The sequence below is a fragment of the Psittacula echo genome, assembly GCF_963264785.1.
Source record: "Psittacula echo genome assembly, chromosome: 5".
In the NCBI taxonomy this organism is placed as follows: domain Eukaryota; kingdom Metazoa; phylum Chordata; class Aves; order Psittaciformes; family Psittacidae; genus Psittacula; species Psittacula echo.
Genome location: NC_137739.1, coordinates 55,609,871 through 55,898,228, shown reverse-complemented (window position 1 = coordinate 55,898,228; position 288,358 = coordinate 55,609,871). Strand labels below are relative to the sequence as shown.

The 288,358-nt window shown below is 38.2% G+C and overlaps 3 protein-coding genes across 6 annotated transcripts; 2 read left to right on the top strand and 1 right to left on the bottom strand.

The window, feature by feature from the left end:
• Positions 1-14,353: 14,353 nt before the first annotated feature.
• On the top strand, positions 14,354-40,343 carry GTF2A1 (general transcription factor IIA subunit 1). Of its 2 annotated transcripts, none has more exons than XM_080617349.1 (9): positions 14,354-14,675; positions 21,984-22,085; positions 24,316-24,520; positions 27,538-27,599; positions 29,712-29,787; positions 31,214-31,347; positions 32,210-32,530; positions 34,506-34,595; positions 38,072-40,343. In XM_080617349.1, the coding sequence occupies exons 1-9, from the start codon at positions 14,646-14,648 to the stop codon at positions 38,177-38,179; spliced, it is 1,128 nt and encodes a 375-aa protein (XP_080473475.1). In that variant the 5' UTR covers positions 14,354-14,645; the 3' UTR covers positions 38,180-40,343. The 2 variants fall into 2 exon arrangements, with proteins under 2 accessions (XP_080473475.1, XP_080473474.1); XM_080617348.1 differs by having other exon boundaries at positions 27,535-27,599.
• Positions 40,344-50,151: 9,808 nt separating this feature from the next.
• TSHR (thyroid stimulating hormone receptor) lies at positions 50,152-108,507 on the bottom strand (the record flags this gene model as incomplete). 3 transcript variants are annotated; one of them, XM_080619497.1, is made up of 10 exons in its annotated part: positions 50,152-52,057; positions 53,655-53,843; positions 61,871-61,948; positions 67,205-67,273; positions 68,281-68,358; positions 69,721-69,795; positions 70,994-71,068; positions 81,441-81,515; positions 85,682-85,753; positions 108,338-108,507. In XM_080619497.1, the coding sequence occupies 10 exons, from the start codon at positions 108,505-108,507 to the stop codon at positions 50,653-50,655; spliced, it is 2,286 nt and encodes a 761-aa protein (XP_080475623.1). In that variant the 3' UTR covers positions 50,152-50,652. The 3 variants fall into 3 exon arrangements, with proteins under 3 accessions (XP_080475623.1, XP_080475624.1, XP_080475625.1); XM_080619498.1 differs by lacking the exon at positions 81,441-81,515; XM_080619499.1 differs by lacking the exons at positions 81,441-81,515; positions 85,682-85,753.
• Positions 108,508-124,262: 15,755 nt separating this feature from the next.
• Positions 124,263-237,220, top strand: CEP128 (centrosomal protein 128). Its single transcript, XM_080619344.1, has 24 exons — positions 124,263-124,401; positions 126,638-126,798; positions 128,884-128,970; positions 132,344-132,470; positions 133,457-133,578; positions 137,818-137,909; positions 138,627-138,699; positions 146,953-147,069; positions 154,468-154,554; positions 156,092-156,166; positions 157,452-157,572; positions 159,569-159,729; positions 163,161-163,511; positions 166,418-167,068; positions 171,181-171,345; positions 172,792-172,968; positions 173,884-173,943; positions 174,686-174,878; positions 209,123-209,172; positions 211,827-211,850; positions 226,169-226,246; positions 228,045-228,158; positions 231,858-231,966; positions 236,683-237,220. Exons 2-24 carry the CDS (start codon positions 126,652-126,654, stop codon positions 236,787-236,789), a joined length of 3,288 nt encoding a protein of 1,095 aa, XP_080475470.1. The 5' UTR covers positions 124,263-124,401; positions 126,638-126,651; the 3' UTR covers positions 236,790-237,220.
• Positions 237,221-288,358: the final 51,138 nt, after the last annotated feature.

The window sequence follows — 288,358 nt, the reverse complement described above, 5'->3', positions numbered from 1 at the left end:
ACATTGATTGGTTTGATAATTATTTTGTAACATGTTCCTACGTTTTTGTTTTGTAAAATAAGAAAGTCTATACACTGGCTAACTTTGAAGAAGTGTTTTGTTTTGTTTTACCTTTTTATTTTATCAGGTGAAATGGGATGTCATATTTTGTTTGAACTATGGGAAAACTTAAATAAATGTTAAAATGAAATCTTGTCCACATTTTCACTGTGAAATTGAAGTTGTATGTACTGTATAATCTGATAAGTCAGAAGTCTTAAATTCAGAAGAGGAAAAGGGAATGTTTTGAATCATAGAATCATAGGGTTGAAAGGACCTTAAGATCATCTAGTTCCAACCCCCCTGCCATGGGCAGGGACACCACACACTAAACCATGCCACCCAAGGCTCTGTCCAACCTGGCCTTGACCACTGCCAGGGATGGAGCATTCACAACTTCCCTGGGCAACGATTCCAGTGCCTCACCACCCTCACAGTAAAGAATTTCTTCCTTACATCCAATCTAAACTTCCCCTGTTTAAGTTTGAACCCGTTACCTCTTGTCCTGTCACTACAGTCCCTAGTGAAGAGTCCCTTTCCAGCATCCTTGTAGGCCCCCTTCAGATACTGGAAGGCTGCTATGAGGTCTCCACGCAGCCTTCTCTTCTCCAGGATGAACAGCCCCAACTTTCTCAGCCTGTCTTCATAGGGGAGGTGCTCCAGTGCCCTGATCATCCTCGTGGCCGTCCTCTGGACTTGTTCCAACAGTTCCATGTCCTTTTTATGTTGAGGACACCACAACTGCACACAATACTCCAAGTGAGGTCTCACGAGAGCAGAGTAGAGGGGCAGGATCACCTCCTTCAATCTGCTGGTCACACTCCTCTTGATGCAGCCTAGGATACGGTTGGCTTTCTGGGCTGCGAGCGCACACTGCAGCCGGCTCATGTTCTTTTTCTCATCGATCAACACCCCCAAGTCCTTCTCTGCAGGGCTGCTCTGAATCTCTTCTCTGCCCAACCTGTAGCTGTGCCTGGGATTGCTCCGACCCAAGTGGAGGACCTTGCACTTGGCATGGTTAAACTTCATAAGGTTTCTTCATCTCACAAGCCTGTTGAGGTCCCTCTGGATGGCATCCCTTCCCTCCGGCGTATCAACCGAACCACACAGCTTGGTGTCATCGGCAAACTTGCTGAGGGCGCACTCAATCCCACTGTCCATGTCACTGACAAAGATGCTGAACAAGACCGGTCCCAACACTGATCCCTGAGGGACACCACTCGTTACCGGTCTCCAGGTGGACATTGAGCCATTGACCAGAACTCTTTGCATGTGGCCATCCAGCCAGTTCTTTATCCACTGACTGGTCCACCCATCAAATTGATGTCTCTCCAATTTAGAGACAAGGATGTCGTGTGGGACAGTGTCAAACGCTTTTTACAAGTCCAGTTAGATGACATCAACTGCTCTGCCCCTGTTCATCAGTTCCATAGCCCCATCCTAGAAGGCCACCAAATTGATCAGGCAGGATTTCCCCTTAGTGAAGCCATGCTGGCTGTCAGCCAGCACCTTGTTGTTTTTCATGTGCCTCAGCATGCCTTCCAGGAGAATCTGCTCCAAGAGTTTGCCAGGCACAGAGGTGAGACTGACTGGTCTGTAATTCCCTGGGTAATGGCATAAAGGACGTAATTGGAAGTTATGGTACTAAATAGAGAAAAGAGATTATATCATTTAATCATCCACATTGAATGATAGACTTGCAAAGGAAATGGAGCTTGAGCCGCATAAGAGATGTGGAGCAGTGCTGACATAATATAGATGATCCAGCATTTGAATGAAGCCATCCTGAAACAAAGTGATTGAGAACTGAAGCTTCTCCTCAGTCTCTTCTATTTCTGTTCTCTGACTGCTAAAGCCAGGAATCAGCCAGCAAGAGCAGCATCTTCCTGTGATGAGAACATCTGTATGCAAAGCAAGTGTAAGGATAGGGTCTAAACTATTTACAGAGTCCTCTGCTATGATTCTCTGTGTTATTTCAAACTTGAGTAAGCCACGTATTTCATACAACCTTCCACTTCTCTCACTGCAACCATTTGCAATCTGCTGTTTTTCTCAAAAGCACTCCCTGAATCATACTGAAGAGCTGAGCAGTCTCATTGACCAAAGAAAATCAGATACCCATCATAAGGGCTGCTCAGACTATTGCTCTGAGCTCAGCACATTCTCTGTAGTATGCCTCAGTACAATTGATAGTAAGTCAATCATTTTACAGTATAAGAAAATGGAGGTACGCAGGGAACAATGCTTCATGTTCATTATTCAAGGGTAAGTCAGGTCAGGCAGAAGAAAGAAGGAAGGTTAAATAGATTCAGGGACTGTTACTAATAGCAGTTTATTCCCTATAATTTAGATATTCACTGACATTTGGAAATTATACTATAAATCTGGAAAGGTAGGTTCATATTAACCTTGATAATTAGATAATATGCAAAATTGTGTTAAAAAAAGAGAGTTATAGAAAAAGCTGAAAGTTTGAAATAAGGGTGCTCAAAGTTCCCTGGCAACAGTGTAGTCTTTTGAGACAAGCCAAAATAACACCCTGAAAGAGATGGAAAAGTCAGAGTGCCAGCACAACGTGTACCCAAACAAAAGACATCACTATAGTAAGATAGCATGATTTGGAGAGAAAAAAAAAAAAAAAACAAACCTACAGATTTCTTTCTCTTTTATGTTGCTCTTAGTTGCCACAATTGCCTTTACCATCTAATCTGGACATGTAGTACTTATGAGTAGGACAAAAGCTGCTGAAGGTCAGCTGAGGTAAAGCAAAAGACAGATCAGCAGCTCATTATTTCAGCTTAGGCACAGGTCTGTGTCACAGCAAATGTGTCTGAAACATGAAGCACATCAGTCCCAGAAATACTCCTGTCCTTTTGGTCACAGTAGCAGAAGCCTAACAGCAACTGCCATATGTAAAAAAGCAGATGGAGTGGTACTTAAAATGCCAGGTATGAAAGGTGTCTTTCTCAACCCTGAATAATGGGAAAGCAAAGCCTGATGGGTGACTATACCACTGCCTGCAGCTGCACTGGGGTGCTACAGCAAGTGATAGGACCCCTAGGATTCAGGGGATCCTTTCCTGGTTGAGTTTTCTGTAGTCTTCCAGTTGCTACTGCCCCAGAGTCTGTAGATAAACTGGGCGCAATCAGCTCGGCCTAAAGGGCTTCAGAAGGAAAAGGGTGAATCAAGGGTGAATACAGCTGAAAGTAATTTCCTAAGGTGATAGCCTCTTTCATAAAGGTTTCCCTTATGCAGAATAGAAGAGGAAAGCTCTACTCATCTGCATAGAAGCAAAGAAGATTGCTAGGGTGTGGTCAGTTCAGCAATTGCATTAATACAGACAGTATGCAAATTAAAAAGGAGTGGAATGGGAAAGCCTCATGTCAGTGCACAGATGCAGGCAGAACTGCAGGGGAGTTCTGGCTCCTGGTCGAGAGGAAAAAAAGAAACAAAATTGCAAACAGTTTTCAACTAAGAGATTAGTACAACACAACTGCCACAGCATTTTCTGTCCCACCTTGCTTGGATCAAAACCTTGCCTAAACTGCACTGCGTCACTCAGAAGGCTTTATTTTTTGCTTTCCAAGCAAATAGGTATAGGTACCCTTTTCCCAGGACGAAATAATGTCCCTGGCAGTCAGGAAGTGACAGCTGGTGCAAGAGGAACAACCAGGGGAGCACAGGTGGCAAAATAGGATATGCTGAAGTTACAAATCTCAACAGTGAAAAATATGTGTTAATACCTCATGAAATCCCATGACAAGTCAAGAACTATGCACAAAATGTGATTTCAGGAGTACTGATCCTGATAATAAAGGAAAAGATAGTAAAAAACATTAGTACAAATATTATGAAAGATTGGAAGGTTTGTGAACAACTGGAATTGGATTTGGAACTGAACCACATTGCCAAAATCAGCTCACAAATTGTACAGGGCAGAGGACCTTAGAGACACAGGATTATGAAAGTGTCAGTTGACTGTGACATGGGTAAGTTGTAATTTGTAGTATGGGTCCTACCTGGAGAAGTGAACTAGAAGATTGGTACAAAAAGGCATTTAGCTGTGTGTTTATGCCCTCTCTATTCACACGAGCTAAGGGACTGTTGCTCTCTAGTGGTCACTGCAAGCTGCCAGGTTTTTGCCTGGACTACTGACCTCCTGCATTGAGCAGACTCAATGAAACCCAAGTCTCACTGGGTTTCAGGACTGAGTGCAGTTCTGCATGCAGAATTTGGCCCATTGCTGACGCCCAGAAAACCATTAGATGTCAAAACTACGTGTAAGAGTTGACTATCTCAATTGAGTCCATCTTTAGCTGAGGAAAGGCCAACAAGTCAATTTTTCAGTGGTGTTGACTGCTCTTTTAACTTAAGTAGTGCTTACCTGTCTGCACAGTCATACACAGAATCAGTTTAAATTTATGCCCATAAAGCACTTCGAATACCTCCAACAGAAAGTTCTTTTTTTTTTTTTTTTAATATACAGTAGTTAAAAGTTATCCTTTTACAGCCTTTGAAGTAAATGCCTTGTTTACATCATGGAGACAGTTTTCCTTCCCAGCATCCACAAACAGCACATGAAAATCAGTTTCAATCTGTCCTCAAATCATTTCTTACTTAAATTTTAGATTTAAGAAAAAGATGTATTAGTTACTAATTTTAAGCTTAAATTAATCATTTAACATTTCTTATGCATTATGAACCCACTTTTACAGAACTTACAGCCAACAGTCATAGAAGTGCCTCAATTTTGAGTGGACAATTTTAGCACAAAACCGACAAATTTTGAAAACACATGGCTCCGATTTAGGGTTACTATACTGGCATAGGAGTTCTGCCTCCCTCTTGTGGCTACATCTTTTACTATCGAGTTGGAAAAGAAACATTTACAGTGCATCCACAGAGTTCAAGATAGTTACCTTCCTGATATAAGCCTCCTCCTGAAATTTGGTAAAACAACTCCATTACGTTGAGCATCCCTTATACAAAAATATTCTATATAAAGGAGAGATTCTTTTTCACTTTCATGTGGCAACAACTGAACATGTTTGGTAAGATCTGTGATAATTCATGCTGGTTACATTTTGTAATTGATCCAGAATGTTCAAAATCAAGACAGCCAAACATCTGCACTCTACCTAAGAGTTATTAAGGTATATTCCAGGTGATGTGATATTTTCAAGTAGTGCAAAAACTCATGGCTCATACATTTTAGGATATCACTTTGTCCTTTCTTATCACTTTCCATTCATATATCACATATCCTATCACCTTCCATATAAATATCACATAGTCCTTTTCAAATATTAAGAAATTCAACTATCTGAAGAGTTAACTGAAATAAAAGACTTTACCTCTCAGACAATAAGAAAGCTAAGGCAGCATTAAATCAGTGCCTTTGAATAATAAAGCCCTAGCTGAATGTAAGTCTAATGTCCCTCCATTTTTCCCCAATCCAGAAGAACAGCTTCTTCTTTCAAGGTCCTTAGCAGACTTTCGGCATTTGTAGTGTGATTTACATGGAGTGTCTCTGCTCTGTGCCCTTGTATGCTTTACCTTAGTAATGTACACTGATACTAATACAGCACATTGCTTGCCCCAGCATAAAGAAAGACGTGTGAATTGTGTCTTGAAAGGCATTGCTGGAAAGCAGTCAGGAGGGACCTGAAAATTTGTAGCAGTGGTCTACAGTATAGGAAAGAGAATAGGCTGCACGACTTAAACACTACTGCTGGTCTTCTTGCTTTGATAGGTCTAGAAAAAGTACCTCTGTAGATCTGCACCATTGTTACTTGGTTGCATCCTCCAAGTTCATCTCTAATTTCAGCTGGCTTTGGCAGCAGGGCAAGGGACTGGCTTTGATGACTCATACATTTATGTAACTGTCCGGGTGATGTGACTATATTATCACTTTGGCTTTGAAGGTACTCTCATCTGCTTCAAGTTAGATGATACCCATCAGCACCTCTTTGGCAGCTGGCCAGTGAGAACATTCATGGGAGCTGAGCCCAGCCCCATACAGACTCTGCCAGGGGCTGGTTGCAGCAACAGCTACAACTTCCAAAAAACCATCAGTGGTGCTTACAGACCCCAGAATAAAAGCAGCGTTGGGACCTTGCCCTGTAATTGTTAATACTGCGACGGCATCTAGCCAGAGCATGGATCAGTCCTTCCAGCACAAATGCAGCTGTCTTGAAACTCTATAAACTAGAAGTGCTGTTTTCTGCTCATCACGTGCTCTGTCCATAACATAAAACAGAGTGCAAGCAAAATTGCAGGTATAGCAGGTGTGATGGCATGCCTCACCAGAAATGTTTTCATTCAACAGAGACACAGACGTGCTGACTACTAATCTTCCTAGGGTCAGTCTGTGGGAGAAATGAGATGGCTGACAACAGTAGGTCATATTGCAAATCTAGGAGGATTTATAGTGGAAGAAGATGCTTAAGATGGAAAAACAATCTTTCATCCAAAGTAGCAAAAGAAGGAGTAGGAACAAGCAGCTGAGGGAAATGTGAACTGTGGTCTGTAAGTGCAGCTTCCCATTTTTTTACATGTTTGCAGCTGTCAGAATCTTGGTATGCCCACGACTCGCAGATTACACATCATTTAGCATGCAAACTCAAGCAGAAAGGAGCTCTGGAAATGGGTCACAGGTTAAAAATGGCAATTAATGCCTAAGGTCCTATAGCTCCATTACAGGATGAGCTGGGATGGCTCCTTCCTGCTGTTTTCCTTTCTCTCAAAGCCAGGGATTGCCCAGCAACCCTCACACTAGCACAGGTCTGCCAGTCAGATAATTAGCCTCAGCATGGGAACTGCACATTAACTGCTCGTAAGCCATAGGCTGGCCACAATGGAGTTCATCTCTGTGAAGGCTGAACATAGCCAAAACTAAACTGGAGTTGTCTCCTGCAAATTCCACCCAGTCCTGTGAAAAACAACCCTATGACTCATTAAAGGGAGAAAAAATACATATGTAAAAAAAAAAAAAAAAAAGAAGAAAAAAAGATTCATCTTGTCTGCCTGATGCCTCTCATTCCAGGTCCCAGAGGGGACATATGTTTTTTCCATGAAAGCTGTTGCCTCTTTGCCCTTAAAGCAGCTCTACTGGATCCTCAGTAAGTCAGAAGCTTGCATGATTTGCAAGGACACTTCCTTGGGCACAGAGGAACAGACTACCAAGCAGGAGGCAGTGAGCATCCAAATCCTTCCTTGCACAGAAGCCTTTTTAGTTTATGAACATGTGAACGCATGGCTGCAGGACAAACTGCTGAGTAAAATACACCACAGCACATCCCTGCTTGGCAGTAGCTGCCTGTGGGCGGTCAACCACCCTGCCAGCTGTGTGAGAGAAGCCGAGGCTACACAAACCCACACACACTCCCTAAGGAATCACAGGGTTATCACTCACATAAACCAGCACCATGCCATAGTTATATGCTGCATATTTGTATTCTGGCATACTCAAGGGTGATTACTTTATCCTAAGTGACCATGTGGTGCCCGAGGTATGTAAGGCTTGTGAAGCCACACTATGGATCATTCTGTGCAAATTTTTCTCTACGAATATTTCACTTTTTGATGCCTGTATATATGAGTAATAACTTTGCTGAAGCGAATTCAGTTTTGCTGTGAACCTTTGCACATCATACCTGCTGGCTGGAATATATGGCAGTAATCAGTAAAAACATTTATCAGCATGCTAGGTAAAGCTTTGTTTTAGATCAGTAATGTAGGACATTATGTAGGACATGCAGTGTCAGTCTAGGTGGCTCCAGCAATACATTTATCACTATAACTTAAAGTTCCACTCAGTATGGAGACCCAACAGCAATGTGCAGCAACTCATGATGGCCCACTGCAGCTGAGCTGGTGGGTTTATTCAGTCTCAAAATAATTGGTGTTTACTTTGCAGCTCTTGTGCAAAGGTGATCTCCTGGCTTCTTGCCTTTCACTGGAGCTTGTCAGTATTCCAGTATCCACGGTCAAGCCAGGCAGCATGTGCACTTCAAGAAATGCTAGTCTCCCACAAGGTATTTTCTTTCAGCACAGTTTTCAAATGGTAAACACCTGTAGTTAAAAACCACCACAAAACAAAACCTCCTAACCAAAATTCAACATCACCCACATTTTGAGTCTAAAATGGCAAATCAATGCAAATGTCTCCAAGTATAAAGTGCAGAGAACCGACTAGAAGGTTTAGCAAATTAGCAGGAATCAGCAACCTGGTATAGTGGAAGGTGTCCCTGCCCATGGCAGGAGGGTTGGAACTAGATGATCCTTAACATCCCTTCCAACCCAAACCATTCTATGAAACTATGATTCTATGACATTGTGTGTAGGAAGATTAATTGGTATTTTAAGTGCAGATTTTTTTGTTACCTAACTTCCTTGTTGCTTGGCATCATGGATCAGAGCCAGTAGTATTTTAGCTGTTGTCAGAACTTCATCACAGTTGAGTAGTTGTGATTCATACCAGTCGCAGTCCAAGTGGTTAATGCTGCTACTTAAAAAGCATTTAAGCAAGGTAGTACTGACAGAATGTGTAACTTGAAGCTACTCCTTGAGCTTATGCCCTTGCAGAGAAGATCTAACCTTTCAGAATTTTAGGGGCTTTTTTTAGCTATTTAAGAATCAGTACTCTGTATTCAAATTATGATTAATTCAGTCTGTAGAGACCTAAGCATTAGGTCAAACATGTATACACATGTGAAAAAGAGGGGTGGTCTATGCCCTAAAACCAATAATCTTCCTACTACAAACATTAGAGCTTGCTTACAGCAAGCGGGGTGTGCATTTTAGTAATGGCCAATTCGTCTTCAATAAAAGGAAGCCTGGAGACTCTTCTACATGACAAAGCATTTGGCAACAATGTTGTTTTGAAGCATTTCCTTTTCTGGTCACTTATTTCTACTCCTGTCAGCTCTTTCAGTCTCACTAAGCGTCTTTTGTGGGGCTGCCCCATGAACCAGATAAGGAAACTGATCCGGGTTAAAAATTAGCCAGTGCAGGATAATTAAAAAAAAGTCACAGCAAGAAACTGGCACAACTGCAAGAGCAGAACGTGGTGGCATAGGGACAGAACGAGCACTCAGTGGTATGAGAAGGAAGTACGAATGCCTGAAATCCTTATTATCACTGAATGCATGGGGGTCATGAGAACCACGGGGTCAGTGTCTCAATTAAGCTTTGCCAACCAGACACATGAAACACAGAAACTCTGATCAACAAATCTATGTCAGCATAAACCTCTGCTAAGGTGTAAATACACGCAGCACATGGCAACAGCCTAGAAAAGAGCTTGTAGCCTCCTCCAGCTGTCACTGATCATTTATTGGAAACAGCTGTTATAAAGACCATGGGGCAGCTGTGTGAAGTGATTTTTTTTGAGGGATGGGCTGAGTAAAGTTAAGGAAAGACAATCCTCTGGGGGAGTGGGAGGGGGGAGTATAAGTGGTGTATAGAAAATGAACTGTTGCAATATCTGACATGGAGTTTGTGTATAAAAGAGAGAAGGGTGATTTTGTTAGAGGAGAAGTTGTAGTATTGAGAGAATAGGGTCTAGCAATTACTGGCAGCTTTAGAAGTAAGACTTTTGATTGGTTTTCAAGCCTCTGGGTTTTGTGGTGGTGTTCCTTGGCCTTTGAAAGCATGAGAGATATGTTGGAGATACATGGGGACAGAAGGAGTTACAGTAACAAAGCAACTATAGTAGCTGGTCACCTGCTAATGTAGTTTGTGAAGATGCAAATTCTGTACCTTGTTTGGAGGAGGGGAGATAGCTTTCTAATGTTGGTAGCTATGCGGCTTTGACTGTACAATTAAGTACGTAGTTTTACTGTCCTGTTTAGATATGCCCTAATGAGAAAGGTGTACATTCAAGTTGTTTTCAAACAACTATATGCATCCTAAACAGTAAACAGTCTTAGTCTGCATTAAAGAAAAACACTTTGTGCTTCCTACTTTGCTTGAGTAAGCACCTGGTAAGAGCAGAGCAAGCCTGAGACTCTAGGAGTCTAATCATGAAACAAAGTTTAATGTGTAGCAAGCTATTCTGAAGGCCTTGCCTGCTTTAGCACTTCAAGCTGAGAATTTGCTGAAGCATGAATGTTTACCCTCAGAAGGTTACTAGAGACAAATCACATCACTTGAGGATGACACGGTTTGGTCCTTTGTAGGCTGTGAGAAAGGCAGTTGAGTTGTGCATATGTTAGACCCTTAAAACTGGTGATAGTGTGCTTTAGTAAAGCATATTGCTGTGCTTCAAATTCTAAATGTGAAAGTAAATCCATCTAGACAAATAGAGATCTGTTGGAATAAGGGCGATGGGAGATATTTCATTCCATTTCTGCCTTGCTTAAAAATTTTCCTGGGGAAACTCAGTGCTGAAAATGAGGGATATTAGAAAGAAAATGTCACCCTGTAAATTATACCTTATTATTAAAGAATGTTTATACAGTAAGTGAACAGCCTCTGAAACTAATATCAGATAAGCTCCATTACGTGTCAGCATCTCTTTGACTCTTCAGGGTTGCTTGCATCCAGAAAATCTTTGGTATGATACATAAGTTGTTAACTTCTGTCTTTGCCTGAAGTTTTGGATTGCAGCTTGGGTCAGTTACTGTTTCTTTTTTTGAGCTCAAATTTTATTTAAGGTTACAGTCGCTCTTTGGTAGAATGAGTGGAAGCAGCAAGAGCAAGTTAAACAAAGAGGTGAATTTCTAAACTCACAAAGTGTGAACATAACTTCAAGCAGCTTTTTTCCCTGTTAACATTTTCTAGACTGGCTTGGTTCTGTGTTTGTTCCTGTTTTATCCTTTTAACACATGCTGTTGTAGTTTAAAGTTATATATGTATCTCTTCATTCTTCTGGAAAATTGCCATTTCAGAGATTGGGTCAGAAAGCTCATTTCCTTGACTAATAATAATACTACATTGCCAAAGCCTTCTGAAAAGTGTTCAATGGCTTAGTTTGCTTTTAAGGAGAAAGTGTAATATGTTGTTTTCAGGCCCACAGAGGGAGACTATGCCAGCACAACTACAATAGCAATGTAATAGCAATGTGGTCATAACAGGTAATGTGGACAAGAGCTATGATGACAAATCTAGAAGGCATGCTGACAGCAAACCTTGTTCTGCCATCTGTGTTAAGATTTGTACTCCTGTAATAGAGTTAAAACCAATTTTTATTTTCCTTGATTAACAGCCCCCCTAAGGTCACAGTGGAAATAGTCGATATGATCATATTTAACATGCTTTTCTGTTTTAAGAAGTAAGAAATTATAAACAACTGTCAGCAACATTTCATACTAGGTACTGTATGCTTTGCTGTATGATCAGAAATGCTTTCAAAGAAAAATGAGGGCATGCTGATACTGATTGGTACTGATCTCTCCAGGTGTAGGAGATCAGATTTACTCTAGGTCTGCTTTTGGGAAGCAGAAAAGTAGCTTCAGGTTTTTTTACCATTTTCAAATTAACCAGAAAGCCTCCATTTAAAACAAAACACAAATAAACAAAAAATTATGATCACAACTGAAATTTATTGTGTTTTGACTTAGCAACAAGATTGTGTTGTTCTTATTTTCATCTGAATTGCTACCTGGTGGCTTTCAGTGGCAATCACAGGTACTTAGCATCTTTGAGTTTCTAGACTCAAGTGTGTCACCTCCCATTAGCAAGTACTTATACATCAGTTATTTCTTTGCAGAATATCTACTTGAAAGATACACTGTGAAGAACAATTATTAGTACTTCCCTAGAATTTTAGAATGGGAGTGTAATCAACCTAAAAATCATACTCAAGAGAATTTATTTCCCCCTCACCCCTTGCCAGCTTCCTTCTCACAAGTTCTAACAAATCTCTCTTCTAAATGATGTAGTTCTGTGATAGACCAAAAAGGTGATGAACTAAAACCATCTCAATGTCCAAGACCCTTTATATTAACATACCTAGCTACTCTTGCAGTAGTAGCTTGCTCTACTGAGGAGAATCAAGGGATGCTTCTGGTACTAACATGACAGAATCATCGAGGACATTCAATCTTGTGCCTCTGAGCACAAAGTGTGGGCTATAAAAGATGATTTGTTTGTCTCAAACATTTGAGACCTGGACAGGCTTGAGAGGTGTGTCCATGCAAACCTCAGGAAGTTTCATGAAATTCAACAAGGCCAAGGGCAAGGTCGTACACCTGGGTTGGGGCAATCCCAAGCACAACTATATGCTTGGTGGAAAACGGATTGAGAGCACCCCTGGGGAGAAAGACTTGGGGGCACTGGTTTACAAGAAGCTCAGCATGACCTGACAATGTCCATTTGAGGCCTTGAAAGCCAACCATATCCTGGGCTGTATCAAATGAAGTATGACTCCCAGGCTGAGGGAGGTGATTCTCCCCCTCTATTCTGCTCACATGAGACCCCACCTGTAGTACTGTGATCAACTCTGAGGCCCCTAACACAAGAAGGATGTGGATCTGCTTGAGCGAGTCCCAGAGGAGGGTCATGAAGATGATCAGAGAGCGGGAGCACCTCTCATGAAGACAGGCTGAGAGAGTTTGGCTTGTTCAACCTGGAGAAGAAAAGGCTCCAGAATTCTTTATAGCAGCCTTCCAGTACTAAAGGGGCCTACAAGTTTGGGCTTGGACTTAGGTAAGTTTCCCTTTGGAAAGGGACTTTTTACAAAGGCATGTAGTGACAGGACAAAGGGGAATGGCTTAAACTGAAACAAGGTCAATTTAGATTAGATATTGGGAAAGTATTCTTTACTGTAAGGGTGGTGAGATACTGGCACAGGTTGCTCACGGAAGTTGTGGATGCCCCATTCCTAGAAATTTTCAAGGTTGGATGGAGCTTTGAGCAACGGGATGTCACTACACCCCTTCATATGGTGTCCCATATGGTAGTGGGTTAGAACTAGATGAACTTTAAGGTTTAATCTAAATGATTCTATGATTCTATACCCAACGTGTACATTATTCCAGTTAAAAAAAAAGCTGAATGAAGTAGAATCCCCTAAAATTGATACAGCAGGCAGTTGTGATGCTGGGGAAAACCAAAATTAACAGATTCCACCAAGCAACTAACTTGCTTGTTCTCCCTAAGCAGCAGCTGAATTGCCATGAATTAGATGGACCATTAGTCTGACTCAATGGGGCATTTCTCGTGAGGGCTTGATTTTGTTCACAACAATATTCTTTAGAGGCACTTAGGGTTTGCAGTGCTGCATTGTAACGTGATATTAATATCCAAGAAACTGTGAAAGGGCTATGCACACAGGTCTTACCTTCTGGGTAAGACTTCTGTAGTCTGCTGAACTTTTTAGATTTGTCATGTGGGGCTCCAGCAGCATGCACAGAGAACAGTGGCTTCGTTAGCTGGCCCATGGCAAACCAGTCACAACCCTCTACAAAGTCTGAACTCCAGAAGGAGAGTGCTCGTTCCTGATGAAATTAAGGATTTGGAGAAATGGGAGAGACAGGTCTCCTGTACCCACTAACAAATCCTTCCTGCCAAAAGGTATCAGGCAGGAATTCCTGCACTTGTTACTTGGGCTAATTAACAGGTAGGACTGCAGGCTGAAGGTAACACAACAACTGTAGTCTGCACCACATTATGTGTGTTTGTACCCTGCTATCCCTTGTGTATGCCCAGCCAGAATTCAATGCTACTTGTCACTTATGCTTGCTAGGAACTTACCCAAGTGACTTAATGGTGGAGATCTAAGGGATGAGTGGAATTCAAAAGTAGTGCTAAGGACCAAGTGAAAGTGGCAGTGGTTAAATTAACTTTAATGGAATAGTGGTTGAAAAGATACTTCTGTATTACATGCCCTTCACAGGCTGCCATAGACAAACGCGATGAAGACAGAGAGCGTGAGAAAAGGCACTAGCGCTCACCGGGCCAGGCAGTGCTTAAGACCCCCTTCTTGTAGGCCAGGAAGAGACATTTCTATCCTGAAGCAGACGGCTGCAGGTTTTGACTGCCGTGGAGCAAGGACATCCCAGGGACCGAACCGGGGTGAGTTACTATCTCCCCCAGAGATCTCCTCGCCCGGCTCTCCCAAGGCCGCTCCCGACCGCTCGCAACCTCAGCTTGCCGGCGGCGGGGGACTAAAGAGCCCCTCAGCTAGCGCCGTGACGCCAGGCGCAGAAAAGGCGGGGGGAGGAGGTGCCAAACGCTTCCGCCTCGGTAGAGCCGGCCGAGATGGATCTAGCAGCACGACGCCGTGCAGCTATTTCCGCCTCGGTAGGTGTCATGGCGGCGGGGCGGGCACGTCACGTGATGAGTCGTTGCGAAGAGCAGTCTCGCACGCAGCTCTCGCGGTGCCTCGCCCCCCCTCCCTTCCCCCCGCCCGCGTCCCCCTCTCGCCCTGGCCGCTCGCGCAGCTGCTCAGCTCTCGCTATATAAAGGGGCGAAGTGGGCAGAGCGGGCGGCTGGCGGCGGCGGCTGCAGCCCCAGGGCCGGCGGGAGAGGTCGGGCCAGGCCGCGGGGCAGCCCGTGAGCCGGGGACGCGCGGGCTCTGGGGGGGACGCAGCCAGGCAGGTTTATTGTTTTAGGGGCGACTCCCCCCCCCGCGGTTGGGGGCGTCCCGGGGGGCTCGGGACATGGCGAGCTCGACTAACACAAACCCCGTGGTAAGGACCGGGCCGGGGGGCGAGGGGGGCCCCGGGGGCAGCGCGGGCGGAGGTGGCCGGTGTGGCCCGCCGCCCCCCTCCCCCGCACTCCCTTCCCTCCCGCCGCCCGCCCGCCTAGAGCGGTCCCGGCCCCTGGCGGGAAGGGGCTCCGGGGGGGGCGCGGGGCAGCCTCGCCCCCGCGGCGGCAAGACAACTTGTGGCGCCCGGCGCCTGCCGCCTCGGCGGAAGGGAGAGAGCGGAGCCGGGGGTGGCGGGCTAGGGGCGGCGGGGGCGCGGGGCGGCGGCTCGGGGGCGGCAGGGCGGCCCCGTGGGGGAGGCCGGGGCCGGGCCGCCGCCCGCGGGCCGGGGGTCCGGTGGGGAGGGGAACGGCAGGGCGGGGGGCGCTGGCGCTGCCGCCGGAGGGAGCCGCCCGGGGAAGGGGCGAGAGCCGGAGCGGGCGGCGGGAGAGCGCGGGCGCTGCCTCCCGGTCCGCTGCTGTCCCGAGGCGAGGGGAAGGGGCGCCCAAGCCAGGTTTCGGTTTTGTGGTGTCGGTGAAGCCCGCCCGGGCTCCGTTGGAGCCATTTTATGTTGCTTTGTAAGAAGGAGACGATGGTTGTAAAGCACTTATCCCAACCCAGCCGGATCGAAGGCCCTCAAGTTCCCTCTGTCGAGGAGCGAGGCAGTATTTATTTTAAAAAAGAAAAAAAATCCCCTTTCTCCGTTCCCTTCTCGTGCTTTCTGCACCGTGGCGGGTGGCTCGCTGCTGCACTTGTGCTCACAGAGGTTTGCAACAAGCAGTCACACAGCCTTGCGCGGGCTCCGGCCACGGCCGCCGCGCTCCGCTCCCCCTGGCGCGCCCCCGGCCGCGACCCCCGCCCCGAAGCGCTGGAGGAGACAAACCCGGCGTCCTGGCGGCGGGCTCGGCCCCCTTGTCTGTGGCTCTCAGATCCATCATGGCTTCCCCCTGCCTTCCTGCCTCCCTGCTCCTTGTGTTCCTCCTCCCTGTGGCTGCCCTGTTTATATAGAGCTTTGCCGCTCTCTAATATAGACTCTGCTCGGATGGGAAGGTGCTTTCCAGCCCCACGTCACCGCCTCTCCATTTAAACACCACATCAGCCTTTAAATAGGGAGCGAACCGCGGAGCGCGGGTGGGGAGGTGCATGCGTCCGCGGCGGAGGCAGGGAGACGGGCGGCCGGTCTCTCGCATCCCGGCCGGGCTCTCGCCGGGTTTCCCTTCCATCAGCGCCGCCCGTCCCTCTCGCCACCGGCTTGCGGAGCGGTGATGCTTTCTGCCGGCCCCGGCCGGTGTAAATGAGCTTTTCTTTGCTTTTATGCATTGCACAAATACAGTTTTCACCCTCTGGTGCATTTGAACCGGTTTGCATTTTTTTTACGCCTTTTTCCTTTTTTTTTGTGTGTGTGTGTTTCTGGTTTTTTGTTCTTTGTCCCCAGCATATTGCTCGCACACATGGCAGTGCCCCCATAAGCTGTTCGAATTTTTTTTTTTTTTTTTTTTTTTTTTTTTTTTTTTGCTGGGTGGGGAAAAGATTTTAAACGGTCCTTACTCAGCACATCAAGGAGAGATGTGGTCCTTACTTCATGGCGCTTTGCCAAGGTCTGACTACAGTTGTTGCCCTACAAGTAATATTTAATATTAAAGTTCAGTCTGTGGGTCAGGGGCCGCAGATACTACTCAATGATTTCTGTGCATTTCTGGTGACTAAAGTGTACAAATATTTTTATTACAGTCCAGGCAGGGAAAAGGTTTTAGGATTTTCACGAGTATTTAGCTTACCTGCAATATTTGGTATTCTGCAAAACAGTATACCAAAATAATGGAAAGCAGCGTAGTTTTCCTTTCCAAATTTGAAATTTTAGAGACCTGCCTGTGAGTTAGGGTCATGCAATTGCAAAGTAGCAGCGCTGCTTTGCTACTTCATCATGTTTTTTATCAGGACATGTTAGGAAAGTAGTCAGCCATTATGCAAGGCAGTTACTCAGTAGGATGCATATTGAATGTGTGTGGTCTGAATCTGTTCGATGTCTTTTTGTTTATAAATCTCTGGCTTTATTTTTTTGTTACAAGAAAAGGATCTGTTTCCATACACTAAATTGAAGGGCTTGCTTTTCTTTTTCGGCCAAGTTAGTACTAAGCAAAATATATATGTTGAATAATCTACAAAGTATTGTAAATATCTTCTGTTCAGCAGTTCACTAGGACTTGCTTTCTCTTGGCTGTATTTCTGTGCTGTCATAACTTCTGTAAAGTTCTCTTGGAAGGTGTCTGAGCATTGATTTTGGAATAGCAAAATCCAAGCTTAAACCAAACGTTCTTCCAATAGTAGGTATGCGTTAGTTTGATTTTGAATTAAGTAGTAAAGCCGTGCAATTGTGTGTGGTCAGGTTTGTCACATTCAAGTTTCATTCCATACCAAGGATCACAGTGTTTACCTTAGGGTTACCAAAGATGAATTGGAACATTTTGAAATACTGCAACCAGGTGATAACTTTAGGAAGCTAGACTTTGAGCCTAATGTGGCAACAGTACCACGTCAGCATCTGATCAAGTCTGAATTGCTAGAAATCTATTTTTCCTAATAAAGGAAAAATACAAGATATTAAGTTATATGCAGTATAACATTCTGTAGGTGACAAAGGTAATTTACTTGTGAAAGTTCGTGTCAAGATATAAAGATTTTAATGCTTACAGTCTAGATTATGTGTCACTTCTTATTATGCACATCTTTGATGTAATTGTGACTAAAACTTTACAGTGTGCTCCTCTAACAGTCATGTACCTAGTTTCCATCTGTAACTGCACAGATAGGAGAATGATTAGCGATATTTCAGGGATAACTGCAGAAGCAACTAGAAACAAACTGTCAAGTGCACAAAGCATGTCATGGTATATCTCTTCGTAATGTGTTGGATATTGGAAGCCCAAACTGCTGAAATCCCAAGTGTTGTGATAATAATTACAAAGAGATGCAGTTTTTGTAGTCTTGAACTGGAGGAATGTAGGAAGTGTAAGCCCCCAAAGGCATGTGGCATTTCTTAAAATAGCTTGCTGGTTGCTCCTTGGATTTGGAGCATGTGTGCGTGTGTAGCAGTCTCACCATACTCGGCATTTTCTTTACAAAATGCACAGAGAAAGTGAAATATAATCATTTCCTTATGTTCTCAGAGGGGGAAGTACTAGATTTCAGATCTTTTCTATGTGTTTGTGGTTGTATCTAATAAATCAGGAATTTTAATTGTTGTCTTTAATCTATAGTGAGTGTTTGGAATAGTGTTTATTGAAGAGTGATTTGAGTATTTTGCTCTTAAAAGAGCTTAAAAAGTACATGGCTGTAAATTTCATGAGGGAGGCACTTTAATATAAACCAGATGAAAGCATGATTATTTTAATAGCAATCTTTAAAGTTTCCATTATGTTCTCATTCCTTTTACTGACTGAATGCAGAAATTTATTGGAAAGCTTAACTCACCTGCTGTCCCATCTTCAGACCTGTTCAGTAATTATGTTACCATGTTTATTTTTTGAGTAAGCAATATGTGAAAATAATTTTGTCATTCAACTCCAGTATTAAGTGGTTTGTATAAACAGCTTGAACATCATATAAATAATGCTTAAAGCCAACATTTAGTGCATATCTAAAACCATACAGTGTGCTTCCTTTTCAAGACCAGGGCTCAAGGCTGTTTTGTAATGTTACTGGATTCACCTCTGTTGGAGTAGGAAAAGAGCATCCTGTGATATTTTTCAAAATTCCACTATGGATGGCTCTTGAAGGCATTGCTGCTCCCTTTGTGGAAGGTGTTGCATCCACTTGGGCTGGATGTTCAGTAGGAGTGCACGCAAGGGAATATTTTCAACCGGACAAGATTTTTCTGAGTATTGTGTAAACATGTATAGGTAAAATCAGACAGACACTGTTTCATTTTAAGTGTGCAGATGTTTTCTTCTCTGTTCCCTCCTTTCTAAGTATACAGCCATGACTGTATCATATATTGGGATACTGCGTGATAAGAACAGCATCGAAAAATTCTCACTCGTCTATATGCAGTGCACTGTGTGGCTCATGTGGAGAGACACATGCATGTGCAAACTGCTGGTGGCTTTGTTAAGCACTGCGCTAGGGTCACTGCACCCCTGTGGTACTGTTGTCTTTTGGGGGGCTTAGCTGCTTGCTTGGGCTGTTGGAAGTTGTGCAAAAGGATGCTGTGTCAATTGCAGAATGAACATCTATGCTCTTAACCTGTCTTTCTGCTCTCTTGCTACACTTAATGCTGGACACCGGAAACCAGCATCCAGCAGCTTAAATTTGTTTGTTTGTTTTTTTTTTTCCTGACTAAGCAGGAAAAGAAGGAAACATTCCCAAGCAGACTGTTGGACTGTAGGGTCAGTTTGTTGTACGAATATCAACATGAATGTTGATATTTTTTCCTATGGCTTTATAGACTGAGGAGGCTTTGTAATGAATAAACATTACAAGAATGCCTATGGAGACAGGAGAAGGTAACTGCTGGGGGAAATTCTTAGGGTCTGCTTGTGTAAAATCTGCTTTGTTAGAAAAGTGGACCTAATAGAGGATTTAAAGAAAGGAAGATTGAAGGAGAAAATGCAATCTCCATCCTGCAGGAATTTTGGTTGTGATTTCAGACACGCAGGTAGTTCTCTTGACTGAAGTTAAGGTAAATCACATGCCAGAGGTTAAGCATGTTTATTTGCAGTGTGGTATTGGCATTAAGCGGCAGATGCTTTTGATACAATAAGCAACAATATATGGAATAGGTTAAGTAGCATATCTGTGCTAGTTGAATCGTTTAAGCTTTATGCGATTTGTTTCATTATATAAATAATAGGACTTAATAGCATTAAGTAGAATGTCTTTTTGCATCTGCTATGAATTAAATCCAAGCGGAAAAATAATCTTGTTAATGATGCTTGGTATTTTTAAGTGACTATGCAGATTTAAAATGATAGCACTCAAATAGGCTTTGAAAGTCTGTTTTAAATGTCTCTATAAACATAATTAATTCTGTATTTGAAGCCCGGATAAGATGAGCTTGCTGTATTGTTTTGAAACAAAAAAGTATGCAAGTAGTCTGGCATGTTTTGTTTCTTTTGAAGAAGTTAAGTTTTGAACATAGGTGCTGTTAATGTAGTTTTCAAAGATGGCAAACTTACTGTTGCTTAAGGCTAGAATTTTTTGTGAGACAAGTAACAAAAGGATGAGTTCTAACACTTCAGCTACTTGACTTGCAGCAGCATGTTTTAAAGCTGAAAAGTGGCAAACTGCTGAAATATAAAATGAAGAAAAAAATAGGTTGCTGATAGCTTGTCACTTGCCAAAATATTGATGTGGGATCAGTAATGCAGAGTGGCTTGTTACTGGTTGTTTATTATTACTGATTTTTTTGCCCATTGGGCTTTTGTTGTTGTTTGTTGTTAATGCTTGCTTGGGTTTTTTTTTTAAGAAAAATCACTTGACTATGCCCCAGTGCTAGTTTGTTTTAAATACTAAGGACATAATGCACTATGCAGCCATCAGACTGCTTAGTTCTTACTTCCAGGCTTCCAAATAGGTTAATTTCTACCTATCTAATATCAATGCATTCCTTTATGTTGTTTTGTTATTGTTGTGGTGGGCTTTTTTTTGGTTGATTTGTTTTATTTACCATTTTAACACAAAGATACTCAACTTTTTTTTGTGCTTATTGACCACTCAGCTCTTTTCCAGACTAGTACATTGTGTGATGTTATTCCCCCTCCATTATTCCATAGCATAGGCAGAACAATTTCCGTAACATGTACAATATAATCTTTAGAATATACGTAGCAAATTTAACACTTCTGGGAGGCCTCAGGCAACTGTGTATGCATAAAATACATGTTTCAAGTGTGTGCAGTAAATCTGCGTAGTTCCAGCATTGCTGGACTAACTGCATATGCTTGGTGGAGGGTTTCTATGGGTGTATTGGAGGCACAGCCGTCCTGGGGTGCCAAACCTACTGCACAAGCACAGAGTGATTGTTTTGCGTATAAACAACATATCTGGTATGTGGCATCATTTGGGATTTATTCCTTAAGGAAGTTATGGAACTTTAGAGAGGAAGAGATCAGCTTACAGAAAGTTGTAGCTACTTTCAGATGAGTTTAAAAATGGCCTACCCCCATCCCAAGCAACAGTGTTGGCCAGTGACATATATATGGTTCACAGGCTGCAGATTCATCAACCCTAATTTAGAGCTTATAGTGCTGCCTTGCAGTTAGATAGCATGGATATTTAAACCCAACCAAAATACTGCTGAGGTTCACATGCACGAGAGAGGTCCAGGCCGTACTGTTTAAAAGGCACAGAACGTGTATAGTACTGTTATCTTCTGGTGCTGTGAGTTAAATTTTGTGCTTTAATTGATCAGGTTAAGTATGTTTATTCTCTTCTTAAAACTGTACCTGCATTTTAAAATTCACAGAATGGTTGAGGTTGGAAGGGACCTCTGGAGGTCATCTTGCAACGTCTGTGCGTAAGCAAGGCCACCTAGAGTTGGTTGCCCACAACCATGTCCAGATGGCTTTTGAGTATCTTTAGGAGTGGAAACTCCACAGTTTTTCTTGGCAACCTTAAGTGAATTGACAATTCAATTCACCATTGACAGTGTAGGCCTAAAATCAGCATAATAGAATAGTCGCTTTGAAAAATTTCTAATGTAAAAATGTAAGTACTGATGGAAAACAGAAGTCTGTCTAGCCCTATATAGTTTCTTCAGTAGTTTTGTAAACAGATGCCTAAGGAAGAATAGGATATTCACATAATACTTCCAGGTTTTTGAGCCTTCAGTGTTTTTCAGCTTGAGATCATTCTGAGCCATATATAGTTCCTGTTGAGCTAGCAAGCACTAACAATTTTCTTTTGTCTGTATTTGTCTAATATCCTTTTGAATTTTTAACATTTTTTGAGATTAATATTTTGCACACACGCAAATATTTTTGAATGTTCAGTATGTACATTGGTGAGCAGGTAACAAATTGACTGAATGGAAAACAATCTCCTTTTCTCTGTTTTGAGTTACACTCCTCTGGGCTTGAAAACTCATGCTGTAGTTACGTCACAAAAGGTAGCAAACATTCCCTTACCTTTTCACCTCATTTGAGCTATTCTTGCTGATTTATGCCTCCTTGGATATTTTTTAGTTGCTCAGAAACATGCAGTGTATTTTGTAATAGAGTTATCAGAGGGTTTTTTTTGTGGAGGGAAATTATTTTAATGTTACAGTGATAAGTTTCTTTCAAAACAATTCTGATCAGTTACTTTTTTTTTTAAGCCTAAATTGTACAGGTCTGTAATTGAAGACGTCATCAATGATGTCAGAGAAGTTTTCCTGGATGAAGGAGTGGACGAACAAGTTCTTATGGAACTCAAAACAGTAAGTTGCAACTTAAAAGGTTTTTTTTAGTAGACCGATGCAGCAGTTGGTTTTTTGGATCTGCTACTGTTGTACACAGTAGAAATACTAATTTTTAGTTAGTGAAGCATTGCATTAATCTGCATATCTGTAGCCCCGTATAATTTGAACTATACTGCTGTATAGAGAGATCTGCTCACCTTGTTTATTTTCCCTGTCATGTTGAACTTTAGTTATAAACTAACAGCAGGCATCCAAATTCAGTGGTTTTTGTGTCCCCAAAATGTTGTATCTTAAAAAAAAAAAAAAGAGGGGAGGGGCAGAGAATATGTCTTTTTTTCGAGGCAGACAATTCTTAAGGTTTCTCTGCAGGAAAAATAAAACACCTGCTTTGCTTGAGGTTTTTGTCTTTCTGAAGAAGGGAAGTTGCATTGTCAGATTTTTGCATGTATGGTTTGTGGCTTGCAGAAGTATTGTTTCTGGAGGGTGGTACATAATAAATTGCACTGTGTGCGTCATGCTTTTCCAAAAATCCCAGATTCAGAATTGTTTTGCATACAGTGGGTTTGAGCTGTTACTAAGGATTTAAAAGAAAGGGAGGATGTTGAACTGAGCTCTAATGGATCTCCTATGGCTTTCTTCATGTTCTTCCTGAGTAAAAGAAGCCCTTCAAAAGGCAAGAGAAAAGGAAGAAAAAAAGAAAAGGGGAAAGGGGAAGAAATAAAGTGAAAGGAAACTGGGAAACTGGGTGCCCAGTTATTTCAGCTGTTGAATAAGGACTTTGTCAGAAAGCAGGATGTCCTGTGCTCTCAGTATTTTTGAAGTATTAAAAAATGGATGGAGTGGGAAAGGAATGTTGAGTTTGGCTAGACAGAAACAGGTAAAGAATTTTTCCATGAAACCATGATCTTGCTTGGGTGATAATGAAGTGAGCACTGTAAGAAAATCATTGTGGTGTCTGTGTCACAGGCATGTTCTGCAAATGGTGTCAGAACAGGTTGAATGAGGGAAGAGCTGAGAAGGAAATAATGTATTGAAGTGGAAGGCTTAGGGAGCTGTCCTGGGTTCAGCAGTAGCAGTCATTTTTCTCCCTCTTAGTAGCTGGTGCAGTGCTGTGTGTTTGCCTTTCAGCCTGGGAACAACGCTGATAACACCGATGTTTTTAGTTGTTGCTAAGTAATGTTTACTCTGACCAAGGACTTTCTGAGTCTCATGCTGTGCCAGGGAGGAGAAGTTGGGAGGAAGCAGAGGCAGGACACCTGACCCAACTAGCCAAAGGGGTATTCCATACCACAGCATGTCATGCCCAGTATATAAATGGGGGCAGTTACCCAGAAGGGCTAGATCACTGCTCAGGTTGGGCTTGGTATCAGTCGGCGGGTGGTGAGCAGTTGTATTCTCTCCCCTATTGATGGTAACAGTAGTAGTTTTGTGTTATACCTTAGTTACTGATCAGCCCTTTGGAGTTACATTCTTTTGATTCTCCTCCCCATCCTTCCGGGAGCAGGGTGAGGAAGAAGTTGGGGGAAGTGAGCGAGAGGCTGCATGGTTCTGAGTTACCAGCTGGGCTTAAATCACGACAGGAGCCCTATTTTCTTGTAGTCTTTTTGTCTGTTGTATTACGGAATACTTGTGTTGCTGTCTGTTTACAAGAGCTGCTTTTCTTTGGAGACATGTCAGCTGATATCAAGAACTGAAGGGCTGGGAGAAACTGAATTTGGTATTGTGATAGAAACTATGTAAATGCTTATACAGAGGTATTAGGTATACTGTTAGTTTCTGTTGAATTGTGTTGTAAGGCAGTAGTCTTTGAGCAGCTTTTATTGAGGAGTTCCAAGAAGAAATGGCTTGAGGAAAGAATAAAAACATAAAGAATTGTTTCTGTGATTTAAGAGGTAAGAAAGGGAGAAGGTAGAGAAATGAACACTTAAAGGCTACTTTAAAATTACCAGTTTATCTCTATTTATGCTTCTGTTAGGGCTATTAGAAATCTTCCGCAGTTGAATAAATAAAGAATGTTAAAACTTAAGCTTGGACTGACAGTTCTTATGGGATATTAAGTTCCTATTCTTAAAACATTACCTGTGTGGAGTTTTTTTTCAGTCTGTATTTTCCTGAGGGCTTTTTGGGCTAAGTAGGCAGCACAAGATAAACTGTAAAAATTCAGTTTTGGAATACTGTCTTTATATTGTTAAAAATCCTGCTGAGTAAAAATGGTACATGGAGATTTCTCTTTCCTTTTCCAAACTAGCTGTGGGAGAACAAATTGATGCAGTCCAAGGCTGTAGATGGCTTCCATTCAGAAGAACAGCAACTTTTGTTGCAGGTGCAACAGCAGCAACAGCAGCAGCAACAGCAGCATCATCACCACCATCATCACACACAACCTCAGCCACAGCAGACTGTGCAGCAGCAGTCTCAGCCACAACAGGTCCTTATTCCAGCATCTCAGCAAGGTCAGACTTTTCTCTAACCTCTCTGGCGAAAGGCTGTAAAGTTAGACCAACTCCTTAGTATGTTCTAAATCTAGGGCAGGATGTTTATCTGATGGATAACTTTTGTGTTTTGATGTTAACTTTGTCTCTACTTGCGTCCATGTAGTGGGTCAAGAGAGCTGGCTTGGTGATAACAACTTGGTATTTGTGTTAGCTGCATTCTTCAGAAGATTTTGGAAAAGAGAAATTTTTCTTTTGGTCTTCTACTATGTCAGTTATGTTCTCAGAGTTCATGACTTCCAGATTTTGTCAAAGATTCATTAGCAACTCTGTAATTTCAAGCTGATACACGTATGCAGTTGACAATTTAGTCCTGAGGTATTAGTGTGATTAGGAGCAAATCAGTTTAAAACCCCCATATTATATTGTTCAGTGGAAGTGGATGCTGGGACGTGAAAAATACTTGTATAAGAGTCTGTCTGGAAGATGGTTTTTCATGCCTGAATGAGTTTCGAGTAAAAATCATAATGGCTGGGTGGTTTTGTGGTCTTGGAAGATTGTGTACTGTGTAAGTATATTTTAGCTAGCCATAACAGTATTGTTTCTTATAATCATTGCCTTGTGTATTCTCCGTTAGTTTAAGGGAGACATTAATTTAAGGGAAACATTTTTACCAATTACAATTTCATTTGAAAACTAAGATAAATACTGCTGGATTTTACTGCATATATGCTGTGTAAACCAATCTGCCGCCTACAAAATGCTTGAGTTGAGTTTTCAGTGTGCTACTAAAATTGTGGCGTAAAATATTTATCTGTGGCAGTCACAGACTTCAGTATTTTTATCAGATTTCATGGATCAGAACCTCTGTTGTTATGGGTGCAAAAGATAGCTGTGAGCTGGTTCCTCAGCTGTCTCTCTCTACCCCCAAACCTAACCACTGTGTATTCAAAAGGGAGGAGAACTAATGTGACAAGAACCTGTTGTTGGGGTGGGGTTTTTTTGTTTGGTTGTTCTTTTATTTGGTGCTTGGGTTGTTTGGGTGTTTTTCCCTTTCTGCCTTTCTTATAGTACTTTGTATTTTGGCTGGACATATCTCAGTTTCGACTAATTTTGAGATTAAGAGCCCTAAATACACGTGGCTTCAAATAATCCAAGTGTTTTGGTTTAAATTACAGTCAGCAGAACTGGGAAAGTCTGCTCACCGTGACCTCTAGTGGCGCCTTGGTGGAACAGCTGTGATTCTGCTAATAGGGAGATCCATGTCTTCCCATTTGTGTCTTAGGGTAGAAAAGATCCTGCCTGTAGTAATACGCTTAAAACTGATTTATTGTTGCCCCATGTTGTGGCTTGTGACCAAATGACAGTGTGGAGGCTAAAGGCTAAATGAAATTAGAATATCAAAACCCTTTAATCACAGACATGCAGTTTTCTGAATTACTTGACTTCTCTGTTGCATGGGGGAGATGGTGTAGTAGTTCTTTGCATGACTTGTTGCAGTCCCAGAGAGAGATCAGGACAATTGGCAAGGTGATTCCTGTTGTCCTGTGTGTGGTCCTGGCACAGGATCACAAGATGTCCTGGGGCTCTTTTGCCCTCCCTGGATTTTCTGAAAGTTGGAGGGATTGGACTCAGGTCTTGGTGCAGGGTTGTGGGCCTTCCCTCCCCCAAATCTATTCCAGAAACTCAGTATTCTTAAGTGTCCTTGCTTTATAGGATTGGATGGAGAATACCTTGTTGATGATTAGTTTGTTCAAATTTTTTTGTCATTTTACAATTTGCTGCCGCTGTATCAGCACTGGTAACCTGCTTGTTCCGCATACCAGGATGCTTTTGCACTTCTAGATCATCAGCAGGTTATTTGTATAGTTAAGCTATCTATTTCATTTAGCACATCAAAACTATTTTGTATTTTTTCTGGGTGGGATAGGTGGTTGATTATACTTCATCTGCTTCTGCTACATTAGGAAGACTATTAAGATCATAAGATTATGTTGATTAGATGTAACTCAGGCTAACTGCTGCATTCTGTTAACATACACTTCATCTTGCTTAAGTCAGTTTTAAGAATCAGCCATTGTGAATTGATGCTTTTGGAGAACTCTGATACTGGATGTCAGCAAGTTTATCAGCATTTCACTAATACCTTTACTTTCAGAAATACATTTTAAATACTGCTTTACTTGGGGTTTGAATAGGTAATTGAAGCCCTTGAAATAAGATCTGTGAAGCTAGAATAGCCAGCTTCTCAGAGCTGCTGCTGTATACTGTCTTCAAAGTAAAACTTAGTAATGTCCTGCTATGCTTCCTTGTGCACAATGCTGCTGCCTTAATTGTATGAAGGGACAGTGGATTCTGCATGCAGCAACCCCTTCTTCCACAGACGGTACTGTTCATTCCTCCAGAGCAAGGACTTCTGAGCCATAATGTGTGTTTAAATATGTAGCCAGTCTGTTAATGTCTCAAGTGCCTTATTCTCAGATACTTCTTGAACTGTTGTTCATTTAGAATATATTTTTCTAGAGTAGTTCATGGTGATGCTTATGACAACTTGATGTGGATGCTCGCTTCAGACTAGACCAGTAACTGGAGTAGGGCAGTTATCCTTATCTGCTTTCAGTGTCTTCCCTAGTTGAAGTTACCAAAAGTTTGCTAAAGTTTAGGTTAGATATAAAGAAGAAGTTCGTTACTGTGGGGGTGGTGAGGCACTGGAATGGGCTGCCCAAGGAAGTTGTTCATGCTCCATCTCTGGTGGCATTCAAGGCCAGGTTGGATGGAATTTTGCATGACATGGTTTAGCGCAGGGTGTCCCTGCCCATGGCAGAGGGATTGGAACTAGATGGTCTTAAGGTCCTTTCCAACCCTAACTATTCTATGATTCTATGAAGAGCAGAGACTGCTCAGTAGCTGTTTTTGTTACAAAGCTTGGCTGATGTATGGGTGATATTCTTTCTAAGTTATTCTGGCTTTGATGTTATTTTGGACAGACTGCATAGTTTTCATGAAATGTTATTTTTTTTTTTGTTTGTTTCTAGCAGCTCAGCAGCAAGTTATCGTGCCAGATTCCAAGCTTATACCACACATGAATGCATCAGGCATGGTAAGAGAAGCAGAAGTTTATATGCCCATACACTGTCATTATGTAAGTTGTTTTGATTAAATAGTAAACAACAAGTATGGTATTAGTCATCAGTGCTTAAAAGTAATTTAGGCCACACTTGCATAGCTGCCTGCCATCTTTCTGAGTTTTACTGCTGCTCTGACAATCCAGGAACAGTAACCTAGGTCTTCAGCTTTGATAACAAATCTAAGAGTTACCTTGACCCTCTGCTTTAAATGTGCTTAACCAAATTTTTTTTTTTAAAACATAATTTGGAGTACTGTGGGTGTGAATCTGCATGTTGATGTGCTCATCATCTGCCAACACAACACTACTAACTAGTACAAGCATATTGTATTGGCTAGATGTAGGAAGAATCATTAACTACTCTTAAATCAGAGATTATTTAGCAATTCACATCAATCTTGTCATGTTAATTTGATTCATTAATTTTTATAGTAGCATATGAAATGGTATCATCATTCATCCGTTTCTTGCAGTTTCTATCTCTAGAGGTTTATTTTGGTTATCTTATCCTGCTTTAAATGCCCTAGCTTAATTAAAAAAAATTGTTTGCAAAGCGATGAAGACAACAGCTAATACAAGCTAAATAGGCGTGTATTAAGACTGGAATTCTTATGGTATATTCTTACTACTTTTATGGTAAAAGCACATGAAACTTTGTTTCATGATTAGTCAAAGCTGCAACAGGTTGCTTAGCTTCACTTCTCCCTTACCTGCTGACCTTACTATAGAAAAGAACCTGAAATTTGTTATTTGCGTAGCATGATTTAACCCAGAGCCTGTGAGCACATTAATATCTACCTTTTACTTACATGTTTTGCAGTCATTTCAATGTGATTTGTAACTTCCCAAGTCCAACAGTTCAACTTTGTCTTATTCAGTTAGATCTTACTGATGAGCATTGGAAAAATGAGTATGCCATATTTTAAAACTCTGCTGCTGTCAAAATGTAGATGAATTGTATACCACAGATGGCTACTGTTCGGTAAACAGTTACAGGATCAAATTGAAATTACTATGTGTGATTTTTTAGAAACATTTAAGATGGTATTAAAGAATGGATCTGACAGAGCTTGAATATTATGGAAGGCAGAGAGTATTGAGAGTTTATTCATCTGCCTTTGTCTGGGACATGAGGATGCAGACAAGCACTTTTCAGTTTGTTTGGTGATCTCTGATTTTGGCAGTTGTAACTACTATGTTAACCAGCCAGTACAGGAAGTTCATATGTCTTATAAACAGGAAGTGTGTAGTCTGTAATAAAATATTTACGTCCTTTCCATAGCAAAGAGGGAGAAGCCATGGTTCCTTTATAGTAGGGAAAGGGAGGCTTTTTGATAGGCAGCTGAAGTTAGACCCTTGAAATGGAGAAGTCTGTCTTGCTCTGTGAGTTAAGGACTTAATGCAGATTTTTGTGTTTGGAGTTCCCATAATTGTGTTGGTATTCAGTTTCCTTTTAAGTTCAGATCACTACCCACTGAGAGTCTTCAGCTTTCTCTTCTAACTAGCTGTCTTCAGAGCAAAAAAATAGTCATCTGTGAACAGTCAGTACGCTGTGTGCATATATTCAGTCAAAAGAGCTGTGTTACGCAGTACTTGAAATGCAGATCATTTACAGAATGAAGAAAAGTGCAAACCTGGTTACTGCTCTATGTGAAAACAAGACAGGGAAGCATGATCACTGCTTCAGTACTGTATGTTTTTTCAGATTTGTAGGCATACCTTTAGCTGCTTTACAAAAGTATAAGTAAAATTGCCACATGAGCAGTGCAGTGTTGTACTCTGTTAGAGTACTTGGCAGAGGAGGAAAAAAAATCTGAGCTTGCAGATAAAGCAAGAAACCACATGGACCTATGTTAAGGTGTGATGCTTAGTGATTGCTTCAGTCTTCCTATTAAGGATGAAGGCAAATAATTTTTATATGTAGTACATTGTAGAGTTGATTAATGCCTGCATTTCAGTAGCTGCAGAAACTTGGGTGCAAACACTGTAAACAGCACTAAAAAGGTATGTCTTTTCAGGCAGCGTGTAGCGAGATGAAGCACCGGCAATAATGTCTCTGGTTAAAAAGCTGTTCTTGTATTACAGAGTGCTGCAGCCACTGCGGCTACATTGGCTCTCCCTGCTGGTGTTACTCCTGTTCAGCAGATACTTACAAATTCAGGTAACTATTGTAACATTCAGATCAATGGTTTTGAGGGTGCTTGGGAGGGAAAAATTATGGTTTTACTCCCTGTTATATATAGTTAAAAAGCAGAACCTGGGAATCTACTCTTAGAAGGTAGTGCAGTCTCTCCACTAGTCTTGGACTCTTTAGCTCATTGACTTGGTAGACTTACGAACCTTGTGGTTCTGACCTAACTGTGGTCTGGGTTAGATTTTGTGCAAATTTTCTCCACTTTTTAGAGAAGTACATGAAGCAAGAAGGCAGGCAAGGGTGATTCATGTAGTCTGCTCAGAATCACCTGGGACTTAACCTCCCTGCTTGAAACATTTGAATGTTTAATGTATATACAGTTGAAATAAAATCTATATGTGTAGCTGTTCTAGAAATTAACATCTTTTCAATTTTTAAGGAAGCACATCTGTGTCATAGCATAGAATAATCTGTGACTGTCATTTGTTACTTTTGTTGTGGTCATAATTTTTTTTCATCAGTTACAAATATTTATTGTTTGTTTTCTTAAATAAGGGACTAGAGTAGACTCTTCTTTCAGATATACTTAGTTATTTCAGTAAATAGGGTTTAGCATTTTGCTGTGGAGGGAGAACAAGAACTAAAATCAGTCTTTGAAGGAAATGCGTCAAATTCAGGATTATTTAATTTTAATTCGTTCTCCTCCCACATCTTTCTGATCAGAAATGTGAAAAACTAATGTTGGAATATATCTTAGCACTTCCTTTTCAGACGTGGGTCATTTCCAAGGGCATCTGAATCTTAGGTGCGTTTTGTGAAGTGAGGAAAGATATAATGATAAAGCTATAGGATAATAAAATGGAGTACAGATGTTATGGGAACAGAAAGGTGAGTTGGATAGTAGCTGTAGGGATAGATTTTTCAAAAAGGCAACTGCATGATAATATTGCAAAGAAAGTTATGCATGGAGGAATTTCTTTTAATTTGGTAATTAGAGTAAAAAATGTGAGGAAGGGAAATCGTCTGACAGGACTCTGGAAATATGACAGTGTCAGCAGTGGATAGAGGGTTTGTGGTGTGAATACCTGTATCCTTATTTTGGTATGTGTTAATTTCTATTTGTATCTGTAAAATCATGTTTTGAAACATGATTAATGTTCAGAAGTGGGAGCTAATATTTAAAGTATTGTGCTGTGTTAAAGGATTAGATTTTGGCTTGCATATGTGAATTTATTTTTGGATTGCATACCTCGTCATCCTATTCAGATGATAAACAACTGTATTTGTTTCAGACACAGCTACTACAACATAGTATCTTTTCACTTATGAAAGTGAAATGTAAATACTCTCCTTTACTTATCATTGGTGTTCTTCCAGGAAACAAGCTTCTAAATTATGAGCATTCTAAAAGTGATTTCTACAGTTGATTAGTTTGACATTTATTTTATTACAGGCCAGATCCTCCAAGTAGTTAGAACTGCAAATGGAGCTCAGTATATCATTCAGCCACAGCAGCCAGTTGTTCTACAGCAGCAGGTCATACCACAAATGCAGCCTGGTGGAGTACAAGCACCTGTTATACAGCAGGTAAAAAAAAAAAAATTTCAGTAGGTACACTTGAAAGAAAAAACATTGCAGTAATTACTAGAGGGTTGCATTTTTGTGAGCAAATTGTAATAGAACACAAAGTCAGAAAGGGTGTATTTAAAAAGAAAAAATTGAGAATTGTGCTAAGAAGTGCTTTTTAAAAATGCACAGTTTTGAAGTGGTGTTTTCAGTGTCACTTTCATTCTTGCCAAATTCTGACTGGCTGCAGTTTAAAATTTCTTTTGTGCATCCCCTGATGACAGCTATATCATAATCCTAGTCTACATCTTTCTAAAAATGTGTTTATCAGTTAAAATTGTTGTGTCACCTAGAAGAAAATACCTGAGCAAACATACACAACTCCCTTGATTATTTTAGTAGTGAATACAGGATGGTTTACGATGATTTTTGTTCAGCTACAAGCTCAGCTGTGTGTCCTGATTGTGTAAGCATTGAGTTTAGCACTGTGTCACACACAGTTCTGCGATTTAAGCATGAAGAACAATTTGTAGAGAGTTTAAAGTTAAATGTTTTATAAAGAAGGTTTAAAAATAATCTTTTACTTGAATTTAAACATTCCTCTGCTGTGCTTGGAACTCAGGTGTGGCAGTAGTGCTAATGTTTTAGAATGGAATGAGAGCAGGTTTTCTTAGATTCAGCAATGCAAAATGCAGAAAATGAACACCAAGTAGTGAAAGCAGGTATATTATTGAAGATAATACTTATCTGAAACAGGTGGAATCTTTGTAACTCATTTCTTTAATAAGTGCATGTCAGATTAATATGCTTTAATTGTTTTCTGTGAGTGATGTGGTAGTCTGTTACGGTAGCAGCCACAGCACTTGCAATGATATTCCATCAGGTTTTGGCTCCTATCCCTGGAGGGATTTCCCAGCAGACGGGAGTGATTATTCAGCCTCAGCAGATCCTGTTTACAGGAAATAAAACACAAGTCATACCTACAACAGTGGCTGCCCCTACACCAGCGCAAGCACAGATTCCTGCAGCTGGTCAGCAGCAGCCACAACAACAACAGGCACAACCACAAGCACCACTCGTTCTCCAAGTTGATGGAGCAGGGGACACATCATCTGAAGAAGAAGAAGATGAGGAAGAAGACTACGACGATGAGGAGGAGGAAGACAAAGAAAAAGATGGGGGTGAAGATGGCCAAGTTGAAGAGGTAAACTTAACATTATTTCAGAAGACTGGAGCATGCTTGTGTTTCATTTTGTCTTTTTTTGCAATATTTGAAAGAAAACTATATGCTTCAAATAATATTATTTATATTCCAGTAGTTTTGAGAATATGACCTTTATCCTTGTACTTCAGTTTCTTTATTTCATATATCAAAGTTGTAGAAACTGTGTGTGTGTGTGTTAGCAAGGCACCTTGAAGTGCAGCTGGGAAAGGCAGGGGGATGCAGCAAAAACTGCTAATTGTCTTTAATGCCCTTTTAAAAAAATTAAGCAATAATATTTCTGATGTTATGGAGAGGTCAGCCATGGAATTATGGAAACAGAAATAATCAACTCACTTGGGAATGAGTGCATACAAAAGAAATGTGTTATGAAGACTGACAGAAAGGAGAGCATATATTTAGTTCAGAACCAATAGACGGTTTAGTTCAGCGTATATTTAGTGACAGAACCAATAGATGTTGTCTGACCTTTATCTCAGTGGGTATTCCATTGATTTCTGTTATGCTGGAACAAGCCTGAGAACTCCAATTTTATTATAAAGCAACTTCTGGAAATACACCTGACCTTGATTTAGTGAAATCAGGAGATAGGAGCAGGAGTGAATATTCTTCATGACTTGTTGCATTTTTAACAATATGTGCTTAATTTAGACTTTGAATTTTCTTGGTTTTGGACTTGAGCCAGTGGCTCTTACTAAGCTTTGGTGTGCCAAAATTTTGGGGCACCAAAATGCCCCATAAGAATTAGATACTTTTTTTTTTTTTTTTTTAAGTTGGGGAGGGAATGCTAATAAGCTGAAAGTACTGTTATTTTAGTCTTTGACAGGAAACTTGGTACTCTTTAAATCTATCCCTAAAATGCATTTTGAACCGTCAGATCAGTTCTCTGCAGCCTTGGTAATTATTTTAAGGTTCCATTTAAAATGCCAGCATGAGAAGCACATGTAGCATTTCACAGTCTCTGTTACCCATGTAGTAGATCCATGTAAAAATGCTAATTTTTGTCAAGGAGTTAAACCAGGCTTTCTGTAGTACCTCTACAGTGGAGTCTAATAGAATTTTTCTGTTACAACTTAGGTTGGGTTCACATCACTTTTCCACTATATTGATCAGCATTGATGTCAGTTTGAATGTTGTAATAATTGCCTCATTAAGTGTAGGTCATCATGCTTAAATATTAAGTACTTTCTAATAGTGTCTTAATGGTAGCATTCTTGTGGAATTGTTTTTTAATATGCCAAGACTTTATTATCAGCATGCCAGAGATCTCCTGGTGCTTCTGCTACCTGTGTTCATCAGCAGTTACTTAAAGACTGGACCAGTTCCTTAAAGCTTTTGAAGTCACTTAAAGTCTTAATTTGGAAGGAATTGGAACTTCTTCTTCTTTCACTAGCATTCTCTTCCATTTATCTTGCATATTTGGGAAAACATGGGAAGACTTCGGAAAAGTTACTCTGTGTTTATTAGAGGTTGTTTTAGCTTTGAAATGTGTGTATTTACATGAGATGAAAAAGAAAACACCCAAGTTTTTCTGGAAGAGTGTTAGGAGAAAGAGGAAAAGAAGGAAAGTAATTTTTAAGGGACATGAAAATAAATTCTAGGTCTGGAGAAGTTATTTTGTATGTAAAAATCTGTGTAATGGTAAATTTTTTGTAAAGACAAATTGCAATCACTGGAACAGATACAGAAAAAGAGCAGGAATAGTTGTGGTGATAAAAAGCTGCTGTGCCCAGAGTCTGGCCTGGACGCTGAAGTACCAAATTAGAATTGGTAAGGGCGTCTTAGGAGGGACCGCGGGAATGAAGCGTATATACATCAGCCTTCTGCTGGAAAGCCTGATACCACCTCAAATGAATTTTAGGTCCTGTAGTTCATACACAAGACTGTATAGTCTTATGTGAGTAATCAAAAGTACTTTGATTTTATTAATCAGCGTAACATTTTGCATGTGTTTCAGGAGCCTCTTAACAGTGAAGATGATGTGAGTGATGAGGAAGGACAAGAACTGTTCGATACAGAAAATGTTGTTGTGTGCCAGTATGATAAGGTAAACTCTACTGAAGAGAATCCAAGGATTCTACTTTCTTTGTTCTTCTTACTATCGAGTCATATTTTTTAAGAAATATCTTTGTGGCTGCTAAGTACAGGTAGATCTGTAAAGATTATAATGTGAATGGTCATGTAAGAATTGCCTATTGTTTGTTTTTTAAAACAAGGTTTCTGTGACACATTTGTATAAACCTGATAATGAGTAAAGCTTAAAAGGATTTGGATGCATTTTCTTTTTTTTCGTCATGTGTTTTTGTGACCTTTAGCAAAGGTCAGCCCTCTGGGCTGAGGAGAAGCGAACTATTGTAAGAAGTTTGAACATTTGCTGTGATGGGGAATGGAAAAAGCAGTTACGATTTACACTTGTGGGAAACTTCCTTGATGACTAAAAGTATCTCTTCTTGATGATAAATAGTTATCTGAGGAGAAGGTTCTTTCTGTGCTTTGCATTCTTTACTGAAATGGCCATGTGGAATGCTTTTGCTTATCTTGCTTTAAATTCTGCAGAGCTGTCTTGCTTCCTCTGTAATGACTAATTTCTTCATGCATATTTGTCCTGGAGTATGCAGGAATTCATCCATGTCTGGAATTATTTTAAATGTGTCTAGAGGATATCAGGCAACTTTTTAGTGAGATAGTATGTGGAAAGATTATTCAATGTGGATTTTCTTTCTTTTGCTATGCTAGAATAATTGGACTATAATGAATAAGGATTCTTTTTAAAGCAGAAAGAAAATCTCTAAGTTTGTTGAATAAAACCTCCTATGTCGTGAAGAATGCCTCGCTTAGAAGGTCTTTAGTTGTTCTCAGACTCTGCTTAGACTTGTCATCAGATTCAACAGAGAATTTAAGCTAGAGAAAAGTGGTATCAGTATTTGCATCTCAGCCATCTGTCTTCTCCAGACTGTAATCCAAAACTGTTAGTTTCAGGGCAGTTTGTGAGGATAGTGAGGGGCCTAAAAATAGCAGTCAGAAAAGCTTATTGGGAGCTGTTAAAGCTGAGCATCAGGAACTACTTTGAAATCCTCATCCTCTTAAAAGTTAAGAATGTGAACTCTGTAGAGAACAGTGTCCACCATTAACCTCTAGCACCACATATTTTGAAAGGACCCTCATCACTTATCAAACAAGCATTATTCAATTTGTCTCTATAAAATACACAGGATTAGCTCAGTTATTCTGAGCAGAGTTCCCTCTTGTATTAGTGTCCAGCACCAGCTGTTAGTGGGTGCCTCTAGAACAGTGAGACAGGAAGATTGTGATGCTCATGTAGAACATTTTACCATCCTTCTGTGAACTTGAGGGTGATTATAGTGGCTTTGTATCAGATGGTCAGCAGGGGAATTTTTCCTTAATTTGTCAGAAATTAGATTGGTTTTGAATCTTTGTCTTATAACAAGAAGTTTCATAAATGATGTGTGGAGAATTACCTACTTTTCATCCCATTAGTTTCATATGATGCCTCCTACTTGTTTATTTAGGAGATTGTTCCCTCTTTGCTTTCTTGGTGCCTTTTACGATATTGCAGACCATCATAACCCTCCTCAGTCATCTCCTTGAAATCAGAGCTACGCTTTGCTTGGTTGCTATTTTTACAGTTGTGCAAATATTTGATTGTTCTTACTTTCATTCTCCAGATCTGTTTTATTCTTCTGTATCTTACTTGATACAAGTAGGTAAGGTTGAGGGAGGATCAGAGATATTCACAATGCAGGTGAACCTTTCATTTATTAAGTGGTGTAGCAGTGTTCAGCAATAGTTCATGTGTGCTTTTGACCCCACTGAACTCAGAGCTGATGTTCCCATGGAGGAGTCTTAGAACTTGGGGATCTCATTCCGAACTTGTAATTGTCGACTTTAAACCCATCATTTTTTCTATCCATGTAAGTTGGAATTGTATTTTTCCATTGTTAACTATCTTCATATACTTTGAATGCCACCAGTGTTTTATGACACAATAAGTTAGGGCAGTAACATCGTTCTGCAGCTGTTCAGTAACTGTCCTTATGTACAGTCAGTGATGTTTTGTAGTTTTCCAGATGATTAGTGAATTCTTAAACTATGCAGACTCCATTCAGCACAAATCTTTTCTGGAATGATCTCGTGATCTGGAATGATCACTGTAGGAACAGTGTTTTTACCTTTGTTTTCCCATCTTTATTCATCTGAGGACCTTGCTCCTTACCTCATGGCAGCTCAGATGCTTCTGCTGCGGGAATTTTGTTCAATGCCATTCGGAAGGGCATGTAGAGTATGTAAGCCAGACTCTTCCTTCTTCATTTTCAGTTGCCACTGACTTTTTAGCTTAAAGTGAGCACAGACCAAATGATGCTGCTAATAACTGATTGAGGGCTATGGTCTTATCTGTTCTGGTGCCCATGGGAAAATGTTTGTCGTACATAGTTGCTGTTAGTTTTGGTGATATTTTCTAAGGTAAACTCTGCATGCTGTCTTTGAGCCAACGGGATTTTGTATTTTGTGGGTTCCTGACTTGGCTTCTTCATGAAGTAGCACTCGACTGTATAATATCTAAAATGGCCACAATTCTGCACATTGATATTTGCTCAGTAGGCATCATATAATTGAAGTCTGCAAGACTACATATATTTCTTGTTCTTTTATCTTCTCTGGTGTCCCTTCAGCACATGGATTAACTTGCTTCCTGTAGTTGGGTAGTATTTGTTTGGGAATAGGCATAAAGAAAGAAGAGTTGCTTCAAGATGGATTATTTTTGTAAAGAGAATATGAATAAAACTGTTGTTTTATACTTATTCTGTGTCAACATTAATACCCATTATAACCTGAAGATCCATTATGTTATGAGCTTCACAAATATGGACTCCCTGGGGGGGAAGAACGGAATTAATGTTCTGGGTTTTGGTTGGATTTTTTACCACTGTGAGGATGGCATGTGGGAGAGAAGTTGTGGATGTCCCATCCCTGGCAGTGTTCAAGATCAGGTTGGATGGGGTTTTGAGCAACCTGGTTTAGTGGAAGGTGTCCCTACCCGTGGCAGGGGGGCTTGAACTGGATGAGCTTTAGGGTCCTTTCCAGCCCAAACCGTTCGACGTTTTCTTGATTTTATTTAGTCTGCCCCTTGATGAATAGGCCAGCTAGCTATCTATACGTAACATAATCAGACTAGCTTTCATGAAGAAAAGAGTTTGCACAAGAGGTCCGAGTAATAAAACTTAGTGTTTTACCCTTTCAGGGCTGGTTTAAAACATTAGTCTTTCTGTTACGGTGGTTGAAAAAGCATTTCTGGCTTTCAAGTGGAGCTTTGTGGCTGTTGTACTGAAAAAAAATTTTTGTTTTTTTCATAGTTAAATGCAGAATTGATTTTTGAAATTTATAGGAATTTAGTAATATATATCTAATAGTTATTCTCATTTTTTCTTGCCCTTACAATTTACTCACCTGGTATTACTTATATCTGATACAGACTAATAGTTCAATTTTTTTCCTTGTTTTTAGATTCACAGAAGTAAAAACAAATGGAAATTTCATCTCAAAGATGGCATCATGAATCTTAATGGAAGAGATTATGTATTTTCCAAAGCCATTGGGGATGCAGAATGGTGAAGTTTTAAAAGACAAAACAAAAAAACTCCCTGTAAAAGGAAAAAAAAAAAAAGAAGGAAAGGTTGAGACTTGGATGTGTACTCTAATCAAATGTGTATCTGCACATCAGAAATAAACAATAAACAAAAATATTGGAACAAAGGTAAAATGTGGCAACAAAGACACTACTTCAGCTGAGCAAGCCATGGACTGTAGCAGCTATAGCATTGTCTGGGAGCTGGTTTTGTGTGTTAGGAATACGTTAATTATCAATTCTACATACAGGTACCTACAGCTGGTATTTAGCATGTAAGGCTTTGTTCCCCTTCCCCCCTCCCTCCCTTCTGCCCTTGATTTACAATTTTAAAATACTTCTTCCATTGATTGAAGGAACTGTTCCCTTTGATAGATTATTAATCTGAAAATGCTTATTGTGTGTACAAATCTTTGCTTTGAACACTTCCTTTTGGTAGTGAGGATGGTCAGAATGTTACTTAAACTGCGTGCAAGCTTTGTACAGAAGGGTAAGAATTAAGGTGTTAAATTTTAAATAACTTGTATAAGGAAAATATTTTTAATTCTGATATGCTCATTAATTATTATATCTATTTGTTGCTTTCAGTTCCCCATAAACAGGTGGTTGTTCCTTGCAGTTACAAAGCAGTAGAATGATCATTTATATTACAAAATTATTTTAATTTCATGTGATCCCTTTTATTTAGGGCTGTGTTTTTTAAATACAAAGCAACTCTGCCGCACACAAGTCAGAGTGCTTAACTTGGTAATTATATTCTTGCTGTTTGGTTGTGGTTCAGCATCACTGAACTGGAACAACTAATAAACTGTCCATTGATTTTTTTTTTTTAAATCTATCTTTTTTTTAAAGGCTTTGCAGACCTTTTGATTCAAATGCGTAGGTAATGGCATAATATAATTCATTCCTTCACCTGTGGATTACATCCATAGTCCAGACATCCACAAATAATTCAACAGACCACAAGAATGACTAAATTTGTAATACAGAAAATTGCATAAAAATTCTAACATCCTGGCTGCAACTCTGTTAATCAAAGATCTGCTTTACTTAAAATTGTAGCCATAAGTTACCTGCAGTGGTTAATCTCTCTGAAGTTTCCAGGTGGCATGTAATTTCATGGAGAGCTTTACAGCTTTGAGAACACAAATTTTGTTAGTGTCATTAGATGGTCTTGGTAACAAAATCAAGCAGTTGGATGCACTAAACTTTGTGTAGTCACTTTTTCACTTGCCTTCTCCAGAGGTGGGGTTTTGTTTTCCTCTGTGAAAAGCAATAAGGTTGCTCCCCCCTCATTCCCTTTCTCTCCTTTTTGTGAACACCTTTTTGTCATGCATAGGTTATTCTTGCAAACTCTGCTTTTGGAAATGCAGTTACTTTTCAACGAGGAGAGGGAATGGGCGTTATACTTCAGAAAGTGTGGAGGAAGGATGCTCATGTGGCTCACCATTTCAAAAAAACTTTGTTTCATTGGGTGGTCAGGAAAAGCAGGAAAAAACAGGGTGAAGTTACAATTGACTAAATTGGGAAGACTTTCAGAAGCAGACATTTGAACCATGATCTCAGACGTTTTTTTTTTGCTTGAGAATGAAATTTTGAATATTATTTAACAAAGTCAGTGTATTTTAGTGGTGTATAATGACTGCTCTGATTTTCATTCTCTCTGATTTACTTGCCCCCAAGTGCATTCATAGTTTCAGTAGTATGTAGAAAACTCTAGACATTGTAAAAAAGAGGGTTTTTTTTTCTGTGATTTTGTACACCTTGGCTCTCTGATACAGACTGAAAGTGCTTGTAGGCTGTATCTAGAGCCACATGATTGTCAGTAAGCCATCTACACGCGTAAGCTTTATGAAAAGTTAAATGTTTCTTCTAATTCATTCTTAAGTAATGGAATCATCGTTTAGAGTGCATTTTTGGCTTGGGGCTTCAAGCTATCTCAAACTGATTGGTGTTTGCTTTCTTCCAAACAAAGCGGATATTTTATTTTTTTACCACTGTTGACACTTCTGTACAGCTGCAATGAAAACAATACTGTACCAGTTAATTCTTTCCCTCACCTTTTCTGTATCGTTACCAGTAGGTCTTTAGTAGACTTCAGAAAAATTCCTGTCGTGCTGCACAACCAAACCAATAAAAGGAAGAAAATGCCTTTAGCTATAGATCCCTTTTTATACTACTGGAACCCAGATTACTTGTACAACACTTTGTTTTCATACATCTTAGTGATTTTTTTTCACTCAAATACATATACTAGAAGCTGCATATCCTTTTTATTTATTTTTAAGGAATAGCAGAACTTTAAAGATAACTTAAGCTTAGCCTGTTCTGAAGGATGTTAGAAGCTTTCTGAACTTGCACAGTCTCCTACAAGCTAATTGTGTGGTATGCTTTTCAGAGAAGAAGTTCTGTCTTCTAAAACAGATAACCTGTGAAATTTTCAGAAAGCCAGTCAAATATGAACATACCAAACTGTGCTCTTATTGCTGCATCAAGTGTTCCTTTTTTTAAATCAAAAAGCATGTTTTAATTTCATTTTATTGTAGCAGCTTGCTCTAAGAATGTAGTTTGCTTAATTTTATTATTGTACTTGAATTTTTAATTGTGGTTTTAACAATGTAACTGAGCAGACCATTTCATTAGGTTCCAAAGAAACCATTCCTTTCAGAGGGCAAGGGATTCCCATACCATAGTTCATAAATGATTATTTCCACCCCAACCCCCCAGAAATAGTGTTTCTGGTTGTGTTTCTTTTTTTTTTTTTGTTTTTGTGTCGTGTCCCCCCCCTAAATAGTTCAGTATTATGGAAACAGTTAATGATTTCAAGAGGGCTTATGTTAAAATTTGCACAGATAATGGAGCACCTTCTTATGATGAAAAAAATGGGAAAGATAACTTCATAATTGTAACCATGATGGCTGATGGAAACTTGCAGAACAACTGGGCAAACTTGGGAGTGTTGTGCCTTTTCAGTTTGCAGAATACCTGTTTTGCCAGTATGACAATACTTTGTTTTGATTCCTGAAAGAGTAAAATTTCCTGCAGTGGTTCAATCAGAAAAGCAACTTTTTTTGCTCTAATTCTGTTGGGGTTTAGTGTGTGCAATCATTTTAAAACATCTAAGTTGAAAACAAATTGAAATACGTTTTCTGTTAAGGAGGTAATAGAGAATTTAGTCACATAAGGAACTTTATGTTGGACTATTTAAATAAAATATGTTTTTATTCCCCCTCAATTGCTGGTTAGCGACAAGATTTCTTTGAGTTTCCATACTCTTGTTCCTGCGTTGTACTCACAAATTGCATTTGAACATCATTCCGTTTCCTAAACGCGATTTGTAATTGCGGTCCGAGTTTATTTCCAAGGACATGATACATGATTCTGAAGCACAGTTTCTAGAAAAGAACATGTTATGCCATGTAACAGATTTTTTCTTTATAAATGTTTATTTCTCCTGCACAATTTGGAGTGTTAAACTTAATTGAGTCTGTGAAAATAATTCCACTGCTTAGCAGTAATTATGTCACCACATAACACTACGAGAGTAAAGGTTCTTAATTCCAGTGACAGTTAAAAACCTTGTTAACTAAAGTTCATTTTGATTCAGTCTCTTCAATTTACGAAAGATTTTTTAAAAAAATAAAGCCTCTCCTCAATTTCCCCCAAAGCAGAAGCTTCCTAATAGAACGCAGTAACATGTCCAAGTTAGGCAGTGGTTTTAGGGTAATGCACACTGGATTGATACTGGACTGCCTTACACAGCGTTGTGGGGTTTGCTCTGTGCCACCCCACCCTGCCCATACACCCCAGTGGAAGTTGAGTTCTTTTCAGACTGAGATTAGTGACTATACAAAATGAAGAAATTTGCATATTGTTATGTATTGGTGTCTGGCATTTACAATCTCATTTTCCCATTGCTGGGATTGGTTGGGAAATGTATAAAAAAACAGTCCATTGGTTTCCCTGTTGTCTACCTTTTTTTCAGGCAGTTCGTGCAGTGTGTCTTTTAATTACTGGTTGGTGGATTAGACATTGTGGAACAAAAGGAACTTTTTTTTAACAGGAAGAACTACCTTGGGTTAGCTATATGTGCAGTCGTCCAATGAGACATGTTCCAGAGTGTATAGGGTACCAGTAGATTACGGAATGGGGGCGTATCCTTTTTTGCTGTTCTGAGCTACTATTGTCAACTGCTGTTGTACATATACTGTTATGTGTAAGGGGGTAAATATATTTATTATGTTTGTAAAATTCATTCTGTACAATTGCAGATCAAGGTTGCTCCTCTGTGATATACAGGATATTATGTTTCAAAGGCCATGCTTGGAATACAATTAGAGAACTTAGTATTTTGATGTACTAAGACCTATTTTAAGTTTAATATTTTGCCTTTGCAAAAACTTTAATTAAAGATGTTATTTAAAAATGTTTGTCACTTCATTACTATTTTGCACATGCATTTGTTTAATATATGAGGCTTGATGATTACTATATAATAACCCTGAAAATTCTGAATTTGTTTTAATCACAGTAACTTCACTGTCACCTACGTGTTGAGTTTGCCTTGCAGACCTTCCATTTAATATTATCACAGTGTTATAAAAAAAAGTCACATATTAATCTTGAGTTGTCCATTCACTTCCATAGGCCAACCCCCCCCCCCCCGAAGATGGATAGTGGTGAGCTGGTATTTTGAAATGTTTTTTATTGATAACTATTTAAAAAATATGTAACTGGGTGTATTTGGTTTATATTCTCTAGTTTATATCTTCATTTTTAGTTCAGTTTTGTAAACAAAAAGTTATCAACATTGCAAACAGCAAGTGTTTAATTCGGAGAAGTATATTTCAATAACAACTCCAAAACAAAGACTTAACATTAAATTGTAAAAATAAAAAAGAAGTACCTTGTAACACAAAAAATGTGTCATGTGTGGACACGTGATTCTGTCAAGGTAGAAATGCTTTTCCTTTGCTAGAGGTACCAAATGAAGCAGAACTGCACTGCGGACAAGCCCACTAGATGTCTGGAACAGAAGACACATTTGAATCCCAAGAGAACTGGGATGCTGCTTTACAAGTGCTGGAGCTGGGAGGATTTAATGCCAAGGTAAAGTAAAACCCTTACCAGCTGGTGATGGAGAAAATAGTTTGGACTAGCAAAATAAGGAAGGCAGTCTTTTTTGATGAACTGCCTGACTTCCTGATTTTTCAAAGGCTTATTCCTATTTTTCATAGGATCCTGATGCAAGACCACGCAGACAGGGTTCCTTGTGTTTCCTGCTATACCTGTGTCTGAGGTTCTCGTACAGGCCTTTCCCTTAGAGGAACAGCTGGCTGACTTCAGGTAGGCCATCTGGATCCAGCAGGTAATGTATTCTGGGAAACAGTGTTCTGAGGAGTACAGCATTTCTAAAAAGGATGTATCACAGAATTTGTCCTGCAGAAGTATTGCTTCTAGGTTTTGTTCTGTCTTCAGTTGCCTGCCCCTCCATTCCCCCTGAAGACCCAAATTTTGGCAGGAAGGAAGCTCTTTCCTTGTGAGCTTACTTTGTTCGAGATGTTTCTCTTAACAAAGAGAAAGTATTAGTGCTGGGAACAGTATTTCTGACATACTGGTTTTTATGAATTGAATTTCTTTCTAATTTAATAAGTAGTTTTAATCTTAAAACGTTAAAGCAGCATCAAGTAAATTCCTGTGTATGTGTAGACAGTTGATGAACAGCTTAAGTGTGATGTTGATACTGATGTTAAAAATTGGTTAGCTAAAGAAAAAATGTATTCCCATCACTGATGCTTCTGCGTGTGTCAAGTTGGTTTTGAGAGGGGGCAGAGGGGAAGTGGAGCAGTTCTTAATTTTAGCAGAAGTTGCTGTTAATGTTTATTCAGAATATCTTTTGGCTTTCATTTTCTGTCCTAAATCACTGTCATATTAAACAGTTTTGTAATTTCTCTCTGAGGTTGCCGTGCATGTGTTGCCATGTAGCCTAAATAACTAGATTGTAGGTGGAAAATCTAAAGTCCTTCATCAAATAGAGCATTGGGTTTCTTCCATAGTAGAGAAAGGAGACATAAGGAGAATCTGGAAAGAAGAAACGGAGTGCACAGAGGACAAAGAGAAAAGTAGGTAGCCAGCCTTTAAAAAAAAAAAACAACAAAAAAGTGCAAACAAACTCAAATGTCAGCAGTATACATAAGGAATAAGAATTAAAAAAATACCTTTTTCCTGGACTTTTCATGGGAAGGTGCATCTGGTAGTGTGCCAGCCACTCCTCCTAATTGCCGTTTATCAAAATACACTTCCTTATGCTTTATACTGGCACATCATTGCATGGTTTAATTAGAAATCTAGAGCTGGTTAAAAAGTAACTGATCTGTTTTTTCCATGGCTCCCTCTAGGCAGCAGCAGTAATCCATGTATGCTTTAGGTAATTCTTTAACTATAGTAAAACTGAAACCAGCATTTTGCATGCAGCACAAACACAACTCCCTGTTCATGCTGCTTGATAACTTCAGTGCTGTCATGCATATGCCAGTCAACAGTGAGCAGTGGAGAAGACAGGCATTCAGACAGTGCCTCAGAATTTGCAGTGAGAAGTTTTTTGTTAGAATGCATGTAACTGCTTTTATTTGATATGTTGCAGCTTTGTCTTCACAAAAGATAAGGAGTGCTGTCACTTATGAAAGAAAATCATCTGTCATTTCAGCTGAAACTGTTCAGCTGTAAGGCAGCCAGCGTGGGTTTGGCAGTCTAGCCAGTTACCAGTGTTTGCAGCAGGGAGGCTCTTGGCAGCAAAGTAGGTATGATAAAAAGTACCACAGTATATGCACAAGTAACAATGCAGCAATTCCAATCACTTTGTAATGACTGTCTAGTGAGCTGTTAGATAATGTGCGGTGAATGAAGTTGACACTCACAACAGATTTAGTTCCTTAAAAGAGAGAAGAAAAACAGAGAACCTGGAGGAGACTCCGTGTCACAGCTGCGTAGTGAATAGATGAGAACCAAAATAAGTGTGCTCCTGTTCTCCTAAATTAACAAAGCTTCATGAGCTTCAGCTGAATGGCACAGATGTGCAACATTAAGGATATGACTTCAGATGACCACACGTAAAAGACTTGGCATTGCATATAGTCAGGAGAGCACAGAAAGCTCCTGCTCAGAAAGAAGGGTGAGATTCAAGTTGATTCATATTAATCCTGCAGAATTTAAGCTCTTGGAAGGAGTAAGTTCAGGATAGCCCCAATGAGGTCCAAGTCCTGTGTTGCAGTTGATGAGTTTCCCATGGTTTTGAATAGTTACCCAATATTTTCAGGGTGGAAAATAAGGACAGGCAGTTAAAATAATTACAGATTTCCACAGGATTGGTATCCTGTCTAGTCTGAGAATTTGCTGATTTGAGGTGCTGTGGCAATTTGGGTTGGGGGGGTAGGCAGGCATGGGATAAGAATAGAAAGCTAGAACTGATGGGTTCTGCTGATGAAACACTGCATATTGTGACCTCAGAGTACCTCCATTTGTTCACTTTCAAATCGTGATTTCTAGTCACACAAAAATAAGTTGGGTCAGGTGGAAGTGACTAAACAGAATTATTGAATTATTTTAATTCAGCATTATGCAGGTGCATTATTGAACCAGTGTGAGTTCTAGGTTGATGATGCTGTCAATCTCTCAGTGTGCATCACTAAGACCTCTTGACCACCTTCTGTTCCAGGGCATAATGATGGCCCTTCAAAACCTTGTTGCCTTAGCCCACAAAGCCTCATCAAAGTGCAGTATAATATCATACGTTTTCAGAATCTCTGACAAGGAGGAAGGGGGGGAGTGCCCAACAGAAAGACATGATATCCAACTAATTTTGTGCCTCACCCTGTCCAACTTTAACTGCAAACCAGAAACCATTTGATTACTGCGTGGTTTTAGAATGAGTTGCCTGGCATCTGAAGAAGTTTTCCTACAGTTCTTCATAGCCATCTTTTTTTCTTATTGCTCTGAGTATCATAATATTATGGCAAACTTTGTTCTTTTGCTGTCCAGTCCTTTTTAGAGGTTCCTTATGCACATACTGAACAGCATAGCTCTCCCAGAAAGACCTGTTTATTCCTTGTGTCCTGGTTTAGCAGTAGCAGTCAGTTTTTCTACTGGTGCAGTGCTGTGTTTTGACTTTCGACCTGGGAATAATACTGATAAAGCCGATGTTTTCAGTTGTGGGTCAGAATGTTTACCCTGACCAAGGACTTTGTGAGTCTCATGCTCTGCCAGGGAGGAGGAGAAGCCGGGAGGAAGCAGGGACAGGACACCTGACCCAAACTGACCAAAGAGGTATTCCATACCACAGCACGTCATGCCCAGGATGTAGAACTGAGAGTTCCCGGAAGGGCTAGATCACTGCGGGGTGGGGGTGAGGTACCGGTTGGCGAGCGGTTGTATTCTCTTGCTTGTGATTTCCTTTATCATTATTACTATTAGTGGCAGCAGTAGTGATTTGTGTTATACCTTAGTTATTAAACTGTTCTTATCTCAACCCGTGGGGGCTGCATTCTTGTGATTCTCCTCCCCGTCCCTCCAGAAGCAGAGGGAAGAAAGGGGGGGGGGGAAGTGGACTTCGTGGTTCTAATTTACAGCCGGGGCTTAAACCGCGACACCTTGCCACTTCTCAGCCCACTGGATTTTCTTGTTGCCTGTAAGCGTAATTGTCCTAGCTGATGCCATTTAGTATCTAGAGCTGAGAAAAACCTTTCCTTGTAATCTAAAGCTTCCTGTAGGAGGGAAGCACAATTACAGGCAGTGGCAAGGTACACAGATACTGAAGTCAGCTGAGTTTTTTGGTGCTGGGGGGGTATGTCAAGAGGTAACTCATTTGAGCACTTCCACAGTTTCCCGCAGTGGGAGTTCTCTCTCAAGTGTTCTTTTTTTCCCAGGTATTGCTAGGATCTCAATAACAGATAATCACAAACACGTGGGTGAGAATTACTGAATGTAAAATTTGCCAGCATAAATTTTGGCAAATGTGTGTCAAGGGACATTTGCTGTGAGGAAGGACCTAGTGGGAGAGAGGGATGTTCTGTAATGTCACATATGGGCAGATTAGTTTTTCTGAGAATTCCTGCAGTAGGGTCTCTACCACACAAACTTCATACTACATGTTTTCTCATAAAGTACCTAATCCTTAGTTGCAGTGCCTGTCACATACAGATTTAGGAAGAATGGAAAAGATAATCAGATTTCAGATTCAGTCTTTTGAAGAGGACCTCATGGTTGTCAGGTGATTCTTCTGATTATCTTGAATGTAATTAATGATGATTTTGGAGCCCCAGAGCTCAGCAATACTACAGCAGTTCCCTTCCATCTCTGCTGCACTGGCTGATATGGCTGTTTGAAACATCCCTTTCCCAACTAGTGGTGTGGAAAAAACCCCTCAAACTTCTGTCAAACAGTGCGTCATGTGGTCAGTCTTTTTGGCTGTAGGTCTGCCAAGGGGAACAATGAAGATGAGTGCAAGAAAAATAGAAAAACTGTTTTAAAACCTTCAGAAAAAAAATTTCAGGACCTCTTAAAATTTCAAACAAAACATTTTATTCCAATATTCTGCATTATTTTGAAAGTATTCTAGAGAAAATATGTACTGAATGCCAGCTATAGTACATCTTGCTGAGACAAATTTAAAATAGCAAGTGTTACATAAGGGTGTACACAAAACCAAAAATGGCTGAAGGGATTGATCTGAGCAGAAATAGAACAGAGTATCTATAGAATACAAACATTTACAAGAAAAAGTCTGGTGAATAAATTATTTTAAGTTTATTGCCTGGATCTTTCTAGTAGCTTTTTAAATATTTTTACCAAGCAAAACACAAGAAAGAATATGCAAGACATAAACCAGAAATACCAAACCTTGTTCATAAAAGCAGTATCAGAGAATTCTTTTAATAGACAAAATACATGCAATGATAGAAGATAAAAGTTCATTCATGTGTAAATGTATCCTTCGTCTATTGGAACAGCAAACAGCTGTATTAATTCAAAAGCATACTGCAGTCAATCCAGCATACCACATCTTTCCAGTATCCTACTAGTTTCTAAATGGAACAAATATTCTGGTTTGTTTAAAGGTAAAAAGAGGTTTGAATAAGTGAGCCATGTTATTTTTAAAAGCACTTTTAAAATAAATGTAGTCTTTCCTCTCTTTCTGAAAAAGATTATGATTTCGGCTTAGATTTTTCTTTTCCACTGGTACAGTGGTACGTATGAAGTCTGTAGCATAAATGTCCATTGGAACTTGATTGTCTTAGCTGCTGCTGGGATACTAAATAAAGGTACTTAGGAAGCTTTTTTTCTCCCTTTAATGGTTATTCCAGTATCTGGAGGGTGAAAGATTCTGGGGGCAGGGGTTACATCTAAACTTAACACATTTTTTATGGGACTCTTGGGCAAAACCAAAGTGTTCCAAATGCAGCTGTTTCAAGAGTAGGAAATTTTGCTGATGCACACGCTTAAGTTACCTTTATGTTTCTGGTTAACACTGGGTGAGTACAGATTACAGAAGAGGAGGTCATAAATTATTATTTGCATGGCTTCCAGCAATTCTGGTTTCAAAGTGTGCTGAGAATCAATAAAAAATGGAAGCATGCCTTTCACCAAAATAAGCAGCTTGATTTAATGTAATGTAATACTGTAGGTTTTTAATGGTGTTAAAGACAGAATCTTTTTTTTTTTTTATAAGACCATCTCACAGAGTTGGTGTATATAGGCCCTTCAGTGATCTGAGTTTCAGCTCACTGAGCAGCTTTTGTTTGTAATCAGGAATATGAAATAAAATTGAGTTTTAATTGGGGAGTATGTATATGGCACTTGCAGTCGTGCAGTTTCCAGCTGTAGTAGCTAGCAGTTTAAAGGGCTCTACCAGTATGTTTTTCTGGATACTAACCCATTATAAAAGATCTGACTATTATATGCTCAATTTAATTACAGTTACTCAAAGACTATAATTCCATTAAAACCAGTATAGATATTACGAAATGAGCTTAAAATACCTACCTGAAGGTAAAGATTCACCCAGTATTCTCCATTCTCACAGTAAGCCTTGAAAATAGATGAGTGAAATGACGAATGACAATCTTGAGAGCAGTCCTACAGAGCTGGTCCCTACAGTTGACTAAGAACAGGTTTGATCCTGATGTCAAAACCAGGCACTTGGGCCACACAGGTGTTAATGAGCACACTGGTGCAGAGCAGCTCCTACCCTGAGTAGTATGTATCTAAGCTACAGACAGACTGTGGCCGATCAGAAGTTAACAGTGTGGTTTATGTAGTGGTACTGCAGACATTTCGGAAGTCAGATAACAGCTATCACTACAAGATGAAGAGGTGCTCTTAAAACATGTTAGAGGAGCTAGCCTTCAATTCAGTAACTGAGGGGCATGAAGTAATCTGAAGGCACAATACACTCCTTTCCTGTAAGTGTAGATTTGAGGCATCTCAACATAGCAAGTGCTAGAAAGAAAGTCTAGCCCTGTAAGAGAGGAGTAAGTAGGGATAGCCTTAGTAGTGAGAAAAGCAGTAATTACAGTGTTCAAAGTAATAAAAACATGCTCAGATTAAACAGTACTGCACTCAGGTAAAGAATGGATAAGTGGGAGAAGATTTAGTATAGTCTTAAGTATAAGCCATCAAACTTGACTGGGTAGACTTGTCTTGAAAACAGATTCAAACTAAACCATCTCCTGAGTAGATGTATCAGAAAGTGAGATAGTGATATTAAGCACACAGAGACAAATTCCCTAATGGTTCTTAGCTGTTACCTTATGAGCAAATTAAAAATCAATTATATTTGCCTTTTGCCACTATAAAGGCAGTATGAAGCTTCTTGCCTCACCCCCTATGCCAAGAACTGCAAGCTTTGTTTAGGTCAGGATGGCAGAAGCAGAAGGCATCTGTTCCATCTGTGCTTAAAGCCCTGGTGCACGTTTTAGAAATTTGCTGTTAGAAAACCAGTTGATCATTTTGACTCGCAGGCAGTTGGCATTTGAGAACTTCAACCTTCATTTTTAATTCTATTTTTTTTTTAATCTCAATTATTAAACTTTATGTCCTTTTTTTTAGTCATACAGGTACCTCGAAGTTTTATGCTTGGTCTCCTGCTTCCCTATTTTTTTTAGACGAGAGTATGTTTTGTATTTGCTGAGTTTCTATATATTAATTTTCCTATTTAGATAGAACATTCCCATCTACTTCCAATATTATCATCAGAACAGTACCTTTTGACCTGTACTGGTAAGATTCTGAGACAGGAGGTTCGATTGAATGACTTGCCTAAAAGAAGACCACTCTGAAGGTACTTTCAGATATCACAAAGGATAGGCTAGGGAAAAAGGATATGGAGAATCCATTATCTTCTCAGTCAGTCCACTGTATGCACAACCACCTCTGGACCAGATTGTGGCTCTCATACTGTGAGATGTCATAGCTCAGTTTGCTTACATTCTTCTACAAGAATTTGGTTCTGCATTGTCATGGCAGGAAGGTAATCACTGACTGGGTCTTGAATGCTTGTAAGAATATGACCTATCCCTCGGCTGATTCTTTGCCCATAAGAGCCACTACTGTTTTTGGCTGAGATTGTCTGACCTCGGTAGACTTGAGCCCGATGCTCGCAGATACCAAACTTGCTTAGCAGGATAAACACATCTCTTCGGAAAGCTTTGGTGAAAATAGCATAAAGAAAGGGGTTGGCACAAGAATTGAGTGGGTAGAAGAGTACCAGCAAAATCTTGGAATTGGTGACAGTTATCAATGGTTTGTTCATAATGGCAGATAAAGCATGGAAGGAGATGGGAGCCATGCACAAGAAGTCGGTGAAAATCAACACAGCCATACGCTTGGCAATTTTGGTGTCTTTGTCTCCTGACTTGTACTGTGGGTTTCGCACAGTTACATAGATTTTTACGTAGCAGGCACAAATGATGACAAAAGCAATAATATTACATATTAAAACGAAGACGACATAGGCTTCAGCCACTGTCGTTTCAGTGTCCATAGGCAAGCAGATGCTGACTTTGCTATAACTGCTGACGCCAACCAGTGGCAAAAGGGCAAGAAGAAAGCATGAGAGCCACCCTCCCAGCATGATAACCAAGGCATGCCGAAGGCGAATCTTTCGATCTAGGCGCATGGCAAAAGTGATGGCATACCAGCGCTCCAGAGTGATCACAGTCAGAGTGTATACAGACAGTTCACTAGCAAATACTGTGAAAAAGCCAGCTGTGTTGCAACCAGGCCCAGTCTGCCACTCTATAGCATGATTGTAGTATTCTGACCTGGTGTAGAGATCCACTGAAGCAATCAGGAGGAGGTATAAACCCATGCAAAAATCAGCGAAGGCCAGATTACACATCAGAAAGCGTGGTACAGTCAGTTTATAATGGCTGGTGAGAAGGATGAAAAGGACAAAAATGTTACCTATTATGGCCAGCAGATTCACAAACCACACCACGATCCTCAGAAATTGATATCCCATTATATCCTCACAGGGATTAAACTCATCAGGTTCTGGAGTGCATATTACATCTTCATTGCCTCCGCAGACAGGATAGTCATAATGACTGTCAAAGGTCTGGACATCTTCTGTTTGAGGGTTCTTGAGCTCTTGGCCAAACCCAAGATTTCCTTCTCCATGCTCTTCCAAAAAAATGTAATAATGGGAATTTTCAGGCAAATTTGTGAACTTGGCGTTTTTGTCATAAACGGTATCAGTGTGGTCTGTGTATTCTTCTGCGTAATCTTTGTAAAACGAACCTCCGAGAGCTTTGGCTGATCGTCTCTTACGAAAGCTGCTGCTCTGATTACATGTCAGGTACTCCAAAATTCTGAAAGAGTAGAGGAGGAAATCACTGCTGGCATTTACAGTTTCACTGGAGTGCAGCAAGTAAACAAAGGGGGGCACTTCAAAAGCAAATCACCATGAATGAAAATGTAGCTATAAAACTGTGATCAGGTGTGTTTCTGTTAATAGAATGTGTAGTGAATGATAAGCATGAGCATTTCTGGGCTTTTTTTTAAACTGTATTTTTCCTTTCTTTGTTGCTGTCAGCTATACCCAGTAGTAATTTGGCTTGTTCAGCATCCATAATCCCTCTTCCTTTTTGGGATCTACATTCTCAGTACATAACAAGACTTTTATCTACTCTTTATAACTTCTTAACTAATACAGTATTACTTTCCTTTTCATTTTTGCTCACAAGTCAATTTCTCCCAGAACTTCCATCATTTTAGTTTCTGGTTTGTGTATTTTCTGTGGGTGCATTACAGCTAATTAGCAGTGTAGTGGTTGGAAATCCCATACCTCATGGTGTGATGTACCTGTATTTGTAGTCAAAAATTATCCGTACTTTTTACTAGGAAAAAAATTGCAGTTTGGCATCAGATACTTGGATCACTGTGACCCACTGTCACATAACCTTTAGTAAGTCTCATTTCTAGGTGTGTAGAATAGAAGATTGCTTACAATTTGAGATTGCATACAATTCAGTCTGAGAAATTTTTATTTCTACTAATAGATATGCAAATACTTTTTTTCTTTCAGTGATTAGATTGTGCTGGGTTCTTTCTTTACTTTCTTCCTGTCCAGGTTTTAAATCTCTTCACTCCTCTGTTTTATTTCTGTCATCACTTTCCCGGTTTGTTGTAATTGTGAATATTACTGCCTTGTGAGTTTATTATTGAATAATTCATGTACTTATCGTAGCATATTTTTAATATACTATGCATTCCATCCACAGATACCACAGTACTGAAGACTGAGGTTGTATTCCTAAATCAGAGGCTGGATAAGAATTTTCTAAACCTTATTAAACTTTGGAGAAATTTACAATGCATTTGCATTCTGCAGTAGAAGTCTGCTGCTTATCAAATTAAGTCGTCCTCCCTTTCTCCCTCCTCCCGCTATGGCAGCACAAGTCGCTGTATTGCATCAGGACATCTATAACTGTACTTTTTGCCTCACAAAAGCTATCCCCACCAGTTCTGATAAGAGGCTGGAAATCCTGCTGAAATGGAATTTGAAATATTTGTATACAGGGTTAATCCAGAATCATCTGTTCAGAGCTTTTCAATTAGAATGAGACATGAGGCTATAATCCCTCTAAAACTTCATTTTCCAGGCCTTGCTATAGCCCATTCTGTGTTATAGAATATATATTCTCTTTTTCCTTTTTTTTTTTTTTTTTTTTTTTTAATTTCAGGTTCAACAGAAGGAGAAGCTTTTGAAAAAGGTCCTACAAGTTGTTATATCAGAAAGTCTTTCTTCTGTCAGTTTGAAATTGTAGTTTCTGTTTCGAAGAATGTCCTCTATACCTAAAAAAAAAAAGTGGTCACGAAAGTGCCAATAGATATAATTTTATGTTAATACTAAACACTGTCTTTATTTGCATACTTTAAAATGGAATATAAGGTAGTAAAACCCACCCACTGTTTTTTTTCCAGCTCTTGAAAGCACAGCAGTGACTTGGATATGATAGGTCAGCTCGCATTAGTTGAAGAAATAGCTTTACAGGTGGTAATTTCTTTAAAGCCCACGTATTTTTGGCTATTAGTTCTTTGAGGCTTTCCAGTCCTTTGGATGGAAGGTTAGCAACAGCTGTTCTGGAGACATCCCTAGGTAAAGGAAGAAGACAAGTGTGTCAGAATATCCAGCAACTGGATCAGTTGGGTTTTTTTTTTTTTCTTATTCAGATTCTCACAGTAATTTAAGAGTTTCACAGAATTTTATAGGAAAAATCAAATCCAGAGGAGGTAGGGATTTCATATCACTTTGTTAAGTTCTGATACCAATCAAATTCAGGTAGGATATGAATTCTTCCTGTGATTTTTTTTGGTGTTTTAAAGCTCTTGTATGTAATGCCTCATAGTGGAGAATATGGATGATATAGAAATAGCAGAACTTTTAAAATTGCACCTTTAAAGTGAACAAGATACAAATGACTGTGCAAAAACAAATGAAAAAAATTCTTTAAAAAAAAATCACACCTTCCATTGGAACAGCGATTTTCCTTTAGATCTCTTTAGACTCATTTTAACCTATTGGCATACTTCAGTGGAAAGTATTGTAATTACTAAAGCAATAGTTCTCCGTTAGCCAAAATTAAACTCTTTTATCTCAATCCATCCTGAAACACTCAGAAAATTTAGTATTGCGTTGATGCTTTCTGTTCTTCTGGTACTGAGTCTACCTCAGCAGATACGTTGCACAGTTCGTGGGGGAGGTGGCTTCCTTTAGAACTGCCAGGTGGATGTCATCTGGTCCTGCTACTGTTTTTCACTCACTTCTTTGCCTTAACCTAAAACCTCTTCTACTGACACTAGAAGTAAAGTTGGGTTTTTTTTCAGAGTTGTACTCTCTAAAGAAATATGCCTGTATAAGAGGTTCTAGTGCAGGAGCACTGTTTGAAGCCAGTGTCATCATGAACACCCTAGTAATAAACAATTAAGCTTTTTTTCTACGTATTGTTTCCCACGAGTGCTGTTCTTATCCCTCTAGAAGTCTCACCCACTGGCTGGTTTCTTGCAGCTAAAAGAAAATTATTAATAATTTTATGCTTTAAACAAATTGCTTCTACTTACTCTGCTTTTTTCTTTTAATTTGCTTGTGTTTGTTTTTAAATTGAGTTAGAAATTGCTCCACCTTTCTGTAAGTGGGCTTTTTTTTTTTTTTTTCCCTAATAGCTTCTTTGTATCATACATATTTGAATATGTCACAACTATTTGATTTCAACCATGTAAACTTCTTTTTTGTTCTTCTGGAGTAATTTTTGATAGGTAATACGTGTTTCTACCAAGCCCCTGAATTGGCTTTTAGAAGAGTCTGAACGCTGTCTGCTGTCATCTTATCTTTTAAAAATCACAGAACAGTTGAGCTTCCAGATCATCAGTTTTGATCTCCCTGCTGAAAGCAGGGTCAGCTGGAGCAGGTTGGTCAGAGAGCTGTGTCCTTTTGACATCTCAGTATCTCCAGGACTGGAGACTCCACAGCTTCTCCCAACAATGTGTTCCAGCATTCTACCACCTTCACAGTAAAGAAGTTTTTTCTTATATATTCCTGTATTTCAGCTTGTGCCTGTTGCCTCTTGCACTGTCACTGGACACCGCTGAGGAGACCCTGGCTCCCTCTTCCCAGTTCTTCTCTGCCCTGCCAAGTATTTATACACATTGATAAGATTTCCTTGACTCTTCTCCAAATAAACATTTCCAACTCTCAGCCTATCCTATGGCAGATGCTCCAATCCCTTAATCCACTTAATGGCCTTAATCAACTGCTCCTTTTTGGTTTTCACTATTTTTCTTATTTTATAGAGCTCCATTTCTGAAGCAAAACATCTTGGTAAACTAGATCTTGGACTAGATCTTACCAAGACAAGGCTGGCCTTTCAGCAACCCCCATGGGTCTCCATGAAGTCCTCATGGTGGTGGCAGCTACCTGCAGGAAGGGAACATGATTAAATACTGTGTCATGAGAGGTGCAAAGATTTTTTTGGAAGGGAAATAATACTTCACAGACTAAGAGTTCTGTGAAGATGTTCTGGCACAAGTGTATGGAGAAAGATGATCCTGTTTTGTAAAATGGGTTAGGATTTCTGAGAAGTCTTGACAAAATCGGACATCGACGGCTGGTGAGGTAACTAATCTGTTACCTGACAAGGGAATAGCTCTCTTGTATCAATTAAGACAAGAACAGAGTCGGGAAAAAGACTAGGGACCGATGATAACCTTTCATGCTAGAGGAAGTATGGAAAATTAATTGGTATTGGAATATACACATCATTGCAGCAGAGGCCTGCAGAGGCTAGCCTAGTGCTGGTACTACTGAAATATTCATAAACAGTCTGGAAAAAGAATGAGAGTAGCTGCAACGAAGCTTGTTTCTGTCACAAAGTAATAGAAGGTAGTGAAAGCTAAAGCTGACTGTCTAAAGAAGCAGGAGGGTCCTGCAATACTAAGTGAAAAAGCATTGAAATAATTGACATGATTCAATACTGATGAATGTAAAGTGCATTTAGGAAAAAGCAATCTTAACTGTACATAGATTACAATGGAGTTTACTTAGAGCTCTGGAAAGATCTTGGAGTCCACTCTGCAAATGTCAGTTCAGTGCTATTTAATAATGTTGAAGGGAAATAGAATGCTAAGAATTTTTAGGAAAGACATAGAACAGAAGAACTTCACTTTGTAAATCTGACTGCATCTTAAATACTGTGCAGTTCTATAAATACTCTATGCAGTTTACAATAAGAGCATAGAAAGCTACAGCAAGGATGATTGAAAGTATCCAGTTGTTTATATATGAAGTTATAAGTAGGACCTTTCTCTTGGGAAAAGCTAGGACTAAAGCAGTAGTAGACTATATATGCCATGCATATTGTAAAGAAAGTGATTGGAATTATTTATTCTTGTGAAATGAGTTTTGAGGAGCCTGAGAATGTGAGTCAAGAGGCTTAAAAATGAGAAAAGGTATAATCTTTTCACAAAATTGCATCATTAAATTGTGAAAGTCAGTGCCATGGTTCATTGTGCAGGCCAAATGACAAGGTAACAAGAAGGATAATATCTTCTTTTTGTTTTATTCACAGTTGAGTCACATTCCCATCAGAAATGACTGGGTCAGGAGGAACATCCTGGGACACAAGGGCTTGTGCCTTGGAAACACCTGCGGAGAAGAGCCTCTCCAGGCCCTGGAAGTGATGGTACTTTAACGCGCAGAAGAGGGCAGCCAGCCTGGGGCTCAGGTGGCGGAAACAACTCCCTGGGAGCAGAGGGGAAAGTGTGAAGTCTGTGGCAACTCAAAGAGTGTTACCAAGTGATGTTGAAAAGTCTGAAAGAAATGTTCAGTGAGAAGAAAGGGTTTGGAAGAATTATTTATAAGTCTACATCATTTTTATCTTATGGAATCCTTTGAAGTCTTTTATTTATGTGTATATGGGGGTGTATTTTAACAGTTGGGTACTGCTTAGGTTTTTAAAAAAACTAATTATTTTAAACTAGAGGGGTTTCGGAGAAGATTTAGGCACATCTGCCTTGAAGTTCTAGTTGATTTAGGATTAATCATGTTGCAGGGCTAACACTAGGTGGGTAGTCCCATCCATGGGCCGTATTAAGCACAATGGTTCGCAAGTTTGGAAATTTCCAAAATTCCCAGTTTGGGAAGTCCCTAAACTGCCAGTATGGTGTTTGCCACCAAAAGGTCTTGTGATGCTGTCTGTACCACTGCTATTGCAGTTGGAAAAGCCTCCTTGGAGTCTGGTGGTAATTTGTCTCCCTGTGGAAGATAACTTCTTAGTTACCCTATGTAGGCCCGCATTTTGTTAGCGAAAAACTACGTGTCAACTGGTCACAGGGAAGTGCGGGATTGACAAGTATTTTTCTACCTCACAATTCCAATCTTGATGATTATCTATTCAGAATCTACTTCAAGCAGCATAGCACCTGTCTTCAAGCTAGAAAGCATAGGATTGAAAAGGTTTTAAATAATAATTACTAATCTTCAGAGCAGCATTAATCCAATTAGTTGGAGTTTGCCAGACTATAGCATCTGTGTCTTCATTCATACAGAAGATTCATGGTCCTAAGTGATGTCTTTGTTCCGTGTCGTTGTACCATCAGTCTTGATTTTGGGCTGCTCATTAAAAATGGGAACTAACTGCAGTTATGTCAGCCTCATTAATATTGTTAACATATTTAAATACAGCAGTGTTTACATTGCACAGAAGAGTGTCTTGCTACTACTGCTAAGCTATAGCTGGCATACTTAAACACAAGAGAATGAGCAAGAGGTCTGATAGACTTGTCGAGGCTCTGTCTCGAAAAGACTATAAAAGAGGTTAGGCAGGAAACTGATAAAATGAATAGTAATGAGTCATGAGTACTGGATGGTTTTCACCAAGAAGTTCTGAAGCACCTCAAGGAAGCGGTAGTTGATTTGGTGAAAGAGGTGTGTAACCTTCAGATTAGCTCTGTGCAGGAAGGCAGCACATGAGCCACTAATATGATAGACCTGGGGGAAGTCAACATGTGAAGGGCTTATGTAAAAATAAGTCCTGCCTTACAAACCTTTCTGAGTGTTGTCAGTAAGATCTGCTCAGAGTCTCTTTGGACTTTCACGAGGCCTTTGACAAACCTCTACAAAGGCTGATGTGGAAGCCAGTCAGTCACACTACTTCTGGGAGACGTCAAATGTTCAGGATTATGGTAAAGCGCTAACAAAATTCATTTCCAGCCTAGACCCAGACCAGACTTTAGCATTTAAGATGCCATGATCTAGAGCTCACTCAGATGCTGGAAGTGGTGCGCCTGCAGTAGTGTAGAGCTCTACACTGTGGAGCATAACAGCAACCGAAGTGCACTCAACCAGTTTTAACACTGTGGCTTGTTAGCTATATTGTTTTTTCCTCATATGCTTTCTCATAAATCTTGTGTAATGTTTCTAGGCTGTTGCTTGCCTTATATAAAATTTACGTGCTAGATTTAATGTTGCAGAGACATTGGAGAGCTCCAGATGAACGTGGGAATAAAACGTATCTTACTATTTAAGAGATGTTGTTTTCTGAACCAACTGTATATATGATACAAGTGTTAAACATATTTGCCTGCTTAGATTCGATTTTTATTCTTGTGAGTTGTTATTTTTTGGTCAAATTCTTCATTGCTTTTATGGAGGCAGAAGTTCAGAACTAGATATAAGGGATAATAGCCTTGTCAGTAACCTTTTTTTAACAGCTGGAAACATGGAATTGTAGTGTGAAATCAAGTAATAATGATAATTTAAAAGATAATTGAGAAAATGAGAGTAAATGCATCACAGTACCACTGGCAATTTTTACCTAATCATACATGCATTTGAGTACTGCAATACTACGGTAGTTAAAAAAAGCATAAAGTACGTAATGGTTGGGTTTAGACTATCCACTAAAGGATTCTTTAAATCTACAAATTTGCATTGTTTGATTAGCAGAATGCAGAGTGCTTCTGTGGCTTGAAGACTCTGTGGACGGAACCTCCAAAGGTAGGACCCATTCCTAGACTGGGAGATGATGCTTTAAAGAGCACTTCTGCTTTTTAAAGATAATTAGTTACTCACATGTATCTTGTGTGACAATTACTAACGTTTCGAATTTGGACTGTATGTCTTGCAAAAGCTAATTGAATAATGAGCATGATTGTATTTTTCTTGTACTCTGTTGAACTTGTGCTCTAGGCAGCAGCTCTTGTTGGATCATTTAGTAAATCATGTCCACTGAGTTGCTTAATCCTAGCCAAGATTGCATTTTCAGATGAAGAGCAATGTACTGCCATTATATTGTTAAAATGTTTTTCTAAAGCGAGCATTCTGTGTATACATCCACATACATCTTAATGTACAGCAGTTGCAAAGCAATCAGAATTACTGGCATATGTTCTCTATTCAGTGATCACACTTCCCTCTTCCTCTGCTATTGTAAACTACAAATTTAGAAAAAAAAAAAAAATCAGCTGACTTTTAAATACCTACTTAACTATACCATCTAACTAGGTGGCCTAAGAGCGTGGCCAAACTCACACAACATATTTTTTAATCACTGTTGATTTACTGTTAATTACACTATTTTATTACACTATTAGGCTGTTTTATGCCTTCTCCCTTTGAGAAGCAATACTTCTCTCTGTAATGTCACTATAGTACCATCCCTCTCTCTAACTATAAATATTGTTAGCCATGGAGGTATATCACTCTAATGGGAGATGGATAACTGGCTGTTCAGGCTGCAAATGTAGAACATGTCCTGAGATTGACGATCAGTGGCAGCTGGGCTAGCACAATAGTTAGGAAAGATTAGAAAAACTGCTAGTCATTTGAGAAACCTAATTTGAGAGCACAGAGTGAGAAGGAAGTTCTTTACAGTTACATGTGCGTGTCCTAGGAAGTCATCTCTAGCCCCTAAAACAAGCTGTTTCATGTAGCTCACACACCTTAAAGCTAAGCCCTTGCAGAATGAGCTTACATGGCAACATTATTATAGCATATGATTACCCCACAACCCTTTGTAAGATGCCCTAAATTGTTCACTTGTTCAGCATAACAATGCAACTGGTGCTTTAAATACCCACCGTACCTCCAAGAGTCAAAATCTGTGCTGCTGCAAGCTTTTACCTCCCTTAGACTTAAGATCCTGAGTGTTTTGTTTTCTGCCATCCCTAGAAAGGAGCTTTTCAACCCCTTGTACCATCAGTAGCCTTAGAGGGAACATGTGCAGTGAGCTGCATGAGACTGTTACAGCTGAAGCCAGGACAGAGATCCCAGATGAAACAGGAGAGTGCATCTTGCTTCAAGACTGTGTATTTACTGTGACACAGCAGTATCGTGATGGAAATATGGTGTCCAGGTAAAGTTATGTTGACTGAAAAATGTCTTTCTGACCAGGAACAAAATGAGAGAACGTTTCTCTGGTGCCATGTGCAGAGTTAAGAAAAAGGTCTTATTAGCCAAATACTAATGAAAAAGGCTTACTCAGCACCAACACAGCCTCTGTTGCAATTCTCCAGCAATGACTCTCTTACTTCAGTGGTAGGTGGCCTGAGCGATCCTGAAAGCAGAAGTAGTGGAAATGAAAATGATCCAGCTAGCAGGGAGGAAGAGGAGCAACACCCACCTCAAAGGCTCCCTGAGCAGGAGGCTTAACAGCCGTTTTGTGAGCTTTTTCAGGTTTCCTTCCTGATCTCTTGACTTCTGCTTCCAGAGCACCCTCTTCTGCTCTGCCTATATGGCCAGTTCTGATGGTGGACCATGTGCTTGAATGTACTTTTCTTATCCAGATTGTATAACTTTTAAGTCATGCTCAGAAAACACTACCTTCTCAGTGCTGTCTCGGATCTGGCCATTCAAGGCACAACTCAGGTTTAACCCTCAGGTGATTCAGTGATAAGAAGAAAAACAGGCATATGAACCCTATGCGGACCCTATGATTCCTTCTGTGACCAATATGCTATTATTCTGATATAAATATGTTGTTTTGCTCAAGAGCAGAAAGTAAAACTGATTCTTACATGGAGTGAGCACTGCCAGCACCACCTGATTTTGGCAGTGGAGCAGGAACTCAGTTTCCCCACTTCAGTTCTCTGTCAGTCCTATGCACTGTGTTACATGCTAGATGATGAGTCAGGGAATATGATTCTTCCTAAAGTTCTTAAAGTTTTTCATTTAAGCCTGTATTGCGATTCCTAATTTTAGTGAAGAGTTCTTTGGAGGACTACAAAATCAGACTGAAAGCCAAATTGCATGAGAAAGAAGACAGCACTAGAAGTAACTTTATTCTGTCTGAAATTACTTTTTATTTCTGTTTCAATTTCCTGTATATGTGTGCTACTAGAGTCCTTAGTTCGTGTTACAATTGTACTGCAATTGTACAGTCATAAGACAGATTGTAGTACGGAATTTTTCCAAAGAAAAATTGGTAGGAACAGTATTTCCAATGTAAGATGCAAGCATTTCTTAAATCAGTTCCCTAAAGCACACACAGCATTTGTTGCTGATACTCTTTTTGTAAACGTGTCATTCCCATCTCTGGTGCTCTGCTGCTAGTAGTGGTTGGAAAGAAAGTGCAACCTAAAATAGTAGTATTTTTAGAACTATCTCTACTTAATTTTCTGCTACTCACAGTAGAGTTGGTCCACTGTGCACTCCCAGAAATGCATTGTCATTGATAACTTCCAGGTATTTGTTCTTGTGTAGATAGCTGCAGAAACAAACAAAACACAGTGATTTGGAAATAGTTATCCATAGGTTGAAGATCATCTTCAGTTAGTTGCCTAAGCAGATTTACAAAAGCAGTATGTATAAGGACCATCGTATCCCAACAACATATTGAAACATAATCAGTCAATTCATTTTCTGCGTACTCAAGGAACAAAATACAGGTTTGCTTTTTTGAAAATAAATTAAATCCCTCATCAAATAATAAAAAATTAAATAGGCAAAAAAAATAGGCAAAATTAAATAGACAAAAAAGGCAAATATATGTCATACACATAAAGACATGTGAATGTATACTGTATCTTCAGATAAATATTTGTGTGGATGAGGTTAAATAGATGGTTTTGCTTTTATCAGAATGAGGTGTGGGGAATTACATGATACAAGAATGCTTAGTCAACAAACATAAAAATAATGCCCTCCTTGTTTACGGGTTGATAATAAGTTTTAAGTACTTTAAAATCTCCATAGCCACATGGAGGCTCCCAGATACAAATCAAAGATAAGAATGAAGTTTTTTTTATAAAAGCAGCAAGATAGGGAGTGAGAAGGAGGGCAAATCTGAAGGAAAAAATTATACATGTTCTGTTTAAAAAAAAAATAAAAAATAACCTGAAGTCTTGGGAAAACTGTGAACAATTTCCTGAGTGTCCAACACTTTCCTGAAAGATGGAATGCTGCAAATTTCTCCTATGATTACATGATTGGTGTAATCAAGGGCCAACATTAATTACCATCACTCTGGCAAGTGACATAGAAGGAAGTGTGGATTCAGGAAGTCAGGAATTTACAGTTGAGTTAAAGGTGGATGATTTAAGACAGGCTTTTTAAGACAGGCAAGGCTGCTGAACACTCAAAAAATTAATGTAATCCAAGTGGAACAGTCAATGTTAAATTCAGTTCTGTGGTTTTAGATTTAAAAGTGACTGATCCAGAATGAATATTTATTTATTGATTACTCTTTACCATGGTCTGAAACTGCTGTTTGAGACTTATAAATACATGGATTAGTACTGCAGGTAATTCAGTCCAGTTCCAAATTGCTTTAGAGAGGCTATGAATTTCTGTTTGAGACTTTTGTTCTCAATGGCCTAATAGAATTTATGGGCTTTCTGGAAAGACTTGGGAGAAATAATTTGAGTTCAAGAGTTCCACAATTGCAGGTCTACAAAGAAAGAGCATAAATTAAACAACCTGCAGAAGCAGCAGAAGCCCAGGTGTCATGCTTTTCTGCCAGAGTGGACATATGGCACTGAGCAGATTTTATGACATTCTGTGAAGAGCAGACATGCACAGAATGTGATGGAATGGAAAATTAAGCATTATTTTTATGCGTATGATGCAAGCTTGTGTGTATTAGTTGGGTATATTTGGCATAGAGATTAAAAATGTGGGTTTGGAACAATTGTTCTGCTAAAAAGTACTTTTCAAAACGTAGCAGGCATACTAATTTCCGTGAGAAGGTTGGTTCCTTCTGGTTAGCCAGGGAGGAGGAGGACCGCAGTTATAAGCAACTAGATCTTCTAAGCACACAGACAGGAATTTGTTGAATTAGCTGAGCTATGAAAAGAGGGTGAAGATTAGGTTGCAATATATACATACGTACATATACATATATGTGCGTTTGTATATATACGTGTGGATACTCTAATTCCCTAAGACAGCAATTTAACCTTAGATAGTGTTTTTACTTACTTCAGTCAACTTCTGTCAGAATGTTTACAAGAGAAATGACTTGCAGGCATCAAGCCTAGTCATGTTTTTTAACCTAATTGAGATGCAAATTGAAATGTTGTGTTGAGATTAAGAATAATCTATTAATTATAGTAGCTCCCGGAGGAGGATGGAGAAAAACATAGCTCTCTCGGCTGAGGGGCAATACATAAGCAAGGAGACAAAACAGTTCAAGAATTTTTTTTCTGTACTGTAATGAGAAAGGATCTCTGAGAGAAGTTTAAAGCAAGGCGGCAAAGGGGAAGGTACAGCTGCAGAAATGCAATGCAACCCATTAAGGCAGAGAACACAGGCCATTGCCAGGGAAAGTTGTCAAGGGGAATGTATGTTCCGCTTGATGAAATGATGGCAAAATGATCAATGCTGTAAAGCCTTGCCTAGGACCATAGTGCCTAGTAGAAGAGACTCATAGCACCTGATATTAAATGGGCTCTGGAAATGTAACTTGGTAATGTATCTATGCAGCCTGTCGGATTATGAAACATTGGTTAAAAAAAGGGAGCACAGGCAAAAGAGATAGGTTGGTAAATGAGCAGTGTTAAGGATTCATTGTATGTTTTTTCTGCACCATTGTTTATTTTGACTTTGAGCTAAGTCAGACATTATAAGCGACCCCTGAGAGTGTATACTAAAGAAAATATATTTTTTTACAGTTTATTTTTGTAATTAGATTTTGAGACTGCACTTTTCCCATTTCAGTAATTTAGACAGCTCTGTAAAACCTCATCATATGAATTTTGCCATTCACTGGATATATGTTTTTAAAAATGTTCTTTCCTCACCAATTTTCTTACAGAAATAAACATCGGTGCAGAAGCACCATTTTGCAGAAGTCTGCAGGAGTGATGCAGTTCACTGCCCTTAATGATGTGTCAGAATGAGGGATTTGGGTTTCAGATGAACACTGTTTGGTAGAAGTGTCATCTGACACTTCATCCTGGTTTTTTTTACTTCACTACCTTTACAAAACATATACAGTAATACTACGGTTTGCAGATTTATTAGGTAGTAGTGTCATTATTCAATATGATGATGGAAACCACTTATGCATGGTTCCACTGCTATATCTGCATTGACTGTTTTGATATCCTTAATTTACACAGGTCTTTTAAGACTGCAAGAGTGGTAGAAAGGCACACTGCATGGTAGAAGGCAGCCTCTGAGATTCCCAAGATGTCTTCTGACGTATGGATGGAGCATAGGGTCTTTGAAAAATTTTTCAAAAGTGAATTATTGTTTTTTATTATTTTCCTTTTTTACTTTTTTTCCTCCTTGAGGTTATCATTCAAAACCCATTAAAATTTCTTTCCCTCAGTCTTTTTGGTTTCTTTTGCTCCTAGTTGCATCAGATCCAAAGGACCTGGGATCAGACACAGGGAAAAACAGGTACCTTCTTCACTGTACATGGTAGATAAACAGGAGTTCAAATTAGAAATGTCAAAATACAGAAAAAGAAATATTTGCCTTTTGCATTAACTTAATGATGCTGCTAGAAACAACAAATCTCCAAGCCTGCACTTAGCAAAATTGTACCTTATCGTGGCATATGGTAACCAAACTACTTCAGAAAATTAGTTTAGAAATTTCAATGTAGTTTATCAAACAGATAAAGGTTTTACCTCTGATGTTCATCTCCCTGGTTTACCTTGTAAAGCTGGAGTAGTGCTTTGCTCCAGGTAAATGAGATATGATTTAATTAGGAGAAAAACTCTTTGTTGTAATAAACCACATTTATGGCTGGTAGATAAAGCCCTGAAAGTAAGCCTTGTAGTTTCTTTTTTGGTTTGGGGTTTTTGTTTGGTTTGGTTTGTTTGGGTTTTTTTACTTATTTAACTAGGGCATCATAGCCAGTCTCTGGAAAGATTCACTTGGAATCGTAGAATAGTTACGGTTGAAAAGGACCTTAAGATCATCTAGTTCCACCACCTCTGCATTGGGTAGGGACACATAGAATATCTCAATTTGGAAATGACCCATATGGCTCATCAAGTCCAACTCCCTGCTTCTTAAGAGTGTCATCCAAATGCTCCTTGAACTCTGGCAGGGTTGGTGCCCTGACAATTTCCTGGGGAGCCTCTTCCAGTGACTGACCACCCTCTCAGTGACCACCCTCTCACCCTCTTTTCCTAATGTCCCATCTGAACTTCCCCTGTCACAGCTCCATTCGATCTCCTCGTGTCCTATCGCTGGACACCAGAGGGAGGAGATCAGCAGCTCCCTCTCTGCTGCCCCTCTTAAGGTGGTTGTAGACTGCCATGAGGTCACTTCTCAGCCTGCTCTTCTCCACAAATAAGTGGCCTCAGCTGCTCCTTGTAAATCTTGCCCTCGAGGCCTTTCACCATCTTGGTCGCCCTCCTCTGGACACACTCAAACAGTTTGATATCCTTACACTGAGGCACCCAAAGCTGCACACAGAGTTCGAGGTGCTGCCGCACCAGTGCGGTGTCTCTGGTGGGACAATCAGCTCCCTCGACCTCAGCTAGCAATGCTGTGTTTGATGCACCCCAGGACACAGTTGGCTGTTTTGGCTGCCAGGGCACACCACTGGGTCATATTCAACTTGCCATCAACCCAAACCTCCAGATCTCTTTCTGCAGGGCTGCTTTCCAGCCTCTTGTCCCCAGTTTACATGTGTAAGCCGGATTACCCCATCCCAGGTGCAGAATATGGCATTTGCCCTTATAAGAGCATCTCAGAATGCTCTTACAGAATTCAAGCCCAATTTAAAATGAAGTATTGAGAATAATTTTATCTATCCTCATGCATCTCTGGTTAATTTAAGAACTCACGATGAAGAAAACTCTTTACTCATGATTGCTAGTCAGGGTCTTCAGCGAAGCCTCTGTAAGGCCAGATTAAGCTCTGCCAAAGTGAATGGAGCCTCTGGAATTGAGATGTTTTCTGTGTTAATGGTTGAGGCAGATGATTTTGGGTATGATGTATAAAGGATACTGACTCACTAAGTATTAATTTCCAGAAACTATAATAAGAAGATGAATGGAAAGTTGAAATGGTTACTTTGTGTTTTTGAGATGTCCACCTCTCATTCCTCATGCAAGTGACCAGTTCCTCTGAATTGCTTCCAACACCTTACACCACTCTTTTTTGCAGATGAGAAAGTTCTGTGAAAGGGTTGCTACCATTACCAGTGTTATGCTTAGCAAAATAAATGTGTAAGTAAACCAGCATAATTATCTTCCAAATTGTCTTAGAAATGTTACTGATCAAAAGAAATTTTATTGTAGCTTCAAATCAGAACAAAATTACACTGTAATTACCTGCCATGATTTGATTTCTGAGCTATAAAAAAATATACATCCCAAGTGAAAGTACACTGCAAAAGATATTAGGCGCTAATGTTTTTGTTGCTGGCTGGAATTATTATCCTCTTTTTGTTCCTTAAAAATAATTAGAATAAGATATATATTTAAGAGCTTACAACAAGCATAGAGAGTTGGGTTTTGTTTTTGTTTTTCCTGAAAGCAAAGAATGGTCTATTACTTACATGGCATCCAGATTTGTCCCATTAAAAGCATGGCCTTGGATGCTGGTGAAACCATTATTGTAGAGCTTGCTACAAGCAAAGAAAAAAAAAAGAAGTGTATGTTTGATTGCTTCAGTACCGGAATACCTAACATTGTACGGATCATTTCTCTTGGCAATAGCACATTTATGGATGGGTTAATTTTAAATTTCTTGTAGAAGCAGCAATTATAGTGCAAGGTCAAACAAATGCCCAGCAGCATCCTTGAATGTAGCTGAATAAGAACACCATGTGGCAGGTGTGCCGTCTTCTACTTCTTTTCACAGCAAAGATAGAACTAGAATAAAACATACTGCTATAAATTTCTCACCCTCAAACTAAACCCAAGGAAACAAAATTCTGCTAGGACTGATTAAGGAAGGCTAAAGGAGCTAATACCCAGCAAAATAGCTAGGATTTTTCTATCAGGCCTGCCTGACTTTTTAAATCATTCTTTTGCTCCCTTAGAGCAAAAGGATTTTTTTTTTTTTATTTTTTTTTTTTTTTTTTTTAATGAATTTCTCCTAGTTCAGGTCATAGAATTATTTAGGTAGGAAAGGACTTTTCAGATACTCATTTTCACTCCCCTCCACCCTTTCCTGTAGTTAACATTGAGTATGGCTTGCATAACTGAACTTTATTGAACAATTTTTCAAATATGACTCTTCTGAAATTTGCCACCCGTTAGCCTTCATGATATGTGCCACTTAGGCTGCAAAAAAGTTACACACAGTTCTAGCCATGCTGTAGCTTTACAGAAGGAGAAATCTGCAACCTTTTCCCATTGGTTTTTCTCCAATATAACTATTTACTGACATCAGGGTCATACAAAAGCAAAACCACTTTGGTCAAGCCAGTTTAAAGAAAAGCAGTAGGGCTGATTCAGATCACTGTTAAAGTAAAGGGTTTAGGCAAATTAGATTACGGATGCTACTTGTCTATGGTGTTTCTCTGTTACAAACTACTAGGGTAGGACAATGATTATTGGGGGTTTTAAAACGTTTTACCATATGCTTGAGAGAGGTAGCTGTCTTGCAACTTAAACTGGAAGAACTTACAGAGTTAGAGATTCATTACAAAGCCCGTGGAAAGCATTTGCAGGCACTGAAGTCATGAAAGGATTATCTGCAATTTCACTGAAAAAGGAGACGAAACATCACAATCAAACATCTGCCCAACAGAGCTCCGCCAGAACAATTTTATTATAATTGTTCTCTGCCTTCATAATATATAAAAGCATAGAATGACTTGTACCTTCTGACCTGAGATAAACTAAACATGTGGGATGATTAAGAATTGAGCATGTTCCAGCATCCAGGAAGTGAGCTTGTGAAGGAGATGGGTGAGGTGTGCCAGCTTGTTAGATTATAATGATTAATAGCATAGTAAGGTCCCTTGTCTTATAAACCAGAGAATTAGCAAAGTAAATAATGCTGCAGTGTCAATTGAGCCAGCCTAAGTGACTTTAGAGGTGAAATCTGTTTCTCTAGCTAGGCTAAGACAACAGGTAATACATTATTCAGGACAGAGGCATTTCACTTTACAGAACTGAATTTAGCACAAGTGAAAGAATTTATCATGTGATCTAACCTAATGATTCATCTCGACTCTCATCCAAATGAGTGTTTCAGTATCTGTCATTTCTTACTTTTTTACTCCTGCTCTGTACTCTACTTTTTTACTCCCACTTTTAATAAATGCTAAGTATCTTCAGACCAAAACTCTGTTGTCTGAAAAGGGACAAAGAAAAACTAAACAGATTTACTATGACTAAACTGGAAAAAGGAGAGAGAAAAAAGTAATTTGCCTTTTAACCTCCTTTTCAGTTTTCTTTATTAAAACATTAATTGTACAAAGCAACATAATAACCCTTCCCCAATATCTTCCTTAAAATGTGAGTTTAGCCAACACTGAGCTTTTTAAAAGTGTAATAATAAGCAATTGCTGTCAAGATTGTCTGGTTTTCCTGCTCTTGGGTCTTCTGTGCTCAGGTTGGGGTCAGAAGGAAGGCAGATAGCCAATGGAGGTTATAATTCAATGATATAGGAGTTCAATGAAGAGTAGAAAATGTGCAATATGAGCTCACCAAGCCAGCACAAGTTTGTTAGAAGAATGTTGATAGGATGACTTGATGTTAGCAGGTTGTCAGATCAGGTCCTGTGTGCCATACTAATCTGACTTTAGACTAATTCAGATATTGCACAGCCATTACAAAACCAAAAACTAAAAGCAAAATGCTTGTAGAAGTTGTGTATTGTGTGCTTTAGCTGATTCAAGGGAAATGCATTTGTGTGTCTGTCTTTCATCCAGGTCCAATGTATAGTGCTATGTGACCTGTCATTTTCCAGATATAGTACTACTGATGATTGAAATATAGCTGGAAAAGTGTTTTGTCAGACATATTTAATGTTTTTCTCCAAAACAGGAACCTTCACTGTAGGCTTTCTTGGGATCTGAGGATGGTAGTGTTTTAACCATCTGTGAGGACAGATACTTACAGTAAAAAGTTCACATCAGATGAGTAGATTTTGGTGAGATCTGGAAATGCTTTGAGTCCAGTATTAAAAATACCACTGAAAAAGAGAAGAAACAGAATTAGACGGACTGGATTACTGAACAACAACAACAACAACAACTAATGTATTTAAAATGTTCAACAGTTCAGGACAGTTATTTCATCCTCCCTATTGTCAATCAATTAATCTATAATCAACTGTCCAAAATATAAGGATGCAAGTACAATTAAAAAAATCAAAATACCAGATTTATGATAAATTATAGCATCTAAAAAATGGAAATACAGAATAATAAGACAGCTGAGCATATTTGCGGAGTGAAGTAGCCTATGAGGTGACAAAAAAACCCTGATAACTCTGGATTCACTTGAGATTCAGACAATAGTCTGGACCCCCAAATCCACTATCTTTCATTGAGGCTAATAGCTTAAAAGGGGAAGATATTTTCAAATGTAAATACAGTTAATGCCCCTTATTTCTGAATTCCTCTAGAGTGGAAATAAGAAAATATAGTTCTTGATTTTTAAAACTGTTATCCTGAAATGAAATTATTTTAACTTCTTTCTTTACATTGCTTTCAGATCTGTAGGAAAAATCTTTCTTTCTCACCAGTACCCCCACAACAAAGTCTTACCATGACCCCCCTTTTTAAAGTCTTCTAAACATTATTCAGTCACAGAAGATACTCTTTCTCATCTCTCTTTCCTATGCTATAATTTTAGAATTTCATGGTTTGGTTACTCTGTGCTGCTCTTTAGAAACGTCATGGGAATACAGAAAATTCTTCATGATTTCTTTCTGCCAGAGATTACATTAAATCAAGTGTCTATAGATGGTCTTTCACATTTAGCTGACAAGTATGCTTTAAACCCCTGTGTCAATATATAGTAAATATAAAAGATGTGCATATCTCTGTTGCGTCCCTTCTTCCCAATATTCCCTACAAAAAAATACACTTACTATAAGAAGAAAGCTAGCTGTGGAATTTTACCACGGAGACCCTAGTGTATTTCAGTCATTCAATGCATGAGAAGAATGGCAAAACTACTAATGAACTGTGTACACGTTTTCCTTTCCTGCAAACATAGTCTAAGTTCCAGCCCCTACCCTAGCTGGCTTTCTGTCATTGAAATAAAGCATCAGGGAAAAACATTGCAATCAGTTCCAAAATGAAATGCAAAGAAACAAAACTGCTATAGTGTAGAGTCATCTGTGAGGTTTAAGTGCCAACTCGTTACAGGTGCTAAATACTTACAGATATTTCAGAAGTGGGAGGTTCTTAAAGGCATCTGGATCTATGTAATCCAAGTTTCTAAGATTTCGAATTTCACTGTAAAAAAGGGAGGAACATCACCACATCGGTTGTTAATATTTAATTATTTATTGTAACAGAAACCAGCAATGTTAAAATGAAATTTCGGGGACTCACTTCCTGCAACGAGCTTTTGTACTGGCTAGCACTAGCTCAAGACCACTATGCATGCTGACTAATCTTACAGTGATGAATTATGTGCACGTTAAACTGGTGTAATTAATAGTTATACTACTGCAATTACAGTGCTGTATTAAAATATTCCTTATGTCTGTTAGGTACTTTGAACAGTACTGTTTCTGTATGTAAAAGAAGTCTTCTCAATGTCTTCTGCTTCTCTCAAACTGATTTATTAGTTCTATAGCTATCACACTCCCAACAGTGGTATTTGCTCAGCTTTAACTGACATGCTTTTCCATCACTGACTACATATAAAATGTTGGACTCATGAGCCCCCTAGTTAGATAGTGGGCCAAATATTCCAGGGAAAGATAGTCTTCAGATCAGCCTTCAGCCTGGAAATGAATAATGCATCAGAGTACCATAAAGTCATAAGGTTTTGGCTTGTTGCTATTCATAGTATTCTGCATAAATGATTTGGATGAGGGTACTGAAAATAAGAATTCAAAATCTGCGGCACAATTGAAAGCACAAAATAGTGCAGTGAGATTCAATCAGATTCTGATTTATTAAGTAACTAGGCCATGAGAGGGCATGTGCTGTTTAACAAAGGCAAATGAAAAACTAATTAATCTGGGAATAAAAGGTTTAGAACTGCCAGATGAGACAGTTGGCACTGTAGTCAGAGACAAGCTTAAATAACGTGAATGAAGAAATCAATATGATTTGACTGAACATTGGAGAAAGGATTTATGTCCCTGCTGTTTGATTTCCTTGAATTGGTAATGTTGCGATTATGGAATAATTATGCTTTAATATATACTGTATTTATATTTGCATTGGTGAACTGGAAAGATCGAAACCCACAGATTTAGAAAGTTAGGGTTCCTTTCAAAAGCAACTCTAGGAAAGCTATTAGTAGTTTTAGCTGCCTAAAATGCAGATAAAGCCAAAGAGTGTACTTAAAAATTCCTAGTAGGCTAGTTCTGAGGTATCTAAGTGTCTGTGAGAGCTGATTTTAAGTGACTTTTGAAGTGGAACTTTGACACACCCTATAAATACAACTTAGTCATAGAATATAGTGCTTAAATTCTGCATCCAAAAGTAATGTAACGATTCTGAGTCATTCTGGAAATTAAGTGCTTTAAAGATATAAGAAAACCTAAGACAATAGGCATCTTTGTTGACCATTGATGCAGAAAGGCAAAAGGTGCCCTGAATAAATATTTCCCTTCTCAGTCCTAACTGAAATTACTTAGATATACTTGTAAGAAAAAAGGATGTTACTACCTAACTACAAGATAACAGAATTATTTGTGGCATATTTACAAAATTATTCAAAGTTACTTTACAAACTATTGAGCTTCTGCTTTATTTTTAAAAGTACATAAACCAATTAAGAATTGGCAGATATGCAGAGAAAGTCACTTTTTGATAAAAAGTCCCACATCAAGACTTACAAATAACTATGAACTTATGTTCAGTTAAAAAGATATAAATACTTAGCTCAAAATCCAAATTAATATAAAATGAAACTAATAATATTCAGATATTAGTCTAGTGAATTAATTACTGAGATGTAATTTCACTAGATAACTTCTAGAAAGGTTAATAAGCTACTTAGCATCCTATATGAATTTAGTAACATTTTGAAAGGCACGTTTGCTTAAGTGGTGTATGAATTTCATTTACCAGACATATCTTTCATTCCTGCTTTGCAATATCAACATACCCCTGTATTTGTTCAAGCCCAGAATCCAGAAATACCAAATCTGTCCATAGAGTCCCAGTATAATCACATTGTGCTGAGATACCTCTGAAGACTAAGGATATCCAGGTCAGCAGTTCTGAAATACTTCAGATCAGGCCTTTTTTGGAGGGGCCCATCTCTACCTTCTTAGACTTCCTAAGCTATAGCTTCATTGGCTTCTCTCACTTGTATGTATACTTCCATTTATTCTCCCCCTACAGCCAAACCACTAACTTTCTTTCATCTGCATGCACCTGTCAAGCCTTTGCATTGCTAGCACCAGAAAACTGACTCAGGCTCCTTACAGTCTTGTTTATTTCCCTGCCTCCAGACCGCAGCTTTTAGCAAGATTTTTGTGCATGACTCAGAATTTCATTGCCTTGAAATTCCCTGCAGGTATACAACCGTCCCCAGATCTCTTCAATCTCCCTCTCCAGTTGCATCTCAGATATTTCCATCGTATCACCTCTCCTTTCTGCAGCACCATATCCCACAACCTGGCTCTGCAAGCTGTCCAAGCGAGGGAAGTGCAGCCCTGGCCTGAAGGCTGGCAGAGCTGCCCTGGCCTTTAGCTCCACCTCTCTGCAGAGATGAGAGTGGTCCCCTATCAGCTCTCCAAATGATGTTGCATATATGAGGGCAAGTCACTTGAACCATAACCTTTGGCCCTGTTCCCAAATGCTGAGAGGGCTTTTCATGTAGTTGCACAAGAGGAGAGAGCTTTTGAAGTGAGGACAAAAAGGGAGTAGGGAAAGATCTCAAAGGAGCATGAGCAGAGACACAGAGAAGGGGAAAAGAGTGAATTTGTCTGGGGTTCCTTCCACAGGAATGTTATCCTGAGAAACAATGACCTAATTACAAAAGCTTTTTATTTAGTGTAATGCTACCAAGCTGCAGCTCCACTAGTAAGACAAGTACACAGAGACATTGACTGCTAATTGGATACTTTCACAAGTGTATCTGGAAAAAAATAAATATGTATGCCATCGTACAGAATGGACAGTTCTGAATTTGTGAGGATGTTAAGTATGTCTTGCAGACATACTTAAAAAAGTAAAAACAAAAGGAACAAGAAAACATTGTGACACCAATTTAACACAAATGGGGAAAAAAAAAAACCCACCACAAAACCTTGGCTCTGATTTTCATCTTCATAGATGTGAATTTGTCATTAATTACAACCAAAATGAGATCTGGGCCATTGAAATACAGCAGGTGATCAGTATCCTTAATTTGCAGAAGTTGCTCAGCACTTGACAGGCATTGTTTCATAAATATATGACCTATGCTTAAAGAGAGCTGAGGTTTGGAAGGAACAGAAAGTTGGCATAGAGGCACATAAACTGCATAAAGGATGAAGAAAGTGGAGCACTGAAGATCAAAGCTGAAGCACTCTAACAGGCTTGGCAAACATGGATGATGAAGAGCACAGGATACCTGTTCACATGACATTTGACTCAAGCCAAAGCAATTGGTTCCTCCCTTCCACAAACACTAAATTTTCTCCTAAGAAGTTCTTATGTTTAAAACTAAATGTTTTTAAATGAAACTGTGTGTATAAGGTCAATTTAGGGTAAAAAAGATATTTACATAAAGCTGCACTTTATGAAAAATCCATTAAAAACAACCTGTGAAAATGAAACTCTGTGAAATGACTTCTTTAAGAAACTGTTAGAGTAACTTCAACCTCCTTTAAAATACCCTAAGATAGTCCTTACCTGGCATTATTTTAGCAAAAATACTATGCAAGAAGAATTAAAGAAACATTAAACAAATGTTTGTTTAATTTGGGAGAACATTAAAGAAATGCATAGCACAACATATACATTTACCCCTGAATAATCTTTTTCTTTGGAAAATAAATCAAACCCAACAACATAAGAGTTAACAAATCACAGGAGTTATGGAAGCCATTCAGAAAAACAAATTTATAAATTGCTTTCTTTACAGCTCATATGCAACTGCCTAATCTGCCAGAAGCCTGAATATTCCCTGATTAAAAAATACGTGTGCCTTACTTGCAAACAGATTTTAAAAATCTGGGAAGTACTTTTGAGTGGTAGAGGCAGCCCTTCTTTGTGGGCTATCTGCAAAGGTTTGGGGTTTGCCTATAGCTTCTGTGAGTAAAGTTCTGGTGTCTCGTCCTGGGTAGTATTTTTGGGTCTTACAAAAAAAAAAATTAGTATATATATATCTTGTATTTATGTACAGTTTATTTTTTGGTAGTGCCTTGTGAGAAATATAAGGATGCCACATTACTATAACCCTTGCATAGCAGTTCAGGAAATTCCCTGAGCACCATGCCCTCCTGGCAGCCTGTGCCATAGGGGCTGTGCATGTAGATGCCCCTGAGCTCTGCTGACTCTTGGGCCTGAAGCTTCTTACAGCATTGGCAGCAAATCCAGGCCTGTGTTCTGGCATGGAGGAGATAAAGCAGTGCTTTTGCACCTTATTGGTGTGCTCCAGCCTGACTTCAGGGGAGCCATGACAAAGGCAGGCTATGGCAAGGGGCACTGGCTGTCCTCCCAGGCAGGAATATAAACATGCCTTGGGCATGGTTAGAGATTTCAAGAGGGCAATAGAAAAGGCTTCTATTTAAATTCCCTGCCAACCCTTTAGGTAGTAGAAAGGAACACAAATTAGGCAGTGCTACAGAACGCATCACAGTGCCTCGGGAGGCACTGGCAGCACCAGAACTCCACCCACCATTCCTTCAAACTACTCATAGAATCATACCGTATCACAGAATTATAGAATAGTTAAGTTTGGAAAGGACCTTCAAAATCATCTAGTGCAACCCTCCTGCCACGGGCAGGGACACCTTCCACTAAACCCATTTCTTAAAGCCATGAACAGTGCCAGGGATGGGGCAGCCACAGGTTCTCTGGGAAACCTGTGCCAGGGCATCTCTGCCCTCATAATAATTTCTTCCTAATAGAATCATAGAATAGTTAAGGTTGGAAAGGACCTTAAGATCATCTAGTTCCAACCCCCCTGCCATGGGCAGGGACACCTCACACTAAACCATGCTACCCAAGGCCATCCAACCTGGCCTTGAACACTGCCAAGGATGGAGCATTCACAGCTTCCCTGGGCAACCCATTCCAGTGCCTCACCACCCTCTCAGTAAAGAATTTCTTCCTTAGATCCAATCTAAACTTCCCCTGTTTAAGTTTGAACCCGTTACCCCTTGTCCTGTCACTACAGTCCCTGATGAAGAGTCCCTCCCCAGCATCCTTATAAGCCCCCTTCAGATACTGGAAGGCTGCTATGAGGTCTCCACGCAGCTTCTCTTCTCCAGGCTGAACAGCCCCAACTTTCTCAGCCTGTCTTCATACAGGAGGTGCTCCAGTCCCCTGATCATCCTCGTGGCCCTCCTCTGGACTTGTTCCAACAGTTCCATGTCCTTTGTATGTTGAGGACACCAGAACTGCACACAATACTCCAAGTGAGGTCTCATGATAGCAGAGTAGAGGGGCAGGATCACCTCTTTCGACCTGCTTGTCGCACTCCTCTTGATGCAGCCCAGGATACGGTTGGCTTTCTGGGCTGCGAGCACACACTGAAGCCGGCTCATGTTCATTTTCTCATCGACCAACACCCCCAAGTCCTTCTCTGCAGGGCTGCTCTGAATCTCTTCTCTGCCCAACCTGTAGCTGTGCCTGGGATTGCTCCGACCCAGGTGTAGGACCTTGCACTTGTCATGGTTAAACTTCATAAGGTTGGCATCAGCCCACCTCACAAGCGTGTCAAGGTCCCTCTGGATGGCATCCCTTCCCTCCAGTGTATCAACTGAACCACAGAGCTTGGTGTCATCGGCAAACTTGCTGAGGGTGCACTCAATCCCACTGTCCATGTCACCGACAAAGATGTTGAACAAGACCGGTCCCAACACCGATCCCTGAGGGACACCACTTGTTACTGGTCTCCAGCCGGACATCGAGCCATTGACCACAACTCTTTGTGTGCGGCCATCCAGCCAGTTCTTTATCCACTGAGTGGTCCACCCATCAAATTGATGTCTCTCCAATTTAGAGACAAGGATGTCATGTGGGACAGTGTCGAATGCTTTGCACAAGTCCAGGTAGATGATGTCAACTGCTCTGCCCCTGTCCATCAGTTCCATAGCCCCATCATAGAAGGCCACCAAATTGGTCAGGCAGGATTTCCCCTTAGTGAAGCCATGCTGGCTGTCACCAACCACCTCCTTGTTTTTCATGTGCCTTAGCATGCCTTCCAGGAGAATCTGCTCCAAGAGTTTGCCAGGCACAGAGGTGAGACTGACTGGTCTGTAATTCCCTGGGTCATCCATTTTCCCCTTCTTGAAAATGGGGGTTATATTTCCCTTCTTCCAGTCGTCGGGAACTTCACCTGACTGCCATGATCTTTCAAATATGATGGCCAGTGGCTTAGCAACTTCATTTGCCAGCTCCTTCAGGACCCGTGGATGGATTTCATCAGGTCCCATGGACTTGTGTACGTTTAGGTTTTTAAGATGGTCTCTAACCAGATCCTCTCCTACAGCGAGCCTAAGGTCTTCATTCTTACAGTACCTGCGTTCGCCTTCCAAGACTTGGGTGGTGCTGTCAGAGACTTTGCCAGTGAAGGCTGAGGCAAAGAAGTCATTAAGAACCTCAGCCTTCTCCAAATCCTGGGTAGCCAGTTCTCCTGATATCTTCCGAAGGGGGCCTACGTTGTCCCTAGTCTGTCTTTTACTCGCTATGTACCTATAGAATCCCTTCCTATTATCCTTAACATCCCTAGCCAAGTTCAATTCTAACTGGGCCTTAGCCTTCCTCACCTGGTCCCTAGCTTCCCAGACAACATCCCTGTATTCTCCCCAGGCCACCTGTCCCTGCTTCCACCTTCTATAAGCCTCTTTTTTCCTTTGAATTTTCCTCAGCAGCTCCTTATCCATCCAAGGAGGTCTCCTGGCCCTCCTGCTGCACTTCCTTCTAGTTGGGATGCAACACTCCTGAGCTTGGAGCACGCGATCCTTGAATAACAACCAACAGTCTTGGGCCCCCCTGCCCTCCAGGGCTATTTCCCATGGAACCTTACTAAGCAGGTTCCTGAAGAGGCCAAAGTCTGCTCTCTTGAAGTCCAGGGCAGTGAGCTTGCTGCACGCTCTTCTCACTGTCCCGAGGATCTTGAACTCGACCATCTCATGATTGCTGCAACCAAGGCTGCCCTGGAGCGTCACATTTCCAGTGAGCCCTTCCCTGTTGGTGAGCACGAGGTCAAGCATGGCACCTCTCCTTGTCGGCTCCTCTGTTACTTGCAGAAGGAAGTTGTCTTCCACACAATCGAGGAACCTCCTGGATTGCTTGTGCCGGGCCGTACCTTCATTCCAACAGATGTCAGGGTGGTTGAAGTCTCCCATAAGAACAAGGGCCTGTGAGCGTGAGGCTGTTCCTATCTGCCTGTAGAGCACTTCATCCACAGAGTCCTCTTGATCAGGCGGTCTGTAACAGATCCTCACAATAATGTCCCCCATAGGTGTTCTCCCTTTAACCCTGACCCACAAATTCTCTGTTGACTGCTCACCTGTCCCCAGACAGAGTTCCATACTCTCCAGCCTATCCCTAACATAAATAGCAATTCCCCCTCCCCTTCTGCTGGCCTGTCTTTTCTAAAGAGCCTGTAACCTTCCATTCCAACACTCCAGTCATAGGAGCCATCCCACCATGTTTCTGTGATGCCTATTATATCATACCCCTGTAGACGTGCGCACATCTCTAATTCCTCTTGTTTGTTTCCCATGCTGTGGGTGTTTGTATAGAGGCATCTGAGCTGAGCTCCAAATGAAGCCAGCTCATTGGCTGGAGCAGCTGGAATATCTCTGCATTGCTCCGAGCATTTATTGTAGGTGCTGGCAACTGACTGGGTGTGATGGGATGAAACAATGCCCCCCTCCCCCAACACATCTAGTTTAAAGAAACCTTGACCAGCCTCACAAGCCTCCTACCAAAACCACTCTTCCCCTTCTTTGTCAGACCAGCTCTACCAGCCCCCAGTAGACCTGGCCTACTAACTTGAGTCCCGTATTCAAAACACCCAAACCCCTGACTATGGCACCATCCTTTTAACCATTTATTAAGCTGGCCAATCCTCCTAGCTTTTTTAAGGTCCCCCCCTGTATCCTGGAGAATTGATGAAAAGACAACCTGAGCTCCAGAGCCCCTAACCACCTCTCCCAGGGCTCTGTAGTCCTTCTTTATGTTCTCCAGGCTACTGTCATCAACATCACTAGCACCCACATGGATCACCAGAAGTGGGTAATAGTCCGTGGGACTCACTAGAGCAGGCGAATCTAATCTGAATCTCCTCTCTTCCAGTTTAAAGCCATTCCCCTTTTTCCTATCCCTACTGGCTCTTATAAAAATTCTTGTAGCATTCTTTTAGGCCCCCTTTAGGTACTGGAAGGCTGCTCTGAGGTCTCCCTGGAGTGTGCATTTTGTGGAAGAGCTCAAGATATTCAAAGGCTTACTTTACATTACCCTTTGAAGGAGATGAGTTTTGTGTTATTAATTAAGATCCCAAGGGAGATTTTTCTAGTCCATTCTCCACTTTGAACCTAATACAGGAACAACAGAAAACAGCTATTTAGTCAGCTAGTTTTTTTTTTCTCAAGGCATCCTCAGAAGCCTTTTTATCTATATAGTTTGAAACAGACAAGATACTACACTACATATTGCATGGAAGAATCCTGCAATGACCCAAGAGCATTTTATCTTTAACAAGTACCTACATGAGGAATTGTTAGTGCATAGTACCAAATGCTTTTTTCATTGCTTATAAAATGTGCTGCTGGTAAACGTTTCGTTGTTCATGTGTGTTGAACAAGAAATCCTAAAGACACAACAACTGAGAAAGAGGAAGAGAGAACATAAAGACAACAAACCTGAAAAAAATATCTATAGAAGAGGAAATGGGATTATAACCAAAGATGATATGTACTCTTATCACACCAAAGCCTTCCCATGAAATTCACTCAGGAATATTATACAGGAGCATGTTATTGGGCTGAACTACGGCTCAGGATCCTGGACTCTACTTCTAGCTTTGCCTGTCAGGTGCTTTTAGGAGAGGTAGTTCCACTCTCCAACATTAGTTGTTCTCTATCCATAACAGTAATGATACCTCTTTCATTTTTATTAACCTGTTTCACACTGTGTAAAGTAAAAGGGAGAAAAATAACAGAAAATACAGCAGTGTTAAGAGGTTATCTAGTTCAATCTTCTTTGAGTGAAGATTAAATAGAGGTATGGAGTTTCTGATTAAACAGCCTTAAAGGCCTCCAATGATAAGGACAAGTCTAGTGTTTACTTATGCCAGCCATATGAAAACATTGCCTAGAGTTCAACATGAACCTTGCCTAGTCTAATTTAAAGGTATTATTACTTTTGCTTTGTCAAACATCAGTGTGGAAAATGGGTTGTAACTTTCACCCCTTGCAACAGCTTTAAAAGATGTATCAGCCTCTGGTATGTTCTCTTTCTGGACATAGAAGTCTTTCCTCTCTGACAATGTTTTCTGGACCCATGATGACAGACAGTGCTCTCCCATGGAATCTCTGCAAACATAAAACTTCTCTGAAATATGATAAGCTTCAACTTAACTGAGCTTTACAACACTTGCCCACTTTCCCTCTGTCCTGGGTTCAGCAGTAGCAGCAATTTTTCCTCCTTCTTAGTAGCTGTATCACCCCACACAATAATGTCATCAATGTACTGCAGGTGTTCTGGAGCTTGCCCCTGTTCCAGTGCATTCTGGATCAGTAACATTTGGATCAGTAACAGAAATATGGAAGATATAGGATGGATCCAATAAAGCTCTATTCAATACATTACTTCTCATTTTGATAGGGTACTGCTGAATGACAAGAACTCTGTGGATGCACTTGTCTTACCACTTTTGTAACTGCCCTAGCGCATCACTTAGTGAGAACTGGTCAGAACAAAAAGGTAGAAAAACACTTCCCAGAAGCCTTTGTCCATAACATTCCCATTGCATCTAATAACCAGATAAGCACTCTTCATTTTACTTTTGCACTTCCAGAACGATTACTTTTTATTCTTCATGTCTCCAGCTAGTGCCGTTTGCTCTGTGCTTTGGTCCTTCTGATTTTATTTCTGGTGTTTATATTACTGTTTTACACTTACCTTCAGTAATTTGACAAAAGTAATTCTTAGTTGTCAGTTTATTTCAACTTGCCATCGAGCTCATAACGTAGTCCCACGTAATTTTCACTGCACTTTCTTACACTTCTATTGGAGGATACAGGAAAGCAAGGGATCCAAGAAGATGTAGGGGAAGAAAGCACAAGTCAAAGAAAAAGAGACTGACTCCACATTACAGAGAAAGGAAATGGGAAAAGGGATATTCAGCTACAAAGGAGACAAGAATGATAACTCAAACATCAATATATATAGAGAGAGAGACAGAGATAGATAGATGTTATTTCCACACATCCACAAATTTATTGTATCACTGTATTCATTTATTTACAATACTTACATATGAGTGACTTTACTTAAACTGTTGAAGGAATGGGCCTCCAGACTCTGAAGTGTTTCATCTATGGAGATGTAGCTAAACACCATCAAACAGGGAAAGAAACAAGTCTCAGGTCATGGCAAACCATCATTAGTGCCTGTCATGCCATTTTATTTCTCTCATCCAACTGCCATGACATTTCCAGATACACAGACAGTGTCTTAGGAAAGAACTTTTTACAGGATTTTGATTTTGACTGATGCCTGAGATGCACGTATACTGCAGAATACAGTTAAATCAAAAAACCACAACTGTGCTATTAAGCAGCAAAAGCGAACATCCGTATTTCACATTTCAGAATCATATTTCTTTCCTTCTCCCCACTTAAAATCACCTTGGAGTTCTCTAAGGGAATCTAGCCCTCAGGTAAATTGGCATATTTATCTGTATCAAATTATTAGAAAGGAAGGAAAGAAGCAAAGATGGTCCTTGGGCCATCATTGCCAACAACTGTTGCAATTTCTCTAGAGAGAAACATCGTCAGAGCAACCTTTGATATTGCTGAGGAAAAAAAAACGTGTTCTGACATTAATTTAGAGAGAAACTCTAGCCTTACAGTGAATGTCATGAAGGATGTAAGGAGTAAAGTGGCTCAGAAGCAAAACCAGACACCAGGCTTAAGAAATACTCGCACACAGTTTAGACTGAGTAGTATTTGTACCACTAGTGATCTACTGAAACATAAGAAAATAGTTCTAGAGTCGCTCCACCATCGTTAGGAGGATAATAATACTGGAACTCTCTCTTCAAAATATCTCTTTCATTTTAAAATTTATTAATGTTGGAATAACATTTAAAAGATGCATTGCTGTATTTTAATAACTCTTCTAATAATATTTTATGTCATATTTCTAATCTATAGATCTTTTAAAATAACTTGACTGCCCTCTTTACATTTATCATTAATATTAAAATATTTAAGTACTTTTGATGCTCTTGATCAAAGTTATTTATTCAATATCGTTTTTAATCTTTTGCGTGGTTACACACACCCTAAGCAACCTGATCATTATTTTTAATGCGCAAAATTAAATTGACTAGAATCAATTACAGACGTCAAAATCAAATAAAATATAATAATAAATAGAAATAATGTGTCATATGCTTTATCTCCTTTTTAATTATATTTTTCCAATGACAGTATTAGAAGTAATAATAGTAAATAGCAAATTGAAATACGACCATTTAACATAGGAGAGCTTTTTATTACAATCAATGATGGATCAGATTTTTTTTTTTTTTGGTGGAAATTTTAAAGATGATAAATCTTTATTTCTTTCAATTGATATTAAAAAATATTTAATATGTTTTAAATAATTGGGAAGAATACTTTGTGACCAGCAAATGCACTAAAAGCCTGCAGATGACTAATACCACTAGCTTTTCCAAGGGAACTTATGTCCTCTCCAGAATAGAGCTAGAAGCATATTACCTGAACTAATTTTAACTCTTCTAACATGAGATTTATTTTTTATTGGTCACTTTGGGAGATGTATTTAGCAGTGTTTGAAAAGATACTGGAAAAGTAACTAGTTGAGATTGTATGATCAACAGATTCTCTTTCTACAGTAATATTGCTTTTACAAAGCTATTTACCTGTTCCAAAAAGAAGGAAGATAATAACAGAGGGATACAATAAAGAAAGTATTTCCAATCTGTACCTCTGTGATTGAGTATTGCACAGGTAGATGTTTCTGTGAGATGTTTTAATTTTGTTTTCCTGTAAGCAATAAATGTCTATTGCCCAGGAAATGGGAGATTCAGTCTCAAAAGAAAATTAGTTATTACATTTTAAAATACCCAAAGACAGGTTATGTCAGTGACACATTAAGAAAAAGTTGTTCTGTGTAGCAAACAGCTGTATATAAACCAGCTTGACAGAATATTAAATAAAAAATGCATAATAAACAAGCACTGCATCCTCCTGCTGGGGCTGGGAATGAGGGAGTATTCTTCATGTGCTCTTTGATCAAAATTGATCACCTTATGTCAGGCAGGCAAGTGGTTTTTTTCTCACATATGAGAAAATGCAGAAGAGTGGCAATGGGGGTTCTGCCTCCCCTCCCTTACCCCTACAGCCAGCACGTCCCTTCCCACTACACTGCATGTCACACTTTTACTATACTGCCTGGCTTGGGACTGATGAAGTTACAGTTTTATAACTTTCAGCTGTGGGACAAAAGTGGGGAGGAAATGGTTTATTTTCTTTGTGTGTTGACCTCCACTCTTCTGCTTCATTATCAGACGCATTTGTGTACATTAATTAAACCACATCATCACTGATGACAGGGAAATGAGTAGTTTTACTTGCTTTAGTGTCATCTAGGTAAACACCCAAACCCCACACAAATACATTCAAAATGACTTATGAGATAAGAATGTCAAACACAAACATGTATTAATGTTGCATAAGCGTTTACTTCCAAGTGTTCAGAGTGATTCCAAAAACCTTTGGGCTCTGGTTAATTAACACATAATATAACACATTAAATATAAAAAATGAAAATCATAGAAATCAATTAGAACTGGAAGGAGTTACATCAGAAGAAGAGGGAAAGCATCTTTAAATTCCCATTTTGAAGGCATGTTACAATTCAGCACCTCCTCTCCCTACCAGCTGTGTTTAATTTGCAGGATTTCAAAATGCCTTCAACACCCATTGCAAATACAGTCATAGCTTAAACACCAAACGTACAGCTTTAGAGAAAGTCTGTTTGCAGATAACACTTTAATCACCACTGCCCGTTCAGAAAGAGCCTGAGAACACAGGACTTAAAGGAGATCTGCATGTGGTAGTAAATGCAAGGCTTTTACAAATTCATAAATATTACCATTTGAGAATTTTAAAATCTGAAGTGTGTCTAAGCAATGGATTATGCGTCACTGGAAGCCAAAGAAGAGTTGACATCTTTCTACATTTATTAAACTCTGTTTTGAACAAAGATTATTGGGCTTATATATGGTACATAGATCATAGGAGGGACATTTCTCTCTCCCTCCCTCCACCCCCCAATAATAAAAGAATACACTATCTATCTGATTAAACTGATACGGTAAATGAGGCTACAGATATTCTAGAACAATTACTTATATGGATTTTAGAAATTCATTATTTCAATATACCTGGATAAAACTGTAAAATGTAATTAGGCAGACCTTTATATCCCCCCAAAGTCCTGTTTCATAAATTCTTAAGTATTTGTCCATCTCAGCCATTCAGCCAAAGCTCAGCTCAAGTTGAAACTTGCGAGGAATGTCAAGGTCAACAAGAAGAGTTACAGAGAGTAGCAGAGAGTATTCCATTAGTAATAAAAGGCTGAGCAAGAAAACTGTGAGCCTCTTGCTGAATGAGGTAGTTACTTTAGTTAACAATGCACACATCAGACTGGATAAAGCCCTAAGCAAGCTGGTTGGACCTCATAGTTAACCCAACCTTGAGCAGAGGAGGGACTGGAGGCCTTCAGAGGTTTCTTCTAAATTACATGACTCTCTGATTCTAGGGAGTGAACTGGGAGATGGCAGAGAAATTCCCTACATCAAATAGCCATGCACAGGTTGATACATTATGGGCCAGCCACCAAGAAGAAGCAGCAAAGGTGGGACAGCTTTGTCTCAAGATTGCTGACATTGATGAGCAGTGGAGTGCAAGGGTAGCTACTTTCAATGGGACAAATGTTGATGCGAAGCAAATAGGTAGAGGCTGCTGGTTGTGCATATGTAGGTTGCATCCGTGCGTGTGTTTACACACAAAGAAGTGACTCAATGGAAGTCTCTCTCACATCACACAAATACTAAAGTTTCGGTGAAAGTCCATCCCTAGTCTAGAAATGCCACAGGGTCTCTGATGAAATGAGTTACAAATGATGCTGGGAGCGGGAAACAATTTTTTAGTCAGGACCAGCAATAGAATATGTTCATTTGTTATGAATGAAACCATTTCTCGTATTTTGCAAGTTTTATGGCCTTATTTATCACATCTACATACAGGTGTGCTTTCATCCAAAAATACTTAGTATGCTTTCCCATAGTTAGTTCAGATTATAAACAATGGGATTATTACCTGCAGTTCTACAATATAAGTGGTGGGGTAGCAAAGGTGCAAGAATATTTTCTTTTCAGAAGATTCTACACAAAGAATTTTGGAGAAGGAAAGTGATTTTAAATAACAGAGCTAAAAGAATAATATCAGAAACAGAACTTACATCCTAGAGATGTTGGGGAGATTGGAAAAAGCATCACTTGGAATTGTTCTTAGATGAGTCTCCATAAACCTCCTATAAAAATAAAAGTTTGGCAGTTAATATCCTTTGGTAAATACAAATTGATATTAAAAACTCCCACACAACTCCAGCTCTGCTCCGATACTTCTATTCTTCTCTTTTCCCAGTGTTTCCATCTTTGCCTCATTCCTATTCCTGTTTCATTATGTGGCTTGGTTTGCTGGTGTGTTCCCTCAATTTAAATTACAACCTTCCCCATCATCTCTCCTAGGAACTCAGCCTTCAGTGGTAATGATAGACCTTCCAAAGCTCCAGAGCATGATCAGCAAACATATTTTCCCTTTGAAGTAAATGAAGTATTCAGAGTTTAAACATACTCTTAATGATTTCAGGCTGCACAAAGATGCCATCCGTTATTCTAGAAAAAAATTCAGGTATTCCAGCCACAATTGAATTAGAGCGATTGCATGCTACTCTCACAGAATTCTCCATATACTTTGTAATAAGGACAACATTCTTCCTCCCTAAACTTCTGATGTGGCGATGGCATGTACATTGCTATTTTTTAGCTTAAGCCCATTTAAAGATGCACTTCAGGAGACAAAAGAATTATGTATTTTACCCATCTGCAGGAGGTTTCAGAAAACCAGGCAATATTTAAGGGAGATAGATACTTTTCAACAGCAAAGTTCTTAATGGAATGAATCCTTAGCAAACTGACTCCTCCAAAAAACGGAGGAAATGCTTTGAAAAAATAGCCTATAATGTCATTTAAACTTACAATTACAACCTCTCATTGCTGGGTGAGGCGATCTTTTGTTCTCCAGTACATCTGGAAATACACTAACATAATTTATAGTCAATGAATAGTCCGAAGAATAACCAAGAACAAATGATAAGCTTTTCCCCTAGCTTCTCTTTAAGAATAGTTCAATAGAAAATAAAAAAATTCGGATGATTTCCTAATTCTGTTTTCTGTTTCATGACGTGAAGTATCTGATTATAGTAATTATATTTGGTTTACAGAGACTAAAATATTATAATCTTAAGATTTATCAAGGTTCTGGTACTTGCATATAAGAAACAAAAATATCTGTAGAAATTATTAAAAATTCCATCTTGAGTAAAAATATAAATTAAGACACCGTACACTACTGTCACCACAGAAAAGGCTCTGCCTACTTCCCAAGTATACCTCTCCTACTCCATATACTTGTTACAAGAATGAGCAAGGAGAACCTAGACTTATATTTTTCCAACAGAGGATTGATGTTTCTCCTGACTTCAATCCACCCAGCTCCCACCCTCATCAAACCCCCAACAATGGGAATGCCAGTTGGTTCAGAGGTATACTTGCCTATTCCCCTGCACCCGTAGCACCTTGACACCCATGCCAGCCCTCTTCCATCCCTCCTCCACTTCATGCTACTGCTTCTTTCTATTATCACAGTCCTAGACAAAGTATTTGTGAAAAATCAGCCCAACCTGCTGATCTTGCTGTTGTGTTTCAACATCCGTCTGTGCTTCCAGGCCTTTGAGATAGCTGACACTAGTACTAAACCTATCACTTATGCATAATTCCGTGTTCTAGAAAAGCAAGAATTTAAACATCATCTTAAGTCCCTTCTTGACCTCCTGCTCTTATGTCAGATATTCATCCTTCTCCATTTTTGTCAGATAATGAGCAGAGTCAGACCCATCATTCTTGAGCTCCATATGGGCTAAGTAAGCTCACATTAATCTTTTATTGACATACTTGAAATTTACACATCCCATCAGAAAAGCCTGGAAATTCTGGATAGTATTTATGAACCAATTATATCGAAGTTGCTGTATTATGAAAGGACTCTGCATTTATAAATTTCTAGACAAGCTCCTGATTTGCCAAGAATAGACACATTGAAGAAATGTAGACTTCAAGGCTATATTTTGAGTGAATGACTGGTAAATGTATTATATGGGCTGTAAGTGGGAGTATGATATTTCTTCCTATCTATCTGCTAGAGCTTAAAGATACACCAACATTCTGCAAATATGACCAAAAACATATGGGTTACAGGATGTGTTCATAAACATACTCAAAGGAGTGACAGAAAAGTATAAGCAGAAAGAAATCTTAGGGAGAAGAAGGGAAGAAACCGCCCATTTCAAGATAAAAACTCAGTTGTGAGGTGAAACATCAAAGTTTGTCAGTAAAGCTAAAAGACTCCAAATTCATGTAATACACCTACTACATAAACAACTTACCAAATGCATGTAGCATGTACTCACCGAGTATTTGATGTTTGTTAGCCACCATTCTTTAACTACTTGCTGTCTTAACAGACCCGTTGAGTTCAGAATCAGTGATTATGCAGACCATAAACTGGAGTGAATGCAACAGGCCCGGAGCCAGGGCCAAACTTTAAAGCTAACCTTTATGCAGAACCACCCACAAAGCTCCCGTTCCCTCTGAGTTTTTCAAACCTGTGGGCTGATGCATTGCTGCTATGTTAAATTACCTTCTAAATCAGTGTAAAACTTTGCAGAAAAAAAATCAGTGCTTCAGTTTCTGTTTGCCAAGTGTGAGTCTGTGGGGAATTACTAGTTGGGGGCCACAAGTGTGTAGAAGGCTGTGGGATGGACAGTAATTCTTAGGACTGGGAAAAAGAGAAGCTGATAAAATTCTCAACCAGTGAAGTCTGTGGTGGATCAAAAATGAGAGTAATTTAAATATAGTTATAATTAGCCCAGTCTAACTGCATTTAAAGATCACAAGCTTACCAACTGTCTTAAAAGGACTCTTCAAGCTGGGAAAGCAGTAAATTTTGGTATTTAAAGCCAGAAGCAAGAAAGGCAAAACCAGGTCAGAGCATCCAGCCTGCTGGCACTAACCATAACATTCAATGTGAATATATGATGAACAATTGAGATTTCATTGTATTAGTGGCTTTCTGACTTGGATGCATTAGAAAGTTTCTTTAAACCTTCATGTTTCAATTTGAAATTTAGCAGATGAGTCCAGTATCCAGCCACCCATTGTATCTTCATGAAGAAAGTAAGCTTTTTTACAAAAAAGGAAAAAACTTCACTGGGCAAATATACATTATTTTTCCAAGTGAGAAAAAATGTAGCTATAAGCATGTATTTAATAGGCTCACTTAACATCCTTTTTATATTAAGGCAAATACAACACATATGAAAATTTTCAATACCATTTAATGAAAAAATTGCACCTGTGCTACCCTGAGTACTACCATTTATTTCTACCTTTTTTTCCCTCATTCAGATTAAAAGCTCTATTAAATCCTGAAAAAAATTTCAGTCTCCCTTCCATAAAATCTTTCAAAAAGAAGAACCCAAAGTCTGAGGTCATGTTCATTGCAAACATGTTACCAATATTTGCAAAGATACCAAAGAACACATATCACATTTTCGCTAAATGAAATGTTTTTAAAATGGCAAGAAAATGTTTCAGAAAAACATTTCAGGTCTCATAAGGTGACATTTAGTTTGCATTTCTTAGTTTCATAGGTAGAAAGGTTGGTTTGAAGCTTTTAAAATTCTCTTTCTGTTTTGATACTTGCACCAAAAGTTTAGCCTCTATGTTCCTGAAAGACTCTACATTTCATGTATCAAGAAAATGAAACCTGAACTACTGGTAAGAAACTTATTAGACTGCTTGCATTTTTGCTTTCCTCTGCCCCAAACATCTGTCAACCAGGAATGTAAAAAGTTTCTTGCTCAAAAATCAAGTACTACAGACACTCACCTAACAACTGTGAATTGTTACCTTAAAGACATAAGATTAGGCAGCTTAGGCCAGGCATAAGACAGTAAAACTAGAATCAGCGCTGTAAACTGAGCAAGTAGCATTAATTGCATTGCAAATAGTGATGTTAATTGCTTTTAGTATATTCTGTTGTAACACAGTAATTTTTTCTTATTTAGCCTGCACTTTAAAAAAATCTATAAAGAGTAATCCATTAAAATACATAATTTACAAGTGGCTTAAAACAAGGCATAGGTAGTAATAATAGAAATAAAAAACAATTTTCACAAAAATATTCCACTAATAAACAAAGCCATAATTACATCTGAGAAGCCAGGAGTTTCTTACTTCCCCTTGTGCATTTAAGTCAGAATTACGGCATAGCTGATTTTTTTTTCATTGAATGCTAAATACAATCAGAGACAAGTACCAAGGAGTTACAGAAAAATTCAAGTGAAACTGTTCAAAATCCTAGTTCTCTTTCAACTGCACATATGCACATGAATAGAATCTGGCCTATGACTTACAGAAGTGATATAGAGCATATAACGAGGTTAACAAAAAAACTTTGGTAGGTATTTCATTTCTTACAAGTCGCCATTTTCAAACACGTGATATTGATGAATATCAGAACTATGTAGCAACCAGGAACAGAGAAACACCAAGAGATGTAGAGGCTATTTCACTTGACAGTGGCTACTTCATTTCTATTGCTGCCTTGTGTTAGAGCAAAAAAGTCCAGGGGAAAATGTAGGATTTATACATTCCCTTCTATCACACCTTTTCATCTAATAACTAGCACTAACAGCATCCATTATGTAGCCAAAATACTATTAGAGTGAGGACTTACAGATGTAAATCTGAAAAATCTAAAGAAGAAAAAATTCTATTGCTCTTTGGCTTGCTTATTAAATCACTTGAAAGTTTATTTCTCATTGCAGATGAATCCTGACTCAGTCCTGAAGTTCTTACAATAGCATGAGGCATAAGTAATGTATTATATAATATTTATGGAAAGCACTGGTCTTTTAAAAGGATTTTTACAACTACATTTAGTTACAAGCTTCTCAAGACTTTAGGGTTTGTTGTTGGGTTTTGAAGGGTTTGTTTGCTTTCCAAGTCTGAGATTCTGTTCAAGACAAGGCAGCAGCAGAAGGGTGTCTTTCCTATCTGTCACCTGTGAGAGGATGGCAGGAGGGAGCATTCCTTCTTTGAAGAACACTGACCATGACTTCTCCCCTCCCCATTCTCAATCCCGATGGTTCCACTGTCCCTTCTCATGGACCACTGCTGCACCCAGACACTCAGAAATGGTCAGTAACAAGGGTCCTGACCTCAGGCTCCAGCAATAGGCAGAGAAGAAAATCTTTCTCACTCAGCTCCAGCCCCTCTGCAGCAATCCCTGCAGCTACTTCAAATTCCTAAATAAGGAAGCAAAAAGTGTTTACTAGGCCATTCTGGCACTGAGTGGACATTATCTTTTACCAGGAACTGGAGGCAAATAGTGAAAAAAACATGTGAAACCAACATTGTCCTCAAACACAAATGGTTTCACATTTTCTATATGGAGAAATACAGAAATACGTCAAAACATATATATATAAATATATATGTATATGATTTTAACAACATCCTCAGCAGTAGCTGTGGTGTTGCTTCATTCAGATCTACTAGGGAATATATATTTTACATACTTTGCCTCTTTATTTTAAAAAAATTTTAAAATATCTGTCCACAAAACATAACAAATAATGGGGTTCATCCAAAGAATTTCAGATTAAAATTACATGATTTATAATTTAAATTGTGGCAACAATAGCTACGGGTATTTTAATGAACTACTCTCCACAAAGACGGGGGGGGGGGGGGGGGACACGGGGGACGACACGACACTACAATGACAATTGGCTATATGTGAAACTAAGTAAGAAATTTTACAAATTAATATTTCTGAGAAAATTGCAACTGATCATCCTCGTGGCCCTCCTCTGGACTTGTTCCAACAGTTCCATGTCCTTTTTATGTTGAAGACACCGGAACTGCACACAATACTCCAAGTGAGGTCTCACGAGACTGAACTCGACGCAAACTAAGCAAACAAAAAGATTACCTTTTTGATTATTATTATTCTGAAATAAATGCATTATGGTCTTTCAGTGGTGCAAAAGTAGCTATAAAAAAAGACATTTCACATAGCGAAGTGCATTCTGAGCTTACCAGAAGACGATTACCACCTAGTGTCTAATGCTAGTATTACCACCAAGGTAGAAGTCAGAGAAAGACTGACAGCAAAATAACTCTAAAAGTAGAAAACTGCTTCTGACTATGCTAGAAGACTACATAGCTACTTTCCTATAATTAACTAGCAGTCCAAAAGAATAACATAAAGTATACATCAAAACTGGCCCAGCCCTAAGAAATTAAAGACATACTAGATCCTTTCAAAATGAAAGTGTGCAGGTCAGCATTTGGGATGACTCTGTATTAAAAGTAAGTTCTTAGCACTAACATATCCTCTTCCTACAAACTGAGGTGCATATGGACACTGTCAGACTGACAGGCAAGAAATCAGGTTGGTTACTTGCTAATTTATAGCAAACATAAAACACCAAGCCACAATGTTGGAGCTTATTCTTTTTCAGGTTGTAATCACCCACTGCTTCTTGCTGGAATTTGAGTAAAAAATGAAAACTTTACAGGAAGCACTGGCCCTACTCAATGTTACCTTCTATTTACCAGCAAAACAGTATGTGGCTAAAGTTGTTTAACAGATTTCTAAACCAACAGGACTGAAGAAACCCTGACACTTAAATGCCTACAAGTCAGAGGTATTTAATCCTAAGTAGCTGAGATGACCTGTGAAATATTGAACTAAAAATCCAACAAAACAGGAATGAGTGACAGAAGGGGACCAGAGAGACTACTGAAGATCAAAACAGTAATTTTTGAACATTGAATATAACTTGGTTTCCATTGCTTATCAGTCATCATGTCAGTAGCATTTCTTGTATGTTTGTAACATTTAAATTTCCTGTCTCCTGGCACGGAAAACCAGCAAGTGTTGGGAACTATACAAGTGCAAAGAAAGAGCTGTAAACATTCTATGATTCCCATTCCCAGTAGAAACAAGTATTACTTCAGTATGCTTTAACTACACACATAACTTGCTCAACAGAAAAGCAGGGGAACTGCAAATAGTTCTTTTGTAGATGCTAAGAAGAGGTTCACTTAAATGAAAATACAACACATTGTCACAAAAGGCACTGCTGATACGGCAGAAGAAACTCATTTTTATCCTTCCTTTATCTGTGGAAATTACTAGTTTTGATCAACTTAATAGCAAAAAAGTGGTCTACACCAGACTTAAAACCCTCTATTTTTGGAGAAGATTTTGACAGTCATTTAACAGACTGATTCTGTAAGTGTTACACACCACAGAATCTTGAATTGCTACTGCAGTCAGTTTTCATTACTTTGTTTTCTTTTGACATTAAATTTCCAACCCATTACACTTCAGAGGCACACAACAACCTTCTCTCGAACTGAGAAACAGAGCTTATTGACATAACTGTAAAAGGGAAGAAAAATATCAAATTTTAAAAAATACTGTAACTACAAAGCAATTGTGTAGCAAAATGAAGAGAGTAGGAAAAGTAGCTTGTTTCACTCAAGGCCTCATTCCAACACCAAGTCAATGGGAAACAATAATGACCAGGATTCTGCAAAATCCAGTGCTACAAACTCAGGTGGAAGCAATGATAGATCCTACAGTAAATTCATTACAATTTAAATTATATGGATAATGAGCTGCTGACTCATGCTAAAATAAGACTAGTTCTCTGTTCATCTGAGGACAGTGAGTGTGATCAGTCTGGATCTAAACAAAGCACACTAGAGTATGCAGCAATTATCTCTAGTGTGTATATATATAAAATATATATATTTCCTTATATGTATATAATGAAAAATAACCTTTTAAATGTCAATCTTTAAAACACAGGATTAAGTCACACAATACAGTAAATTTAAGCTATATTTTCTCATGAATAAGGAGATACTTAAACATACAGTTTGAAGAGCCAGTAAAGGTAATGTGATGTAACACTATAACCTAGCATAGAATCATAGAATAGCTTGGGTTGGAAGGGACCTTTAAAGACCATCTTGTCCAACCCCCCCCCAATAAGCAGGGACATCTTCAACTACATCAGACTGCTCAGAGGTCCATCCAACTGAACCTTGAATGTTTCCAAGGATGTGGCATCTACCATTTCTCCAGGCAACCTGTTCCAGTGTTTCAACACCCTCATCATAAAAAAAAAATTCTTTCTTATATCAAGTCTAAATCTTACTTATAAGCTTTCAACCTGCTTGTGGCTATTCTTCAGAGACAGCATGTTGACTGTACAATTATGTGTAATTCAGTAAAGACTTAAACTACGTCGACAGCACAACATGAAAACTCTTTCAAGCTTATCTGTCAGTCACAGGTAGTAAGATAAACCATAAAGAGATTGTCTCTGCTCTGACATCTTATGCCTGTCACTGCTATTTTTTTTCCCTTTCTTCTATACATTTCACTGGATACCTAGCTTTATATGCTTCATATCTTTTGCATAATGACAAAAAATTTCTGGACTCCAGATTACCAAAGACTTCAATCTTAGAATCATAGAATAGTTAGGGTTGGAAAGGACCTTAAGATCATCTAGTTCCAACCCCCCTGCCATGGGCAGGGACACCCCACACTAAACCATGCCACCCAAGGCCTCATCCAACCTGGCCTTGAACACTGCCAAGGATGGAGCATTCACAACCTCCCTGGGCAACCCATTCCAGTGCCTCACCACCCACTCAGTAAAGAATTTCTTCCTTACATCCAATCTAAACTTCCCCTGTTTAAGTTTTAACCCGTTACCCTTGTCCTGTCACTACAGTCCCTGATGAAGAGTCCCTCCCCAGCATCCTTGTATTCTATTCTTGTATTCTAATCTTCTATTTTTCTGTGGAAATAGCGTAATTTTCTCTTCTGGCTTTGCCTCTTAGCCCTGGTATCTAAAAGGGAGTCCCATGGATGAAAGAGTATTTAGTGCCTAGATTTCTTTCTGACAACTACTAGCAAAAATAATACTTTCCCAAAACACTGGCCTACCTGGCAGTATGTACTGCATCTGCTGACCATCTTTCCAAACAGCCCCTTACCTTGCTCCAAATGCACTTGAGGAGCAAGTACTCCAAATATGATGGAGAAGAGCTGTATTTCTGAAATGAAGCCAAGAATCTATAAATAGCTGCCAGGAAAGATCAAATAGAATCATAAAATTTCAGAAAACAGCAATCAGAAGAGGTTCACTTCTTTCAGGGAAAGAGAGTAAGAACACAGTGTAATTGCTGGCTACTGTTGTTTCTAATCAGAGGACCGCTAAGTGCTTGTAATTGCTGCCAGCTGCTCAGCAGAGGTTAGAAAAGGCAAGCTGAATGTTAGGAATTATTTAGACAGAAATACAGGATAAAATAAAGACAATTGTTTTGCCACTAGTTGTGTATATATAGCACCTGCAAAAGAATGGTTAAAAGTACAGAAGGACTTGAATACAAAAAGTAACTACACAGCACCCACCAGCCTGTTTCTTCAGATCCTCCTTTTTGCCTTACTGGTGCATGATGTTTGCCTTTTTCAGACACCATCAACCTCTCTTGATCACCATGATCTTTCAATGATGATAGAGTGGCCTCACAATGACATTAAGTAGCTTCCACATCACTCTTAAATGCAACCCATCTGGACTCATAGATTTCTCTGTCCCCTACGCTTCTGCTGGTTTTGTCTGGGGTAGAGTTTATGTTCTTCATTGTAGCTAGTATAAGGCTACGTTTTAGGGTTGTGCTGGAAACAGTGTTGATAAAACAGGGGTGCTTTAAGCTGTATTACCCACCTGTCAGCAGGCTGGAGGTGCACAAGAAATTGGAAAGAGACACAGCTGTGACAGCTGACTCCAACTGACCAAAGGGATATTCCACATCATATGGCATCATGGTCAGCATATAAAGAAGGGGGAAGAAAAAGGAAGGTGGATGTGTTCAGAGTCATGGTGCTTTGGCTTCCCAAGTAACTGCTATGTGATGTAGCCCTGCTGTCCTGGAGATGGGTGAATACCTGCCTGCTGATGGTGAGTGCTGAATGAATTCCTTGTTTTGCTTTGTTTGTGGGCTTGGCTTTTGCTTTACCTATTAGCTGTCTTGATCTCAGCCCATGAGTTTTCTCACTTTTACTTTTCTGACTCTCTCTCCCATAGCACCAAGGGAAAGTGAGTGAGTAGCTGCGTGTGGCTTGGTTGCCAGCTGGGGTTAAACCATTATAGTCCTTTTTGGAGCATAACATGGGGCTTGAAGGTTTTGAGATAATGACAGATTTGATTGGAATGTGCTAGATCAAATTTATAGCTCTTATTGCTCTTTAGCTTTTAGTTGACAGGCTTCTCTGCTTGCCGTGAGCCTTGCTTGCCTTACTGTGTATTAGTCTATTGCTTGTTAGTAGCTGCTTTTGGCTTTTGCTGCTTGTACTGTTTATCATCTTACTCAGCAGTGCCTGAGAATGTTTTGATAACAGCAACGGGGATGCACCTGAGCTGGCAGATGGCCAGGCCGTCACTGCTGTTTCTATGCTGCTGTGCTTGGCAGGCTGGAATGCGAGTGTTCCAATTGAAGGGACTGTGACTTGTGGATGAGTTCAGGTGGGAGCAGAACACCCCACATCATCTATGGTTGTGAATAAGTCCACACCAAAGCAAGTACATACTGAAACAACTGTGGCTGTGGCTATGTCTGTGCCATAGCATGTATACCTCCATGCCGGAGAAGTACACCTCAAAGCATCAGTGGCTGTGCATGAGGTCATGCTGGAGCACCTTAAAATGAGTGGCTCTGGAGAAGCCCAAAACAGAGCAGGGACACTCTGGAGGGACTGCAGCTATGAGTAATTCATGTTGGATCAGCTATCTGCTCTTGGTCAACGTTCAGGACAAGATCTTGGGTGAAATGGAGCTTTCTTTATGACCCAGTACAATAAATTTTAAGTTTTATGCTCCTGGACACTCTAAAGAGTTAGTACACATACTTGTCCCCCAGGAACTAATGAAGTTAGCTGCTTTCAACTCAGACCCATCAGTCAGAAAGGAGGTGCCCACCAAAATAGTTGAAAAGACTTTATGTTAAAAAATGCAGTTTTCTCCTTAGCCATTTAATTAGGGAGTTTCCACAAATTGTAATATAAACTAGGAATATATGAAATATAATTTTCCTGCAGAACCTCTCTGAGTGGTTAAATTCCTCTCCCTTCCTCCACAAGGGCTGATGCAACTTGGGGAAAAAGAAAGTCTCTGTCACAACAATAAAGTGAAAAAAGGTTAAAAAAAATGAAAGTCTAGATCTTAACATAGCATTAGAAAAATAATTCAATTCCTTCAGTTACAAAGAAAAAATTATTCAAGGACTTCCTCAGAAGCTATTTTCATGGCGATGTTTTGTCATGCCTGAACATGACCACATGCATTTAACTGAGGATGGGACAGTTCCGATGGCAATTTTGAAATTTGTGTAGCCCAGAAGAAAAGGTTTGCTCCTGATATAATTCTGAACATGTGTATCTATACTGATTATGAAATTACAACTCTGAGCAACAGCATTACCTTTTTTTCTGGTGGCCAGGAACAAAAATTGGTGCCATAGATCCACAAGAGGAGAATCTTACCCTTTTCCACCAAAACGATGTCTTCTTTTTCTACTTAACCTTTCTTTCTTCTATTTGCATATGGTTACAGCATTTTTTCAAGGTTTTTTTATGTTGATTTTCTTGATTTCTCTATCGGTCTGACGTATGGATTAAAGAGTTGTTGCAGTACAGAGACCAGACTCCCAGACTGTGAAAGTGTTTCAGCAGGTCCTGTTTGCACTACAGACTACTTGAACCATGTCCTTTTAAAGAACTCTTTGTATGTTTACTTGGGAATAAGGAGGGAATTTGATTAAAATATCAGTAGCTGAGCAGGGACTGTAGAACAGCATGCTTTTAGTTACTAATTTTCTTTACATTTCAAATGTAAACGAAGAAATTTCCTGCTGTTCCATTTGAATAAAAAAGTGATATCTGGTTCTGTGAGACAAAGAATGTCTGAGCTCATACGTGACAGAAAGGAAATAGGATTTAAAAACCTCAAAGGTCTTTGTAAACAGTCAGAGATACTTTAAATTTAGAAAGATCTCTGAAACCAAACTTTTTTGTACATATGACAAACACTGAAAGTGCAAAGGGAAATGTAAAGAAACATTCATAGTAATACTGTTAAGTCCTTCACCAAAGGACTTTCAGAAATAAAACTACGCAGGAAGTTACTTCAAAACTGCTTGAATTTCTACTGAAAACACAAACGAACAGTAATTTTGGTTTCATATTTGTTTAGCTTAAATGTTTTTCATTATAAATGACAACAGTGGCAAAGCTCTACCTTAGGGAAAAAACCACAATCCTATTCCAGAAATGTGCATAAATTATTTATGTTATTATATGTTATTATATATTATATAGCTTTCTACTGTCTTACAGATGCCCATGTTTGTCTATATCTGTATGCAATCATACGTTACTTTTGCAGGCAAGAACCATCAACTTTCTGTCCCTAGACAATGCCCACAGTTATAGGATTTTGGTCCATATATTACAGTAATATAGAGAACAGATGAAATAATGTATGTAATTTGAGTGATTTCTCCTATTTGAGGAGTGTAAGGAATGAGCTGGAATTGACTTGTGGTGAAGACAATGCAAGTTAAGTACAGGTAACTATGAGAAGTGCAACTGTTATGCAAATGGATATTCAAATCCTCCTTTTTAACAGGGATTCAGAGCAGTACTAAAAATCCAGTGTCAGTCTTTCAAAGACTTCTTTCTCTGCCTGTCAGATTGTCTAAAATCCTCAGTGATGGATCAGGGAAACTAACAAATGCTGGTACAGAAACCTGGTCAGCATCTGTGACCTTTTTATTAACAGTAACAAAAGCAATACTGTACCAGCTGGTATTTCAGATCATACAGCACTTCAGGTTTAGAATATTAGATAAAATGACAAAGACGGCAAACATGGTACTGCAATACTGTGCTGAGGCTGATAATACACATGTAAATAGATCTACGTCTTGAGTCTGATCAAAGAGAACACATTCAGCAGTTTCTAAGGTAGTATGTGTGGTTTTACCATTACTTAGATCTTCCCTAAGAAATAGTTTTCACTGTTGTTTTCCAGCATGTATAAATGTCTATGTAAGGATTTTACATATTGAAACAAGTTAATTGCTGAGGTGAGTAGCTCGGGAGAGGACGCCTTCAACACCGGAGCGGGGGGGAAATCAGCGTCCAGGAGGCTCAACTCAGAGCGGCCAGAGCCACCGAGGGAGCCTCAGCTCCTCGACAGGACTTGCCCAGGAGCCGGCAGCTCAGCTGACGTGAGCAGCTGACTTACAGGGGGCGGAGCCAGGAGGAGGGGCACCAGCCCTGACTGGTTAAAAACCTGCCCCTGGGAGCGCAGCGAACAGGGCGGGTCGAGGCGGTTTGCGCGGGCAGGCGAGCGGGATGGTGAATACTCGCCCTATGACCAGGGCCCGGTCTGGGAGCTCTGCTCTGGCTGCCCCGGCGGTGGCCAGCGTAGGCACCCAGACAGAGCCGATGAGAGGGGAGGCTGCAGTGCAGAGCTCAGAGTGTAGAGAGTGCCTGCACTGGTCTCCTGAGGGAACGGTGCACAGTGGGCAGGGCTGCACCCGGTGCTCCCTGGTGGTCCCCTGGAGGTCCTCCTGCAGCAGGGGCTGAGCTGCGGGACGCTGTCAATAGGCTGAAAGATGTCAGGGAAGCTGCGAGGGAGCAGCACTGCTTGCTCCAGGCCCAAACTGTGCAGGGGCCTCAAGCGTCCACTGTAGTTCATGGAGGAAAGAAGGAGGCTGTTAACCCAGGAAGCTGGGAAATAGTAACAAAGAAAACCAGCAAAAAAAGGAGGAAGAGGACAATTAAAAGCATGGGGCTTCCTCCTAAACCTTTTGTCCCCACACAGAACCGCTTTGCTGTCCTTCAGGGGGCTGATGAGGAGACACACTTGCACCAGAAGCAACCAGCTGGTGCACTGCTAAAGAAGGTCAATACTGGTGCTGCCAGGAAAAAGTGACGAATGAAGTAGTAGGGGACTCTACTTTGAAAGGGACAGAAGCACTCATCTGTTGGCCTGACCCAATCTCGAGGGAGGTGTGCTGCCTACCAGGGGCACGGATCAGGGATGTTGCAGAGAGGATGCCTTGTCTAGTGAGTCCCACGGACTATTACCCACTTCTAGTGATCCATGTGGGTGCTAGTGATATAGATAGCAGTAGCCTGGAGAACACAGAGAAGAACTACAGAGCCCTGGGAGAGGTGGTTAGGGGCTCTGGAGCTCAGATTGTCTTTTCATCAATTCTCCAGGATACAGGGGAGGACCTTAGAAAGGCTAGGAGGATTGGCCAGCTTAATAAATGGTTAGAAGGGTGGTGCCATAGTCAGGGGTTTGGGTGTCTCGAACATGGGATTCAATTTAGTAGGCCAGGTCTCCTGGGGGCTGGTGGAGCTGATCTGGCAAAGAAGGGGAGCAGCAGTTTTGATAGGAGTCTTGCCAGACTGGTCAAGGATGCTTTAAATTAGATGTGTTGGGAGAGGAGAGCATCATTCCATCCCAACACACCCAGTCAGTTGCCAGCACCTATAATAAATGCGGGGTTGAAACTAAATGATCTTAGAGGTGCTTTCCAACCCTAACTATTCTATGATTCTAAGTTTATCTCCTCCCAACGGGGACACTTCAATATACAAGAGAATCTTTCTTAGGGGGAAAAAGCCAAAAAGTCTAGTTCATTTCCAAGATTGTGACAGTTTAGATAAATATATTCCACGTAAATTATTGGTTAAAATAGGAAGCAAATGAGAAGACTAAATGAATCAGAGAAAGAATTTAGGCTCTTTAATATACATTCATAAAAAAGAGGATGAACAGTAAGGTTACAATGCTTACTTATGCTAGGAAGTTATTAAGGTAGTAATGCTAAGAGTGGACTGTGAAGAATGTCAGAAGGCTCTTGTAGGACTGCATGGCTTGTAAAAAAAATGGTAAATGAAATTTGGTGTCAATAGCTGCAAATGGTCCATGGAGAAAACCATACATAAATACATATAATAAAAGTTACAGATTCTGAGTTCATCTTTTTCATTCAGGAGCAGATCTTGGCATTATGTTAGATCTTGACATTAGTTCCATGAAAACATGGATTTAGCTCTTAGGAACAGTCAAAAAAACCCCCAAACAAACCCAAAACAAACCCACAGAAAAAAAAAAAAAAAAGAGGGAAGGAGCTCTAATTAACCATACCGATAGGGAAGTTTTGTGATTTTATCATCCAGAATGTCAGACTAGATGTTCTCATGAGCCCTCTTGGCCTTAAAATCTATGTGTCTACCACTTATTAAGAAGGGAAAACAAATGAAGCAAATAAGCTTCAAGCACCCACTATTTTATTATAACATTTTACCATTATTGTTCATAGACAGTGAATTTTACTTAAATAGCTGTTAGAAACCAGAGGGGTTTTTTTAAAATAGCAATAGATTATAAGCCATTCACAACACAAATATTGTTTTTGCAATGTAATTAAGGTAACATTTTACTGAAATCTTATGAGAGCAGTTTCTAAAAGATGTGGTCAAGAAGCTGTGTATCAATCTTTGTGAAGCTAAAACAGTAAACTATAGGCGTTAGTCTCCTTGCAATGGATCTGTGTAATTCCTGGTTACTCTAAAAGCAATTAGGTTCACTCAAAGGGAAGTTTCTTGTATTTTTAGCTACCAATAATAGCTGGTGGCAGGTGATTGAGGAGAAATATCAGGATATAAAAATGTCATGTATTGATGGCAGCTCATTCATCAAGATCACAGCATATCTATGAACAGCTTACTACAACCCCCATATTAAAAGAAGTTTGAAACAGCCTAAACATGGAGCAGCCTACACCCAGACTGTTTGATGTCATAGTTCCAAGTAAAGGTCCTTTTATGAATTCCCTGTATTCTGAAAATTGAGTTTGTTACCACCTTTTTTTCCTCCTTCTTTAAACTTGCTGTCAATCCGTAAAACAGCTTTCTTTCCTATGTCTAACAGCTAATTTGTCTCAAGTCTTTCCTAAGGTACTTCCTGATAGTTTTTTGAAAATGAGACTTCAAAAATCAATTCAGATATTTCTGATTCCTTTGAAGAACTAACATATCTGTGAGGCAAGATTTCCCTTTATGAAAACCATAGAATCATTTAGATTGCAAAGGAACTTTAAGATGATCAATCATAAAACTAATACTGCCAAGTCCACCATTAAACTATGTTCCTAAGCACCATGGCTACACATCTTTTAAATACCCCCAGGGTATTCTGTCCAATGAGTGGAAATTTTAAGACATTATGCCTACAATAGAGACATACTATAAAATTCAGGTACTGTAAATAGTACCTGAATAGAATCATAGAATGGTTTAACTTGGAAAAGACCTTTAAGATCATTGAGTCCAATTATAAACCTGACATTGCCAAGTCCACCATTAAGCCATGTCAGTCATACATCTGCACCTTTAAATAGCTCCAGGGAGGGTGACTCCATTTCCTGAGCAGCCTGTTTCAATGCTTGACAATTCTTTCAGTGAAAAAAAAATTCCTAATATCCAATCTAAACCTTCCCTGGCACAATTTGAAGTCATTTCCTCTTGTCCTATCACTAGTTACTTGGGAGAAGAGACCAGTATCCCCCTCACTCCAACCCCCTTTCAGGTAGTTGTAGAGAGTGATAAGGTCTCCCTTGAGCATCCTTTTCTCTAGACTAAACAACCCCAGTTCTCTCAGCTGCTCCTCGTAGACTTATTCTCTATACCCTTCACCAGCTTTGTTGCCCTTCTCTTTACCCGCTCCAGCACCTCAGTGTCTCTCTTGTTGTGAGGGGTCCAGAACTGAACAGTTCCCTGAGGAACACCACTTGTGGCTGGCTACCAACTGGATTTAGCTCCGTTCACCATCACATTTTGGGTGCAGTTATCCAGCCAGTTCTTTACCCAGCAAAGAATACTCCATCCAAGTGTGCGAACAGTACACCCAACCCAACCAGATTGATTCCTTCATATTTTTCACAGTCTTCCAAAGAAGACAGACCTAGCACCATGTAGTTCCCAAGGTGTTCCCTGAAGTACTTTTTTTAAAGGAATTATGCTATACTTGTGACCTTTCATTCCGTTGTCATCATGGTTGTTTTAAGCGGTAAATTACACACATAATTACAGTGGCTAATGCAGTGATTTAATTTTTTAATTCGTTTTGAACTCTTAGAGAAGTATTATCTGGTTCAGGGTATTTAATTCTATTCAAGTTTTCAATTTGTTTTAAACAAGCTTCAGTTTGCTGGTTTTTCAGACTTACCCTCCTTTATGTTTTAAAGACTGTACTAAGTTTTTATAATATTACAAGTTTGTTTTGTACAAAATATTTTTCCACTGAATTACTTTAAGTTTCCAAAAATCTCCTCATTTATGCATGACTTCCATTTTCTGAAGGATGCCGTAATAGCTTCCTTCAGTTGTCTGTTTAACCATGTCAGTATTTTGCCTGTTCTTTCAGACTCTCGGTACTTCATCGTTAAAATAGGGATAATAATTATGTACTTATGTTGCAGGGTTATTTATGAAGATGTATTTATGAGGCTCCATACCTAATTCTGAAGTAATTAAGATTACAAAAAGATGATGATAGAATTACCTGAAGTCAGAATATCTCTGAATTTCAGACAATTCCTAAGACTAACATTTTGGAGAAAATATTTTAAATCAGTTTAATTTATATTCAATCTAAAGTAAAGACAATCTCCGTCAGCTCTACTTGTACGTTCTGTGAACTCAAAATGCTCTAAACTTCTCATTAAGCATATAAAACGGGTATGCCAGTGAAGCCGTCATTACAGGTAAAACAGTTCAGTCCATACATATTTTGTTCTCCAGTTCAAAAAAAGTATTTGTGAATATACAATGTATCATTGCTATGATATTTTAAATATCATTTTGTAAATGTGTAACATATGTTATACAATTTCCATATCTCTTTTACCAAAACCTGACAACAACATGGAGGACTAAACAATCCAGCTGATTCACTACACCTTGTTATCCTGGTATTCACACATGCTCATCCTTAATAACAGCAAATATGACGTATGTCAGGATTCCTTGCTCCTGAAGGGTGAGCTACCTTGCATCTGTCAGAAAGCAAATACCCTAGAGAGGATGCAGAATTGTAGCTTAATACCTCACGTAAAGCGCATATTCTTAAAGACTGTGCTATTTTTGTCTCTATTTATCTGCCAGTTCCACTGCCCTCCTCTACTCCCTCTTGTCCAGTTTCAACCAAATTTGATTGTGGCAATGTGAAAATAGCATCTGGGTGCAGGATAGAAACCTCATTAGCATCCTTTCTGAGAAGAAATGAAAAAAAAAAAGGCAAAAAGCCAAAATTCGGCACTCACAGCTCTGATCTCAGGAGATGCTGCCTTCTGTACAATATTAAATATATTGGGTTTAGGCAGCAGATGAGAGTGCTTTGAGTAATATGTATGGGGGGGAACACAGGAAACTAATGCTGGCTTGCTGTAGAAGGTATCGGGAGGAGATGAGAATATTGTCTGACATAAAACTGACCTGAAAATGTTGTGTCTGCAGCTGCTGATGGGAGGACAATGTGGCATTTTCAACAGCAACAAAAATGAGTTATTGCATCATCTAATAAACTTGTGGAACTCATTGCCAAAGGATATTATGGATGTTGAAATGAGCTCAAGAGGCAACTAAATAAGGCACAAACACAGAACCGTCAAGACACAGAACAGCAATCCTTTGAGGGCTACTACAATGACAAAACCACACCTAGTTTAGAAACTTCCTGTAGGTAAAAATAATTGAAAGTGAAACTGAAATGAAGAGTACCACATATGACCTCTATATGTAAATACCTAAGGGAAATTATGAGAAGGGAAATCCTGGAGACAGGGTACTGCATTAAACGAGTTCCCTTGGGCTGATTTGCTATGCCTGTTACTAAGTGGTCTAAGACTTAAACAAGGGTATTAAGGATATTGGGGATGGGCAGGGAAGCTGACGTTATTTTAGTAAGCATTTGCAGGTGATGCGGAGCACAAATATGAAAGAAGCAAAATTTTATTGGTTTTATTGTCAAAGGAAAAATAATTAAAAGCAACTAGTAATAGATTCATAAAATGAAAAGCATTGGGAAATGTGTTGAGCTGATGCTAGGCTAGTGATATCATCTGAATATTTCATCACAATGATTCAAGCATTATTATGTAATTATATCTTTGGAAAAAAATTCAGTAGGGTTTTGGTGTAAGTAATTCTTCACAGCCATTAACCCCCAACTTCCTACTCGATCTGCTTGAAGGATCTCCCTTGGCATATTCCACCAAACATGGAGGAGATTACAGCACCAACTGTTGCTCTGCTGCAGCACTTTGCTGGTGAAAGAGGAAAGCATTGCCAGCCCAGAGGCAGGGACAGGAATCCCCTCAGTACCTGCGTGTAGTGCCACTGCCACAGCATGAACGAGGAGTGGAGTCAGGGATAGGCAGAGGCAGAAGCAAAGGAGGGCCAGCTAAAATGGTGACAGATCAGGCCAGGGTGTCAGCTGTGCAGAAAGAGGCATGAAAAATATTATAAATGCGACAAAAATATTGATGCCTAATTTAATTTTTTTTAATACTGTATTTCCCTACCAGTTAGAACTGCTTTCTTACCATATTATTGTATGAGTACATAATCCTTAACTCCAGGCAACAAGACAAGATTTGCCTGTAATTCCTAAAACCTTTTTCTTTGTACTTATTTTGTTTACGTCACAGAAAAGGAAAAAAAAAATAAAACATTTTACTGTACTGAAGAAAATAAGCATCTCCAGGAACAATATCTGTGCACTCAGGCATTCTGGATAAGTACCTTCATGAACTATATTTGGACAAATACATTGAAAGCTATTTAAAGCAAGTACACTTTTCTGGACAAAGTTCATGAATTTTAATACTAAAAGAGTTTGGAAATAAGTATTTTTTGCAATTCCTTATAAGTATGGCTTGTTAAAAAAAGGGCTTACACCACTCTCTTAAAGTAGGGTAGGGAAATGTGAACACTCCTGACTGAATAATCAGAATGAAACTTTAATTGGAGTTTCAAGATCCTGTGCACTGAAAAGAGCTCATAATCTTGAAAAGGTGGCAAAGTGTTCCTAGACTCATCAGTCTTTTAGCTTTACAAGACCTACAAAACTGAATAGCCACATAAGAAAGTTTTGAAATCGGCAGTCTTGAGGTTCATGCATAACCACCAAGAAGCAAAGTTACTTTACATAAAGTAACAAAAGTTCCTGGATTTGGGGAAAATTGTAGAGGGTTTCAAGACATATTGTGCAGATATTCACAGCTACATAATTAATTTCAAAGAAGCGTTCATTATTCTTCAGGTTAAGAGAAACTTCAATTATTTTGGAGACTTTTGTCTTTAACTCAGAACCATTGCCAGTTGTAAGGCAGAAGGACGCAAAACATGATGTAAACAGAGGCACACACCTTACAATCTGTCAGGATAACTGCCTTATTTTATCCTCCATGAGCAACTAAGTCAACCTGAAGCATCTGAAAGCACTCTGAACAAAAACCAGATACAAGTAATTGTTATGACTCTCATGTAACATATGGAGGGAAAGAAAGGTTATTTGCCAAGCGCAAGGAACTACAGAATTAGGTCCAGTCAACCAGGCTTCAGCAATTCAAATAATAACACAATGAAAAAGATGCACACCTTACCCAGAGAGAAAAGTTCAAACTGAAGTAAAAAATTAAAAAAGCCTTTTCTTTTTCCCTTTGCTGCTGCTTTTTTTTTTTTTTTTTTGTATTACAAGCTGTGTTTTCCTTGTTTCCTTAGTCAATTTTTCTGTTTGTTTTCAGATCAGACAGACTATAACAGTGCATGTTCTACCTTTTCTACCACACAGTATAAAATCATAATTGTCATTATTTGGAATTTTTTCTTGTCTTACAATGACTGTGGTAGGGAACACACTTCTTGACAAGTTTGCAGTGGTCACCTCAGTTGGTACAGATGATTAAAATATACCCAAAGTAAATAGAAAAATATTTCTCAGCTGGTTTTGTTAATTACTTTTTCAATGGAAATAAGATTTTCACTGGGTGTTTTTGACTTTAAAAAAGTGTCTTATAATCCTAGAGCCCCATCACAACAGGTATTTAAAAAACTAGAACTCCAGTAGCGAAACTGCTTTATTTGTGAAGCTGTATCTAGAGAGGTACTGATCAGCCATCATACCAGCAGTTTTCAATGAAAGTATCCAGTTCTATTATGTGATCTTGTTGTTTGTATTAACTATTTTAAATGCCTATACAAACTATAAATTGACACTGCTTTATTTTCTAGCTTTTCATGATAGATTTCAAAGACTGCACTACGTTACATACCGTAACATTTCAAACTAAACAAACTCAATGTACAGAAGTATAGTAACAAACAAAACCCATATAATTTAAAATCTTATCAACTGAAATACTGCAGTTTAGTAATAGAAAAGAAATTAAAGGCATGCATAAATAATGGAAATAGCATAATTTTTTCTCTCTCTTTTTAGATAAGTGATCAATTTGCTAAGCCTTTACTTTCAGGTGTTAAAAAATCTGAGAATTCCATTCAAATAAGTTCAAATAACTTAACGGTTCATATTTTCAAGTATGAAAACCCTGAGAATCATTATCAAGAGATAAACCAATCAACCTGTTACCGTTTTATCTTGCACTTAAATCAACTGAGTTTGAGTTTGTTTATTTTATTAGAAAGTAATCTACTTATTTTCTAAGTAAGATTCTAAGTACCTTCTCTTGAAGACTAGAAACATTTTGTGCTCTGTGAGAAAAAGTAAAAGCCAGGAGTGAATTAGCTGCATAGTTATAGCTGACTGGTGACATTTCGGTTTCCCTAAAATATTTATCTGATACGTCTGTATGGGGCTGACATACAACACAGGATGTATCTTCTGGACTGGCAGTGTGAACCCAGACAAGATACTCTTCAATGCCTGTAATGGTACTAAACACTTAGGTTTGAACTGCTCTGCACTTCAGCAAGCTCCAAATTTGCTGCTTTATCCCATACTCCACTCTTTTGTTTATCTGAAGTACTTTGTCTCCTAGACAGTATATTGGGATTCTTAGTTCCCATGGATTCTTTTTGTCAGGCTTTGGCAAAGAAACTGGAAGTGCAGAGAAACTTTCGTGGAACTGTTTGAAGTGGCACATCCAATTCCTTTTTTTTTTTTTTTTTTTTTTTTTTTAAGTACAGAACTGTCTTTGATCTCTCCTTCTTTTCCCTCACCCGCTAGGAACACACCACACAGAATCCAGCCTTCTGCTCAGTTCGCCCACAAAGGGCCCAGTGACAAATTTCCCCACATCCTACTCAGAACTTTTAAAGCCCAGCGGATGATCACCTCTTCCTATCTCTATAAGGTCTGAGAGTCACTTTTGCTACGTCTCCCTGACACACATGGAGCCTACACATTGCTGTTCCTACTATGCTGTACCACCCAGGTAAATGACAGCACTTTCCCCTTCACACACACTATCCCTCCAGCAACTAACAGGGCAGATGCTCAGAGCATCTCCTGCTTGCAAAATACGAATACCCACAACTGCCTAGTATTTTCTGTAAACCATCCTAATATACTCACAGAGTCTGGGTATCTTCTGGAAGGCTGGGAATGAAGTGGATGTCCCTGCAGGTGATTTTATAGTCATCCCAGTCGGAACACTCGCAGAAGGCTGAAGGACACCTCTCTGTGCTGTGGCTGGACAGCACCACCACCAGCAGCAACTGGAAGGCTACCGGGAGGCTCAGCATCTTCTGCCGCCCGCTCCCGCTCTGCCCCTCGATCCTCCGAGGGGAAGGGAGGAGACACCAGGGCTGCAGGGGCAGAGCACGCTGCCCCGCCGGGAAAAGCCGTTCGGGAAAGGCGGCACCTTTGCTGAACGACACCGCCTCCTCCCTCAGCGGGGACAGGAAAGGTCTCCCCAGACCCTGCGCGCCCTCTCCTTCGGGAACGCTCCGTCTCCTATCCCTGGCTCCCGCGCCCACCCCGCCGGCCATCCCTCCCTCCTTCCCTCGCTGCCGCTCCCCGCTCCTCGGCACCCCTCCCTCGGGGCCCCCCGGGCCTGGACCCCGACAGCGCCCTGAGCCCGGCGCCCGAAGAGGCAGCGCCGAGCCCGGCCGAACCGCCAGGGAACCGCCACCGGGCCGGAGGGTCCCAGACCCCGCGGGGAGCCGGGGCCACCTGCCGAGGACAGCCGGGACTGCACGGAACTAGCAGGCTCCCGACCCTGCCCAGGCCACCCAAGCCCAGCCGGAGCGGGCGGCGGGAGCTGCCAGGTAGGGAGCTGGGCACCGGCTGAGTGCTGCAGCGGAACGAGCCGGCCGAGCCGTTTTCAAACGCGGCAGAACAACGTTAGCCGAACACACGAAGCATCTTTGCAGAACGGAGGAGGGCAGGGGGCTGTGTAAGCCCAGTACTAAACTCACTTGTAAAAGCAGTGAAGTTAAAACAGATTTTCACACCGAATAAAAACTCACTAATTGCAAAGTGGATATTAAATGTAAAGCAGATAAAAGAAACCACTGAAAATTCAAAAGAGTAAGTTTGAAAACTGTGTGATAGAAGAGAGCAAAATGAAGAGAGTAACATTTTCTACGTTATCATAAAAGATAAAATAGTTTCACCAAAGAAAAAATGGAGAAAAAAAATATCTAACCTTGAGAGCAAAAAGGTCACTTGAATAATTGTCACTTGAAGTAGCAAACTACTCTGGTCACTGCTATGGACACAGGTTTACAATAGACATGGCACAGAAGTTCCCACAGTGAAGCATTTCTGTGCCTGACATACATACTAAAACCTGCAAAAATCTGGCTAATACTCAATTCTGGGTTTCTTCATAAACAGAAGATACTCTTGCTAAAACCAAATATTTAAAAGTAGTGAGAGGGAAAAGAAGGTATACTATTGTTTAATTCATTGAAGCCATAAAGAAAGTTCTTTGCCTCAATTCCTTTATTTTTTTTTTTTTTTCAACTAAATGGTGTTTTCTCCTTCCTGCAAATTTTGTGCATGTGTAGGAATACAACAAGAAAAATTTCAATAACATGTCAACAAAAATGTTTGTTACCTTAGGCAGGAGAAACTTGAGAAAGTAACATGGTAAAAAGTTAGACCACAACCTTCTTGGATAAGTAGTTCCCCTCCAGCTAGATCAGAATTATTCAAAAGCTATAAGTACTGATCAAAATCTGATATGATTTTGATATAGCTCTTTAAAATTGTCTTTTCATTAGCATGTGTTTCCTAAATATAATTAATGCCCTTAATATGTCTTTTTAAGGTGAGCAAATAATACTATGTCCATAAAAAAAATACAATATAAATCCGGATCTTGCAGACATATGTTAGTGCTTAGATCTTGTGTAAGTGAGGAATCCCATCAGATAAATTTATTCTGTTGAGAATAGGGGTATCTTTACGGGTGTCCTGATGAGGAGACAAGCTGAAGCATTGCGTGGAATTCCCTTGGGAATTTTGGCAGTCCTGTGTCCCCCATCATCATGTCCTTTTGGCACACTGCTCATTTCTGTAACTCACCCTACTGCCCCCAAAGCCACCACCCACCACCACTTTTTGGTGTCCACACCGATCTGACTAAATAAAAATAAAACCATATCATGATGGATCATGACCATCAAACCAGATCATGAACATTAGCTGGCAGTGTGCGCTCGCAGCCCAGAAAGCCAACCGTATCCTGGGCTGCATCAAAAGGAATGTGACCAGCAGGTTGAAGGAGGTGATCCTGCCCCTCTACTCTGCTCTCGTGAGACCTCACTTGGAGTATTGTGTGCAGTTGTGGTGTCCTCAACATACAAAGGACATGGAACTGTTGGAACAAGTCCAGAGGAGGGCCACGAGGACAATCAGGGGATTGGAGCACCTCCTGTATGGAGACAGGCTGAGAAAGTTGGGGCTGTTCAGCCTGGAGAAGAGAAGGCTGCGTGGAGACCTCATAGCAGCCTTCCAGTATCTGAAGGGGGCCTACAGGGATGCTGGGGATGGACTATTCATCAGGGACTGTAGTGACAGGACAAGGGGTAACAGGTTCAAACTTAGACAGGGGAAGTTTAGATTGGATCTAAGGAAGAAATTCTTTACTGAGAGGGTGGTGAGGCACTGGGATGGATTGCCCAGGGAGGTTGTGAATGCTCCATCCTTGGTGGTGCTCAAGACCAGGTTGGATGGCCTTGGATGGCATGGTTTAGTGTGAGGTGTCCCTGCCCATGGCAGGGGGGTTGGAACTAGATGATCTTAAGGTCCTTTCCAACCTTAACTATTCTATGATTCTATGATCACCGAATTTCAAGGCTGTTGAAGAGGAGAGCTGTACACTCCACTGAAGCACAGGCAAGGTAAAACCTGTGACTCAGTGTTGTCAAGTCATAGTGCTCTGTAACTGTTCACCACTTTGGTCAGTGCTCAGGAAGACTCCGTACTGTGTAAATCAGACCAAGTTGCTAGAGGCCGCTACCAATGTGTTCAGGCTTGCCATCTCTCAGTCATGGGATCATGTTCTTTCCCAGCCAAGGGTTAAGTGACAGATTTCATGAAGAAGAAAGCCAAAAGCTAGTACACGTTCTGAGCATGGAAGAACCATGGAGTAATCAGCCACTTAACGGACTTCACCTAGTATGCTACATGTTACAAAATTCAAACAGTGCTACAGCTGCCTACAGGGTTTCCCCAGGATATCAAAATGCCCTGCTTGTTTTCTTGTTCTTACTGCCAAAGTATCCAGCCTGTCCTGGGGACACTGTATGCTGTATTAGCAATAGGACATCAAATTCTCAGTTCCTTTTGGCTTTGACAAGGAAATATTTTGGTTGACACAGGCTCACACCTTACAAAGCCATCTAGCAAAACAAATGTATCACCAAAGGAATCTCTGTCTTCTTATGGTCCAAGTCTTTTAGCTGTCATGAGTCTATTCAACACCTGATTCCCAAGCAGCAGGTACAAATCATAGTTGTTTCATCCAGCAAACATTGCCTAACACTGTCCAGAGACACTTCATCAACTTTGAGCAGCAGCATTAAAATCCTCTTCCAGCTAAATCTGTTTTCTCACAACCAATCTTGATGACCTAATACAACTTGGAGCACAACAGAGAAGTCCTTACATCTCATGACATGGCCTGATTAGAGGGACTGTGCTAGGGATGTATATCCCCTCTTTAATGACAGTACTACTGGGGTGTTTTGTTATACCACCTTGTGTGTACTCTTTTACATCCCCTCTCTCCCCCACTTTTATTCTGATTTCACTGTTACCTTTTATGTATCACTGTGTGGACTAAGCACAGGAAAATAATTTTATTGGTGGGCAGATAAGTAGTTCCAAGATTTAAGTAATTTCAGTGGGTTTTCATAAATCAAATCACACTCATTCATTTGGTGTACTAAAGGTATCCTTACGCTACTTAACTTTACTGGATAAAGACTACCTTGCAATAGCTACTCCATAGTAATTGTGTTTCAGGCTCTGAAACTAGAGGAAGGGTAATTTGTTTCATTGCTCTTTCACTGAGGGCTAAGTATTTTGAGTTACATTTTATTTAGTAGGAAAAAGAGCATGCATATAGATATTGGCATTACAAGCTTTAGCATGGCAACTGCCCTGTGGCAGCAGTGGTATTCCAGAAAGTGTTACTGGAAGAAATAAGTATCTATCTTCCCACTATTTCTAAGGGATCAAAAAAGGTTACTATAAAAGGCTGCAGAATGCAGAAATGGCAAAGCTGATGCTGAAGTTGTAGATGTTCCGAGCAGATGTCAAAATAAATAAGAACCGTGTAATATATGGTTTCTGGGCTTGAACACTGAATGAGAGAAGCAAGAGACTCCTCTCGTTCAAGGCCTGATAGCCTTGAAGAAAACAGGACAGAGTATGTGACTTCAGCCTGGGAAGAGTTCCAGGACTGGGTGCACTGCCTTCTGGGCTTCTAGAGCCAGGAATGTCAACAGTAGCAATTTGGGGAGAAAGAGGACTATTGCTACCACATAATGTTTCCACAGGGACTGGGTTTGCTCTGACAAGTTATGATCTGAGCAAGATGACAGTGTTTACATTGCAGTTTCTAGCATGTTTAAGGAATCTGCTGGCTAGAAGTCTGCAATTACAGTTTAGCTGTTACAGTCTGTCAGGGCTTTGCCCTGGCCAACCTGGCCACCATGGGCTTTTCTGGGTAGACTCTGGACCTACATGGAAGGCATCATTGTCTCTGGTCTTCTCTCCAGTCTTGTCTCCTTGATAGAACTTGGACCTACATTGTAGTCTTGTCTCCAGGTGTCTCTTGCTCCTTCTGTATGGACCCTGGACCTGATTTCATTCCTTGCCTTGCTGGGACTGTCAATATCACCAACCCAATCCTGATGAGATGCTGCACGACTGTATCCTGTTGGCAAAGTCACTGTGCTGTGGCCACATTTGGCTCCCAGCTTGCTGTTCCTCCTAGAGCAGCTTGTCAGGGCTGAAGGCACTGAAAGGCCTGACTGGCCCTTCCTGACCTCCTCTAGGACCTCTGCCCAGCCTGCCCAAAGACCAGGACTCCATGTCAGCCCCCAAGGCTATCCGTCCTTGCCCCAGCACTGCCATATTGAGGCTGGTCTCCAGCTCCCCACAGTCCTGCCCTGCCTGGCCATGTGGCCTGATTAAGCCAGGTCTCACACTCATCTTGGCATAGCCTCAGCTCATCCCAGTCCCCAGGGAGGTGCACAGTGCCTAGGTTTGGTGTTGCCCCTGACCCCCTGGGCTGCCCAGCTCCTGGCTGGGCTAGCAGGATGGAATGGGCTGCCAGGTTCTGCTGTGGCTCCAGGGGGATCCCATGTGGCCCCTGGTGCCTGGCCCTGAGGGAGCTGCTAGCCTTGCGGTGCCATGCTCTGGCTTCTCCTAGACAGCTTCTGGTCCTTCTTTTCAACATCTTCCTGAACAGGTTGGCAGATGGTGGAATGAAAAGTATGTTTGTAAAGCTACAGATAACCGCAGGCTAGGGAGGTCTGTGAACTCTAGAATTTAAATTCGGAAGAGAAAACCACAAGTAGCTACATGCATTAAGACACACCCTGCACAGCAGAAAAATTGGAATACTGTGCAATTACTTAACTTTACATTGCATTTATAGAGTTGTCTGGAATACTTTATCTGTCAAGAAAGAAACAGACAAACAGGATTATTCACAGGATAGTATGGAAAACAGGAGGTTTAGAAACATGACCTGTATTGAAGGAATGATAGAACACAGTTGCTTACCTTAGTCAAGACTGGAGGCATTTCAGGCTGTAAAAATGAACAATAATCAGTAGTTCTGACCACATAAATTCTGAAGTGTGATAGCATCTAGCAGCTTAGTGTGACTGGCAACTTTTCACCCCATGTGGAATGTTAATAAATGTTCCTTTTTTATATACTAAAAAATATTAATGTATTAAAAGTATCATTAACATGTATATACACATTTATAAATATAATCCTAAGAACAGACATTCAAAATCCTGTATGCCCTGAGGACAGAGAAATGAAACAGTTTTAATCAATGAATATGGCTTATGCTTGGATCTTAATAAGCAAACAGGAAAGAAAAATCAGTAGTAAATCTGCAGTATGCTGCAGATTTATTTTCCCCTGGTGCTTCTTCAAAAACCCTGCATGTTCCCATTAATTTAAACATGGCAAAAATTGACAAGTATATTTTTCCACTGTTACACTCCCTCTAGTGACCGCCACAGTTGCTCATCTAGTATCTATCTCAAGCACTGCAAGGCTCAGAATTCCATTGTTTTGGAAATGATTTAAAAAAAATAACATTATTCTTATCTGCCAGATTTACTGCGGTATTTCAGGTATCTGCACTGCTTATATGGTTTATACACAAATCAGATAAACCGCAACAGGTTCTAACAAAGAAGGAATTAGTTTCTAATTAGTGTTCCACATAAACTCCTCAAGGGACTACTAGATATCAACAGTTAAATCTTGTAACATCTGTATGAGGAAGTGTTCAAACTGGGAAAATAATTCAATAAAGAGTAGAATAAAGACATAGTTTGGTTATTTTTTTCCTGATTAATTAAGTTTAGCCATTCCAGACACTTGTAAGATATGCCAGTTCCTACCTGTTTCTGGTAGGAATAATAATTCTGGTCTGTTAGGAAAAAATCTACATTAGACATACTACTTTGACACACCACCACTCATCAGGCCAAGTGTTTGAATAGCGACATGAAAGAATGTTATTCTAGGGTCTTGAAGATTCATGTCTATGTAACCAATTTATCTTCAACTTCAAGAGCAGGTAGTTATGGAGTTTTATGGGTATGGAACCTTAAGGAACTCTTGTGCTTCTCCTTTTGCTTTATTTCATGAAAAAGCAATGAAAAAGCTATTAAAATTGAAATAGTTGGCTGAAAACTAAATAAGACGTACTGCTGTGTGAAGCCTTGTAAAGTCTGAGGTTGTAATTTCTAAGAGAGCTCAGAGAGAACACTAACATGAAACTATCCTTTGAACTTGCAATAGTTAAGAACTATGAAAGCTTCTTCCAGGCAGGTGTGTTTGTGACAAGAAAGGATTACAGAATCACAGAACGCTTGAGATTGACCCCTGGAGGTCAACTGGCCACTGCTCAAGCAGGGTCACCTAAATTCTGTTGCCTAGGACTGTGTCCAGATTGCTTTTCTCTGTTCCCAAGGGCGGAGATTCCACAATCTCTTTGTGCAACACGTGCCAGCGTTTGGTCATCCTCACAATTAAAAAGTGTTTCCTTATGGTCAGACAGAAGTTCCTGTTCAGTTTATGGCCATTGCCTCTTGTCCGGTCACTGGACACCACCTTTTTTGTACCTTCAGGTATTCATATACATTGATGAGATCCTCCAAGCCTTCTTTTTTCCAGGCTAGAGGGCCCCAGCTGCATTAACTTTTCCACATGGTAGAGATGCGTCAGTCCTTTAATCATCTTAGTTTCCCTCAGCATGTTAGTAGCTCCCTCAGCATGTATGGGTGCATCCCATCAGGGCCCATGGAGTTGTATGTTCAGTTTATTTAAGTACTCTAAACAGATCCTCTTCCATCAAGGGAGTTCTTCCTTTCTTCAGATTTCCCTCAGGTTTTCTTGCTCCAGTAGAAAACTACAGAGAGGGTTAGATCACAGAAAGTAACAAAGTTTATGTACTCTTTCTAAACAGCATCTCCTGCTGTCACTGTTGAACACAGTGTAATGTGTAGAGTTTGTTCATCAAAAGTTTTAAAGGAGGCTATTGTTTGTTACATTTTGGGAAGCTCTCTGTGACTGTCACTTTGTGTAGAAACATGTTTTGTAGCTGTTGTATTTCTGCATTATGACTTCTGTATTGGGAGGGAGAAGTCAGTTGTGTTACTGCAGGGGATTGTGAGAAGGAAAAAGGGGGGGGTTGAGTAGTTTGAGGTAGTGTCTTGTTACAGCATATGGGGGATGGAGGTTGCTATGACAACTGAGCTGGGGGCGGGAGCTCCTTGAAACTTCCAGCAGACTTCTCGAAACTTCTGGGAGCTTCGCGAGGCTTCTGGAAACATCTCAAAGTTTCTCCACGGTGAGACCCCAGCGGTGGGGAGAACCAGTGGAAAGGAGCCACGTCAGGATGTCCGGGTGGGGGGGACCACAGGATTGGCTGAAGTCCCGAGCCGAAAAGGTATAAGGGACAGCCTCCAAAAGGACCCGGTGTGCGTTTATGAGGGGGGTGGGACGGAGCCTCCCGGCGCACCCAGCGCTGTTTTTTATCTGCTATCGCTTGCTCAAATTAATAAATTTATATTTTAAAACGAGATTGGCTCACTCGTCAATAACAAATTGGTGCGGTGACTCGGATGGAGAAATTCTGACGGGATTCACATCCCAGGAGGGGGCGCCCCACTCCTAGGAGTGGCCTCCTGTTTGTGATTCAGTCCTTTCTCCACCGACGAACCTAAATTCGGTAGCAGATAAAAGGTAAAGCCGGCAAACCCCTTAATCTTTGTGCACGAAGCCCGAACGAAGAGGACAGACACGAGGACACGTGAGTATATTGCGAAACTGGGATCCGTTCGGTTGGGGTTGGGAATCCTGGTGTGTGCATGAGTGAGATGTCCAGGTACGGACGAAGCGAGTGCGGACCTCTTAGTAGTGCGGTTCCCATCTCCCGCGAGGGACTGGGCCACGAGGAGAGGGCATATGAAAGACTGAGTGAAACAAGCCACACCGGAAGATGGGACAGAAAAAAAAGAGCAAGGTTTCTGGTCCCATGGGAGGTTCTAAGGAGAGGTTAGAGTACCTTAGATATCTCCAGATAGTCCTTTAGGTTTAATGATTAAGCACTGGAATGATTCTCTCTCCAGGAAAGGGAGGGATAGGGCAAAAAAAAAAAAGATAATTATTGTATGGAAGTATGGGGAGGTAAACAGAGCCGATCACCTATGTTGGCCAGTATATGGGTCTTTTGAAAGTCGGGTATGTCGGGCCCTGAATATATGTCAATTTGAAAGAGCTTTTTGATTTGGAAGAAAAGGAATATGCCCAATTGTGGATAGGATCAGAGACTAGGGTCAATCTATATCCTTTAAAAGAAAAAGGGGGATGAAAAAAGACTAGGGCAGAGAAAAAGGTTCCTATGTCGCCCCCACCGTATATACGTCCCCCTCCTCTACCTCAGCCTCTGCCTCCACCGGAGAATCCCTCTAATGTGCCAAGTGCTCCGAGGTACCCGGAGGCACCCCCTGATACCCTTGAGACCAAGAGGCTGGTCACACTAAGTAAACGTGAGAAACAGACCCACCTAAGAACTCTGTGGGGCTGTGAATATATATGCTCATTACAGCTTTCCATAGCAGACAAGCATCCTAACAGGGAATGCATGGGCTTTTTGTTTTGTGTTTCGTTTTTTGTCTCTTGTTTTCTTATTTAAAAAAAAAAAAAAACCAGCCTGAACTGTAGTAGAAAGCGTTTGGTAGCCCTGAAACATGCTGATTGTAACCTGCTGTGTTCATTTGCTTCTATTTAATAGCCTGTGACAAGCAAGTCTGGAGATACAGCCTGACTGTGGTGGTCTTTAAAATCTAAGAACTGCTTAAGCAGAGTGGACTTGTACCATTGTGTTTTTAGCCTATGTGGGCTTAAAAGAAAATGTTGAATCTCAGCCTTTAATGTCAGGATGTGTCAGTTTTCTGCTTTTTGAGGCATAGTCATACTTTCTGCAGTTGAATTCATGCCTTTATATTCCAGCTTGGTTTTGCTGATGTCTTTTTTGGCTCTGCCTTCACACACAGTGCCTGCAAGAAGTACTTAGGAATATACAATGTATACTAAGTGGTCTTTACAGGTTTTCCAGGCAGCTGCTAGAATACTGCCTGCTGCTGACTGTCACAACTGTCAGCAGCAACTTGTCTTCCTTTTCTTGCCTTTCATTGTCCAGGTACTGTACTCCCTTTATGGTACATTGCTGTCAACAGGTGCAAGATCAAATATGGAGGCATGTGCTAGCATTTAATTTCTAGCACAGAGGAGGATGTTCTGCACAAGACATAAATATCTATAGATATATCTGCATCTGTATCTCTAGATATAATTGTATGGCACTTGCAGTTTTATGCAGGCTGCATAAGCAAACCCATCTCTTACGCTTGAGGGCGAAGGTTCATCCAACTTGTGTCATTTTAACAATTGTGAATGTAGGAAGCGTATAGCTGATGAGAAAATGTGGAAGGAGGGCTGAAGAGGTCAGGGCTCTATTTGCTGGGGACCCAAGAGACTAAAGAGCCCTTGATAAAATGTAAAGTGGGTCCCTGGCAACAAGAAATTGAGTTCCTTATGGACTCAGGGGCGCAAAGATCAACTGTTCAAAGACTTCCTTGCGGCTATAAAAGAAATTTTAAGAAATTGTGCAAGTTATAGAGGCGAAAGGGGAACCCTTTGGGGTACCTGTAATTAAGAGACACAATATTTGAAACAGGTTCTAAAATTGGGGTAGAGTCGCTGCTGCTTGTACCTGAGGCAGACTATAATCTTTTGGGAAGAGATCTAATGATAGGATTAGGAATTAGTTTAGAAATTCAAGATGAGGAACTACAAGTAAAATTATGTTCCCTTTGATTAGTGGACCAAGAAAAGATAAATTCGGAAGTATGGTATAATCCTGACACAATAGGAAAATTGGACATCGAACCCTTTTCAATAACAATTAGAGACCCAGATAAACCTGTCAGGATCAAACAACACCCTCTCTCAGAAGAGGGCTGGTGGGGATTTAAACCTGAAATAGATCGTTTACTTAAAAAGGGACTGTTGGAACCCTGTATTATCCCCTTTTAATAACTCCATTATTACCTGTAAAAATGGCAGATGGAAAATACAGGTTGGTCCACGACCTGAGAGAAATAAATAAAAGAACTGTTTCTAGGTTCCCTGTAGTAGCAAATCCATACACAATCCTGAGCAAAATAAATCCCAAAGATTGTTGGTATAGAGTAATAAATTTAAAAGATGTGTTTTGGGTTTGCCCCTTACAAGAGGTTTTAGAGATTTCTTTACTTTTGAATGGGAAGACCCTGAGACACATTGAAAGCAGCAATTAAGGTGGACAGTTCTTCTTCAGGGCTTCACAGAATCCCCTAATCTATTTGGACAAGCTTTAGAGCAGATATTACAAAAATATGAAAAGGGGAGTAATGTGACATTAGTGCAATATGTTGATGATTTGTTATTAGCAGGAGCACAAGAAGAGGATGTTCGGCGAAAAAGTATTAGATTATTAATTTTTTTTTAAGTTTACAGGGATTAAAAGTGTCTGAATCGAAGTTACAGTTTGTGGAGGAGGAAGTAAAATATCTGGGATACTGGCTCAGCAAGGGAACAAAAAAGCTAGATCCAGAAAGAGTCACTGGTATATTATCTCTGAAAGCTCCAACTACTAAGAGACAGGTGCGGCAACTACTCGGCTTACTTGGCTATTGTAGACAATGGATAGAAGATTATAGTAAAAAGGTTAAGTTTTTATATGAAAATTAACCAAAGATGGCCTGTTAAAATGGACTGAATCAGATGAGACTCAGTTACAGGAGCTGAAAGAGGATTTAGTTAATGCACCTGTTCTAAGTTTACCTGATCTGAAAAGACCTTTTTATTTGTAAACATAGACAAGGGTACAGGATATGGGGTTTTAGCACAGGATTGGTCAGGACAGAAAAAAACCTGTAGGATATCTATCAAAATTGTTAGATCCAGTCAGTAGAGGGTGGCCGACCTGCTTAAAAGCTGTGGTGGCTACTGCACTTCTGGTAGAAGAAGCAAGAAAAATTACTTTCGGGGGGGAATTGAAAGTGCTATCGCCCCACAACATCTGGGGAATATTACAGCAGAAAGCTGACAAATGGATTACCGATGCTAGGCTCCTCAAACATGAAGGAATTCTAATTTCTTCTCCTAAATTGGAATTAGAAAGTACGAGCCTTCAAAACCCCGCCCAATTTTTATATGGGAAACAGACTCAAGAATTATCACGATTGTATATATAATACAGAGGAACAACTAAAAAATACTCCCAGATTTAGAGGAAGAGGAATTAACAGGGGGTGAAAAACTCTTTGTACATGGTTCTTCAAGAGTGATAGAAGGGAGAAGGAAGTCAGGATATGCCATTACAGATGGGAAAAGCTGTAGCGCTGTGCAGTCGGGACCCCTTAATCCCAGTTGGTCTGCGCAGGCATGTGAGCTATATGCAATATTACAGGCCTTGAAACTATTAAAGAATAGATGGGGCACGATATATACAGACTCCAAATATGCATATGGTGTAATACATATTTTTGGAAAAATTTGGGAGGAAAGAGAATTGATAAATTCTCAAGGAAAAGGCCTAATCCATGCAGAGCTAATAATTCAAATCCTCCAGGCCCTGACAGAACCTGAAAGCATTGCAGTAGTTCATATAAAAGGACATCAAAAGGGAACAACGTTTGAAATAAGAGGAAACAATTTAGCAGACACAGAGGCAAAACGGGCAGCTCTGGGGGTCATAAAAATAATGCAAAACTCTTTTATGAAGTCTGAAAAAATAAATGATACACATAAGTTTACTCAAGTAGAAAAACAAAAATTGGCTAAAATGGGTCTAAAGGAACAACAAGGAAAATGGAAATTGGAAGATGGGAGACAAGTTGTCCCAAAAACCTTAGCCCGACAAACTATGATGAGAATACATAAAAAAAAAAACCACATTGGGGAACGCAAGCCCTTGTCAACCAATTTACCCTACAATATATGTGTATAGGAATATATGATATAGCAAAGGAAATGTTAAGATCTTGTTCAACTTGTCAAAGGGTGAAAAAATAACATCAACGAAAAACAATCCCAGGAGGTTGTGAATTAGCTGTAAGACCCTTTTCACGAATAGAGATTGATTTTACTGAAATGCTTAAGATTGGTAGCTATAAATACCTCTTAATGATGGTAGATCATTTAACCCATTTTGTAGAGGCATTTCCCACCTCCTGGGCAATGACACGAACTGTGGTAAAAATTCTTTTAGAACTAATAAATTCAAGATACAGAATTGTTGAAGTCATAGACTCAGATAAAGGACCACATTTTACTTCAAAAATAATTAAGGAAACAATCAATTGGGCATAAAATGGGAGTATCACACTCCGTGGCATCCCCAAAGCTCGGGACGGGTGGAAAGAATGAATGGAGAAATTAAGAAACAGTTAACTAAAATCATGATAGAAACAAAACTCTCTTGGATTAAATGTCTACCATTAGCTTTGTTAAATATCAGGACACAACCCAGGTCTGACTTGGGAGTCTCCTCCTTTGAAATGTTATATGGTATGCCTTATAATACGGAAATGCCAGTTGAACATCCAATAGTTGAAGATGTTAATGTTAAAACCATATCTAATTCATCTAACCAAACGAAGGGAGGAGTTGCATAAACGAGGTATGATATCTCAACAGCCTCCTTTAAATATGTATATTCATTCGATAAAACCAGGAGATACAGTGTTAATTAAAACTTGGAAGGAATCCTCATTAACCCCTCGTTGGGAGGGACCATATCTTGTTTTACTCACTACAGAAACTGCCATCTGGACAGCAGGGAAGGGTTGGACTCACGCAAGCCGTGTGAAAGGACCTATCAGAGATTCAGAACAGTCTTGGGAAGTTGTGAGCCCACCTGGAGACCTGAAAGTCACTCTCAAGAAGGTTTAAATGGACATAAAGGGGACTAGGATATGTAATAATAACGCTAACATTTTGATATTGGTATAAATCAGCTATCTACAGGAGTGCTGAGAACGGTGGTAATAGACTACATCGGATTATATATATAAATTAAAATGTTGCTCCAAAAAGGGAGCTGGGCAAGAGAGCTATATAATCAGAGGCAAACACCCGAAACAGCACTCCCTCTCCTGAAGACTACCCCTGCTACCGAGAAGATGTTATCCCTCGTGGCTCGAGGCAACCGAGTCGACGAGCGAGGTAGAGAGGTAAAATACTGTGGAGAACTGACTCCTGTCATTGGAGCTACACGGGAGTACTGGAAGAACTGCCTCAAAGCTCAAAGGGACTTGAAAGCCCCTTATAGAAAACATACCAGAAGTTCTAATTGGAGGGGTAATATTAAGTACAATTAACCCAAAATTATTAACAACAGGGAAATGGAAAAGATTCCACCCTTTTCGGCACATCCTAGACGAACTGTTTATTCTACTTACATCTACCTCAAATGTGGGCTAAGGGGATAAATCACCAACTCCATCAACCCTTTAAGTGGACCCTACTTCAATTTGAAGATCGACAGGTTATCACAACCCAAATAACACCGGAAGGACCAAGCTTTAATGTGACTCCATGTCAGTTTGTCCAGAGACCCCGATGTTGGAAGTATCTGGGGTTCTATACGTGCCCTGATGTTGGTCATGTTGGGATTAACATTTGGACCATGTATCTTTGGTAAAGTATTGGAAATTGTGCGAAATGAACTTGAAGCAGCTCGCCTAATGCTGATGGGAGTTGAATGTGAACCTATGGAACAAGAGCGTTCATTGCTGTTAAGCCAAGATATGTTGCGACGATTTGATGAACAAAAATGATGAAAAAGAAAAAGGGGGAAATTGTAATGTGTAGAGTTTGTTCATCAAAAGTTTTAAAGGAGGCTATTGTTTGTTACATTTTGGGAAGCTCTCTGTGACTGTCACTTTGTGTAGAAACATGTTTTGTAGCTGTTGTATTTCTGCATTATGACTTCTGTATTGGGAGGGAGAAGTCAGTTGTGTTACTGCAGGGGATTGTGAGAGGGAAAAAGGGGGGGGTTGAGTAGTTTGAGGTAGTGTCTTGTTACAGCATATGGGGGATGGAGGTTGCTATGACAACTGAGCTGGGGGCGGGAGCTCCTTGAAACTTCCAGCAGACTTCTCGAAACTTCTGGGAGCTTCGCGAGGCTTCTGGAAACATCTCAAAGTTTCTCCACGGTGAGACCCCCAGCGGTGGGGAGAACCAGTGGAAAGGAGCCACGTCAGGATGTCCGGGTGGGGGGGACCACAGGATTGGCTGTTCCCTTTCCCATTCCTTGAATTTTGAAGGTAACAGAATGGAAATTGCAGGATGAGCAGACAAGGAGTATCCCAAGCTAGGAGATGCTTGGAAGGGTCTGTCTCTAAACTAACTGATAAGTAGAAGGATGGTGTGAAATAACTCATTCAGGTTTAGTGGGGCCACTAAATCCTGTCATCTCACCATAGACCTACAACACAAACATTGTTCTTTAAAGCTACTTTAGAAGACTAGTGTGAAACAATTAACTCATGTTTAGTGAGGCCACTAAATTCCATAGACCTACAACATAAACATTGTTCTCTTTCTACAACCTAAGTTAAGCTAAAAAGTACTTTAACTCTATTTTCCAGGCACCAGCTTTTCTTATATCAAGCCTATCCCCTTCTTTCTTCTACCTTTTCAATTTCTTTTGCTATATGACTCCGTTTTGCTCAAGAGTTCCGGCCCTTCTTTAACTTGTTGTCTAATCTTGTGTCTTTAGCGAGCTTTGTTTCTGTTATTGTAAACTCGTACAGTTATATCCACATAACCACACCTACGATTTGCGAAAGCCAATACGTTTATGTGTTTATCACACAGAACAATAACTTTTATTTCTGCTTTTCACGCCTGCTTAGCTGCAGTTTGCTTAAAACGCCAACGTATTTTGTAAACATTTACCTTTTTAAAACTTCTACAAACACCACCAACCGCGAGCAACTTCCCGCCTCCCCCCGCGGCCTCCCACAGACCAACAGCTACCCCGCCGGGCGGAGCCTGGCTTCCCTTACGGCTCCTGCAGCAGCGCGCCACTGGCTCGGCCGATGTCCCTGCCGCAAAGTCTCTTGGGAGTTTAAGTCCTCCGCGCCTTCTTTCCCGTGGCAGGTCTGTCGCTAGCGGACTACCTGTCCCACAGAGCCTTGCGGGGAGGGGGCCCGGCGCCCGGAAGGAGGTGCTGGCAGTTGATGGCGGGGCGGCTAGTTCAAGTTGCCATGGCGGCGAAGTGAGGCTGTATGTGGAGCCCTGGGGCAAGCTCGGGGAAATGGTCAGCTTCGCCTCGGGGAGCTGTCTCTACCTCCTGTAGCTGCTGTATGGTGAGGGCTGGGGGTGTGGGGAGGGTTGAGTCGGGGACTACGGCTAGAGCGGCTGTGGAAGCGTGCTGCGCTGCCGCTGGGGGCTGGTAGGTCGCGGAGGTGCGCGGCGCTGGGAGCCGCGGCAGCCGGGAGCCGCGGCTGGAGGCGCAGGGCGTACCGGCCGCGGGGTTGCAGCCCGTGGGCCTGACGGAGGCGCGGCCGTCGGCGTGCCCAGCGCTGTCCTGGGCTTGTCCAGCTGCCCCTGGGGCTTTCACGGCCCTGTATGGGGCAAAAGATTCCGGAGGCCCTCAGAGATGAGGTCAGATGTTAGTGAAGTTCGATACGTGCACGGCGTAGGGTGGGCTTGCAGAGGGAGTTAGTTGGTGTGTAGTATGAAGGAACTGTTTTCTGTGTCGTGATGCCGAAGAGGGCTGGGAACGTGGTGTCACAAATTGACAATAAAGTGTAGGACCGATGCCTGCTAGCACTGCTGAACTGTCACCATGTCGGACCACCTTCCTGGTTTTTGAAAGCTTCTAGCTCAATTAGACTTCTTAAGGCAAGGACCTTTCAGGTGTCAGGTCACGTCCCTTTCTAGAATGGTTATTAAATGTTTTTGTCATGCTTAGTCTTATCAGTAAGGCTTCAAACATGCCTTTAGCACTAAGTTAGTTACCTAGTGATAGATTTGTCTGCGTGGAGATAAACAAATAACACGTGAAGTAATCAGGTTGCCTATACTCAGTTTATCTTTTGTTTACTTGAGCTGGAGAACTTGCAGTTGAGACTGTCACTTGTACTTGTTAGATTTACCGTGCAGATCTCTTAACAAGACAGTCCAGAGTGAAACTGAAACGTTCTATTTCCTACAGTGAAGGAAAATAATGAGTACTAGTGTTTTTCCTGAGTGCAAGAAATTATAAATTATAATCTGTTTGGGAACACTGAATTAGTGAAAGACAAATGACTCTCACTGTCAAGTAGATTGTATGGTCATGTGCTGAAATCAGTCTAGGTTTTTGTAAAAAGTGATAATAGGCACTTTTTAATTTAAATTAATAGGCATATGTGCATATTGAGTATTTGTACAAATTTCTACATATGATTTTTTAAAAATGTAAAATGAAATTTTTGTAATTCCTTTAAAAATGGGGATGTTGCTTTATGCGAAACAAAACTTCAAGTTAAAAGTCTTTGTGGTTCCTCTTATGTTGCTCATAAGGGCAAAGAGGAATGCTACTTAACCATTAATAAGAAGTTTTCTTCAGACAAAATGTCTTTCTGTGTCTAGTGTTTTCTTTCATTGTTTACCCTGTTTAAGAGCCTTTCTTCAGTGCTTTGGCTACTAAGTATCTTACTGTGCCTATTTTTGGACAGCTGAAAACAAAGCTGTTAATATTTTCTTTTGTGAATCTTCATTTCCCTTTTGTTTTCTCCAGTGTCATAACTTTTCAGTAGTTTGGGCTGTTATGGTTAATACACTTCTCAGAATGATGTTTTCAGAAAATAAGTCAGCTGCTGCTTTTACTTAATTTCTATCAGTGTCTATCTCTTTTTCTGATATTACAAGTTGTCATACTTGTCTGTTTAACAAATTTGGTTCCTTTTTACCATATCCATTGATTTGATATCAACAGATACATTGCCCATTTTTTCTTAGTCTGTTTTATTTTTCCTGCATGTTTGCATTCATTAGTCTATAACTTCGCAGTTTTCTTTCCCTGCTTTTTAAGAAGAAGCATTTGCCTTTTTCCATGATATCTCCAATTCTTCAGTCATTAAGATAATGGTTCTTAGATTTGCTTTAGATATTTAGTTACTTGGGGCTATTCATCTTAGTTGGCCCTGGCCATTCTGTAGCAAGTAGTGTGAGGTAAAGGGGAATGCTTCTGCAGACCAGAACAATTAATAAAACTCTGATGTCCCCAGTGTATGTTTGGGGAGCGAATTTGCTTTGGTCTATGGTCTTCTCTGGGTACTGAACTTACAAACAGTGAGAGTGCATCTTTTGATTTATTTCTGTCCTAATTGGTTCTGCCTCTTGCATCTTGGCACTGCTTCATGGTGTGAACAAACATAACTGAGGAACAGTTGGAAGATCTGCTTCAAAAGTACATGCTGCTGACCTGAACCAGAAAGGCTAGTTTAAATGTGGTCTGAGTCTATAAAGTTGCTTTGGGAATATTGTGCAAGTCACAGACTGTTTGGTTAAAAACTGCATTCAACATTCATAACTTTTTCTGGTCTTCCTGTCTAGGTTTCAAGATACTAATGGCAGATTCATCCAGTGATTCAGACAACTTTCTTAGGGCTCGAATAGGAAGGCGGCCACCTTTGAGAGCATCCCACAGCAGAGTTCGGAACTGTGGTGTGGAAGAAGTTACAGAAAAGATCCATACTTTAGCAAGTACATTACAGGTTGTTTACAAAATATGATTTTGAAGTATTTATAACGTTTGCATTTCTGTAACACAAGGGTCAAATTTTCATTTCTGAAGTTGTGGAAAATACTGTAGTGATGGGAAACATTGCTTTCTGTGCAAACCAGAAAGGTTTTGGGAAATTTTTTATATTGCCTTTGAACTGAAAGTATGTGGTTTGTTACACTTATACAGCTGTTATTTAAGACAGTAGTAGCATTGTTAGAAGTAATCACCTGTTTGGTAATACTGTTTATAAAATTTGGCAAGTGAATAATACCAAATAAAATTTGTCAGATTCTCAAAAAAGGCATTACATTTTGTAGCAGAAAATTACAGCCCCATCATTGTTGTCTTGCACGGTTTAAAATTGCCCAGTTCGTGATAAAGTATGTATGTAGGCAGTTAATTCCCTCATGATAGAGCTGACAATTCAAATATTTTCTATGCTTGGAACATCACAATAAGAAGCAGTATTTGTAAACTTGCAAGAGATCCATACCTAAGTAGGAAAAAGCATTCGTCTAATTCCTGCTGCTTCAGTGGAGGCACTGGAGGAAATATGTGAATCTGTATTGCAAGTGGAAGGAGACATTTAGTTATGTTTTTGTCATTTATTGCTTCAGAAGTCACTGCCATTCTTCTCCAGCTGACTGTTCTGAATACCTAGAGTGAGTGAAACTTATAAAACTTTAATTTGAAGCTGTGGCCTTACTGTTGTACTGTAAATGATAGCGAACTTTTTGTGAGTTTGTGTTTTTTATTTATTTCTTTATTTTTTTCATTCCCTTTGCCATGCTCTATCTTAGAATCATAGAATAGGGTTGGAAAGGACCCCAAGATCAGCTAGTTCCAACCTCCCTGCCATGGGCAGTGACACCCCACAGTAAGCTATATCAGCCAAGGCTCTGTCCAACCTGGCCTTGAACACTGCCAGGGATGGAGCATTCACCACTTCCTTGGGCAACCCATTCCAGCGCCTCACCACCCTCACAGTGAAGAACTTCTTCCTTATATCCAATCTAAACTTCCTCTGTTTAAGTTTGAACCCGTTACCCCTTGTCCTGTCACTACAGTCACTAAAGAAGGGTCCCTCCCCAGCATTCTTACAGGCCCCCTTCAGATACTGGAAGGCTGCTATGAGGGCTCCATGCAGCCTTCTCTTCTCCAGGCTGAACAGCCCCAACTTTCTCAGCCTATCTTCATATGGGAGGTGCTCCAGTCCCCTGATCGTCCTCGTGGCCCTCCTCTGGACTTGTTCCAACAGTTCCATGTCCTTTTTATGTTGAGGACACCAGAACTGCACACAATACTCCAAGTGAGGTCTCACGAGAGCAGAATAGAGGGGCAGGATCACCTCCTTTGACCTGCTGGTCACGCTCCTTTTGATGCAGCCCAGGATGCGGTTGGCTTTCTGGGCTGCAAGCGCCCACTGAAGCTGGCTCATGTTCATTTTCTCATAGACCAGCACCCCCAAGTCCTTCTCTGCAGGGCTGCTCTGAATCTCTTCTTTGCCCAACCTGTAGCTGTGCCTGGGATTGCTCTGACCCAGGTGTAGGACCTTGCACTTGGCATGGTTAAACTTCATAAGGTTGGCATCAGCCCACCTCACAAGCGTGTCGAGGTCCCTCTGAATGGCATCCCTTCCCTCCAGCGTATCGACCGAACCACACAGCTTAGTGTCATCGGCAAACACTGATTTGCCGAGGGCGCACTCAATCCCACTGTCCATGTCACCAGCAAAGATGCTGAACAAGACCGGTGCCAACACTGATCCCTGAGGAACGCCGCTCGTTACTGGTCTCCAGCCGGACATTGAGCCATTGACCACAAATCTGTGCGTGCAGCCATCCAGCCAGTTCTTTATCCACCGAGTGGTCCACCCATCAAATTGATGTCTCTCCAATTTAGAGACAACATCTTCAGATTCTGGTTATTTGAACAGGATTTTGAATGCTTAAACCCTTTAAAAAGCACTTGTATTATCATTTTACACTGATAAACCAAGAATAATAGAGACAACAGTAATGTTTGAATAGAGGAAGTTTCTGGTTTGACTTTTCTTCCTCAAACTTTTTTTAAGGATACCAACAGAAATTTAAGACATGTTGATCATTTGCTGGGACAATACAGAGAATACAACAAGGAACAAACTGAAGCGATAGCAACTGTGAGTAACCTTCAGTTTATCTTGACTTCTTAAATCTTTTCTGCTAATAGCATTCATAGCTGGAAACTTGTTAATAATGGACAGAATGTATCAAGAATTAGGTAGATGTAAAGAGAAAGTTTGCATATTTATTTGAGCAATCTAAATCAACCTATATTAATATGTTATATAATGAACCTGGCAGGTTTTGTAGTTTCATTACTTGTCTGGTTTCTAAGCACCAAATAGATTATTATGATACAATACCATGTGAAATGTGTATAGCTGAAATAGAGTGTTAGGGAATGTTTCTTTGCATGAATATGTGATAATATAAAAGCTAAATTACAGCAGGAAATGAGATTGTGATCATACTGGTGAGGTATTTGTTCTTGGCATTCTGCAACAGCTTCTGAATCTGTTGACCAGCTTTCTCTAAATTGCAGAAGGGGTGAAATTCTCATAAATAGCAGTCTTCTACAAGCTTAAATACAAGTGTCTAGACAGAGAAAGTAAAACAAATTAGTGCTGGTAGGGCAAGAGAGGTTTGTAACTTAGTTGTAAACAAACTGTAGCAGGTGAACAGATGGAACTTGGAACAGATACATGTGAAATGTAGGAATATTTTGCATGTGAGGGTAGAGAGAAAGAGGAAAAAAAGCAAATGTGTAGAAAAGACTTGTTTTCTTCAGACAGCTTGCTTTCTAAATTGGTATGCACAAGTTCTGCATAGAAGTAATCTGGGATATTATATGCCTTAAAAGTATTTTTTTCCCTTCTGTTTGAATGCTGTTTACATCTCTATAAGCTCTGCTTAGGTACTGAATTTGTGGAATTTCTGGTGAGTGTTGGAGCCGTTTAAGGTTGTCAGTTTTTAACAAATACTGATACTAAATGTAGTTCAAGATTGTTACTCTAAAAAGATGTTCTATTAGGGAACATCAAGGTGAGCAAGACATCACTTGCATTTAGTTTTGACTTAATGTCCATTCTTCTTAGTCATGCTAGGTGGCTTTTGATTATGACTCAAGGAGAAATCTAGAGACACTAACTGTCTCCTGCTTGAGCTTTAAATAATAAAGTAAATTCAGTCTTCTTAGTAAAATTAGTAAAGATAGCATATTTCTCCAAGTTCCTGTTCCCTTTTTGAAGCAGAAGTTTCTACTCAGCTGTCTTATGTATTTGGTATGTGGGAAGAAGCAGCTGGGGTCAGTAAGTAGTGAATCTGTTTTCTTTGTATAATAAGTATTTAAGAAAAACTTGAATAAATTTCTCGTTTGGATGGTGATTGTTTTTTTTTTTTTCACAGTGATAGTTGGTCCAGCACTTCTACCATATTAAACAAGATTGTTTATCTAAGACTAATTTGCTCCAAATGGGGTGTATGTTTAGGTTCTGTTAGTTGCGCTGATTGTAATATCTAACCCTTGAATTCTTTGTAATCTTTTCCTTTAAAAAGACTTCTTCAGACCATTGTATAGCATATTTACATTTATGAATTGGTGACTGTTGGGCTGCTGTGGAGCTATTTTACCTTCTAATTTATAAATTAGTCTCACTATCCCACTTTGAGGTGCTCAGTGTCTGATGTGAATCAATGCAAAACTTGCTGCATAACTTACAGGGTCAGGAAGATTTGCTGTTCAGAACTTTATTTCATTGTTGCTATTGTTAGTACTATAGTGATGGGAACATTGTACTCTCCATACGTGCTCTGTTTTAGAGCAATGTTATTTTCCTGCTGACTTCACTGTTTTGGAGAGGTTTTAAAGTAGTTAGCCCTTGAGAGATATCTGTTTACTTTGTGGTTATTTTTTTTTTTTCTGATGGCAATGTCTGTCTTTTTAAATTATATATATATATTAACAATATTAATCATGCCAAGTGCAAGGTCCTATACCTGGGTTAGAGCAATCCCAGGCACAGCTACAGGTTGGGCAGAGAAGAAATTCAGAGCAGCCCTGCAGAGAAGGACTTGGGGGTGTTGGTCCATGAGAAAATGAACATGAGTCGGCAGTGTGCGCTTGCAGCCCAGAAAGCCAACCGTATCCTGGGCTGCATCAAGAGGAGCGTGACCTGCAGGTCGAAGGAGGTGATCCTGCCCCTCTACTCTGCTCTTGTGAGACCTCACTTGGAGTATTGTGTGCAGTTCTGGTGTCCTCAACATAAAAAGACATGGAACTGTTGGAACAAGTCCAGAGGAGGGCCACGAGGATGATCAGGGGATTGGAGCACCTCCCATATGAAGATAGGCTGAGAAAGTTGGGGCTGTTCAGCCTGGAGAAGAGAAGGCTGCGTGGACAGCTCATAGCAGCCTTCCAGTATCTGAAGGGGGCTTATAAGGATGCTGGGGAGGGACTCTTCATCAGGGACTGTAATGACAGGACAAGGGGTAACGGGTTAAAACTTAAACAGGGGAAGCTTAGACTGGATATAAGGAGAAAGTTCTTTACTGAGAGGATGGTGAGGCACTGGAATGGGTTGCCCAAGGAAGTGGTGAATGCTCCATCCTTGGCGGTGTTCAAGACCAGGTTGGATGAGGCCTTGGGTGGCATGGTTTATGTCAGGTGTGCAGGGGGGTTGGATCTCAATGATCTTGGGGTCCTTTCCAACCCTAACTATTCTATAATTCTATGATATTAAGGAAGGACCAAAATGTTAGGCACTTTTTTATGCCACCTAGAGGGAGATCCGACAGTGTGTATATTTCTGCAAGAATAAAGCAGGAATTTAACCCTTGTGTACAAGCCTCTGTTAGAGAAAGGAAAGGCAACCCTTTAGAAATAGTTGTTTTGTGGATTGTCAAATAAAGGTGTGTCAAAAGCAAGTGCCTGAGAACCAAAATTAGCAAATGCAATTTTAGAAAGTAAGATGCAAGTCTGAAAAATGAGGAACTTGTTTAGGAATATAGTTAGTTCTGAACTTTTGAGTTTGAGATGGCTGCCCTTTTCTTGAAGTGTAGCTGGTAAAATACGGCTTGATATAAAGGTGCTTAGTGAAATTTGACAGCTATATGTCAAATTGATTCCAGGTAGGGCTGATAGAAAAATGCCAATTAAAAAAAGAAGTTCTTTGAAGTTGGTTCTGGATTTTGCAGAGCTGGCAAATGGGTCTTAGTTTGGTTGTAGGAGACATATTTTTTCTTCTGAGTTTTCCTGGTGTGTTGCACGACTGTTGTAAGAAGCTTGATAATTTGAAGCTGCCAGTGTTGTAAAAATGTTTTGCTATAGTTATAGGAATATGACATACAAGATAATTAAGAAAAGCTGTTATTAATTCCTGGATTTAAAATAGTTTTGATTCTCTTAATGACTTCTTTGAAAAATAATATTTTACATGCATTTTTTTTCATCAGTCTATGTTCATATTTCAATAAATTGCAATTTCTCTGCAGTTAAAAGAAACACTGGAACAATCTATAGGTCAATTAAGGAGCCAACGATTAACCCGGAACTCTGAAATGAGAAGTGCTTCTCTCTCAAGCTTATATCCAAGTGATCTGGATGGAGGAGGAGTGTCAGGTAAAATACTTAAGGTCCTTGAATATACTTAAATTATGTCACATAATTGTTGCATGGAAAGAGGAAATTTAAAATACAAAGGTAGTGGTGTGAAAAGTTGTCATTGGTTACTTCAAAGAAATCAGGTTTAGAAATTTGCAGGACCTTATGCAGCTGCTGATTGGGTAAATTTTTGTAGCTTTCTATTATGTAGTCTTTTCTGCTGATATCCTGAGAGATCTAATGATTCTTTCGGTAGAGAAAATCCCTTGTCCACTGCATGATGTATCATATGCATGGTAATGAGAGTTGTGGATACATGTAAGTTAAAGCTAAATCCAAAAGATATTGCAGCTTCTGAAGCTTGCGTCACAACAAAAGGGAAGCTAAATTTTAAATGCATAAGATTGGATGTGTGGATGAAATTATGTAAGGCTCAGTGGAAAAGGAAGAACTGAACAAATGTATAACCTGCAGAAAAGTAGCTTTTTTCTTGTACATCTCTCTGAACATTTGTTATATTTTAGAACAAAGTGTATTTGGGAGCTGCATTCCTCCCAGAATTATAGTAGATTTAGTAAATGTACTAAAAATAATTTTAGTAAATTTTATGTCTTTTAGTAGAAAGCTTCTATTTTTCTAATGTAAAAGCTGTGAAGTACTGTAGTTTGAAGCTATAATAGATCCAGGTAGAGAAAAAGCTATTGCTTGGGCAAATAAAATTAGAGGAAAACCCCTATTTATTCCTCGGAGGAACAAAGAAAACTTCTTTCTTACCGTCGCATACATGTATTTCAGAAATACTTGAAGAAGAATCCTGAGAAGAGGTAAAGGATATATAAGTATGCCTGTGCATTTTATGTAACTTTAGTAGTAGTTTTGTCTGTAATGTGGCTTATAAGTATATTGGCAAGATGAAACACACTTTTTGATAAAGCAAAATGAAAAATTTCCCATACAAAGTATTGTTTTCTTACTTCTTTTTTTTCATCTCTTACCTCATAAAGGGAACCGCCACTTCCTGCCTACTTCTCCTCTCAGGGATTATGGAGACTCACAGGGCAATAAACATCGAAGGTCTAGATCTGCAAGTGTTCGATTTGTCAGTGAGGCAGATAATTTGGACCAGGTACAAAGCACTAATGGGAGTTTCTTCCCAAACAGGCAACATGTGGTCACCAGGCTCTTTGTTTTTACATCAAATGAGGTTATTCTGGTGATGCAGCTAAGAATGTTTCAGTTATGAAATGTGCTTTCAGTGTTACCTGCCATTCATTTTCTTGTGTCTGTCAGTCATGTCAGTTTCATGCAAATCATTATAGAGAAAAAGATGCAGATGGTAGTGATATCAAAAGAAATGTATGAAAATAATCTGTACTTTTTAAACTATATATGAGAAATAAAAATTATTTCTGAATATGTGATTAACATTCATAGAATCATAGAATCATAGAATAGTTAGGGTTGGAAAGGACTTTGAGATCATTGAGATCCAACCCCCCTGCCATGGGCAGGGACACCCCACGCTAAACCGTATCACCCAAGGCCTCATCCAACCTGGCCTTGAACACCGCCAAGGATGGAGCATTCACAACCTCCCTGGGCAACCCATTCCAGTGCCTCACCACCCTCTCAGTAAAGAATTTCTTCCTTAGATCCAATCTAAACTTCCGCTGTTTAAGTTTGAACCCGTTACCCCTTGTCCTATCACTACAGTCCCTGATGAAGAGTCCCTCCCCAGCATCCTTGTAGGCCCCCTTCAGATACTGGAAGGCTGCTATGAGGTCTCCACGCAGCCTTCTCTTCTCCAGGCTGAACAGCCCCAACTTTCTCAGCCTATCTTCATATGGGAGGTGCTCCAGTCCCCTGATCATCCTCGTGGCCCTCCTCTGGACTTGTTCCAACAGTTCCATGTCCTTTTTATGTTGAGGACACCAGAACTGCACACAATACTCCAAGTGAGGTCTCACGAGAGCAGAGTAGAGGGGCAGGATCACCTCCTTCAACCTGCTGGTCACGCTCCTTTTGATGCAGCCCAGGATACGGTTGGCTTTCTGGGCTGCGAGCGCACACTGCAGCCAGCTCATGTTCATTTTCTCATGGACCAGCACCCCCAAGTCCTTCTCTGCAGGGCTGCTCTGAATCTCTTCTCTGCCCAACCTGTAGCTGTGCCTGGGATTGCTCTGACCCAGGTGTAGGACCTTGCACTTGGCATGGTTAAACTTCATAAAGTTGGCATTAGCTCACCTCACAAGCGTGTTGAGGTCCCTCTGAATGGCATCCCTTCCCTCCAGCGTTATCAACCAAACCACACAGCTTGGTGTCATCGGCAAACTTGCTGAGGGTGCACTCAATCCCACTGTCCATGTCACCGACAAAGATGTTGAACAAGACCGGTTCCAACACCGATCCCTGAGGGACACCACTCGTTACCGGTCTTCAGCTGGACATTGAGCCATTGACCACAACTCTTTGCGTGTGGCCATCCAGCCAATTCTTTACCCACTGAGTGGTCCGCCCATCAAATTGATGTCTCTCCAATTTAGAGACAAGGATGTCGTATGGGACAGTGTCGAACGCTTTGCAGAAGTCCAGGTAGATGATGTCAACTGCTCTACCCCTGTCCATCAGTTTCGTAGCCCCACCCTAGAAGGCCACCAAATTGGTCAGGCAGGATTTCCCCTTAGTGAAGTCATGCTGGCTGCCACCAACCACCTCCTTGTTTTTCATGTGCCTTAGCATGTCTTCCAGGAGAACCTGCTCCAAGATTTTGCCAGGCACAGAGGTGAGACTGACTGGTCTCTAATTCCCTGGGTCATCCATTTTCCTGTTCTTGAAAATGGGGGTTATATTTCCCTTTTTCCAGTCGTCGGAACTTCACCTGACTGCCATGATTTTTCAAATATGATGGCCAGTGGCTTAGCAACTTCATTCGCCAGCTCCTTCAGGACCCATGGATGGATTCCGTCAGGTCCCATGGACTTGTGTACATTCAGGGTTTTAAGATGGTCTCTAACCAGATCCTCTCCTACAGTGGGCCTAGCGTCCTCATTCTCACAGTTCCTGCATTCGCCTTCTAAGACTTGGGTGGTGCTGTCAGAGACTTTGTCAGTGAAGACTGAGGCAAAGAAGTCATTAAGAACCTGACTTAAGAACCTCACTTACATGTTGAAATCCAGTGTGGCTACAAAGGGGACTGTTCTGCTTTGGTAAATGGCAGAAGATCTTAGTGCTTTTGCTGTTTACTTCAGGATTGCCTGGATTGATTTTTGAACCAGCTAGTTCTCCATCTTAATTCTAGGTCTGATCTGTGTGTGGGATAATTTGACCCCATACTTCAGGCAGATGATGAGAGAAGGAAAGGATGTGTATGGTACTGGTAATTTTCATACCCCTCAACTTGTGTCTACTTGCAGACTCTTCAGAAAAAAGAAATTAATTACTTTGATGGATAAGGTTATAGGCTTTCTATATCTTACATATAGAGAGGAGCTTTCAGCAGATAAACCTACTTGAGTGAATCTCTCTCTGTGGACTAATTTGTCCAGGAGAAATGTATAATGACTGATATTAAAGCACCTGATGGTGAGATGTTCATGTTAACTTTATTAAATCAGTCTCAACTTCCAAGTAATTTTAGACTTAACCACAGTATGTTAAGTTGACTTTTTTGGCAGTCTTGAGTGCTACAGAAATTCCTAGACTTCTGTTTAATCCTGTTTCATTGTTCCTTTCAGTCTACTTCTCCCCTCATTCATTTATCCCCCAAGGTTAGTGTGGAACTTTATCCTTGGAAGGAAATAATGTTATACAGAAATCTTTCCTCCTAAGCTTCTGAAAATATTCAAACTATTTTGGACTACTTCTAAATATAAATATCTTTAAAAAATTTATTCAAGGCAGTTCCTGCAATGCATACAAAATTTCTAGTTTCTAGGTGTCCGTCAGGGCTCAGTTTTGGGGCCAGTGTTGTTAATATTTTTATTGATGATCTGGATGAGGGCATTGAGTACACCCTCAGTAAATCTGCAGGTGAAACCAAGTTGGGTGGGATTCTATTAAGTTACTAAGTAAGCAAATAGCTCATTTTTCCTGTTTTGATGATTACTACCAGTTTATTCCTTATTCTTGCTCTTCAGTGGGTGAATATGGCTTTACTAGATCATTAACTATTTTTGCAAGAACAGTATAATCCTTTAAGGAATGATGAAGCAGAACTAATAATTGATTATGACCATAGGTAACAACTGGGGCAGAGAGGAAGCAGTGTTTTTTAACTAAAGCTGTGGCTTTTTCTTCTTTCTGTAACCACAGTCCCTTTATTCACATTCTGACTGCTTCTAGCACAGGTAATTTTCCAGCTGAATGTGCTTTTAACACATTTGAGTTTCCTTCTTAGGCTGATAGATTCTGAAAATATGCTGTGCTTTTCAAAGTCTCTTGGATCAGGTTGAAATTTCTGGTTAGTCACACAGATGAGATGGTAGTGCCTGTATCTGAATGTTGGTGGCAGTCAGCTGGGCTGTGGAAGATGTAGTTTTAAGTCTTGGTCATAGAAAAAGGGGCTATTATAAATCAGGATTTTTCATAATGATGGTCATGGCTACTGAGCTGTTGGCAGCAGTAGGTTGGATTAGGATGGATTAACTGCCTCTTTTTATCCCATGAAGGATAGAAATTTGCTTATTTAAAAGGTTTAACTGTAAATTGGAGGCCTGCTGAGTGGGGAAGATGGGAGGTATTAGAGAAGAAAATAGATGTGGTTTTTTTTTTTTTTTTTGGTTGGAGATTTTTTGGTTGCCTTCCCTCCACCCCTGCCCAAGCTCTGGAAAAATCATTCTAGTAGAGTATGTAAAGTCTTGGGCAAGGTAAAATATCTTTCCTCAGTGCTCTGGTAGCTCCTGAATACATCGTAGTGTTCTGCTTGGTCACTTCCACTTTTTTATAGAAATATGTATAGCTGGGCAGAACTTTGTTTCACTTACGCTAGCATTTATTAGAAGGAAATGTACCTCTCCTGACTTCACCTGTTCTTGCTTTCTTCACTTGTTCCACTTGCTTTGCATTAGATTAAAAAGATGATGCAGTGTCAGATAACCAAAATGATCAAGCTCTGAATGATAGAAAAAACCCCCATAGTTGGGAAGCTTGGTTTAGCAAATAATGTACTGAAAATTAAATGTCAGTGAGCAAGTGTTATGAAGGGTTGTTTGAAATAGAGACATGAATTCATGGGATTTTGTTGTGTTGATATATTGTAGGCTATTTTTATCTGCTTTATTTTAAAAAGTGTATATATGTATTTTAGGAATGTCACAGATAAAAGGATTCCTAAGCCTTGACTTAATTTGTGTACTTTGATTTACAGCTGCATTCTTTCCACCAGTCTCTTCGAGATCTCAGCAGTGAACAAGTTCGCCTAGGAGATGACATCAGTCGGGAGTTTTCAAGAAGAAATCGGTATGAAGAGAATATAACTCCATATGAAGAATAGTGTGGAACATAATTGTTATGCTTTTAAATAATTCTTAAACTCCTTTGTTCTTCTGTATTTAAAAAAATAATTTTGCGAAGAGCAGGGGATTGCACAAGATTATTGCAGTATTTTGAACTGCTTGTTTCCTGTCATCTTGTGCAGTATTTATAAATGTAGATAAGACCCATCAATTCTGATTTGTATAGTATATGTGGCTTTCCTCCCCTTCTAGATATATGGGTAAACTGACAAGGACTCGGGAATTTCTTTTATTATAGCTTTGCTCCTTGTTTATTCTTGATACTGAAGTCTCTTGAGAGCGAGCCGTTGTGCAGGCCATAATGGTTTTCTGAAGTACGTACTGTCTCAACATATGATGCTTTGTCTAATAGCAATAATAGGAATTGGTCTGCTAATTCCTAGTTGGAACTGCTATTCAAAAGCACTCTGTAGACCTGTTTGTAATTTTGTAGTTGTTGACAGCCTTTCAACTAGATGCTCTGACATCTTTACTTGAGGAATGCAGATACTTTTTATCATGAATTTTCCACTTGAGGCAGGTCTCTGTGCTAGGAATTTAGAGGCTGTAGAAGAAATTGAAGTAGCTTAAAGATCTGGGAGTTTTTCTGCTTAAAATTATCGTACTTGATATTTAGTTTTTGCATGGTAGAATATTTTCTTACCTACATTTTTCTTTGAAGCACTGAAGCTGAATTAAGAAAAACTGTAGAAGAATTGTCTGAAAAGCTTACTGAGTCCCAAAGACAAGAAACGGTGAGTGTGACTAACATGAAAAGGTGATTTATTTTTAATTTTATAAACAGGACATGAACTTCTAGTTTGATTTCTGTCCTGGTAATCAATACCACACATTAGTACATATATCTGAACATGGTCTTATCTAGGCTACTATGGTTATCATAACGCTACCCTTACATAATGAAATCAGCAAGATGGATAGGTTTTATATTCCAGGTGCTTGTTTAAAGTAAAAGCAAGTGCTTTACAAGTGTGTATATAGTGAAATTTTCTTTTTCAAAATTCACGATCTTGGAGAAAGCTGCTTTTTAATTTTGATCATTGGCTCCTCCTTAGAGTGCATGCAGAAACTGTTGTCTGTTATTGTACATTTTTGAGATCCTTTAATACCTTTCTGTGTTTAGGAATTCTTCTAATGAGATTACTTAATTCAGAATGATTTCTCATTTTTGAAAGTGAGCTGGGTAGGAGGCAATACTTTTCTCTTTTTTTTTTTTTTTTTTCTCATGACTTCCTCATGCGAAGTTGTGCAGGAACTTTTGTCCTTAGTGCATTTATCCTTTTGCTTTGGAGTTGTTTGGTTTTGTTTGCTTTTTTGTTTCTTTTTTTTTATCGCGTCCAATACTGCCATCATATTTATATTCCAGTATATGATTCTTGGCAATAAATTGTCAACTTGAAATCTTGATGACTGGATGAGTTCATAGCAGAAACATTATTTTCAGTTCAGGTCTTTTAAGTCTTCATTTCTGTAGGGACATGTATCTAAATTCTTACAACTGTAGTGTTCAGTATATTCAGTGCTGTTTGCAAATTGTCTATATATATATGTATGTGGGGTGATAAAGGTCTAGTCACTGCAGTTGTTCTGAGTTGCTTGTTCAGAATTTATTTTTATTAGATATTATAATTCTTAAAGCATTTTTGATGCTGAATCTGAATACTTTAAGCCACACAATACAATCAGTGCATATTAATTTTACCTTTAAAGGGAGCTATTTCCACCCTATAGGACATCTGAGGTGGTAACACAGGCATAGTTGGATGCTTAGGTCAAGCACTGTCCATGCCCTTGTACTTGAGAATCTATGTCTGCTTTTGATATAAAGATTGCAGGTTCTATGACTCTATCAAAATCTCTTATATAAATGTTTTGCAAGATTCCTTATTTCCATGAAGAGTTTGGATGTTTGCTGGAGGAATGTTCATATAGTTATAAACAATTGAAAGAGTCATAGAATCATAGAATCATTGAATAGTTAGGGTTGGAAAGGACCTTAAGATCATCTAGTTCCAACCCCCCCACACCTCACACTAAACCATGCCACCCAAGACCTCATCCAACCTGGCCTTGAACACCGCCAAGGATGGAGCACTCACAGTCTCCCTGGGCAACCCATTCCAGTGCCTCACCACCCTCACAGTAAAGAACTTTCTCCTTTATATCCAATCTAAACTTCCCCTGTTTAAGTTTGAACCCGTTATCCTGTCACTACAGTCCTTGATGAATAGTCCATCCCCAGCATCCTTGTAGGCCCCCTTCAGATACTGGAAGGCTGCTATGAGGTCTCCACGCAGCCTTCTCTTCTCCAGGCTGAACAGCCCCAACTTTCTCAGCCTGTCTTCATACGGGAGGTGCTCCAGTCCCCTGATCATCCTCGTGGCCATCCTCTGGACTTGTTCCAACACTTCCATGTCCTTTTTATGTTGAGGACACCACAACTGCACATAATACTCCAAGTGAGGTCTCACGAGAGCAGAGGGGCAGGATCACCTCCTTCAACCTGCTGGTCATGCTCCTTGGCTTTCTGGGCTGCGAGCGCACACTGCCAGCTCATGTTCATTTTCTCATGGACCAACACCCCCAAGTCCTTCTCTGCAGTGCTGCTGTGAATCTCTTCTTTGCCCAACCTGTAGCTGTGCCTGGGATTGCTCTGACCCAGGTGTAGGACCTTGCACTTGTCATGGTTAAACTTCATAAAGTTGGCATCAGCCCACCTCACAAGCGTGTCGAGGTCCCTCTGGATGGCATTCCTTCCCTCCAGCTTATCAACCAAACCACACAGCTTAGTGTCATTGGCAAACTTGCTGAGGGCGCACTCAATCCCACTGTCCATGTCACCGACAAAGATGTTGAACAAGACTGGTCCCAACACTGATCCCTGAGGGGCCGCTCGTTACCGGTCTTCAGCTGGACATCGAGCCATTGACCACAACTCTTTGCGTGTGGCCATCCAGCCAGTTCTTTATCCACCGAGTGGTCCACCCATCAAATTGATGTCTCTCCAATTTAGAGACAAGGATGTCGTGTGGGACAGTGTCGAATGCTTTGCACAAATCCAGGTAGATGATGTCAGCTCTGCCCCTGTCCATCAGTTCTGTAGCCCCATCATCAGAAATGTTTATTTACTTTATAGCTACATAAGATAGCCATCTTTGATATTTTATTGTAATCTCCTGGTATAGAAGCACATCCAAAATAGTACAAAAAGCTGATCTTTATGCATAAAAAGCAACTGCACCGAAGTGCAGATTTGTTCAAATTAAGTAGATGCTTGAGATGCTACACTAACTGTCTAATGGCACTAACCTTTAAATATCTACTTAATTAAAATGGTGCCATTAGAAGCTTAGTGTAGGCTGTGTATGAGGAAAAAAGACAGCGGTGTCAAGTGAAATGGGTTTCACATGAGGTTTGTGTTGGTTGTGATACCTTGGAGAGCCAGGATTATTGTCAGATAAGGAACTGTCCTTCAGAAAATCTAATATAGAGATTTTTGGCACTGCACAGGTGACTTGTGAAATGTATGTTGCACATCTTTGCCCTGAGGGAAAAGTTTAACAATATTTGAAGTGATGTGTGAAAGAACTTTGCTATTCTTGTGATTTTAACATTTCTGTTTCAAGTCTGCATTGATGATAAAATGGGTCAAAACAAGAAAGGCAACAAAAATCTGTTGAAATAGATTTCAGTCATCAGGACTTGTGCACTAGAAATAACAGTGGAGGGCTGAAAAACAGAAGAGAAACTCAAGAAGTAGGATGCTGCTTTTTGTAGATAAAGCATCCAGCGTCTTCCACAAGGTTATATTTAGCCGTGTGACTGAAACGTCACCCTGGTTTTAAACAGGGCATTCTATTATTTGTGTTTAATTGGTGGTGGGGGAACTTTCATAGATTTTGCTGCTACAGCAATGTCAATGCAGTAATTCAGTACTAGTATTTCATTTTAAGTAGAATCTCTATACTCTTTGTACTGTTCTTCAGTGAATTGCTTGTCTATACCAAGGCTTTTGATAAGATCCAGAGAACAAGATACATACTCTGATGGTAGAAATGTCCTGAGATAGAGTCTTTTGGGACAAAGGAAGTGAGTTTTAGGGTGTCTTCTGTGTGTGCTAATTAATGAGTTGACACTTAACTGCTTCTAATTGTTTTGGGGTTTTTTCCTTCTTTTTATTGCTGTTGTTATGTGTCACAGAGCCTGTGACAAACTGAGGAAGGTCAAAGAGGCTACAAAACCAGTGAACATATTTCTTGTGGGAGATAATGTCTAGTGTAGACTGAGTAAATGTTATGTTGGAGCAACTGTATTGAGTGGTGTATTAACTGCTCTGTGGAGCAAGTTAGCAGAAATGTTCCAAGAAAAAATGACAACAGAAAGACCACATCAAAAAAACCCAACAAAACTGTAAACAGGAGTCCAGTGCATGGTTTTTAATCTGTGCACTTTGTAACAATGACTAAACAAACTTGTATTTGGCATCACTACTGGAGCAAAAATGTTAAACCTCTTAGAATAAGGCTTGGTCTCTAGAAGAGATTTGCATAAATATAAAGCAGCTTCTAAGAAAAATGTTGAGGAATGGAGGATAAACAGTGGAAGTGATCTACTTACCCTGCAGTTGTGACTTGAAATAAATTCATTAAAAGACATGAAGGAGATCAAAAGATAGCTGATATAATTAGTATTGTTCTTTATAAAGTAGGCTAAAAGTAGTGTTTAGGAGACTGCCTTTTGTTTAATCCTCTTTTTCAGGATTAATGCTAATTTAATATTTCATAATAAGCATTTGTCTACTAGAAAATACTTTTCCTTCTGAGGAAATGTTAATCAATGTGGTACCTGTTCCTATATCCTAAACCAACTTTCTTTAATAGTCAACCATTCTGTATGCCAAGCTCTAGCTTAGAATCATAGAATAGTTAGGGTTAGAAAGGATCTTAAGATCATTGAGATCCAACCCCCCTGCCATGGGCAGGGACACCTCACGCTAAACCATGTCACACAAGGCTCTGTCCAACCTGGCCTTGAACACTGCCAGGGATGGAGCATTCACCACTTCCTTGGGCAACCCATTCCAGCGCCTCACCACCCTCTCAGTAAAGAATTTCTTCTTTATATCCAATCTAAACTTCCCTTACTTAAGTTTGAACCCATTACCCTTTGTCCTGTCACTACAGTCCCTGACGAATAGTCCATCCCCAGCATCCTTGTAGGCCCCCTTCAGGTACTGGAAGGCTGCTATGAGGTCTCCATTCAGCCTTCTCTTCTCCAGGCTGAACAGCCCCAACTTTCTCAGCCTCTCTTCATATGGGAGGTGCTCCAGTCCCCTGATCGTCCTCGTGGCCCTCCTCTGGACTTGTTCCAACAGTTCCATGTCCTTTTTATGTTGAGGACACCAGAACTGCACACAATACTCCAAGTGAGGTCTCACGAGAGCAGAGTAGAGGGGCAGGATCACCTCCTTCGACCTGCTTGTCACACTCCTCTTGATGCAGCCCAGGATACAGTTGGCTTTCTGGGCTGCAAGCGCCCACTGAAGCCGGCTCATGTTCATTTTCTCATGGACCAGCACCCCCAAGTCCTTCTCTGCAGGGCTGCTCTGAATCTCTTCTTTGCCCAACCTGTAGCTGTGCCTGGGATTGCTCTGACCCAGGTGTAGGACCTTGTGACATGTAGTATCTTATGAGAAAAAAAAAAAAAAAAAAAAAAAAAAAGGTGGAAAAAATTATTTAAGAATCAATTCGTTCATAGTCTAGGATTTGTTCTTTGTTTACTATGTCTTTTGTTATACATATTTGGAATAGTTTGTGAGGTTGCATTTTTTTTTAATGAAATGACTGATTGCATGCAGAAAAATCTTCAGTCTTTGGAGCAAATGAGAGTGAGCAAATATTCAAACATGTTCTATGCAAATCCTCTTAAAAACGAGAAGTTGACAACAAAGCTTAGGAAATATAGCAAAATGGGTGAATTAGAAGCTCTGCATTTACTTCAGACACAAAGAGAAAGCAGAATGTGGGAACTAAATTAGCTTAATAAGAACAGTCATGAAAACTGTGGTGAATATGAGAGTGGAAAGGATGCTGTGTACATAATAGAATGTACCTACAAAGAAACATCAAGAGTGATGATGATTTGCTTGTAAATACATCACCTTTTCTCAGGAACACCGAAACAATTGGCCTCTTTTGGGAGGGGAAACTACTAACAGTGTGCCAAGAAAGTAGATTCTTGTTTAGCACCTTTTTAACACTAATATTTGTCAACAAGTTAAGCTGCAAGTTTGTAATCAGCAATAGGGGTGTAAGACCCCAGCTTAAAATACTGTGGGGGAAGGCATGTCAAATATTTTGAAATAACCTGGTGCAAATTAGCTAAGAAACTTAAATAATCATCTGAAATTATGTTAAATCCACTATGAATGTTTATGAAAAAAATTATGTTAAATCCATCTGAAATTATGTTAAATCCACTAACAGCTGTTTTGGAATATTCATGAACAACTTTTTTTCTAACTATGAGTTAGTTTCTAACTGTGAGTTAGAAAAAATGTCCCTGGAATATTGAAAATTGACAAATCTTGGAAAGGATAAAATAGATTGATTACAGTTGAAGTTCTGGAAAAAATAAACATCCAGGCGGATACATCAGACAACACAGATTTATCAAGAAAAATTACATTTGTATCATAGAAGTAATTTGCATGAATGAAGCAGTGGTTTTCTATATCTTGATGCATATATTTTTTTATGGTTTTTTTTTAGAAAGAATTTCATATACTGTTCTAGTAAGCTTTTCAGTAAAATGTGGTAAAACTAGCTCGTGAACTGTTAGTGAAGTGAATTTTATGTGGTTTTACTCTTCATCTGGTTTTCTCTGAAATCTTAGTTAATAGTCTAGGTGATGCAATAGAGGGATGCTTCAGGTATGTTGGAAAACAGAACTGAAATCCTGTATCCAGTCCTGGAAGTGGCTTAGAGGATAGAACAGGGTTTTTTTTTTTTTTTTTTTTTTTCTTCTTTGTTTTGTTTTCCTAAGGATTGTGTCTGTAAGTCTGAAATCTCCATGCACCTGGCAAATTTAGTGAATGCATCTTCTTCAGTACCTTGTTAGAAATAAGATAAAGGTTGTATTCTGGAGGGAGGTGAAAGTTAGAGGCAAGGCAAATCACTTCATATCTTGTAGTTAGTAAAAAAGTTATTTTCTCACTCATTCTGCATCAATGACAGCTTGCAGTGTAATCCTAAATTTACAGGAACCTGAAGCTTGCCTACTGCTGCCTCATGTTATGTCACCGACTGGGGGTGTGGTGAACTAGACCTGTGCCAGTGAGGAAGTTACTGACCTCTCTCCTCTTGAATGTTTTCTTTGGGGGTGATGTTACTTTTGGATCTTCTGTCAAATCTAAGTTACACATTTTCTTTATAGCTGTAGTGCTCTCTTGCTTAACTTCACTTGAAAGATGTGTGAGAAGGCTGAGAAAACTTCTGCCTTCAGAAACATGTAGCCAAGAATTTTTTAAAATGTAAAAACATAACTTTCTTTTAGAGATGTATGGAGAAAAGAATGACAGCTATTTCCCAGTTTTCAGCAAAGATGTAACAAGTTTAACGCCAAAGTGCTACTTTCTGTTCCAGCTACATAGTATCATTTTTTTCTGTTAGCTGGAGTATTTTCTAAATTACAGAAGTAACATTGAGGAGTAGTTTTCAAAACAAATACAAATGTCGTGATGTGGTGCTTCTGTTTTGTACATTAGTTTTTAGTAAATTATCCTTGATTATGGCTGCATAGATTTTCATAAATTATACGAAAAAGTGTGTTTTGTTGCTGTACATTTTTTTAGCTTCTCCTGAGGCTTTGAAGAGAAAATACAGAATCCCAAATTTTATGTTGACGATTCATCTAGCTGCACAAACAAGAAATGTTTTCAAGTGAATGTATTCTGTTGTAAAGCAAGACCATTTCATTCTTTAAACCCGATGTACACATGAAGCCCAGACCATAAATGTAACCTTTCTGTTAATGCACAACTGTGTTACTCATGTTAAATTTTTCTGTGCTTATACCTAGTGCTAGTAGGAGTATGCTTAATGGTGAAAGTACAGATTAGAACTTGTCCCCCTCTACATACATCAGGAACTAGTAGTTGAAAAGTGTTTTAAAATCCATATTACCGAATGGTATTTAGATAAAAAGAGGTATTTCTTTCTAGTAGTTGTTTAAAATGAGTAGTTTTAAAGTAGGGAGGAAATAGATACATAAATATTTTCCTTGCTGATCTTCAATGATATAAATTTAACTTGCTGCCCACAAGAGGGTGCTGTCTGCTAGCAGCATGAAATGCAAAAGTAAACTCGTGCTGGTATTGTAGTTTAAGGTTGAATTATTGTGTTTATAATCCAAATTGCTTTAACAAATAATTACTGTTATTTGTATTCCTTTGTATTGACAACATATTGGGAAAAAGTCTTAAAGTGATGTAACTATTTTGTGCTACGACAGCTCTTGTTGTCTACTTTTCACCCACAAATTTCAGATTATGAGAGGCAACCACTGGTCTGTGTGGTCACAGACTGGAGATGTGAAGGAAATGATTTTTCAGGGGTTAATCAGGCCTGGAGAAGCAGAGAAGCTAAGATTTTTGTATTGCAGCTTCAGGTTAGACTGCACCAAGCTTGATATTGAGATATTTAACACTTGAGTAGAACCACCACTGTAGACAAAAATATGCATATACCTAAAGGAGGATATTGCTAGCAAGACAGCAGGTCAGTTCCCTGCTTGAGTAATTTTTGCTATAACTCTGGGTATTTTCTATATCATCTAAATTTTATTTAATAAAATAAGAATTTTAAGAATAAAAATTTCTTCTTTCTGCCCCATACTCTATTTACCTTTTTTTGCCATTGTTATCGTAACGCGTAGTAAAGGACACACTAATTTCCTCCAGGGTGTTTTTTTTTTTTCTCCTTTTGAAGGTATTGGAACGGGTAGAGAGAAGACTTCAGGAGATAGAACAAGAAATGCATACTAAAAGACAGGTTGTAGAAAGGCGCCAGGACCAACTGGGACATATGTCTCTTCAATTGCAAGAGGTATGCAAATGAAAACTGCCTGTGTATTCAGGGGCGAGTTAGGAACCTGCTGCATTTGTGAGCCTGTACCTGTGAAAGTGGTAAAAGTGCTCATATCTTTGACACTTAATTTTAAACTGTATCCATCCAGCTCCGCTTGTTTTAACAACCAGATGATAACAAGTACGGTCTGTGTTCTTCATGATACTGTCTTGTCTATGTTTAGATCTTTTTTGTAACTGGCACAAACATTCTTTAAAAGAACCCATGCCTCCTGCCTTTCCTCAAACTCGAAACAAACAAAAGCAAGTCATTAGCTTGGTTGTCTCAATTAAAACATTTTGTTTTATAAAATACAAACTTTGCTTGCAGTGAGCAGTTTATTTTTAACTTATCTCAACAAGCAATCAAATGCACTGCAGTGGCCAGACAGCTTTTCATTGCTTTTCAAAGTTTTTTTCAACAGTATCTGATGAAGCATAAAATATTGTTTAGGAGACAAATACATATGTTATGAATTAAAATTGGAGACAACTAGTAGCTTTTTTTCTGCTTGCTTTGGTAAATGTATGAAAAATACATCTCTGTTTCTGATGTTACTGTTATTTGGAAAATCTGTGTCTTAACAAAGAGTTACTTTTTATTTTGCCTCCCTGAAGATATGATTTGCAATGTTATCTCTAATTATGTAATAGAGTTAAGAAGAAATGTGCAATTCCTTGTTTTTCACTTTTAATACTAGCAATGGCATACATTTTGGAAGGCAGTTGTTTTACACTGTGCAATGATATTGAGGAACTTCAATTTAGATTGATGTCTTTATTTCATGTAAAGCTAGAAACTACAGAGCAGTCATATTTAAGAAGATGCTTTTTTGATACATATAAAAAGCAATGTTTATCGAAATGCTGGTAGTGCTTCTGCTAGTATTTCAGAAAGAGTTACTGTTTCATTTTTCTCTTTATTGATGTCCTAGTGAGTGAAAAGAACTAGAGTGCTTTATTACAGTTTTCACTGCTCTTTAATATGCCCTCATCCATTTCTAGATTCTTTCTTTGTGCCTTCCATCTGGTGGAGAGCTGCTTAATGAAATGAGTTGGTGTCATGTTTTGTAGTGTTATCTGCAGACTGGAACAATCTTTTTTTTTAATGGATAACAACTTTATCTGTAAAGATTCTGTGACACCATCATGGTTTCCTTTGAAACACATTTGAATTCACTCAATTGAATTTGAGTTTTCTTTCAAAGACTTTCATATGATTGGCTATGTAATCATGAGCCCTCAAGATGGATACCTTTTCTCCTAGAAGCTCATCTTTTAAATTTAATACCTAATGAATATGAAATACTAAGTACGTTCCTGACCTTTCATTCCCCTAAGCTGTCCAGGTGTAAATGAAGATGTTTTAATCTTTTCTTCTGAAAGTTCTGTTTTGTTTTGTGCACATATTTGTAAATTATTTTTCCTGAGGAGCCCCTAGGTTTCTATTTAAAGTACTTGTTTGACACCACTGTTCAAAACATAGTCCTTATTCTCAGTTTGTGGGAAATCTCAACATCTATTAGTCTTCTTGATAAACTTTTACTCTTAGGAGTTTGACCAAGTCAAGGTTCAGAGCTAATCCTGGCTGGGACAGTCTTTTTCCACACACCATACATTCATAGCTGATGCTACATGGAAGAAATGTATGTACTGAGGAATGTATCTAGAAGTAATCTTTATACGATATGAGTGTTCTTAGGGCATGGTGTGTGTGTCTGTAGCTTAAGTTGTTGTATGTTAGAAAGAATGTTGAGTTGTTTTTGTGTACTTTGTAGACCCTAGTGAGAATAAAGTAAATAAATATTTTGCTTCAATTGTTCTTTGGATGAAGCATGTTTCTACATAATTTTTAAGTGCTTTTTAGTTTGTTATTCTGTTTCTTGTCCTTTATAATTTGAATTTTGAGTTAAATGGACTCTTAGCTCTGTCAGCAGCCTCAGTCTTCTGGTGATCATTGCATGGATGTAGTGTTCTATTAACGTCCTTTACTATCCTATATTGTCTCTCCAAGATGCTTCCTGAGTGACATGACTGGAAGGGGGGATAGGGTTTGGACTGAGTTCTGAAATCCTGTCATTTAATATGGCCTAAGTGATTTACAAAGAAATGCTATTTAAATTTTGTGGCTATTTAATGAGACAACTTTTTCGTTACTTTGCCTGTTAATACATTTCAAATCATACAAAGTTAAATTTGACTTTTGGTTTTAACCAGTAATAGCTTTAATTGAGAAATGTTGTGCATTTTAAATATTACTAGTTACTATTTTTAAGGAAAGTGCAGTGCCCATAACTGACCACTACCTGTCAGTATTTTACTATCTTATGAGAATGATTTTCCTAAACCTCAGTTATCAAATTATATGTTTTCAGGGTCTAACTGAGCATGAGGATATATATGCTTGTCTTTCTCTTTTCTGTCTTGTCTTTGTCTGTTGTCTGTCTTTTTTATGATGTGCAAACTTTATATGTGTGCTGCACTATTATTAAAATCACAGGGTGGTTATTAACCAGGATGATATCTAGTTGTATACTCACCATAAAGAAATCTTGTCATATAAATGTTTTCATCTTTAACATCCAAATTTACATTAGTATTTTGATTCCATAGTCTGTATGTGCACCATGTAGGTGGATAAGAATTACTGTCTCTGCGTTTTTATGCATCATTTAACTTAGTGCTTGAACACACCAATACACACAGTTTAAACAGCAATTACTGCAAATTAGAAAATTGCAATTAGCAAACAGAATTTCATGCAAATCATATATCTTCATTTTCTTCTGTATTTCTGATACAAATGTGTTTCTGATTACAAATGAGAACAAATATTCTCATCTTTCTAGGGCTACTGACACATACGTGTGTGTTGCTTTAACAAAATACACGTGTTATGTAAACTAAAGCTATTTTAGATTCTTCTATGCTTTATTTTGAACATAAAGATGCCATTACCTTGTACTGTTTGCATTTATGCATCTGTTTTCTAAAACAAGATCAAGTATCATTCTTAAAAATGGGCTTTTGGATGTTCTGGATGGCTTTACTAATTCTTATGCTTGGCTTCCTGGATTTTCGTGCAATGAGTCTGTGTGTTCATTTAGGTGAACATCTTTATAGAACATTTTGAACCCACGGTCTGTAATGAGGCAGTAACTATAGTTATGTCTTAAGCTAGTAATTTGAATAGGCTGGGAAACATTTTGGTTTTTTCCTTCGTGCAACTGGGTACTTGGATTTTCTCTGCCTCCCACTGTACATACTGTGAAGTGCAAGAGGCTGGTGGACTTTCAATGAGAGTGGTTTAGGCTGACAATCAAAAGGGTTTATGAAAATTCTCTGTTTGCATGTCTTTTATCTCTGATCCTTCTAGACAAACATAAACTTGATCTGTGCTCTGAGCCATCTGGATGTTTTAATGCATCTTTGGTACTTGTTCCTTGGCTCTGTGCTATGCCACCTGTGGCTAATGGTTTCTGTTTTGATTCTCATTTGAATCTGACAGCCTTGGAACATGAGCAAGTTTCATACATATCTGTCACTGAAATATTTAGGCAGTCTGTTTTTAAATGCCTGGCTGCTATATGTAGGTAGGATACTCAAACCCATGCTAGTTGCTAATGTAGCAAGTTAGGGGAAGAATTTTCAGTAAGATGTGGTACATTTGTTGTCTTATTTTTAAATATAGCATGTATTTCTGCCAGTAAGAATATAATTCACTGATCTGTCTCGCTTGAAAATGTAAATTTCAGTTTGTGGGCCATGCATTACTTTCAAATAATCTGGTTTTATTAAAAAACAAAAACAAAAAACCCCAAAACCCAAACAAAAACCAAAACAAAAAAACCCAGACCAAAACCCAAACCAGTTAGTAGGCTTAGTTTGCAGTGAAAGTTATGACTTGCCATTGGAAGATTTTCCTGATTTGGAAAGACTGAGACAGAGGTCTCTAGCAACTATGTTATTATATGTATATTATATATATAACTCTAACTATGTTGTTAGAGGCCTTCACTCAGTTTTCCCCTTATACAAGAAAAAATATGTCTAGCACTGAATAAATAATATTATCTATTTGAAGTTTTGGGGTTCAATGTACTGTATATGGATGAGGTATGTTTTTGCTGGGGTATACCGGGTATATTAGTATTTTAATACAGCCATGTGCTAGTGAACTCTTTAAAAAGACCTCCAAGATTTGCTTTACTGAGTCAAATCAAAAGGGCGTCTTGTCTGTCAGGGACAAGAGCCTGTTTCTGACCACTTAGGCAGGCAGCGTGACTTCTAGCCAGTCCATCCCTGCTACGAAGACCTGTTTACATGGAAGTTGTTTCCTTGTGGCTTCCTCCATGCCTGCCCCTCAAAGGCCTTGTCAGCCTCCTGGCCAACCTGGACATTAATGCTTTTAAAAGGAGGAGCTTGGTGAGAGAATCCTAATGATGGTAAGCTTGTTGCTGTTCCCTGGTGCTTCAGCGTTGCTGGGCAGAACTCTCTTAGGCCTGCTGCTTGGGACCCATCAGGAGCAAGCATATATTTGAATCCTTGTCCTCAGCATCCCCTTCCTAGTTTCCATTTTTGACATTTGACTCCCCCAGCCGCTTCTTTGGAGACAAGAAGTGAACTTAAAGAATCAGTTGGATCTTTACCTAGTATTTTTTTCTTTTAACCCTTCCTTTCACAAGAGAAATTGTACATAGTGAAAGCTTTAGTGGAGACAAAAATGTGGCACAAACCAGTAAGAAAGAATTACTTAAAAAGCAGTAGAAGGAGGAGGGAAAACATAGAATTAATATTTACCTATGCAATTGCTGAATCATCAGTAAAAGCTGATATGGATGACTAGATGTTTCAATTTCTTAATGGCACTTTGATTAATTAACTGATTGCCTACCTAGCACCTACTCGGATAAGATATGTTTCACTGCTGAAGTGGGGCATATGTGGTATATATAATTTATTGTAACATTGCATTCTTTTTAAAGTATTTTAACTCATATATACATGAGTTATTTTTTCTTAAAAATGAAATGGTTATGGCTTATTTTTATAATACACAGAAAATAAAACTGAACATCATATTTATAGTATCAGTGATAGGAAAGACTGCCTTTTTATTTGAAATTACTGCTATTTAATTGCCTAAATATTATTCAGTGATCCTGATAAGTTGAAATAGCATATTTATTTTGGTGGTGGCTTCTGGGGTTTAGGATGTACTACTAATGCGGAGACATACTTTTTGCCTTCAGTAGGGAAATCTTTGAAAATTTTCCTAATTCTAATTCAAGCCCAGTTTTAACATTTTCCTTATGATGCTGACATCTCTAGCAAAATCTGCACATGAAAACATGCCTTTTTATTCCTATATTAATTATTAATTTAGTGCCAAAACTGAAGTTGGCATACAGTTGACTGTATATAACAGAGCTTCTAATTTCACTAGTAAAAATGAAGCTCAATTGCAGTTAGTACTCATCATATATCCCTAGTAGAGTGTTCTGAGCTGGTTGTTTTAGTTGTTTATAGAAACTCTGAAAACTCATGCAATAATGGCATTAGCTGAAGTGATGATCTTGTTTAATTTTTTTTGGTTTGCTTGAATTTTTTTTTTTTTTTTTTTTTTTTTTTTTGGTTCATGTAGCTTACTGGGAGTTTTCCCTATTCTTTTTGAGTAAAATGGGAGTGTGTCAGGTCTGTGTGCAGTGTTGAGTTTAGTAGTTGACGGAAATGACAGATATAAATCTGTACTTAATACCTGGAGAAATATCTTAAATATGTTAAAGTCTTACAGTATTTAATTATGAATCAGTAAGATTAAAATCATGATTCTTTATAGCATAATATTTTCAGTGGCATAGTTATGATAACTATTTTCCACAACCTCAGTTTTTAGTGTAAACTGTTCAAGTAGTCCAAACTATACTGAAACCCTTAATGTTTCCTGAGGTGGTAGAATGTAAGACTGAGATAAGTATGTAAATCTGTTTATTTTCTCCACAGAGCTACTTTTAAAAGCAGAACTTCTAAAACTGGATTCTTGGCTTCACTGAGGCTAATTAATATCTTGCCTTCTTTTTTTGTACAGTGAAATCATTCACCAGTATACAATGAAAACAAAATGTTCAAAAACTGAATGAAATTGCACTAATTATAGGGGCAAAATTCAGAGATATTTAAGGAAATATTATTTTAAAATGTAAAATAAAAATGCTGCTCAGGAAGAACAGACTGAGAAAAAGACGTTTCTATTTTCTGTTATGTGTTTGTTCTGTTGTAGTTTTAGCAAGTAATGGTGGAAGGAATAGATCTACTTGCACTTCACAGTGTTGGATGAAAGTAAAAGGTGAATGCTAAGGTCTCTGATTTGTGGGTAGTGTGAAAACCACTTGGTCATGTTGTGTAGTAGCAAAGCAATATTAACATAGTTACTAAAATTCACAGCAAATTCTCTTAGTATGGTTAGTGACCTCTCCTAGCTGGTGTTTCTGCATGGTATTTAAGATAAGGCAATTACATTGTTATGGCTTGAGATATCCAAGCTTGGGTTGTGTATGTTGCAAACTGTGTCATTAATGTCTGCGATGTGTAATGCATTCCTTTGATAGTGATTGGCTACGTTCTACAAATAGTGTTGGTTTGCAGAAAGAAATGATTTTGAAATTGATATTCAAGACAATTTAAACCAATTTTATTTTTTAAGATGTTTTAGATAATGTGCATAATTGGTTTTAGATACTTTGGGAAAAAGTCCCCATATTTATTTTCTCTCTCTTCCCCACCCCCCAAGTAGGGCACAACAATTTTAGTAACTTTTGATGAGGAGTTTCAGTTTATTCTGTCTAAAACTGCAACAGAACAACAATACTGCTATTCTAAGCATGTGCCCAGATTTGAATGAAAATATTTTTTTCCTTTTTCTGGCTTCCAACACAACCTTATGGTAGTGTTTTCTTCTTACCAATGTGCATTGTATTTAATATTGTGCATATTTTATATTACAGAATATATTCTTTTCATCTGATATGTTTGCAGCTTATCTGTAGAGGATTTCTTGAGGCTTTTAAACCTTCATTTCAAAGTGTTTAGGGTCAGCCTTCAGCATCTGGAGCTCTATACATCGGACGGATGTTAGTGCTAGTTTTGACTTTGTATTTGACCCTGTTCTGTGCATGGGTGTGTTTATGTATGCGTGGACATATATTTATTTTTTCATAATATACATTGGCTTCACATGGAATTATTGGACATAGACAGAAAGCATTTGTCTAGATCTTCTTTCTTAAATACATCAGCAGATTCTTTCATTTTAAGACTTGCAAAGAAGACTTTTGTAACTTTTATCATGAAGTTCACAATATATTTTTCCCCCTTAAAGGCTTTAAGGAATCAAGATGCTAAAGCAGATGAAACGGAAGAACTCATGAGAAATAAACTTGTGAAATATGAAAGTGAAAAGAACCAAGTAAGACTTTAATTTTCTCCTTTCTTGTTTGGTTTTAAGTAAGTGTATAGTGTCATATGTTACAGTAGATGCTTCCTTTTTCAGGGAAACCAGCAGGATGAAACTTTTGTTACTTTTTAATATAACAAGGTTTTGTGGTGGGGTTTTTTTGGTGTGGATTTTTTTTTTTTTTTTTTTTTGCATTAGAGGCACTGTGAATGTAGCAACATGCAATTTTCTTTCTTTCAAAGCTCTTGAGTTACAGTGTGTTACTTCTAACAAGTTTTCCATCCTGCCAGACAGGCAAGTTTATAACTTGGGGATTATCCTTGATTTCTTTCTCTGGCTCGTCTCTGGATTTATACATAGTTTGCTGTTGCTTATTTGCAGCAGCTCAAAGATACATCTTTTCTTTATCCCTACAACTAATGCTAGTTATGCATCATTGTTATTATTAATTATTTTACTGACCTATCTGTTGCCATATTGCTCTCTTCCTGTTCATAGAAAACAAGATTTCTTACATTTGTGTTCTGGCAGGGCAATATTATGCTTTTTCTATCTTGTTTTTTTTCTTTCATAGAGTTTAGCCTTTGTGCCCGTGATTTCAAAGTTATACCCCTTTATGCTAAACCATCTATGTAATGTTTTATTTTACTCTCTCCATTCCATTAATGCTAGTCCTGTTTACTTTGCCCGTTTGCCAGCCTCTCAACATCCTTTTGCGATTGCTATCTCTGCAATAAGAATTTCTGCTGTCAAAAATTCTATTTACTTCCTTCTGGATCTTTGTGATCTTTGAACTATTTATGGTAGAAGTAAGAATTTTTTTTGTAGCTTTTGTTTTCTGCTGTTTTTTATTTATTTTTGTTTGTTTTCCTAAATGATCATCAGTTTGACTATTTCTGCTGTAAATATTTTAAAATTCTCTTAATATTATATTTTTAGGACAAATTCTAATCATATGAAATTCTTGCACTTCAGTTTTTCAGTCTTGTTCCCCGAATAATTCAAATGCATCTTGCACAATGCAAACCCCACAGAATTTACCAGTTACCAGTTCTACCAGTGCATGTTACCTTTAACAATTTTATGAATGAACTGTGTTACAAAAGTGACTTCCAAGTGTTAACACTTGGAAATCACTTAGTTTTGATTTGAATTTGAAAGTATATATTTCAAATCCAGGGACAATGTTTTTGAAGCTTTTTCTTAAGTTTACCTTCCTTTCTTTTAATCCAGTAAAAATTTGCTTTCTCTCTTTTTTGTTTTGGATTATATATATCACTTTGTATCTTCATGTGACATAGAATATGGTACAGAAGTTATAGACTGTGAGTTAAACCCTTTTTTATGCAATTAAATAAATATAGTGGGAATTTAGTACAAATGAAAGCTTGCTTTAAGATTTTTGACAAATAAGAATGTTTTGTAATGTATACCTTGGTTTAGATAGATGCTTATAGTGATTAATTTTTGCCAGAATGAAATAGTTAAAATACACTTTTGTACTATGATGTGCACATTGCTTTTCTTTCTTCATCTTCTGTAATGAAAGCTTGAACAAAAATTGGAACAGTCACAGAAAAAGTTGAATGAATCAGAAGGCAGAAGAGAAGTTCTTTTGCATCAGGTAACTGCTCTGTTGTGGTGAAAATACTGAAGTTTTCATATTAGGCTGTGTCTGAGTCTTTTGCTTAAATCTTCCTATCTCATATTCTGATAGCTTTGTTTTGGAAGGGCAAGAAAGAGATATGTAAAGACAGGTTTAAAGGTCTAAAATACATGGTCTGAGCTCTCAATATGCTTTTTCTGCTTTCCAAATATTTTATATATATATGCCTGTTATATAATAATTATAGTAGTGGTAGTACTTATTGTACTTTTTAAACTCATAATAATATTACAAATAATAATTATTTGTAACTTCCCCTTATAGTATGCTTTTGGAAGCTTCTGTATTAATAATAATTGTTGTGTAAAGTGCACATTCTAATTGATGAGTTTGTATAAACCAGTGATCCAGAAGTATCTGCTGTATTGTATGCTAAAATGTGATAAAAATATAAAAAGAACAAACACCTGAAAAACTGTCTAAACTGTGCTCTAAACAGTATCTGTTGATGTACATATGATTAAATCTGGAAGTTGCAGGAACCTGGATTATAGCTTCAAAATCTTCTTGTTCCTCCTAAACATTTGTAATCCTTCTTTCAGAGGAGCTGGGGGAAAAATTTGAAATAAATAGGGAAGGGGCAATTGGCATACTTACCTGTTGATGTTAGTTGTTTGACTTGTGCATCTAGCAGAAGTTTGACTTGGTTGTATTACTGTTTTGAACTCAACTCGCTGTGCATGGAATACAGAGCTTTATCACATATGGATAATACGAGTTAGAATTATTTTCCTACAAAGCAATTTTAGCATGTCCTTTTTTATTTATTTTCCTGTATGTCATCTTTAAGTGCTAGGCTGTGTATGATAGAAAGGAAAAATGTGAAAAGCACTGGTGTTTCTTAAGGATAAGTACATTGTCTTATTAATGAGCAGAATTTACATAAAGCATATTGCTTATTAAATATGTATAGATATTTTCATTACCAGTGTAAAAAGACAATAGCAACATATAAAATGGCAGCTTTTTGTTTGGTGTAGAGAAGTTAGTGCTCTGCTGTGGTCAGCATAACAAAATATTTCTTTTCATTTTTAATAACCACTTTGTGGCCTATAATTAGGAAGTAATATGTCTTTTTTTTTTACCATCTGCAGTACTCTTGAGATTTATTTAAATACTACTTGTTTATAGTCTTTGTTTGTTTGTTTGTTTGTTTTTCTTTTAGTAGTGTTTAATGGAAGTACACTATTTACTCTTTCATTCTGTTTTAATTAAACATTTGACACTTGTACATGCATTTTAGATAGAGGATCTTCGTTCCCAACTTTTGAGAGCAGAAGAAGACCGTGTAGAGTTACAACATCAAATTTCGCACCGCCTGAGCTACCAGGATGTACAAGATAATGACAGGAGGATCAGAACAGGTTCAACTCTCATATTCTGTACTAGAGGCCTGCAAATTTGTTAGTTAGCCTGGACATGAATTTTGTCTTTGAGTTTCAGTCTAATTATTCTACTGTTTCAACAAAACCAGCCATATAAGTCCCCAGCTTTAAGTTAATAAGTCCTGACACCTGAAAATTAACAAGTGTGAGTTAAAATTTAAGATAAAATACCATGATTTGCATGGTTAAAAAAAATGAAGATTATTAAAGGCAATTTCAGCAAAGTAGTGATTTTACAGAAGAAAGACATGAAATATTTTTAATATTTTCTAATTTTTCTAAAATTTTATGTTTCAGGCCATTTGCAGTTTAAATTCTTCAATCTTGAAAATCATAGCAAATGTAATTTATGTAGTTGGTTAGTAAGACTGATGAACTTCTGGTAAAATTTCTAAGGGATAACAACATGTTCCAGAGAGGTTAAAAAATTTTCCAGTGTGATGCAGTCAGGGCTACTGTTTGCAGTATGTTAGAATTTTAGAATTGGAACAATTATATTTAGAATACTTTAAACAATTCCAAGATGTAATTAATTGCATATTAAATTACCATTTTAGCAAGGTCTTTTCTACATTGTTAGTTACCTATCTATATTTAAACTTTTCAAGGATTATCAGAAGGGCATTAGAGAAAGACTATCTTTTTCTTTATTAACATAAAAATGTATTAGTCAAGATGATAGAGGAAAAGTGGCTCCAGGTCCAGTGTCTCTTTGAATGCTTAATCGATTTGGTTATGACTTATTTGTATATTGTCATACTTAAGGTATTGAATTATCTTTGAAATAGATTATTTAAAATAGGTTATCAAAATAGAAATCTGACTCCCTGTTTTACAAATCCCTGGGATTTGTCTGGGAAATGGCTAGATTTTGTACATGTTGATTTTAATAGTTTTTCTCCAGTCATTTTAATGTATCTACCAGGATGCCAGAGCACGACTCTTCATCACTGACTGTAGTGATAGCACAAATGGTAGTGGTTTAAACTTAAACTGTGAAAGTTCAGGTTAGATATAAGGAAGAAGTTCTTTACTGTGAGGGTGGTGAGGCACTGGAATGGGTTGTCCAAAGAAGCGGTGAATGCTTCGTCCCTGACAGTGTTCAGGGTTGAACAGAACCTTGGGTGACATGGTCTAGTATGAGGTGTCCCTGCCCATGGCAGGAGGGTTGGAACTAGATGAACTTAAGGTCCTTTCCAACCCAAACTGTTCTATGATTCTACATTTCTATCTGCTTAAAAGTAAATTTATTTGAAACAATATTCATTTCATGTTAATGAAAGAGTGTTTTAATTTTTCCATTTGTATTATAATTATAAACTGTTATAAAAATATAAAGAAAACAAGAGCAATGTAATGGACCTATTTAGAGATACGCATATATCTATATAATTTATGCAGTTGTTTTTCTTCTTATTGTGTTATTTCTGTTTCTTCAAAGATGCATGGGAAGAATACAAATGGAGATTTTCTTTGCCTCCAGTAGTTGTTTATGACTACAGACCTTTGAAATTCTGCTTGGGGAAATGTATAGCTTACTTCCATCAAGAACTTCTATTGTAGGATTCAGACATAAAATTCACAAGTAGTGTGATTTCCAAAGCAGGAGGTATTACTCTGGTGGGATAAAATCTTAGCCTTGAAGTTTGTAGCCAAGTTTCATTTACACCATTGTTTCTTCCATCTGATTCTATTTTATTTGGTTTTGTTGGGGTATTTTGTTTTAATAAAAAAAAAAAAGAAAAAAAGGAGGGGAAACCCCTATAAAATGACTGTTAAACTGGAAATACTGTCTCATTCAGTAAAATGTTATGATACAAGTATAGCCATTTTTCGCAGATACTTCGTTCAAAATCAATAGTTGTAGAATAGTCTCAGGTAAAGAAGGCTGCCAAAAGAGACATGGAAAAAAAAATAATATACCACAAGTCAGTGTTTCTACGGAGTTTACTGTTCTGGTGTTGCTCTTTTATAGTAGCTGAAAGATATGAGAGAGAGAAGCAGGAACTGGAGAAACATATTTTGGATCTTAAAGCAAAGTTGAGTCATAATGCTGTAATGTCAGAGATAGAAGAACTAAAGAGATGCATAGAGCGTAAGGACAAGGAGAAAGCACAGCTTGTAATGCACATACAGGTAAGTTGTTTTTTCTGTTTGTTTTTGGTTTTTGTTGTGGGGTTTTTTTTCCTTGTTGGTTTTTTTTTTTTTTTTTTAATAATTTCTCATATGTTTAAGGTAGGTGATATGCCATATTAGGGAATAACCTTTAAAATTTAGAGTGACTGCCATGTTCTTCATGGATTATTCTATAAATAACTTTGAAAATTGATTGGCATTTGTAGAGTTTTTTCTTTCCAATCTTTTAAATAAACCAAAAAACGTATTTGCTGTTGCCCATGAATTCTTGGTTTGGATTGCTTCTCTTTCCCATGTACAAAGAAAAGATGATTTAATTTTATCAGCAGTTACCTTTAATAGTGGTTTCTGGAGTTACTTTTATAAGTTAGTATTTACTTCCTCATTTCTCATTCATCATGTTTCAGAACTAAGGTTTAACTTTCTGGGATACTTAAACGAACTGGGATACCTTATTCTATGAGCTAGTATAGTAATTAAGAAAAACAGGTCATAACTCCTCTTTTTTAGCAATTAGAGGGAACATAATGATTACATTAATAAGTGTTAGTATTCTTATTTATGGTAAACACATACTTATTTAAAGTGATTCTCTGTGAAAAGAGTAACAGCAGCCTGACATTGGAATTTTAGAAGACTTTTATCTTGAATACAGAATGAAATATAAGGAGGTAGTAACCTTCTTATTTGATACAGTGGACTTCTGTGCTTCTTGTTTAGATTTGTCATTGGTAGTAAGATCCCTGAAAAGTAACTGCTTTCTACTGTCTTTCAGTACTGTAAGGAGAAGTAAGGATATTTTCAAAACCTTATGTGGGATTTCAGTAGTCAAGTATTTAACATTTGTTGTACTTGTATTGGGGCATTCGGTAAGCCGGGGAGGTCTGTATTTTATGTTTATTTTTCTAGTGAAGGTAACTTTATTTGAAATGGCATTGCATTACTTGTCGAATTCAAAAGTAGGATTTTTTTTTGTCTTTTCATAAATTTACAGGAACATGCTATGCAATTTACATCTGCTGTTTTCACTTGTCAACTTCTGTGCCAATTTAAATTGAACTAATACAACAAATTATGTTCGGAAAAAACTGAAGTCTCAAAATAAGTTCCTATGTGCTTTATGAAATTGGTTCATTGAACAGGTTTAAAAAGACCTACGGTGCTTCTATAGAGGATAAGGCAAGCAGAACTCATTTCCTGATGCCCACCAGCATTTGTGTTCTAGCTGACCAGTGCAACTCCAGACTAATCTGAAACAATGCTAGTTTTTTAGTTTTGTGGGACCTGAGAAATGCCAATTACTTTGGTGGCAGGAGATAATTGGATAAAAACTTTTCTTAAAACTTTTGCTTGTAGAACATACTTTCTTGAGGGTCAGAATGACATTCTGATACTTATTTCCTGCTCTCGGAAATACTTCTTCTGAAAGACTTCTCAGTTGGGGTTATTGCCATTGCTCCAAGTTTGAAATCTTTGACTTCCCTGATTATCTCAACAGAAAACACTTTGTACTTCTTATCTGCTTCCCACTGCCATTCTTCTACAGAGGAAGTAACAGGAAAATAGCTAGTGTGTTTTTGTTTTGATGAGACATCAAGGAATGCAAGGATGTGAATTTCTAAACTTAGGTACTAAGAAAGCATTTTGTCAAGCCTGTTCTAACAGCTGCTCCTATCAGATAGTCTGATTCCCAGTTGGAAGTGACCAGTCATGTTTGACTGAAGTGTAATTTATCTTTAGTTAGTGGGAAGTAACTTTGCTTGCCTCTGGTGTACATGTGATATTAGAAATTTCCTTTGATTTATTTAAATGTCATTGTTCAACATTTTGAGTTGTGTGGTATATTTAGTCCATGACAGTTGCCATAAACGCACAATATGATGTAAAATGGAAAGGATGAAAAAGATTATAATCACATTCTTAAACTCATGTTTAGAAGTGAGTTCAATTTTAAATTATATTTTAAATTTAATAGAGAGAATTTTTATTTCAGTTGCTGTAGCACCTGGGCATGCTTCTGTAAGATCTTGCAAATGTATGCAGCTATCTTAAATATATTTTTCCGCCTGGAACTATATAGATATGGGGCTGTTAGGCTGACTGTTATGACCTGACTGTTAGGCTAAGAAATAAATAAAGTACACACATTGTGAGATGCAATACTCTAGTGTTTTCATAAGCATTTTTAGACTCTTATACTTGTAAAATTGTTAGAATGAGAAGTAATTAGTAAATCAAATTAGGTCGAAGTAGTCTTACAATATTGTCCACTAGAGTGTAACAGCAGACAGTCAGTTTACTAAAATACTTCAAATTTTCTGGTGGAAAGTTACTGATTTGCTTATTTAAGATGAGAATTCTTCAGTAATGTAAGTCTTTCAGTCTTATGAAGATTAAGATCTTATCCTCATTAAAATTACTTTTGTGGCTTTTCATCCTCAAATGATGAAAATGTTAGCCAGTTTATTCATTATATGAGTCAAGATATCTGAAGATCAATAATTAATAACACTTTTCTGAAAGTAAAGATATATTCTTACAAAATAAGAGAAATCAATACCTTTGCAGACCCGCCTAGTTGAAGACTAGATGCTTACTGCAGTGGGGGTTGGACTAGATGACCTTTGAAGGTCCCTTCCAACCCAAACTGTTCTATGATTAATGAAAATACCGAACAGTATGAAAACAGTATAAGTAGGCCCAAAATACAGAATACTAATATGAAGTTCTGTGTGATGATCTTAATAAAATTCAGTTTTGTGAGTGAAGCCTCAGTAACTGGTTTCTGAATATGCTCTTGCAGAAGGTATATGGAAAACATTTTTCCTGACTTGCTTGTGAGACTGTCCTGGCAAATACCAGATTTGAGATGAGCAGCACTTATTATTAATAAAATGTGTGGTTTCAATTTAATTCAATATTGAAAGGCCAGCTAATGTTGGCTGTAATATGCTTGCTACATTTTCAAATGTCTTTGCACTTTGTTCTAGAAACATCTACTGTCTGTGGTGAATGCTGTTCTTTCCTTGCCAATTATCTGTTTCTTCTCAAGTGTTTAAGTTCATCTCTTCACATCTTATTATTTTCTTTAGTCCATATTTGTTTAGTGTGTAATATATGAGAATCCTGGTCAATGATTCCTTCTCAAACTTAAAATATAAAAACTAAGAAGAACAAGCAGATGAGGAACAAATACAGAAAGTATAAATGGTATAGAGTAACCACGTATGTTATATCTTTGTTGAAATTCTTGACCATTGCAGAGGGGGAGATTCTGTGGGCTTACAGCATTTTCGTGGTAGTAGTCAAAAGGATCTTTTATGCTGTTCCTATTTTAGATAGAAATGCTATTTAATGTTGCTGTATGTTGTTTGGTAAGATTTCATACTGTATAGAGTTGGAATTTTCATATTCTACTATGATGATTCCAGGAGTTAACATCTGACCTGGAAAACAGGGAGAAGCAGCAGGAAAAAATTCTGGACCAGCTAAAGGAGATACAGAGTTGCTACAAGGCTTGTGAGGATGGCCGTAGACAGACTGAACTCCAGACTGCTGAATTAGCTCAGCAGGTGGAAGAGAGTACCAAAGAAGCAGAACGGTACTTCTCTGAATTCAAGCAAGCAGAGGCACTCAGGCTGGAGGCTGAGAAAAAAAGAGAAGATCTGAAAGTGAGAGCACAGGAAACTATCCGCCAATGGAAGCTGAAATATAAGAAACTGGATCATGAGGTGGAAAAACAAAATGAAACCATCAACCAACTGATGGACAAGAACAGCCAGGTAAGATTGGCTGGGGGGGGTGTGTGGTTGTACTGTTTCTTTTTTTTTTTTTTTTAGGAATGAAGATAAGGATTAGGTTATGCAAACTGTGATTTAAACCACTTTTCACCTGAAGTCCTGCATCAAATTTCCTGGTGAGCTACAAAACGGCTAATAGGTGGCAGTATTTTTTAGATATTAGAGAGTTTTGCATTTGCTTCTTTATCCAGTATATATTCCAAGCTCTTCACTTAATCAAAGCTTTCTTCTTGCAAAGAAAAAGTTTCTCTACGAATGTTGCTTTTACTTTATCTTTTCATTTAACACTTAAGGTAGCTTAGCTTGTTTTTAGTTAATTTTAAAGGAAATAATGTGATGTTATTTAAAAAAAAATCACATGAAGTAATAACTCATGTTCAAGTTGTGCATTGTCTTATGTAGTGAACGGTGGTCACATCTTGGAAAGTGTTTACTTTCATCATGTATGTCAGATTACTAGCAGACTGTAATGCTATGTGCTACTACTGTATTATTAATTTTCTATATTTGAAGCCACAATGTGTTTAATACTGAATTGAAATTAATAAACTCTACCAGATCTAAGCTGTGATTCCTGGGCCTGCTATTTCTCTCCTGAACTGCCTATCATATTCCTTATTCTTTATTATTTGCTCTATCCATGCTCCAACAATTGATTCCATAGTAATCATGTATTGATTAGTCCTAGCAGTTGTCTGAGGAAGTAAGGTTTGCAAACATTTCAGAAGTTAGTCATCTCTTACCTAGGCAAATGGAGGTGTTGAGGAAAGGAAGAAAACCTGAATCATTTAGAAATCATATGTGTGTCTCAGAAAAATAAGAAGCAAAAAGTAGAGGAGAGAAAGTTGCGAATAATAAGCAGAAGGAGCCCCAAAAGGTTCTGAAATCACTCTTTGTGTAAATCCATGGACAGGTCTTTATAATGGCAATTAATAGAGCTATCCACATTGAAATTTTCTTTGTCACATAAGAGTCTTTGACATGGATTTTACCTCTTTTTATGTGACAAAGGCATAAAAATGCCAAATGTAGTCACTTTGGTTTAAGCTCCATTTAAGAAATGCTGTCAGTATTTGTTCTTATTTTTAAAATCATCAAGCATCCTGCAAACAATTTGAGGTAAGCATCACTCCTGAAGAAAATCTATTAGCGGATATGTTATATCAAATAAAATGTGTGTCATTGTGGAAGAGAAAAAAATATAAACAGTATTTCATGTTCTCAATACAAAGTTGTAGACAGTTTTCATATGAGGATATAATCAATCTAAATGCAACATTCGTGATAAGCATCAGGGAAGTAGATGAGCATAATTTAACCAGCTTTGAAATATACAGACAATTAACATCTGAGACAAAAAGTTATAAAAATGAAGAGAAAGGAGAAATGGCAGTCTGTTGTCTTTGCTTTCTGTTATAGGACTTTAAAGGGTTAATAGTAAATTTTCAAAAGTGGATTACGGTCATAACTTGCAATTTTGAGATGTTCTAAATTGTTGCAGACAATGGGTGGGCTATAGAAAGACTGTTTAGATTTCATTCTTTTGGAGTTACTGGTGTAATTTGGCTGAAGTCTTGCTTACGTGGTTATCCTTGATGTTGGTTGACAGTAGAATCTCTACCATCTTGTGTCTTTGGAATGTATTTTTTTCCAAGTATGTTATGTAGAAAACATGCTTACAATCAAAGTCAAACACTGATTTATTTTTTTTTTTTTTTCCTCTTCAAGAAAAAAGGCACAATGGTCATTACCTCATCACCTTGATTTATTATTTTTGTATTTTGTTTTCCATTGCTTATTCTTGATGTAATTATAAATGGGTTTATTGTTTTTTTTTTAACCTGCAAACTGTTAATTTTCTTTTTTCTGAATTATTTCAAGTAATCTTGCTATAAGAAATGTGTACTGGTTTTGGAATTCGTGGAAATAATAAAATTCAGAATAAAATTTATTTAAGCTGGTTCAAAGAATCCAGTAGCTTGTGATATATATCAGGAAATCCAATGTTGAGCATTTTATAATTTTTTCCTGTAGCAGAAGTTGTGTGTGACTTATGATAGCGGTACCATGAATTTCTTCTTATTTTAAACAATGTTAAAACAAATTAAATATAACTTGAGATAAGTAAGAATCCAGAATGGTGTGTGTAACATGAGTTTAATGAAATACAGTATTTAGTAACACACATGTATTTGCAGTGCAATTTTTTCCCTATAATTTAGCACATTTTCGAGGATTTTTTTAAACTTGAAATACATCAGTGCTGGGGAAGAAAACTGCAGCCCTTAGGCCCCTTAGGAAAACAGTGGAATTTTTTATTAAATGTGGCTGATTTTTTAAGATGAAGTCTTCATTTCTTGGCTTTGATGCATGAGCGAACCAGGCTTTTAACCGCTGCTCATTCATCTACTGTGTGCAGATTCCAAAAAAAAAAAAATTAATATACTTCATATGTAATATTTTAGAAAAAATAAATGGAAAAAGTCAGCCTATGAAATGGACCTATAGGTAAGGTCTGTGTGACCATTATTCATCCCTGTATTCTGCTGCATTACTGTATTGCCTCATTTCCTTCATCTTGCTCTTTGGAGGGACCAGCAAAGAAACACATCTGAGTTTGCAAAGAGGGTAAGAAAAGCAGAGGATTATCCAAAACTATCCCTGCTTGGGAGGCTAAATTGTGTCAGGACAAGTATATGTTTGATGTCACAAATGTTCTGTGTCTAAACACCGAATACATTTGAACTGAATTCAAAACAAGCAAAATTTCTGTGTTTTTAACAGAACAAAGTATGCTAATTGTTCATTAGACATTAACATGTCTAAGGACATCCAGTAATTTTCTTTCATTAGCTTAGGTTGCACTGGATTTTTTTCTTGTTTCCTAGGCCCTCAAAGAAAAGGATGACCTCAGAAGTCAACTTCTCTCTGCTATACACCAAATAGAAAACCTTCAGAAAGAGCTGAATGATGTGCTTACAAAGAGAGCCCACCAGGAAGAACTCCTCCACTGCAAAGAGGCAGAACTGAATGAAATGAAGTCTCACCAGGTATCTCTTGAAGAAGAGATGAAAGAGGTTCAAGGTACTGTAAATAAACTGGAGAATGAGTTGAAAAAGCAAGTCTTACTACAAAATCAAATACAAACTGAAAAGGAACACTTGGAGACAGAACTTGCAACTAGTAACTTGATCCGTAAAAAAGACCAAGAAAGACTCTTAGAAGTGCAAGCAGATGTAACAAACCTAAGCTCTGTACATGTGGAACTAACAAATAGAATAGCAGAAGAGGAGAAAGTCAAAAAAGAATTACGTAAGAGCCTCTCAGATCTCCAGAAACAGCAGGAATCTAAGAATGAAGAGATGACTTCAGCTAACAGGCAGCTGAAGATGGAAAGAGAAGTTCACCAACAGGAGCTGGCAGATCTTCAATCAGAATTACAAAATGCTAAAATCAAACATGAACGAAACATTCAAGAGCTCACGAAACTCCTTAAACAAGAAAAGGGTGATGCAGAGGCTCAGATTAGAATGCTAAAGGTACTTTATTCTGAAAAGGCTTCCGCTCTCCCCCCTATTGAATGATGAAGGTAGTACAACTTGGGCTTTAAAACATTTAACACAAATTTTATTGCAGGTCATTATAAAGGTTTAAAGTTCAGGGTAAAAAAAGTTTAACAGTAACAGTTTTAGGTGAAGAGCTTTTCTTACTTCAAAAGTAGTGAAATAGGTATATTTATGATCAGAACAGGAGGAGATATATGAGGCTGTAGTGTTTTAATATGATTTGATCCTTTCTTTAGTTCTTACTTTTACAATTATTGTCATGGCTCTATTAAAAATCTTTCATGTTTCAGGAATGATGCATTTTTGTAAATCTTTAAAATGACTTTTTCTGCATCATGCAATTCGTCTGGTAACACTTTCAGAATGCCAAGTGATAATGTGTAACATTTGCTAAGGTTAATTTTGAAAGTTCTGTTTCAAGGAATTTTTAGAATTTCTAATTTCTGTACTGTTTCTCAGAAAAGTGGCTATGTTCAAATAGTAAATGATGAAATATAGCATTTTATTTAGGAATACACAAGTTAATGGCTTTAGTTTACATCAGCTGCTCCTTATTCAAGGCTATTGCATTGAAAAGAAATAGAGAGTTTTAGTGGCTTTAACTGGTAGAATACAATTGAAAAGTTAAGTTGAAGTGGTCTAAAATGTACAATTAACTGTCAACAGTTGAATGCACTATACATTGCACTTCTATTGAAGCAGTTTTTATTACATGGTTAAATATATATGCAAGATTATTACTAGGACATACGAAATACTATTTTGTATATTTATATTAATGGAGGCAGCAGTTTTCCAGATAGGTTGTAAATTACTGACATATTTTGAGTATGCTTTTGAAGCACTATAAATACACTTTCCACCTGGTCCCATCAAAATAAAATTTGCTCATGTCAAAATTCTACCAATTTAATCATAAAAAAGCTATAAAATCCTTGATCAAAGCTTAAGTGATTTATGATTTACTTCGTTGTAAGTAATTTAAACATGTTTATTTCCCTTCTCACAAATATGCAGCTAGTTATAAATTCATATTTTCCTCTTTTTTGCAGTTATGAATTGATGTTACTTAGAAAAGTATGGTTAATTATTTAGTATATGATTTATGATAATAACTGACAATAATTCTCAAGATCTTGCTAACACAGAAAGTATCTAATGGAGATAGCAATAAAAATCTGGAGTGTTGTTAGTGGAAGGATCATTAAAATCAAAATATTTTGACAGCAGTGCTTAACACTGGGGACTTAATTTGTGGCGTGTCTTGTTATTTCAGTGATCTTTCAAAATATGTGTTTTTTCTTTGACAATGACATAGAAATTAAAAATATACATTTAATGTTAAGGGGCGAGAAGGAAAGTGTATTCTGGATGGCAGTAATCAAATAATGAGTTGATCATACCATATGTTCCTTTTCTACTGAAACCTTTTCTTACCACCAATCTTGTGGTAAGGTCCTTGATATTGGTACTGATTGTTATATCTGAACAGAATATTTAAAAAATTAACTGCTTTCTTTTATTTCCAGTGCCATGAATTCCCAGAATCCTTAATCTACACACAGTTTCTTTACAGCACTGTGTCTCTGAAACAGATAACAGGGGGCTTGAGGGAGATGGATTTTGTAAAATAATAGGGTGGGCTTCTTTCTTTAGAAGTACACAGAATGATAATGACAACACTGTCTTGCTTCAGAGACTATATGTGCTGTAAAATAAATAATCATATCTATCTGTAGGAAGACCTGATGAGAAGATGTCACCATGCAGATGATTTGGTTACTTTTTGTCTGAAGTCATCATTACATCGCAGTTGGGTTTTCACTTTTATGGACATAGTTTTTCTTCCAAATTACAGTAAAACTTAGCATGCCTTTTATCTAATTGTATTTAAGTGTTGTGGTTTTAGGGTGGAATTTAGGGAAATCCAATGGAAGAGTTTTTTGTTGGGTGTGTTGTTTGTTTTTTTTTTTCCCCAATTCTAATTTTCTCTTACTGTTGCAGTACTAATCTTGACCTTATTTATGTCTCACCCTTGTCCCACCTTTGTAACTGCTTTTGGGAAAGAATATACATAACCCTGTCCAGAGGTTATTAATGTTAAAGTCTTAAAAATGAAAGTCGGTTGGGAGAGACTTGGAGAGTACAGGAAAATTTAGCTCAAGACCCAAAGCCTTAAACTTAACTAGAGGAGGAATTTTGAGTTACTTTCAGGAAATCAAGGGTGCAGAGACCTGTGTTTACAGGACCAACTGCTGCCTAGGTTGTAAAAAGAAGTGACTTGATCCTCATTGTTCTTCCCTCTCTTGCCTCCTCTGTATGATACTTTCTGCTTCTTGTCTGGCTTTCTGTAGTGCTGCACTGGATTGAAAAATTAGCAGGTAGTTAAGGATTTTTTGAGATAGTAGAGGAGGTACCATAAGAATGTTCTATGTTGCAGTAGAACTGGAAAAGAACATAGAATTTTGTGTAATGTGTAAGTCTTGAGAAGGATCTTACTGTCTCAGTACTGAGATTCTGGTGCTTAAGCTTTTAATTCCATTTCTGGTAGAATATTCTGATGGATTCCCAACCAATGTCTTTATGATGTCTTTTTTTATTATTTGAAATGTTAGATAAACTAGCCATAGGAAATTAAGTGGTTTGCTTAGTGTTCCCCAGTCAGCTATGTGTTTAGAAGCTCTGAATTTGTCCCTTATTTTGCTATGTATCCTCATTTGCTTTAAAAACACCCTTGTTCTCTTAGAATAATGAAATACAATATGTCCTTGTGCCTGATAACGCTTTCAAATATTAATCTTTAATGTAAAATTTTGTAGAGGTATGTATCTTGATACATAAAATTGTGTATGTATACGTATTCTTTTCTTCTATACATATACCAGGTGGGTATAGTTATTTTTTTCCTGAAGATTATCAAATGTGGAATATGTGTTCAATAAAGATTAATCAAATTAAGATTAATTAAATTATCAATTAAATTATGATCAAATAAATTATGGATCTGCTTGTCCATATCAGAAATTAATAAAAGTTATCTTCATTGTGTCTCAAAGGTAATATAAGTGAGGAATTTGTTTTTTGGATTGTCTCCATCTGCATAGACATTATAATGCAATTAGCTTTAGTAGGAACTGAAAAGTCGATTTTGTAAGCATATTCATAGAAAATGTTTTAGGCATTGCAGGCTTATCTTTGTGTTCATAAGTCTTTGTGGACTTAGGACACTAAAGTTCTTTCTCAAAATTGTCCTTCAGAGGAGTTTTTGTACTTTGTTGGCTCTGGTGTCTAAACTGACTCACATAACTTCTCCCTTTACCCTTCTTCCCCGTAAAAGTTATATTTGTACTGTAATTGGGAGAATGGAATTTCTGCTTTTCCTCAGGAAGGATTTTACTCTGCAGGCAAATTTTTGTGTGTACCTGTATCCCACAATTCATCAAATATGAAGCTGCTTTTGAGTAATATGTGTGTAATTTCCTTCTTTGTATTTGTTTTTTTTTTTTCATTTTCTAGATATTCTAGAGAATCTGTCAATTTTAATCAGTTATCTTTTCCACTGGAAGTCAATATACTTGATTCACTCACCTAGTTAGAAATTTCAAGGCACTTAAATGTTGTTCTTCATTTTTCTCTGCAGTGTTTTCATGAATAGCATGAAACCCAGTTCTAGAAATAAAAATACCAAATCTTTGCACTTATTTCCTTGCAGATATAAATTTAGTATTAGGTTCTGAAATGAAATGGTAGTCCTGGACTTTATGATTCCAAATTATTTCAGTAATGGAAAAATTGCATAAATATTGGGCTTCTTAAGGTGATGTAAGCTGCTGAGTGTAGCAGAGTTGAAATGCAGAATCTGAGACGTTTACTGCTTTTAAAACACTGTATGGTTCTACAACTCTGTGATACATGTTTTCCATGTTCAGATGAGTGATTACACTTAATATAACTTAAATGTAAAAAATTAAATACAAATATACTTCCATAATATATTTCCATGGATTTGAAACTGCGGTCTGAGAGTGTTTTAAAATAACCCATATGGTGACTTTGTAATCTATCTATTTTCCCATTACCATCAGATGGAGCTTTTAGAAGAGAAGAACATAGTGAAAGCTCAATGTCAGCAACTAGAGAAGATAAAATTTGAGTGTGATAAATTGACAGAAGAATTAACCCAAAATGAAGAAGAAAATATGAAACTCAGGCGGAAATGTGAATTTATAAAACAAGAACTGGAGAAAAAGGTAAACTTACCTAGTTTTAACCATGATACATCTCTCTGCTGATAATTATCTAAAATAAATGATGAATTATAGAAATAGACAGTAAAATTAAAATACAAAAAATACATGTGCATAGTAAAGAATATACAATCATAATGTAGTGCGCAATTTCTGTATAAGTCAAATAATGCAGAAGTGCTTTGACTGAGTCATGAATTATATCCCTCCAAAGATTTGCTAATACTGTTTTGGCATAGAAATAGAAGTCCTGTTACCTGCTGTATTTCTAATATAGGTAACTATAGTTTGTCATTCATTGCACTTCTACCAGTTTGATGCTGGTGCTGGTAGGAGAGCATTTGAGCAGGCTGCCCAGGGCAGTGATTTGAGTCACCATCCCTGGAGGTATTTAAAGGATGTGTAGGTGTGGTGCTTAGGGACATAGTTTAGTGATGGACTTCGCAGTGTTAGGTTAACAATTGGACTCGGATGATCATAAAGGTCTTTTTTACCCCGAATGATTCTATGATTCCATGTATTTCCCCTTCCCAGAATTTGTATGTTAGAAATTACCTAGCTCCACATTTGTGTCTAATGAGAGCAATGTATGAAGATTTCCAATAAATAAAACTTACACTCTTGCACCTTGTTGTTGCAGAGGTCTATAATTAATAAATTTTCAAAATTATTATTCTTGCTTTTCTCACCATTCTCAGCACACTTGAACATACTGAAATGTACTTGCTAAAGTGTTTAGCTTATGCTGCATTACATCCTCCTGATCTCAGCAGCAAACAGGTCTGAAGCAACTTCATTTCTCACAAGACAGTTTTGTCATACTAATGACAATGCATAATTCAATATATAGTTTAACAAAACTGCTCCTGGGTTAAGTTTTACTCAGATGGTGCTTCAGTCATAGATATAAAGGAGGAGAATATGAATTTTTAAAAAGGGATGCAACATATTTAATAATCTTTCTGACACTGGATGATAACATAAAATGCTTTCCACAGTGCCGGTCACTGTCTGATGAGATATTCTTTGAATACTTCTCCTTTGAGAACACACTGACTGCCTATGCAGGTGTCCTTCAGAGATCTCTTTGATGATAGAGATTAAATGCCTTTAACTGGTTTAGGGCAAAAGATAAAAAGGGGAATATTTGTCTTAGGCTGCCTATTCTAGTGTGAAAAATAGATTTATAATAGAATGCCTAGTTTTGACTCTGAAAAGAGGCTCTATGATTGTTTGGTTTGCATTTGATGGCAGTTTCTTCATAACTGATTTGAGGGAGAATAAGGAGGATCAAGAGGAGAACTTATGAGTACTATTAGAAGATATTATTTTCCATGGTAAGGAACTGAACTTGGTGAATGAGTGAGTTTAGTGTTATTATCACATTGTGCTAATGATGTGTTATAATATGAATGGAATAATTTATTTTGTTTTCCTCTTTCACTCCAGAATAAACAGATCAGCAATGAAGAAGATCATTTGAGGAGGATGGAAGAGGCTAGACTGCAGTTTAAGGATCAGCTGCGTCACTTAGAAATGGAACAGGAATCTATTCTCACCATGATAGGAAGTGAAATTGATGTTGCTTGTGAAATTTTTTCTCGGGACTCCATGGAGAAATTAAAAGTAATTCTAAGTATTCTGCAGGTTTTGTTATTTCCTTAATGAATGTTTGTAGCTGAGTTTGTGTGCATTGTTGTCACCTATCACTTCACTGGTGAATGCAGAATGCAGAAAGACCTATCACATTTTCTCCTTGTATGAAGTATTAATGAAGCATTCCAACACAAATTTATTTTCTTTTTATCCACGTAGGGAAGATCATGATTTTCTTTTTATGCCCATCAAATACTGAAAACAAGTGATTTGTCTTTTTCATGAAAGCACTAAGAACATCATCATGAAGCATAATTAAAGATTTGGGGGATTTTCATTTTTTACTTTTGATAAGACATTTATGTGGCACATAGCATTTCTATAGATATACTGATAACAGTATATGATAGACAACAATTGCTTCTGCTACTTCTGGTTTATGTGCAGCCACTGCTCTGCAGAATGCAGGAAAAAATGGTTGAATGACTTTGCAGTTGGCCTTAAGAAATAGTAGTTTTTAAGTAGAGTCTGATTATATTATTTGGAAATATTATTATATTCTCAAAAAAGGGCATACAGTTTCAAACTGAGAATATATACCTTGATTCAGAGATATGTGCTGGCGATGTTTGAAATGCATTGTTGCATCAGTGATTCTTAGAAGAAATCTATGCAGATTCAGAATACAACTTACTACTGTTGCAATTTAGTGAAGCTGCACCATTAAGGAAAATTTGTATCAGTGAGTTTGCATAATTTGCTTTTAAATGTGACTGATTTATGGTTAAATAGTTACATTAATCCATTTACAGATATAATTTCCAAGCTGGATTTTTAGCAAAGAATATTTTTTGATGCATTTCCAGTAGTGGGAAAGACTTTTTTTCTTTTCTGTGTCCAATTCCCATTTTTATTACTGTTTCTTTCTCCCCTATGATTCCATAGGCAGTATCACTTACACCAACAGTTCTGAATGATCCTCATCGCTGGTTAGCAGAAACAAAGGTAATAGTCAATCTCCTGAAATTTTACTGAGATTTACCATATTGACCATGACATATCTTACCTGAACTCTCTTTTTGTTTTCCTTTGCATGAACCTTAGATACTAACTTTTACTGACCAGAAAAGAATTAGCGTACCTTTTTTTTTTTTTCAATCAATAAATGCTTTAAATTCTGTCAACATACAATCGAAATTCTGTCAACATACAATCGAAAGTGAAAGATATTTGGAAAGAAAGTATATCTCTTGATGTTTAGGTATACAGTAATTCAATGCGAATTTCCAGGCATATGCTAGCAAATTCATGCTCCTGATAAAAAGAAAAAAAAAAACAAACCAAACAACAACAACAACAAAAAACCCAACAAAAAAAACCAAACCAAACAAAAAAATCCCCAAAATCATCCCCCCTAAAACCCCTGAATATCCCCCCAAACTGCTAAAAAACAACAAAACCCAAACACAACCAGCCAAACGAAAAAAAAGACCAACACCAAAATCTGTGTATTGCTTCTTCACATACAATTATCAACCAAAATATATCTGTCTGTTGAGACTCTTTGAAGGTCAATATATGTCCTCTTAATGTATCTGAATGAACCTTTTATTGTTACTATTTAGTAATGGGTACAAATGAGTAATCTCTGACTCCAAAGGTAACTTGATCAGTTAACATTTGTCTTATTTTCATTAGAATTCTTTACTTTTTATTATCCCATTTTTTTATTCTTTTTTTAATGTAGACTAAGCTTCAGTGGCTGTGTGAGGAGGTAAAGGAGAGAGAAAGTAAGGAAAAAAAGCTGCGTTGCTACCTACGGGAGAGCCGAGAACAGCTCAGGCACTTTACACAGGTCAAGGAGGCTGAACATCAGTCTCTTTTTAAACAGATAAAAAAGCAAGAAAAACTTTTGGAAGAAGTTCACAGAGAAAAAAGAGGTATGTTGGTGGTTCCATTTTTGGTAAGAAGAGGGAGAAAGAATTTTATGATTCTACTAATTATAATACCTGTGTGGCACATTCAGATGTATTTTATCAACTACTTATTACAAACTCTAATTTTGTAATGTGCTAGTGATAACCAAGAAAACCAAGTTAGGTGCTTTGTTATCCCTTGCTGACAGAAAGTGCAAATGTAATAAACTATGTTTGAACCCAATATCATTGCTGAATAAAACCTGAGTTTGCAACACGGGCAGTAGGTATAGAAGTTATTTCTCAACTGTGGCATTCCATAACCCAGGCAAAGAGGAGTTATTCAAGAGTCTCAGGCAGCATTGCTAATGCTGCTTTTATCTGCCAAAAAGAAAGAGCCAAAAGCACTGTCAAATCCTGTGCAGTTGCTCCCTTTTGCTTAATTTGTATGTATAAAGAACTGTGGTGAATTTTCTTCTCATCCCTTCTGTACTTCAAAATGAAGTAAGACAGGCTTTGGTTCTAATTAAAATTAATGACATTATATGGAACACCACAAAAAACATAGCTTTCTAGCTCTCCATATTTATCATGAAGGGGAAATACTAATTAGATTTTACTGATCAATGTTAAATGTTCTGAGAGGGATGGACCTCACTGTCCCCAGCCAAAAGCCATTTATTAGTCTCTGATCAGGAACTTGTAGTTTAATATTTTATATCCTATGGGGACAGGATGAGAGAGTTGGGCTTGTTCAGTCTGCAGAAGAGAAGGCTCAGGAGAGATGTTATTGCAGCCTTTTAATACTTAAAGGAGGCTTATAAGAAAAATGGGGACAGCCTTTTAGTAGGGCCTGCACTGATAGGATAAAGAGTCATGGCTTTAAACTAAAAGATGGTCGATAGAGACTGGATATAAGGAAGGCTGTTTTTACAATAATAGTGCTGATATGCTGGAACAGGTTGTCCAGAGAGGTGGTAGATGCCCAATCCCTGGCAACATCAAAGGTCAGATTGGATGGGGTTCTGAGCAACTTTATCTAGTTGACGATGCCCCTGCTCATTGCAGGAGTGTTGGACTAGATGACCTTCAGAGGTCCCTTTTCAACCTAAACCATTCTATGTTTCTGTGGTATTCCCATAATATTAGTAATCGGTGATAACTTTCTGTCCCTAGCTATAATTGTCTAAAAGTGTAACGGTAGAAGAAAAAGCATAATATAGCCAGTGATGAGAATTCTTTAACCAAAGGAACTGAAGCCAGATTTTTTTATATAAAAAGAGAGAGGGGAGGAAATGTCATATGAGGCTAATTCTTGGCGTTAAGGCTTAACATTATCTCAAGACCTGCAGTGACTGTTTTGAGGATATTACTTGTCCAATTCATGCATGCGTGTGTATGCTTCCTTGCACTCTCCCTCTAAGGTACTGCCCCAGCAGAAGAGCAAGTTTTTGAACACATGAAGAGAATGTGGATAGCTGGGAATCTTATAGGTAGAGCTAGAAGAATGTGTGTCCTGGGTCCAGCAGTAGCAGTCACTTTTTCTCCTTCTTAATAGCTGGTGCAGCACTGTGTTTTTGACTTTTGGCCTGGGGACAGTACTTATAAAACCAATGTTTTCAGTTGCTGGTCAGAATGTTTACTCTGACCAAGGACTTTGTGAGTCTCATGCTCTGCCAGGGAGGAGGGGAAGCCGGGAGGAAGCAGGGACAGGACACCTGACCCGAACTAGCCAAAGAGGTATTCCATACCACAGCACGTCATGCCCGGGGATGTAACTGGGAGTTACCCAGAAGGGCACTCTCTGCTTGGTCGGGCTCATTTTCGGTGTGTGGTTATTGTATTCTCTTCCCTTGTTATTTCTCTTATTACTATTATTGGTGGTAGCAGCAGTGGTTTGTGTTATATCTTAGTTACTGGACTGTTCTTATCTCAACCCGTGAGAGTTGCATTCTTTCGATTCTCCTCCCCATTCCTCAGGGAGAGGGCGGGGGGTAGAAACTATGTGGCTGACTTGCCAACTGGCTTAAACCTTGACAATATGATCAAAGGAAAAAGAGATAAAGCTAATGCATGAAAATGATCAATGAGAAAATAGGCTAACTGATACAAGGTCCATGAATCAGAATTTCCAGAATAAATTCTATTAAAAATATTCTGATTTCTAAATCAGAAATAAATTCTATTAAAATAAATGCTTTGGTTCCACATCTTTTGTATTAAACTTTTTCAAGGATCTAATGAAGCCTGAAGAAATGGAAGGCTGCATGGTGAGGAGATGCTATTTTGACATCTATAAATGGCTGATGCTAACCTGACTTATGAGCAGAATAAAGTACTTCTACAAAAACTTTGCATGTGGGTGAAGCTGGAGAGCTATTAACATGCCTTATGAGTTGATACAGTGTATAAATATGGCTGACTTCTTACCTCGTTTGCATCTTTTTATGTAATATGTTAGACTACTATTTGCATACCTCCCTGTGTCATGGTACGATCTTTCACTGTATTCTGTTACCTCAGTTTCTGAAGGAAGCTGTCACCTCTCAGGTTTTCATTTCTTGTGTTCCTTCGAAAACTTTATTCTGGCCTTTATTCAGGACTCAATATAATAATGATGGAGTACTTTTTCTTTTTTTTTTTTTTTGGCAGACAAAATAAGTATTCTTTACTCTCTTTAATCATTTTATTAGTAGTCATTTTGTATGTAGACTCAGACCAGATGAAAGTAAATTTTTATGTAAGTTTAATTACAGCTTCTATTAGCTGACTTAATTACTTATTTTGTGCAATATAGTAACAAATAATAGCAAAACAACTGTCCTGGTTTCCGCTGCCATAGGGTTAGTTTTCTTCCTTGTAGCTGGTACAGTGCTATGTTTTTGGGGTTTTGGTTTTTTTTTTATTATTTAGTCTGGGAATAATATTGATAAAACAATGTGGTGTAGGTGTTGCTAGATAGTGCTTACCCTAAGTGAAGGACTTGTTTGTTTCCCATGCTTTGCTAGTGAAGAGGGGCACAAGAAGCTGAGAGGGAGCACACAGGACACCTGACCTGAACCAGCCAAAGGGATATTCCATACCACAGCATGTCATGTTCGGTGTAGAAACTGGGGGAGTTGTCCAGAAGCCACTGATGGCTGCTGGGGGTGGGCTGGGCATCAGTGGTGAGCAATTGTATTGTGTATCACTTGTCTTTCTTGGGTTTTATTCTTGTCTTTTTATTATCTCCCTGACACACTCATAATTATAATATTGTTATGATAATATTTTATTTCAATTATTAAACTGTTCTTAACCCGTAGATTTTACCTTTTTTCTGATTCTCCTCTCCCACTGTGACTGAGGGGTGGGGTGGGGGTATGTGTGTGGCATGAGCAAGTTACTGTGTGGTACTTAGTTGCCAGCTGGGGTTAAACCATGACAACAATAGCAATAACAAATAAAAACATTCTTGTAAGTATTTTATAGAACAGGGCAGGTTATTTGCTTTACAAGAATAGTAAGATCCTGTCAAGACTTTCTTCCTTCACTTACAAAGAACTTTGAAAGAGAACATGCTTTGATCTTTCAAGCTTGAATGTTTCTATTGTTATCCTTCACTTGTTTAAAATGATAGCGCCAAGACCCTGATATAATATTAAATACTGTGTTATTCTTCTTAGATTTGAATAATTTTCTGCTAAGATGATCTCCCTGAGGCCTTATTTGCCCTTTTAAATATAAGTGCATAGGAAATAAAGCAGATGTTATTTAGTTGTTAATTCTGTTGTACCTGATTTGTTTTATGCTTTGTGGAAAACTTCATAGCCTGCATTTATATTTCAAGGTATAGGCAAAGTTATCATGGGAAATTGTTAAACTAAAAAGAGGGGTAAAAATTAATATTATGCACGGAGCACAAAAAGTAGTATGTAATCTCATAGTTTCTATCTATAAGGGACATTCCTTTGTTCCCTACAAATATGCTCGGTTACACTTGTTACTCAAGGTATTACGATTTCTGTAATTCTAGGTAAATTATATTCTCTTCTGTCTACTTCCAGAGGTAGATGCAGGTTGAAAGTAGGTAAGAAAAAGAAATTAACAGTTGCATAGCTATTAGTTTTCTCTGTAACACAAACTAGTAAAAATGCTTTAAAATTCCACCAAATATAGGATGAGAAATAGGACTTAGAAAAAGTAATTTGTAAGCTGACATTGAAGTCTGGTGTTAGGTTTGAGATCTGGGTTCAGGATACATGCACACGCTGAGAATCCAGAGCCACATAGGTATTAGATAACAGAAGATGGAGATAGGTAACTGACTGCTGTTGGTGGATTTACCAAAACATCCTCCTTGCTGTCTTCAGAGTATATATAAAAGATTAATGTTTGATTTAAACAATTAATGGTAGTGGAGTTTACTGTTTTATAGGGAAATAGAGATTCAAGACTGCTTTTAGGTAACTACCAAGCATCTTATTGGTTCTTTACACCTCACCTTTTTTAATGATATAATTTGAAACCTGGTCATGTAAGATGGTGGGGTTTTTTTGGACACTACCATGAAAATAGTGTTAGAGGAGGGAAGAATGTACTTGAATTTACAATGGCAATTAATTATATGCACAATTAAGAATATATTCATATGTGCAAATTTATGATTCAGTTCATCACATTCTAATTTGATTAGATCTAATAGTCAACAGGTTCTGTAGATACAGATGAAGTTGCTATGCTTTGGGCCGGGATCAGTGTGTTTATTTAGCTTTAGCTGCTGCAGTGTCATAGGCCTGCCAGCAGCAGGTCATCTACTCTTAATAGTATTCAAGACTTTAGAACGAACATCTCCTGAATGGAGACAGGGAAAGAAAATGCAACTGAAATTTACAACAGGTAACCTAACTCAACTTCCTGGTATTTCATTCATTTAGTAAAATATCTGGTAGTTAACAAATAACTGTACATAATATACAGTATATGCTATATGTAGAGTATATATATATACACACTATATATAAAATAACAGTGTGGATGTTGTCTGTATAGCATTCAGCGTGGGTCATGCAGGAAATTGCTAATGTAAACATGATGATTAAATATGTGATCTATAAATTAAGAGATAGGAAGGTGCTATTCTGACAAAGGGGTAGTTATTGAAAGGCATAGTTAGTATTGTTTCCTAGATGTTAGTCTGTAGACTCATTTTTCTTCCTGAGCAAGCTTGGTATGAAGCTCACTCATGTGAGTTTTATTATCATCATTTATGATAATAAAGCTTGGAACCTTAGATAATTTTATGGCTTTGTTGGTGCATAGAGGACATGGAGCAGCCTTGCAATCATTCAATTTCATTTACTTGTTGCCAAGGAGGGAAATTTTATGTTTTATTTAGTTTTACAAGTCTTTATATGAATTTTGAATTTGAAGCCAGGTTCGGAAATTCATAATAGTGTTGACAAACGTCAAAAAGCCAGGTTCAGAAATTCATAATAATGTTGACAAGCATCAAACAGTGTTTTAAGATCTTTTTATTAACGTATTAAGAAATAGGCAGGTTAACTTGGTATTCAATAGGATTTTCTGGTGCAACTGAATTAAATGGCAGTGTGCATGACAGTGTATGCAAGAATAATGGACTTACAATCTATGTGTGAATTTAATTGGTTTGTTTCACAGTTATGTCAACATAGGTAGTTCTTTTTAATTTGAAAACTGTGGCCTTCATTGCACAAAATCAGATAAGCTGGTAGGAGGTAGAGAAATAATAGAATGCATGTGTGTTAATGTGAGTACTGACTACTATTATTCATGAACTGATACATTTAAATGTTTAAAAGAGTTTTTATTAAAAAAAAAAAAAGTTGCAAGACAAAATATGGCTATTTAAATTTCTTGTACTGTAATACTCTTGCATACTGAATGAAAAGCCCAGGTTCAATTATGATGAAATTAGTAGAATGTAAGCATGTAAATAATTTAATGTATACATGACTTTGACATGAAAATTGGAAAAGCTACTTTCCTAAAGGAAAAAAAAACCCACGGCTAATAGCATAAAAAGTTTTAAGCCAAAAGGAGAAAGCTGTGTATCAAAATGATAGAAAATGTAAATAATGGAGGCAAAATGGTGGTTGGTTTTTGTTACTTTAACATAAAAACTGAAAGAAGTACTTACAGAATACTGACACTCAATAATTAAATTATAGGCAAAATGTAGGTGCATGAGTGAAGGAAACAAAAGCAGAATGGATTTGCTCTTATTGATAAAATGACCCTGCACTTTTTTTATAACACCAAAGCATACTTGACAGTATTGCTTAATTTTCAGTGAAATTTGGTGCAAATGGATAGAAATATTTTCTGCTGTGTTTAGAATGATGTAGATTTTGGATGGGACATTTTATCAGAAAGTCTGATTCTGTAAATATCTGTGGATGTGGTTGGCTGTTGCCACTACCACAAACCACTTAAATGTAGTCTAAAAATGCTCTATTAATTTAAGTTTGCATAAATTATAAAAACAAAACTGAGAAATTGTATTCTCAAGGAATTTATTTGTTGATTTCCTTTCAATGGATCTGATATTAAAATTTTGGGTCTTTTGTGGGGTTTGTTCTTTTTTTGTTTGTTTGTTTTGTTTGTTTGTTTGTTTGTTTTTTTTTTTTGTTTTTTTTTTTTTTTTTTTTTTTTTTTTGAGGAGGAGGGGGGAAGAATAAATATCGATATTTATGGTAAGCATGCCGAAAGTATATAGGATGACTATTTAAACTCTTTTATTGATGAACATGTTTCAGGAAGTTTTATAAGCTTAAATAGGTCTACCAAAACTTAACTACATAGGTTTTTGGTCTTTCCCTTCTTCATCCCAAAGTTTTTTCAAATATTGAGGATATTGTTGTAGGCTTTTGGATCCTCCTTACGAATTTGTAGAAATGTTAATGTTATCACAGTCTATATGATATAATCCTGACAAATACAAATAAGCTAACATAAAGGTTCATGAATGAGAATAGTGAAAGAAAATACAGAAACGTCATATAGAGTTTCAGGATTGCTTACAGAGGAGCAGGAGTTTCATAGCTCTCTGGTGATGCATCAAGACTGGCTACAGTTCTCTTTCCCTCTCGATAAGCATGCCGTCTTGAACAGTGGAGAAATTCAGAAGTCTAACAATATTTATAAATAAGTAAGAACTGAAGAAGATGTGGATTCTGATTTCAGGTTAGTCGATTTATACTTTGGCTACAGTTCACTACTTAACAGGTTATTTATCTAGCATGCCACCTAATCGGATACTTCAGTAACAACTTAGATAAAAGTATTCTTAGGTATCTCCTCTTGAAGTGATTTTAATTTCATAATAAAATTTATTTTAATAACATTAATGAAGTATTCAATAAAGTGGGCAAAGGTTAAGGAAATAAAGGTATAAATCCCAGTTTAACTATGTTTCATTTGCATTCTGGAATCACTGAGCATGCCAAGGTGTTCTTACAAATCTGTTTCAAAATTGTTTCAGATGACAAAGATATTACTATTACTACAAAGAAATGTTTGAAGATGGGAAAACTGTCTTCCTGAATTGCACCCAAGACCTGCCCCAAATTTATTTACCTGATTTTATATGGTCTAGCCAGATTTTGTTGCCCGAAGAGCTTATCACGCAAACCAGTGAAAGTCTATATCCTGGGAGCACCATTGGTCTTACACACTTAGACTTGCTTTAGTTGCTGATTGGTTTTGTCGAAAGAAAGTATCAGCTCTGTCTCTTAATCAAGAGTAGAACATCAGCAATTTTTGAAAACACAGTCAGGATGCTTGGTACAATTTGAGTTTTATTTTTGACCAGGAAAAAAGTTGCATTCATACCCAAGCCCTTTAAATCTTTTTGCCGTGCCTACTCCCACTAAATTTTGTAATCAAACGTTCTCTCATGCATAAATAATAGTAATTTATTTTTTCTTTGGTGTAGATCTGAATTTTTAATTTTGAATTACATGTTTTTAGAGTTTTATTTTGCCACCCTTAGCAGAGAAGCATAGATTAAACTGCTTGAGATCTGTTATTTTGGAATAGATCATGTTAATTTTAAAAATACATAACTAGGTTAACAGCATGGACTGTTATGCTCAGGTCCTAGCCTTATTTACCTGTGTGTGTTGCTTTCTTGATCTATCTCTGTGAGATTTCATTATCTTTGGCCATATTTTTCAGTGTGCCAGAGTATTTGTAATCTTGAATTTTGTTCTGAAGACAGCTAATTCTGTATATAGTTCTGTTAGAACAGCTAATTAAAAGAAAAAGAAACATTAAGTTGTGGCAATCTTTTTATTTGTTATTGATCAAATGCCTTTAAAATATTTCAGGTATTTAATTTTTTTCATAATTTTTTATTTGAAGGTGTTATGTCTATGTGGTAATACACATTAAATGCTTTAATATTTACCTTCTATACAAAAGTATACTGTCTCTGTTACGTTTCTGGTGCATTTCTGTTTCGTACAGAGAGAAAAAATAAGTCTTTAAAGAAAATCTTTCTGTAATATATTGAAATGTATAGGGGCTGAACATGATGTGGTATAACAGTGAGTCATGGAGTTTGCACAGTTATTTTGTTTCAGGATAATGTACTGCTACTTCAGAGAAGACATGGGTTGTCAACAAAGAAATGTTTAACAAAATAAGACCTGAAGTATTTGGCAAGGCCACATCCATTTTTATATATATATATATATATATATTTTTTATAGAGCATTCTTGTTAAGGCTTTCATGATGTAAGAAGAGCAGGTGGTTTGCTCTGATACACCAACAATACACTGATTTAATTTATATCAAAGGTATAATATTTTGCAAGCACTGTTTTACCTAAAAGTCCCAGGTGATGCAAGCTGTGTTCTGTACAACTTCTCAAGTGTCTACACTCTATAATCACACTTAAATTGAAAGAGGGTAGATTTAGATTAGATGTTGGGGAGAAAAAAATCTTGTTTATGAGGGTGGTGAAATGCTGAACAGGTCGCCCAGGGAAGTTGTGGCTGCCCCATCCCTGGCAATGTTCAAGGCCATGCTGGATCAGGCCTTGAGCAGCCTGTTCTAGTGGAAGGTGTCCCTGCCCATGGCAGGGAGTTGGAACTAGATGATCTTTAAGGTCCCCTCCAGCCCAAACTAGTCTATGATTCTATGAAATTATTGCATTTTTAGAATTGCTCTGATACTGGTGCATAGATTATACCACTAAGTAAGGTTTAAGAAGATAATGATTCTAGTCCTGACCTTCTATGCTTTTGTCACAAGCACAGAATTGTTCTGGGCAAGTCTGTAGTGTTATACTTTGTGCATTAAGTTTATCATTCATTCTGTTTAATTACATTCATTGTAATCAAGAGTCAGAAGAAAAAATACTTTTATGCATTGTCTTAGATTTGAAGCTCCAAAATCGAGTGGTGGTGTCATTTCTGTTAATCATACACTTAGCTACTAGTTACAAAAATTTTGGTATGTGATCTCTCAAGCAAGATATCAATTTTTTTTTTTAATATTTTGGGATTTATTTTTTTTTTTTCTGTTAGGAAAAAAAATCAGGATTCTTTGTTGTTTACCTGCAGAAAATAAAGATTCAATGAGCCTCTTGCATTAAAGTAGATTTGAAATATAGATAAAACTTTACTTTTATAAAATCTTATCTTCCAAATTACTTTTTTTTTTTTAAACCAGAAGTCCAATTATTGTTTGAGCAGAAAGTGTAAAAGTTCAAAATACAGAGACAATGCAGTATGTTGAGTGCAAATATACTGACACTGAGCAATCTCTGAGCAAGCAGGAACTTGGGAACCAGTGAAATATCCATAGTAAATGTTAGTGTCAGGATCACTACAGAATGACACGTAGTATTTTAGGTGTTTCTATCTGTCACCATGGTATTTAGTAGCTTTCTAGCTTTCAACTGGGTGTACCCTAGAGGAGAGGGTACTGGTGGATGAAAGATTGGATATGAGCCGGCAGAAGGCCCAGAAGGCCAATTGTATCTTGGGCTGCATCCAAAGGAGCATGGCCAGCAGATTGAGGGAGGTGGTTCTGCCCCTCCACTCAGCTCTTGTGAGACCCCACCTGGAGTACTGCATCCAGCTCTGGAGTCCTCAGTACAGGAAAGATTTCGACCTGTTGGAGAGGGTCCAGAGAAGGGCCACAAAAATGATCAGTGAGCTGGAACACCCCTTCTATGAGGAAAAGCTGAGAGACCTGTGGCTGTTCAGCCTGGAGAAGAGGAGACTACAGGGAGACCTTATTGTGGCCTTTCAGTTCTTAAAAGGTGCCTGTAAAAAAGATGGGGAGAAACTTTTTAGCAGAGCCTGTTGCGATAGTATAAGGGGTTTTAGTTTTAAACTGAAAGAGGGGAGATTCAGTTTGGATGTCAGGAAAAAATTCTTTAGAAAGAAGGTGGTAAAATACTGGAGCAGGTTGCCCACAGAGGTGGTGGATAGGCCATCTCCAGAGACATTCAAAGCTGGATGTGGTTCTGTGTAATCTGATCTAGTTGAAGATGTCCCTGCCCCATTGCAGGGGATTTGGACTAGATGGTCTTTGAAGGTCCCTTCCAACCCAAACAATTCTATAAGTCTGTACTGGCACTGAGCAATCTCTGGGTGAGCAGGAACTTGGGAACCAGTGAAAACTGAAATATTGTAAAATACTTCTACTATGAGCTGTTATGTTTAACACTGAAGTACATACACTGTTATGAATATATATTTATGGCTTGTTCTGACCTGTCAGCTTTGTTTTGTTTCTTTCCAATTTGTTTTCTTTTTTTTCATATATTACCTTATATTATCCTTGTATGACAACAGAGTCCTTTGTGTGGCAGCAAGAAACATCAGAAAGTATTTTAAGGTCCTCTGTTATTGAACAGTGAATGGGAACATCAATTAGAGAACATCCTTTTTTTTCTTTCCCATCATAAGGGAAGAAATCTGAGGGGTTTCAGAGAAATTTTCTGTAATACTTGGTTTTGGTGGTGAACTTAAAAGTACATAAAGCTGAAATATAATTACTATTCAAATAATATCTTCTTAATAGTGTTCTTGCCCTTTAAATCATGTTTGGTTTTTTTAATGTGATGGGGGAAGGAGGAGGGAGGACTTCTAAGTTATTTTAAACTTTGCCAAAATGAACTGCATTCAGAGTCTTAGAGGAATGGAAATAAGCCCAAATCATTTGGAAATCTTAACATGAGGGTTAGCTTGATTTTTGGTTTTTTTTTTTTTGTTTGGTTATTTTTTTGCATTGGAAAACTGGAAATATCAGTCTGGACATGTATTTCTCTAATTATTTAGTATTTTATGCAACTGTTTTCATTTGCCATTATCTTTTTATGTACTCAAAAAAATATGGCTGCCATTGTGGAAAAAATGAAGGTAAGAGATGGGATCAAACTAGAGCTAAGAGGTTTTTAAGATTTCTTAGATTTATTTTTTTCTTTCTTTCTGAATCATATACTTTAAATGCTTATCTGAAACTTATGTACAGACATAGTTTAGAAAGCATGGTATGTTCTTTAAGCATTAAATTGCTGAGTAGATAGTACACACTAACAGTAAGAGACTTAAATTTATTAGTTTTGCCTCATGGTTTACCTACACATATTGGAAACTAAATCAAAATTAACAAGAGTAACCTGAGGGATGGGGATTTAATGTATATTAGTTAGAATCTATGATTTAATCTTTTCTTCCTGTTTTGAATTATGTGTTTTTTCTTTAAACCAAGCTAAAGAGCTGGTGTTCTAAGAGCTACTTTTTTTGGGTTTTTTACAGCTGTTGATATGATGGCATAGAAGTGTTTATAATCACAGTTATACCTTAACAGTGCTTTAGCACACATAATAAAGAGAATTTTGTAAGCATCTGTACTTTTATGTTAGAACTCCTTGGCTTAGCATTGTCACGCTTTCAGATTATATAGTGTTTCCATACCAAATCAGTATCACTGATTTACACCTATTGAAAAGCCAACCACACAAAACCCCAACACAGGCACTTTCAATCTTGTCTCTTGTGTTCAACATTTTTCTGAGAAATATATAACAGAAACATGTTATCTGCCACTCAGTCTTCATTAGGTAGAGATAACATTCCCAGGAAACTCTTTAATATCTGATTTCAGTTTCATTAAATAATACGCTGTCTTACAGGAAATGAAACTGAACCAAGGGTCTGTGGTCCTCTCACCTATTGCCATAAGCAAAGTAATTTTGGTCTAAAATACAGATGACTCATTTTGGAAATTTAAGCAGAAATTAAACTTATTCACTAAGAATTTTAATATAATAAGGCTCTTGAAATTAAAGTATTTGAAATCTTGCATATTGCTATAGTATATATTTATTATATTTTAAAATTAGAGCTAATATTATATTTTTTGCCTAGGATTTGTCAGGCTGTATTAGAATATGTATTTCAGTGTAGTTCATTAATATGTTAACAGCTTTTATATACTGACATGGTGATGTGCTGTTTTAAACCCTTTTTTTCCCTAAGATGAGTGCTAGTCCTATTTTGTATTTGGAGAAATTAAATTTAAGTTCTATTTCACTACCAAAAAATTTCTCACTTTGAGAAGAGCTTCAGTCACTGGTAAAGCTAACTCTTAATGTTGACTGTATACAACAAAATAGTTTTACTTACAGATAGGCATTACAAGTGAATCCTTGAAAAAAGGAAAGCAGACTGGGGTTTTTTTCTATATAAATATTAAATTAACTACATGGTTAATTAACCTGTTTGCATTGTTTTCCATCTAGTGGTTTAAATATGACAAATTGCTAGGTTCTAATCAATTTAATGAACATCTGATTAGCATCTTCAGCAGCTGGCTCTAAAATTCAGCTTTTGTTTACTGTTTTGAGTAGGTCTTCTTGGCATTGGCTTTACAAAATGGGAGGTGTGATTAGTACGTTTAAATGTTTTACAGATTTTTTGTATTTAAAAAGGAGTTTGCTTTTTGAGTCAAGCAAGGCAAGGAAATCAACTATGTAGTTCATACAGTATCAGTGACTTGAACAATAAGCTATAGAGGATTTTTTCCAAATAACAAGTCTCTCTCTAGCTTATTAAAACCCAATTTTAATAATGGACATTTATATTTGAATCTTCTATATTGTGGGCAAAGAGTCACAGTTTTTCTTGTTCTCTTGTGACAAAGGCTTGGCCATGATTTGCATGCTTTTGCCTATTTCATAAAGGTCTCCAGTTGCAGGTTATTAAGCACTGTTGTTAAACACTGTTGCTGCAAAATACTGTTTTGCTTGACAGACGCAATATCTGAGTCGTAGAGATAATGTGCTTGTTCCTGGTTATGTAAAAAAGAAAAAAAAAAAAAGAAAATTGAGGATAAATGTGGGTATCTTATTTCTCAGTCTAATTTCTTAATTCTAGACCACCTGTCTACTCTGAGGGTTTTTTTAAAATGCTTGTTACAGTACTTATTTTTATTTTCTAATATTTGACCAGTCCCTTTTTGCAACATTATATACTGCCAGTATGTAAATTTCTGCTTAACAGAAAATATTTAAATGTAAAATTTGTTCTTGTTTCACAATTCTGACACTTTTAAGTATGTTTTTGTTGTGGACTTTTTGTTTGGTTTTAGTATATTGGGTAAATTGAGATATCTATCACTACAGAAACAAAGAAAGTACAAATCCAAGAAAAGGCATGAGTAAGTGCATGAAATATATGTGTAGTTCATGCATACATACATACGGCATCAATGTACGTTGTACATACTTCAGCTGTCTGGACTAAGAGTTCGTCTTCCTGATTTTACTTACAGTTGATGACTTGACCATAAAACATTACTTTCTTGATTAGTGTGGAGGTCTAGGAACAGCATTTACTGAAAAGACTGTTTGGATGTTGTATGTATGGAAAACCATTTCCATTTGCAAAGTCAAATGACCAGACAGTATGCCTTTTGTTGCAAGATACTATATCAAATCAAAACCCTAATGAAAGCATTTAGAATCTGTGGAGTGCATATTTAATAAGGAAGAGTTCAAAGGACAGAATTAACTTAGCACGATCTTGAGTGTCATGCAGAGATTGTAAAATTGCCAAAATACTGTTTTATAATTTCAGAACCATCAACTGAAGAATTTACAAAATAATTTCAAATTATTTTAAAAAATATAACAGGAACTTTCTCTGTCCCTCAGTAATAACGAATGCTGTGAAGACCAGTAGCATTATTTTTTGTACAGTTATTGTAGTTATACCTTTGAAACACATCCTTCAGCACCATATTTTGGCTTCCATTACCTCGTTAAGAAACGATGTGACTTTGAAGGAGATTGACTTTAGAATGTTTCTCTTATTTCCAGGTCATTCAGCTATATGATTATGCAATTTTCATGTGCTGACCTGTTATTATCATGGGAATGTGAGTTAGTGTGAAATATTTTTAGTTCACAAAATTAGAATTTCTTATTCCTTAAATGGTGCTCTGGAGAATTAGTATGATTTAATTTGAGCTTTTCATATCTTGCTCTTCATCTTGTATAGTTTTTGAAATTAATATCTCTTTTTGTTGATTAGGAATTAAGTACTGTAAGTTGATGGTTATTTGATAGCTTGTAATAATCCAGTTTACCTGAGTATTGGACAGATCCAGGAACCATGCTGAATCTGATTTGGAAGAAATGTCAATAATCACATTTCTTTCTCCATCTGAATCACCAATATGATTGTACAATTTTATATTTCCAGGTCAAGACAAAGCAGACTTGGGTCTCTTGTTCCTTAAACTTTGTTCTGTATGTTATGTTCTTTTCTGATGTAGTGCATGTGTAGTCTGGCTACAAGTCACATATCTGACGTTATTCTTTTTCTTGAGCCTTGCTCTTAATTTGAGGCCTTTAAGGGATAACTCTGTTTTCTTGAATTAAATTGTTTTAAAGAGTTTGTTTGACTGTCTCAGCAGAGTACCCAAAATCCAACAGAACCAGAGTTTATTCCAGAAGAGGTTCTAATACTCTTACCATTCAGTCGAAGTACACCAGTTTGACAGAATATAAAATGCATGTCAAGATACCAGGGCAGACATTTACAAGATGCAATATAAGTTCTTATTCAGTGGGAAAAAAAAAATCTTAATAATTGATAGTTAGTCCTTTGGGAGAAATGAACTTTGAGGACCAAATGTGTATAGGAGAAACCCAGTTGTATGTTGCACTATGGCATACTGTGTATAAAGAATAGGGCTGAAAAAGATGCTGTCAGAAAGCTCCATATAATAGGAGAAATCTAGCATGAGAAAGCTAGCATGATTAATTTCAAAGATTTTTTTTGAAACTGCAGGGGTTTTATGACTTGTATTTTATTTTCATTGTTAATTCTCTGGATTGTCATATGGGAAAAAAAATTTGGTTCTTACATTGACTAAATGACCTTCTTAAATAAATATGGCAGTAAAAATGTAATGTTGCAGCAAAATGATATTACACTAGACAAAGGGTAGAAATACAATATACAGAAAAGGGTATGAACTTTTGGGTAAGAGCCATATAAAACAGTTTCTGAAAATCAAAACCAACTTTTGATTTTGGTTATTTTCTTGTTCTCTGAAACAAGTTTAGAATCATATTTTGACAGTTCAGAACATTATTTTAGAGAAGGCTTAAACCTTTACTTTAGGCTCAAGAGCTTTAATTTGCTGTCATGTTTTGTCTTATGCAACATAAAAAAACCCAGAACACAAGGGAAGAGAAATTTAGCCATTTGTTAAGATTCCTAAAGGATATAAAAATCTCACGTAAATAGTATGCATTTTCAACACTAAGCATACATTCTGACAGGCTAGGTTTCTATAGAGAATTCTCAAGAGGTATGAGCAGATCAATGCACATTTCAACCTATGTCTCATAACAGTTATACCCTTCAGGGGCATATCCAATGAAGCATATTTACTATTTGCTCTCTAGTCCTGACACTGTTGAGAATTCATTCCTAAGCTAAGAGATGATGCAACAGCTATTAAAAGCACTTCCAAGGTTTCTGTTTGTCAGTATACTTTATAAAGTGTGCTACCAGAGGTGTTCATCATAAAAAATATCAAACATTTTATCAGCTTTGCAAACTTAATTCGTTCCTGGCATTTTGTCGAGACTAAACAGGCATGCAAATATGATGTAAATAGGTGCAAGAATTAGGTGTGTAGGACATATGATGTGTTTTCCCATTTACAGTGACATTTGTGTGGGATACTGACAGAGTCATTTGGCCACTTCTTTGCTAAATGGTAATGCAATCTCTCTACCTGTAGAAATTATGTAGTATTGGGGGAATGGGATATGCAATTCTGTAATAAACATAACTCATTTACTGCTCTTGTCAACCGTTGTAATAAGATTTACAATCTCTGTATGTAACAAATTTTATAATAAGCTTGTTATACTGCTCATACTGGATATTCATTTCTCCATGTAATCTCTATTCTGAGACTAATACCCTCTTACCTTTTTACTCAGTGAAAATAGCAGTGTAAATTTGGCTTTGCTGTGATCAGTCTCTAGGAATTAGATTGATCAGATATAAAGTATCAGTTGAAAATGGCATATACTCCACTGTACAAGATGAAAACAAAGCTCTTCAGTTGTGACACTGGAAAAAAAAATCAATTTATGTTTATATCCCTGCTGCATGAGAAGCAAACTTAAAATAGGCTGGAGAGTATGGAACTCTGTCTGGGGACAGGTGAGCAGTCAACAGAGAGTTTATGGGTCAGGGTTAAAGGGAGAACAGCGATGGGAGACATTACTGTGGGGATCTGTTACAGACCGCCTGATCAAGAGGACTCTGTGGATGAAGCACTCTACAGACAGATAGGAAAAGCCTCATGCTCACAGGCCCTTGTTCTCATGGGGGACTTCAACCACCCTGATCTGTTGGAGGGAAGGTACGGCCCGGCACAAGCAATCCAGGAGGTTCCTCGATTGTGTGGAAGACAACTTCCTTCTGCAAGTAATGGAGGCGCCGACAAGGAGAGGTGCCATGCTTGACCTCGTGATCACCAACAGGGAAGGGCTCACTGGAAATGTGACGCTCCAGGGCAGCCTTGGTTGCAGTGACCACGAGATGGTCGAATTTGAGATCCTCAGGACAGTGAGAAGAGCGTGCAGCAAGCTCACTGCCCTGGACTTCAAGAGAGCAGACTTTGGCCTCTTCAGGAACCTGCTTAGTAAGGTTCCATGGGATATAGCCCTAGAGGGCAGGGGGGCTCAAGACTGCTGGTTGTTATTCAAGGATCACCTTCTCCAAGCTCAGGAGTGTTGCATCCCAACTAGAAGGAAGTGCAGCAGGAGGGCCAGGAGACCTCCTTGGATGGATAAGGGGCTGCTGAAGAAAATTCAAAGGAAAAAAGAGGCTTATAAAAGGTGGAAGCAAGGACAGGCAGCCTGGGAAGAATACAGGGATGTTGTTTGGGAAGCTAGGGATGTGGTTAGGAAAGCTAAGGCCCGGTTAGAATTAAACTTGGCTAGGGATGTGAAAGATAACAGGAAGGGATTCTATAGGTACGTAGCGAGTAAAAGACAGACTAGGGACAACGTAGGCCCCCTTCGGAAGATATCGGGAGAACTGGCTACCCTGGATTTGGAGAAGGCTGAGGTTCTTAATGACTTCTTTGCCTCGGTCTTCACTGGCAAAATCTCTGACTGCGCCACCCGAGTCTTGGAAGGCAAACGCAGGGACTGTGAGAATGAAGACCCTAGGGCCACTGTAGGAGAGGATCTGGTTAGAGACCATCTTAAAAACCTAAACGTACACAAGTCCATGGGACCTGATGAAATCCATCCACGGGTCCTGAAGGAGCTGGCAAATGAAGTTGCTAAGCCACTGGCCATCATATTTGAAAGATCATGGCAGTCAGGTGAAGTTCCTGATGACTGGAAAAAGGGAAATATAACCCCCATTTTCAAGAAGGGGAAAATGGATGACCCGGAGAGTTAGAGACCAGTCAGTGTGCTTTACTGGACACACTTTAGTGTGAGGTGTCCCTGCCCATGGCAGGTGGGTTGGAACTAGATGATCTCAAGATCCTTTCCAACCCTAACTATTCTATGATTCTATGAGTGTCACCTCCATGCCTGGCAAAATCTTGGAGCAGATTCTCCTGGAAGGCATGCTAAGGTACATGAAAAAACAGCAAGGTGCTTGGTGACAGCCAGCATGGCTTCACTAAGGGAAAATCCTGCCTGACCAATTTGGTGGCCTTCTATGATGGGGCTATGGAACTGATGGACAGGGGTAGAGTAGTTGATGTCATCCACCTGAACTTGTGCAAAGCCTTTGACACTGTCCCACACGACATCCTTGTCTCTAAATTGGAGAGACATCAATTTGATGGGTGGACCACTCGGTGGATAAAGAACTGGCTGGATGGCCGCATGCAAAGAGTTGTGGTCAATGGCTCAATGTCCAGCTGGAGACGAGTTAACGAGTGGTGTCCCTCAGGGATCGGTGTTGGGACCGGTCTTGTTCAACATCTTTGTCGGTGACATGGACAGTGGGATTGAGTGCGCCCTCAGCAAGTTTGCCAATGACACCAATCTGTGTGGTTCGGTTGATACGCTGGAGGGAAGGGATGCCATCCAGAGGGACTTGGACACGCTTGTGAGGTGGGCTGATGCCAACCTTATGAAGTTTAACCATGCCAAGTGCAAGGTCCTACACCTGGGTCAGAGCAATCCCAGGCACGGCTACAGGTTGGGCAAAGAAGAGATTCAGAGCAGCCCTGCAGAGAAGGACTTGGGGGTGTTGGTCAATGAGAAAATGAACATGAGCCGGTTTCAGTGTGCACTGGCAGCCCAGAAAGCCAACCGTATCCTGGGCTGCATCAAAAGGAGCAGGAGCCGGCAGGTCCAAGGAGGTGATCCTGCCCCTCTACTCTGCTCTCGTGAGACCTCACTTGGAGTATTGTGTGCAGTTGTGGTGTCCTCAACATACAAAGGACATGGAACTGTTGGAACAAGTCCAGAGGAGGGCCACGAGGATGATCACAGAGGACTGGAGCACCTCCCATATGAAGATAGGCTGAGAAAGTTGGGGCTGTTCAGCCTGGAGAAGAGAAGGCTGCGTGGAGACCTCATAGCAGCCTTCCAGTATCTGAAGGGGGCCTACAAGGATGCTGGGGATGGACTCTTCATTAGGGACTGTAGTGATAGGACAAGGGGTAATGGGTTCGAACTTACACAGGGGAAGTTTAGATTGGATATAAGGAGAAAGTTCTTTACTGTGAGGGTGGTGAGACACTGGAATGGGTTGCCCAGGGAGGTTGTGAGTGCTCTATCCCTGGCAGTGTTCAAGGCCAGGTTGTACGAAGCCTTGGGTGACATGGTTTAGTGTGAGGTGTCCCTGCCCATGGCAGGGGGATTGGAACTAGATGATCTGAAGGTCCTTTCCAACCCTAACTATTCTATGATTCTGTTATTCTAAATGTTTAATATTATGTCCCTGCCCACAGGCAGAGGGTTAGAACTTTTTTATCTTTAAGGTCCATTCCAACTGAAACCATTCTATGATTCTCCTCTTAATATGCTTTTAAAGTATAGGAGATTTTTTCTCCTCAGTGTTTTCATCTGAAAAAAATTACTAAAATTTTTATATTGTAGATTTTTACACATATCCACATGGGGGGAACAGTAAGTTATTGCCTTTAGATATTAGAATTTCAAAATCAGGTTTTAGATGTTACTGAAACGTTGCCAGTCGCTGGAAGTTAAAATGTTTACCCAGCCGTGTTGGTAAATCTCACTTGTATGTCATCAGTTACCATGGGACAGTACAAATCTGAACTACACATGAGAAAATCAGGAATAAGATTCTTCATAATTGCCTGCTTATAGTTTGTTTGGGCCCTTCACTACAAGAGAGATACGGAGTTGCTGGAGTTGGTCCAGAGAAGGGCAACAAAGCTTGTGAAGAGTCTGGAGCGCATGTCTTACGAGGAACAGCTGAGGGAACTAGGGTTGTTTAGTCTGGAGAAGGCTCAGGGGGCACCTTGTTGCTCTCTACAACTGCCTGAAAGGAGGATAAAGTGAGGAGGTGGCTGATCTCTCCTCCTAGGTAACAAGTGATAGGAGAAAAGGTAACAGCCTCAAGCTATTGAGACACCAGGAGAGGTTTAGACTAGATATTAAGGAAAATTTCTTCACTGAAAGGGTGATCAGGTGTTGGAACAGGCTGCCCAGGGAAGTGGTGGAATCACTGTCCCTGGAAGTGTTGAAAAACCATGTAGATGAGCCCCTTAGTGACATCGTTTAGTGGTGGACTTGGGAGTCCTGGGGAAATGGTTGGACTTGATGATCTTAAAGGTCTTTTCCAGCGTGGTTGATTCTATGATTCTTGAGATGGGTTGTTAAATAACTTCTAGTTGCATTACATTGTGTTTTTTAATATCTGTCTCATTACAAAGAAAGAACTTCTGTAAATCTGGAGGAAGTTCTCTATGTTGCAATGAGACACACTGACCTCTATGTATATGCTTGGTTGAAGTAAATGTTTTCTTAGAAGCAGTTTGGGTTTTAGTAATACACAGGGCCAGGAAGTGAAATTAAAAGCTTTCTTACAGCATTTTACAAGGACAGAATCACACAGAGCTATAACTTTTTTGTGTGCTTTACTCTTCTGACAGTTTATTAAAATGACCAAAATGCTGAAAGATTCTTTCTTCTGAAATTAGTAGGGAAACTTAATTTCATGACTGTCTTTCAGCTTCCTATGTAATCTGCTGTCCTTTGTTGTGAACATTGCAAATAAATTGTTTAGCTCTGATCTTCAAACAGCCCAATTAGGACATGTACTTCTAAGCTCCAAAGAATTACTCATCTCAAGTAACAAGTGTCCTTGGCTAGAAAAGCTAACAAAAGAGGCTAACAGCCTCTTTTGGCTTGCCCAGTTACTTCAATTCAAATGAGTTGTACTAGCTGCTTCAAAAAATTTGATACCCTTAACTTCAACCCTTCCTTAACTGTTAGTTCTAAGATCAGTTCTGTGTATTTTTTGCATGAAGATATGCAGCTGCCTTTCAGATGTAGCCAAAAGGAAATTTGCTGATATGCATAAATATGGCTGGTATGATAAACATCAAAAAAAGAAAAGCCTAGGATATTAAGACAGAGAACTCTCTGAACAAAGTGGCATTCAGTTTCCTGTGTTGTCATTTATATATGCCATACCATAATTTTTATATAGCTGCTATGTCCATAAACATATCAACATAATTTTCTAAATCAAGAAATGATGAATTATCTTTTCAAGCTTGCACTCGATGAATGCAAACAAATTAAGTTTCAATTTCTTTCTGTGTACTCCTGGAAGGTTTTAGTCATAATCACAAAGGAAATGTTTCTCCATTCAGTGTATAATCGTTACAATTTTCTCCTGTATGCTTTGACAAACTGGAATGTTAAACTGTATTTTCTGTTTAAAATGTCAGTTGTTCTGAAGACCTCACTTTAAGGGCATTTCTTACTCTATTTTGTTTTATGTGATGCTGGTTTTGTTGGATTTTATTTTTTTTATTTTATTTTTCCTTTCCAGGTTATTTAATAGAGTTTCCTAATCAAAACTAGGGGAGAAGCCATTAGTCAGTTAGCTTGGTAGATCTGTGCTACAGACAGAGTTGTGATTATAGCTCACACACACAAATCCAAAATAATCATGAGTTAGTGGGTCACACTACAATTTCCCATTCAGTGGAACCATTTATTGTCACTGCAGGCAAAAGGCTAGATTCTTACTTTTGTTTCTCACTCCCATCTGTGCTACTTGCTCTTTCTCTTCTTTCATGTCTGTTCCTTGTTGGTCCTTTCTGTACTGTTTTACTCACTATTAGCCACATAGGACTAGGGTTTTTTTTTTTTGCTATTGTACTGTGTTCTCATTGTAATGAACTAAATTGAACCTATGGAGGTCCAGATCCAACATTTTTTGCCAGGACAAAGTAAGCAAGAGTAATGCACAACCAGAGGTAGGGAGCAAAGAGACCTTTTAGCAAATGCCATCTGCAGATGTAGTCTATGATATGATCAGACCACATCTGGTGGAACTAGAACACTTAGTGCTAGCACTGCTTCAGCTGGGGGTGCACTAGCTTCTGTTGGGACAATAATTACACAGTCATTAGTACCCAAACAAGCTTATTAAGGCTGACTCCTTTAAGTGAAGAACTTCACTGTAGTATAAATGTACTATTAGACTGGTAGAGTAAAAGTTTCTGAGCCTCTTGTAAAATTTAAAATATTTATTCACTACCATTGTAGGTAAAATTTTCTAAAATAAAATCTGTTCTCAAGGTTTATTTATAATAGGAATGTTTTTGCCTGCATTGGGCACTAGTTGTCAATGTTACTGCTCCATGAGTAATCAACACCTATATGCATTATAACAGTTGCATTTCATAGTAGAATCAAGCCATTATTGAAACACTGGCATTTAAGGCCTTAGAAGCATTGGTAAGCTTCACAAAATGCTTAATGGCGGTAATTCATCAAGGAAATTGTATCTGTGTGTACTTACAATTGAGTGATTTACAGGTCAACAGTAGGTTGCTGAATGGAAAGGCAAAACTTAACATATGTTTACTCACATCCCCTGGTCTGGACCTTTATGTGGTGTGTGAAAGGTCATATTTACCCTGTCACAGATGACAGAATTCTGTACAAACTGTGATTAAATATTTTTTTTAAAAAGAGTAGTTACACCTATTCGAAAAGAAGCGTGAAATCATTGTGATAGATGTTCTTCAAGACAGTACCAAGCCCAAGAATAACATACGAACTTTCTTTGAAGTGCTGTCATCTTTACTGATACTTTTCATCTACAGGAGATTCTGCTTCTCACACGCTGTTAAATTCATATTTGTGTAAACTGGCAGGAGAAAAAGCAGCTACCTGTCAGGCTATTTTTAGAGGTGATGTCAATATGGTTTCTGAAAACTATTTACTGACTGGATTTACAACATCTTCACCTAGCGCTCTTTTGAAACAATGAAAATATCCTTTTTAAACCTTTGCAGGACCAGAAATTCTGAGTGGGATCAGACTTCCATAAAACAAATGTGTGCTTACCCAAAAGAATGTTATTTTTAAAAAAAGTTGAAAAAAACATACAAGCCAAAGTGACCAGTAACTGCTGGTTACTATTGCAAGTTACTATTTTTCTCTCCTATATATTAAACCTGGTAGACCAATGTCAAAGGGATCTCTTTTAGCACAATATGCATTCTATTTGACCTTTTGTTCCATTACTCCAGCCAATGACTTATTTGTTTTATTTAGCAACTTATTTCAGTTGCTAAATGCAACCTGCAGAGTTAGATGGTTGCAAAAAGCCAGTGAAGCGAGTTGTTTCCCATCCTCATCAATATTTTCATTGTGACTTGTGTTTTCTTTGAATTTTGTGAGTGTCAAAATAATTTCTAAATCCAGTGGATCTCAATGATCTCCTCAATTATCTTTATTGTTAGAGCTTTTAATCTTATGTTTGCTCATAAGAAACTCTGAATAGTTGTAACTGAAAAGAGACTTTTGCAATTATAGTCAAGCCTGAAAAGAAACTTTTGCGATTATAGTCAAGCCTTGCCAACCTAAGGATAATATAAAGTTGAAGTATTTGTATTTTGATAGATAATTTCGGTGTCCAAAAAAAAAAAAAGCATTGCAGCGTTCTCCAAGTGTATGTGTGTTAATGAGTTCTCTTTGGGATATGCATCTTTGATAACAAGCAAGGTCAACTTTGAAACTGCTTTCTCTGAAATTCAGATAATATTTTAATTACTACATTTAGTGGTACTAAGAATTTTGTTTGCCATGAGGAAAGTTCTCTTTGCGCATAAAAAACCCCACTGTCTTTTTACCTGTGAGTAGAAGAGATAACCCAGAAGCTACAAAGACTAGAAGAATTTCACAGTTGTTTTTTTTTGGGGTTTGGATTTTGTGTTGATTTGAAGTGTTGAAGTACAGTTTCGTGACTATATTCCTTATGTAAGAGGAGGGCACAGGCAGTAACAGTGCTGTTCTTTTCTGCTATATTTTACCAGGTTTTCATTCTAAACTTAAGCCTGTTAAATGAAAAAAACCGTGAGATATTGACACTTCAGCCTTCTGGCTTGTTTAATCACTGGCATCTTTATTAAGATTGCTACCATGACTGTTGACAGATACAATTTTACACAAGAGACAAAGAATGTTACAAGATGGGAGTGGCTCACTCCCGTTAATTACTAGTTGTTTGGGGTTTTTTTTTGTGTGTTTATATTGATTTGAGGATAGATTCAACTAATGAGTGTATGACTTGTTTTTGATCTTCACAGCAACCTTCTGGTTGCTGCAGAGTTATGGGTGTAGTTTTTATAAGCAGGTATTTAATTCATAATTAGAAAATGACAGCATCTGGAAACTCCAAATTGTTTTCAAAACAACCAAAACATACATTAAAAGTAGTTTAAAAAATATTATTTTTGGCAACTGCATTTTTAGTATCTGGTGTGTCTCATTTCAATTTTCATGGCAGAAACCATGCCTTGCAGGTAAACTTTTGCTTTACTGGATCAATTTTCCATGTTTTTATTCTGTGGTTTTTGTTTGGGATTTTTTATTTGGTTAGTTGTTTTCTGGGGGGTAGTTTTTTTGGTTGCTTTCTTTTTTTTTTTTTTTTTTTTTTTTTTCATTTTACCACTCCTGATGTCTGTACATCTTGTTTTCAGACAAGAAAGTTCTTTTGTTTAAATTGTTATTTTATTGTGAAATATATTAAAAAATTAAGAAACCATTATATAGAGGCGTAAAGAGAACTTTAGCTAGTAGTGGTTTTCTTGGTCAGTACAATCATTTAGTTTAGTAAGGGTTTCGGAGAAGAAGAACAATGGTGGTGTCATCTTACAGCAGATGATGCAGATTAAAGTCCATAGTGTAAAGACATTCTCTCACATAGATTTAAGACTTCCTGCCAAGGAAAAAATGTCTGCTTAGGATAAAGACAAGCTCATTGATTAACAGGCTGCCAAAACCTGAAATACAGGTGATCTGACTTTTTATGCTTTTCCATCTCTCTAGGGAAGAGTTGAGCAAATAATGTTTTGAAAACAGAAGTTTTTCTCTAGCTCTGCAGTTGTGGCTTGCCAATTTTTCAGTGCTTCTGTGAGTCAATAGCGTATATGCTGTTGTCCCAGCTGTGTTGATTTTAATGTACAATCTTGCTAGATTCTAGAGGAGTCTCTTGATTCTATTCTGGCTGGAATTCAGCTTGCATATTTGGACCCTATTTCAGATAACAGATAATACCTGGAATACCACCTCTGAACTTATAATAGTGTTGTTTAGAGAAGTTATTTAGAGTTGTTAGCAGTTGTTTACAGAAGACATTCATAGCTCTAGAAGACAAATCTGCATTGCCATACATACAATTCCTCTGCCAGATACAAAGATGTATTTGGTGCTTCTTGATAAAGATGGGTTAGTATACATCATTAATGACTTAAGAGCCACAGTAAGGTCTTTAGATACTATCCACTGCATCTGGAGAGGAGACAATTTGAATAGAATGCCACACATAGTTTTTCTGTTCCTCTGCTGTAAATTCATCTAGCCCTTTCACCTCTTCCTCATTCTTTACACCTTGTTTCTCTTCTTACAGACATCCTTCTCATTAAACCTTGTTGCTACTTGAACTTTGGTTGTTTTGGTTCTGTTCTGTTTTGTTTTGTTTTGTTTTGTTTTTTTTCCGTGACATGCCATGAAGTATGCAGCTTGGCAGAAAAGGAGAAAGAATTTAATTTTTTTTTTTTTTCCCCTTTCCCAATACAGTTATTTTTATTAAACATGAAGTGTCTTCCTGGCTTCCCTTACTCTAAAATTCTGAATACTGACTGTCAGCCATAGTCTGCTCACTCCAGGAGGGCAATTGTTATGTGGTTCTTAATATAGAGCCTGTGTCTTGATTACATTTTCATAATGGAATAATTTTTTATTCAGAATAAGATGTTTTCATTTTCACTTCAAGGTTAGACTTCTGATATGTCCATATAACTGTTTCTTACTGAAACTTACTGGAACTTGACCAAAGCATCTAGGCAGAGATGCTTCCTCTGGGAAGCTGGAAGTTGTTCTATAGTCAGTATTTAACTGGAAACCCTGAAGTCTCCTAGGACCTGTATGGAATCCTCTGCACAGGTCTGCTGATACACAAGAGTCATTCAAAGGAAAACAATGGATTGATTACTTATAGCTGTTCTTCAAGATACATTAACTATGTATCTATTCACAAGCCCCTCTTACTTCTCCTACAATAGCTTTCAATTAAGACTTAGTGTGCTCCAAAATAAGTATGATAGAAGTAGTTTGACATCGCTTTCTCTGCTAATAAGTTAGTCAATTGCTAAGACATAATGGAATTTTGTGGCATTACCATCTTTTGTATTCATAAGGATATCTTCTGTGAGGGGATTTCTGTGCACTTTTAGCCCCCATCAGCTGTGTGAAGATTGGGAAAAATTTTTGTTCAACCATTTTTAAATGAAGCAAAGAAAATTTACCAGGAAGATACTATTGTGGCAGAGCCAGGAATAGAATTAATAAAAAGTCTCATACAAGCGTTAAAAATAAATAAATTCTCATTCTTTCGATTCTATTCTTTTGAACTACAGACCAGTCAGTGTCACCTCTGTGCCTGGCAAAATCTTGGAGCAGATTCTACTGGAAGGCACGCTAAGGCACATGAAAAACAAGGAGGTGGTTGGTGACAGCCAGCATGGCTTCACTAAGGGAAAATCCTGCCTGACCAATTTGGTGGCCTTCTATGATGGGGCTATGGAATTGATGGACAGGGGTAGAGCAGTTGATGTCGTCTACCTGGACTTGTGCGAAGCATTTGACACTGTCCCACACGACATCCTTGTCTCTAAATTGGAGAGACATCAATTTGATAGGTGGACCACTCGGTGGACAAAGAACTGGCCGGATGGCTGCACGCAAAGAGTTGTGGTCAATGGCTCAATGTCCGGCTGGAGACCGGTAACGAGTGGTGTCCCTCAGGGATCGGTGTTGGGACCGGTCTTGTTCAACATCTTTGTCGGTGACATGGACAGTGGGATTGAGTGCACCCTCAGCAAGTTTGCCAATGACACCAATCTGTGTGGTTCGGTTGATATGCTGGAGGGAAGGGATGCCATCCAGAGGGACTTGGACACGCTTGTGAGGTGGGCTGATGCCAACCTTGTGAAGTTTAACCATGCCAAGTGCAAGGTCCTACACCTGGGTCAGAGCAGCCCTGCAGAGAAGGACTTGGGGGTGTTGGTCAATGAGAAAATGAACATGAGCCAGTTTCAGTGTGCGCTGGCAGCCCAGAAAGCCAACCGTATCCTGGGCTGCATCAAGAGGAGCGTGACCAGCAGGTCAAAGGAGGTGATCCTACCCCTCTACTCTGCTCTCGTGAGACCTCACTTGGAGTATTGTGTGCAGTTGTGGTGTCCTCAACATAAAAAGGACATGGAACTGTTGGAACAAGTCCAGAGGAGGGCCACGAGGATGATCACAGAGGACTGGAGCACCTCCCGTATGAAGATAGGCTGAGAAAGTTGGGGCTGTTCAGCCTGGAGAAGAGAAGGCTGCGTGGAGACCTCATAGCAGCCTTCCAGTATCTGAAGGGGGCCTACAAGGATGCTGGGGATGGACTCTTCATTAGGGACTGTAGTGATAGGACAAGGGGTAATGGGTTCGAACTTACACAGGGGAAGTTTAGATTGGATATAAGGAGAAAGTTCTTTACTGTGAGGGTGGTGAGACACTGGAATGGGTTGCCCAGGGAGGTTGTGAGTGCTCTATCCCTGGCAGTGTTCAAGGCCAGGTTGTACGAAGCCTTGGGTGACATGGTTTAGTGTGAGGTGTCCCTGCCCATGGCAGGGGGATTGGAACTAGATGATCTGAAGGTTCTTTCCAACCCTAACTATTCTGTGATAAAGGCCTCTTAAAAATGTGTAAGCAGCACATTGGAGTATATAATTTTTTGTCTGGTGATCTTGTATTTACTTCCTTCAGTAATTTCTCACATTGATTCTTATTTGATGCAGATACTCAAAAATGAACTATCTCCCACACTTCATTTAGAAAACCTCTCTATTTTTGTATTTGTTCCAAGCAGCTGTTCTAAATTCTCCTTACCAATTCTATAACTCCTCTCTCCCTACCATCAGCTGAACTATTACAATGTCTGCCTCACACTGAAGGAAGTAAATTAGAAGCAAGACTTATGCAGGTAAAGAAGTCTTTGACAGGCCAGATATGTTTAAAACAAAGGGCATTTTTACACAGTGCATGTTTTAGTTATGGAACCTCATTGTTGCAAAATGTTCTGGCATCCAAAACAAAAAATAGGTTAAATGAAGAAATAATCAAGTTCATGGAGGTCAGATAGACCATGGATGGTTCAGGTGCAGTCCTTTTACTTAGGAATTCTCTCTGCTGCTTGTTGCTGCAAACTGCCATTAGAGTAAATTATATTATCTTTTTTTTTTCCCCTCTTGTCTTAATATCCACTTGTGAAGTTGGATGTAGGCTGTGTGACTTTAGGCCTGACACAGTAAGATACCGCTAATTCCTAAAAGTCTTGTAAATCTCATGAGCATGAGTACTTGAATAGGAAATTCTCTGAGAATCTTAGGTTGCATTTCTTTGTTGTTCCTCACTGCCTCAGATGATTGCATTTTCCTTCTGATCATTACCCTTTTCTTTTCCCAAAAGCCATTAGCTTCTTTGCAAATAAGGCCAGGCCAGCACTGGAGATGTGAAGGTTTAGAAGTTGTGCTACAAAATATGAAACCTGCCTGATCCTCAGGGAGTAGAAAGAAAACACAGTATGTTCTCTTTCCTGCATAGTGGTAAGTCTGTTAGGGAATCTGAACAGTGGACTGTTGTTTCGTTCTTTCAGCTTCAGATGCCTTTTTGTGTTATGATTGTGGGTGCTGCTTCAGGTTAATGCAAAAAAATGCACTGCTATAGTTTTAAGAATCTGCTTTGAAATTCCACAGCAAAAATGAATGTGTATACCAAAAAAGTATCAAAAGAATGAGCTGATTAAAAAAAAAATTTCAAAGTTCTGTGTATACTTATGTGAAGTATATTATTTTGAAATATTTGCTGTGTTACTTACTAAAGATTACAGTAACTAATAAATTGTTAGAATTTATAAAGGCAAAGAATATGGCAAAAAGGAATCCCTTTTTAAAAATATTATTCCTTCTTGTTTAGAGGTCTTTTTACATGTGGGTGAGAAAACTATTGATTTAGAAACAGAACAGCTGGTTCAGTCTTTTTGGTGATGAGCCGTGCATTGATTGCTGTGGTGGTAACTGAATTATAGTCTTTAAAGATAGTAGAATGTGTTCAATGTTAATATAACAGTTTGTTAACAGAATAGAGAGCTCTAATCAGTATTAAAAATCACTTGAGACTTTGTTTAGAAGAAGCTACAAAAAAATAATCTGAATCACATTTTAGGGTTTTTGACTGTATGACTAGATATTTGTGACTATAAGAACTGATTTTATGTACAGTTCTGTATTTGTGCATTTCCCTTTGCTAGAACAAGTTGTGTATTAGCAGGTACCAAGTTTAAATTCTTAGTACAATTGTATTTCTAAGTACAAATCAGGTATTGATCCAATTTGTTGACTTTTCTCTGGCACTTCAGTCTTCACAGAGAATGTGAAGCAGAATGTGTTCTGTTGCTACTTTCTTAAAATGGGAGGTCATGCAGTGTTTAAAATCCAGTTCCTGCTTCATAATGAGTAAAGGCTGTTCAGTGTTCTTTCTGAAATAAATCTGTGATTTTTAGTTCAAATCATTGGGAAGTTGCTTGCTTCAGGTAATACAATGTTGATGTTCTGTTTCCCAATGTTGTTACTCCCAGCAGAGAGGTAAAGGAGTTGAACTGCTTTCTAACATTGTAGTTAGTTATTGGCACATTAGTGGATCAGCTAGTATGAATAAGGTAATGCAGTTGTATTTTACTCATTCGAGTCAATAAATATCTGCTCCTAAATGTATTTTGTGAAACTTTTCACCAGCAGTGAAAATTACAATTGGGGTGTGAGGGTGTGTGTGAGAAAAAAATCTCTTTCAATAACTGCACACCTTTTTCCTCGCTTGTCTGAGAGTTATGATGGAATATAAAATCATAGAATGGTTATGTTAAAGATCATGTAGTTCCAACCCCCCTGCCATAGACAGGGACACCTTCCACTAGACCAGGTTGCTCAATGGCGCCATGCAACATGGCTTTGAACAATGCCAGGGATGAGGCATCCACAGCTTCTCTGGTCAACCTGTGCCAGTGTCTCACCACCCTCATAGTGAAGTTTTCTGCTAATATCTCATATGAATCTCCCCTCTTTCAGCTTAAAGCCATTCACCCTTGTCCTGTCACATGCCCTTGTAAAAAGTGTAAAAAGTCCCTCACAACCTTCCTTATAGGCCCTCTTCAGATACTGGAAGACTGTTATGTCTCTCCACGGAACCTTCTCTTCTCCAGGCTGAGCAAGCCCAACTCAGCCTGTCTTTGTAGGTGTTCCAGCCCTCTGATCATCTTTGTGGCTTTCCTCTGGACTCACTCGGGGAGGTACGTGTCCCTCTTGTCTTGGGGGCCCCAGAGCTGAACACAGTACTGCAGGTTGAATTCTCATGAAAGCAGAGTAGAGGGCAAATAGAGCTTCTCGTTAGTCAACACCCCGAAGTCCTTCTCCTCAGGGCTGCTCTGAATCCAGTCTCCACCCATCCTGTAGTTGTGTTTGGGATTGCCCCAATCCAGGTTTAGGACCTTGCACATGGCCTTGTTGAACTTCATGGGGTTTGCATAGGCCCACCTCTCAAGCCTGTCCAGGTCCTTCTGGATGGCATCGCTTTCCTTCAGTGTGTCAGCTGCACCAGACAGCTTGGTGTCGGCAAGTCTGCTGAGAGTGCACTCAGTCTAACTGTCCATGTCACTGACAACGATGTTAAACAACAATGGTCCCAACACTGACCCCTGAGGGACACCAGTTGTCAGTGATCTTCATTTGGGCCCTGAGCCGTTGAGTACAACCATCTTCATCTCCAGGGTAATATTTGCACTATTTTGCAACATTCTGTGTTGTTTCAGTGTCACACAAACTGCAAAAGATAATAGCTTTTATGGAATGTTTTAAATCATAACCTATGTATTTCCTGGAAGTTTTATCACATGAATTTAAGCCACTGCAAGGACACTTGGTGCTCATTGATGAGTAGCTAAACGAGAGATAAACCTTAGATGATTTGGAGTTTAACCACTTTAAATAAATTATTTTTGTAAAACTACACAGAATTAAATCCCTAATTCTGCAGACAGTATCCTGAACTTGCTGTTGGTTGTGAGTTCTATTAAACAACTGAAACTTTTGATTTTCTTTTTAATCATTTTAGCTTACTGTTCGCAATAGGATTGCGAGATAAAAAAAGAAAACATTTTGATGAATATTTCTATTTCTAAAAGTCATTTCTCTTGTTGTCTTTCTCCATGTATTATTCATCTTTTGGGAGGAACCATCAATGCCTGAAGGTGATTTTGTAATGCTTTTTTATTAATGCTGTTTTTTCTAAACAATCTATACATTAATGTGTTCTGTGCCCCATGAGAATAATGATCATAGAATCATAGAATCATAGAAGAGTTAGGGTTGGAAAGGACCGTAAGATCATCTAGTTCCAACTCCCCTGCCATGGGCAGGGACACCTCATACTAGGCCATGTCACCCAAGGCTCTGTCCTTGTGATGATACATCACTTTGGAAAAAAACCCCACCAAAACCAAACAAGAACCCTATGGTTACATTAGGCCTTGAAAGGTGATCGTAGCAGGATTGTTCGCAAATATAGAAACTCATGCCACTGTACAACTTAGGTTAGGAAAAGAAAGAATTACAAAAACTCAGAGGCTTTTCATAGGATTAACAAAAGGAGCCTCCATCAAGGCTAATGGACCAGCTTTGCTATATCACAGGCACAGTGAATTCTTTATCTTAAATTTATTGAAATATTATTTTCTGGCACTGAATATATAAAACATGTTCACATAAGGAACTTAAATATGGGAAGTGTTTTACAAATTAAGAAATCTGGAGAGGACTTTTCACAAGGGTATGTGACAGAACAAGGGGAAATAGCTTTAAGCTGAAAGAGGGGAGATTTGGATTAGATATTAGGAAAAAATTGTTCACCAGGAGGGTGGTGAGACACTGGCACAAGTTACCAAGAGAAGCTGTGGCTGCCCCATCCCTGGCAGTGTTCAAGGCCATGTTGAATGGGGCCTTGAGCAACCTGGTCTAGTGGAAGGTGTCCCTGCCCATAGCAGGGGAGCTGGAACTAGATGATCTTTAAAGATCCCTTTCAACCCAAATGATTCTATGATTCTATGAACTTTTCAGATCAAATAAGCAAAGATATTCTGTCATTATACATACCAGTGTTTAACAGAATTATACAATATGCTGTATTTTTATGAGACTTTTTATATAGCTGTTTAATATATACTGCTTGAATATTTCTTTTTTGTTTTTTAGCTTTGGAGCAAACATGCTATTATTTTGGATGGAGTACTAAATGGACTCATCAGTTTAAATGCAGAACTTGGTTCTTAAACATATAGTCATTAAGGGTGACATATATATTGTCAGTTAAATAGCAGCACTTCAGTACCTACCTGAAGTGGTAGGTACTCGTGGGAACAGAGTTTTATGTATGTCCTGCAGGACAGCCAGTTTAGGCAGTGGTTCAATAAAGTAAATGGGTTCTAGATATCCCTAATTTCAGATGCAGAACTTTCAAATCTAGAGGCTATTACCAGAAATTAGCTCTGTTTAGCTTAAATTTATAAAAGGGCTTTGAAAAGAACCTTATAGGAACATTCCTTTCACTTAGAACAGTCGTATCTGTACGAGAGTCTCAGATATTGCATTGGAATGAAAATAATGAGCTATGAGAAAACAGGTAGCGGGTTAGGGTGCTCACAAGGAGGCTTCATAATGAGAGAAGGAAGAAAGAAAAGTAAAAGATTTGAGAAATGAAGAAAAGAAAGCAAATTAATGTTGGTAGAATAGTTATTTCCTATTGTAAATTATTGAAGCTAATCTGTAATAACTGAACTATGCGTTTATCAATAATATTTATTTCTTAAGTATACACAGATACTTTCAGTTAGCTGTTCTGTACTTGGATGCTGAGGGAATTTACAGTCAGAATTCAGTCCTGTGAGGTTGTCAAAGCTATTTCATAATGCCATAACTCTCCTAATTGCTAGCAAACTGGAGCATATCTTTATTCACAGTCAGTCTCTGGCTTAGTTAAGGCAGTGCTCTTCTCATGCAAAACTCACAAGTGAACTTTTGGTAGTTAAAATAGTAATAAGCCTGCAGCATGGTTTTTGTTTTTTCTGCTCTCTCTAAGGTTATAACTTTAAGGTTTCCCAGAATTGTAAATATGATGCACTTGATCAAAGCATAATTTTAATCATAAAAATATGTGAGTGAAATAAAATAGAAAAGCAACTTATGACATATCCCACAGAACTCAAACTTCTAACATGTAATGTTACTTATATGCATGTATGTGCCAGCATATATAATTGTCACACAAGTGAATAAAAGGTACTAGGATTTTATATTGTAAAGATTACAAAAAGCTTTTCGAATATCTTTATTACAGTGAACTGGCTGTTTCTGTTTTCAGAAGTATTCCCTTTTATTGAGAGAAGGTCATTACTGTAATATTAGTCAAAATTGTCTGTACTCGTTTCCCAGGGGATGTTATTTGGTTGCTAAAAACATAACCTAGAGTAATTTTTCATACATAATTGCATAGTTTTGATGATCCACTTCTACTTTAACTAATTTTCAGAGGGAATATTTTTCTTTTATTTTTTTTGCAGCCAATTCTACAAACACACTGAAAGATTGATTTAAGTATAGGCAAGTTTTTCTGTGAATTCGAATGCTTCCCCCCCAGTCAAACTGTCTTCCTGTTGCTGTTTTTAGTTACCTCAACAGCCCCTGCTTGGAAACAATCATGTCACTGACACATTTAATCAATTAGTTTAATCAGCTGAAAAGGAATGTTGTGAAAGCTGTGAAACAAAAAACCCACTGACTGTTTCCCGCAGTGCTTTTTCTGTCATGCCATGAGACAGGAAGTTGAATTTACAAGTTCAATTTTTCATTTTACAGAGCTACTAGAGAAGACCCTCAGAAGAGAGGAAGAAATGGGAGCTATCCAGGTATACTTTCTATTTAATTAAGTAGCTACACTTTTTGTCACCCTTCAAATTACTAAACTGTATTACAACATTATGTTTTTCTGACCTGACTTTTATCTTAAATTCTGCTTTGGAAATATATGCAGCCAAATACAAACCTGCTAGCTAGTAATAAGCACTACTAATGAATTTCTGCCCACCAATTAAGTTGCACATTGGAGAAGATTGAAGTAGTCAGCATTCTCCTTATGAGTCAGTAAGTCTAGTCCATCAGTGAAAAGAATGCTGCTTTCAAGTCCCGCTCTATACTGAAGTTATGTTGTACTGCTGGCTTCACTGAAACTGTATGCGACATGGGGCAGTGCAAATCTACATTTAGAACTGCAAAAATGCTTTATATTCTACTGGTTGGCTTAGATTTTCTGAGCTGTGTTGTTTTCTTCTGTATCTCGGAATAAACTGAAAGTAAAAGGTTTTAAGTGAGTATTTTAAATCTCTGAAACGTTAAATGTCACCTTCCTGAGGAAGAAGAGAGCAGTCAAAATGTGCTAGGACTTGATACAGTATAGTAATTTCTCATTGTACGTCATCTAGCACTGAAACTGCTTGTTTTAGGCACTTTAAATTTGCACTTAAAAAGTAAGATTTACCCTAGGCTCAGCTTTTGAATAGTATTTAAGCATTACAGTCAAAGAAAACATAACTCCTTTGAAATGGAAATGGCTAGGAAAGCAAAACCAAGCTGGAATGTCTAAATTGTGATGCTCTGGAGGCTATTAGGGAGGGTAGTGTATGTATTCTTCAGAATAGAGAAGGGAAAAGAAATTTTTAACAACAAATCAGAGAATCATAGAATAGTTAGGGTTGGAAAGGACCTTAAGATCATCTAGTTCCAACCCCCCTCTGCCATGGGCAGGGACCCCCTAATTACAGCAGACAGTACCCAACATGAGTATAAAAAAGTCTAGCTACAGTATGAAGAGTATCAATGAAGCAACTTTCTGTAAGTATTCTGGAAGCAGGACATTTATGAAGGAATTAATGATGATAAGGGTGTTAAAGAAAATGAAATTACGTATTGACCTGAGTTTTGACCATAAGAGTTTGTTTGAAAACATAAGCTTTCTCTTCTCGCATCATAAAGAGGAGGAATTTTGAGGGCTAGATGTATCAGAAAGTGTAGAAACAGTTTGATCCAGTAAGAAGAGACAAGTTACACAACACACCAATCCAGCTGTTCCTTGTTCAAACAAAAATCTTGGCCTAGCTTTCTGGCAGCTCAAGTTCAACAAGGCTGAGAGCTTGTCTATGCAAGCAGTTTACACAGGTGCATATCTAGTTACATCAATGTAAAAAGATCTCCTTTCATGTGAAGCAATTCTGCATCTGCTTTCATGTGAAGCGCTATAGTTGACAAATTGTTCTAATGATTCACTTCTAATTTAATAAGGAGTAATTTTATACTGCAGAAAGTTGCATTGTAATAGTGTCTTGTGTGCATATATGTGCTTGCCTGTATTTCTGATGGTCTGTCGAGCTCCTGATCAAATTGTTTTATGTCCTTTGCAGTCCTTGGCAAGAACTGTTTCTGGCTCCCGAATTCTTCCATTGGAAGAAATTTTTGTTGTATGTGTCAATTTCTTCAGTGTCCTGAAGTCAGTTCAGACTTGTCTAACTGTCTTTGGATGCTGCAGGAATAGATCCAGATTATTACAATCATTTTTACCTGTTAGGGAGTGATAGAGCAGGAAAACATATAAGGATTATTAGCCTAATCCACCCAGGAAGGAAAAGGAAAAAAAAAAACCCAAAATCTTCTCCTGTACTTTCAAAAAGGTAATATTTGATCAAGGTAAGAATTCCTGTAATGTCTTAATGGTCAGGTACTCCAAATGTACCTGACCAGGACTCAGCTAAGCACTTGAATGTACATTTTATTGAGTTACTTAAAATACCATTCCTAGTCAGGACATTAGTGCCAGAGTACATGATCTTGAATTTACTGGTTTAATATCTTTTTTAAAGATTCTTTTAAATGGAAAGGGAATATTAAAATATATACAGTGAATTTATGAATTCTGGGTTCTCTGTATTTTGTGCTGGATTAAAACTGATACAAGCTTGCTTTATTTTAATTTTATTTTCATCTAACATTAGACTTTGACTAACATTATCTTGTTATTAATAAAACATTCTTCAGAACTATTTCTGGATAACAGAATAATGATATGGAATTTGCTTGTTAGTTTTTGAAGGAAATGCCTAAAAGAAAAGTAAACCAGATGCTAACGTGACATGAACTCCAAAATATGCCAGATTTACAGTCATAGATGCTCCAAAAAAGAAATCAAACATTGGGATACGTAAGAGTAATGTCAACAATATTGAAAATCAAATGGTACTATTTGAATAAAATGAATCATTGAGTAATTTTTTTTAAATTCTTTCTTACCTTGTTTCTGGGGAGTTTCTTTTCTTTAAAACAAATTTCTAAAGAGAGATAGTATGATAAATGGGTCAGAGATCCAATTAAGTACAGTAGTTCCTATTCAGTGATATTTTTACAAAATACCATGCATATGACCAGCAAAAAACCAAAATTAATCCTTTTCATTGTTCGACTTGTATTGCATTTATATTCTTTACTTTCTAATGGCATCTAACTTTATTTTTAGGAACGTATTATGGCCTTAGAAGTGGTAAGTTTCTTAAATTCATTTCCAAATCAATCACAATTACATTTATAATTCTTCTAACTGATGAAAAATATTGGGTTTATGTATTTTGGGAAGAAAAAAAAATAAAGTTGCAGTTCTGGGCTTTTAATGTCATTTGACTTTTAAGAGAAGGTGTAGTATATTTACACTTCACCTTTCTGTGCAGGTTTTTACTACAATATTTGAGCACTAGTTATATGAATTACAGTGTAATGTTTTTCTGTACAGTTCAATCCTCAGCCTCATTTGAGCTGTACAAAGGATGTTATTTTTCTGTTGCTAACACTTCTAATGTTTGGGGTCCGTTTGGTAGATCTAATGATTTCATGTACATGTGCTTTTTACATGTTTATGCTGTGAGGGGCAGACAGAATCAGTTCATCTGCTCACATCAACACTGTAACTAAAAGCATGAAGGAATACCATTTTATTGAGTAATTAATATAAATTAATATAATTTAATAAGGTACTGAGTTGGAAGCACCAAAGCTTTCATGAATGTACATGCCATGAATGCAGCTGTTCCAAGCTTATAAGAGTACCAGGTGGAATAGCTGGGGTGGATCTCGTCCTGTCGTAGCATTTCTGAACGATGCTTCTTTCCTCTTGTGTAGGAATGTCCAGTAAGACATCCCACAATAGTATGTATCAGGCCTGTAGTTTCTTCCAAATTAAATCCCAAGAAACCAGTACTGAGACAATATCAAGGCTGCAATTATAAACTTTTACAGTTGCTTGTGCAAATTATTTTGTCCTTCCTGATTGTCTGTCTCTAAAAACAGCTTCCCATTTCAAAAATATATTTTATACATATTGAATATGTTAAAAAAAGCTGACATTCTCACATAAAAGGCCCTTTGTAAATGAGAATTCTGGAAATCCTGCCTTATGGGACTAGGAGCTGATGCTCAGATTCAGTATCCTGGCATTTCACATAGAGCTGTGTGAGTGTAAATAGTTGCCAGGACATTGATTCTGTTCAGTAGCATCTCTTATTCATGGTTTGCTTACATGACAACTGGTCAGGCATATATCCACTGCCATCCATTTCTCATGAACTGTGAGTTAAACTGCCTGCAAATGTCTTGTCTTTTCTGCTTCCAGAGCTCTTTTGATGCAGGCAGAGGTTAATTGCTTGCAAATAGCCCAATGTCAAGCAAATTCAATCCTTATTTTGTGACAATATTTATATTTTTTCCTGGAGCTTTCCTACTCTTTATACTTCTCATTTCTCATACTTTAAGTAGGAAGATTTGTAAGTTATTGTTCAGATAGGAATATTGCCATCAGTAAAACATAATTTTCTTTCTTAATGCAAGTTGGGACGTAACACCTGAATGCAAATTTCTGATGCTAAATCCGAGAGCTTGAAATCAATCACTGCTTTCATTTTTGCTAATATTGGAAGATATGTAATGTGAAGCCCTGAGATTGCAGGCAAGAAAATATGATCATCACTAAGGCTGTTGAATGCTCCCACGGCGCTCAGTTTACTTTTACCATGAAGTTCCTCTATGATGTGAGGCAAATCACTGACACAAAATTTTTCAAAGACTGTAAATTACTTTGTGTCCTCATGTTCTGGGTATCTGACTTTGTGCCTTGAGGCCTGATTTTCAGAAATGTGAAGGTTTAGTAATAGCTAAATTCAGTGAGAGCTCTGGCTATGTATATTGCTAAGTATACTCAAAAGTCAGATGTTAGATATCTGATAGTGAATACTTTTTAAAATATAAGTGGTTTTGACTTTTGTATCTGTTTCAGTTCTGATGATGACAGCATTATCTCTGTCTTGTAATCCCCCTTCACTGATCTTAAAAATGTACACAGAATAATACTTAAGCAGTCTGAATGCATCAGGATGAGCTATGATAGAAAAACCCTTGAGCAAAAGGATGAATAAGGCTTTCCATATAAGGGATCTTCAAAAATCCTTATACTTTTAATGTGTATGTCTAAACCTGAGGTGTAAAGGGTGGGGCCAGTTCTGCGCATGCTACACCTCACCTAAAAAATCCATTGCGCAGGCTGGAAGGGTTTTCTCACACTTGCAAAGCCCTGTAGCGACAGGCGAGGGTAGAAACGACAAGTGACAAGGTGCATTGGAAGCTGCAGATCCAACCTTGCCTGTAAGCTGTTCAGGCCTCGCTCAAGCTTGTTCCAGGAGATAACAGTCCTGTCCGGAATCTTCCTGATTGCCTATGCAGCTTTCTCCAACCAGATTTGCCTATTCCACTTGCCCTTAGTCATCGTGCTTGTAGTAATTGTGGGTAATGCCCTTCCCAAATCTTCGTTCGCGAAGCCAAACCATCAATCAATATCTATGCAGCATTTATAACAATGAGTACATAATAGTCATTGTACTCAGATATTTGTATAATTTTCTTTTCTGTCATTTTGAGTCCTCAGAGCATGACATCAAAAAGTACAACCACTCGCATATTTTATGATTTAATTCAGGTTATAGAGGATGGAAATGGAATAGAGACATAAGGTCTCTAGTCAAATTCAAGGTCTTGAATTAAATTCAGACAGAATCATTAGTGAAAAAAAATATTTAAGCTTTGTAAAAAAGTATTTTCTTAGGAAAATTTTGTCACAAAGGTGGTGGTTCATGAAACTTATGAAATACAAGGTAGGAAAAGGGGCAAGAGAGGAAAAAGCCAGAACACACACATACATAAGTTACATAAAAGGCATAGGAAAGCATCAACTCTCTAGAACTGTTTCCAAACTGTGAGACCATGGGATGGCTGGGTTAGGAAACTCATCTGCGTTTTCTTCCAGTACATTCTTATTCTGCTTAATCCTGGGAAGAAACAGGAATAGATGAAGTTTAGTGCAGAACTGTGTGAGATTTACCACAAGTATGAAGCCTTTTGCAGCCACTTTTTAAATTGCTTCTGCCCTGCATATACCTTGTTAAGCAACAGAAAAGACATGTATATCTAGCAGTAAATGCAATTTTTAGATCTTTAGATTAAGATTTTAACCTAAACAAGCTGTTTTACACAATGACCTGAAAATTGTGTATGTGTATGTATTTTGAGAGGTATGTTTGGCAGCCTGCCCTCCTCTGTTCCTCTACAGTCTACTCATTTCTGCCTCCTGCACGTGCCGGTAAAATTGTAGTAGTCATGTGATGAACTTGGCAATTTAGGCAAGAAAAAAAGAGGGTGTGTGTGTGTGGAAAGAAACATGATAGGAACCTAGTAGATTCTTTTCTGAACTTTTGATGAACAAACCTTCCAGTCCTAGCTTAATCTAACTCAGTGATTTTTATAAGTTGTGGGAAACTAGGGGAGTCCCTTGCATCATCTCTGAGCTCTGTGAGCTCCTTCTCCTCTCTGCAAGCTGTTAGAACTATAAGCTCCATCTCCTACCCATGCCTCATCCTGTCTGCTGTACCCAACATTTTTTTGGATCTTCTCTTTCTTAGCCAATTCACTTGATTCCTAAGGAAATTGCTTTATTAGCATCCTCCTTCAGCACGTGACACCTGATCTGCAAAGGATCCTGCAAACAAATAGTACCTATCACAGGAAGCTTCTGGATTTTTTTGTCTGTTTTTCTTCAATCAGATCAGTTCTGAAGTATGATTCAGTAGATAGGTACCCATCTTCTTGCTCCAGCAGGGTGCACAGGACAGGAGCGGAAGGTAAGAAGGAAGAACAGGGGTATTTAGACAGACTCACTAATCAATATAAGAGGAGCTAAAGAATCAAGAGTGTATTCTGGAATAATCTTTCAGCTCCTAAGAAGTGCCATGAAAGTAACAAGTACAGGAAAAACTGAGATTTTGAGAACCTAGAGATTGTGTTTTGTTTGGCTCTTTTTTTTTTTTTTTTTAGTTTAGTTTAATACTGTTTAATAAAGTGAATTTAATTATTTAATTACATAGCTATTAACAACTAATTTTCTTGATTACTTTAGTAATCAATTATGTAGTCTGATGTTTTGCCAGAATGAACACAGTTTATCTTTAAACAAGGTGATTTGTTTTCTCTTGAGTGTAGCATAGTTCTTACACACAGGATTTGCCTCTGTATTATTTATAGACAAAGGTGTACGATTTTCTTGGAAAAAAGTCTGTATTTTATTCTTAGATACACTTTCCTTTGTACCTATATCTAATTCTTATAAAGAAGTCAGGGTGTATTTTGTTAGGTACAAGCTGCTGTTATGCCATGCTTACAGCCTCAGTGGGTTTCTGTAAACTACATCATGTTCTTTGTGAGCATAAGCTGCAAGTCAGATTGCTCTGCCTTAGTAGTACTAGTCTGACATAAAAGACTGGGAAACTTAATTTGAAATCAACCATGTCCTGAAGCTATTCCAGTGAACATATGCATTTTATATCCTTTGATCAATAAGACTGTTTGCTGCTTTCAGTAAAGAACTCAGAAGTGAGGTTAGCACTTGCTTAGAATACTTGGATCAGACTTTCTGGATATGATTCAACTTTTTGTACAATGTCATAAATCTAGGTTAACTCCAGTAATGCTGTAAGTATTCTGCAAAATTGTTATGTAATGCGAATTTCCTTTTCAGTATGAACATTCATGTATTTTATTGTAACTCATATTTTATGTTTATGGAAGTAAGGTTTTGAATACCAGTAAAACAAATGTCTGTCTGCATGCACTCAGCAATATAAAAGATTCTTCTACTGTAGTAGCAGGTTCAAATTTGCATCAGTTTTCTCATTTATCACCCTATTTAAAAGAAGAATTGGAAGAGTAACAATGCCCAGTGCATTTCCCAGAGAGATTATATGAGTGACACCATCTGTTTTAGGTGCTCTCTCTCTCTCTGTGTTTTCTTAGTGTGCCTTCCTTCAATAAGTAAATCTTGCCATCAGCTCTTGAGATTATTTCATGGTTGTCATGCTTAGTATGTATGAATGTTTAGGAAATCTTGAATCTGAGGGTTAATGCTTTCTTCTCCCCTTCGTGTTTGCTTCTGTAGTGTCTTGCCAAAACTACTATTACATCAAAGGCCTTCTGGTTCTCCCAGGACAGAGTCATTCTTTGATCTTATAAAAAAGACCGGGAGAGGAGCAGCAATCTGAGAACTTCTGTCCTGCCCGCCTCGCCCTTTCCTTTCCTTTCATGAGCAAGCCAGTGTGTCACTTCCCTTTGCTGGGGATAGAGAACTTTCCCAGGGTTCCTCAAGTTCTTCCTCTGCTCACTCCCACCAAGTAACTTCTGCTGCCTGATAGTACTTGCTGTTAGCTTCTCCTGGTGCTCACCTTCCTCTTCTCTTCTTTTCACCCTACACATCTGTTGTTCTTGTTGAATACTTTGCTACTTATCCACCCTCTGCCCCCTACTGTTTGGTGCTTTACTTATTCTTTATTTTTTTTGCTAATACACCCACCTCTACTTTTCCTCCACCAACATTTTGATTTTTTTTTCTATAAAAGAATTTATTTTGCTTTGAAGAGTATGATTTTTCTTTTTTTTTTTTTTTAAACAATTGCCTTTCTCTCCCATTCGTACTTATTTCTCACTTTCTGGCTAGTTGTGGGATTTAGAGTGAGAACCAAAAAATGCTGAAAAAAAAAGTTGTAAGTTTCTGCACAACTTTTCTAATTTATGGGTTTCATTTAAGGCTGTGTACTTGCACAAAATCCACAAACTAAGCATATGTCTATTTCCAATGTCACCTCTAATTCCCCTTTCCTCAAAACCCGATATATAGCATAATTTTTAAATTACTTTCTATCAGAAATGTTCACTATTTTGTTAAAATGAATTATTACATGTAAGAAATGAAGTAACATCTTGTTACAAAATATATGCTTGCATTGAGACTTTGAACACTAAATTTACAGATAACTATGCTCAAGAATATCTTACTGTGTTTTTGTTAAAAAATATTTAAAATACTGGCCTAAGAATTTATTGCTAAATTGCCTGTAAGGGGCAGGTTAAAAAATGTGGGTAATTCTGCAAACTTTATTAAACTGCTCTTTGCTTAGTGGTCAGGGTGAAAGCTTTGTATTTGTTTATTGACAAATAATCGTGGTGTATGTCTGACAACTCGGTCTTATAACTCCAGGGTTTCTCCAGCAGTGATATCATTTACCTAATACATTACAGAATCACAAAATGGTTGAGGTTGTAAGAGAGTTCTACAGCTCATCTAACCAGCCCCCACTTCTCTAGCAGGGTCAAACAGAGCCCATTGCCCAGGACTGTACCCAGATGGAATATTTCAAAGGATGGAAATTCCACAACCTCCCTGGGCCACCTGTGCCAGTGCTCGGTCAGCCTCACAGTGAAAAAGTGTTTTCTATGTCTAAATGGAACCTCCTGTATATCAGTCTTTGCATTGCCTCTTTTCCTGACACAGGGCACTAGTGGATAGAGCCTGTCTCCTTTACACAATCCCTTCAGATACTTTCACACATTGGTGAGCTCTCCTTGAGCTTTCTCTTGCCCAGGCTAAACAATACCAGCTCTCTCAGCCTTTCCTCATGGGACAGGTGCTCTAGTCCCAGAGTGTTAGTTGCCCTTTGCTGGGACTGTCTCCAGTATGTCTCTCATATTGGTGAGCCCAGAACTGAACCCAGCACTCCAGATGTGTCTCACCGGGGCTGACTAGAGAAGGATCACTTACTTTGACCTGCTGGACTCATTCCTCCTAATGCAACCGTTAGATTATCTATGTGGAAAGCTCCCTTCAGCATTGTGAAAATGTGTTCCACATGTTGCAAATATCAAATGTTTTTGCCACATTTTAATAAACCAAAATCCTCTCAGTTTTCCATTGGAGAAAGTAAAAATCTCAGGATAAATCTTTATTACTGAATACTGTGATTCTTTAGATATCCTATGTTATTTCTTTTAATTTAACTAGGAGTAGCAATATACAGTAGTCTTCACTTTCATTTCTTTGAATATAGTGTGTATATGAATGTAAATACAATTTTAAAGAGGGATCCTATATGTTCCATCCACAGGTTTATTTTTAGAAATGTTGGCCTTTCATCTGTGGAATGTGTATCTATGAATTCTTCCACAGAATATAGAATGCTTATAACTTTATAAGTAAAACATGGATATATGTGGTATAGCATGCTTTTTTTGGTTTGTTTTATATATCACAAATCATGTTGAAATTTTATTTGGCAGATTACTAAAATGTGTTTAGTGTGGAGCTTGGTCCTTTGTTTTAGTTTTAAATGTTTTATATTCTGTCAATTTATAACTTTAGGGACACAGACATCAGTTACACCTATCAATGTTACTATAGATTTTCTCTCATTTCTCTTATCTCATCTAAAGATGTGCATCTTTTGATTAAAATGGGGAAATCTGTAATCCAAATTCCTAATTTATTTTCCTACTCTGACACTGATTTACTGTGAATCCTAGCTTAAATCACTTCTCTCTGTATTTCAGTTTTTCTCAGCTGTGAAACTGAGCAGTATTTCTTCCTTCCCATGAAGGCCATGTTAATTGAATTTTTGTAATGCTTTCTGGAAGGCTTGATGAAATATTGTTAACATACAAAACATAAACATAAATTGCACATAAAAATTTTTAGCTTGCAAACCTCCATAAAGTTGAAGATAACATTCATGAATGAATGACAGAGAAGTCTTTATACCTTTTAGGAATGTGTGCCCATTAACATTGCTTTGCTTTAGACACTCTGCCTCTTGTCTTGTATTCCTTTTAATTTCCAGTAATTATGTCTGGATGTTTTTGCTCAAAATCTTAGCAAATGGTAAAGAATAGATTCTCAAAAAGAAGTCCTGTCGACCTCTAGTAGTACTCGGAGCACTAGCTGATGATTCACAGAGAGCTGGCTTGCCAAAAGACCGCACTGTCTTCTCCACATTTCTAGCTGCTAGTATGCATCAAACAACTAAAAATTCATGAAATGTTTTCCTAATATTTTTCCATGTAAACAATTCACGTAGTTACCGCAGGGATGTTATGTGCTCAAGAATGAGAGATGGTCCATGACATTGCAAACAGGAAAGGAAGCATCCATGCAGCTTTCTTAATTAAAATGTGGTCCACCCCATACAAAACCATCTGGAGTCTAAATTAAAAGCTTGGTTAGTTTGACATTTGCAGTGCTTTGTTACAAAGGTCTTTTGTTTTTCATTATTATAAGTGTAGTTTTTGCTTGGAAAAAAAAAAATAGTTAAAATCTTCATGAAACAATGTAGTATAGAAAAAAAGACAATTGAAATTGCATGTAGTGTGACTTGACAAGTTTTTATGTATTGCATATCTTTGTAAAGGTAAATTGGTTTCTTTTGTATTTGTACATATTTGTATTTTGTACAAATTTGTATGTATTCAAATCTGTATTTTGTATTACCTATCTTTGTAAAGGTAAATTGATTTCTTGATGTGCTGAAATTGTAACAATGGTGTAATTGGAGTAATGGTATTTAAAGAATACAAAAAAGTGGAATTTAAGGATACAAAATACATTTTTTTGTTTTCTCTTAAAGTTCCCTCTACAGAATGTGCTAGCTACTGTGGCATTTGCCTGGTGTGTGAAAGTCAACAGAGGACCTCAGGTGTAGAACCCTGCCTTGTGTAAAAGAAGAGCATATGGTGTATCAGTCTAGTGCTGGAGGTAGAAGTTAATAATGCCCAGTTTCACAAATATTAATAGGAAAAGTAAAGGATCCCTGTATACATGTTGAGTGTATCCTATTCTTGCTATTGAAGTATTCAACTTGCTAAGGCCATTTAAAATAAGTCATCGTAGGTCACCTTTACCATTATATCTTTCATCTGAATTGTGAGTAACTGCCTGCTGACATGCATTGCAGTCGGTTAAAATTACAGTCACATTTAATCTTTTTATGGGTATTCTTTGGGGATTAGCTCTAACTAGCACTTAAGTCAGTTCTAGTTTTCAAAAATATCTGTGCAATACAGCCAGCCATTTGTTTTTACCTAACTCAGAAAAGAAAGGGGCACTGTACTTGAAAGTCAATGAAGCTTGGTTTCTGGTTTATGTCTATGTGTTTTCAATACATTGATTCTAAATGCAAACTTTAGAAGGGTATATACAAACCCGCTCTGATCTATTTGCATTTAGCATTGCAGCTTTGAGCCAGAAAATGAAACGTGTATCTGATTTTGATTTAGATCTGTCTCTTGAGACAGTGTGAAGCTGTCTATCACCAAGAATACATCCATATAGGAGGATTAACTGTTCACGTGCAGTTTAAACATCAAAGTGTTTGTGTGAAGTAACGGAAAATGAGTAATTTGTTTTATTATTCTCTGTGAAAACACAGAACACCCCTTTTCAAAGTAAATAATTTTTATTTTTAAAACAAAGATTAATAGCACTCTATGGAAAAGTCTGCTGTGAAAGTAAAATGATTCCTTAATACAATTTCAGTCAGTATAATTGGTGTTTCTTCCTCTTATCAGTACCATCAGTGCACTGTGTCAGTACCTTCTGTTCTCTGCTAAACAATGAGCAGACAGATGTGATTGCTGTCTTTATGCATTATGGCATACAGCTTTCTGATTTCTGGGAAAAAAATCAACAGTACTTAATTGCCCTCTATGTTAGGTGCTTCTGACATCCTTTTTTGCATTTTATCTGTGTGGCTAAATCCATCTCTTTTAATAGAGTGTAGTCATTAATCATGCAAGTATGACATTTGATCCATATTGAGAGGGTTTCTGTGCATTTCATTAAATTACCAGACCATTTGTGTGCCAGCTTTTTCATCACCTTTCCCTCCTATTCTCCAATGTATTCTTTTGTTGCCACATTCTTTGTTGAATTTCCCCTATAAAACGTGGCTTTTTTCTTTTTCTGTTTTTATTTGCCATTCTTTTCATTGGTTTTATGAAAAAGGCACACATTTCTGTCCCTGAAAATGTTAGCATGTGACTTATCCTATTCAAATCAGTTCACAAACTGCTCAGAAGACTGTGAGAATTTTAGAATATAAAAGGATCTGTTCTGGTTAAGACCAAAGGTCAGTCTAGCCCAGCTATAGGCACTGCAACAATGGCCAAATTAAAATGCTTAGGGAAGTAGGGAAGAGTTTATGAACAGGACTGACGTATATTTTGTTTCTCACTCATTCATTCTGATTCCAGCCATTCAAAGCTCAGAGGCTCCAGACATAGATGTAATTTCTATGACTTTGGAATCCTTCCATGGTCTTCCTCATTCATGAACTTGCCAAGTTTTATGCTTAAACCCATTTAAAAATTTCTTTTTATGTGACTTCTTATTTTATGCAAATTGGTCATTTCTCCCCTTTGTCTTCCTGGCATAAGAGTCCTCCTTTTTTTCAGTCATTGTATTTAATAGTTTCTTATGTAGAAACAGAACTCCATGGCTTTGATCATTCTTGTTGGTCTTCTCTGACCTTCTTTCTGTTTTGAAACAGAAGTCTCCAGCTGCACTCAGTTGTCTAGATGGGTTGACCCTGTGGTTTCATACTCAGGAATAATTATATTCTTTTTTTCCTCTTTCCTGATTATATCCAGTATTATTGCTTGTCTGATTGATACTGAATACTGAGTTAGCAAGTTCTTGAAAATATGTATCATTACTCCATGATCTACTTCCTGAGCAGTAATGATTAGCTTAGAGCCCATCATCTCGTGTGTGAGGTTGGGTTTAAATTTTAAGAATCTAAAAAACCTTTCAAAGTAGAGTGTATCATCCTTTATCCACATGATTCTTGATGAAACAAAAAAAAACCAACAAGGACTGAGTATGCATATAACCTAAAGGCTGGTCTTCTGCTTTCAAGATTACGTTTAATAATGTAACTAACGTGGGCTAGCTGAGGCACAGCTGATGGTTTTGGGGTTTTTTTGTGTTCCATAAAAAGTACATGAAATAGAGGGATATATTTAGGAGACACTTGGGGAAAATAGACAATGTTGACATGAGGTTTTGGCATTGGAATTTAGAGAAAGAATTGAAAAATGGGATGGCTTAAGGCATCATTTAGGGCCTGAGTTCCTTTTATTCTGAGAACAGATGGCAGGTTGTCTTTTAAAATGGGGAGTGAGAGGGCAAGGGCAAAACTCTTTGTAGTTGGAAAAAAAATTGCTGCAAATTGAATATACTCTAATGCATACTGAGGAGCCACTACATTAAATTTGTCCTGTGTCCCAGGCAATTTTATTTCAACTCTGTGTAATATCTCAAATGTATATTTTTCTGCAGTTCATAAATAAAATACTTTAGCAAAATGAATTAGGCAATATATACTATAAGCTTAAAATATATATGGTTTAATTTGGTATTGTACCAAGAAGAGACATTGGGGGGGTGTTATGATTTTGGGGTTATTTCCTATGAGGAAGGATTTTTATTTCTGAAGGGGTAGTGAAGTTGTTGTGTTCAAAGTAAAACTTTGTGGACATGTGTCCCATCAGATCTTGATGATACTGGGATGACTGCTAAACATTAGGATTCAGTATTTTGTTTCACATATAGTTAAGTTTAGATTGCTTTGGGTCTGTTGTCTCTCATATATTTCCTAGCCTTAGAAAAACACATGCAGACCAATACCAGGGGCTACTCTGTGAAGCAGCAGCAAACATTGCATCTTATCATAAATTAATGAAGTGGAAAATTAATGCTTTGATGAACATAAGGCCATTGTAAATGAAGCATGAAATATGAATGAATACCGCTTTACTGTGGTAAAAGTGAAATGGTTCATTCTTATGAGAGGTAAACATTAGAGATTGATAGATACCTCTAGGCAACTTTACTTTCAAGTTGAGATGTATAGTAGCATTTTGAAAACAGGAAGGAGGTATTTTATAGCTATAAAAACATTTTTACACTGTAATCTGTGAAAAACACTTTATGCACAATATGTAGGCCTCCTGCCCAATTAATATATTACTGCAGGTTCTCTAATTCTTTTTTGGTAAAGAAACAGATATGTTTCAGGAAAAATTAGTTTTTATTCCTTACAAAATCTTCATAGGTAAATTTTGCGGGACTTCTTATGAAGATAGTACAGTAAATTTTAGTTTTGGTCCAAATACAGCTAGCTAAGTGTGAAATATAAACTTCCTTTCTCCTGCATGAGGTGAGAAAGAAGAATTTACTGGTTTTTGTTAGAAGAAAAAATCTTTATTAATTCTGACTGAGTTTTGTTGAAATGTAACAGAATTAATATGTTAGTATAGAAGAAAAGAAGAAATATTAATTTGTTTTGTGTTCATATCTAAATTATCTATGCCTTATTTTCCCTGTCTCTATTTTCTTGTTCTCACTAATTGACTAAAGTATCTGTTTTATTCTGTTTTACTTTTGACAGTTCTTCTGATACTTCTTGGAATCTAAAATATCCTTCCTTGCAGTCAATCCTTTTATCCCATTTTCTAGGCTTCTTAATCTTCCTATTGTTCTTGAAGCAACAATTAATTCAACCTTCTCATGAATTCTTTCCCCTTGCCTGTGATAATGGAGCTGTTACTGTTCTAACAATTTTGACCACAATGTATTCTTATTCTCTTCTGTACTGTGTGAAAAGTACAAATTATCCTGGAAAAAGGCACCAGATTTGGGAGTTCCTGGCTATTTTTTTCCTACTGCATCGTGCATTCCTACTGCAGAATATAATAGTAGGAAAAGAGAGCCCTTTTTTAGCTAAGCATGCAATCTAAGAGTAAAAGTTTATTCTGAGAGGGTGGGAGATTATTGTTTGAACCTCATTAGTCTCAAAAGCTAAAAAAACCCTAATGGAACACTGATTTAACAGGGTCATTTTATAGAAATTGGTTCCAATATTGTCAGTGTATTAACTGCCAGTACAAATTCTTCCTAATTACAGAAAAGTAGGTAAATTATTTTACATACATTATATTTCTGCATACATATGATTACAGAAGCAGAAAAAACAGTCCCACGTTCACTACCTAATCTAGTTTATCGGCTGAATTTTGGTTACAAGTTCAGCCTTGCGAGATGCAAGTGAATCTCATTGCTTATGAAACTTGACCTTCATTAGTTATGGAAACCATATTTCTTGTGATCTTAAAATCTGAATGTTTGGAGCTGTTACGAAAGAAGCAAACAATAAGACAGATGTCATTGCTTCTAAATGGATGGTGTGTCTGCACTTGGGCTTACTCTGTTCATTTCTGTTTCTATACTTTTCACTCTTCCCTCCATCTTTTTGAAGTAGAGTGCACTTGTGCTGAGAGGTTCCCAGTGTTGGGTTTTTTTTTTATCCTGGTGTGATTGAAAGTTTTAGTCTCTTTAGGTCTTAAGCCTGAGACTAAAAGGGAATGTCTTTCGTGTTGGTCAGATGGTGACTTTCCAAGACTAGCAGCAGAGCTTTTGTAGTTAAGGGCAAATTAACTCAGTTTGCAGACTTTACAGCATAACCATATTTGACTTCAGGATTGATGAATTGTATTTGTTGTATAGATTTTTGCTTTAAAGTGCCAGGGCAGTAACATGGTTAATGATATCCATTATTATTAGGTTGCATACCAGGTTAACAGAACCTTAGCCAAAGAAGTGTAATTTATAGAACTGTAGAGGAAATGCCCACTGTTCAGAAACTATAAGCAGTATTGTTACTCTACTTGCTCTTCAGCAAATAACAGAAGGACACTTTTTTGAGAAGCTCCAGAGGAGTCTGGTTTGTGGGGCATAACTACTTTTTATACATGACCAACCCGCTTGTTCAGAAAACCCAAACCAGGACACTAATTTTCTTCGGTTCCTTGCATCTTGCTACACACTAGAGTTTTTGTGTCACTGGTGTGAATGTGAAATCTTGTTGTTTAGTCCAACCCTAACTCTTCCTAGAGTGGTAATTCATTCTTCAGCAGTACATACCATATATCTAAAACAAAAATACGAAATTTGATAGTTTTATATTTAGCTAAGTGCTAACTGCACATAATTGTATTTGGAAAAAAAAAGTTTCTACTATGTGTTTAACTACAAAGATATAAACGTTGTGAGTAAAGATTTATATTTTTGTTAAATGCTTTTTATTCCCTGAAGTGCAATAAAAGACAATTTCATACTGAAGGCTACATAAACTCCAAAACTGTAAATAAGTATTATTTTGCTCAGTAAACTGGTAACTATTCAGAGAGACTCAAATTAAGGAAACTCTGCTGTATGTTTTATTTTGTCCCTATTTTTTCTTAACAGCCTTCTTACTGTTGACCTGTTTTATTTACAGACGCATACATACCTATAGACCTGTTTTCCATAGATATAATAGATTCTTAATGTCTAAGATGGCTGAAAGAATTGATTAACTTTTCTGTTTTATCTTGTGTTCTGTTCTTTAGCATACTCAAGTAGCTTTAGACCGTCTGGAGACTGTTCCTGAGAAACTGAGCCTGTTAGAAGATTTCAAAGATATTGGAGTGAGACAGATTTCATATGATTCTTTTAGTATTTCCAAAATATTTTAGTTAATTAATGTCCTCTTCATATGTATGAATTAATTAATAAGATATGTAAAATTACATAGTACATATTATATAGACAAAACATACAGAAATCTATTTTCATGTTTTATGAGGTTATAAATTTAGTCCTAATTAGTAACATTGCTGAGGTGCTCCATAATGTAAACAAACATTGCTAACTGGGCATAATAGGTCAAGTCCTAATTGCTGGTTCAGAATATTTGTACTGAGTGGTGAATTCTGATATGCTAATTGTTAAAAAATGAAAATTTTTAAATTAAATAAATTATACCACATTGACAGTAGTGGTGAAGTATTGTCAAATCATAAGCTTCATATCAGATCTTCAGTGGCTAAGTGGCTAAACCACTGTATTATTATTACTTTCCATACATGAAGTTGGTAGTTTACTAAAGAGAATTTAGAATCTCATTGCACAATATAAATTTAAAATCAGTATTAAATCACATATCAACAAATGCATAATGAGTTGCATTTTATTTGCTATATAGAATTTCTTATTCTGAGGTACTCATGAACATTTCAAAACATACTTGTTTACAGCGTTTGTTATTTTAAATGTACTTGCATAAGGTCATGTGTTAATAATTGTACGCTGTTTTATTGTTGTCATCATCAACAGCTAGGAACACAAGTGCTAGTTGAAATATTTGGGTTTTTAAAAAAAAATATTGTTGAGAGCTCTAGCTTTAACTTCACATTCCAGGTAACCCCAGAAGAGCTTTTTGCTCTAATAGAGATTGGCATTTGCCCTTTGTTTCTGATGGTTCTGCATTGCGACAGGAAAAATTCTGCTCTCAGCTGGGCAAAGCGGAAGCTTGAATGTAGGGTTTCTACAGTCTCCCTCACATGTGCATGCTTTTGCTTAATGACGCTATGAAATGACGCTGTCATTTTCTGATTTGCTGTAGTTATCACTTAGGCAGCATTTGTGAGATTGGAACTCAAATTCTTTGTCTTAATTTGAGCTCTGTCCTTCTCCCTGATGTTTAATTTTGTAAAGATTTTTTTTTTCTTTTTAAAAAAAAAGTCCTTACCAACAACTGCATACTGTTTATTACATAATTTATTATTCAAGAGAGCTAAGCTTTATATCTTAGCCATGAGTATGATGTCAGTATGGAGTTTCATTAATTCTTATATTTGAAAATAATACATTGGATATTTTGTACAATAGCCTATTTTATTCTCAAGTAGTATGTGTGAATGAAGTATTTCAAAGCCATTCATTGCTTTCCATTGCTAGCTTGTTCTTCCTTCAGTGTTTTCATAGGAAGTGAGAAGGAAAGAGAAAGTAAATCTTTGGTAATATCTCACTTGTTTGGTAGTTGTATTCATTCAAGTGAATGATTAGCTAGTTCAGTGAGAAGTGTTCTGTTTTCTCATTTGAAGATCGTTCTGTTTAGTCCATATCCTTAGAACTTTTTTTTTTTGTTCAAGTGCTTAATATTTCACCATTACAGAATTTCTTTCTTAGAAGGCACAATATTAATGAATTTTGGAGTTACAAGCAATCTTTCACCGTTTAAGGATGAGGCTGTTCACATTTTAACCTATTTTCATTTTAACATTACATGCTTTTGTATGGCCTCTGTATTTCAACCTCTGAAAGACAGTAATTAATTAATTCTTGCTGTATTGAAAATTCCTGGTGATACCTGTGTTTACAGCCAACATTTATTAACTGCTTTTCAGATTATGAAACCATTTAGATCTTTCAATCCATTTCTAGGAGTCCCGTTGCCAAAGGGAGGTTATTGAGGAAAGGTATACAAAATATAAAGAACTAGTATGTTCTCTACAGCAACAGCTGGAAGATTCAAAACGAATAGTTCAACAATTCAAGGTATGTGTGTGTACTCCACTTTTGTTTCCCAATTACTTGCAGTCAGCAGCATAAGTTTATTTGATGCATATTAACTCCTAGTACAAACACAGACTAAAATCACACATGAATGTTTCTGTTTTGTGTAGCTGCCATGGCTGATGTAAAATTTGATGACAGAAGTTTGTCTTCATTTGAAAGTGCCATGGATGTTTTCCAAAAATGTTTAAAATTTCGAAGAAAAGTGTCTTACTGAGTCTTACAACTCTGAAGGGTTTACCTGCTTTATCAAATTGCTGTCTGCAGCAATTTTTTGATTAGTTTGTTCAATTTTCCCTTGTCCTTTCATGTAAAAGGTAAATACAGAAATCTGTTTCCTTCATGAAAAGGATGATTAATTTTTAGATTTCTTATTGTGATTTTTCAGGAGTTGCCCGTTGTATTTTTTACAAAAGATAGGATGTCTGTTTTATGCATAAAATCCAGGCAAACAGGACAAGTGGTTTGTTAGAGATCGCTCAGTGGACTGATAATTGGGCTAAGCATAATTTCCTAACTCCATGCGAGACAAATCCAGTGCTGTTGAGAAACATTGCCTGTAATGAGTTTGCCTTTCCAACTGTTAACACGCTTTCTTTCAATAGCTTGTTCATTGTCATACTGTTTGTCACTGCATGTCATTGTGGTAGCAGCTTACTTTGGTAGAACTGCAGTTTCTTGTGGGCATGACTGAAATAAGTGATCAGAACTGAAGAACCATGCTAGTATTTCAGCTACTTAATCACAATTGAATCAAGATACTTTAGCAATGAATCTTACCAGTGTCTCTAAGCGTTGAGCTAAAAATGTGCTATATACATACTGTGTATAAAACCCCTTTGTTTGTGTTCCCCACCTCTTCCGTAGTGGTCTTCCTTCTGTAAAATGAAGGCATACTTAGCAGTAGGTCTTTTTAAAAGTCAAAAAAGTAAAATAAATACAGAGTATTTTAGCTCAGTTAAGTTGCTGTGGTAAGAAGGTATTAAGCTACTTGAAAAAAACATCTTGCTTTTCTGCAAGAAAGAATTGAAACAGGACAGATTCGGTTTCATCTGTTGCTAATGATAATCTTCGCTTTCTTGAATTTCTCTTGGCTTCACACAAGAGTTACTAATTCAGTAGCCTCTGAAATTTAGAAAATATTGAAAAGCTAAGTGGAATGCAATCAGCTGATGGTAGAATATAATATTGCAGTAAGCTGACTGAACTTACTGAGCTTGTGTGATTTGAACTCTATATTCAGAATGCAGTACAAAGCTGATTCCAAACCAGTATTTCCTCTTTAGACAAAAGAGAGCATTTAATGGCTTCCATTTAGTTATGCCTAATTGGGGTTTTGCATGACATACAGTACTCTTTGCTGTCACGGCTGTTACAAATAGAACAGAATGTTCAAAAACAAGTAACAGACGGGTGCTAATCTGATTTCAGTGATCAGGATAGCTTAGTCTAAAAAAATCCTTTTTAATGCTTGCCTTTCTCACCCTCTCTTGGAACTAACTCAAATGCATTGTTATTTATTTTTTTTACTATTTGTCAATTGGTTGTCTCTAAAATTGATTGGTGGAAGAAAGTAAACTTAAGGACATCAAAATTCATTCTTATAGTTTTGATTAATGCTCTATAGATAACATAGTGCTTTTGCTATACAAAGCAGACAGTTATTTGGTAGGTGATAAGAAAATGCATGGTTTTAAAAGGGAGTTCTTGTAAAATTTGTACAGTGACAATTTTAGATAAAATTACTTATGGAAGTTATCTTTTTCCTTTGTTATGATCTTCTTTCTAGCCTTTCATGTTATACTGCTCTTTCAGTTTGCTTGCCAATATTAATCTCAGACAGGCATTATCTAATCCTGGGTCCTAGCCTCTTCATTTTAAGGAGTAAACATGAAACTGATATTAAATGTTCCCCTAATAGCAGTTATTTTTCTTTCTTTCTTATGATTTCATTTGTCCCCACTCAGTCTTCCTACACCTTTGTAGTCTTTTCAAATGGCTGTAAAATACCTGCTGGGTAGAAGCCCAGGAAAATCATAGTTCCTATTTGTATGTGTTAAAATGTAAAATTGCCGGCAATTAAAGAGGCCACAGTCTGTCAGAATACCATCAAGTACAACAGTCATGACTTCAAGAAAGGACAAATGATAGTAGATAAAGATGTTGGGGGAAAAGAAGATAAATATAACATATACAATAAAATAAATAATAAAGAATACCATCTGAAGCAAAATCAAAAGGTAAAGCTAGAGGAAAACTAAAGATAAATGTTATGATTGATAAATGTAAATATCTTAGGGTAGTTTCCCTGCCACGAATTACTGACATTCTAGTCAAATGCAGCATACAGGTGTAATTGTAAATGAAGCACATGAGTAAAGAGAAAGCCATTTTGTATTGCCAGTGCGGTAGAAGCTCCTTGCTTGTTTAAAAGCCCTGTTCTAAAATAACGTTTCTGGAAGCAGATTGAAAAGACAAAAAGTTTTTTTATTCTTTAAAAGTTGTTATTGTTCTATGTACACTATAGGTATTAAGTCTCGCATCAGCACATAAGGGGATTAATATGTATAATTCCCATTAGTCTTAATAGGAGTAAATCCTTTTTCAGTGATGGGACAAAAGCTCATTGTATCTCTAAATTAATGTTGAATTTTATTTTGTTTTCTGTTTAGTTTTCACATCTTTGTAGCAGCATGAATGATAAATTGCAAAATGTTTTAACAAAATTCCCTGAGGCTGTTTATGATAAGAACTCAGTAGCAAAACTGAGTGTTTTATGAACTGATGCATTTGTTTATTATTGTCTCTCATTTAAAGAAACTGAGTAATTTGGATATTAAGCCAAGCTTTTAATCTTATTTTGGAAGGTATTGCAACTGGGGTCTACTTGCTGCAATGCTAATAAAGATTTATGGAGATTTTTGTTTAAATGGGCTTTTTAAAATGATCCTTTTTTAGCTTATAGACCAAATGACTTCCCTTACTAAAAGGCTGTGCTGAGTGGGTCTGGCCACAAATAGTAACATGGTACTTCAGACTTTAATAGTTTTACAAAATTGAAAAGCAGCTTCAGGTATTTTGATATGAGAAAACAATGAAGTTTGATTTTTTTCAGTGGCAAGGAAAATGAATGTAATTTTTATTATTACCTTTTTTCTGATTCTCCTCCCCATCCCACTGCGGGGGGCGAGGGGAAGTGAGTGAGTGGCTGTGTGGTACTTTAGTTGCTGCCTGGGGTTAAACCATGACAACATGACCATGGAACTTCACTGAATTAACGTGGACCATTCATTGATGAGAGATTTATCATTCACTGATGTCTGCCCTGCCACTGTGCTTTATCCTGAACTGTTGATGTGATGTAAACAGAAAAGAGAGCATTTTTACAACTTGCTGTAGTGACAAGAACTCACACTGTTTCTAATGCTTTTCTCAATGCAAAGTATTCTTTTTTTTTTTTTTTTTTTTTTTTTTAGAGAGATTGTGTGATGAATTGGGCTTGAGATTCACAGACAAATTAATTTAAACTTTACTGCAACACTGAGAATTCTGCAAATTCGAATCATGGGTGAAATTTTCTAGCATGGTGAAATCACAGCATATACCTGTCTGTGTGCTGCTGCATGTTTTTTGATAATGTAAACTTTAACAGATAAAAATATTTTTATTTGGCTCCCACAGAACGTGAAAATGGAGGCTGAAATGTCAGATATAGAACTGGCTGCTCCATCTTCTAGTTTGCAAACTCAAAACAGCTTTTTGTCCAGATCACTGCTCTCCAATTCAGGTTGTAAGTATTGTTTCATAGAAAAAAATCTGCAAGTAATGTATTTTTCTCTTTTGAAGCTGTTTTACTTGAAAGGGTAAGACACTCTACTTTTCAACAAAAAAAAAGTAATGCTAGAACCATCTTAAGACACTTCCTGTGTTTTGGCTTTAGATACTGGATAGATGCCTTTGTCTAGGAAGTACTTCATTGCATCCCACTGATAGTTATTTAACTTGCTTTAGGTGGGACATACAATATATTCTGTCATCCAAATCTATGCCAATAAAAAAGGGCTGCACTTAGAAAAAGGGCTGCACTTAGATTCTGGATCTCTGCTTGAAGAATCGTACCTGTGTAAGCTGAATAACTTTTCAGGTACCAGAGAAACATCCTCAGCCAAGGATTCTTTCCCAGATCTTTCATTTGTACTAGTTAGTCTGTGCTTGTGTAGCAAGCAGTTTAACAGTGAAAGTTGAATTCACTAATTCTGCTTCTATTTCAGTAGCTGGTTTTAACTATTCTTTCTGTCCCTTAGTGCATATACAAGTTCAGGTCATGCAAGACTATGGGATTTCTGATACAGCTAGGAGCTGCTCAGTAAAAGATAGGACATTAGATCTTTATCTGGAAGAGATACACGTTTTCATAAGTGTCAAAACTAACTTAAAAACCCTTAAAAAGGTGTTTTTGGTTTTTTTTTCTTGGAAGGATATTACCTTCCATTTCTTTTTAACATAGCCAGTTTGTGTACTGGGAACCTATTCAGTAAGTTGCATTCTATGTAATGGCAGGTCCTATTTCAGGCTTCATTGCTCTTTCAAACCTTTGTATTATAGAATGAGTGCTGCAGTACATTATTGCTCACGAGTAAGTCCTCAGTTGATCTGATGAAGTTAAAGATAATTGGTTTCTTTTCCCTTTAGAATCTGGGGATTGTGATTAATGTATTTCTGCAGAGCATACTGAATTCGTGGTAGGAATAAAGCATAACAGCAAATGCCTCCATCTCGTCTGTACTTCAGGAATAGTTTCCCCTGACTCAGAGTTGTTTTTCCATTTTTCCTAACCTCATCTCTATCAGTTTTGCAAGTCAAAGTATAACTCAGCCTGGTATAGAAAAGAAATAACCCATACCTTGCAGGCATGTTGGACTAGATGACTTCTAACAGTCCCTTCCAACCTCAACAGTTCTGTGATTCCATTGCAAAAAATTGTTGAAATTTAAAGAGGCAGCATAAATATTCCTAAAATATTGCAATATCTTTATATTGCTTAACCCGAATGGAACTTGGTAGGACATTGTTGCTTTAGTAGTTTTTAATCAATTTTAGGCGACTGTCAGAGAAAAAGGATCCATGTGATCTGAATACCTATCTCATGAACCAATTCTGCATATTTATTCTCTGATTCAACTGAGGGTTTTTTTACTAGCACTAAAAAGAAGGAGGTTAAAAAAAAATGATGAATGGAAGAGATAGTAGTGATTCAATAAGTCGATCATTATGAAATATTTGCAAAGTCTTTAGCATTTGAAACCACGTTCAGGCATGGCCTGGGGGCCATGGCTTCTTTTTTTTTTTGCTGAAAACTTTTAGGAAGGTATTTTCCACATCATAAATTAAGCTGATCTTCATATTTCATATTTTCCAAATCCGAGAATGGTGCTGAGAGTGTTTTTAATTTTGCTCTTTTGCCCAGATGGTAAAAAGCTATTAAAAAAAAAAAGGGGGGGGGGGAAGAGTGCACGGAATGACAAAAAAGTAAGAAAACAGTGAATGTGTTTTACTTTTTCCTATTTGATTTTAAGGGAAAGAAACTGGATACAAAAATCTTTAGAGTTTGCTCCTTACTTGTATTCTATAAAAATCAGATTTTCTGAGGATAAAACAGAGAAGTAGGCATAGAATACTTTTTCAATCTGTGACTTGACTCTGAGAGAATGAAGATGGTGTTCTTAATTTCTCACTTTGCTGTTTCTTTACTTCCAGGAGTTAGTGCTATTGCATGTTTTTTATGCTTAGTAAGTAAGTATGAGAGAAAATGCCTGATGTCATTTCAGATGTCCTAGAGTATGCTTCTAGCTGTCATTTCAGGAAGGCATAGATTTCCCACAGGTCTCAGCTCTTTGTAGATGTATGTGGTAGCTTATGGCACTAAGGTATGTGCATTACTCCATAGATTTTTGGTTAGTGACTGAATGTTTTACCTTTATGCTGAACCTAATCACCAGTCAAATGTGTATTTTGAAGTTGCTGCTATAGTTTTTTGAGGACAGTGAAAATTCTGCAGTGGTATTAACATTAAAGAGCTTTTCTTGTGATTGCCAGTGAGTGGCAAATGTTAAAATCAGCTGCTTCAGTCATGTTAGTCACATGAACAGCATGAACTTTTAATTTCAGTAATGATACTAATTAGTTATAATTTGAGACTTTGACAGCGAAGTATAATTTGAGGTCTTTTGCTCCCAAATCCCCTGTAGCTTTTAACTAATCTACCTATAAATGTCATCAACTAATTTCTGTGATGAATTTATCTCCTTACTTCTTCAGAAACAGAAGAATAGACTTTTTATTTTTTCATTTACCTCTGGGAGTAGTTTGCAAGCCTTTCTGATTTAATGTTTCCCCACTCCATCTCCCTTAAATTTATGAATCCTTGCAGATTATAGAAGCTCCCTTCTATAGAAGCTCCCTTCCCAATGTCAGTCTCATATGACTTGTGGAGAGCACCAGGAAGGAGAGCAGACATGTTTGATATAGTTTAATATATCTGCAAGGGGAATCCCAGGATTTAGGTTTAAAACGGGTTGAAGAAAGAGACGAAAGGTATGAGAAAATAAATAAGGGAACAACAAACTCCTTCCATACATATAAAGTTGCCAGTGCAGCAGGCAGTTAAAAGGAAAAGTAATTAACGTTAACATTCTGTTTTATTTCTGGTCTTCATGTTTCTGGTAGTATATCTACAGTTATAACAGCTTTTCCGTATCAAACTATTTTAAAGATGCTGTAGGAATGAGCTTTTATTTTATAACCATTTTCTTAGAAAGGAAGACATTTAACTGAGAAAATAATTTATTCAAGAAAGCGTTCATCAGACATGCTTTGCACTCTGAATTGTGAAACCAAAACAGTTGGTCAGTGATGTCACTTTTGGTTGTCATCTAAAGAATAATTCTCAGAAATTATTTTTCATGGCTACTGTATTATTTTTTTTAAATATTGTATTACAAAGGTACCTAGAGTCACACATGCTTTGCTTTAGCTTTGTGAATTGAGTCCTGCCTTTCTCACTGTGCAGTTCATCACTTTAAGGTTTTAACCATATGGCTTTCAGGCTTTCTGTTGTTGTTGGGAATTTATGTTCCAGGGCTTCATAAGCTGTGACTTTATGAAGAAGAAAATAGCCACCAGTCTTCCTAACTTCTGTAACTAGGATCAGAGTCTTCTCTGACGCTTTGGCTCTGGTGATACGCGACACTGTTGTGTCAACATGGCATATGGAAGGAATGAGATCGTGGTTCAAAAAACCCAAGTTGTCCTGAATCTTGATTTTTATTGTCATAACAATTAACTCCTGCAGTGTATGCTGATATGTCTTTATACTTCTGCCTATACTTTTGCATGAGTTCTTAAGACTACTTGTATTTACATGTATAAATAAATTAAAAGTAAAAAGACATTGTAAAATCATGGTGCTGCAGGGCACCATTCTAGAACAAAACCTTCTAACACTGCTCTAGGACAAGAACCTGGAATAACTGGAAACTTGACATAATCTCTTTGAAAAATGCAAACTGATTTAGTTTAGCAATGAATTTTATTTATGATCTTTCACTTTACTTTGAATACTAACTACAGGAAGTACTCCTAAAATAGCATATGGTAGCATAATTTTTGGCCAATACTGAAAACTTTGTGCTGACAAATGATAACTCACTAGTTTACTTATGTACCAAACACAGTGATTTCATTCTCCTTCTAAAAGTGAAAACATCTCACTCCTCCTAATCAAACTGTGAAGACTTGCTCCCTATGAAATAAATTTTGGCTATATACTGATGCAGTTTTACTGGACTACTAAAAAATTGCACTCTGGACATTTATTACAAACAATCAGGAAAGACCTCTTTTCTTATGATATAAGGAAGGCCATTAGAAGGGTATAAGGTGATACCCACTTTCTTCCCCTGAATTTATGCCTTTTGTTAAATAATAGCTATATGCTTGGATATTTGGACTTTTCCTCCAGCACTTCATCATAAAATGTTCTGTCAATTCATACAGTCTAGATTTTGATGCAATAAAATGTATTTAGAAATAAGCATTATATATGCGCTGTGCTATACATACAATCGTATGGCATCCTATGTGCCATATGGCACTGAATTTGTTCAGTGCCAGTTGTTAACTTTAGTCCATGCTATTGGTAAAGATATTCCGTCAGAATTTTTTTGAGTGGGTTTGGTTTTTTTTTGTCTGTCTTAAACAAAAATTCTGGAAAACTAAATGGAAAATAAGTGTTAGTGGAATAATTAAATAATTAAAAATCCAATTTACATTTCTTCTGTATAAGAAAGCTTTTGGCCTTGCTTGTATTATATAGTATTAAAATCTGTATATATTGCATAATGAAATATATGCTTCATATAAACATTGATGGTCAGTCAGCAAAATGTGTGCATTTCTCTGAAGAGGTTTAATTTTTTTCTTTTTTTTATGTATGACTTATTTCTAGCATTTATGAAAAGAATGTCTCCTTTTGATACAAATGCCACCAAGGAAGATTCCATTAATGTTGCTGTCAGTGAAATGAAGCTGCAAGCAGAAAGAGGAAAGCAGTAGAAAATTTTACAATAACACACCGTCTTTCTCTGTGGTAAATTCCCTTCCACTCTTTTTGGGTTTTGAACAGTAATAATTCCATGTGTTATAGGAGTTACGTAAGCCAACACTTACATAAAAGAGCACAAAGAGTGAGTCTAATGAACTCCTGTGGTAATTTATGTAACTTGTACACCAAAGATTTTCAGGGATTATGCTATTCTCTTGTATTTGTTTCTGCACTCCTCCTAAGTGAAATTTATTCTGTTCCTGAAATACCATGAAATGAAAGACCTGTGATATTAATCTTTGCTATCAGCTTATTTACCCCTGTGCAGGAATTGTTCTGACATGTGTTTTTTTATAACCTTTAATAACATTATTAATAATGAAAAATAATCAGAAACTACCTTTGTCCTAGTATTTATTATGAGTCATTATACAATGTTGTGCAGACACATTTGTGGTTTTATGTTCTTCATAGAAGCATAGAATCATAGAATGGTTTTGGTTGGAAAGGACCTTAAGATCATCTATTTCCAAACCCCCTGTTATGAGCAGAGACATCTCCCACTAGACCAGGTTGCTCAAGGCTTTGTCCAACCTGGCCTTGAACACCACCAGCTTCTTTGGGCAACCTGTTCCAATGTCTCACCACTCTCACAGTAAAGATTTTCTTCCTTACATCTAACCTAAACTTCCCCTGTTTAAGTTTAAACCCATTAGCTCTTGTTGTATCACTACAGTCCCTGATGAAGAGTCCTTAGCCAGCATCCTCATAGTAACCCTTCAGATTTTGGAAGGCTGCTGTGAGGTCTCCACACAGCCTTATCTTCTCCAGGATGAACAGCCCCAACTTTCTTAGCCTGTCTTCATATGGGAGGTGCTCCAGCCCCCTGATAATCCTTGTGGCCCTTCTCAGGACTTGCTCCAACAGTTCATGTCCTTCTGATGTTGAGGATACCAGACCTGTATACAGTATTCCGAGTGGGGTCTCACAAGAGCAGAGCAGAGGGGCAGGATCACCTCCTTCGACCTGCTGGTCACGCTCCTTTTGATGCAGCCCAGGATATGGGATACGGTTGGGCTTTACCGGCTGTGGATGCACACCACCCGCTCAAGTTCAGTTTCTCATCAAGCAACACACTTAAGTCCTTCTCCACGGGCTGCTCTGAATCTTCTCCACTCAGCCTGTACCTGTGCCTGGGATTGCCCCAATGCCAAATGATAAAAATCATTTAAGAAAAAAATAATAAAAATCAGACATAACCAAACTTCCTCAAAATCAGTGGAAATTTATATTATGATTTCAGGTTCAGCATATGTCTGTTATAAGTTGTTCAGGATTATTCTTTTGACCAGAGCAGTTTTATCAGATGGTCACTAGTAAGGCACTTAACAGCATCTGAATCTCGCCCATCCACGTTAAGCTTGTGGAAGGGCACTGCTGTGTGGGTAAGAAAATTTTAATAGCAGGATTTAATACTAATTTATTTATTCTATTTTCCTCTCATATGTGTCATATTGATTTTAAAATGTTATGGAAATGCATTATTTCACAGTTGTATTTGTTCAGATGTCTTTATTCTAAACAAATTGGATACAATTCTGTGTCACCATGGTCTTAAACAGCATATCACAGCAGAATTTTCTGCTGTCAGAAGAAATGCAAGTGATGCTCCTTGTTTTATTCTCTTCTTGAGTGCTTCTGGGTTGAGTCACTACTAATGTGCCTTAAAGATTTGCCAAATTTATCAGAATACTCCAGCAACATGAACATCATTGAAACCATTTTTGTCTCTAGACTTCTTTCATATTCAGGAAGCCTAGTTCTCTGAAACACTGTCTTTGTTTAGCACTGTAGGTGTCTCAGACATATTTTATTTTGCAGGTCACTATGCCACCTAAAAAAAGGACCTTTTTTTTTTTCATTTTCTAATTTTCTGAAGAAGTGTTCTGTTGTCTGGACAGTGTACTTTCTTGACAATCCCCCTTGATTCAGCCTGTTCCAGACAGAAATGCTTGCTGAGAATATCAAAATCAGACAATGAAATGAGAAAAACAAAATCCTTTCATTTTTTATACCTTTAAATTACTTAAAAAAAAAAATTATCTGATTTTCTTAAAAAAAGTTTTCTTTACCTTTTGTATGTGAATAATGCTATGCATTGGAGTGCTGGCATAGACTTTTTTGCTTACTCCCGGCACATCTGCACGTTCAGAAGGTCAGTAAAGCTAACCAGGCACATCCATCAGTTCTGATCTCAGCAGCAATGACAGAACGAAGAAAAAAGAAAACAAACCAAAACAAATAAACTTCTACTCTGGAGAAAGCAGGATAGATAGAAGCCTATTTGTTTCATGGTTTGTGAAGAGTGTGGATGTCATGAAGCAGTGTTTAGCTCAAGCCACAGTTACCATAAACTAAACTTACTTTAAATGTATCTAATAGTTGTAAATTATTTTTTTAATTAGATCACAGTTGGAAATATGGTGTTTAGAATATTTTAGCTGGTTTGTCTGGTGAAACAGTAAAAAAATTGCAAAATAAAATGTCACCAGTTTGCAAATTTTATGGTACCCACAAATTATGGCAAAAAATATAGAAAAGTGTTTTTAAAATATACTATGCAACAGTAAATCATGCTCTCAAATCACCTTATCTTGTAATGAGGTCTGATGCATGTATTGCTGATGAGTAAATGTATGCCCAGCCTGCTTTATTAAAGTTGAAATGATTTTTGAAGTAAAGGGTCTGTTGGTAAATGAATGGGGCTTTAAGAGTCTGAGCAGAGAAGTAATACATAGAAAATTATGTCCTCTCTTTTTTCCTAAAAAATCTGTAAAAATCTGGATATTGATTTCTCTCACCATATTATTTATAACTTTTTTTCCTCATTTGTGACTCAGAAATGTATATTTCTTTAAAACAGTATCGCTACTGCTTTATAGTGTTAGAAAGCAGTCTGAACTCCCTCATCATTACATCAACTATTGAAATTATTTTTGTACCATGCAGGACAGAAATTGCTTCTAGGTGAATAATTTTGGCTTTAAGACTTTAAATATGCTCAGTGCTTAATATATTTGCCTTTGGCCATGTGACTGGGTTTTCAGCAGAGTTTTATATCCTTTTTAAAGTTTTTCTAAAAGGGCTGGGGGAGCAGAAGGGAAGAAGTCAAACAGCCGAAAAAAGAGAGGAATTTTGAATCAGAAGACTTATAGATTCCTAAGCCAGGAAATTCTTTCTGCCCTCTTGGCATGGCCATCCAGATAGCCTGTAATATTTTCTGTCTTTCACCTTTGGTAGAGGTTCATATTACAAAGTAAATTTTGTTTCCTTTTTACTGAAGGCTAAAGTTCCGTTCATGACATTATGTAAAACTGTCCCTTTGTGGTTTAGGAAATAGTATTTTTTCCATATTGCCTGAAATAATATTCTCCTAACCAGTTTCAGTTTTTAAAGTAGAAAAACAGAGAGGTTTTTTAGAAAAACATTTTGTGTATTTCAGATCTTTAAAGTTGCTGTCTCTTTTGGTAATCACTTTTTTTTTTTTCTATGTTTTAAAACTTCAATGACCTGTTCCTCAATTCCTGCACAAAGCAGAAGTTTTCAAAAATCAAAAAATGTGGTATCGCACCTATGAATGGTGATTTGTTCCTTTGTTCTCTTCAGCATTTGGTAGATCAGGAAACTTTGTATGTATGTACTAAATACATTTTTAACAAGATGATTTTAGATATCCATTTCTTTAATGCTGTCACTGCGGTGGTTCGGTATTGTGCTTTCTGAAATGCAGTCGCCCTTAATTTTAGCATCAGATAATTGTCACTTGAATAACCTTTAATTTTTATATCCATCAGTTCCTTAATGCTTTACAGCAGACTTGATTACTTTTTTTTAATTGCTTTTGTGATGGTATTTACTAAGTATTTGCTTTTATTATGTAATTATGTCATCCTAAGGAGAAACATAAAAATAAAACTTTTTCCAGGATAAAAAATAAAATTCTATAGTGTAAAACAAACTAATTTTCTTACATTTAATTCTCAAAATTTTGATGGGAGACAGTCTTCAGTGTAGTGGTGGTGAAAATACTCCCTGGATATTCAAACCTCAGCCACATTTTCACAAGGTGTCCCACCAAAGTAAATAAAGATATATCGAAATTCCTTAGAGCAAAGAGAGTACTATTCTAAAATCCACTTTTGATCTAAGGAATCTGCATATCAGTTCATCTGTGGATTGCAAGACATAGTCTCTGCCCTATGTAGCACTGAATGGATTTTTCATGAATGAAAATGCCAATATTCCCCTGAAAATAAACAAGTAAGTATTTTTGTAGCATTGTTACCATTTTTATGGCTCAAAATGAGTAGTATAAAACCTGAATACATTCTGATATCTACAACATGTAGAAGAAATTATTCATAAATTCATGTGGGAATGCTTGATATAGTAAAATTTTACCATGGGTCTGTTAAATTCTTTGTGTTTAAAGGTTGTTAGTAATATATTTATCTCTCAGGACTGCCTTGACCTCACAGAAGGAAGTGGTATTGAGGTTAATGTGAGCTGCCTGCCAGTATCTGGGGATGCAACCTTGTCAAAAATGGACATCACAGAAATTCCTGTGGTTTTGATCTAATTGTAGAATTTAGAAGCAGATATAGAGGAAAACCTGGTAGTAGAAAGAATGGAAAGCAGCTCATATTAAATTAGAATACTGGAACACTTTTATTCTTGGTGCCATAATTTAAAACCTGCTTTAGAGCTAGTATGCACATCTAAGTGAAAGTGATCCTTCAAGAAATTATTTTTATTACATACTAAAATACTTTATAGCACAACTTAACTCTTTACTGTAAGCATGTCTAGGTTGTTGTAGTATGAACTGTTTTGCTTCTCTATGTAAAGAACTAAATCAGATGTTAAATCTGAATGACACTTTAGTGTTCTATACAGAAGTAGAGCAGAGCAGAATTTGGGAGCCTCAGTCTTTCAAAAATCTGTAAACTAATGCCTCTGGGAGTGTTGACAACAAAAATGAAAGAGATTGCTATGGTTAAAATACAGCAACATACAGCATTTATCATTCCTACTAACAACAATAGCTGTCATGTTTCTAAAGCTAAAGTTGCACGTCTGCAATTTCTCAGGTTGCAAGAATGAGACTGATTTCTCTTGCCTTTATAGTGGCAAAATCTGTAGTATCATGAGCCTTGAGCAAATACGCAGTGATGATATTTTTTAAAATTTCTGGTCATTTTATTTAGGTACCTACTTGGTGCTATTTGGAACTAAATATTTTTGGAACTTGAAAGTTTAACAAATTTTTGTTAAAGGATTACATTTAACTAGAAGGACTGCATAAAGAGATTTCTTTTAGGATAATTCTGCTATCTTTATTTAGGGACGTGGCTCCTTAATAGGTGTTTTGCTTCAATAAATGCAGGAATTGTTCCCAAGTTGTCTCTTATTTTCATCTGTCTTCAGACCAGAGTTGTTTTGATCTTACACTGCTTTTCTTCTCTGCCGTTTACAGTCTGCTAGTATATCAGAAGACATACCATCATTTCTTTGCTTACCCTACATTAATAATTTGGGTAGTTGATATGCTCAAGGAATTACATTAATCTTGAAGGCAGTTGTATCTTATGTTTTCATATAAATTCTGTCATTTATTTGTTTACTAAAATAAAACCCACTTGGTAAACTGACTAATGTCAGATCACATGTTGCCTAATTTTAAAAGTTGTCACACAGGTAAAAATAAATCTAAGTATATTTATCTAGATTTTCTAAATGATACCGTTCATTCTACCATCAGTTTGTAGAGATAAATAGCAAAGTGTAGACTTTGCTGCAATAACCCTGAAAAATCACTAATTCCAGGCAGAAAAAGAAGGTGCAATTAATTTAGGAGATCTGCCTAAGTGTGTGCTTAGTCTAAAACCTAAAAGAAATAAAGATCATATTATGAAGTATATTTCTTCACTGTGTCAATATCAAATTGTTCTCAGTAGAAACAGTTGCTGACATATAAAATATTTCTAGGAAGTGATACTGAAATTTGCTAGAGATGAACACAGTATCATTCTGTATCACTCACATTGTTAAACAGGCATTGAACTGGGAAGCCAGCCCAATTTATGTACTGGCACTAGGCTCTGCAGAAACCACCAGTGATCCAGTTTTGTATTAGAGTGGAAGGCAATGAAGATGAGCTGTATTTTGTTGCTGGCCAGGAGAACAGTTTGGATCTGTGGCATAAGCTACTTTGTGTGTGGAGCTCAATGAGTGCTTTCACAGCCGAATGCCGCACTGGCAACACAATGCCATCCAAACAGCAGCAACCATGAAGGCATTGTGTAGCTCCAGATTTTTTCTTATATGTTTTGACTAATAGAATTTCAATAAGCCCATCAGAAACTTTGGAGCTGTTTGTTTTGTCTTCACTGGAGAGGTATTCAGTGCAGTCTTAAAGCTAGAAAATGCGGAAACCTTAGTCAGTATGAGCTTCATCAGTGGTGATGCTCACTAGCCACAGAATGTGAATCTATTAGCATGTTGCCCATTTGGTTACAGGTAACACTAGCAAAAGACTAATCAGCAAAGTTTTAAAAAAGTAGGCAAGTCATTCTTATTTGGTGGATAAAAAATCCCTGTGAAAATGGAAAAATCAAGTACCAAAGTCAAGAAACACTTCATTTTTTCATATTGCAAGTAATATCTTAAACTTCACTATAGTGGCAGCCTTTTATAGACTATCTTGAAGATCCTGACTATATTAATCAACAGACATGAATCCCATGTCCCCTCACTACAAGACATTGAGGTGCTGGAGCAGGCTCAGAAAATGGCAACAAAGCTGGTGAAGGGCCTGGAGCACAAATCGTATGAGGAACAGCTGAGGGAACTGGGGTTGTTTAGTCTGAAGAAGAGAAGGCTTAGGGGGGACCTTATCTACTTTCTACCTGAAAGGAGGCTGTAGTGTAGTGGGCTCAGTCTCTTCTCCCAAGTGACAAGCAATAGGACAAGAGGTAAGAGTCTCAAGCTGCACCAGGAGAGGTTTAGTCTGGATATTAGGGAAAATATCTCCACAGAGAGAGTGATCAGGCATTGGAACTGACTGCCCAGGGAGTGGTGGAATCACTGTCCCTGGAAGTGTTCAAAAACTGTGTAGATGAGGCTCTTAGTGACATGGTTTAGTGGTGGGCTTGGCAGTTCTGGGGTAATGGTTGGACCTGATGATCTTAAGGGTCTTTTCCAACCTAATTGATTCTATAATTCTCTGATTCTAATTATGTTCTGTAGCTTAGGAAATTCTGTTATGTGCACTGTGCACCAAATATCAGACTTGAAATAATTCCACTGGAAAAAGCTGATGTGCTGTGTAAGGAGTGCTGGCTGGTACAATGTATTTTAACAAACAGATCAAATGTTCAAATTTCAGACTGGAAGTAAGAGTGTCCATTCAGTGTATTATTGTGGTTCTGAAGGTCAACCACTTTTGAGGCTGAAATTCCTGTATGTGCTTATTAGCAATTGCTGATTTATTTATTTTTTTTTGACAATGTGAGAAAAAAAATATATTAGTCATTTTTCAGTTCTGGAATATGTTTTGTCATTTTATGCTGCTAGTTTCTATTTAATTTGGGGATAACTAAAAAGCAACTAACTCTGATAGCTCATTACAAGTACTCCAAATTAAGTTAGTTGATGCATGAGTCATTTTCCTCCAGATCTTTTGTTTTAATTTAATTTGAATAAAATACAGTGGTTTTAAATCTAGTATTGTAAAACTGGAACAAAATCAGTCTTGTGATCTAGCATTTAAGTTGGGAAATTCTAAAACTAAGAGTGCCCAGGTGTCTTATGCAGTGACACTGAAAGTATTATTTCAGATTTCCCAGTTAACTATAGCCAGTGCAGTACGTTGTAAAATGACCTTAAAGAATCTGCAGAATTTCAATGAATTACATGGATGAAGGTTGTCTCTGCACTGGTAAGGTCAGAAAGGTAGATTTAATACCTTGTTGCCTTGTTGAACCTGTTCATGTAATGAAGATAGGCATACTGGAATGAAATTCCTCAACATGCAATTATTTCCTGACATAAAGTCCCTGAAAGACCTTTGCCTGTAGCTAAGCAAGGATTCCAGCTGCTGATTTAATATAACAGGCTCCCTGACACATTGCCATATAAGCTCAGCTCTCAGCAGTGTTTTAGTGACAACTGTGTGAAAAAATGTGTATCTGACTTTTCTTTGTTAAATTTTCATCATATTTATCCTTTATTATAAATTTGATTCTGTGCGGACATATAAACATGCTGCTACTTCTCTTCCCTATAAAATGCACCAGAAAAATGCAACATATCGAAGCTGACATTGTTGTAGAACCCGAACTATTGCAGTTGCCTTCAAACTTGATTTTTGAAATGTAAAGTTGTGTTCATGTAGAGGTCATGTATAGTCTGTTTACGTAGTTGTTTATCTTTCTTATAGATATGGGTGTAAACATGGTCATATGCTATAAAACTTTACTGGTCAAAAAATTCTTTCTGATTGGAGATCCTGACTACAGTAAAGCTAGCAGAGGCCTTGTCTTTAATATCGAGTAGAGTTAAAATTTCATGCTGAGTTTGAGAAAAGAGAGGAGAAATATTTTTTCACCCTACTTTGTAATTTCATTCATGAAACTAACACAGCTTAGCTGTCTTGAGAATTATGAATTAAAAAAATATAGAACCCCTTAAGATCATCAAGTCTAGCCTATCTGCTTGACTATTACTTTCTGTGAATCACATGGATGTACATAAAACTGTGTCTACATTTTGCATTTTCAGAACAGCTCTTGCAGGTTTAAGAGCAAAGCATTTTAGACGTGAGAAGGAGAAGCTTACCGTGTTACTCCAAAGCACAGGTCCTCATCAACCTGTGAAGTCTGTGGTACTCAGTTACATGCATGAGGTCTGACTTGGGCGTCACACCAGCTTTACTGTTGTGTGGCCACATTTATTTCAGAATGCATATGTCTGATTTATACTAATATGAAGCCAGAATCAAATCTTGTGTATAAAGCATAACTGCCAATCAGAATACTGAGTGCTGAGGTCATGATAAGTGATTACAGCACAGAGTATATGAAAGCTGTCTGTTGTGCTAAGAGCGTGTTGCTGCAAACTAATAGCTTGACACAGTGTGCAGGTATGTTTAAGTCTGGTTAAGGCTTTATCATGAAAGCTCATATGTTAATTGAATGTTAACATTTGTACCTACTTTTTTTGCAATGAAAATATAAGATGCTAGCCAGTGAGGCTGTAACAAAAATATCAAACTTCTTTACATTTTGCTGACTAGGTACTTACACCAAGCTATTCCTGAAAGCAAAGTTGGTCGCATGTGTTTGTTGCATCTCAGGAAATAGTACCTTTGCAGGATTAAAGTTGCTAGCTGTACTCGTAATTTAAAATGTAATATGAAATGTTGTCATTTTTGTAAAGTAGCAAATTATTTTTCCAAGCAGTGCATAGCATCTGTATTCGTTTGCCTGACACTGCCAAACTTTTATAAAGACCTGTTTTATGTAGTTGATATTTTTTGTTTTGTGTGAAATATAGATGTTTGGTATGGATTTATGTTGTCCGATTTTGCTTTTTGGGCTGCCTCCAAGAACAATAATGTGCTCTAGAATTTTTTGTTTGTTTTCTTCCTTCTACTGTAAAATTTGTTTAAAAACTAGGATGATAATTTCATGGAGCAAATCAGTAGTTTTCTTCAAAACTGTGTGCTTAGAACACTTATTTAGATAAAGATCTGTTTACCATTATGGACCAAAAAGAAATTATCTGGCAACATAGTATAATATTACAATAGGGGTGGATCTTTATATTGGCCAAGAGTGTTTCCAGAGGTGTCCTTGAATGGGACACGGCTGTAGTGCCTATCACCTCTCACAGAGAGTAAGATTCATTTGACTGAACTTGGGTTTGGATGGAACACATGCCTCCATCTAAATGAACCTATCTTTGGCAAGAGAGTATCTGGGATCTCTGGCATCATTCATCTCACCCCAAAGTAAACACCAGGGTTTGATCAAATGAATTGCAGCAAACTGCTCTAACTGTATTCACTAGATCTCCATTTAGTGAAACAGGAAACCAGACAGCTACCACAGGTGCATATGCCTGCATTATAGGCACGAATCAGGTGGGGTTCACTATATCCACCCACAGGGTGGGGTCTATTCATGTGTACTTCATCTGGATTCCAGGGTAAGTTCTTTATTAAATAAAAGACACCACTGAAGTCAGTGGAATGGGAAGCAGTTAAAGATGAAAACGTATTGAGCCATTGCAGTATTTAATGGAACAAAAAGCATTGCTGCTGGGAAGTTCCATAGAGCTAAATTTCTATGGAAGCATTTAACGGAAAAGTAAAGGCTTGCATTATATTTTAAAATACAAAATAAAACAAAACAAAAATGAAATAATGATGTGTTGCATCATTCCATATAAAAAAGTTTTCTTATTCTGGTTTCTCACAATGAGATGGCCAAACAACTTTCTTTTTATCCTGAGAAATCACTTATCGAAAGCCTGTAATTATTTTACTAATTCATTTCTCCCCAATAACATATTCCCTTGCCTGTCAGAGTTAAGGGGCTTTGCATGTCTTTTATGTAGTTTTGTAAGCAGCAGTTGTTTCGCTGCAAGCATCTTTTTCTCTTCTCATACCATTTGTTCACTGATCTTGTTGTCTGCAGAGCTGTTTCTCTCACATTCTCACTCCTGTCTTCTGGTGCTGCAGGTTTTTCCCCTTTTTACACATCTTATCCCAAAGGCACTACCACCATCACTGATGGGCCCAGCCTTGGCCAGCAGCAGATCTGTCTTGGAGCCACTGGCATTGGCTCTAACAGACATGGGGGAAGCTTGTACTAGCTTCTTGCAGGAGCCATCGCTGTAGCTTCCCCACTACCAAACTTGCCATGCAAACCCAATACACATCAGCATATTGGTTCTAATTTTACCTCTGAGACTATGTCAGTAAGGTTGAAAAGGCAGCTGACACTTGACAGTGTCCTGTAACTATGTCAACAGAAATCATGAACCAGTTTTCATACGTACAAGTAGTACATGAACAGGAATTTTCACTGGAGCCACAGAAACAGCATTAAGGACAAATTTTACCAAATTTTATATTTTATTGGAGCAGATATTTTACAGAAATATATTTTGGAAACATACTTGCATTTAAAAAAACCCAAACATTTGAAAGGAACATTTAGTAACTGATATTAACTAATTATATCTTTTCATTGGATGTAAAAAAGTGATTTTTGGCTACTGCTAGCCCACTGCTAATCCCGTGTTCTGGGGCTTTAGGGGTGGGTTGGCCTAAAACCTATTAAGCTGTAGTAGCTCTCAGCTGAGATTATTAAAAAAAAAGGCATAAAAAAGCATAAGGATTTTGGGCAGCACTTGTGATAGACTTCTCAACGGTTTTTGCTAGTTTCCATGATTTAACCTGGAAGTTCTGGTCAAATTTCAATTTAATTTGTTATATATACATTTTTCTACCCTCTGACATTTCACTGGAGTATGGAGTTCTTTCTTCATATCAGTATTGCACTTTTTTGCATGGTTATTCCCTGGGGGAGGAAGCATAGATTAGTCCAAAACTGATCAGGGCAGGGAAATACAATAGAGAACCTGAGCAGCAAGTGACCTTAGAACTGTCCTAGACATTCTATACCTTACCTAGATATGTAATTTCCCTGTGTCTTACAGAACTGATTTCTGAAGCATAGGGCCATTGCTGTAGTTACCAATCTGAAATTGAAATAAAACTATATAATATACACAATCTATAATAAAATCTATAATTGTAACTGTTGGTCCACATTTTTTGATACCATTTGATGCCAGCATGTGTGGTGCCATGTAGATCATCCCATTATTGAAAAACCCCAAATTCTGGCATTGACACCAGCCATAGGGTATTGCATTTCCACAGTAAGGCACAGAGCCGTAGGAAACCTGGCTTCCTTAATTCCAGAACTGCGTGGGTTTCTTACACTGTTTCCCCTAAGATGAATTTGTAGTTGGTAATGTGTGAGTATGAGCATGTTTTCAAGTGGTTTTAAAAAGACAGAAAAAACCCCACTACCCAAACAAACTATTATTTTCAGTATCTTCCCACTGCTTCTGAAGGTCAAATTTCAAGCATAAATCAAATTAGTTTTGGTTTGGGTTTTTCTTTTTTTGGTTTATGTAAATGTATGTTGGCTTGTGTTTTTACCTTGCAGTGGAACAAAGAGCAGCTTCAACTCCAAGATACTGGGTTTTGCCAGAATTTTTTAAATAATTAAAAATAAATGAAAAAAACAGTGCTCGGTGTCCTCCATATACAGTGTAACTTCTAAATTATTGTACATTTTCACAAAAAAAAAAAAAAAAAAGAAGCCAGGAACATCTTATTATATGGGTTTTGCATTACTAAACAACTTAGGAACTGGGATCCCCTTTTATTAAGTGCCACAAAAAGAATACCACGAGTGCCTTTAAAAATATTTTGACAATTGAAATGTATATGCAGATTTGCTATTGGTTTGTTTCAACTCATGTTTCCTAAAGAATGAGTTGTAGAATTCTCCCAGCAGCCAGCAGGTGTGGAAGAAAGGTATTTCAGAACTTTGAAGTTTTGGATGGGGATCAGCATTAACTGGGGCAGAATTATACTAGTGGCCTGTAGCATGGTGTTATGGCCTAATGTACTGTCTGAAGTAATGAGGCATCTCTTCATTGTTTTTGAAGGAGGTACCAGCTGCTAATAGAGACTTTCAGCTTGGGGTGCATCCCCTAACAACAGAACTCTCATGATGGTAGACAAGTAACCTACAGGTTCCTTTACCAGTGAAAAGATGTTTATTCCAGTCTCCTTTGATACCTTAAGAATATGCGATCCTTAGAATTGAAAAAGCAGCAAATACTGTCTGGAAAAGGCTGCCTGAAAACCACTACTGGAAACACCGCTGCTGGAAACACACATCTCTGATGCATTGGGCTATGCACCCCATTACAGCTCAGACATTTTTCAGTGATTAAAGAAGGTGGATTGATACAAAGAGTGGACAAATTGTTTTAACAGGAATTTCAGTGGTAGTCTCAGGAAAATGAGTTTGTTTTGTCCTAATATAGAAGCTCCAGTTGGCCCTAGGTCAGTTAGTGTGGACCTCACCTTATGCTTGTTTCATAAGACAGGAACCCACTGAAGGATAAAGCAGTGTTTCTTTCTTCCCTGGTCCTGTGTACCTCCTGTTGCCTCAAACTCAGGTAGCAACTAAGCCAGACTACAGGATTGGGTCTGTGAAAGATTCCTGAGAACTGTTGAATAAGAACAGTGGACAATACTGAAAAGCAAAATTTGGATTTTATCTCAGGAGACAAGAATGCCAAAACAGTCTGTCTATGGCAATGTGCAAGCCAGTTAATAGTCAATTTTATGATAAATTTCCAAACAGGTAATGTTATATAAAATGTAGCATTGGCTTCTGCAACCAACAACAGTTTTAGAGATCAGTGCTGCTTATGGTTTTCTTACAGTCCCTCAGTAGAAACAATACTACGTCTTTGCTAAAAGTTGGTTCCAAAACTTCTCCCCACATCTACCCTGTCTAGAAAAGCAGTGTTATTTCTCTTAGTTTATTGTAAACTCTGTTTTGTGGTAGAAATACAATAAACTCAACTGTTAAAGACATTCACTGAATACAGACATAACAAAATTACCAGCAGAAATCAAGTTAGACTAGGTTTCAGATTTTATGGCAAGGTTTTGGTGATGTTTTCAGAGTTTCTGAGAGTTGCTCTCCTGGCACTTCATCTGTTGATCTTACCCTCAGGGCACATGCAGCTTTCCATTTCCCAGATCCCTTTGTTTTGTAATCCCCATGCAATGAGTAGCATTTCTTTTACTTGTTTATGTGTCATGTTTCTTTAAAAAGAGACTGATGGGGTCAGGAACCTTTGGGGAAAGGCAGGAACATGACTTCTCCAAGGCCTAACTGAATGTTTTAGCAGAGAGGTTTTCAGTACTTGGGGTGGGGCACTGAGAGTGGAAGAGCTCAGCAAGAGGTGAAAATAGGGCATTTGCAGAGACAAAGGAACAGACAGATACACAGTCAAGCCTGAGAGGTGATGGAAATAAACATTCCTTGGGACTTAGGAGGGACTGTGAATCATTTGCTGCATCTCACAAAACCACCATGTTGCTGGTCTGAGACCAAGCCTGGAAGAAAGGACTTATTTGTGAGCAGGAGGAAATTAGTTTAGAGATTGCTTTTAATCTTACTCTGTTTTACTTGAACATTGTAAGATTTCTTTTTTTTTTTTTTTTTTTTTAAAGGATAATTATTCTAACCTGTGTTCTGACAATGCCTCTTTTCTCCTGCTTAAAATCTTTGCAGTCTTGGAGGGGGAATTTGCTCTGGGTTGATTGTTTATGATGATCCACCTTCCATCCCTGGTTGACTCAAGGCCCAATCGTGCCATGTCTTCAAACTCTTTCTTTTTTTGGAATTCCTGTACTACTCTTTACCTCAGGTTCTCAGTACTCTGAGTCTCCTGCTCAGCAGGATTATTTATATGCACGTGTCCATCATCTTTCATTTGCTTGTTCCTGTTTGTTCTCTGCCAGCCATTTTATTCTAGCCCCTAATTTTTCTTCCTGCCTCCTGTTCTCAGCTGCAGCCTCTGGTAGAAGAGGAACCTGCTACTCCTTTTCTACCAGAAGGCAATTAGTCACAATCTGATTAGAGATTTTTTTTTCTTCTTGATTTCACATCCTGATTTAACAAGCACATAATCCCTCTGGTAAGGAAACATCTTGATAATACAGGGGAAGTTATATGTTCCACCTCCTTTGGGATCTTTCTGGTTAGATTAATGAAGGAAACCTTTCTTGGTCAGGTCTAGCTATTCTGCATGTTCCGTTACTGCTAGCTTGAAGTATCTTGATACTATGACTACAGCTGGCACTGGCTGGCAGTAACTCCTGATGCAGCCAACTTTCACCTTGCATTTATTGGCAGGAACAGAGATCAGTTCAAATACTCTGTTATAAAGTACCTGAATGCAAACTAAGGCAACACTCTTTTGGGAACGTAAACCTCAGAACTGTGGTACTATTTTAAACAAAAGTTTCATTTAATCTAGAATCCTGTCTCCAGATATCAAGGAACAGTACTGAAAAATTTGCAAATATATCATGGAGTTTTAAGGGTATTTTCCTAGGATCTGACAATTTTTGTTTCATGATTTCCTGAACCTGTGGTAATAGTCTTGTTTTCAATAATAGCCTCTAGGTTTCTTTTTGCTTACATGAATTTGTGCTGACACTTTTTGAACCTGTATAAACTTCTAGCATCCATAAGATCTTTCAGCAAAGAGTTCTGCTACTTAACCACTTAGTGTGCCTATAGTCACCCTTTTGAATATGCCTCCTGCAAAGGACCTCATTCTTACTATATTTAAAGAGAGTTTGTTTCCTGAATACCTTTCTTTTATCATAAAATGTGCTTTTCTGAAATGAGTGTAGAAAATAAAAGGTTCAAGTTGTTTCTTTTCTGGTCAGTCTCTGCTGTGGCTGCCTGATATGTTGAAAGCAGCAAGGATCCCATCTGAGTAGGAACTTTTTTAACAAGATTTATTGGAGTTGTTTATTACTGGAGAGTGGTTACATCCTTCTGGCTTTATTCTGTGGCACATGGAAAATGACGCGTGAAGATCCCTGATTCTAATGACTTCTGATCCCATGACTTCTGATGGAGATTTGTCACATAGGCACATCATAGTCTCAAGAGAACACCTTTTCTTCTGAGGAGCCAGGGCTCTTCTGCTGAACAGATAAGAAAAGCTAAGAAAGTAAATGAGAGTAGCTCATTTAGATGCTCAAGGGAATGAATGGGCAGAAGTCACCCAGGGCCTAGCAAAACTGCTTTCTTCAAAGCAGAGTTTCTGAATGAAGTTGGAGGGGAAAATGTCCCCTGTTCCCTCAAAGTAGCCTAGACTAATCAGGTATGTAAACACACCTGTGTCTTTTTATTGAACAGTAGAAGATTGCTGTTTCATATTGGATTGTTGCTTTATACTGGAATTCAAAGTGTGTGTAATCTTTGTTGGATCTCAACAGACTGCTCTAACATGGAAGGCCAATGCCTTCCTTTTGTGAAATACTGTGGTGTGCAGGCCAACCTACAATACATCTACAGTATTGTTCAAGCATACACAAAATTTGATCTGCAAAATACCAGCTGCTTTTTCACACAGCTGGGCTCTTAAACTCTTAAATAATCCCAGCCTTAAACCTCTGCCTATCTGGAAGTGTTTTTCATCCTTGCCTGATCCTGAAGAATCAAAGTTTTCCAAACAGCAGTTCTGAGGGAAGTCCCTTGTTTTGTGGAGTATAGGAGTGTTTTTCCTCAATGATTCCTATGACCACTGGAGTCTTGGCCTACTGCTAGCAGTGTCTATGCTACAGGCAGTAGAGGGGGTATTGCAGGGAGGGGCTGTTCTTCAGTAAAGTCAGTGCTGACAGCAGTATCCTGCCAAAAGGACTGATGTGGGTGACTCAAGAGGGGCTGTTCTTCCATCTGTTTCAGTACTGAAACAATGTCCCAGCAGGATGCTGGAAGTTACATGGGGGTTGAGATGTAAAAGCCTACTTTTCAATGCTCCATTACTCTGTTTAGTGTTTACTTGCCTTCTCTATTGTGTATTTGATGAGGTTTTAATTATTATTTTATTTTAATGCCACATGCCGAATACTGTGGATGCATTGAAGAGGGTTGATAAATAAAATAATCAGTATTATGCACAAAAATAATTTTGTAAAAAATTGGCTCCTCACATAGTGAGTAACCTCAGTGAGCTGGTACTTCTGCAAAGTGTTTTATTATTCACACTGTTTCTGTAGCTTTCCTTCCTGCATGCCAAATCTGCAATTAAATCTGTCCTCTCATTTCTTGTGGTAGGTAAGGAGTGATGTCTACTTTTAACTTCCTTGCTGATTTCCAGGTATGTAAATTGCCTTGACCAAAGTAAAGCTGCAAGCTTGTGGCTAAACCAGAAGAGTCCTGGTCCCAAGTCTCCTTGCTTTAACTGTAAGACTCTGTAGTAATCTACTTAAGGTATTTATGGGTAAAGTTCTTTATCTGTACTAAAAATGATATTAAGCAGCCTAACAAGTTGCTTTTGTTAGTAGGCTGAGCAGAAAGAAAGAGTGCAGTGCCACTGTTTTCATCAGAAAATGTAAGGTATTTGTCTACCATCCAGTTTAAATTTCTTTAAAGAGAACTTGCAGGAGGCTTGAATTACTGCTGTAGATTTTGCATTGCTAATTTCAAGTCCACTTAAGTGAGCAACTGGGGGCACAGCCATGCCAAGCACAGGGAAGAATTAGATATCAGTTAGGGGAACTGGGACTAAATCAACACAGGAAGACCTTGAGATAAAATGCATAAGTCACAGAATGAAAAAATTCTTCAAAAGGCTGGAGTCTGTGACTGGTTACAGCGGTCAGGAAACATCAGTCCTGCTCCCAATCTTCTTTGCCTTTAAGGAAAGAAAAGAAATCTGAAGAATTTAATTTTAATTATATAAAATAACACACTGGGGAAATTGAGCCTGTCAGGGCCTACCCTGTCTCTAATGTTTCATATAATTTGCCTGCTGCCCTGGCTGGGAGCTCCTGTACATGCCTGTTGTGTGAACTGCAGTTCCCCAAGGCTTTGGGATTATTCTGGTTTTGTGCCATAACACTCTGTTCCTGTTGCTTTAAACCTGGTTAATGAATTGGAAGTTGGGTTGATTTAGGACTTTGCATACCAGCATAAAATTAATGGTTGTATTATCTTTCTCAGATCCTGTTGCCTTATTCTCCCTGTTATCTTTGAAGAAAGGCAGGGAAGAACACTAGGTTAAATTTCAGGATAACTTTGTTTCACTGCAAATGAGAGGGATGGAAACTGAGTGTAAGCTATTCCTCCCAGTAAAGTGTCCAGGCAGCATTAGAGCAGGTACATTAGCTGCAAAGACATGCAAAATTGTTTCTAACTTTTTTTCACCTTCCAGCTAGGAAAATATTCTTCCCCCCAAGCCCCTTCACAACAGCAACAACAGAAAACCACACAAACCACCAAAAACCAGAACAAAATAAGGGAATGACCAAGGTCTGTCCAAGTAAGACCAAATACCTTTATTATCCTCCTTGGTGCTGCCTGGGATGACAGTAGTTGGGTGTCCTGCTACCCTGGAGGGAGTTCAGAGCATAATCCACGGTACAGCCTGGGAACAGGAAGGGGACCTGGGAAGACAGCACGCCCCTGCTGCTATGCCAAAGCACCACAGAGCCCTACTGTGTTTGCTGTGCCCCCAGCTCAAAAAGAAAGGTTTGTTTCATCTGTTCTGGCAACTTCACAATTCCCCTTCTAAGCCCCTGAAACTGAGCCTTGCTTGTGTCACGAGATGCACAGTGCAAGAAGAAATGTGTTGGAATCAATGGCACAAAAATCCCAAAACATAAGTGAAGCTAAAGCACTACCGATCACTTAAATGCTACCCTTTGCATAGGAGCAGCAGATAAAGTCAAGGATCAGGGAAGAAAAGCTGGTCTGAAAGCACCGGAAGTGTGTCATTGGGATAGAGTGCCAAGAAGCTCATCTGCCTCCTCTTGGGAAAGGTGTTCACGTCTAAATTCACTCTACAACAATGGATGCAAGGACAAAAAAGTACCAAGCTACTTCCTGTGGAAATCAAACACACTTAACTAACCCTTTCCAGACTTGACACTCCCTGCTGATAAAAGGAAAAGGCAATAGAGTGTAAAGTTCATTGTGAGGCAAACTGATAAACTGGCTATACATATATAAAAGGGTCAGACCCTATTTTGAATTTTCAGGAAAAGTATTATGGATTCTAGAGTCTTAGGTTACTGACAGCACAATATTAATATGTTCTAAATCCTTGGTTCGTCATACAGATTTAGTACATCTACTGATCGGAAATCACACTAACTAAACAAACCCAGATAATCCCAGGGGTTTATGTAGGATGCTGTCTCAGCTTCAGATGTTTCAAACTTTGGGTGTTTATTTCCTTTAATATAAGTCTCGAAAGGTCTGCAGTTGAAAGAGCTAAAAAAGCTGGGCATTTGTGCTTAAATAACACTGTGTACTGTTTATTCTATTAGTGACGGTGATCCAGGCACTTGTATCATTCTTTGTATCAGACTTTGACACTTGGATGTCTGTCATTGGATTGGCTATTAGTTACAAAAGGCTGTTGCTTCAGTTATTGCTTGAAACACTGGAACGAAGCCTGGGACTCTTGGACATTTTAAGTAGCTGGTTTATTTGTCTTTCCAAAGCAGTTTATCTAAATAGGCCAACACAATCAAATTACATGGGATTCTAAATTCATTCCACTTCCCGGTCTGACGTCTTAATTAGAACTTTAAAAAAAATAATGATTACCTTTCGGCTCCCAAAATTTCACAAAGTTTCTTAAAAAAAAAAAAAACACCAAACAAACCCAAGCCAGTGAATATCACTAACAGCCACACAAAACTATTTGTTTTTTAAGTTTGATCAGACTTTCCATTGGCACACATCCTGGCAGAAAAAAGAAAGCTGTGAGGAGGAACACAATTTATGCTGGTTCAAAAAGACAAAAGCAGGGAATCACTGATAATTCCAATTATGATCTTTATCTTGCATAAAACGTTTCTTACCCACCTTTGTCTAAAACAGTGCCTTATAAAAACATTTATTTTCCAATATCATGTAACCTAATTGGGTTACACAATACTGTGAGTAATTTTAAATACCATGATGATTGCATTGCGTTTTCCACACTGCTTCCAACTGAACTGCTTTTCTGCAGAGACTATGTAGAGTGGAGCTATTGCTGTTAAATGTCACTTTGACTGTTTCTGTATTCGTATATAAATTGCCTCATGTGCCTCCAAGTGGACTATCATCTGTGAGTGAATGAGGATAAATATTCCAAAGCTATCAGAAACAAGGCTTCAGAGTGCACAAAAGACAAACAGCATCAGAGCTAAGGGATGAGGATTTAACAAGGTGCTAACTAGCATTACTATCTCCCTGGCTTTTCGGTTGGTTGTTAAAGTGTAATAAGTTTTAGATACCTTAAAATCCTCTCAGATGCACAGCCAGCTGATTTGCACCAGTCTTTAAAAGTAAAAAAACCCAGATTTTAAATATTGTTGTCAGAATTACAAATGGTTCTTTTAGTATTTTGTTCCAGTTGTGCTTGTTCAAGAGTCTAGATGTTGAAAGATGGACATTTTCTTTTAAGATAATTGGGCCTGACCACAACTTATGTCAAAACTCCATTGCTCAAAGTAAAGTGAATACAATTTGCTAGGGATTTAAATTTGCTAAATGTTAGGTCAGTTAGCAGTTTTAGTGCATAAGAACAAGGCTCCAGTCAGTGGAAAGTAAATTAGAAGTTTCACTCCAGCATCAAAAATGCTCAGCAGACCCTAAAGAGACACCAGCACCAAGAACTGGGCTTTCAGACAGCTTCAAGCCATATTCATGACCTCTTTCATTCTAGCTGATCAAAAATGAATCTAATCTGGCAAAGCAGACAGCTCAGATATAGGAGTCTTAGAACCAAATGCTTTGATCTATAGATCCTTTTGTATTGCTTGCTAATGTATACATAGCCTGTGTGACTTGAAGGAGTTTCAGCTGCTCTGCTTGTGAGCAGTTCTTCATTTAAAGTAAATGGCAATATTTACCTTTTTCTTGAATACTACTTCCACCTTCACAGATGTGTGGTACTGTTCAACTACAAACTACCTGAATGAAAATAATAAGTATCAGAAGTTTGATGCTGTCTGTGTAGAGACCATAATATGAATCAGTTCCTACAGTCTTTATTTGCTTGTTGCAATTCTGTGGTCATACTTCTTTTATCACACTGAAGGCTCATATTTCATTTCCATTATCTCAGCTAGAATTCTTCCGAATATTTTCCATTGAAGTTTCAGATTATTTTACACCATAAGACAGCATCATTTGGGTCTTACAACTGGAACATATTCTTATCCTACCTTATTCATTACAATCTCATCTGCTTCACCATCTCTGTGTGGAGAAAGTAGAGGACTGCTGACAAAACCAAGGGAATCTGCTATCCTCAAGCCATTTGCTGATAAAGTGTCACTGCAAAAATGACAAGGGGATGGATGGGTGGATGGGTGGATGGATGGATGGATGGAAGTCCAGCAAACAAGATAAATCTATCGAACACTGAGAAATGCATGTCAGAACCTGTATAAAACAGAACAGAAAGAATGAGGCGAACCAGAAATTTTTGAGCAGCAGAACTGTTGGATAGATGTCAGCTAAAGACTGATTGAGGAGACTTAAGAAATTCATCAAATACAGAGTAAGGAAATGGTGCTAAAAGAGAGAAGACAGAAGATGTGAGAGGATAGAGTTGTGTAGAAATTCAGCTTGGTTACCTAAGAAAAATGTCTGTTCTGCATACATATATCATCTTGTATTTCTGTGCTGTTCTGATTAAAAAAGAAATAATGGCCACTTGGCAGCTCTAGGAAAGAAATTGAGAAGGAAACAACTGTATCGAAGTGAGGAGTCCTTGCCAATGCCAAGAACAAATATGTGAGACAACAGGTAGGAAAAATTTCACTTTATCAGTGACGGAAAAAGGGAGTTAAGAGTATCAGGGCTAAGAAAAAAAACCAGGGAATATTGAAGTTGAATAAAAGGCAGAGGAGGAAGAGATTAAAGATAATATGTAGTCCAAGACAACATTATCTTAGTCAAGGACCAAACAAAGCATGCTGAAAACACTGAGATGACATTAGGAAGAAATATTTACTTTACTAGGATGAGGAAAAAGAACAATTAGATTCTTATTTGTCTTCCTAAAAGTGCAAAATGACAAATAGGTTGAGATATAAAGAAACACTGCAAACAAAATCTTGTTTACTGGCAAACAGGTAAGTGATAATGCAATTTTATGACTAATAGGTCAAAGCAGTTTGCAGGTTGTTCATTGAAAGCTTTGTGAGAAAGAACAAAAGTTGTCCCTGGAAATGAAAACTTCACTGCTGTGCATATTAAAATACTCCTTTTCATGCTCCTGAAACAAGCCAGTGTTCTTCAGATATACTCTAAATAAAAGAAAAAAACAATGCTTTGCTAGCCTGCATGACATGACTCAGTTTATCCAGGATATATAGCTTGTCAAGATTTGTACTTCCACACCAGAACTGCCTCCCAAGCAGGCTGACTTAAAGCTTGTCTGAGTTTCCTTTGTGAGTAGGATAACTTTGCCCAAAGCTATTGAGTTGCTGGTAAAAGAAGTGCAACTTTTGTTAATTGAATTGTTAATCTTAAATGACATACATTAAAATAAAAATTAGTATGGGTCAAAATCTCACTGATGATAGAAACGCACCAATTTCCACAGCTGAGAATCTGAAACAGAAGAAAAGAGGATCTTTCCAAGCATTAAAGATTTTTTAATTTTATTTTTTTTTCTAACAGCTTCTTTGGGAATGCCAAATACCTTTGGAATTTTGTCAGCTTAATCTAACCAAGCAGTGGATGCTTGCACAGGTGCTGAACAAACACTATGCTGGAGAGATCTGTACGTTAAGTTCAGACACCAGTAAACACGAAGAGTTGCCAAGCTGAGCAAATGTTAGTTTTCCAGTTGAATGAACAAAACCTGATGTGCTTAATTCAAACTGATTAGGCAGTGCTTGAGCTTGTACTTTCACGTAAATTCTTTATTAAGGTGTTTCTGTTGGCAAACATTTTGAATACACACTAGTCTTTTTTTCTGCAATACTGGAAGAAAATTGATATTTGAAAAGAAGGGAGAGAAGTCTAACAAATCTAGGTAAGAAGCAGAACAAAATTGCTCAAACATGAGACATCACCTAACTTAACCCTCTGCAATCAAAAAGAAGGCAAGACATGAGGGTATCAAAGTTCAGTTTCTGGATGCCTTATATAAACCATGGGTATAATCTTGTCCCAATAAAGTACATTGCAAAATTACCATTAATTTCAGGAAGTACAGTCAACTAGGATTATTTTTCTTTATCTTGTCTACATCCACTGTTTTTGTGCCTTTGAAGCTGCTTTCAATTTCTAGTCTTTTGATTCTTGTGAGTCAGTAAGAATGGAACCCTGGCAATGCTCATGTGCAGGATTTAGTGCACAGGGTTCTTTGATCATGCAGGCAGAATTTTGGAAGTCCCACAACAGTAACATGAAATTCAGTATTTCATGCTACAGCTAGAATCTATAGTCAAATTACAAGACTTTTAGCTCTTTTTCAAATTTTGGCCATACTAAAAACTTCACAATGCCAGGTTGGACAAAGCCTTGTGCGACATAGTCTAGGGTGCAGCCTTCCTGTCCATGTCAGGGGGTTGGAACTAGATAATCTTAAGGTCCTCTCCAGCCCTAAGTATTCTATGATTCTATGCTTGAACTTGAAATCTTCTTCGATTCAGACATATCACAGTTCCAGTTCTTGCTATTTACGCTATAATATTAGTATTCATATTGATTTTATGTTTTTGAAAAATTTACCTCTGTAAAAAAATTCACAGCTCTAAAGAACTAATATCTCTAGTGGAATAGATAATTCATTAGGATAGGTGACTCAATTTGCAGAATTGGTATAGTTGACTTTATATGCCTTACATAAAATGAGCAAATCTTTATTATTTATAGTTTGTAGTGTTCTGAATATTGTTATAAACTCTGGGTTACATTTATACCATAGTATAAATGACAGGTTTTGTTTGCATTATGGAGTGGTTTTGAGGAGGAACCTGAAGGTGGTTTTAAAAATGGGTACATATGGCTTAAATCAGAAACAGCCATCTGAAGAGAGAAGTAATAAGGAAACCAGTCAGCCAGCTAAACAACAGAATACAATTCCTGCTAAGCCTTTGGCACAGAGGTGCCCTCCCAGTGCCTAAAAGCATCTGGGAAATGAATATGACATTCAAAGCCTGACAGATGGTGAGAGCATCCTGCCTGTGCTCAGATCATGCCAACTGAGGATACCTGGTCTTTAGTGATCAGAATTGCACTTGAATGCAAATAACTTTTCAATCATCTCAAAATTGAGACCATCTAGATGAATACAATGTCTGGTAAATCTAGTTTTGCTGGGTTTTATGAGAAACAGAGCAATGGTTTTGGTATTAGAACAGAACAACAGAGCCTTCAGAGTGAAAAATGAAAGTCTTTTTCTGCAAAGCTGGATTATTTTCAGATCCATATTCTTCCTTTAATGATCTGAAGTTAGAAACTGTGTGTTAGTGAGATATTAACTCTTTCCAAACAGACTTTTAATGGGGAATTTTGCCAGTCCTATTCCTTGTGGAGAGAAAACCAGGGCTCCCTTGGGGCAGGCAACATTTAAGTGGCATTCCATGAAGTTTGGCCCCACAGAGCACAGTCAAATAGGGTAAAAAATACATGTCTGCACTAAGCAACCAAACAGCCTTTCAGATGGATGGCTTTTGCACAAGGTGGGTAGTTTAAGTGGCATGTGTAAGCCCTAGAGTTTATCTGTAACAGGCAGGATAACCAGTGTCAGTTCAGCTTAGCTCCACACTTCATTAGAAGTTGGAGAGAAAAAAAAAGTTGATTTGTTTCTAAATTATGTTTGTCAAGGTGAGTTTGTATTTTGTATAAATGTTTTCTGGATTGTGCAGAGAACTCATATGGCTCTATACTTACTCCTACAAATAAAATACAAACGCGTGCTAAGAGGGGAAAGGATTAGAAAGTTGAGGAATTGAGGTGGGTCAGGTTATGACTACCACCTGGGGGATGGGCAAATTAAAAAGATTTTGGGGTACTGGAAGCAAAGTAGGAGAACATGCCCATGATTTCCTTTACCAAAGTTATCCTTATATTTCCCTAGGATATCAGATTTATCCATGTGTTTATCAGTTTTATTTTCCATTACAGACCCTATCAACTTGTCCTAGTTCTCCACTGGAATACTTGACATCAAACACATCACCTTCCCGTTCATAGGTACCATCATCATATTAAGCAAGTGGGCTACACAAAAGTGTAGCTATTTGACTCCAAGTTTTTTTTTAGCTTTTTGAAAGTGTTTTCCAAAGTTTATGTCAGTATCGTGCTGGTTTTGTGTGTTATTTTTTAAGTTCACTCATGAGTTAAAGACTTTTTGTTAGTTCTGTTTTGGATAGCATTTTAGGTTTCTGAATTTACTGATTATGTGTGTCATCTTCCTGCTTAGCCATGTTGGCATAATTTTGTTTCTTCATAAGAGCTCCTGATAGATAGTATACATTCACCATGTGCCTCTAGTAGGGCACCTTTAGGTAGACACCATGCTGCTTGAAAGGATTTAACTATTAGATGTTCCTTTTAGCTGTTTTTAAAAGAAACATTTTTGGTCTTATCTATTTCTCATTTTGAAGGTGAATGCAGCTATTCAGATTTTTTAAGTTGGACTGGTTTTTTTTTTTCTGGTTTATGGATACTGAATCTAAGCATACTAAGGCTGACCCTACAATTCTTTAATTGTAAAGATTTAAAACCTGGTCCTGAGCACTATTCAACAGCAGCTTAAGAGCTATTTCCATCACAGGATCCCTAATAGCCCACCCCGTTAACTGTTGATTGTATGTCAAAATATAGGACCAGTGTCAGAACCCAGTGTGATGTCTATTCTATGCACGTGGAGAGCGTTGAAGTCTACAGTTGGTGCTTGCAAACACAGTTGTTACTGTTGAGGCAGCTGCTGACACTTTTACCTCTTTCAAAAAGCTGAAATGTCAATTTACAGTTCATAAGAATGGTGTTGCTTCGTGTTTATAGAAAACATAAAAAGCTTTACTTTGTAGCTATAGAGAAAGAACTTTCAATATCTTTTTAACTTTGAACAATTTCTTCACTCAAAGTGAATTCAAAATCCACTCTTAACTTCACTGCAGATGTCTGATATTAAACATGATTTAGTTTGTAATGTTTATGAATACTTTGCCCAATACGTAGTTAAAGAAAACTAGAAAAATTATACTTTTTTAAAGATCTTCAGTGAGTTAGATTTGTTGTCAGAGAGAGTTGTCTTGAGTTGCAGTTTTTGGTCTCCAGCTACATTATTTTTAAGCTGCAAGAGTGTGGAGACCAGTCTGTCCTCTTCACTTTCTTTGTATGGAGAAGATTTAAACAATATTACAATTTGATTTCTGTAATGGTAGGTCAACCTCCTTTACCTTATGTACTACCTAAGCTCACAGCAGAAACAATAGTTGTAATGAAACTCAGAAGCTGAAAATAGCTTTTACTGTGTAGATGGTAGAACACATCCTGCTTATGAGCATTGTGTTTGATTTGCATTGTTTTACACCCTGTAATGGAAAGGAGTCCATAAGATCCTGGAATCTGGACCAGTGTCTGCTTCCATTGTTGCAGAATTCAGTGCTGCGGAGGCAAATGCAATTGTCGTCTTTGCTTTAGTCTTAGCCAGTGCTCCATAATGACATTTTAGAGCTGCAGGCACAGTTTTGAGCTGTGACTGCAAATTGTTACTTGGCTGGTAAAAATCACTTGGGAGTTGTTAGAACCGTTGTCCGAAGTTTATTTTTTAATGCCTTCCATCTAAAACACAAGATGCCAATTTCCTTTGGGTTCTTTTTTTCTAGATTTCCTGTGGCTTCCCTAATGGAGGACTGTCTTCTGATGCTGGCAAAAGTCTTCCACATGTCCCTGTTTTGAAGTTTTCACTGTCATTTAAGATATGGCTAGGGTCTCCAGTGACACGCGAGTATTACATATATAATTATATATTCTGTAGGGAGGGATCTGCTTGTGCTTACCAATGAACTCCTGTTGAGGGAAGAAGAACCTATGCTGAATATCTCAGATTTATCGTGTCTTTAATATCACTTACCTAAAGTGTTGTTCATGTTTATCCAGACATTGACAGGACTGATCAGAGTCCATTCTTGAATACCACTTTGTTTCTTCCTGAATATTCACAGGCAGCAGCAGTGCACAGCTGCCCTGGTGAGAATAACTGACTTTTTAAATATGAAGTTCACAAAAAATATTTTGTCTGTCTGCTTCTCTGTCTTCTCATCTTCTGTACAGTATGTGCCTTCCTACGCTGTAACCTTTGTAGAGCACTACTGTCCTTGCAAAGGTCTGTGTCATGCTGTGACTATGGTAAGTCCTGGTACTGGCAGACACCTCAGGAGAGTACTGCAGTCCATATGCTAAACACTAATATAATATATTAATAGTTTTTAATTATTTTTCTTTCATTTAGCCAAAGGAAAATAACAGATTAGTGTGTTTTTAATATTAGGAGAAAAAGTACAGGTAATGTGTCCATATTCGGAACTTTTACATCTTTTAACTAGGGAACAGCTTTATTTACTAATGCAGCCAGATTTGCTGCTAAAATAATCTTATCTTCCTTGCTTTCACCTGCACCTTGGAGATACTAGTCAGTTCAGTATGAATCTGTCAGTTTAACTGCTCTGTGTGCTAGGAGTGCCCATTTATAATGTGACTGACATTTATAATGGCATCCAAATACTAGTCATTGAATCATAGAATCATAGAATAGTTAGGGTTGGAAAGGACCTTAAGATCATCTAGTTCCAATCCCCCTGCCATGGGCAGAGACACCTCACACTAAACCATGCCACCCAAGGCCTCATCCAACCTGGCCTTGAACACCACCAAGGATGGAGCATTCACAACCTTCCTGGGCAACCCATTCCAGTGCCTCACCACCCTCTCAGTAAAGAATTTCTTCCTTAGATCCAATCTAAACTTCCCCTGTTTAAGTTTGAACCCGTTACCCCTTGTCCTGTCACTACAGTCCCTGATGAAGAGTCCCTCCCCAGCATCCTTGTAGGCCCCCTTCAGATACTGGAAGGCTGCTATGAGGTCTCCACGCAGCCTTCTCTTCTCCAGGCTGAACAGCCCCAACTTTCTCAGCCTATCATCTTCATACGGGAGGTGCTCCAGTCCCCTGATCATCCTCGTGGCCCTCCTCTGGACTTGTTCCAACAGTTCCATGTCCTTTTTATGTTGAGGACACCACAACTGCACACAATACTCCAAGTGAGGTCTCACGAGAGCAGAGTAGAGGGGCAGGATCACCTCCTTCAACCTGCTGGTCACGCTCCTTTTGATGCAGCCCAGGATACGGTTGGCTTTCTGGGCTGCCAGCGCACACTGAAACCGGCTCATGTTCATTTTCTCATTGACCAACACCCCCAAGTCCTTCTCTGCAGGGCTGCTCTGAATCTCTTCTCTGCCCAACCTGTAGCCGTGCCTGGGATTGCTCCGACCCAGGTGTAGGACCTTGCACTTGGCATGGTTAAACTTCATCAGGTTGGCATCAGCCCACCTGACAAGCGTGTCGAGGTCCCTCTGGATGGCATCCCTTCCCTCCGGTGTATCAACTGAACCACACAGCTTGGTGTCATTGGCAAACTTGCTGAGGGTGCACTCAATCCCACTGTCCATGTCACCGACAAAGATGTTGAACAAGACCGGTCCCAACACCGATCCCTGAGGAACACCACTCGTTACCGGTCTCCAGCCGGACATTGAGCCATTGCCCACAACTCTTTGTGTGTGGCCATCCAGCCAGTTCTTTATCCACCGAGTGGTCCACCCATCAAATTGATGTCTCTTCAATTTAGAGACAAGGATAGTCAATCTATCCTTCAACTCCTTTTGCCCCTGACAAGAGTTAAAGACATCAGTCAACTGCAGAAATGCTAGTGTAAGAACATGTGAGCAGCCATTCCCTGTCTGACCAGTAATCCATGTAGTTTACCAGCTTGCCTGTGATACTGTCCAGCAGATGATTCTTAGAGAGGAATGTATTGAGTGAACTCTCTATGTTTTTCCTCAAGTGCTGGTTTAGAAACTGCATCCAGAGCACTTTTAGCCATGATAATAGACCTACTTTCCATTAGTCTATTTCCTGAACCTTTTAGTTCTTTTTATTGCTCACAGCATGTAGCAATGAATTCCCCATTTTGATAATGTGTTGAGTGAAAACATTCTTCCTTGGTTTTGCCTTAAACCTGCTGCCAGATCACTCATTTCACTTTCGCAGCCTGGAATGCTGTGAAGAACAGCAGAACAGGATCTGAAGGACCCTACCCAGATACAATCAGTAGAAGGACAGAAGTCAAGACTGAGAATGGCTATGACTACCAGACTTCATTTTTATTGCAAGCGTGAAGGCCCCTTTATGCTAGCACTGGTACAGGCTTCTGAGAGAGAACATCATGCAAAGAACTGATAGCCTAAACAGAAGCCATCAAAGTGGAATAATGAAAACTCAGGAGTCTGACCCTTTCTTTGGAAAGAGATACAATTACACAATTACTGTGCTGAGACAGTATTCTGGGAAATGTCCTTGTGCACTGTGTCCTCCCACTTCTACTCACAACCTTCTTCAGCTACTTATAGCCATTCCTGCTTGCAGGGGAATGGAATGGCAATTAAGACTGTGGCAAGCACAGCAGCAACTCTAGTAGGCAGTGAGAAACAGAGTGTATGGGAAGAAGGTGAGCAGGAGACTGGAGTTATGGAAGAAGATAGTGGTGAATGTAAGAAAAGTCATGCCAAGCCTGATCAAAGAACCCAGTGTCCTAACTCCAGCAGAATTTGTATCAGGAAAAGAAGCAGAAGTTATGTGCTGGAGTCATAAGTTGAATGATTGGTGGACTGTCCTCATGACCCCTAATATTCTACAGTGCTTATTTTTTTTTTCTTTTTTGACTGTTGCAAAGTACTGAGATTATGTTTTCATCAAACTATTTACTAAATCCTTAAGATTTTCATCCTGCCTGGTAACAGTCAGCCCAGAGCAACAGTTTGTATGTAAAGTTTAGATTGGTTTTCTCCATATGCATTTATCTAAGCTGAATTTCATCTGCTATTTCTTTGCCAAGTCATTATCATGAGGCTTTTCTGAAACAATCTCTCTTCTTTATTGCTTTGAATACTTTAGCGTCATCGCCATTCTTTGTCACTTAAGTATTCTCTCCCCTTTAATTTATTTATGAATACACTGAGGACCTCAGGTCCCAGCACAGAATCCTATGGGACTCCATTGGCTTTTTATTTTTAGGATCTGTTTGTGATCTTTGAAGCTTCTTTGAAAATTCTGTATCCATCCAAAGACATTCCAACAATATTTAGATATTTAAGAGCCTTTGGGTGAGGAACATTACTGAATGCCTTTTGGATATACAAGAAGACCATATCAAGGTCTCCTTGACCTTGTAGACAAGATACTCCTTGCCTACATTCTTAATTGCTTGTTTGGAGAAATTAAATAAATTTGTGAGGTCAACTTTTCTTTACAAAACACCCCAGAAAGAAATCATGTTGTCTCTTCCCTATTCATATTTATCCATACGTCCATTAATTTTATGATGTAGAATAACTTCCACTAACATGCCCAGGGGGTTATGTGGCTCATTGCTTGGTCTTCCTTGGGTCTCTTTGGAACTTCTGAAAAAAGAAAAAAAGTGGCATCATGTTGGACCTCTTCTAGTATCAAAGCAATTTTAGACAAGAAGCAGTGTACTATAATTAGTTCTTTATTTAATCTTGAGTTCCCTTAGAACTTTGGGGTGAGTAGAAGTTGCTGATGGCTTATTATTAGTTTCTTGTGTCTTTTGCAAGTTTCATCCCATGCATTCTTTTTTTCTTTTTGGCTTGGCTTACTATGCTTTTCTCACTTAAAATGCCAGCACTTGAGTTTCCTGAAGAGTACCTTCCTGCTTTAGAAGCTGACTTTATCCTTCTTTTTAGTCATGCTGGCTTTCTTCTGGCCCTTCTTAAGTCTTTACTTACGTGTGCTACTAGTTTGTCCTGAGAATCAAATAAATGTTTACCATTCCAAGATCTGGGAGGAAGCTGCTCTCTGAGTGAGTGACGGTAGAACAAAACAAAGCAAAAAGAAGGAAGGGGTGCAGAGGAAGGAAGTGTTTTCTAGTAACCACACCACTTGACATGGCTATATAAGAGAAAATATTACCTATTCTATGTTAGATTATGGTGCATTATAAAAAGACAGCCAATGAAAAATGTTTATTGGGAGATGTATTTTACAGACCTAGTTCTTAAATATGGTTATGCTATCTACTGATTAAAAAGAGGGGTGCAGAATTGAATACTTTGCTTCTGCTCTTAGCTTAGTCACTGATTTTTTGTAACCTCTGGCATGTTACTTCGCATGTCCCAGTTGTAGAAATAATAGGAAATTATAATACAACAGGAAGTATTTTTACAGCAAGTGCTTATAACAACCTAACCTTTACATTATTGCTTTCATAAGTCCTCAGCATATTCAGTTTTCAGTATTTCTTTTTATTTTAAGTTTCCCCCTTTTCAGTAGTTACTCTTTATATGAGAAAAAACTATCTGGACCTACTTTATCTTTCATGGCTTATTTGTCCAGGAAATGGAAACCACCAATTATTGTTTTGGATTTACAGTGGTTTCTTATGTACATTTCTGTTCATTCTGGCATAAATACTGTGGGATGTGTTGTCTACTTTTAAAAGTATTTCATTAAAAATAAAGGGATTTAGAGTTGTGCTTTATTACAAATGTGAAGTTAAATACATTAAACTTTTAGTTTTTATATAGAAAATTTAAAAATCCCTTGGATCCATTGCTCAGTTTTGGATCTACAGGTCTCTGTCTTGAGCCCCACTGAAGATTAGGGAGCACAGAGTGCAGTGTAGGAATGATAAGGAAGCTTTGATACAACTCTCGATATATAGCATTATGTTTAAATCCTTGCTACTTGTGCCATCCGTGCAACTCCACAGGACTCTCTAGTGTAGAAAGGTGGATGGAAAAGAAAAAAAAGGACTTCAGGAAGAATGGAGGATTTGGAAGATTTATTTTTTATTTCCAATTTTAGAATTAAAATATATGGCACTTTTGAACTACATTTCTAAATATTGATTTTTAATTGACACAATAACTTTAAAATGATTAATGACTTGTGAAACACTGTTTATTTTGTAGTGAAGTCAGATGAGCTAATTGTTTTTTTGTTTGCAAATTTGAATATAGACCTCAGAAGATCTTTTTTGCCTTTTGATTGCTTTATTCCTGATTTTGGAGACTTATTACATCGCTTTCTGTGTTACGAACTTTACTGTTATGAATTTGTAGTTGTAATACCCTTTAAAAGTTGCCTTTCTCCAAGCTATCAGAAGCAAAGAAAATGATTTTACAGTACCCAACAACATAACATTACATATTCAGTTTAGTTTCCATACTTCCTTGCCTCGAACTTTGCAAGTATCTTCCTCTATTGCTTACTCTATGCCAGGCTCCATGTTTGTTAAATATGGCCCTGGCCTCATGAAAGTGATAAGTGAGTACCATGAAATGTTGGGACATTCCAGCTTTTCCCAGATGAAATATAAGACCTTCACCTCTTTCAGTGTTCAGAATATAGGTCTTTTGAATCTATTCCAGTAATGTAAAAATAAATAAAAAATCAATACTTCTTGGAACATAGTACAAAGTTTGGAAGAGCAGTTGAGATAAGATAAGCTTTCCGTGTGTGAAATCCTTTCACCTTTGTAAAGGCTTTCCTGTGTCTTGGATTTCCAGTGAAAAGATTAGCACAAACTGATGTAACATCCTGAATAAAATGGAGCAGATCCCTTTTCTATCCTCATTTCACAGACTGTGTTATCCTGCATATTGAAGACTATTGATAATATGGGGAGTTGGAGGCAGGAGAAGGATAGTTGTGCAGCCTTAAAACACTGGTTGACTTCTGACAGGCAGAACACATGAAGGTGTTATTTGTTCTCCAAAGTTTCTGAAACAAGTCTCTTGAATTAGACAGACAAGGGACATTTTGCAATATAGAAACTCTTAAATGGAAGAAAAGAGATGTTGAAACAAATGAAGACATAGAATAAAACGTCTGACATAATAACCATAAGTTGAAACGGATTTTGCTGCTTGCTTTTTGGATTAGCTACCAACAGAAAAAGTTAATATTTAGTCTTGTCTATGGTTATCTATCAGGAAAATGTGTTGCATCATTTGTCTGCTGCTTCCAGGTGCTTAAAAAAGCTCAGTGGTTGCTCCCACTGAAACTTGAGTGCTGTCCAAATGTTAAAATAAGTTTCTGAAAAGCTCAGTTCATTCTAGAAGGCCATGCCCTATGGGACGAGAACCCAAGCACCCACTGCCCTACTTTGTCGCTATCATCGACACTTCCCTCAGTTTTGCTGGCACAAGTCTTTGTGGAACCATGTAGTAAACTGGATCAAGGCCTGAAAAAAGCCCTTCTTTTCTGCTGGGTTACTTTGAAGCAGGATCATTTCCCTAATTTAGTTTAAAATGTGATACCAGAAATAGTTGTGCCAACAGCAGTGAAATTATACTATACCACTGGATAGAAATGAGTGGTGGAGATGGGAATACCTCAAGTTTCATTATTTCTGAATGGAAAATTTCATCTGATCTAGTTCATCTGATAGATAGATAAAGCTGTTGTACTACCAAATGACCCCAGAGGGCATATAAGCACCAACATCCCCACATGCACTGAAGTTCATAGCCTAGAAAATTCCCACAGGGAAAGGACACACAATGATGTCTTTAGAAAAGTTATGCATGTTTCTGAATAGTTTGTGTTTGATTTTATTCCATTCATTTTCATTTTTGTTATTCTCCCACAGAAAAATTCTTGTTATTTCCTTCCTAGTTTCACTTAATCAGTTTCTTCTTTTCTCATTTGTTATACAAATAAGACGATTTGAGTAAATGCTGGAAAAGGCTGAGAGAGTTGGGCTTGTTCAGCCTGGTGAAGAGAAGGCTCCTGGAACCTTAGAGTACTTTCTAGTGCCTAAATGGGCTGATGAGAAAGCTCCTGAAGGGCTTTGGACAAGGGCCTGTAGGAACAGGACAACGGGGTAGATTTAGATTAGGTATGAGGAAGAAATTCTTCACTATGAGTGTGGTGAGGCGCTGGCAGAGGTTGCCCCAAAAAGCTGTGGATGGTCCATCCCTGGAAGTGTTCAAGGCCACGTTGGATGAGGCTTTGAGCAACCTGGTCTGGTGGAAGGTGTCCCTGCCCATGGCACGTGTGTTAGAACTAGATGATCTTTAAGGTCCCTTCCAACCCTAGCCATTCTGTGATTCTATGTGTTCCACACATGAGAAACTGCAAATACTCTACAGACATGTAAATATCGGTCCCTTCTCTGAAGACATTACAATTTGGAAGAAGACAAAATGAATGCAATAATTAGAAAGAAGAGCACAAAGAAAAGATAGTTTTTGTGATCAGATTCCAGTAAACTGTATGCATCATCCATCAAAGAAGTCATTCCAAATGAAAGAGTAGCTTGGAGCTGCATACCATCATAGACACCAATAAGTGTCTATGAACTTGTTAATGAGCAATTTTCTTTTGTGTGGTCATTGTGAGTCTCCACAAGTTCAACCATAATCTGACACTGCTGAGAGATGAGCTAGTGACTACAGTGGATTCTCGGCTGGTAGCAGTCCATCTTTCAAGACCACAATATAGTTACTGCTGGGTCAACAGGCTCAAGAGGCAGGACCAGACACCTGATGTGAAAGTTGATGGTGAAGATATATGCTGCAAGTCTACATATCTCTTATATTTCTAATTACAGTTCTTCTTATTTCTCAAAATACCCAGCATTCTCTCAGGGTAAGGAGAAGGCCTGCTGGCAAAAGACTGTGGAGAAAGCTTTCAGCTCATTTTCTCACATCATACATGTTCTGTGAATAAAGAAGACTTCACTGAGTGAATTTATTTGAGACTGCTTCTAGGTTTTGCTTTTTTATTTTTTTTATGACATCTGCAGAACAGATGATGTTGGAAAGAAGCATTATCAAACAAAACCCAGACTCGTCTTGTGCTGGTTGGTCTTTCTCACCTTACATTCACTTCAATTAGCACAGCTGGGGTGTGGCAATAAACCGTGTACTGCCAGTACAGCTGAATGCTGTTAATCTTTCAAGTTGTCTTTATCACCCTCATTGGTTAGCTTTGCATAATCTTCATTAGAAAAGGAAGACCATCACTAGGGGAAGAGTTCTTTTCTCAGCTGAGAGAATTGATCCTGGAGAAAAATTTGAAGTTTTGAAGACTGATTCATATATTGGTTGAGGTATGAGATGCAAGAAACTTGCTGGAATTGTTTTGTTTTTTGTTCTTAGTAACCCTTTAAAAAATATTAGGAGCTAACTCCAATTACTGGTGGTTTAAGAACACTGAACGTAGTGAAATTTTAATCTATGTATTATTTATAGTTTGGCTGTTACTACATGTTTAGCAGCAGGAGGACCCAGTCTGTTATACCCGTGTGCACTAGAAAAATCCCTCTTGGTACATGCGCATGTGTAGTAGGGAAATGGCTCTGAACAGTAAACTTTGAGTAGGTATAGTGAAGTATAAACTTCTTCATGCTATTTTTTCCTTCTCATTTACCTTTGTCCTTTTCTTTCTTCTGCTTTTCATCTGTTGTATAATATTTGAGTCGAACCTGAAGTTCACTAAGTACTCAGCTTTGCGTTGATAATATGTTAAGAATTATGTCTGTAAATGCATCCTGCTTGTGCAATGTGTAAGCCAGTGGTGTCCATTTCTGACAGGTTTCTGGATGTGCTGTAAAGACTAGTTATTTTTGCAGAATAGTTCATCACATTCTGATTTTCCTCAGGGTTTTTTGTTTTCTTCATTGTGTTCAAGTTTGTCTATTCTGGGGTTGGCTCAAAGAGACAGACTTGTCCAATGTTAGGATTTTAAAGATGAAAGGCTTTCAGTCAGAAAGATCTAAGATCTTTACCACAGCCATTCTGCAAAACTTGTGTCTGATTTCTTTGTACAATAAGATATTTTTGTACCCCTTTTTTAAAGAGACTTTAAATGTGAACAAACAAAATTCCTTTCCATGGTCTCTTACTTGCTTGAGTGTCATAATTAGCCTTAGACTCAATGAAAGCTTAAACTCTTTATTGATTTTATAGTATAGACTAAGAGAAAAAGACTGTATTGAAATTTTCACCAAAAATGGAAGCAAGAACAGGAAATAATACAGATGCAAATTTAACTAACCTTTCCATTGGAATGTCCTGATTTTGAAAGTGGTTTACCAGACTTGGATCAGAGTTTGAAACAGAGTTATGTCTCTGTATAACTTTGTATACAGATGGATATAATAAGTCATTAGATAAATGTCTGCAGGCACGTAAAAGTACGTTCACTTAATTTTTTTAATTGAATTTTTTAGATTTTTAAAAATTTCTTAAGAAGAAAGAAGTGCTTGAAACTTCTCAAGAATGTTCCAGGTAGTATGGTCAAGGGTGAGGGAGGTCAATAGATGGGAGCTTCCCTGACACCCAGTAATTGTTAGGAGCCCTAAAAAAATACCATGGAGTGATGGCACCTGATTGGCTTGCTTTTTCCCTTGCCTCTCACTAAAGATTTTTTATCAAGCACTGAGTAGTGAAATATGGGAGACTAAGACCCCACAGAAAGAATGCTATGAGAGGAGGACTTGGAGCACTGAGAGTGTCAATTGAACAGCTTGGTAGTTGTATAATATGAGAAGATGGAAAGTTCATCCTAGTGTAATTAGGAGACCTGAATTGCTTGGGAAAATAATACTGTTTGGTCCTCTTATGAGGACAACAAAATTTAAATACCTTTTCTCAAATGGCTTTATCAATTTCACTTAAATTAAAAATAAATACTTCCTTTTTTTTTTTTTTTTTTTTTTTTTTTTCAATAAGCTGTGGGGAAAAGTGAGTCCCTTTCCTGTCTCCACAAAGGAACCCTTCTGGCGAAGACTGGATCTATTTGAGGAAGCTGACTAAAATAGAAAGGTTTTTCAACTATTAGCGTTATGTGCAACAAAATATATTGTAGGTCCAAATTGTCCAAAATTTGTTTTGTGATGTTTCCTTGTCTCAAAACTTCCTTTAACTAAGTTCTTCCATATATTGGAAGATGTCTTCCCCCCTCACAGCAAGAATGGCATAAGAAAGTCCTGTTCCCCTTCCTTTACAACTGCTGAAGCAAGAAAAGCTGCCCTGTTCTTTGCTCCGGGATATCTTCAGATGTTAGAATGACCCTTTGGAACTGTTAGTAGCAGGTGTTAATCAGAGCAGTCTTTCAGTTGCTCTGATACACTCTAGGGGCAAGCTGGAGTTTTAAAGCCATGTGTACATGATCGTTCCAGTCCTCTGATCTGAGTGCTACAAAGTGCTGCTTGGTGACAGCCTAAAATCCAGATTGGGATAACTAAAGCTGAAAGTTTGACGTTTCACATTTCAGGCTGTATCATGCTTTCCCCTTTCACTGACTTTTAAATGTATAAATAGAGTTTGTGTTAACAGTTAGGGGCCTTGGCCAGGAGTCATGGTGTTAGTTTGCTTCAGGGAATTGCTGATAAGGAACAAGGAATGGTTTATATTTCTCCTTTAATTCAGTTTCTTTAAAACTACTCAAAAAATAAAACCATCCTCATACATTTATAATCAATCTGTATTTGTGTCTTCTCAGCATAGTTTGGATAAAATGGCATTCATCTGGATGCTTACTTTTTCAAAGGTGTAACTTATGGTTCACTCATTGCGGTTGCCTTGATAGTTAGTACACAACTATTGAAAAAAGAAATCTGAATGTCAGTATGTTTCATCATACTCTCAGTACCTCCCACCTTTATTCCACATTCTTGGATAATCAGAACTTAGTACCTGTAATTGGACATCCAGTGTTTTTCGCTTTGTCATAGAGATACAAAATGATATGTCTTATACACTATTCTATAAAGATTGTTGTGTGACTTATTTTTGGACTCTGACAGAATGTGAAAGTTGGGGCTTTCCTTTTTTACCTCGAAGTTGAACCTTTTAGAAGAAATGTCAGTGTGGAACCTACCGATTGAGGTGGACCATGAGACAATCAGTGCTGGAGACTCTTACCCTCTATGATTTCTAAATATCAGTCTAGGAATCTGTTAAGAGTCTCTCGCTGCTCTAAGGAACAACTACAAATACAGAATAGTAGTAGAAACATTCCCTTTGTGACCAAACCCAGAAAATGCCCTAAAAGAGTTGCTCAGTGTCAGTACATTTCTAATCTTAAAAACAAATGCCATGTATTAAACCCAGTTAGAGATTTTTAAAGTTCTGTACAAGTTTTTTTGAGGGTGTTTAGAGAAAGCCAAGCAGTCATTTTTTAGCTACTGCTTCACAGTTTATCTTGTATGTAATGGAAGTTAAAGTGCTTTTGTGTGGTTTGAAGCCATCTGGCAGAGAGTCTGCAGACGTAATTCCAGGAATACCACTGCACCTTGTAGGCGAGGCACTGGGAATAAAATACCACTGAGAATTTAGGTGAGGTTGCGTTTGCGATGCTGTAATGAGAAACCAAAATACATATTCATACTGTAGATCAACTGTGCTAGATATATAATGCGAACACTGTGGGATGCTGGGCAGCCATGTGGCTGCTGCGTGCTCCTGGTACAAGGTTGACTTGGAAATGGGTGCAGGGAGGTTTTGCTGTTCCCCAGTGTTTGCCAGAGCATTTTCCAGTATCACTGAACTCACAAAGCCCATTGACATGTTTGGCTAGGAAAACAGTGGAACCGTTCGTGACTATATCTTAAACCAGAGATTTCACTTAAATGCCACTCCTATTGTAGACTAAGGGCCACAGAAGAACAAGAGAGCTAAAGAGGCTGGAGTATAAGATATCCATGAATACATATACTTAAGGTGCAGAACTGAAGTTCCTTCCTCATGCATCACATCAAGTGAGAATGGGTAATTTAGGAAGAAATACTGGGCACAGGGGTTCACATTTGACCTCTGCTACGAATGTAACACTTGACAATGCTCTAAGTTGTTAAATTTCCTATTTCCATTTCTCACTCTGTAAAGGATGAATTCATTATGCATGTTGCTTTTTCGCTTTTAATTGGGATTTGCTGCCAGCATAAATTCACTATTTTGTATGAATATTATTCCATAGATGTAAACTATCAAATAAGACCAAGAACTGAAGGAGTTCTTCTAGTATGTAGTGTTTGGTACTTTCCTGTGTTTAAAAAAACCCAACATTTTTCTGTTGCATAGTTCAGCAGAAGGATATCAGGATGTACTGGAGACCAACAGCATATCCAGTGCTTACAGGGGAAAAAAAAAAAAAAAAAAAAAAGAGGCAGTAAATCTTCACACTTTGTCAAACAACCAATAAACCACAAGCCTTTTTCTAAGCCCTTGCAATGTCCACAACTTTTGATCACTTCTTAGAAGAGACAGTTGTGACCATGTGATGATAAATCACTTACTGGCATGCAAGGGTCCACTGTGTTTGCTCCCACTCATGGTGTCTTTCATCTTCAGAAACTTTCTGCACAGCAATATTTCTGACTGAAAGCTTGGCACCCTTGGTGGCGTTTTTAGGGTTGTTCTTTTGTTTTTTAAATCAGTTTGAAGCTGAGTTGATGTAGATGGCAGGGACAGTGAGGTACAAATCCTGAGTGCTACGATGATTTGCAGGCTCTGATCTGCAGGCAGGCAGCAATGGCTTCACTGTCACCAGGCTTACAAAATCTTGGCACCTGGCTACCAGAGAAAGGCTTTGCCCTTCCCTCCCATCCCCTACTTCCAAGGTGATCTTTGGTTTGCCAAGTTGGAATACCTCATAGTTGTAGCCCAAAACTGCGTTCGAAATACATCCAACCATTTACATTTGTTAAGTTGTGCTAAGCTAGCACATGGATTTTAAAATTTTTGTCCTAGTGTGAACTCATGATTCGCATAAATCCTGATATCCTTGGCAATAAAATCCCTAGAGGACAGTGGTGTTTTAAGTTTCATGATCAACTTTCACAGGACTTGTTCTCATTAACCCTGAAGGGGACATTTCTGCAGACTTGTGAGGAGTAACTCTGTGAGCTGGAGCCATGGGTAACAATGCATACATCTTGTATGCTCAGACACTTGGGACTGGTTTCCCTTTCATTCCCTTGTCACTGCTGCTGGGAAGTGGATAGGTTTCCCTGGCAGAGCAATCCTTTCTGTGCACAGCTCCCTGTTAGATGTCATCTTTCTTCATCGTGAGCTCTCACAGCCTTAAACATGGAGATTATGGCAGGGAGAGAGAGAAGGGAACCTGGCTGAGTTGTGCTGCAGCAGTTCATGACTGACATTAGGCTTTGGTGAAGCAGCTGGTATAGATTAGAGCAGCTCTTGGATTGCTTTCATCTATGGAAGGGCTGGGCTGGCAAAGAAATGGCCCCAGGATGAGGAGTGTATTGGCTTTTCATGGACCTCATCCTCAGCCTTCTCCTTAGTTACATCTAATGAACAATGGCACAGCTGAGAATGAGACCACACACAGTCTGTACAGTTTCTTTTCACAACCAGATCTTGGGAAAGATTTCCCTCCAATACAGAATTTCATGGATTTCCTTTGTGAGAGATGTGAAGATAAACAAATAAATCTAGTTCTCCAGCTGGAATATTTCTGACATCATGAAATTAATTTGATTTCCCTGTGTGGTAGTATCCCAGAGATACTGCTCTTCTTAGAGGGCCTTGTAGCAGATACCCTTACGGTATCTGAGCAAATGTAGATATGGTTCTTCCACTCAGCTGTCAACTCTCTGAAATGCAAGTATGCCCTGAAGATGAGATTTTAAAAATTACTTTTATTTTTGTTGGCTTTATAGGAATCTGGCCACCAGAGCTAAGACAGTGCTTCATGAAGTCCGTCTTAAGGAGATTACCAGCTGTGTACCATGTAATATCTGATAACTGTAACTGCTCAGACCTCACCATGTTTCCTACAGCTTTCCTGAGCTGTCTGAGCCAATTGTGCAATATTAAATTGCCAAATATTATTATTTGATTCTTACACTTTGTTCAGACATAGCAGGTTTTTATATTTGGTTTTGTTTGGTTAGTTGTGGGGTTTTTTTCAGTATCAGTAAGAATTCATTTATGATAATTCCATTTGGTGTTCATCCCTTAATTTACTCTATTTAGATTTGCTTACCAGCTGGTCTGGCAGCACAAATATAGTATTTTTCTTTATTAGATATGATATAGAATCGCATATCCCAATACCTAGTGTATATAAGTGACAAAATACTTATCTCCAGAGAAGATGCACAAAAGAACAAATACAGTGTTTTGAGTATTTACTGAATTTAAATAATGGCAAACATAACTCAATCTTTTGTAATCATGAAGGTTATTCTGCTTCAGTGGAGTGCCTTGAATGAATAAGAGGGGGAAAAGATAAAGACGAAGACTTGGATATAAAATTTGTGGGGAGGTTAAGCATAAGAATCTATGGGGTTGGCTCTTGGCTTTGCCTCAAGGACCTTCAGCTTTATATGTTACAGATTTTCCTCTGTCAAACTGCCACATAGATGTTTTATGTAACCTGTCTCTAACTAGCACTAGGGTTATGGAGCAGAAACATTAAAGAAAATAATGGGATGGGTGTATTTGAAAAAAAGGAAGGACACAAAAAGGCTGAGGCTTCATGGGAAAGAACGCATGCAAAAGGAAGGAAAAGTGAACACATGCACGCACACACGTACACTCACATTCATTTCTGAAGTCCACAGATTGGGACATCTCTGCAAAACATCAGACGAACTCCAGAGAAGAGACAAGTGAATGGGTAGCACCATGCAGGTGGCAGTAGCAGGTTGTCCTGGCTTAACCACATCTGGCAATGAAGTACCACACAGCCACTCGCTCACTCATTAAGAGCCGAGTGGGATGGAGAGAACTGGAAAAAGGTAAAGCCTGAGGGCTGAGATAAAAAAGGTGTAATAATTGAAATGCAGTAAAATAATAATTGTAATGAAAAAGGAGATAACTAAAAGAGAGAGGAATAAAACCCAATAAACACAAATGATGCACAATACAATTGGTCACCACCCACTGACTGATGCCCATTCCCTCCCCAGGCAGCAATCAGTAGGTCCCAGCCAACTCCTCTCAGTTTATATACTGGGCATGACGTGCTGTGGTATGGAATAGCCCTTTGGCTAGTTTGGGTCAGATGTCCTGTCTCTGCTTCCTCCCAGCTTGTGCGCCTCCTCACTGACAGAGCATGAGACACTGAAAAGTCTTTCACTTAGTTGTTGCTAAGTAGTACTTACCCTAAAATCTTGATGATGATTGTTATCAATGTTATTCTCATGATAAACCCAAATCATCACACTGTACCAGCTACTAGGAACAAAATTAACTCCATTCCAGCTTGAACCAGGACAGGAGTAAAGGGTAGGATCAATCTTTCAACATCAGTGCTCCATTATATCTTCTTAAATATCTAGTGAAAGAACATGTGAGCATATCACAGATGACTGAAAGTCAGTGTAGAGTTATATTCCTTTTCTTGTTTGTGTATACCCAGGTCTGGTCACATCTCCTTCCAGAGTGAAAAAAAACCAGCCAGAAACCACTGCATTTAATTATGTAATGCTTTTGCAGAATGTCTGAAAGAATTTCCAGCTATGGTAGCTGTGATTTGACCTTCATCTGTTTTCCATGGCTTGGTGAAAAGCATGATTTTTCCAATACTTTTCTATTTTTATTTGTGTGCAGGCCAGCAAAAAGATTGCAACTTCAACTTCCTGTTTTAAAATTATTTTTTTTTACATGTTTGAAAGGTGATGTAATGTGGAGAACTGAAGTAGAGAACTTTTCTCAAGAACTTGAAAACCATACTGGATATCAACATACACATGTAAATGAAATACTGGTTTCAGGAGCCACTAGGGAGTACCAGACAATAAAAAAGGATTAAGTTGTTCATTTGCAAGCATGTGCTTATACACTAGCACATAGCAACCTCAGCAAGGCAACTAATTTTAAGCCCTAATTTACTTCTACTGCAGTCTGCTGTTATCTATCATAAAGCTGTTGCTGGAAAAAATCAACCACCACTGTGGTTTAGAATTCTTATTTGCATGTTAAAAATTAATCCTATATCAATACAGAGTCACAAATAAATCATTTATGGTGTAATTCATGCTGTTGCTGACATACTCATTGCCTGACAGGTTTTGGATGGCTAAGGGGTCCTTCTCTAAAGTTTTTCAATGACATGATAGGGATGGCAGCCTCGTCCTTACAATGTCACCATTGCTTGTGACTGTGTTAGAGCTGGTTTAAAGTTTCTGGTAACCAAAAAAAAAGGTTCTGATGCCCATAAAAACTAAGTGTGACCACATTGCTGTTCTAGCAGTTAAAGTTGCACCTGAGTGAAAAGGTGAAAGGAGAGATCCTCATGAAGCGTTATTTTTCTGTTGCTGTTCTTGCTACTTGTCAGTGGTATCCCATTAGGCCCCATAAGACGCATCATCAGTATAAATGAATAGTCTTTCAACAGCTCTGTGAAGTACCCAATGCTGCTGCCTTCACATGTCTGCTGGAGGTCAATACACGGAGAAGCAAATGGCTTCCTAAACAATGCCTGAGATGCAGACACTCTTCTGTTTTCTCCTTCTGTGATTTAACCTTGTGGCCTGTATCTACGTTTCCAGTGTGATAGCTGTTGAAGGTTTGAGGCAAATCCTATTAAAATCAGTGTGAGTCATTCTGCTGACTATTATCAGGCTCTCTGTTCTTTGGTGTTATGGTAACAGTATGACCCACGGTTGACTTGTAATTATACACTTGAGGAGCAAAGAGAGTGATAGAATGAAGCTGATGTTTTATTCCAGTAATAAGCTGACTGAATAGGCAGGATTTACTGCAGCTGGCCTGGACTTATGGCTGTGAGTATTCTGGTGGCTGTAAGTTTGCTCTTTCTCATCTGAGTGGAAATTCTGAGGAAAAACTGACTCCACCAAGACCAAAACCTACTTACTAGTGGGAATAAAAGGGACCACGTGATACGTGGATGGCTGTCTCTAGGCTGGGAACGCTTCCAGGCAAGGGATGAGGAGCCAGCCTATTGGAAGTTTTGGTCAAGACACAAAAGCTGCTGTTGAAAGGGTCTGTCTACAGTTGTCTTCTGCACATCCAACTGGGGGAATGCCCTCTAAGTGAAAGAAGGTTTTACCCCCGTTCTGTTTTACCACTGCTGGTCTTCCAATTTTTTGATCAAGTGAGCAAAATGTGGATGTACTTACATGGAATGGTGGCTCTAATCCTAGGTGGTGGGGATCCCACTGAAAGCTCCCTGCAGTGCGGATATGTCCTTCCTCTCCCAGTATGTTGGCTGCTAGTGTGTGCACCATCTGCACTTAGCAAGGGAGAAAATGAAATACAAAGATTTTTACTAGCAGTTATGAAGTCCTGATGTGGATGGATCCTGCTTTCCTCAATCTAAAAGTTGCCCTTGCCTGAACACTGGGTGAAGTTCTTTTGTGTAGAAGGTTAGAGTAACTTAAATGTTGCCATGAAACTTCATAAACATCACTAAATGCATAAGCCTCTGGTCTTCACCTTCATCCACTCTATGTCCTCTATAACCAAGTCATTATACAGTAATGTCTGGATTTCTAGTGGTGTTGTTTTTTTTTAACATTTTTAGGTGAAAACGTTAACTATGCTAAGGCTGCAAACTTTCCTTGTGGATTTTCATGTAAATTAGAGTGTTTGACATGTCTATCCACTTCTATTTATATTATAGTATCACCTAGTTGTGTTAGGTCTTACTGTCTGAGGTACTGTATCAACACGAGAAATTGAGTGCTTGCACATTTACAAGTCTCTAGTTATTTATATGTTTATAGTAGTTTTGCTTGTATTCCATCTCAGATCAAAATGTGGATTTATTTTAAAATAGAAGCATCATCCTATTAGTCTCTTTTGTGAAGGGTAGAGGAGAAAAAGACAGAAAAGCACAGGTGTGCACATAGGCATAAGGGGATAAACATCCATGTACTTTGACCAATACTTATAAATGTAAGAGTGTAACAGCACCAAATAGTCAAGAAAACATTTCTGTTCTCCATGAGTACTATATCTTAGAGACACATGAATACTCGAAGTATAGAAATCTCCTCTAGCTGCCTTTATGCTCCTGTGGTACTTCTACGTAAATAGCCCAGTAGTTGTGCGTGTGTGCATGTGCATTTTTCTGAGAAGTATTCTTCCACTGCCTGAATCCAATAAAAACGAACATTTAGACAGCTTGTATGATTCAGCTAACATGCTGAACTCCCACTTTGATTTTTGAATTATGTTAGGTTTCATTGAAAACGGTACTGTGTTATAATTCTTTCCCATTGCCTGAATTTCCCATAAATAAAAATCCTGCTTAAAGCCGAATTCAATGCTCATGAAACTCCAGAGATGAATTTGGCTCATCATATTTCAGACAATGACTGCTGTATGTATTTTTAATCTGTTTTTTCCTCTACATTTTTTCTGGTTGGGCTTAATTCTTGGGCACATTCTGCTTTATTATTCTATTGTCATATTTCAGCTCCGGTTACTCTGTTAGAACTGCTTTTGTTTCTGAATCTCATGGATTTAATTCAGGGAAAAAAAAAAAATAGCATCTGCTATATTATTATTACTTTTGTCACTAGGCCTATTAGATATGAACTCAAACATGCTAGTAATGTTGGGAAATAATTAAAAAATTGTTGCACACAGTATCAACATTTACTTCAGAATCAAGTAAAACCCAATCTGTTGTCATACAGCCCTAGATATCTTTTCATTTAGAAAGCTCAGTAAGAAATTAGGTTTTAATTTTGACTTGTGGCTCTTGTTAAGGCTTGTTAACTTTATTCATCTTCTTACACATGCAGTGCTTCCTCATTTTTATATTCAATATCAATACTGTAAGTGCCAATAGCTGAACAAAAAATAGTTGCTGCAGTATGAGTATTCCAGTTAGGGTTTCTCTTCTGTGTAGTAATCTATTAATTTTTAACTTGAAAGAAAGAAAACAAAAACATTGTAGGGGAGTAGCACATTTTTTCTTGGATTCCAGCAAGATAATTCCTTTCTTTTTAAATAAAATCATCTGACTGATAAAGCTACCAAAGAAGAAACAAATGCCTCTATCAAAGCCATCCTGGGGATACTCTGCTTTCTTCAGTTGTTGCACTCTGTTGTGAGGAGAAGTCATTTGAACAAATATGGACAGCACTCATTTTACCAAGGTAGAATTTGCTTTTTAATTCTGGGACAAGGATCCTTTGTTCAAGAAACAATTACAGTAAATATTTTATCATCTCAGTGGACCTTCTTCCACATTGTCTAATCCAGTGGTGTTACTTTAGTTTTTTATGGAATACACTTGAAAATTCCTAAGAATCATGTTATTTTTCCTCCCACTTTGCTGCTAATGTCTGCAGAATTGACACACACTGTACTTTCTCAGAGAAATTATTTATTTTTCTTTTTGTCATTGACCTGATCTAAAAAAAAAAAAAAATTTACACTGAGTGAATGGAAAGTTTAACAGCTTAGAAAAAACAGCATGTTGTTTTGTTTGATGCTCCTTGCTTAGTCCATGTCTATGTAGTTTCCATTCCCCTTATCCTCAGCAAGTACGAAGCACATCCTTCAATGTTACAGATTTTCCTCGAGACTTATCTTGCACGTATTTTTAACTTCCTTTTTATGTTTTCAAATACACACTCCCCACTGAGCAGGGACATCTATGGCGCAAAAATAACTTTTACAGGAGAGCAGATTTCTCCTGAGATATCAATAACCTCTGATCTAAATATATTTTTATGGCTTCAACCTTCCTCCAAACACAGAACACTTTTTCTAACGAGCTAGGAGACCTATTTGCTGCATCTGCTCCTAATCATACAGGTGGTAAAGGCCCTGTATTTGCCTTTTGTATTTTTTCCTTTCATTTTGCAGTGGTGCTTGACACTGTTTGAAACAAAAGGTCTTTAAGAACGTGATATAACTTGAGGTAGGCAAGGGACACCTGTGTGTAGTTTGCAATATTTCATAACTTTGGTTATGAACAGTTCATAACAGAATCCAAATTAAAAGTTTATTTGGAAATGTGCTAGGAGGATGTATAAAGCTGAACAAAAAACTAATAATTTTGAAGTAATACCCTCTAAAGTCTTCCAACCTCTTCTTTGGATTCACTTAAAGATACATGAGTGCCATTAATTGCAGATCAGTAAGTGGATTGCATTTGGTATATCAATATGAGCTCACAAGAGCAGATAAGAGGTCAGTCTGTCAATACTCTGGGCTGAACTTGATCTCCACACAGGGCTTTCATTTGCAAATGTTAGGTCAGAAATCCTCAGGACAGTGAGAATAGCGTGCAGCAAGCTCACTGCCCTAGACTTCAAGAGAGCAGACTTTGGCCTCTTCAGGAACCTGCTTAGTAAGGTTCCATGGGAAATAGCCCTAGAGGGCAGGAGGGCCCAAGGCTGTAGGTTGATATTCAAGGATCGCGTGCTCCAAGCTCAGGAGTGTTGCATCCCAACTAGAAGGAAGTGCAGCAGGAGGGCCAGGAGACCTCCTTGGATGGATAAGAAGCTGCTCAGAAAAATTCAAAGGAAAAAAGAGGCTTATAAAAGATTATAAAAGGTGGAAGCAAGAACAGGCAGCCTGGGAAGAATACAGAGATGTTGTCCGGGAAGCTAGGGACAAGGTTAGGAAAGCTAAGGCCCAGTTAGAATTAAACTTGTCTAGGGATGATAAAGATAACAGGAAGGGATTCTATAGATACACTGCGAATAAAAGACATAGTAGGGGCAGAGTAGGCCCCCTCCGGAAGCTATCAGGAGAACTGGCTACCCAGGATTTGGAGAAGGCTGAGGTTCTTAATGACTTCTTTGCCTTGGTCTTCACTGGCAAATGTTCTGACCACACCACCCGAGTCTTGGAAGGCAGACGCAGGGACTGTGAGAATGAAGACCTTGGGCCCACTGTAGGAGAGGATCTGGTTCGAGACCATCTAAAGAACCTGAATGTATACAAGTCCGCGGGACCTGATGAAATCCATCCATGGGTCCTGAAGGAGCTGGCGAATGAAGTTGCTAAGCCACTGGCCATCATATTTGAAAAATCATGGCAGTCAGGTGAAGTTCCCAACGACTGGAAAAAGGGAAATAAAACCCCCATTTTCAAGAAGGGGAAAATGGATGACCCGGGGAATTACAGACCAGTCAGTCTCACCTCTGTACCTGGCAAACTCTTGGAGCAGATTCTCCTGGAAGGCATGCTAAGGCATATGAAAAACAACAAAGTGCTTGGTGACAGCCAGCATGGCTTCACTAACGCGAAATCCTGCCTGACCAGTTTGGTGGCCTTCTATGATGGGGCTATGAAACTGATGGACAGGGGCACAGCAGTTGATGTCGCCGATCTGGACTTGTGCAAAGCGTTCGACACTGTCCCACACGACATCCTTGTTTCTAAATTGGAGAGACATCAATTTGATGGGTGGACCACTCGGTGGATAAAGAACTGGCTGGATGGCCGCACGCAAAGAGTTGTGGTCAATGGCTCGATGTCCGGCTAGAGACCAGCAAAGAGTGGTGTCCCTCAGGGATCGGTGTTGGGACCGGTCTTGTTCAACATCTTTGTCGGTGACATAGACAGTGGGATTGAGTGCACCCTCAGCAAGTTTGCCCATGACACCGAGCTGTGTGGTTCAGTTGATAGCCAGAGGGAAGGGATGCCATCCAGAGGGACCTGGGCATGCTTGTGAGGTGGGCTGATGCCAACCTTATGAAGTTTAACCATGCCAAGTGCAAGGTCCTACACCTGGGTCAGAGCAATCCCAGGCACGGCTACAGGTTGGGCAGAGAAGAGATTCAGAGCAGCCCTGCAGAGAAGGACTTGGGGGTGTTGGTCGATGAAAAAATGAACATGAGCTGGTTTCAGTGTGCACTCGCAGTCCAGAAAACCAACTGTATCCTGGGCTGCATCAAGAGGAGCGTGACCTCCTCGAGGAGGTCGACCTGGTCGAAGGAGGTGATCCTGCCCCTCTACTCTGCTCTCGTGAGACCTCACTTGGAGTATTGTGTGCAGTTCTGGTGTCCTCAACATAAAAAGGACATGGAACTGTTGGAACAAGTCCAGAGGAGGGCCACGAGGATGATCAGGGGACTGGAGCACCTCCCGTATGGAGATAGGCTGAGAAGTTGGGGCTGTTCAGCCTGGAGAAGAGAAGGCTGCGTGGAGACCTCATAGCAGCCTTCCAGTACCTGAAGGGGGCCTACAAGGATGCTGGGGAGGGACTCTTCATCAGGGACTGTAGTGATAGGACAAGGGGTAATGGGTTCAAACTTAAACAGGGGAAGTTTAGATTGGATCTAAGGAAGAAATTCTTTACTGAGAGGGTGGTGAGGCACTGGAATGGGTTGCCCAGGGAAGTTGTGAATGCTCCATCCCTGGCAGTGTTCAAGGCCAGGTTGGATGAGGCCTTGGGTGACACGGTTTAGTGTGAGGTGTCCCTGCCCATGGCAGGGGGGTTGGAACTAGATGAACTTAAGGTCCTTTCCAACCCTCACTATTCTATGATTGTAAATGTGCACCTATTTAGGGGATGTATGTCTTTGTGCTAGTTACATTGAGGGGAAGAAAGAGAAAAGTGTACATCCATTTACATCTCCCTAGACTTACTTTGATCTGATCTGTGGCACTGAATATATGAAAGCAAATTCTGTTTTCCAGCGCATACTCCATGTGACTACACTAAAGCCAATTACATTAGACTTGTGAGAATAGACTTAAGGAGAATGCTGGTTGTTATATTTTCAAAATATTCAGAGAGTAGGTCTATAATTTCATTTCTCTTCCATGCTCCTCAAACAACAGTAGTAAAGAGTAAATTATTTTAATGATGAAACATCATCATTCTATACATTATGTTCTCTGGGCCTGGCACCTTGTGTTTGCAACTAGTACATTTTACAGTGTGATACAGAATGTAAATCTTGTCCTAAGATGTTTACAGAATACTAGAAAATAAACAACAAAGATGATATTTTTGTACTTCTTTATTTGGCCTTTTTTTCAGACTAGCATAAACGCTGGTGTTCAGAATCATTGGCTATTTAATGTAGTCTAATAATTTTAAATTCAAAATTTGTCTAAGGTCACACTGCAGAACTGTTGCATGATTTCATTTTTTCATAATTAAAAGAAGTTGATTTTGAAACTTTCTGCCATCAAGTAAAATTCGGCTGCTTATCCTCCTTTTCAAAACACATGCAACATGATCCTCCCTCCTTCACTTACCTGCTGGAGAAGATGCAAGCACCGCTGCTAAAAGGCATCTTCTAGCAAATAAAGTTGTTATCTTTTCAGGGTACACCTTAAGGAGGTGGGTATGTTTGCAGCAGTGAGGACTGTGTGGCAAGAGATTTGTCTGAAGAAATCAGTGAAAATGTCTGCCCTCAGGTAAAGTTGGGAAACTTAACGCTTGTTAAGGAAATGCCTCACTCCTTAAGCTACCTGGTCTGCCTTGGTTTCTATCTACCACCAGAGAGCCTTGTCCCACCGGTACATCTCCTACTACTCCTGGATGAGGCTGTGGTACCTACTGTCTCTGATCTATCCTTCAGTTTAGCCTTTTTGATCTTCCTGCGTGTGGAGGGTCTCTTCAGTTTCCTCAGTAGCGTTACATGCCCAAAACTCTAGCAAGCATAGGGAAATGCTTAGGATGGAAACAAAAAATCCCAGACAGCCCTTTGCTTCTCTTAAGTCTCTACAAAATAGACAAGAGTTTCAGGTCACACCCTTAAACAAGATCCAAACCTCACTATCAGAGCCAGGCCTCAGTTTTAAAGATGATTTGGCAAAAGAAACGCAGACAGGAAAGTTTCCTGCAGCTAGTTTGTTTAAGTGGTGACCTTTATCTTTCTCCAAATGAAAATGAAAACTCTTCCTACGCTGCATGACCTCTGGTGAGGTTTAGTCAGTTGCATCATGATGAGACCATGTTATATATTAACATTTGTTTCTACAGTGTCCATTTCCCATATGTGGTCTTCCATGTTATGAACTTTTCTTCTCTTTATTTTTCCCTCTCTCATTTTTGCTCCTTCTTAATACCTTTTCTTTTCTTTCCTTTTTTTTTTTTTTTTTTTTTATTACACTTCGTCTGTCCTCTCTCTCAGTAGTGTGACAGTGAGAAGGAAGTTCTATGCATGAGAGGAGTGAAGACACTTGCTTTTGTTTTTCCTCCCAGTTTCATAGTCTTTTGCAGTTTAACTGGTTACCTCTGCTGAAAAGGACCTCTGCAATGACTTCAGCAGACTGTAAGTGTTATAATGGACTCCAAATTAAATTAATTTCAAAGTTGACACAGAAAGTGTAGCTTTACATGTACCTCTGATAGGAATTGGTTAGGGAAGGACTATTTAGACGCAGTTGGTAAGAATGTTGGCTAGGAAAACATTAACTCTACATTAAGAATGAATAAACTTTTGGTGCAAAGTAGAATGCCAAATTCAAGTCAT

What these genes read in the sequence shown, in the direction of transcription:
- GTF2A1 (XM_080617348.1), top strand. Translation starts at nt 14,646, where the DNA reads ATGGCGAGCTCGACTAACACAAACCCCGTG. An exon ending in AAGCACCTGTTATACAGCAG is followed by an intron (nt 31,348 to 32,209) that starts GTAAAAAAAAAA and finishes ATATTCCATCAG; the next exon opens with GTTTTGGCTCCTATCCCTGG. An exon ending in TTGTGTGCCAGTATGATAAG is followed by an intron (nt 34,596 to 38,071) that starts GTAAACTCTACT and finishes CCTTGTTTTTAG; the next exon opens with ATTCACAGAAGTAAAAACAA.
- CEP128 (XM_080619344.1), top strand. Translation starts at nt 126,652, where the DNA reads ATGGCAGATTCATCCAGTGATTCAGACAACTTTCTTAGGGCTCGAATA. An exon ending in TGATGGACAAGAACAGCCAG is followed by an intron (nt 163,512 to 166,417) that starts GTAAGATTGGCT and finishes CTTGTTTCCTAG; the next exon opens with GCCCTCAAAGAAAAGGATGA. An exon ending in CTCAGATTAGAATGCTAAAG is followed by an intron (nt 167,069 to 171,180) that starts GTACTTTATTCT and finishes CATTACCATCAG; the next exon opens with ATGGAGCTTTTAGAAGAGAA.